This window comes from Dama dama, chromosome 14 (assembly GCF_033118175.1).
Source record: "Dama dama isolate Ldn47 chromosome 14, ASM3311817v1, whole genome shotgun sequence".
In the NCBI taxonomy this organism is placed as follows: domain Eukaryota; kingdom Metazoa; phylum Chordata; class Mammalia; order Artiodactyla; family Cervidae; genus Dama; species Dama dama.
In genome coordinates this window covers 39,569,152-39,856,244 of record NC_083694.1, presented here as the reverse complement: position 1 = coordinate 39,856,244, position 287,093 = coordinate 39,569,152, and the positions used below count along the sequence as shown (strand labels likewise).

The 287,093-nt window shown below is 46.1% G+C and overlaps 7 protein-coding genes and 1 non-coding gene across 15 annotated transcripts; 4 read left to right on the top strand and 4 right to left on the bottom strand.

Annotated features, from left to right (window-relative positions):
* The first annotated feature begins 49,557 nt into the window (after positions 1 to 49,557).
* TARDBP (TAR DNA binding protein) lies at positions 49,558 to 61,235 on the top strand. 8 transcript variants are annotated; one of them, XR_009695807.1, is made up of 9 exons: positions 49,558 to 49,701; positions 50,658 to 50,905; positions 52,433 to 52,596; positions 52,825 to 52,965; positions 53,595 to 53,765; positions 54,142 to 55,362; positions 56,343 to 56,376; positions 57,143 to 57,241; positions 60,886 to 61,235. XR_009695807.1 is itself a non-coding variant. In XM_061160415.1 (6 exons), the coding sequence occupies exons 2-6, from the start codon at positions 50,668 to 50,670 to the stop codon at positions 54,670 to 54,672; spliced, it is 1,245 nt and encodes a 414-aa protein (XP_061016398.1). In that variant the 5' UTR covers positions 49,558 to 49,701; positions 50,658 to 50,667; the 3' UTR covers positions 54,673 to 56,076. The 8 variants fall into 8 exon arrangements, 1 of the variants encoding a protein (XP_061016398.1); XR_009695803.1 differs by having other exon boundaries at positions 59,526 to 61,235; XR_009695805.1 differs by having other exon boundaries at positions 57,143 to 59,697.
* On the bottom strand, positions 58,780 to 73,299 carry MASP2 (MBL associated serine protease 2). Its single transcript, XM_061159778.1, has 11 exons — positions 73,295 to 73,299; positions 72,983 to 73,211; positions 72,685 to 72,862; positions 71,818 to 71,949; positions 69,552 to 69,748; positions 69,331 to 69,478; positions 66,074 to 66,192; positions 63,943 to 64,021; positions 61,459 to 61,590; positions 60,883 to 60,957; positions 58,780 to 59,546 (listed from the first exon to the last, which is right to left on the bottom strand). Exons 1-11 carry the CDS (start codon positions 73,297 to 73,299, stop codon positions 58,780 to 58,782), a joined length of 2,061 nt encoding a protein of 686 aa, XP_061015761.1.
* Positions 73,300 to 82,757: 9,458 nt separating this feature from the next.
* Positions 82,758 to 86,474, bottom strand: SRM (spermidine synthase). Its single transcript, XM_061160414.1, has 8 exons — positions 86,302 to 86,474; positions 85,645 to 85,765; positions 85,167 to 85,259; positions 84,505 to 84,658; positions 83,663 to 83,746; positions 83,383 to 83,528; positions 83,166 to 83,288; positions 82,758 to 83,047 (listed from the first exon to the last, which is right to left on the bottom strand). Exons 1-8 carry the CDS (start codon positions 86,466 to 86,468, stop codon positions 83,027 to 83,029), a joined length of 909 nt encoding a protein of 302 aa, XP_061016397.1. The 5' UTR covers positions 86,469 to 86,474; the 3' UTR covers positions 82,758 to 83,026.
* A 16,277-nt stretch (positions 86,475 to 102,751) lies between these two features.
* On the bottom strand, positions 102,752 to 125,541 carry EXOSC10 (exosome component 10). The gene is made up of 25 exons (XM_061160413.1): positions 125,384 to 125,541; positions 123,733 to 123,869; positions 122,686 to 122,809; positions 121,317 to 121,421; positions 120,861 to 121,026; positions 120,598 to 120,712; positions 118,651 to 118,726; positions 118,248 to 118,358; positions 117,899 to 118,042; positions 116,998 to 117,188; positions 115,431 to 115,587; positions 114,905 to 115,053; positions 114,687 to 114,737; positions 113,688 to 113,799; positions 111,862 to 111,912; positions 111,632 to 111,710; positions 111,434 to 111,543; positions 108,911 to 109,006; positions 108,493 to 108,567; positions 107,038 to 107,125; positions 105,887 to 105,960; positions 105,184 to 105,355; positions 104,295 to 104,356; positions 103,652 to 103,728; positions 102,752 to 102,894 (listed from the first exon to the last, which is right to left on the bottom strand). The coding sequence occupies exons 1-25, from the start codon at positions 125,492 to 125,494 to the stop codon at positions 102,864 to 102,866; spliced, it is 2,664 nt and encodes an 887-aa protein (XP_061016396.1). The 5' UTR covers positions 125,495 to 125,541; the 3' UTR covers positions 102,752 to 102,863.
* TRNAE-UUC (transfer RNA glutamic acid (anticodon UUC)) lies at positions 109,295 to 109,366 on the top strand. Its single transcript has one exon. It is a non-coding gene; the product is annotated as a tRNA-Glu (tRNA).
* Positions 125,542 to 132,309: 6,768 nt separating the features above from the next.
* On the bottom strand, positions 132,310 to 253,765 carry MTOR (mechanistic target of rapamycin kinase). Its single transcript, XM_061160412.1, has 58 exons — positions 253,665 to 253,765; positions 251,413 to 251,588; positions 250,672 to 250,780; positions 249,764 to 249,996; positions 248,301 to 248,501; positions 247,463 to 247,597; positions 243,764 to 244,039; positions 243,572 to 243,680; positions 240,369 to 240,555; positions 239,287 to 239,415; positions 238,349 to 238,593; positions 237,064 to 237,279; positions 236,514 to 236,719; positions 234,574 to 234,696; positions 233,700 to 233,789; positions 233,483 to 233,575; positions 232,659 to 232,793; positions 232,304 to 232,433; positions 230,691 to 230,941; positions 220,790 to 220,876; positions 217,956 to 218,123; positions 217,328 to 217,440; positions 216,825 to 216,987; positions 215,632 to 215,724; positions 214,592 to 214,738; positions 210,196 to 210,338; positions 207,130 to 207,292; positions 206,870 to 207,015; positions 173,504 to 173,579; positions 170,437 to 170,576; positions 166,146 to 166,246; positions 164,334 to 164,449; positions 163,076 to 163,153; positions 162,781 to 162,888; positions 159,304 to 159,429; positions 159,079 to 159,210; positions 155,239 to 155,354; positions 154,165 to 154,282; positions 150,453 to 150,698; positions 149,678 to 149,778; positions 148,903 to 148,999; positions 147,757 to 147,855; positions 147,334 to 147,456; positions 146,975 to 147,157; positions 146,431 to 146,565; positions 146,056 to 146,230; positions 144,651 to 144,786; positions 143,893 to 144,040; positions 143,153 to 143,275; positions 141,753 to 141,835; positions 140,632 to 140,704; positions 140,100 to 140,174; positions 139,584 to 139,719; positions 138,872 to 138,937; positions 136,708 to 136,788; positions 136,352 to 136,432; positions 133,967 to 134,072; positions 132,310 to 133,262 (listed from the first exon to the last, which is right to left on the bottom strand). The coding sequence occupies exons 2-58, from the start codon at positions 251,572 to 251,574 to the stop codon at positions 133,247 to 133,249; spliced, it is 7,647 nt and encodes a 2,548-aa protein (XP_061016395.1). The 5' UTR covers positions 251,575 to 251,588; positions 253,665 to 253,765; the 3' UTR covers positions 132,310 to 133,246.
* ANGPTL7 (angiopoietin like 7) lies at positions 195,053 to 201,615 on the top strand. Its single transcript, XM_061161226.1, has 5 exons — positions 195,053 to 195,650; positions 197,929 to 198,029; positions 198,604 to 198,798; positions 199,480 to 199,678; positions 199,884 to 201,615. The coding sequence occupies exons 1-5, from the start codon at positions 195,281 to 195,283 to the stop codon at positions 200,051 to 200,053; spliced, it is 1,035 nt and encodes a 344-aa protein (XP_061017209.1). The 5' UTR covers positions 195,053 to 195,280; the 3' UTR covers positions 200,054 to 201,615.
* Positions 253,766 to 261,610: 7,845 nt separating the features above from the next.
* UBIAD1 (UbiA prenyltransferase domain containing 1) lies at positions 261,611 to 275,417 on the top strand. Its single transcript, XM_061159777.1, has 3 exons — positions 261,611 to 261,628; positions 261,778 to 262,678; positions 272,828 to 275,417. The coding sequence occupies exons 1-3, from the start codon at positions 261,611 to 261,613 to the stop codon at positions 273,313 to 273,315; spliced, it is 1,407 nt and encodes a 468-aa protein (XP_061015760.1). The 3' UTR covers positions 273,316 to 275,417.
* Positions 275,418 to 287,093: the final 11,676 nt, after the last annotated feature.

Sequence of the window (287,093 nt, the reverse complement as noted above, 5' to 3'; positions counted from 1 at the left end):
ACTCCACACACACACTCACACCCACCAGCAAGAGCCAAGGTCTGTCTGTGCCAAGCAATTCAGGAATGCACGGCTGAGGTGGGGTGGGACCACCAGCGCAAGGTGCCCAGAGGATGGAGGAACACAGAAGGGACCAGAGGACAATGCAGCCGGGAAGGCAGGACCTTGGGGGCACCCCTGGGTCTCACCCGGTGGGCCAGCGGCTCCCAAAGACTAGGTGTAGGGACTTCCCTGGCAGTTCAGAGGTTCCAACCCAGGGGGTGAAGTTTTGATCCCTGGTGGGGGAACTCAGATCCTGCCTGCAGTGTGTCTCAGCCAAAAAATAAAGCCTAGGCATAGTGGCCGCAGCGGGAGGCCTGGGGGACGTGCAGCACCTACTGAGGCTGGAGTGACTCCCGTGACCTCAGAAACTGCTCCTCCGGAAGCAGACTCCCTCCAACCTTCCGACCAGCCTCCGGACTGAACCCCCAAGTGTCACAGAGCTCAGGTCAGGGACTGTGACTCCAGTACCACCAGGAAATATTATTTAGCTGAGATATTTTTAGCAGCAAGCCAGCTCAGAGCAAATGTCATGTGAGCCATCTTCTCTTACACGGCAACTTTGGGCTATTTAAAGAGATGGTAATTACGCTCCTGCCACCATGATCAGGACGACGAGCTGAATGCGTGATTGCAGGAGCCCCCCGTCTGCCTCCCAGAGCACTTGATGCTAATGGAGCCCAATTTTCGAAGCTGCCTGCCTAAATCTGTCCGGTCTCCAGGTGGACATTCGAATTGGTGTTTGAGCCCCAGCGAATTGTTCCCCGGGGCCTCTCCAGGGGCCACGCCTCAGGGCTCCCCACCTGGCATGGTTGCTGTCCACCCCTGACTTCCCACCTCTGGACAGGGTCTTGCCTTGGGCTCTGGTCAGGGGCGGAAGGTGGTGGTGATGGCCACACTGATCATCGTTGTGCTATGACCAACGATGGGATGATAATCCCATCAGGCTGCCACTGCCCAGAGAGGCTGCCAGCTCCCTTCTATGAGATAGCAGACACCGGGTCTGGATAAACAGGATACACTCATAAACAGTCTGGCCAAGGAGACTGGGTCACCAGAGAGTTAAGGAGAAGGTGAACTTGAGGGGACACACTCAGGAAGGTCACAGGGTCAAGGGGAGGATGGGCAGGACCGGGAGGCCAGGCAGAAGGCCACTCAGTTCAGTTCAGTTCAGTTCAGTTCAGTAGCTCAGTCGTGTCCGACTCTTTGCAACCCCATGGACTACAGCATGCCAGGCTTCTCTGTCCATCATCAACTCCCGCAGCTTGCTCAAACTCATGTTCATCAAGAACCCCATGAATAGTATGAAAAGGCCACTCAGAGAGGAAAGCAAACTGGACACTTGACTCCTTAAACTCCAGGGGGCCCCTGGCGGGACCACTGGGTGTAGGGCTGATAGACAACCTGGCTGAAACAGCCAACGTACTGTGACCCCGACTAGCAAAGCCAGCAAGTGACCTACACTCCACCCAGTCTATTTGCTGCCTCAGTTCCCTTTGCAAGGTTCTAGCGGGACCTTGGCAATTGGGTACCTGGATGGTGGGAGGGGAACAGGGAGGGGCCCCCGGGGAGGGGCCCCCAGTCCCTATCCTAGGAGGACTAGCAGGAGGCATTCAGGAGAAGATTTGAGGAAGGGAAAGCTCACTGACTTCACATATTCAAAGGAATGTGAAATGAAGAAGGGACTGCCTCCTTCCAGGCAGCCACGGAAACCAGAGGACCAGCCAACGGAAAGTTTGGGGAAAGAGCTGGGCAGTGTGGGAACAGGTGGCTTTGCAAAGACATGAGCTTCCCATCACTGGAGACAGTGCAGAGAGAATCATAGCACTGGAAAGACCTTGGAGGCCTCCCAATCAAAGCCAGGACCCCTCCTCAGATTCTCTTGGATGGTCTCAGGCCTCTGCTTGCAGGTACCCATGGATGCTTCCAGCTCCACTGCAACCCAAGCCCAGCACACTCAGCCGCATCCACTAACACTCTCCAAAGGAGAACAGAAGTCACCGCCTCCCGCCTTGGGGCGTCCCCGGGCACCAGACCTGGCAGAACCTTCGGGAGAGCTGCTCCTGCCCCAGCTATCTGTCCACCGGTGCTTCTCAAGGGTTGAGGGGGAGACCTGCAGAACAGAAAGAAAGCAACCTCTCCTGGCAAGCAGTAAGCAAAGGTGAGAATAAACATCTCTGCCTGAGCACAGAAGTGCTGGCAATTACCCCAGTGGGAGGCTGGTGAGGGAGCTGTGTGGCCGGGTTGTTTGCTCATTAAAACAAGAAAATCATTTATGTTCTGAGACGCCAGTGTCAACAGACCCAGGGAAATGTCGTTGCCTCAGCTGCTGCCCTGGGCCCGGCCAAGGGGGTGGCAGGGGTCCCAGGCAGGGAGGAGGTCCCAGGCACGGCTGGCAAGGCCGAGAGCTCATGCATGTGGCAGAGATGGGTCTCTCTGGGTCCCACTGAGTTCACACATTTCTCCTGCACCCTTTCTCCTTCCTTTTCAAATCCAATAAGCAAGGGTGGAGGGCATGCATCCAAAGGCTGGCACAGTCACCACTGGCCTTGAACTCGGGGTGGCCACACATCCCAGTTTCCTGGGAACTAGCAGGTGCCCCCAGTGTGGGACTTAGTGCCAAAGCAGGAACAGTCCCAGGCAAACTGGGATGGTGGGTCACTGTCCTCCCCGTGAGCCTCAAGACCACGCCCTCACGCAACCATTCTTCTCTCATCACAGATGAAGGGAAGGGATGGTGTGGGCCAGGCACCTTCCCAGGAGTTTCTGCTGCAGCCCAAGCCCTCCACCCTGCCGTCCTCTCAATTCTTTCTACTTTCTCCAAACTCCACCTCGCATTTGCTTCAAACTTTGGCAGGGTTGTCTCCGCACAAGAAGGGAGTCACAGACAAGGGTCCGTCAGATATCATCTGACCACCCCACAGGCAAGGTGGGGAGGCGTGAGGCCAGAGGGGGCTGACTTGCCTTGATGACGTCCCCATCCAAGACCACCCCTAACTCCTCCGTACGGAGGGACAGAGAGGGGTCCCAGGAGCAGAAAGAAACAAAGGGGACCTGAGGAGACCCCAGCCAGCTCGGCCTTCTCAGCTCCCCAGCTCTGCTGTCCCTGGGCTCCGAGGGCCCTTCCTTGCAGCAGGCTCACAGCAGCCCCCAGGGAGGCCCTCCAGTGAGCCCCAGTGTCTCCTTTGGAGGTGACGCCTTCGCTCGGGGACTGGAGAGGCAGGAATGGGGCAGAGGAACCTCCCTAGTGGTCCAGTGGTTTAGAACACGTGCTTCCAATGCAGGGGGCCCAGGTTTGATCCCTGGTCGGGGAACTAAGACACCACATGATGGGTGCCACAGCCAAAAAAAAAAAAAAGAGGAGTGGGGCGGATTCCTGAGGCTTGGTGAGAGAATGGAGAGGATTTGGCGCTTCCTCTGCCACCACTCGTGCTGTCCCACTGTTCTGGATCTTGTCCTCCGCTGCATCCTGGAGGAAGGCAGGGGAGCCGCTGCAGGCTGGGCTTTGAGGAGGGAAAGAGTTCTGCTTAAAGAAGAAAGGGAAGACAGATCAAGAGCAAAGCAAAAATGCACGGTGCCCTTTAAGGCCCCACGCGGAGGCTATATTTAGGGCCGAGGACATTCCGCAGGACCTCGGGCAGTCTTCTCTGGGAGCAATCGCTAATCACTGCGTTGAGTTTACGGGTGCCCTTGGGCACACTTAACCCAGGGCAATGAATAGTTATTGCTCGGCCTCCCGCTCGGGGCCTGTGGGCACACTTAAGTGAGCGCGCGGATCGCTGCGAGCGGGCATGGCTCGGGTACACCCTTGGGCACCCTGCGCCTTCAGTGGGGAGAGGCAGAGTATTAAATATCTATGTGCCCCATGCCCACAGCTGCATTTAGCCAAGGGCAAGGCCGGTGAAACGGCTTTAATTAAAACTTAAAGCAAGTTCAAGGTGCAGACGCGGAAGCGGGCTGCAGAAGTCACCAGGAATGAATCAGTCAATTCGATGAGGTCCTCAGGTAGGGGAAGGGGGTGGTAGGGAGGGAGGCCAGGGCAGCGGAGACCTGTCCTCTGTTGAGTACTTGCTGCCCTTCTCTCTGCATCTGTGTTCAGGGATGAGGGGGGCCACCGCACACGCCCACGCCTCGCTTGGAAAAGGATGCTGAGATTCGGGTATCCAGGCTTCAAAGCCAGGTGGCTGGAGACAAAGCAGTCGCCTGGGCTGGGAGCGAGTCCTGCTTTTCTCAGTCACTCGGGCCAATGTCTCGTGACACCGGCAACACCGTCCCCCTGGCGGCAGCTCCCAGAATTACAGGCCCATTGCAGGGGAGAGGTGACAGGCGCAGGACTGTCAATAGAACGCCCTGGGGCGATGCTTAGGGATTCTGGAGGTCTGGCCCTGCCATTCTGAGGAGGACTAGCACAAGGCTTGGCCTGGCCATTTGTGCCACTAAGAAGGCAAGTAGGCGGGGTTTCCCTGGTGGTCAGTGGCTAAGTCTCCACGCTCCCAAAGCAGGGGGCTGGGGTTTGATTCCTGGGAATCAAGGAATCAAGGAATCTACTCAGGGAAGTAGATTTCACATGCTGCAACTTAGAGCCCATGCAACCAAATAAATATCTGGAGAAAAGGGGAAAAAAAAAAAAAAAAAGACAAGTAAGCAGAGAAAGCCCTGCCGCTCTATCCCTGCTCCTTGAGATTGGGAAGCAAAAGAATCTCAGAGAGGCCGGCCCATCTGCCCAAGACAGCAGTGAGCCAGGCTCAGAGCTGGAGGAGCTCAGATCCTCAGAGCTGTGGTCTGGGGACTCTCCTTGCCAGGCACACTTGTTTCAAATTTCAGACTTGAGGAAAACACAACTACAAGCACTTCTCTGGTAGTCCAGTGGCCTGGACTTTGCACTTACACTATAGGGGGCACAGATTGAATCCCCGGTCAGGGAACTGAGACCCTGCAAGCTGTGTAAGGTAGCCAATAAAAGAAAACACAAATATAAACCCTTCCTGGGCAAGGTTCCATGTCTCATTCAAATCTATTCCCTTAGCAACAGCACAGCACCTGGCTTATAGTAGATGTTTAATAAATACTTGCTGAGTGACTGGTGACTGTCATAAGCAGGATTTTTGCACCAGACTATTTTCATTTCTCTGTTTCCTATTCTTTAAAATGGAGACATTATACCTGATTGTATTGGAGGTACTTTTATGACTAAAAGTCTGTAATTCTTCAACCCTACCTAGGTCAAGAAGGAACATGCAAACTAGCAACTTTTTTCAATGGAGGAAAAAGAGGACAAGGACACAATGAGTGTGAGTGTGTTAGTTGCTCAGTCATGTCCAACTCTGCGACCCCATGGACTGTAGCCCTCCAGGCTCCTCCATCCATGGGATTTTCTAGGCAAGAATACTGGAGTGGGTCGCCATTCTCTTCTCCAGGGGATCTTCCCAACCCAGGGATCAAACCCGGGTCTCCTGCATAGCAAGCAAACTCTTTACCATCTGAGCCACTAGGGAAGCTATAGCTTAACTCTGTCTTCCAACTATCTCCAGTGCCAGGGACGATGGGAAGTGGAGGACATTAGCTCAGAATCTTTAATACCCCCACCCCTACTCCATCCCATTTCCTCCCAGCTTGCTCAGACAACAGCCCAGCGAACCCAGGCATCCAGCCAGTCCCCATGAATGTCTAGACGAGAACTGTAACACATGTCACCACTAGCTGCCACCTGTGGGCCCAGCCACATCTTGAGGCTCAGGAGCCATGGGAGGGAAACTTGGCCTGGGAACCCCACCCCCACCCTCAGGCCTCTGAGCCCTTCAGCTGAATGAATGTGGGCTGGCAGTAGACACATTCTTGCCGCCGTCTGGACATGATCACTGGACACTTCATTATGTAGCAGTCACTCTGCTTCAACCTTTTCACCCCTCCTTTGGAATATTCTGATTTCCAACCCATAATTTGCTTTCTGGAAGTAGAGCAAAATTCATGTGTGCAAATGAAAGAGGAAAACATAATTAATAAGCTGCAATTATAGGTCAGTGACTGTTCATAGCAAATATGATTAACACCAACCCATTGGAAGCTGGGCAGTTCTCAAGAAAGAGTCTAAGAAATGAGCTGAGGCTGCTAGGGATGAAAATCTGGGTCCAGCTTCCTGAATCCCATAGTTCAACCCCCACCAGAGAAGCCCTTAAGGCCAAGGGACATTTGTGGATTTCAGGAAAATCCAGCCTTGCCATACTGAACATCCCTTGACTGGTGTCAAGCATCTCCTCATATCTTGTCTCCCTTGACCCTCACCAATGTCCCATAGGGTTGGCTTTCTTATTCCCATTTTACAGATGAATCAGTTGAGGCTCAGAGGAGGTAAATAACCAAGCCAAAGGCATGTGACCACTCTGAGACGGCCTGGCTCATTCCAGCACTCACCAAGAGCAAGAAGGATCTTCGAAGACATCAAAGCAGTGGTTCCTATGAGGGATGTTGGAGCTGACCTCAGTCAGTCACACAGCACATACCCAGGTCAGTGCTATGTGGTGGGGCCTGAGAGGAGTGTGTATTGGTGGGGTGGGGGACATTAAAGAGGACAGTGATTACAGAAAGGAAGAGAAAGAGAAGGGAAAGGAGAGTTACTGAAATTTCTCACCCACTATGGACCACAATCCCCTTGGGAGAAATTCTGGGCTGGGTCGAGGGAGGGAGGACAAAAAATGAAGGAAAGAGGAAATGGAAGTGAGGAGAAAAACAGAAGAGGAAAACAAGAGGGTCCAAGAAGCAGTTCACACCCTCCTGGGGGCCAAGCAATGGAATGAAGCAACAGGCGTGCTCAGGGAGCTGCAACCCTCTGGCTCCCGGGCCATCAGAAGAAAGTGAAAGTGTTAGCCACTCAGTCGTGTCTGATTTTTTGCATCCCCATGGACTACAGTAGCCCACCAGGCTCTTCTATCCATGGAATTCTCCAGGCAGGAATACTGGAGTGGGTAGCCATTCCCTTCTCCAGGGGATCTTCCCCATCCAGGGATTGAACCTGAGTCTGCTTCATTGCAGGCAGATTCTTTACCATCTGAGCCACCAGGGAAGCCCCCCAGGCCATCAGTTCCTGCCTAAATCAGGGCAGCTTCTTGTCTTCCTGACTCTCAAAGAAGCATCTGCCGTCCCTCTAGCTGGCATGAGCCCACCCCTCCAACCGCAGCTCTGAAACCTGCTTCTCTGAGCCTTCCCTGGGCATGGTCCAGGTTGTACGGGGTCTGCAGCTTGTGCAATTTGGAAGAAGGTGCTTTTTAAGAAAAAAATACAAATGTATCTCACTTTTGCAAATTGTACTGAGTCATGTGGTCTTGTGAGTAATAGACCACGCATGTCAGGGACCCTGAGCTTATGCTCCATCAGCTTCACCATCAGTCAGCATTTTACTCACCCCCCCCCCATTAAGCACTAATTGAGCACCTACTATGCGCCAGGCCCTAAGGCAAGCATGGTGGGGGTGACTCCCTTCCCCAAACACATTCCAGACCTACCAGGAAAAGCTGTGTGAGCAGAAGTTATTCATCAGGGTGGCAGGTGTTGTGGTAGAAGCAGGAACAGTGCACAGAAGAGGAGTAATACATTATTAGGAAGACTGCCTGGTGAAAGCAGCATCTGGGCTTAGCAGTCTTCCTAGATTTGTGCCCATAAACTCTGAGAAGGCAAGGCCTGATCTTCCCTCTGTCCGTCTTTCTCAGCTGGGTTTCTATGGAGGAAGGGCAGCAGTGTCCCCTTTCTGGACATCTGAGCTCAGGCTTAGCACCTTTGGTCTCCTAGAATGGAAGCTACCCAAGAGACATCACCAAGTCTGGTACTGCCCAAACCCCCCTTCTTCTGCATGAAGAAGGCTAAGTATCAAGCTTGTAAAATGAAGTTACCAGGGCTTCCCTGATGATCCAGTGGCTGAGATTCAGAGCTCCCAGTGCAGGGGGCCTGGGTTCCATCCCTGGTCAGAGAACTAGATCCCACATGCTGCAAATAAGAGTTCACATGCCACAACTAAAGGTCCCACATGCTGAAACTAGGACCCGGTTCAGTCAAATAAATAAGTAAAAATAAATGTATTTAAAAAAAAAAAAAAAAGAATGAAGTTACCATCAGGGTTGTGATGCAGGAAGTGGTCACATTTGGCAGGAAAAGAATCCAAGCGTTTGGGGGCCTCCAGGTCCCTGAAATGAGAAAAGGACAGAATCATGGGCTGAACCTGCTCAGGCTACTTCTCTGAGAGGCTGGAAATCTCAGACACCCAGATAGAAACTAAAGGGCTGCTCTGCCTAGAAGCCCCTTACATGAAATAGATTTTTTTAAATAGCAGTAATAGAAGTCTGGAAAGGTACACACCAACAGGATATTCTATGGGTTTGTTGTTGTTGTTGTTGTTTAGTTGCCAAGTCATGTCCAACTCTTTTGGGACCCCATGGACTGTAGCCCACCAGGCCCCTCTGTCCATGGGGTCTCCCAGGCAAGAATACTGGAGTGGGTTGCCATTTCCTCCTCCAAGGGATCTCCTGGACCCAAGGATGAAATTTACATCTCCTCCATTGACAGGTAGATTCTTTACCACCGAGCCACCAGGGAAGCCCTCGCATTGGTTCTACCTTCAAAATATACCTAGAATCCAGCCCCTTCTCCCCACTTTTGCCCTGGGTTTCTGCAGCTTCCCCTTCCTTGTCTCTTGGCTTCTTCCCTCACACCTATTTGTCTTCATTCCATGCAACAGCTGTGGGAACCAGTTCAAAACTAGATCAGATCATGTCTCTGCTCTGCTCAAACCTCCCCATTTTTCACTCCAAAGAAAAGCCAAAGTCCTTGAAGGCCCTTCACCTCTCTGACCTCCTCTCCCACCTACTCACCTCCCTCCCCTTGCTCCAGCCTCATTGGCTTCCTGCTACTTCTCAAGCATGCCAGGAACACTCCTTCTTCAGGGCCTTTGCACTGGCTGTGCCTTCTGCACGAACTCCTCTTCGCTATCTGCACAGCGCATGCCCCCACCTCCTTCAAGTCTTTGCAAAAATGTCGCCTTTTCAGTGAGGCCCACCCTGACCTGCTTTATCCTACACCTCTGCTTCCTTATTCTGTAGCACTTGATACCTTCTAATCTGTTTTGTTATATTTAAAGTTCGCCTCCCTCCTCCCCACAAATGTCAGCTCCATGGGGCCAAGGTGTCTTTTTGCTCATTGCTGCATCTCTAGCAGGGCTTCCCCAACAGCTCAGTGGTAAAGAATCTGCCTGTAATGCTGAAGATGCAGGAGACATGGGTTCAGTCCCTGGATTGGGAAGATCCCCTGGAGGAGGAAATGGCACCCCATTCCAATATTCTTGCCTGAGAAATCCCATGGACAGAGGAGCCTGGTGGGCTAGAGTCCATGGGGTCACAAAGAGTCAGACATGATTGAGCACACATGCATCCCTGGTGCTGTGAGCAGTCAGGCATCTAAGGGGCTGTCAATAAATATGTGTTGAATGAGTGAAACACACAAAGGACTATCTCTGGATAGAGAGATTATAGGTAGTTTTTAAATTTTCTCTAGTCTCCATAATTATCTCATACTGCTTCTGTCATGATTTTTTGTCATTTTTAAAGGCTCACGGTTACTTTTTCAAATCCTTGACTCAATTGTGTATTTGATGGAAGATGAATGTGCTATTTCAAAAAACAGCTCTTGAAGCCTTTCTGGGGGACCTGGAGGGGATTCTCTGGTGACATGCTTTCCTTTTAAATGCACACAGCTTCCACCTCTATCTTTAGCAAGCGATCAAGGCTGTGCCTCTGGCAGAGGGAAGTTCTGAAAGGTTGATCACTGGGGAAATAAAGCATCTTAGCCTGGATGTGCAAATTGACCTGCATCGTTTTAGTTTTGCATTCACGTTTGCACTTTGTAAATATTTGCCTGGCATCCCGCTGCTCACACCTGCTTGCTGTCCCCTCAAGTTTATGGAAGGCAGCAGGCACTGTCATTTCTCCAGCCCCACCTGGCGCTTCTGCAAGAAAAGGAAACGGGCCCGTGAAAGCCACAGGTGTCTCTGACAGCGCCTAAAACTAATGGCCTGTGGCTGGCCGCTGTGACTAATTCTCTGATTATTGACTTTATGATTTTACGCTTAAAACTTCTTTATAATAACACACAGAAATGTTTAATGGGCTCTATCCAGAGCCATAAAAATTACTTATTGAACAAGCGTTTTAAAACTATTAATCTATTGTTTTCCATTAATAATGGCTCTCCAAAGAATGGGCGACAGCTTAATGTATCCACAGCATTTCTTCTCGAAAAGTGGCCTTTTAATACATAAATGCCACTCCGCAGGCATCACAGGTTGGCCGGTCATTGTGCAGCTGACCCTCCCAGGACAGATTCAGGCTTGGCCAGTCCCAGAGGGTACTTTAAGGATTTCCAGAATGAACACGGGTCCTGAGAGATGTTGCTAGTCTCTGAAAGAGACCAGAAAGCCACTCTCCTCAATTTTTCTCTTTTCATGCAAAAGAGAAGAGGAATTTCAAGGATCTGTTCTGCAGTACCCAAGATGGAGAGAACAGAGGAAAGCAGGCAGTTTACACTCTACGCTTGTTCCTGGATTTCCCTGGTGGCTCAGTGGTAAAGAATCTGCCTGCCAAGCAGGAGACACGGGTGGGATCCCTGGGTCAGGATGATCCCCTGGAGCAGGAAATCGCCACCCACTCCAGTCTTCTTGCCTTGTCCCACAAACAGAGGAGCCTGGCAGGCTACAGTCCATGGGGTCATAAAGAGTCAGACACAAATTAGCAACTGAAAAACAACAACAACCCTTGTTCCTTCTGGAAGGTTCCAGGCAACCACCTGGTGGTATCCACCCTCCTCCTCCCATTCTTCTGTTGGCAATCCCATAGCTGAAAGTTTTCTGTGATACCATTCCCCCTTTTTTTGCCATTTTTCCTGACACAGTTCTCCCACAAAGCATGAGATGGCTTCCTGCTTCAACTGTGTAAAAATCACCCCTTGAAAATAAATCATACATTTATTTTTCTTGGTAATTTTGATGGCGGAGCTTATCAGCCCCAGATGGGCATTTCTTTGAAAGACTTTGGGCTCTTCGCTCTTTCAACAAATATTTATTGAGTGTCTACTAAGTACCAGGCTGTGTTCTTGGTTCTGGAGACACGGGAATAAACCAGAAACACGTGTGCTTTGCCTTCGCAGAACCCTTCTGTTGGAGGGGAGTGAAGATGACAGCAGGTGAACATTATAGAAGATCATTTTAAGTTCGTTTAAGTAATATGTGCTGGAGGTAGGCGGGGACTGCTTTGGATGGAGAGTCAGGAAGTCTTCTTGGGGGAGGCGGCCTTTGAGCAGAGATTTGAGTGACAGGAAAGTCCCAGCCATGAGACACATTCCTGGTGGGGGAAGGGCAGTGCAAAGGCCGTGGGGTGTGGTATACCTACATGCATCTCTCCCTAGGTGAGGTCTCTGTCCAGACAACAACTGTCCCTTACCTGGCAAATGTAGGATCTCTCAGCCATGCCTCAAACCCCTAGAGTGGCTCCTGGGATCCAGAAGGCACGTACTGAGTTGGCCAAAAAGATGGTTTGGGTTTTTCCAAATCAGCATGTGGAAACCAGAACAATCTTTTTGGTCAACCCAATAGTTTGAGACGTACTCTACTTCATCTGTTGAACAATAAGATGCTTCTCCTCCTAGCCCTACTTCAGTGGAATGATTGGGAAGAGGTGCAGAGGAGTCATACTGTCTATCATAACTGAGAAAGACCCTTTACTCCGTGCAGAGATCATACCATAGAAAGTCAGAGGGGATATGTCTTAGGACACAGCTCCTCTATCTTCAGGTGCCTACAAATCACCTGGGGGTCTTTTTCAAATACAGATTCTGATTCAGCAGGTCCAAGGTGGGTCCTGAGATTCAGCAATTCTAACAAGCTCCCAGGTGATGCCAGTGCTGCTGGTCCAGGGACCACACATTGAGCAGCAAGATCCTTGAGGTCGTTAAATCTCACCACCATGTTTTATAGGGGAAGATGGAGAACAATGTGACTTAATGGTAACAGTAGACAGAACACCTGGATTTGAATCCCACTTCTGTTCTCTGTGTGTGTGGGTGTGTGCGTGTGTACCAGTTCCTTAGTTTCAGTTTCCTTCTGTGAACTGATTGTATGATGACAATGTCAATGATGATGGTGGTAGAGATAGTGGTGATAATGGTGATGATGGTGGTGATAGTGATGATGGTGGTAGTGATAATGATGGTAGTAATAATGATGACCTAGACCTAGACAGCATATTAAAAAGCTGTCATTTTTAATTCAACCATGGGGTCACAAAGAGCCAGACATGACTGAGCGACTGAACTTTACTGAACACAGTCAAAGACTTTAGCATAGTCAGTGAAACAAATAGATGTTTTCCTGAAATTCCCTCGCTTTTTCTATGATACAATGAATTATATAAGTCATTCTCTGTCTGACTTACTTCACTCAGTATGACACTCTCTAGGTCCATCCATGTTGCTGTGAATGGCATTATTTCTTTTTAATGGCTTAGTAATATTCCATTGCTTATATGTACCACATCTTCTTTATCCATTCCTCTGTCAATGGACATTTAGGTTGCTTCCATGTCTTGGCTGTTGTAAACAGTGCTTCAGTGAACCCCTGGGTGCACCTGCAGTTCAGTTCAGTCGCTCAGTCATGTGCAGCTCTTGGCAACCCCATGGACTACAGCACGCCAGGCCTCCCTGTCCATCACCAACTCCCGAAGCTTGCTCAAACTCATGTCTATTGAGTTGGTGATGCCATCCAACCATCTCATCCTCCGACATGCCCTTCTCCTCCTGCCTTCAACCTTTCCCAACATCAGGGTTTTTTCCAGTGAGTCAGCTCTTCCCATCAGGTGGCCAAAGCATTGGAGCTTCAGCTTCAGCATCAGTCCTTCCAATGAATATTCAGGCTTTATTTCCTTTAGGATTGACTGGTTTGATCTCCTTGCAGTCCAAGAGACTCTCAAGAGTCTTTTCCAACACCAGTTCAAAAGCATCAATTCTTTGGTGCTCAACTTTCTTTATTGTCCAACTCTCACATCCATACATGACTACTGGAAAAACCATAGCTTTGACTATATGGACCTTTGTTGGCAAAATAATGCCTCTGCTTTTGCACCTACAAGTCGTTTTTGAGTAGCTACAGTTCCAGCAGCAAGATTCTTTTGAAATATGAGGGTGATCCTGTCCCTTCCTTGCTCAGAATTCTCCAGGGCAAGAATCTCCATTCTTAAGATAAAATACCAGTCTGCACTTTTTTTTGTTCTGGCCCCTTGCCTGCTCATCTCACCTTGTGCCCACCGCCTGCCCCTAGTTACTGGCTCCAGCCCCACTGACCTTCTTTCAGTTCCTTAAACATACCTGACTCATTCTCTATTTTAGGGTCTTTGCACATACTGTTCCCTCTGCTGGGGATACCCCCTCCCCAGAGTTTTTCTTGGGACTACTTGACACATCATCTTGGCTCAAATACTACTTCTTAGCAACATTTTACCCTGATATTATTGTTCAGTCACTGTCATGTCTGACTCTTTGTGACCCCATGGACTGCAGCACACCAGGTTTCTCTGTTCTTTACTATCTCCCAGAATTTGCTCAAACTCAAGTCCAATGAGTTGGTGATGCCATCCAACCAGCTCATCCTCTGTCATCCTGATACGGGAAACTCAGAATAAGCAAAAAAGATTACTGCCTGTCTCCAGTGTTAACAGGACACCCTTCTTGCTATCTGACTCCAGTCTTTCATCGTTTCTGAGATATTTTACAGCATTTGGAAGTTGTGGAGCACCCATAGCAATGAGAGTGATCCTTGTCTTTGGACGGGCAAATAAATTGCATCCAGGGCAGTTCAATTGACTTCCATCACCCTCCATGGAAGAAGCCAATTTCGATCTATTTCTAAATTCATTCCAACATTTTTCATCCATAAATGTGTCTATTCTTTGATTTCTCCTTTGAACCGGTTGTAACCTCTGTCTGATTCCCTCATTAATAATTAGTTAAATAAAATCATTAACATTAAAGAAAATCAGTACAAGAGTCATGAAGTTACCTTTTTTTAAAAATTATCTTTCAACACTGACCTTCCTCCACCCAAACTCCTCGTATTGCGTTGCTTTGTTTTACTTTCTTCAGAGCTGGATCATCTTCTGAGATTATTTTGTTCATTTATTTCTTCACTTGTTTTTTGATGAGTCTTTCCCTGTCTTGGTCATGGCACAGGGTGGGCACTCCAAATAAATATAATGAACTGAATGAAGGAAGTTAGATCATTAGCATCCGTCTCTCACCCACAGCTCTTCCCTGTTCCTTTGTCTTATCTGTGTTCACCTGTGGTGTTCCTAGGGCTCCTTCCCTTCAGGTCAAACAAGGACAGGCCCATCCCTGTGTCTGAAGTTTTCACAGGTAAATGAATGATGTTTTTATGGCTTGCATCAGGCTTTGGCAATTTCCCCACTGAGTAGACTAATAAGCAACCTGGTGAAACTGGGTCACTTGGGAAGTAAGAGGCCTTCTATAGGAGCCTGGATTTTTCTTTCCTTTTTTTTAAGTTTTTTTCTTTCCTTTGTCTTTTTTTAAGTTTTTTTCATTTGGATGTGGACCATTTTTAAAGACTGCATTGAATTTATTACCATATTACTTCTGCTTTATGTTTTGGTTTTTTGGCCCTGAGACATGTAAACTCTTAGCTCCCTCCTTGACAAGGGATCAAACCCACATCCCCTGCATTGGAAGGCAAAATCTCAACCACTCGACCACTAGCGAAGTCTCAGAAGCCTGGATTTCAGTTTCTCATTCTCCCAGGGACTGGGAGGCCAAGTGCTGGTGGTCATGTGACTGGCTAGTGCCAGAACTGGGGTTGGACCTGGATCAGAGTTCAGCACTTGTTTTAGTAATGGAAACCAGCACACAGAGCGTGTGCCAGGCCTGCCTGCAGGGATTTGTGTCCATTAACCCATCCTTATGACAGCATGACTTTTAAATGAGGAAACCAAAGTCTAGGGGAAGGAATGGCTTATCTGAGTTCCCACAGCAGTGAGCCAGAGGATTTTACCCCAGCAAATGAGGCTCTGCCACCACACCAAATAGAGGACACTAGAAAAATAGCATGTCATGGGACTTTCCTGGTGGTCCAGTGGTTAAGACTCTATGCTGCCATTGCAGTGGGCCTGGGTTTGATCCCTGGTCAGGGAAGTAAGATCCTGCTTGCTACATGGCTTGGCCAAAAAGAAAAGTAGCACATCTTTGTTGAACACTTATTCTGAATGTTGTACATACATCGTCTCATTTTCTCTTCTTGGTACCCAAGGAGGGAGGTGCTGGCTCAGGAGTCCCCAAGACTAACCTTGCTTTTGACACTAACTTCAAGTTGAGGGTTCGGTCATTCATTAGAAGGACTCACAGAACTCAGAAAAGCTGTTACATTTGTGGTTCTGATTCATCACAGGGAAAAAGATACAGATGGAGATCAGGCAAAGGAAGAGGCGCACAGAGCAGAACCCAGAAGAGATCCTGGTACAAGCGTCTAGTCATCCTCTCCTGGTGGAGTCATGCGGACAGAATGACCTCCTTCTAGCAACGATGTGTGACAATATATCAGGGTGCTGCCAACCAGGAGAGCTCACCCCAACCTCGGGGTCCAGAGTTTTTACTGGGGATCAGTCACATAGGCATGGCTGACCACCCTTGTGATTGACCTTAGTTTTCAGCCCCTCTAGAGGCTGAACTGGTATCATGAAGTTCAAGGTCCCCTACCATATATCACATAGTTAGCACAGAGTATCTTGTGTGGTCCAAGGCCCCCAGGTAGACACAGAAAGACACTTACAAGGTGAGATATTCCAAGGACTTAGAATTTATCTCCCAGAAACTGGGGGCAAAGGGCCAAACTTTTCTATGGGCAAATTAGTCCTTTACTGAACATGTGCCCATTTAAAAGATGTATTGATTTATTTTTGGCTGTGCTAGTGGTTGTGATAAGAGGGCTTCTTATTGCAGTGGCTTCTCTTGTTGCAGAACACGGACTCTAGGCATGTGGTCTTCAGTCGTTGCAGCATATGGGCTCAGTAGTCGTGGTATGTGGGCTTAGTTGCCGCAAGGCACGTGGAATCTTCCCAGACCAGGGGTTGAAGCCGTGTCCCCTGTGTTGGCAGGTGGATTCTTAACCATTGAACTACCAGGGAAGTCTGAACATGTGCCCATTTTGCACAAGAGGAAATGGAGTCTCAGAGATGTTAAATAACTTGCCCAGGTCACACAGCTATATCCAGGTTCTGAAACCCGGGGGCCCCATGTATCTTTATTCATTCCAGCAGCTTTAATGTCTCTGTTGAGGGAGAAATTAACCCAGGAGATAAGATTTTTCCATCTCCCGATTTCTCCAGTTGTCAGATAAGTCATGTTTAGAGTCTATTTAATTTAAGGTCTCTATCAACTCTATGTATTAGGGAGGCCTGGGAAGGGCTCTGTTCGAGGAACCACATTATGTCCAACAAGATTCTGCCATCTCATTTGGTATTGTTTCCCGTATGGTTCCAGAAAACTGTACTGTATTTGGAATGAAAATATGTATTTAACATTTATTTACCAGGGACTGGGCAAGGGATTGGAGTGCTATGGTAAATAAGTTAGGCACAATTTATGCCTTTTCATGGAGCTTATATTTTATGGGTCAGGGGAAAAAGGGAAATAGACAAATCACCAGACCATTACTTCGTCCATCATTCCGTGTCTCCTGGGCAGACTAGGCTGCAGCCAGAACCATTTACTGGAGAAATATTTACTAAGCAGCTACTGTGTGCCAGACACTGGCCTTGGGAATAGAGTGTGAACAAGACAGTCAGTCACTGTCCTTCTGAGCTTATTTTCACTTGAATGAGAGACAAGCTTGTCTGCGCCTGTTGTTGTTCAGTCGCTAGTCCGTGTCCAACTCTTTGAGACCCTATTGACTGCAGCACACCAGGCTTCCCTGTCCTTCACTAACTCCTGGAATTTGCTCAAACTCATGTCCATTGGGTTGGTGAAGCCACCCAACCATCTCATCCTTTGTTGCCCCCTTCCCCTACTGCCCTCAATCTTTCCCAGCATCAGGGTCTTTTCCAATGAGTCAGCTCTTCCCATCAGGTGGCCATAGGACTGGAGCTTCAGCTTCAGAATCAGTCTTTCCAATGAATATTCAGGGTTGAGTTCCTCTAGGATTGATTGGTTTGATCTCCTTGCTGTCCAAGGGACTCCCAAGAGTCTTCTCCAGCACCACAATTCGAAAGCATCAATTCTTCAGTGCTCAGCCTTCCTTATGGTCCAACTCTCACATTGTACATGACTACTGGAAAAAACATAGCTTTGACTATACAGAACTTTGTCAGCAAAGTGATGTCTTTGGTTTTTAATATGCTGTCTACGTTTGTCATAGTTTTTCTTCCAAGGAGCAAGCATCTTTTAATTTTGTGGCTGCAATCACCATCTGCAGTGATTTTGGAGCCCAAGTAAATAAAATCTGTCACTGTTACCATTGTTTCCCCATCTATTTGCCGTGAAGTGATGGGACTGGATGCCATGATCTTAGTTTTTTAAAAGTTGAGTTTTTAAGTCAACTTTTTCACTCTCCTCTTTCACCTTTATCAAGAGGCTCTTTAGTTCTTCTTTGATTTCTGTCATTAGGGTGGTGTCATCCGCATATCTGAGTTTGTTAATATTTCTCTCAGCAATCTTGATTCCAGCTTGTGATTCATCCGGCTTGGCATTTCATATAATGTACTCTGCATAGAAGCTAAATAAGCAAAGTGACAGTGTACAGACTTGACATACTCCTTTCCCAATTTTGAACCAGTCTGTCATTCCATGCCTGGTTCTAACTATTGCTTCTTGACCTGCCTACAGGCTTCTCAGGAGGCTGGTAAGGTGGTCTGCTATCCCCATATCTTTAAGAATTTTCCACAGTTTGTTGTGATCCACAGAATCAAATGGAAGAAAAGCCATGACCAACCTAGACAGCATATTAAAAGCAGAGACATTACTTTGCTGACAAATGTCCATCTAGTCAAAGCTATGGTTTTTCCAGTAGTCATGTATGGATGTGAGAGTTGGACCATAACTGACTTATATTCCTTATATATGGAATCTAAAAAAAAAAAAAAAAAAGATACAAATGAACTTACAAAACAGAAAGAGATGCACAGAATTACTGTTGCTGGGGAGAAGGATAAGGGGAAAGGATAGTTAGGGAGTTTGGGATAATCACATACACTTGCTATATTTAAAATGGATAACCAACAGGGACCTATTATATAGGACAAGGAACTCTGTTCAATGTTATGTGGCATCCTGGATGGGAGGGGAGTTTGGGGGAGAATGGATACATATATACATATGGCTGAGTCCCTTTGATGTTCACCTGAAACTATCACAGCTTTGTTAATTGGCTATACTCCAATACAAAATTTAAAAGTTCAAAAAAAAATTATTTGTAGGGAATTCCCTGGTGGTCCAGTGGTTAGGACTCATGGGCTTCCATTGCAAGGGACACAGGTTGGATAGCTGATCAGGGAACTAAGATCCCACAAGCTTGCGTGGTGCAGCCAAAAAAATAAAAATGACTTTTGTAGGCAAAAACCTAAGCTTCCTAGGAGGAAGTTTTCCTTAGGGAAATTCAGAAAGTAATCCTGGAGCTAGAAGCCAGAAAGAAGGACTGATTACAACAGGAAGAGACAGTAGGATACAGTGCAGTGAGAAAGGTCCTGCCTTCTGGTGGGAATGAGATTGGCTCGACCAATTTAGGAGCCTGATGTGTGCGTGTGGAGTCAGTCAGTCATGTCCAACTCTTTGCGACCCCATGCACTATCGCCCACCAGCCTCCTCTGTCCCTGGAATTCTCCAGGCAAGAATACTAGAGCGAGTTGCCAATTCCTACTCCAAGTGATTTTCCTGACCCAGGGATCGAACCCGAGTCTCTTGTGTCTCCTGCATTGGCAAGCAGATTCTTTACTACTGTGCCACCTGGGAAGCCCCTGGGAGCCTGGTAGGATCTGCTAACTCGAACGTACCTCCACCCTCTGACCTCTAGTAATTCCACTCCAACAGAAGTGCAGACACATAGGCACCAAAAGACACAGAGAAGAATTCACTGCAGCACTATTACTTCTTAAAACTAGAAACTGCTCAGATGCCCATCAATACTAGAACAGATACACTGGTTGTTGCTGTTCAGTTGCTCAGTCGTGTCCTACTCTGCAACCCCATGGACTGCAGCAGGCCAGGCTTCCCTGTCTTTCCCCATCTCCCGGAGCTTGCTCAAACTCATGTCCATTGACTTGGTGATGCCATCCAACCATCTCATCCTCTGTCATCCCCTTCTCCTCCCACCTTCTTTCTTTCCCAGCATCAGGGTCTTTTCCAATGAGTCGCTCTTCGCAACCTGTGGCCAAAGTATTGGAGCTTCAGCTTCAGCATCAGCCCTTCCAGTGAATTTTCAGGCTTTATTTCCTTCAGGATTGACTGATTTGATCTCCTTGCAGTCCAAGGGACTCTCAAGAGTCTTCTCCAACACCACCAGTTCAGAAACATCCATTCTTTGGCACTCAGCTTTCTTTATGGCCCAACTCTCACATCCATACATGACTACTGGAAAAACCATAGCTTTGACTAGATGGACCTTTGTCAGCAAAGTAATGTCTCTGCTTTCTAATATGCTCTCTAGGTTGGTCATAGCTTTTCTTCCAAGGAGCAAGCATCTTTTAATTTCATGGCTGCAGTCACCGTCCACAGTGATTTTGGAGCCCAAGAAAATGAAGTCTTTCACTTTTGATTGTTTCCCCATCTATATGCCATGAAGTAATGAGACCAGATGCCATGATCTTCATTTTTTGAATGTTGACTTTTAAGCCAGATTTTTAACTCTCCTCCTTCACCTTTATCAAGAGGCTCTTTAGTTCCTCTTCCCTTCCTGCCATAAGAGTGGTGTCACCTGCATATCTGAGGTTATTGATATTTATACAATGGTAAGTTCATCCAATGAACAGGTATTGAGTAATGAAAAGGAATGAATTACTGATATGTACAACAGCATGGATGAATCTCAGAAACATTTTGCTGAGGGTAAGAAGCCACACATAGAAGAGTATATGCTCTTCAATCACAGTGATAGAAGTTCAAACATAGACAAAAGTAACTGTTGAGTTTGGAAACCTTGAGAGTAGTTACCTACAGGGAGGAAGACAAGAGGAATGAATGAATGAGAAGAAACCCAAGAAGGGCCACCAAAGAGATGATGATGATGGTGGTATGTTTCTTGTCCTGGATGGTATTTACAGGAGCACTCACTATGGAACAACAAATGGAGGAGTCATACACTAGAGCTGAAGGGAAAACTGAAATCCTTTGAAATAGATCTCCAAGATTATTAGGTGTCTTTAATGGAAAACTGGGAGTTGTCTAGTGCACACTTCCAGATTATTTGATTCTGTGTACCTTTCATCAAATGATTCTTGTCTGGGACTTTCAGTGGTCCAGTGGCTAAGACTCCATGCTCCCAATGCAGAGGGCCTGGGTTCAATCCTTGGTCCAGAAACTAGATCACACATGTAGCAACTAGAAATCCCACACACTGCAACTAAGACCTGGTGCAGCCTAATAAATATTTTTTTCAAATGATTCTTGTCTACAAAAATGGGTATGTTGTGTCCAGTGGAATTTTGGAGTTACAATATTGAGCAATTTTGTATCTACTAAGCAAATTCATTCCAGCATTCCTGACTACCTATATGTTTGTCTGTTCTTTGGATTCTCCTTTGAGCAGATTATAATGTGTTACTGGTTCTCTCCTTAAATGAGTTAAATAAGATCTCTAATACATGCTTTTTTTTTGGCTGCAACCTGCAATATGCAGAATCTTAGTTCCCTGACCAGGAATCAAACCTGTGCTTCCTGCAATGAAAGCCTTGTTCTCTTACCACTGGACAGCCAGGGAAGTCCTTACGTCTTCATTTAATATTTGTATGAAAGTCACGATTACACCATTTAAAAAATTTCTCCTTGAACAAGATCTAAAGGTTATTTGGCCTATGTATTAGACTTCAATTTTAAAAGTTAAATATATGGGGTAGGAGGTGAGAGGAAGGTTCAAGAGGGAGGGGTTATACATATACCTATGTCTGATTCACATTGATGTATAGCAGAAACCAACACAATACTCTAAAGCAATTATCCTCCAATTTAAAATAATAAATAAATTGTGTGTGTGTTAGTCAGTCGTGTCTGACTCTTTGCAACCCCATGGACTGTAGCCAGCCAGACTCCTCTGTCCATGGAATTCTCCAGGCAAGAATACTGGAGTGAGTAGCCATTCCCTTCTCCAGGGGATCTTCCTGACCCAGGGATCAAACTCGGTCTCCCACATTGCAGGCAGATTCTTTACTGTCTGAACCTCCAGGCAAGCCCAAAGTTAAATATAAAAGGGCAGAGCAGGGAGTTGTGATTCCAACTAAGACTGTTGTCATCAAGCCTTGGGACGGGGCCAGGCCAATTGCCAGAACCCACAGCCTCCCCAGAGTGAGTTGGCAAGAATGACAGGGCGATTCCCTGGCCGGGAATCTGAGCTGAGGCTGCAGCCTGAGAGCCAGAGTAGCAGGAGGCTGCCAGCTGCCTAACTTTATTCACCAAATTCACCAATGACTGGGATCCCCCTCGGAAGAGACAGGCCCCTCCCCACTCTGAATCTTCTGTGGCCTCCGGCTCTCAGTAGGGGCGGGGAGCACTATTATTATTTGATTAATTCAGAAAATAAAGACCTGGCTGGGGCAACTGGGCTTGAAGTAAGTTTCTCTGTGGGGGAGTAAATCTGAAACTAGAACAGAGAAATAAACCAGGGAAGGAAAAGATTCATCTCTGACATTTAGCACCATCCTCACAGGGGAATTCCTGCCTCGGCCTTTGCATGAAGGAAAACTACCCAAAGTTGACCTTGCAAGACCGGACATGGGTGGACGGCCACCCCTCCTTCTGTACCCGCTCCAATTCTCCTCCTTGAGTTTCTGCCCCACTGAAGATTGACAAACAATTAGGAGAAAGATGCCGATTTGCATTTTGTCCCCTCATTTCTGCAACCCAGCTGCGGTGGCCCCTGAATCTGCCTGTCCTAGCTTCAGGGTAGAATGACCCCCCCATCCCGAAGCTGAGCCCCCTCGTTGGGCATCCGAGAGAAGTGGGTGGGTCCTGGGGACCTCAAGGAGGACAGAGCCCAGGCCTCCTCCTGGCTCACTTTCCTCCACCCACAAAACTGGAAACAGAAGCCCTGTAGTCATCTGCCAACTCCCACCCCAGGGGAAGTGACAACAGCCAGTTACTGTTGACATTCAAGTTGGCCCTTGGAGGCCTTCCTTCCCACTCACAGGAGCTTTTCAAAGTGCTTCTGAAAAGTGGTCTCAGCTGGGGAAAGGAGGCAGCAGTCCTGCTGTTGAGACAAATGACATTTTCTCCACATCCTCACCATTCACTAACTTGAGGGACTTCCCTGGTGGTTCAGTAGCTAAGACTCCGCATTCCCAATGCAGGGGGCCCAGGTTTGATCCCTGGTCAGGGAACTAGATCCCACATGCCACATCTAAGAGTTTGCTTGCCACAACGAAGATCAAAGATCCCGTGTGCTGCAACTTAGACCCAGTCCAGCCAAAGAAAAAATGAGTAAATAAAAATAAATGTTTTTAAAAAGAAGAACTTCTTGAGATTAAGCATCTCTTGGTCAACATGAACCCTAATTTGTTTTTAAGGATCCCCTCAAAGAAAAACGAGGCATGTTCCAGTTTCTCCTTCCTAAGACAGAATGTCCTAGACCTGGTCACACCTGACACGATGGGGCCCCCCTTCCCACTTAGCTGCAAAGTTTCAGAATTCTGATTAAATATTTGGCTTCTGCTCCAAGCAGTGCTCAGCACTCCAGTGGCCTCCCCGAGTCCCATAGCAGCCAGATGAGACCTTTGGGGATGCCCTGGATAAGTGACACTCATCAGACAACCACTGGGGACCCCTCTCATGTCCTCAGGCTCAGCAATTCTCTCTCGCACTTGACAATTTCACCCAGAAGCAGTTCCAAGCACATGAATGAAAGGTCAGCCTCTCCCTGCCCTCTCCAGTGTAGGTCTCAAGGGTCACTCAGAAAGCACAGGTAGGAGTCAGCATCTCCCAACTCCTATTTTAGCTCTGGGGGCCCCAAGTAAGAGTGGGGATCAGAAAGATGACAATAGATCATCATCCTTTTATCATCTATGCCTTCTAATAGAAAGGCAAGGGCTCAACCTCTGCGTGCAGGAGCAGCCTGTGGAGGGAGGAAAAAAAAATTTCCTAGACCTTCTTAGGGTCCCTGGGGTCGCAAAATTGAACTGATGAGACAGAGTAACAGGATAAAAGCATACATATTTATGTCATAGAAGTTTTACAGGACACGGGAACCTTCATAAGACAGTGAAGACCCTAAGAAATGGTTCAAGCTCCAGGAGCTGGTGATGGACTGCAGGGCCTGGCGTGCTGCAGTCCATGGGGTCGCAAAGAGTTGGACACGACTGAGCTGAACTGAACTGAACTGAAGAAATGGTTCAACCCAAGTCTTTCTATTCGAGGTTTGAGGAAGAATGGAAAGCCGTGGAAAGATAGGACTAAGGGTATGAGTGAGGGTAGTCAGCTGGACACGACTCAGCGACTAAACCACCAAACCCCCAGCATAGTTGATTTACAATGTTGTGTTAGTTTCAGGTGTACAATAAAGTGATTCAGTCATAGATATACATATGTGCTTATGCTGAGTCCTCGGTCATGTCTGACTCTGTGTGACCACATGGACTGTAGCCCGCCAGGCTCCTTTGTCCATGGAATTCTTCAGCCAAGAATACTGGAGTGGACTGCCATTTCCTCTTCCAGGGGATCATCCCAACCCAAGGATCAAACCAGAGTCTCCTGCATCTCCTGCATTGCAGGCGGACTTTCACTGCGGAACTGTCAGTGAAGGCTCTCATGTACATATATCCATTTTTTTTCAGATTCTTTTCTCCTATAGGTTATCACAGAGGATTGAGTACAGTTCCCTGTGCTATACAGTAGGTCTTTGTTGGTTATTTATCTTATGTATAGTACTATTTATATATTCACCCTAAGCTCCTGATTTATCCCTATTCCCAATGCTTTGCTAATATTTCCCCTTTGGTAATCATAAGTTTGTTCTCAGGATCTGTAGGAATCCAGTTACTTCTGTTCATCATTTATGGATTTTTTAAATGGAGCTGGGAGAAAATTTCCCCAGTTATATAAAAATTTAAAATTTGAGGGTTCAGGGAAAAAAAGACCTTTTTTTCCAGTTGGGTCTCTCCCTTCACCCAGCATTTCATGATGATAATGTTCAAATACACAAAAGTCAGAAGTGTACAGTGAACACCTATGTACCTACCCCCGAGATTCTACTTAGATTGTTGAGCTATAGCTCCATCTGTTTTGGACTATTTCTTTTTGACTCATCTCTCTGTTGATCAGCTTATCCTTAATCCCACGTTGCCCTGGATTTATCATGAGCCACGTGAGAAAATATGGGGTTGGACGTCGGCCCCCAGCGGCTGCTCGTCACCCGGGTCTGTCCATGCACAGACGGGAGGCACTCACAACACTCAACAGAAGCAAACAAGAACAGAACACACAGCTGGCTAAACCTTTACAGGGACTCTCGAGGGTACCAAGGGGCCTGGAGGCCCTGGCCCTCTTCAGGTCTCACTCAGGAAGGCCAAGGCCAGTGCATGCTCTTCTCACTCAAGAGAACCTGTGAGAACCACCCCTGATCTCTTGTTTAAGTCTTTTTTTAAAAATTGAAGTATAGTTTCTTGTTTGTTTGTTTTTGCTGCATGGCATGTAGGATTTTAGTTCCCTAACCAGGGACTGAACCCTGCCCCTGCAGTGAGAGCTCAGAGTCCTAACCACTGAACCACCAGTGAAGTCCCTTTTGAAGTATAATTGATTCACAATGCTTCAGGCATACTGCAAAGTGATTCACTTTCATATATGTCTATAGATATAGATATATGCTTTCAGATTCTTTTCCATGATGGGTTATCACAAGAAATTGAATATAGTTCCTTCTGCTATACAGTAGGTTCTCATTGTTTATCTATTTTATATATAGTATACGGTAGGTCTGTTGTGTGTCTATTAATCCTAAATTCCCAGTTTATCCCTCCCCCTTTTCCCCTTCGGTAACCACAAGTTTGTTTTCTTTTTTTTTTCTTTTTCACAAGTTTGTTTTCTATGTTTTTGTTTAAACCTGAAAAGGAGAAGAGGAAACAGGAATTGAAAAGCAGGTTTCTTCCCTATTTGACAACCTAAAGTCCATTTCTCCTACATACACATACCCCTACACACATAGCTACACACTCCTACACACATCCCTATACAAGCCCTTACACGTACACCCTTCACACACACACACACACACACACACACACACACACACACATATATACACATGAGGGCTCCTGTGTTGGATACTCTTAGAGAAAGTGGTTTCATTGGGATCTTTTCATTTGCGCTCAAATTTCATTTCTCCATTTGGGAAAAATCACATTTTCAAAATTGCTTTTACTCAATAGATTGCATGCCCCGGGAATTGACTGAATCACAGTCCCAGCGTGGTTTCACCACAATTTATTTATTAACACCCTCCCTCCCTTGCAAATAAGAAATTGCGAAATCCTTTTTAAATGAAGGGCTCTTCTACCTACTAAGCCGGTTTTTCAAAAGCAGAAACCACTGACCCACTCACTGGTTTCCTTTGATACTCTGAGGTCAAAGGTTAATAAAATATACTAACACCAATTGCCAAGCTTCCAAAGTATTTTAAATTCGCCCATCTCGTGAGATCTGGCACCATCATTACCACTTTATAGATGAGGAAACCAACATTTAACCAACCAATTACAAGGCTTGTTAAAAAGGTACTGATTAGTCAGTTGCAAAACACACACAGCACCCTGGGAACCAGGAAATGAATGGTCAATGAGCTGTGATAAGAAAACCCAACTTTCTTATTTGCTCTATTAGAAGCAGTGATTTAATCCATTCTTGAGAGGAGTTCCCTCTCCTGGCGTGCATACTCAGTCACTTCAGTAATGCCTGGCTCTTTACAACACTATGGACTGTAGCCCACCAGGCTCTGCTGTCCATGGGATTCTGCAGGCAAGAATACTGGAGTGGGTTGCCATGCCCTCCTCCAGGGGATATTCCCGACCCAGGGATCAAACCTGCGTCTCTTATGTCTCCTGCATTGGCATGCAGGTTCTTTACCACTAGCGCCATGTGGGAACAGAATGAAAATCTTTGATCATCCTTCCCTCCAAGAGGGCAACCAGTTTTTCTGCTGCTAAGAACCATCATTTATCAAGTGATTCCAGAATCAGACTTAGTTCTAAGACATGGAGCATCCAATGTGGGAATTCTTACCCAGGGTCCACCCCAAGGGTACATGTATAGAACTGGGTGTTTCTTCAGCTTGGATGGGAAAGAAAATCACATCTTTATTCCCACTAACTTCTAACTGGAATTTAGCATTTCTATTACAATGAAGCCAACAAGCCTCATCATTATTGTGACTCTGTCCCCAGTGGAAAACCCAGATATTTTTGTACAGCATGACAGTTGATACAGAGATATCCAGAGATCTTTTACAGATATCACTACGTTTTAAAAATGATAGTGAATTAATATGCTGCCATTTAAATTCCAGGTGGTACAGTGGTAAAGAATCTGCCTGCCAACACAGGAGATACAAGAGACAAGAGTTTGATCCCTGGGTTGGGAAGATCCCCTGGAGTAGGAAATGGCAACTCACTTCAATATTCTTGCCTGGAAAATACCATGGACAGAAGAGACTGGTGGGCTATAGTCCATGGGATTGAAAACAGTCAGACACAACTGAGTAACTGAGCGTGCACACATACACATTTGAATCCTAATTGAGCTGTGCTTATTATATCACACATCATACATTATTAGTTTGTGTGTGCTTCAGTCATGTCCAACTTTTTGCAACCCTATGGACTGTAGCCTATCAGGCTCTTCTGTCCATGGGATTCTCCAGGCAAGAATACTTGAGTGGGTTGCCATGCCCTCTTCCAGGGGATTTTCCCAACCCAGGGATTGAACTCCGGTCTCCTGCATTGGAGGCAGATTCTTTACTGCTGAGCCACTGGGAAAGCCCCTATACATTAGCTTAGTATCTTGATAACCCAAATACAAGTTTTGATATCAAGTTTTGTAAACCACCTCTTTTATCATTTTTATTTGTAGTAAAACCCAGGTAGTAATATAAAATTGACCATCTTAACCATTTTTCGGTATACAATTCAATAGCATTAATTGTTGTTCATTTGCTCAGTTGTGTCTGACTCTTTGCAACTCCATGGACTGCAGCACACCAGGCTTCTCTTTCACTATTCTGGAGTTTGCTCAAACTCATGTCCATTGATTTCATTCACAATATTGTGCCAGCATCACCACTATCCATCTCCAGAACCCTGTCTTACAAAACTCAAACTCTATACCCATTAAACAATAACTCCCAATCTCCTCTCCCTCCGCTGCTAGCAATCACCATTCTACTTTCTATCTCTATGAATTTGACTAGCTGGACCTCAAATAGGTGGAATTATACAATATTTGTCCTTTTGTGATTGGCTTATGTCACTTAGCTTAACATCCTCAAGATTCATCCATGTTGTAGCATGTGTCACAATTCCCTTCTTTTTTAAGGCTGAATATTCCATTGCATATATGTACCACATTTTATTACTCATTTATCCATCTATGGAAACTTGGATTGGATATAATTATTTCTTTGTTATATCATGTATTTATTATATGCATTTTAATCTTTTTTAAAGACCTTATTGAGTTTATTACAATATGGCTTCTGTTTTATGTTTTTTGGTTGTTTGGCCGCAAGGCATGTGGGATCTTAGCTCCCAGATCAGGGATTGAATTCGCACCCCCTGCTTTGGGAGGTAAAGTCCTAACCATCGCACTGCCAGGGAAGTTCTTTATTACATGCATTGTAAAAATCATTGTAAAAATCATCAACCATCCAAGGGATTCATGTGTAATACATAAAGGGGGAAGAAACCCAGTGAGACAGACATGAGGAAGTGGGCTAGAGAAGTTGACATTTGCCCAAGGTCACCCAGGAGGGAGTCAAGTCCAGCTCGGTCAGACTTGACTGAGGTCAGGTGTGACTTCCCTTGTACAGCAAATGGCTCTGGTTTCAGTGGACTCTTGGTGTTTTTCCAGAGAGGCCCTCCAGGACCACTGTGAAAGGAATGAAGATGCCTTCATCTTAGCACTGAAATTCAAGGCGTAAGTCACCATCTGTGGGAGGAAAGTCCAGCCCTCTCTTCACTCCCATTTCTCAGGGGGCACTCCCGTGTCGAGATTTTCACTTGCCTCTGTCCGACTCCTGAGTGAAGACCGCAGGACAGCTGAGACACAAGGGGGCCTCTGATGTCTCCTAAGGCACCTAAACCCCCAAGTCTGGGACGGGGGGAGTGTGCACCCCATTAAACCCTTAAGTCTGTTAGCAGACGACTAGGATACCCTCATCCTCACCCAACAGCTGGAAGAGGGCAGTGATTCCCAAGCCCCTCCCCAAGTCATATTGACAAACAGTCACACGACTTTAACTCCCAATATAAACTTTCAGGCCCTGTAATTGCTCTAGTTTAGCAAAACTCCCCCCCTGAGAAAACTAAATACTGAGATTATTCACACTGGTGTCATGGGAGACCCTCTCGAAAATGCTAAACTCTCTGACATCACCATATAATGATTATTTTTCTTGTGAGCACTGATGGGGATAATAATAACAGGGTGGAAAGGGGAGAAGGGATAAATTGGGAGATTAGAGTTCACATATACACACTAACATACCACCATATATAAATAGTTAAGTAATAAGGACCTACTGTATAGCAGAGGGATCTCTACTCTATACCCTGTAATGACCTATATGGAAAAAGAATCTAAAAAAGAGTGGATTACAAGTATATGTACAACTGATCCACTGCTATACGGCAGAAACTAACACAACATTGTAGATCAACTATACTCCAATAAAAACTAATTTTAAAAATAAATAATAGTAGCTATTATTGATTGGCACCTTCTGTGTGCCAAGCATGTTAATTCTCCAACAATCATAGGTAGCAGGGGCAACCACTGCCCCTCATTTTACAGAAGAGGAAAGAGAAGCCCAGAGTGGTCAGTAATTTTTAAAAGTCACACAGCTAGTGAGTGACTTGAACTTTGACTCCAGGTGGTCTGCATGAAGCGCATCATGCCAAGATCTGGGAATTCTAAGACACAAGCCTGCAGTTGCAACAAGGGAGGAAGGCATATAAATGTCTGTGAATTTCTTGGTTACACTTTTGTTCACCTTGTGTAAGAGATAAAGTACAGTAAGTCCCCTACATGCAAACCTTCAAGTTGCAAACTTTAAAAGATGCAAATGTGCCTATCTGCCAGGCTCTGTATGCCAGCTATTGTACGAGTGGTGTTGTTCAGTCGCTCAGTCATGTCCGACTCTTTACAACCCCATGGACTGCAGCCTGCCAGGCTTCCTTGTCCTTCACTATCTCCCAGACCTTGCTCAAACTCATGTCCATTGAGTTGGTGATGTCATCCAACCATTTCATCCTCGGTCGTCCCCTTCATCTCCTGCCTTCAATCTTTCCCAGCATCAGGGTCTTTCCTAATAAGTTGGCACTTCGAATCAGGTGACCAAAGTATTGGAGTTTCATCTTCAGCATCAGTCCTTCCAACGATTATTCAGGCTTTATTTCCTTTAGGATTGACTGGTTTGATCTCCTTACAGTCCAAGAGACTCTCAAGAGTCTTCTCCAACACCTCAGTTCAAAAGCATCAATTCTTTGGTCCTCAACTTTCTTTATGGTCCAACTCTCACATCCATGTATGCTACTGGAAAAACCATAGCTTTGACTAGAGGGACCTTGGTCAGCAAAGTAACGTCTCTGTTTTTTAATATGCTGTCTAGGTTGGTCATAGCTTTTCTTCAAAGGAGCAAGTGTCTTTTAATTTCATGGCTGCAGTCACCATCTGCAGTGATTTTGGAGCCCAAGAAAACAAAGTCTGCCATTGTTTCCATTGTTTCCCCACTTATTTGCCGTGAAGCGATGGGACCAGATGCTATAATCTTAGTTTCCTGAATGTTGAGTTTTAAGCCAACTTTTTCACTTTCCTCTTTCACCTTCATCAAGAGGCTCTTTAATTTCTCTTCACTTTCTGCCATAAAGGTGGTGTCATCTGCATATCTGAGGTTATTGCTATTTCTCATAGCAATCTTGATTCCAGTTTGTGCTTCATCCAGCCCAGCATTTCACATGATGTACTCTGCATACTGTACTGTAAGATTAAAAATGTTTTAATTTTTTTGTGTTTGTTTTTTATGCATGTATTATTTGTCTGAAAAGTATTATAAACCTATTACAGTATGGTACTATATTACCAATTATGTTAATAAGGCACCTAGGCTAACATTGTTGGACTTATGAACAAATTGGACTTAGAAATGTGCTCTCAGAACAGAACTTCTTCATAAGCAGGGGACTTACTGTAGTTTTATTTCAAGAAGCAAATTAACAGCTAAGAGCCCAGATTCTAGAAATATTCAAATTCGCTAGATACCAGAGAAGTGCAAATTAAAACAACATTACGACAGAGGATTTACACTCATCAGAATAGCAAAAATTACGGAGGTGGAAATGAGAGAGGAGGAATGTTGGCAAAACTGTGCAGAGAGGCAGGAAGGCAAAGAGTTCAGAGCTCAGGTGCCACAACCAGTCTGGGGAAGGCACATCCACCCGGACACTCCTGAGCTGGTTTCCTTATCTGCAAATGGAGGTGATTTTATCTACTTCATAGAATTGCTGCGAGGATTTCAACAGCTAATGACACCCAGTGCTGGGAAGGGCACCTATGCCAAGTAAGGGCTCTGAAAACAGCACAGGCAAGCCTGAGCTCCCAGAAGACAAGGCCTTATCTCTTGTTACTGGCTGTATCCTAGTGCCTAGAAGATCCCCTGGAAATGGGAATAGCAACCCACTCCAGTATTCTTGCCTGGAGAATTCCATGGACAGAGGAGCCTGATGGGCAATAATCCAAGGGGTTGAAAAGAGTCAGACACAACTGAGAGACTAACACTAACTCAGTTAATATTTGTTGAATAAATGAATGCATTTGCAAATTGTATGGGGAGAAGGCGACATCTCAGCACCACTTGATGGAACATCAAATAGTGAAAAATCAAAAATCTTGGAAACTTGGATAACACAGAAGGAAAATTAAGTGTCTTGTTACTCCGTGAGCCAGCTGTCTCACTTAGATGTATCTCAAGAGTTCTTCCTCTGGTTCACAAAGGAGGACAAACCAGGGGACAATCCAGGGAACAAGTGAGTCAATGTGGGAAAGCCACACGATAGAAGATGCTGCAGCAGTTAGAAGCGATCATCCAGGGACTTCCATGATGGCCCATTGGGTAAGACTTTGCCTTCCAATGCACGGGCTGTGGGTTCGATCCCTGGTGGGGGAGCTAAGATCCCACAGGCTTTGCAACCAAAAAGCCAAAACAAAACAGAAGCACTATTGTAACAGATTCAATAAAGACAAAATAAAAAGTGATCATCCAGAGCAGGTCTTGGCAAACCTTCCTGTAAAAGGTCAGATAATAAATATTGTAGGCTTTTTCTTTTTAAGATCCATTATTTTAACCATTGTTGATAAAAGGCTGAAAATTCCTTACTGATAAGAAATCAATTAGTTTTAAGTTTACATATTGAGGCCTAGGAATTTGTGTAATGTATCAGTAATACTGGAAAAGCTTTATCAAATTGTCTAAATCAGGGATTAGACAAGGATGGGGCCGGGGTGGGGGAGTGGGAACAAGTCTCCCTATCACTAGTTTTTTTGATTAAGTCCTGTCTGACTCTTTGTGATCCCATGGACTGGAGCCTGCCAGGCTCCTCTGTCCATGGGATTTTCCAGGCAAGAATACTGGAGTGGGTTGCCATTTCCTTCTCCATGATAATAAATATTGTAGGCTTTTCAGGCCACAGGATCTCTGTCACAGCCTTCGATGATATGCAAGGCTGTTCCAACAGAACTATTCATGAACTCTCAAACTTGAATTTCATATAATATTTATGTGTCCCAAAATATTAATCTTCTTTTGAGTTACCCCACCACCACCAAGTTGTTTAAAAATTTTAGCTTGCTTGTTGCTAGAAAACTGTTGGGAAATGTGAGACTGGACACAGCAAAACTCCTAGAGGAAAACATACGCAAAACACTCTCTGACATAAATTGTAGCAATATCTTTTGATCCGTCTCCCAGAATAACAGAAATAAAAACTAAAATAAAAAAATGGGATCTACTTAAATTCAAAAGCTTTTGCACAACAAAGGAAACAATAAACAAAACAAAAAGACAACCCACAGGTTGGGAAAAAATATTTGCAAACAATGTCACCAACAAGGGATTAGACTCCAAAATTTACAAACAGTTCATGATGCTTAATAGCATCAAAACAAACAACCCAATCAACAAAAGGGCAGAGAACCTAAATAGACATTCTCCAAAGAAGACATAAATATGGCCATGAGGCACATGAAAAGATGTTCAACATCACTAATCATTAGAGAAACACAAATCGAAAACTACAATGAGATATCACCTCACTACAGCTAGAATGGCTATCATCAAAAAATCCACAAACAATAAATGCTGGAGAAGGTGTGGGCCCTACACTGTGGATCCAACACTTACACTGTTGGTGGGAATGTAAATTGGTACAGCCCACTATGGAGAACAGTATGAAGGTACCTTAAAAAACTAAAAATAGAGCTACCACATGACCCTGCAATTCCACTCCTGGGCATATATCCAGAGAAAAAACGTGATCCAAAAGGATACATGTAGCCAAATGTTCACTGCAGCACTGTTTACAATGGCCAAGATATGAAAGCAACCTAAATGTCCATCGACAGAGGAATGGATGAAGATGTGGTACATACTCACAATGGAATACTCCTCAGCCATTAAGAAGAATGAAATAATGCCATTTACAGAAACATAGATGGACCTAGATATTGTCTTGCTGAGTCAAGTAAGACAGACAAAGGAGGAGAAATATTGTATGAAAACCCTCATATGTCAATCTAAAAAGAAATGATACAAATGGATTTACTTAGAAGAGGAAGAGATCCACAAACTTAGAGAAGGAACTTACAGTTGCCAGTGGGAAGCATGGGGTGAAGGGACAGTTAGGGAGCTGGGGATGCACATGTACACATTGCTGTGTTTAAAATGGATAACCAACAAGGACCTACTGTTTAACACAGGAAACTGCTCAATGTTGTGTGGTAGCCTGGATGGTAGGGGAGTTTGGGTGGAATGGATACATGTATATGTGTGGCTGAGTCCCTTCGCTGTCCACCTGAAACTATCACATTGTTAATCATCTATACCCTGATACAAAATAAAAAGTTTTAAAAATGTAAAAAAAAAAAAACTGCTGGGGCCCAGATTTTGCCCATGAGCTATCATTTGCTGAGCCCTGTTCTAGATGTGTGTCAACAACATGGATGAATTCCAAAAACACAACCAACAAAGCTGGTAATCTTGGACAGGGTAGGGGTTAAAGAGGAGTAATAATTCATCCGAGATTTCCCGAGAAAGACTAGTTTACCCCAGGTTGTCCCAGTAAATAATAGCCCATATCTCACTCTCAAAAGTCCCAGATCAAATGATGAATTATATGTGCCCACCCCAGTTAAACCATCATTCTTGTTACATAAATTACAAAGAGACATTCAGAACAACCATCAACAGGAGGACACTGGAACCTACCAAAAAAAGATACCCCACGTCCAGAGACAAAAGAGAAACCACAATGAGATGGTTTGATAAGCACCTAGTCTCTTCCTATCTAAAAAAATAAAAATAAAAAATTAAGCAAGAACAACAATTCTTCAAAAGAACAGACAATCATTCATGTATCCCCCAACATCTAGAAAAGAGGTTGGCAACTTTTTTACCCATAAAGGACCAGATAATAGATATTTTAGGCCTTGTGCCATGTGACCTATTGATGAAGCCTGAAAACAGTCAGAGACAACACAGAAATGAAGGTGTGAGGCCAGGCACCACTAAAACTTCCTGACGGACGTTGAAATTTGAGGGTCATATAATTTTCATGTATCACAAAATTTTATCCTTCTTTGGATTTTTTCAATCATTTGAATATGTGAAAACACTTTCAGTTCGTGGGTCGTATACAATCTGGCAATGGGCTGGATCTAGCCCAAAGGCTGTAGTTTGTTGGCTATCAGTCTGGAGGAACACCTGGCCCCATGGTAGGTGCTGCAGAAATGTCTGTTTTTAGCTGAGTGCACTTACCATCAACAACTATGCCTGTCTTACAAGGGCACATGCAGATTTAAGGTCAGATAATCACCTGAGAGGGCTTCTCTGGTAGCCCAGATGGTAAAGAATCTGACTGTCATGCAGGAGACCTGGGTTTGATCCCTAGGTCAGAAACATTCCCAGGAGAAGGAAATGGCAACCCACTCCAGTATTCTTGCCTGGAGAATCCCATAGACAGAGGAGCCTGGCAGCCTACAGGCTGTTGCAAAGAGTCGAACATGACTGAGTGACTCACAGAAATGCCGAGTGAGGGTGGAGGAGATGCCTAGGAGGAAATATGGATTGGGAATAAATGAGAAAAATAATGAAATAAGAAAAACTTCACCCAGACTGAGAAAGATGACATTTAATCATGAACTGAGTTGGGTGACAGATGCAACTCCACTTCTGAGACAAGAAAAAAGGAAAAAAAAGAAAATCAGGGCTCTGGAGCCAGAGAGCCTAGATTTGAAATTCTGAGGCTGCCCCCACTATCTGGTGACTTTGAGCAAGTTTAACTTCTCAAAGATTCTTTGGAAAATGGAACTAAATATGGGACCTTCTTCCTAGGGCTGCTGTGAGGACTGAATGAATCCATACAGGAAAGGGCTTGGCACAGTGTCTGGTCAATGAATGTTATATTGTTGTGGCTGTTTTCCGTAAAGAACAGAGAGAAACATATGCCCCAGAGGTACAGATAAGGTGATTGAGCACAGGTGATCAGGGCTTCCCTGGTGGCCCAGATGGTAAAGAATCTGCCTGCAGTGCAGGAGACGAGGGTTCAATCCCTGGGTGGGGAAGATCCCCTGGAGAAGGAAATGGCAACCCACTTCAGTATTCTTGCCTGGGAAATTCCATGGACAGAGGAGCCTGGAGGGCTACAGTCCATGGGGTCTCAAAGAGTTGAGACCACTTAGTGACCGAATAACAGCAACAAAGAGGTGATTGAGAGAACAGGCTCTAGAGCCCAGAACCTCAGTTTTGCCACATACTGGCTGTGTGACCTTGACCAAATCCTGTGTGATTTCTGTGCCTCAGTTTCCTCAGCTGGGCAACACTGATAACGGTAGTGCTTGCCTTATCAGGTTGAGGTAAAAATTAAATTACTCAAAACATAGCCTAGCACACAAGTGCTTAGGTACGTTAATATGTTACCACTCTGGACCCACAATTTCTACCCCAGGGGAAATTAAGAAAGGAGTCAAAACAACAATCCCATGTGGTACACTCCAAAAGGTCCAAGGAGCTGGGCTGTGGGCTTTGAGCAAGGATTCAGTGGAGGAAACATCTAACATGAGAGACAGGACCAAAACAAACAAACAGAAAGTAATTATTCTGATGAAACAGACATAATGTTGTGTGCAAGAAAACATCAGAGAAACTATCATTAATAGCTTCAGAGAGTTAAATAAAAAAAATATTACCTCCATGAAACAAGAATTCTGGCTATAATCAAGGAGAAAATAAGGGAATAGGAATGATCTTTTGAAAAATAAAAATACAGTTGCTAAAAAAAATTCAATAGAAGGACAGAAGGTAAAGTTGGTGGAAAAATTTTACAGAAAGTAGAACAAAAAGAAAAATTTGAAAAACACAAGAAAAAAAGATTTTTTAGATGATGTATTATTGCAGGAGGTTCAGTAGCTAACTAAAGAATTTTAGAAAGAGAGAACCAAGAAAACCATGGGGAAGAAATTATCAGAGTAATAGTGTAATAAACTTTTCCAGAACTGAAGAAGATTATCTAGAAAGAAGCGATCACCTTATGCCCAGAACAATGAATGAAAAACAAGATCTCCAGGAAGACAAAGTAAGTCACCATCTTCAATTTCAGAATACAAGTGGTAAGAAGATTACGAAAGATGTTAGAGAAAATGCAGATTACTTGAATGACCAAGAATACAACGGCCTTCTCAAAACAACAAGAGAAGCTAGAGCGCAGCGGAAAAAATATCTTCAAAGGGCTGAGAAAAAAGAATTTTCAACCTGTTATTCTGTATACAACCAGACTATCAGTAAAGTTTGAAAGTGGAATAAAGCCATTGTAAGTAAGTCCCAGGATGACAGATGATATAACTCCCAGAAAGCAACTGAGAAAGGTTTGAAGACTCCAAAAAATCTAAAAATGAAAGTGATAATTATGTGACAGATTTGACTATAAGGAAAACCTTAAGAACTTTCTACACCTTTTGGAAGGTATAGGGAGATGTAGATGTTCAAAGAGAACAAAACAAATTAAAAAACAAGGCAATTAATAACAAAAAAAAAAAGTTGCACAAGAAAAGCTACTTCTTGGATCAGTATTGAATAAAATGTATGTAGTCACAAGAAAATATTATATGTGTATTTAACCAAAATTTGTGATATAACTATTTTTTAAAAATGGAGGAAATGATAATGGAGCATGTGAGTTAAAAATCCTCACCAATCAGGACTTCCCTGGTGGTCCAGCAGTTCAGAATCCCCATGCCAATGCAGGGGGACACTCAATCTCTGGTTGGAGAACTAGGATCCCAGGGGCCATGGGGCAATTAGGTCTTGAGCATTACAACTGGAGTGGTGATGCACCTCAACTAAGACCAAATAAGACCAAACTAATACGCAGGCAAATAAATAAATAAAAAGGAAAAAGAGAGAGAGAAATATATTTTTAAAAATCCTCGCTGATCATAACAGGAAATCAACAGATGATCTCTAAGACAGGTGAATCAAAATATCATATAACAGCTTTATTATTTAAAAAGAAGGAAATCTGTAAGAACCAACTAAAAGAATGGTTACTTTGAAAGGGTAGGTGGGGCTTGAAGAGAACATGGGGCTGCAGCCTTCGTTACTGATGTTTTGGCACTAACTGGCTTTTAACAAAAAGCATTTTAGGGCTTCCTTGGTGGCTCAGTGGTTAAGAATTCACCTGCCAGTGCAGGAGACATTGGCACCCCTGCATTGGCATGAGTTCCATCTCTGATCTGGAATATCCCACATGCCATGGAGCAACTAAGCCCATGCACCCTGGAGCCTGCACTCCACCCAACAGGAGAAGCCACCACGACCAGAAGCCTGAACACCACAAGTAGAGAAAAAGCCTGCACCACAGTGAAGACCCAGCACAGCCAAAAACAAATAAATAAATAACTTTAAAAAAATAATAATAATAATTTTAAAAAATCTAAGACCTAGGCCAAATAGGGGAGGCAGATCTTAATTCTGGCAGGTTCTAAGAGATTTAAATGAAAAGAAAAGTAAGTCATGATGAAAGAAAAACAGCTTGCCTTGGTATTATATTATTTTATCTTTCAAAAATGCTTCTGGCAACCAAAGCAGTAATGAGTACACCTAATGCCTGGCTTCTAGTTTCTAAATGTCTCTTCTGACTGAAAGGAGCCAGGGCTCTTTAGAGGAATGGCTGATTCCAGGCTTGGCACAGAGAAAGTATAAGGTGAGCCTGGAACGCTTTGTTATGCCAGAAACCAAGAATGTACTCAAAGAGTAATGGGAACACATCAAAAGGACCAAAAGCCAGTTTAAAGGGCTTCCCCAGGCCATAATTAGGACAATTTGATCATTAAAAACACTAATGACTATAATTATTGCAAAACATTGAATAAATAAAATCCAAGAGTTCATGGTAACTACAAAAAAAAAAAAAAAAATTAGTTACCATTGCAGATGACTATTGGTGGTTTAGGCGCTAAGTTGTGTCTGACTTTTGCGACCCCACGAACTGTAACCCGCCAGGCTCCTCTGTCCATGGGGTTCTCCAGGCAAGAATACTGGCATGGGTTGCCATTTCCTTCTCCAAGGGATCTTCCCAACCCAGGAATCGAACCCAGGTCTCCTGCATTGCGGGTAATGACAATCTACAGGATAGGGCTATTAGGCCAACCTATTCTGAAAATTGATAACAAGTTAAGCATTTAGGGGGAATTGCAGTTCATCTCCAGTTAATGAAGAAAAGTTCTTCTTTACAAAAGAATGTAAAATAAATTATATATTTAAAATTTTGCCATTCTGCAACCCCTGGTGAAGTAACTGAATCAGGCTAAGATCGTCAGTGGATGTTAAAAACATTAAGTAAAAGGTTGTAGGGAAATGGGATATTTGCCTTATGCCTAAGTATCATCCAGAGATCACTTGCAAATTGCAGAGGGAAAGTATACCTTTTCTGTGGAGGGATCCAGTGGTCACACTCTTAACTAAAGAGTTCAAATTTAGTATCGTTGAAAGTAAGACAATCAGACATTGTGTTCCTGACGGGTGTAATAGGACATACTTGGCTGTACCCACAAAGCGATCTGGCCATTATCTAACCTGAATTTGATCATGACTTTACACCACAGTGCAGGAAAAAGAGGAGAGAGGAATGCGCTAAGGAATATCATGAGGAACAAATCAGGTGACTCAAGAATGTATCATGAATCCAGTTGATCCTTGAACAATGCAGGGGTTAGGGATATTGACCCTCCAAAAATTTGAAAATTGGAGTATAATTTATAATCTGTTCCTCTGTACTTGTGGTTCCCCATTCGCCTATTCAACCAATCAGACAGGATATTTGGAATCATCTCAGCGTATTTACCTAATAATTAGATTACTTATTAGGTTTATTTATTAGGGGCTTCCCTGGTGGCTCAGATGGTAAAAAATTTGCCTGCAATGTGGGAGATCAGGTTCGGTTCCAGGGTTAAGAAGATCCCCTGGAGAAGGGAATGGCTCCCCACTCCAGTATTCTTGCCTGGAGAAGAATTCCATGGACAGAGGAGCCTAGTGGGCTACAGTCTGTGGGGGTTCATGGGGTCATAAAGAGTCGGACATGACTGAGCAACTAACACTTTCACTTTTATTAGTTCCCAAAGGGGGGAAATGGTATTTTTATGCTGATGGTATTTAACAGTGGAGAATAGCAGGACAAAAAGTACACCACACTGCCTCTATGGTATTCATGCCAAAAATTATTATATTAATGAGAAAATTCCTGAATTTGATAATAGCACAGTACTGAGTTATACTTATTATTTTATATATCTAGAGAGAGAGAGGGAGTGATAAAGCAAATGTAACAAAATTTTATCAGTTGCTGAATCGGGATAAAGGGTGCACAGGAGTTCTTTCTACTATTCTTGCAACTCTATCCTAAATGTTAAATTATTTCAGAGAAAAAAATTTTTAGAAAAATCTAAGTTAGACCTGGACCAGTTGGGGAGGCAATTCCTAAAATTATAGGGATTAAGAAGACATTTAAGTCTTGATCAAATAAGTTACCTTTATTTAAACACCTTTTATTATGTTGGCATTTCTTTTAGTTTTCAGGAATACTTGTTGACTTCATGGAACTGGCAGAGCTGGGACTCCAAGGAGGCATGCATGGCCAAGTGACTGAGCTGCAAACTGAAGTCTGTTCCCAGACATTCTGGTTCTCGGCCAGTATCCTTTCTTCCCAGCTGAATTGCCTCATCCTTATGCTGGAAGCCAGACCCCCCAAAAAGTTATTGTGGAACCCTTCAAGCTCTCAGCATCTGCCCAGCACTGGCACCCACATGCTTTATACTCTGGGAATGTTTTCTAATTATTCTGTTGCCACCCCTGCCTGGATTAGACCACTTCATCCAGGCTATGACTGGGTTGTGTGTTTTTACACTATAGTTTTAGCACAGTGCTAAAGGCAGAAGAGCATAAGGCCTAAGAGCTCAGAAAATCTTTTCTGATCCATTATTTTCAGAAAGCATTTAATAAATAAATACTCAGAAGATAGGATATGGGTAAGAACAGATACTTTTGGGCTATCTAACCATCTTTGGGCTTAATGTATAAGGGATATGAACATACAAGCAAACAAACCAAGATAATTTATAAAGCACATTTCAAATAAGTAGAACTTTTTTTTCCCTTTTTTTAAAAAAAAATTTTTTTTTTTTTTTTTTTTTAGTATAGTTGCTTTAGGGCTTCTCTGGTGGCTCCATGGTAAAGAATTGACCTGCCAATGCAGGAGATGCAGGAGACTGGAGTTTGATTCTTGGGTCGGGAAGATCCCCTGGAGTAGGGAACGGCAACCCACTCCAGTATTCTTGCCTGGGAAATCCCATGGACAGAGAAGCCTGGTGGGCTGCAGTCCATGTGGACGCAAAAAAGTAAGACATGACTTAGCAGCTAAACAATGTAGTTGCTTTAACAATGTTGTGTTCGTTTCTACTGTTAAGCATGATGAATCAGCCGTACGTATACAATCTGTGGAGTCACAACAAGTTGGACACTGAGAAACTAACACTTCCACTTTTTTTCATACCTGTACATCTCTCCCTCCCTTCTGGACGACCTTCCCATTCAGGTCACCACAGTACACTAAGAATTCGCTGTGCTATACACAGTAGATTCTCATTAGTTATCTATTTTAAACCTAAGTATCAATAGTGTAAATGTGTCAATCCCAATGCCCCAATCCCTCCCACCCACCAGCAGAAATTTTCTTTTAAATTGAAGTATAGTTGACTCACAATGTTGTGTTAGTTTCAGGTGTGAACAAGCAGAACTTTTGACCTGTCTCAAAAGTACTGTTTCAAGTTGAAACTCAGAGATGAACTTGGCTAGGAGTGGCAGGCCTGCCTCCCTCTGGCCTTATCAATTCTCTTCCTCAAGGAGTTATTTACCTTCCTCAAGATTGTGTTTGCTGGTCTTCCCAACCGGCCTGAAAACTTCTGGGGGGAGGGACAGATGTTGTGGTTTTGTCCCTCTGTGAACTTTCTCCCGTTTCTGCACACTCAGCTCTGCCCACTTGCAGCAAGCATCCGAGGCCCGAAGGAGCTGCCTACACCCAGTGCCTCAGCCTCAATCTTGCCAGAGAGCGTGGGCCAGGGAGGTGGACGGAGCACTGCTTCAGGATCTGACAAACCCTGGACAGTGACTCATGGGCGGGGTGACGTTCTCACACAATTCATGCAGCTTCTGAGCTTCAGTTCCTTCTGCTGCAAAATGACGGAAGTGGGAATTCCCCAGCAGTCCAGGGGTTAGCAGTCTGAGCTCTCACTGCAGGGGGAATGGGTTCAATTCCTGGTTGAGGAGCTAAGATCCCATCAAAAAAGCACAAAATGGAGGTAGTAAAACTGACTTTTGGGGCTTCCCTAATAGTGTAGTGATTAAGAATCTGCCTGCCAATGTGGGGGACATGGGTTCAATCCCTGGTCCAGGAAACGTCCACATGCCACGGGGCAACAAAGCCCCCGAGATCTAGAGCCTGTGCTCCGCAACAAGAGAAGCCACCACAGTGAGAAGCCCACACACAACACAACTAGAGAGTAGCCCCTGCTGGCCACAACTAGGGAGAAGCCTGTGTACAGCAATGGAGACCTAGCATGGTCAGAATAAATTGTTTTAGAAAACTGACTTCTCCCCCAAAATGACTGGGTGGATCATGATGACGAGGCCTCTGTGCTTCATCCAGTGTTTGGAAACCTTAGTGACCATCAGGGGCGTTCTGTCCAATTTTGCCTCCTGTTTGCCGAGCTATCCCTGGGGCGGGGGGCGGGGGGCAGAGGGAGGAGTGGTAAATCACTCATTCTTACTGTCTCCACTCCTTCCTTCCTGTCTCTCCAAGTTTTGCTGTTGTTCAGTCGCTAAGCAGGTCTGAATCTTTGCCATCCCATGAACTGCAGCACACCAGGCTCCTCTGTCCTCCACTATCCCTTCAGAGTTTGCTCCGATTCATGTCCATTGAGTCAGTGATGCCATCCAGCCATCTCATCCTCTGTCACCCTCTTCTCCTTCTGCCCTCAATCTTTCCCAGCATCAGAGTCTTTTCCAATGAGTCGGCTCTTCGTATCACATGGCCCAAGTATTGGAGCTTCAGCTTCAGCATCAGTCCTTCCAATGAATATTCAGGAAATATTCATTGGTCTTCCAATGGTCTTTCAGGCCGGTTGGAAGACCAATGAATAAAGGAAATATTGATTTCCTTTAGGATTGACTGGTTTGATCTCCTTGCAGTCCAAGGGACTCTCAAGAGTCTTCTCCAGCACTACAATTCAAAAGCATCAATTCTTCAGCGCTCAGCACCTCTCCAAGTTGGTTCAGGTATAATCTGGTCAATATCAACAACAGGTATCAGAGATGAATGTGCAGGATAATATTTCTTCCCTAGGAGGCCTTAAAAAGCAGGAGGCACCCACTCCAGAGCCAGGCAGCCTGGGTTCAAATCCCAACTCCACCATGTACCCGCCCTGTGAACCTCTATGCTCCAGCTTCCTCACCAATAGTGTGAAGTTGCTCAGTCATTTCTGACTCTTTATGACCCCACTGACTAGCCTCCCAGGATTCTCCATCCATGGGATTTTCCAGGCAAGAGTACTGGAGTGGGTTGCCATTTCTTTCTCCATAAAATAGGAACAATAACAATAGCAGCTCCTCTGTAGGGTTATTCTGAGGATTAAATTCATCGATACATAATTACAGAGTGCTCTGTTAGTATTGCATTTCACTGAATTAATACGATGGTGCACTAGGAAATTAAGTGTATTGCCAATTAAACTAAGACATATCATCAGTGGAACTGGAACTACATATTGATATTAGAAATGTGAAACAAAATACATCTTAAATATGACATCCTTATATGTGGACTCTAAAAAGAAATGATATAAATAAACTTACTAACAAAAAAGAAAAGCTATGACAAACCTGGACAGCATATTAAAAAGCAGAGGCATCACTTTGCTGACAAAGGTTTGTATAGTCAAAGCTATGATTTTTCCAGTAGTCAAGTATGGATGTAAGAGTTGGACCATACAGAAGGATGAATGCCAAAGAACTGATGCTTTCCAACTGTGGTGCTGAAGAAGACTCTTGAGAGGCCCTTGGATGGCAAGGAGATCAAACCAGTTAATCCCAAAGGAAATCAGTACTGAATATTCATTTGAAGGACTGATGCTGAAGCTGAAGCTCCAATACTTTGGCCACCTGATTCATTGGAAAAGACCCTGATGCTGTGAAAGATTGAAGGCAGGAGAAGGAGATGACAGAGGATAAGATAGTTGGATGGCTCCACCAACTCAATGGACATGAGTTTAAGCACACTCTGGGAGATGGTGAAGGACAGGGAAGCCTGACTTGCTGCAGTCCAAGGGGTCCCAAAGAGTTGGACATGATTTAGCAACTGAACAACAACAACTTAAAAACAGAATGAGACTCACAGACTTAGAAAATGAACTTATGGTTGCCAGGAGGAAGGGACAGTTAGGGACTCTGGGAAGGTCATGTACACACTGCTATATTTAAAATGGATAACCAAGAAAGACCTATCATATAGCTCATGGAACTCTGCTCAATGCTATGTGCCAGCCTGGGTGGGAGGGGCATTTGAGGAGAATGGATACATGTATATGCAAAAAATAAATAAAAGCTATGCTAAAAAATGTTGATAGATGAAATACACCATTGTTATTAGTATACATAGCTGGAACACGTTCAATTCAGTTCAGTTCAGTCACTCAGTCATGTCCAACTCTTTGCAATCCCATGGACTGCAGCAGGCCAGGTTTTTCTGTCCATCACCAATTCCTGGAGCTTGCTCAAACTCATATCCATTGAGTCGGTGATGCCATCCAACCTTCTTATCCTCTGTCATCCCTTCTCCACCTGTCCTTAATCTTTCCTAGCATCAGGGTCTTTTCCAATGAGTCAGTTCTTTGCATCGGGTGGCCAAAGTATTGGAGCTCAGCTTCAGCATCAGTCCTTCCAATGAATATTCAGGACTGATTTCCTTTAGGATGGACTGGTTTGATCTTGCAGTCCAAGGGACTCTCAAGAGTCTTCTCCAACACCACAGTTCAAAAGCACCAATTCTTCAGCAATCAGCATTCTTTGTGGTCCAACTCACATCTACACATGACTACTGGAAAAACCATAGCTTTGATTAGATTGTTGGCCAAGTGATGTCTCTGCTTTTTGAATATGCTGTCTAGGTTGGTAATAGCTTTTCTTCCAAGGAATAAGCATCTTTTAATTTCATGGCTGCAGTCACCATCCACAGTGATTTTGGAGCCCAAGAAAATAAAGTCTGTCACTGTTTCCATTGCTTCCCCATCTATTTGCCACGAAGTGATGGGACTGGATGCCATGATCTTACTTTTTTGAATGTTGAGTTTTAAGCCATCTTTTTTTTGCTCTCCTCTTCCACCTTCATCAAGAGGCTCTTTATTTCCTCTCTGCTTTCTGCCATAAGGGTGGTGTCATCTCCATATCTGAGGTTATTGATATTTCTCCCGGCAATCTTGAATCCAGCTTGTGCTGCATCCAGCCTGGCATTTACAGGATGACTGTGCATACCAGTTAAATAAGCAGAGTGACAATGCATAGCCTTGATGTACTTCTTTCCCAAGTTGGAACCAGTCTGTCGTCCCTTCAAGATGGTGGAGCAGAAGGACATGCAGTCCTCTTTCCCTGCAAGAACTCCAAAATTGCAACTAACTGCTGAACAACCATTGACAGGAGAAAGTTAGATCCCACCAAAAAAAGATACCCCACATCCAAGGACAAAGGAGAAGCCCCAACAAGACAGTAGAAAGGGCAAAACTGTGTTTAGAATCAAACCCCATACCCACCAGAGACACTTGGCTCAAACAAAACCTTGTGCACACCAGGTCCCAGGGACCCCATAAGAGACTTAGCCAGACCTGCCTTTGAGTGTTTGAGTGTCTCCTGCGGAGGTATGGGTCAGCAGTGGCCTGCTGCAGGGGCAGGGGCTCTGGCTGCAGCAGACCTGGGAGGCACAGTGTGTGTGGCATAAGTCCTCTTGGAGGAGGTTGCCATTAGCCCCACCATACAACCACCAAGCAGACAACTCACAAACTGGAGAAAAATTATACCAAAGACGTTCTTGCACTGTTGTGAAAATTCTAGGGCCCACAGCAGATTTCCCAACCTGGGGATCTGGCAAAAGGACTGAGAACCCCCCAGGGAATTTGACTTTGAGGGCCAGTGGAATATGATTATAGAACTTCCACAGGACTGGGGAACAGACTTTTGGAGGGCACAGACAAAACATTGTGCAAACCACGATCCAGGAGAAAGGAGCAATGACCCCAAAAGAGACTGAACCAGAGTTTTCTGTGAGTGTCCATGACTCTCTGGAGGAGGTGTGGGTTGACAGTGGCCTGCCCTGGGGTCAGAGGCACTGAATATAACAGCATGCCGCAGCATGCTGGCGTAAGTCCTTTTGAAGGAGGTTGCCATTGTTACCATTACCCTTGCCATAGTTTGGCCTTAGGCCAAACTACAGGGATGGAACCCAGCCCTACCCATCAACAGAAAATTGGATTAAAGATTTACTGAGCATGGCCCATCAGAGCAAGACCCCACAGCCAGTGCCTTCCATCAGGAAGCTTCCACAAGCCTCTTATCCTTATCCATCAGAGGGCAGACAGAATGAAAACCACAATCACAGAAAAATAACCAAACTGATCAGAAGGATCACAGACTTGTCTAATTCAATGAAACTATGAGCCATGCCATGTAGGTCCACTCAAGATGTACAGGTCATGGTGGAGAATTCTGACAAAACGTGGTGCACTGAGGCAGGAAATGGCAAGCCACTTCAGTATTCTTGCCTTGAGAATTCCATGAACAGTATGAAAAGGCAAAAAGATATGACACTGAAAGATGAATACACCAGTTGGGTAGGTGCCCAATATGCTACTGGAGAAGAGTGGAGAAATAACTCCAGAAAGAATGAAAAAGCTGAGCCAAAGCAAAAACAATGCCCAGTTTTGGATGTGACTGGTGATGAAAGTAAAGTCAGATGCTGTAAAGAACAACATTGCATAGGAACCTGGAATGTTAGGTCCATGAATCAAGGTAAATTGGCAGTGATCAAACAGGAGATGGCAAGAGTGAACATTGACATTTTAGGAATCAGTGAACTAAAATGGACCAGAATAGATGAATTTAATTCAAATGACCATTATATCTACTACTATGGGCAAGAATCCCTTAGAAGAAATGGAGTAGCCCTCACAGTCAACAAAAGAGTCCAAAATGCAGTACTTGGATGCAATCTGAAAAATGACAGAATGATCTCTGTTCATTTCCAAGGCAAACCATTCACTATCACAGTAATCCAAGTCTATGCCCCAACCACTAATGCCAAAGAAGCTGAAATTGAATGGTTCTATGATGATCTACAGCTAACACCCAAAAAAGATGTCTTTTTCATTATATGTGATTGGAATGCAAAAGTAGGAAGCCAAGAGCTACCTAGAGTAACAAGCAAGTTTGGCCTTGGAATACAAAATGAAGCAGGGCAAAGGCTAACAGAGTTTTGTCAAGAGAATGCACTGGTCATAGCAAACATCCTCTTCCAAAAACACAAGAGACGACTCTACACATGGACATCACCAGATGGTCAATACTGAAATCAAATTGGTTATATTCCTTGCAGCCAAAGATGGAGAAGTGCTATACAGTCAGCAAAAACAAGATGGGGAGTTGACTGTGGCTCAGCTCATAAACTCCTTATTGCAAAATTCAGACTTAAATTGAAGAAAGTAGGGAAACCACTAGACCATTCAGGTATGACCTAAATCAAATCCCTTATGATTATACAGTGGAAGGGACAAACATATTCAAGGGATTAGATCTGATAGAGTGCTGGAAGAACTATGGATGGAGGTTTGTAACATTGTACAGGAGGCAGTGATCTAAACCATCCCCAAGAAAAAGAAATGCAAAAAGGCAAAATGGTTGTCTGTGGAGGCCTTACAAATAGCTGAGGAAAGAAGAGAAGTGAAAGGCAAAGGAGAAAAGGAAAGTCATACCCATCTAAATGCAGAGTCCCAAAGAAAAGCAAGGAGAGATAAGAAAGTCTTCCTCAGCGATCAATGCAAAGGAATGGAGGGAAACAACAGAATGGGAAAGACTAGAGATCTCATCAAGAAAATTACAGATACCAATGGAATATTTCATGCAAAGATGGGCAAAATAAAGGACAGAAATGATATGGACCTAACAGAAGCAGAAGCAGAAGATATTAAGAAGAGGTGGCAAGAATACACAGAAGAACTATACAAAAATCTTCAAGACCCAGATAACCACGATGGTGTGATCACTCACCTAGAGCCAGACATCCTGGAATTCAAGGTCAAGTGGGCCTTAGAAAGCATCACTAGGATCAAAGCTAGTGGAGGTGATGGAATTCCAGTTGAGCTACTTCAAATCCTAAAAGATGATGCTGTGAAAGTGCTGCACTCACTATGTCAGCAAATTTGGAAAACTCGGCAGTGGCCACAGGACTGGAAAAGGTCAGTTTTCATTCCAATCCCAAAGAAAGGCAATGCCAAAGCACATTCAAACTACTGCACAATTGCATTCATCTTACATGTTAGCAAAGTAATGCTCAAAATTCTCCAAGGGAGGCTTCAACAGTACATGGACTATATTAGCATTAGAGTTATTGGTCAGACATCAGGTTCACCATTTACTACCTGGTAGTGTTACTTTGGAGAGGGCAATGGCAACCCACTCCAGTACTCTTGTCTGGAAAATCCCATGGACGGATGAGCCTGGTAGGCTGTAGTCCATGGGGTCACAGAGATTCCGACACAACTGAGTGACTTCACTTTCACTTTTCACTTTCATGCATTGGAGAAGGAAATGACAACCCACTCCAGTGTTCTTGCCTTGAGAATCCCAGGGAGGGGGAGCCTGGTGGGCTGCCATCTATGGGGTCGCACAGAGTTGGACACGACTGAAGTGACTTGGCAGCAGCAGCAACCTTACTTTAGGGGTTTCCCAATAGTTCAGGGGTAAAGAATCTGCCTGCAATGCAGGAGACGTGGGTTCAATCCCTGGGTCAGGAAGAGTCCCCGGGAGGAAGAAATGGCAACCCACTCCAGTATTCTCACCTGAAAAATGTCAATGACAGAGGAGCCTGGTGGGCTATAGTCCATAGGGTGGCAAAGAGTTGGACACGGCTGAGCATCTGACCTTACTTATGCAAGATACTGAGCTTCTCTGTGTCTCAGTTTGGTCCTCACCTGTATATGTGGATAACACCAATAGCACCTACTATTCAAGACTGTTGGGGGTAATTAAATACGTGATGACTTAGGTAGCACCTAGTACACAGTACGGAGTAGGCAATGGCACCCCACTCCAGTACTCTTGCCGGGAAAATTCCATGGATGGAGGAGCCTGGTAGGCTGCAGTCCATGGGGTCGGTGAGAATCGGACACGACTGAGCAACTTCCCTTTCACTTTTCACTTTCATGCATTGGAGAAGGAAATGGCAACCCACCCCAGTGTTCTTGCCTGGAGAATCCCAGGGACGGGGGAGCCTGGTGGGCTGCAGTCTATGCGGTCGCACAGAGTCGGACACGACTGAAGCAACTTAGCAGCAGCAGCAGCAGCAGTACACAGTAGGCGCTATGATTGCTATTATTTAGAACAAAGTTATTCTCTCCAGGTGTGGAGGTTGACTGCCGGAGAAGAGAGGACGCACCTGGCTGGGCTTTTTAGGTTAAAACTGGTTTGGGCTCAACAGCCTTCTCCCAGTCTCTCGAGGGTCAGGATGGCCTAAGGACCTTCGCCCCGCCCAGTCCAGCCCCACCCAGCGCCGCCCAGCGCCGCCCAGCGCCGCCCAGCCCAGCCCAGCCCAGCCCAGCCCAGCCCAGCCCAGCAGGGTCCGGCCCCGCCCCGCCCCGCCCCGCCCCGCCCCGCCCCTCCCGGGCCGGCCCAGCCCCTGCGCTAGTCTCGCGCATTTTAAAAGTGCGCGAGCTCCGGCGGAGACCCAGGGCCGGCCGTTGGTCGGGCGAAGCCATCTGTTACGCTACGTGGGGGGAGGTAAAAGTCTACCCATCTACACTTTTTTCATTTTTAGCCTTTCTGGCCTAGGTGCCGGCCTCCTTGTAGCCTTCAAGTTCACTGCCTGTGCTCACTCTGCGGGGAGGGGGGGTTCTGCCTCTCTGGGGAGAGGGTCGTTATCTCTGTGCGGCGGTCCCCCCCACCTGTGGACGGGAAGCCGGTGGGAGAGGACGATGGCCGAAGGGGGAGGAGGCGGCCCTAGCGCCATTTTGTGGGAGCGAAGTGGTAGCTGGGCTGCTCTTGGATTCCTCCCTGCTTCAGTCTCACTGTCGGGCTTCCTAGCAGCGGCCTAGCGGGTGAGTTGCAGATGCTTCTCACTAAGGACGCCCTGTGTGCCTCGGCTCCCGCGACGGGGCGGCCCCCACCCCGGAAAGGGAGTCGTGAGACCAGGCCTGCTTGGTCCTGCCGGAGCGGACTCGCGTGGGAGCGACGTTAGGGCCTGGCGCGGGGTGGCAGCTGGCGCCTGAGCTGGGGTGCTGGGCCCACGCAGCCGTGCAGCCCGAGGCAGCGGTTTGGCCTGGCTTCCCGGCGCGGGCATTGCTTTGTGCCTTCGTACTTTTGCACCGGGACGGAGTTTAGGGCCTGATGCCTCAGCGGTCCCACCCCGGCCGCGCTTAGAAACTCCTCCCTTGGTTGTCACGCACTGGCTTCTGGGAGGCGGCGGCCCGCGTCGCAAAGGACCCGTCGCCGCTGTCCCTGCGGCTCAAGTTTGGAGAGCCTCTGGACACCCCACAACCTGGAACAGGGAGGAACTTTTCCGTTCTCTTCGGCTGGCTCACTGCTCCTATTCAGTCCTCAAGACTCAGCTTCTGCATCGCTTGCTTAGGGAAGTCACTTTGACACCCCTGTACACACACACACATCTCAACCAGCTTAGGTTCTCCCCATACACCCTCTGACTATATTCCAGTAGTATTTATCACGATTGTAATAAAATAAGTACTTGCTTGCGATCTTTCTCCTGCTTTCCCCACTCCCCGCCCCGTGCTACTGAGACTAGTTTCACAGTGGCAGCACTTGATGTATAGTAGGCATTCATCAAATACTTAATGAACTAGCGAGGCATTACATTTTAATAACTATCTTGCCTTTACGTCCTCGTTTTTCGGGGATAACCAACACCTGTAAGAATCCAAACACCGGAGAATTTTTCTAGAAGTCACAGTGACGTAGTGGTATAAATCAGCTGGGATAAGGAAACAGTTACTTTGACCACAGGTGTTAAGTCATTTGTATCTCTTTTCCCTTTAAGAGAAACAAAGATGTCTGAATATATTCGGGTAACAGAAGATGAGAATGACGAGCCCATTGAAATACCATCGGAAGACGATGGGACAGTGCTGCTGTCCACGGTTACAGCCCAGTTTCCAGGGGCATGTGGGCTGCGCTACCGGAATCCAGTGTCTCAGTGTATGAGAGGTGTTCGTCTGGTAGAAGGAATTCTGCACGCCCCCGATGCTGGCTGGGGGAATCTGGTGTATGTTGTCAACTATCCCAAAGGTTTGTTGCCATTTGGTTTTGCAATGATGCTAAAGTATAGATTTGTATCTCGTTCCCAAACATAGATCATGGTCTCTTCGTGGTGAACCGTCTCCTACAGCCCAAGTATTTCTTTAAAAGTTACTATCAGACAAGTTTGGGAAGACCACTAAATGAGTGAAAATTGGAATACAGAACTTGTTTTTAAAACTATGTGTTTAAATAATTATCTGCACTAATTTTGCTGAACTATTGCCAAATTTAAGAAATTAAGAATGCTTTGCAGTTCTGTCAGTCTGTTGAAAAGTCTTCTGAAGTGCCTCAATATTTTGGTTTTGTCTTAATCCTTGCAAGCTACGTCGTTCATTCAGCCAGTCTTACTTCTTTCTTTTTTCTTCCCCCCCCCTTAAATGAACATCAGTTGCAATAGCCCAAATCTTTAATTAGTTCAGTCCTAATTATAGTTTTAGATCTGGGCTTATTCTCACTGTGTCTTATCAGTGACGGTTTTAATCTAGAAGGAAGCATGAAGATTTAGAAGTGTGCCAAGGGACTGAGTACATTTCTGTCAGTAGGTCCTTTGTGCTGGTTCATAGATCTCTGTGTTACTTTTATTATAACTTAATATTGCAGCAAAGGTGTACTATTTGGTCAGTACTTAAGATGTTGCCTCAAGAAATTTTTTCATGTATCAAGAAAAATTTTACTAGAATCAACTTTTTTTTTTAGTGTGCAGTTTCTTGATCCATTGGTTGTAGATAAATATTTACCCAAATTTGAAATGTCATTTAGATAGTAATGTATTGATGTAGGTTAATAATTGTAACAAATGTACCACCCTGGTAGGGGATTTTGATAATGGGAAGGGGCTCAGCACGTGTAGAGGGAAGGGTATGTGGGAAATCTGCTTTCCTCGATTTTGCTGTGAATGTAACGACTCCAAAAAATGGTCTGTCTTTTGTCCAAAAATCATTGAGTTTCTCTACCCTTCCAAATACTGTTTTTTTTTTTTTTTTAAATAATCTTAAGTTTCTGTTTGTTTATTATAAAGTTAATATGAGTTTGATGTTGAAAGTTTGGACATGAAACAGAAAAACTGAAATCATCCTTAAAAATCTATAATTGGAGATTACAGTTGCTAATTTTTTGGTAGTCAGATTATAGACATTAAAATAATCGAGAAAATATATTTAATAGGCACAAAGATAGTACCATGGTTTTTCAACCTGTTTTTTTCCCTTCCTTAATGTATTTTAAAGTGAAAATAAAGGACTTTTGTTTTGATATCTTTTGAGACGGGAGAACATACAGTTGTAATCTTGAGCTGTTACAGAACCAGAGGTTAGGATCCCCAGATTGGCTCCAGAAAAGCAACCGAGCCGCTTATTCAAGCCTTATTCTGTCCAAAGAGCTAAAGATGTTAGCTCTTTACCAGAAGTTTCCAGTGTCTTACTGTTCTTAGAATGTTTTTCTTTCTCATTCTGCATGAAGGGGGTGAAGTGTTTAAAGTGTTAAATGTTCTAAAAGATTTCTGCTCATTTTGTTTAGATAACAAAAGAAAAATGGATGAAACAGATGCTTCATCAGCAGTGAAAGTGAAAAGAGCGGTCCAGAAAACGTCTGATTTGATAGTGTTGGGTCTCCCGTGGAAAACAACCGAACAGGATCTGAAAGATTACTTCAGTACCTTTGGAGAAGTTCTTATGGTTCAGGTAAGCTTTGATTTCACGTAACAGTTTTTCAGTGAATGAGCGTCCAGAATTCCTTTTGTTTTAGTGATGCTACCCTTCATGATCAGTAGGTGATATTAATATTTATTACATGTATGCATAATGGGTGCCGAAAAGAAATTTGGTTTATGTTATTTCCCTTCCTGTGTGTACTCTGGGTTGGTTATATGTGTGTGTAGATTTAGTGAATTTAAGTGATTTTTTTTCTAGGTCAAGAAGGATATTAAAACTGGTCATTCAAAAGGGTTTGGCTTTGTTCGCTTCACGGAATATGAAACCCAGGTGAAAGTAATGTCACAACGACATATGATAGATGGACGATGGTGTGACTGTAAACTTCCAAATTCTAAGGTACTTTGCTCTTGTTTTCTCTGCTTTGGCCATTTGTGGTGACAAACTTACTTAGAAGACACTGTAAAATAAAACATTGCAGTTGGAAAATGTGGCAGGGTGTGTTCTTGAAATCTTTTGTTAAAAGTCTCAGGACCTTAATGCATGCTGAATATTTTATATGTTTGTTTGAAATACTTAGTTTATTGCTCCTCCAAAATCAAATGTTATTCATTTTATTCTTTTGTTATTTTTAATGAATTAGCAATTTCTTACATGTTAACAAAGAGAATATATTGATCTTATTAGTATTAACAAAGACAATTAGAATATGTTGATCTTGTTACAAAAGCCTTACTTATTCCAAGCAAGCAAGACTTGCTGATTTGGAACATTATCCTCTTTGCCAGGACATTTCTAATTCATCACCTTTCCTTAATCCAAATATACTTTCATCAGCTTTAAAATTTAAAGCATTGAAGTCTTTCAAGAAGGAGATGTGCTATACTACAAAAAAGAAAGAATGTACCTACTTTTTAAGCACTCACCTAAAGAAAAGGCAGATAGATTGTGTTACATCCTCTACCAGAATGCTGTTTTCATTGCTTGTAAAATATTTCTGATGGTTTTCTTCCTTTCGATTTGATCAGCAAAGCCCAGATGAGCCTTTGAGAAGCAGAAAGGTGTTTGTTGGGCGTTGTACAGAGGACATGACTGCTGATGAACTGCGGCAGTTCTTTTGCCAGTATGGAGAAGTGGTAGATGTCTTCATCCCCAAACCGTTCAGGGCTTTTGCCTTTGTTACGTTTGCAGATGATCAGGTATTTTTCTCTTAATAACTTTGCCCCAGCTAGTTAGGTAATTTCTGTTGAATGTTGCCCTTCCAGCTAATTACCATCCTTATTAGCTAAGCTCTCTGACCCTGTATTTGGGCCTGAATATTTGTGATAAACCCCTTAGGTATTTTTTTAATATGTGACATTTAAGTGGGAGTGTTACACATCCTTTGAAAATGAACGGAAAAATCCCTGCTGCCATTACTAAAGCTAAAGGCTCTTTTATGGGTTTAAATGAAATAAGTGCTCCTTGCTGATTTTTTTCTGCAGCTTAGATGATGGCTTGAAATCTAAGTTTTATTGCTACTTTGTATGAATCAACGGTTTAATCTCCTCTATTTACATCCCTTATTTTTTATAGGTTGCCCAGTCTCTTTGTGGAGAGGACTTGATCATTAAAGGAATCAGCGTACATATATCCAATGCTGAACCTAAGCACAATAGCAATAGACAGTTAGAAAGAAGTGGAAGATTTGGTGGTAATCCAGGTGGCTTTGGGAATCAGGGTGGATTTGGAAACAGTCGAGGGGGTGGAGCGGGTTTGGGAAACAATCAGGGTAGTAATATGGGTGGAGGGATGAACTTTGGTGCTTTTAGCATTAACCCAGCAATGATGGCTGCAGCCCAGGCTGCTCTGCAGAGCAGCTGGGGTATGATGGGCATGTTAGCCAGTCAGCAGAACCAGTCTGGCCCATCAGGTAATAACCAAAGCCAAGGCAACATGCAGAGGGAGCCAAATCAGGCTTTTGGTTCTGGAAATAACTCTTACAGTGGTTCTAATTCAGGTGCAGCAATTGGTTGGGGATCAGCATCAAATGCAGGGTCAGGCAGTGGTTTTAATGGAGGCTTCGGCTCTAGCATGGATTCTAAATCTTCTGGCTGGGGAATGTAGACATTGGGTTACGGTTAGTTGGTATACTGGTGGGAATTCAAATTTTTCTAAACTCATGGTAAGTATATTGTAAAATAACATATGTAAGAATTTTCAAAATTGGTTTGTTCAGTGTGGAGTATATTCAGCAGTATTTTTGACATTTTTCTTTAGAAAAAGAGGAAGAGCTAAAGGAATTTTATAAGTTTTGTTACATAAAGGGTTGAAATATTGAGTGTTTGAACGTGAACTGCTGTTTGCCTGATTGGTAAACCAACACACTACAATTGATATCAAAGGGTTTCTCCTGTAATATTTTATCCCTGGACTTGTCAAGTGAATTCTTTGCATGTTCAAAATGGAAACCATTGATTAGAACTACATTCTTTTCTCCTTGTTTTAATTTGAACCCCGCCATATGGATTTTTTTTCCTTAGGAAAATCTCCTCTTTGGAGATGAAGGTGTCACAGTGCTTGGTTCTTTTTTTTGTTTTGTTTTTGTTTTTGTTTTAACACTTGTCTCCCTTCATATACAAAAGTACAATATGAAGCCTTCATTTAATCTCTGCAGTTCATCTCATTTCAAATGTTTATGGAAGAAGCACTTCATTGAAAGTAGTGCTGTAAATATTCTGCCATAGGAATACTTCTGTCTACATGCTTTCTCATTCAAGAACTCGCCATCATGCTGCGCAGGCTGCGTCTTTGACGGTGGGTGTCCCATTTTTATCCGCTACTCTTTATTTCATGGAGTCGTATCAACGCTATGAACGCAAGGCTGTGATATGGAACCAGAAGGCTGTTTGAACTTTTGAAACCTTGTGTGGGATTGATGGTGGTGCCGAGGCATGAGAGGCTAGTATGAGCGAGAAAAGGAGAGAGCGCGTGCAGAGACTTGGTGGTGCATAATGGATATTTTTTAACTTGGCGAGATGTGTCTCTCAATCCTGTGGCTTTGGTGAGAGAGTGTGCAGAGAGCAAGGATAGCAAATAACGTACGAATGTTTTTGCATTCAAAGGACATCCACATCTGTTGGAAGACTTTTAAGTGAGTTTTGTTCTTAGATGACCCACGTTAGCTGAATGTGTTAAGTGAAACGATACTTGTATTTCCCCTACCCTTTTGTCAACTGCTGTGAATGCTGTATGGTGTGTGTTCTCTTCTGTTACTGATCTGTAAGTGTGGTAATGTGAACTGAAGCTGATGGGTTGAGAACATGGACTGAGCTTGTGGTGTGCTTTGCAGGAGTACTTGGAAGCAGAGTTCACCAGTGAGCTCCGGGTGTCTCAAAGCAGGGTGGAAGTTCTCATGTCTGTTAGCTACCCATAAGAATGCTGTTTGCTGCAGTTCTGTGTCCTGTGCTTGGATGCTTTTTATAAGAGTTGTCACTGTTGGAAATTCTTAAATAAAACTGATTTAAATAATATGTGTCTTTGTTTTGCAGCCCTGAATGCAAAGAATTCATAGCAGTTAATTCCCCTTTTTTTGACCCTTTTGAGATGGAACTTTCATAAAGTTTCTTGGCAATAGTTTATTTTGCTTCAAATAAACTTATTTGAAAAGTTGTCTCAAGTCAAATGGATTCATCACCTGTCATGCATTGACACCTGATACCCAGACTTAATTGCTATTTGTTCTTGCATTGTCCAAAGTGAAAAGTTTTTTTTGTTTTTTGTTTTTTCCAATCTAGTTTTTAATAAGTCTGGGTGACCGCACCTAAAATGGTAAGCAGTACCCTCCAGCTTTTTCTTAGTGCCTCTGTGCATTTGGGTGATGTTCTATTTACATGGCCTGTATAAATCTCCATTGGGAAATCATCCTTCTAAAAATATTCTTATTTGAAGGAGTGGGCAAAGCAATGTTAATTTAAAATGCTTTGTAGCAAAGCCTATCAATTGAAATGAAGGGAATATCAGCACCTTTCTAGTTGGGGATTTGAAAAGTGGAATTAATTGCAATAGGGATAAAGTAGAAGAAACCATAAATTATCTTGTGCCTGAAATCCATTAAGAAGCCTGATAGCTTTAAGAACTAGCAGGGTGGGTTGTCTGTCTGTGGAAGTGTTAAGTGAAAGGGGCTTTGTGTTCCAAAGGTGGGGAAATAGATTAATGTTGAATAAATCTACAAGACTCAAGACTCTCACAGTGCATTGTTAAGTATGTAAAAGCAATAATATATTGATTCTCTATTGTACGTAAAATGTAACTAACTTCTGTGAGAGCTCCTTTTCTAGCGGAAGAATGTAACAGTTTTTGTGTTGATAATTTACCTAATGCCCTTATCTAATTAGATTATGATAAATAGGTTTGTCATTTTGCAAGTTATGTGTTTTAAACTTATAAATGAAGTCGTCTTTTAGGCTTATGGTCGCCACATTGTTTTATTCAGTTTCCTCTGTAAAGGATCTTGCGTTGTTTTAATTTTTTTTTTTTTTCTGCATCTAAATTGCATGATTTCCAAACCCTGTACCATCTGAATTTTGCATTTTAGCACTTGCACTATTACTCAGCAGCAGTAACATGGTAACACTTAAAATGGTATTCGGGGACCTCCAAAGACTAAACTGACAAGCCTTCAAGAAGCCCAGGGGTAAGTTAACTTTGTCAATGGCATGGTTTTAATCCCTTATTTACACTTGTATAAATCTAGTTACCAGTCTTAGAAGGCTTTCAATGTTGAGTAGCCTTCTGTTAACATGTTTATGGTACTACATAGCTATGGGTATTTAATTCTACCCTAAAAAAAAAAAAAAATTGAAGTTTAGAAGTAAACTATTTGGCAAAGATGTTTTTAAAGTCTATTTGGTCATCTAAATGCATTCATTCTAAAAACTTTTTTGAACCAGTTGAATAAAAATTTTTGTTGCCACCACAGTTTAGTGTCTGGAGTCTTACTGGAAAAATACAGTTTCTTTATTTATGTGACAGAGATGCTGGAAAGTTACCTTTAAAAAGTGAGTCTCTAGAAGTTGCACTTTATATGTACAAGAGAAGTTAGTTGAAATCACAGTGAATTTCTACATAATGATGGTGACTCTGGCTAGAATGAGAAATTTTGTTGAGTGTTAGGTGTTAAAACTTTTTAGGGAGGCCAATTAAATGAAATATTTCAAGGTTAGGTCAGGGCTCAAATTTTGTCCTTTGGAAAAAGATGTTGAGTACATAGTAATTCAGATGTATGTGATAATTAGAATAATTTTTTGTTGTTGATTACTAGGAGAGTAACTCTTAACTGTGTATTTAAGTTCTGTACTCAGCTGTTATATGATCTGTAATCTATTTTTTAAAGTGTACCCAAGTATTTCATGTTTGTGGTAAGAAGAAAAAAACACTACATTTACCAATAATACCACCATTTATTTTTAATGTATTTCATCTTATGGAAATGCCACTTTTGATTCAACTAACTGTCTTCTGAATTTGAACATTATTTAGGTTATTTCCAAGTGCTAGGAATATTCTCACAGCTAAATTAAAATCTTAGCATTGTAATTACCAGGTCAAAGACTATGCATGCTTTTAAGACTTGTGAAATATATTGCCAGATTGTCCTTTAGAAAGTCTGTTGTCTTTGACGATGTGAAATAGTGCTGTTCGTGTTCTTTGTTTGGCAGTTTTTTCTAATTAAAAAATTATAGTGTTGGTTTTAACATGGAAATCAGTCTATACCTAGGCCAAAGTGTTGCTATTTCCAATTTATCTACCCAAGAAAAACATTCAAAGTAACTCATGAACCAATACTGCTGTAATATGTAACACTCTCAGATCAATAAGAACAAATACAAAAACAGTTAAAGAACATGAACAGGAAATTTCCAGAAATGCAAATAGATAGTAGAAAAAGACACTGGACTTCGTTAAGTAAGTGCAGATTTAATCCATGAGTTTGTAATGGATTGGCCAAGATGAGTATCACTACAGTGGCTTATGTCCCCTTGAATCACAGAGTTAAGTGGTGGAAAAGTGGCTAGTGGACACGTGCCTGATAGGCAGGCTCACCTGCAGTCTGGGTCGGGTGGGGTGGATCAGCAGCGCTCGTGTTCATGTTTCTCAGGTCAATTTGCCGCTAAGATCTTTTACGGGTATTTTTTTAAAACAAAGAAGCACGTACTGACTGAAGACACAAAGTTAAAAATTACTATTAATAATTCTCTTGATCCAGGGAATGTAGTTTATGACTTTGGTGTAGACCCCATACTGATCTGCTTCCCCACAATTAATGGAACCCCAGGACACTATTCCTCCCACAAACCACTTCTGGGTCTCATTATCTAGAAACACTAATGCCCCCCCACTGTCACCTCTACAGCTGTCCTTGCCCCCACTTTGCAAGCCAGCGCAAAGCATGTTATCAGTTACCCTTCCCTCTGGATAGGACTTCTTTTCGTAGGCAGCAGTACATTTTTGATGGTCAACAACTGGTATGTCAACAAACTTTAGATTTCTGGCAAGAAACCCCCTTTGGGTTAATCCCCATCCAGATGCAGTTCCGATGTCATTTGTTCTCATGAAAGATTCCGCTTCTTTTCTTGGCAAACAAATAGGCATGATGTTGCTGTTGATTACAACTTTGTTCTTCAGTTTAATCAGTGCTATGTCATTATCATAACCAGCATCATGAATGTAACTTTCATGTATAAAAATGGCCTCGGCCCAGGCTTGTGTATAATTAGGTGATATTCTCTTCAGGGCCCCCATTCTGATCTGCAGGGAGGCAGCATCTTCTCTTTGGTCATAAACAGCATGAGCAGCCGTTAGGATCCAGTTGTCGTGCAGCAGTGCACCTGCTGCCATGGTTTTACCTAGTAACAGCGCTTGCCAAGGAAAATAACCAAGTTTTGCATTTTGTCCTCCATATATACGACCTTCTGTAGTACGAGTGGATATTCCACACACTGGGGAAAGAAGCAGATGTATAGAGCCTTTACAGAAACCTGATGGTGTTTTTCTCCAATTATTACCACTTTGAAGTTATCAGTTACTCATGTTTGATGTCAGCCAAAGATTGCATCACACAAATTGGTGTTTGTCCACCTATACAGGCAAGTGAGTGTAGTTTATGTTGTTTTACTGCTTAAAACATTGTTCAAAGATCTGATAAAACCATTTGGTGTTTCTTAGCTCCTCAGAAAATGAAGTGAGTGAAAATTAATTTGTAGAAGCTAATTCATTTTGCCAAAGTAACTTGGTCTTAGGACTGGGAAGTGTTCAGTAGGGCTAATAGGAATTGTCTGAGCTGGTATGCGCAGGAAGTGAATTGCAAATGGATAGTAGAAAAAGACACTGGACTTTGTTAAGTCCATTGCTTCTATTTTCCTGCTTGTAAAATGGAGTATCTACCATGAGTTCTGGGAAAGCAGAAACTAGGGTCAATATCATATGATTTGCTTCTATTTTCCTGCTTGTAAAATGGGGTATCTACCATGTAGTTCTGGGAAAGCAGAAACTCGGGTCAATATCATAGGATTTGCAGACTACTTTCACCTTTGAACATTTAAATGTTTTAAAAATAAGAATGTTACAGTTGTAGCCAGGAACCTTCAGTTTCAGGAATTATTTCTGGTCTAGTTGTTCCTTCCAGACACTAGACTTTATATTGCTAACTGAATATACTTATTAATGTAACAAATATGTTTCCTCTTGTGGCAGAATACTCTTATGAAAGCTTACAAACAGTGTGTCAACTGAGAAGACTAAATAAACCCAGTAGCAGGGGTAATGGATATATTGTTACTTTTCTAACTTTTTTTCTTTTTTGTCAACTATATCTTCAGAGCCAATTCTGGTAAAAACTTTTTCTAAGTACTATTAAAAGGCAAATTGCATTAATGTTTAAAAACTAGATGTCATTGGAAACAATTGCTTAGGGAAATAATGAGGTTATTAGCTTTGAGGTTATGGCTTTGGTAATAGCATTTCTATAGAGAAGAAACGTAACAGAAGAACTCATGTTTATAAATGTATAAATGGTTCAAGATAATTTTAAGTATTTAATTTTTTATGCTTGCCTAGTTGTAAGGTCAAAAATAATCAAATGACTGATGCAGTCAGCACCTAACAAACCTCTCCATATGGAAAGGGGTAATGAGAACATACTATTTGGAAATAATAAGTTGGTCTAAGAGCCAAGTGCTGAAGTTACATTTCTGCCTACACAGCTAAAGCGCTGCTTACTGTCTTCAGTTCTACTTTCCATCAATTACAAATCTCTTGTATAAATGTATCCATTACCAGGCTCACAGACTGGGAGTGATTTTTCTCCTTTGGAGCTCGTCCAGAATCCATCAGCCTCACACACATATTTACCTGCAAATCATTGGAAAAACAAAAATGTTTAACTGCATGTAAACGGTGTTTGTCATTTGCTTGAATACCCCCTTGGAAAATGTTGATTCTTGAGCATCAGTGGGAAATAGAGGTGTCTGAATAACCGTTTTACATGATTTCATAAATAGGAGGTCTCTGCATTACCATGTTTGCTTGCAAAGTGGAAACCTTTTAGATGTGTAACTTGAATATGTATCAAGATCTCAAGTGCTTAATGATAAGGTTTTGACTTGTTAAATTAAACCATTTGGAATATATTGTGTGTTTGTGGTAGTCATTTACTAGATAAGATCTGTTTTCAGATTCTTGCAAATTGACATTAAAGTCACTTCACCTGCAATATTTCACTTAGCAGGTGGGAGACGTGCCTTTTAATCTTTTGCCTAGCCTTAGCCAAAAATGTTGGGTAAGTTTATTTTCAGATCATGAGGGCTTAGGTTCCAAATATCACCCACCCCCAACTTGGAACAGTTTGCTTACTATCGTTGGTTGTCATTGTGTAGAACTCATCACAGCGGTATTTAACCACAGCCCTGTATGTGGTCACTGCAGGACCCGTGATGTACTCCACCTGGCCACTGGGTAGATTGTCAGGAGGGCCACAGTCCACAACTAATAAATAATGGGAGAGAGAAGTCAGTTTGTACTGAATTCTAACATTAAAATAATGTGTGGAGATTGTGATGATGGTTGGCTGTGTGATGCTGTAACCTGAAGGCATGTTCAAGGTGGACATCATTTCATCTCTGAAAATGAGCATCACCTTAAGTGTGGTTTTAAAGTATCACTCCTTCCTATCCCTCAATAAATGGCTAGGTTGAAGTGAAGGCCCTGGGCAAGGAGGGTAGGATGCTTTCCCTAAAGGAAGGGGATTTGAAACTATTTGGATGGACTTAGCATTCTCACATGTAAAAAAAGTGGTTGGCATTTGTTGAATATCTCCTCGTGCAACAAAATAGCAACAGAAGAAAACAGCATGGCCTGCAGGTGGCATATACAGTCTGGCTCCATGTAAGCTGGTGCAATTTGGTTAGCCTTAAAGGTAGAACAACACAAAGACTGAAGGACTCAGCTTGTTATGATCCTTAGCTTTTTAGAAGACCTAGAAGTCACGCTACCTTGAGTTTGGGTTGGAGTTCATACCTGTTTGGACATTAATGTGAAATAACCGGTTTGTGAGAAAGTGGTATCAGTCTAAAAGTCATAGTTTTGTATACAATAAAACAAAAATTGTATTTCTGTGGATACTAAAAAATACTTGGTTTTCAGCAACTTAATAGTGTATCTGGCTCTGTGCCAAGTGCTTAGTCCACATTGTCTAATATCTCCACAGGTAATATGCCCATAACCACAGAAGTGGCAGAATCAGGGCTCACACCCAATACCTCTTACTCTAACACTCCCTTAGTGCCAGCTCTTCCTTACTGTTTTTTAAACTAAAAATTGGTAGTCTGACAGGAATATAAATTTTGGAGATGAAAATATTTAAATTCCCCTAGGAATTTTGTAGTAACCCTTGAACAAGACATGAGAACATATAGGTACAGAGGTATTAAATACAGCAACATCTGTAATGGTAAAATACTGGAAATAAAGATCACATGGACTGAAAATCATAGGTAGGTCTCATGGGTTACTAGACAGTCATTAATAAGAATGAGGAGCTCTATTAATGCTTGAATCAATGTGGAAAGATAGCCCAGCAATTATGGAGGGGAAGGGTAAACTGCAGTCAGATTGAGAATCCAACTTTGGTTCAAAAGTATGTAATAGTGAAATACATTAGTATGAATAGCATAGGAGATAAAGAATGATGTGAAGGAATGGACCCCAGTGTCCTAAAGGTATCAATAGTTTGAGGATTTGGGCAAGAGAGGTTTTCACTTTTGTTTTGTAAATTTGTTACTTCCACTAACATTGATGCTTTTGAACTGGGGTTGTTGGAGACGACTTAAGAGTCCCTTGGACTACAAGGAGATCAGTCCTGAATGTTCATTGGAAGGACTAATGCTGAAGCTGAAACTCCAATACTTTGGCCACCTGATGTGAAAAACTAACTCATTGGAAAAGATCCTGATGCTGGGAAAGATTGAAGATGGGAGGAAAAGGGGATGACAGAAGATGAGATGGTTGGATGACATCACCAACTCGATGGACGTTGAGTTTGAGCAAGCTCTGGGAGTTGGTGATGGACAGGAAAGCCTGGCGTGCTGCAGTCTATGGGGTTGCAAAGAGTCAGACACGGCTGAGTGACTGAACTGAACATGTAACATGATAATTCATTAGATACATGACTCAGTTCACAAAATGGTAATGGACAGTGTCATCCCAGTTTGATGTGGATATATGTCTGTGTGTATGTACGTGTATATATACATACACACACCACAATTATCTGCATCAAATGGTGGCCTGAACATGTTTACATGTGTGATATGTCTAACTGAAGAGATATATAACAAAATACCAACAGTGGTTATACTGATAACAGCAAGATTATGAATATTACAATGTTTGTAATTTTTCTCTATTCCCCATCTTTGATGAGTACTTTATACTTAGAAAAGGGCTTCCCTGGTAGCTCAGACAGTAAAGCATCTGCCTACAATGCGGGAGACCTGTGTTCGATCCCTGGGTCGGGAAGATCCCCTGGAGAAGGAAATGGCAACCCACTCCAGTATTCTTGCCTGGAAAATCCCATGGACTGAGGATCCTGGTAGGCTGCAGTCCATGGGGTCTCAAAGAGTCTGACACGACTGAGCGACTTCACTTACACTTAGAAAAGTACTTTTGAATATACTAAAGCAAATAATTTTCCTAGTAGCATGGTCCCATTTTAACCACGTAAGAGTGCACCTAGACACTGGGTAGGAGAAGCAAACTTGGAGTTCAAGCCCTGATAGATAAAATCATTTTCTAAAAAGACCAGAAGCAGCTGCGGGCGTTGTGGTCACACACACATACTTCTGCACTCTGGCATCGGTCGGTCCCAAGATCCGTCTTTCTGACAGGCCGCAGCAAATGATTTCAGGGGTAAATTACCCTAAAGAATTGAGAAAACATTACTTTCCTTGTTTTCATCATGAAAGCACTCCTCAAAGCTCTGTCCCACAGTAGTTCCTCTTCTGGTGTTTCGAGAGATGCTCCCAAGGAGAGTGATGAACCCACATGACACACAGCCCAGCTACCTTGATACATGTCTGTGCTTGGGATGTCATCTATGCGTGTGTCTCTTTCTTAAAGATGTTGACCTCTTGCCGCAGTTTTTGTTTTTGCTTTCCATTTTAATCCAAGAACATGTCAGATCTCAAGTTCCTGCTGATGCTGCACCATTTAAGTGCCAAAGGGTGATGGTCAGAAGTCTGGGAAAGGTCAACCTGATCAGGCATGGAATGAATGTGTCTGGATTTTTCTAGCCAGCAGCTATTAGCTGGAGGAAAGTCATTTAAAATACTCCCTTAAGCTTCACATGGGTGTTCTCAATCGGTTCCATTGCTAGTATCATTTAGAGGGACATTTTTGACATTGAGGTATTTTTCTTTTTAAAAAAACTTTATTTTTGGCTGTGCTGGGTCCTTATTGCTGTGCACAGGCTTTCTTTAGTTAAAGTGAGCAGGCTTCTCATTGCAATGGCTTCTCTTGTTGCAAAGCACAGGCTCTAGAGCATGGGCTAAGGAGCTGTGGCACACAGGCTTAGTTGCTCCACAGCATGTGGGATCTTCCCGGACCAGGGATTGAACCCGTGTCTCTTGCATGGACAGGCAGATTCTTAACCACTGGACCACTAGGGAAGTCCTGAGGTATTTTTCTAAAGCAGACTTGAAGTGAAAGAAGGTGGCTTTGACAGAAGCTTTATGCTTCAAAGGAGAGCAGGATGATTTTTTTTTTTTTTCATCAGAGACTGAACAGGAAATACTAAAAAAAAAAAAAGGACAGACTTCCCTGGCAGTGCAGTGGTTATGGTTAGGACTTCAAGCTTTCACTGCCAGGGACTGGGTTCAATCCCTGGTGGGGGAACCACAAACTACAAAGCATGGCAAATATATATATATATATCTCTTTAAAGATGATGGTTGATAAAACTAGATGTTACATAGATGTTTATTTAAAAAGAAAAACTAAACAGGTTTGCAGTTGAAGGAGCTATGGGAAGAGCCTGCCCAGAAGTTTGCAAATTGAGAAAAGCGTCTCATTTTTTCCCCCTCCACAGGACTGGATTGCATAGCCAGCTATCATTTCAATGTTATTACTTTTTACCATTGGGATTCAATGACAATTTTGAAGAACATAAAGAGGACATGTTAATCTCCTACCTGTGCCCCTAAAGCAACACACTAAGCATTTTTTGAAATTATCCTCCCTCTCCCTTAACAGTGGTCACTGTTTATAACTCTGCAGAATATACTATTTCCAAGGGCTGCTTAATTTTTTGTGCGCCCAGGAGTTGTTTCATGTAAAGGTCATTTGACCAGGAGGAGGAGTTTGATTTAATGCAAGGTGATAACATAGAGCACAATGGCAAACATTTCAACTGCTTTACCAAGAGCTGCAGTAATGTGTATGAACTGAGAAAAGGTGTTCATTTATGTCACCAGCTTTCCCCAAGACAAAGCTTTTTTAAATGGCAGAGTTCTGGGACTTCCCTGGTGGTTCAATGGTTAAGAATCCTCCTGCTAATGCAGAAGATGTAGTTTCAATCCCTGTTCCAGGAAGATTCCACATGCTGCAGAGCAATTAAGCCCTTCATCCTTGTGCTCAAGAGCCTGTGCTCCACAGCAAGAGAAGCCCACACACAGTAACTAGAGAGTAGCCCCTGCTTGCTGCACCTAGAGAAAGCCTGAGCAGCAAGGAAGAACCAGCACCGCTATAAACAAATTAATCAATTAAATGTTTTTTTAAAAATAGCAGAATTCCTAAGAATAGAAATTTTTCTATAGCCATTTCTCTTAGCAAATGTATCGTTTCTTTGAATTTTGTTTAATCACAGGGAAAAGAAACCACCATGCCGACAACAGCTGTTTTCCCATCTTCCTTTCACATACTTGCTGATATAAATATGACTGTGGTTGCAGTTAGCAGTTTTACATTAACTTACTTGCAGAAGTTCATAACCAGTCTCGCAGAAGACCGAGAAGTGATCCTTCAGGATGTATTTGGCTTGCACAGGGGAGATGTGGCCATTAGGTGGCGCCAATGGATCAGGGCAAGGCTGAGCTGAGCAAGGAAATGAGACATGGGTTTGGCTGTGGTCTACAGCAGGCAAGTCTGAATTGAACAATTAGAAGTTCTTGATTTATAAGTGAAACACTTAACGTGTAGAGAGAGCTTGCCACAAGTGGGATAGAGTTCTTAAGATTTAAATCCAAAGGCAAGATTAAACTCTCCATTGCTTATTGTACAAATTAGGATTTGTTGTCTGGCCTGGGCTTCAGCCAAAGTGATAGAAAGAAAGTCAGGCATGTAGTAAGGGAGCATGGTCATGGCAAAGGGCGTGTCTGCTCCCTGCCAGGCGCCTCACACACACTGCTGAGAACTGGGGGAGCGTAACAGAGGCGGGGCGGGGGTTGGGGGGAAGAGCTGGACCACATGCATTTAAATCATAGGAAAGTCTCAGTTTCCTCATCCATAAGCCTCATGAGACTGTTTGCTCACCTGCTGGGGCTTTTGAGGACTGAGTGTGAAGCACAGACGAACGTGCTTTGCTAATAAAGTGTTAGTTGCTCAGTTGTGTCCGACTCTTTGCAACCCCATGGACTGTAGCCCGCTAGGCTCCTCCATCTGTAGGATTTCCCAGGCAAGAATACTGGAGTGGGTTGCCATTTCCTTCTCCAGGGTATCTTCCTGACCTAAGAAGTGAATTCAGGTCTCCTGCATTGTAGGCAGATTCTTTACCGGTTGAGTTACCAGGAAATAAGCACTAGGCAGGAGGTGGCTGCAGCCAGGGAACCCTCCCAGCAGACCTCGTGGCTCAGAGCCAGACTGGCACCTGGGAAGTCTCTCCTGTCCCTCATGAGCACTTGCCCACAGGGCTCAGGACTGGCTTCCACTTTGACCCCCAAACCCTGGCCTGTTATCACCCCAAGCCTTCATCCCATCCCCCATGGCTGACAATCCCCCAAGGCCACCCCTCAGCCCACACAGGCCATTTGCCTGTCCCCCACTTCCTCCAGCAGCCGATCTCTATGTCCCCGGGTAACTCTCAGTCCCAGGTAGGCGCCAGAGTCTCCAGGGACATCCCAGGGCTTCCTAAGGCCATCTTAATCCCAGGCCAGGGCCTTGCTCACAGCCTCCTTCACACACACTGCCAGGCCGTGTGCCGGCCCCTTCTCACTCACCAGCCTGGCAAACCTGACTTTTCCCTCCTACTCACTCCGAAACCAGTACTCCAGGTTTAGAAATTTTATTACTTTGACCCACAGGAAAACAAAAGGCCTTTAAAAAATGAAATGTTTGGGACTTTCCTGGCCATCCAGTGGTTAAGAGTTTACCTTCCAGCGCAGAGGGATGTGGGTTCGATCCCTGGCCAGGGAGCTAAGATACCATATGCCTCAGGGCCAAAAAAACAAAAACAGAAGCAATATTGTGGCGAATTCAATAAAGACTTTTTAAATGGCCCACATCCAAAAAAAAGCTTCCAAAGTGCCAGTCTCTGCCCTCCTGACCAGGCTCTCATTCTTTCCCACATGTCCAACAGAGGTGGCCCAAAGGTTAATCTTTGTTAATCCAAACTCATTTTAAAAATTAATGCCTCCTTCACACAGACTCCATGCCTTCTGCATTAACCCACCAACCCCCACCTTTCCACGGAGATGTTATCCTTCACTGGATAATTGAGACAGCACGTCTTAGGAAAGTTATGTTAAGAGGCTCAGTGTCACATGGCCAGGAAGCAGGTGGCACTACAGCTGGGACATCAAGCTGGGCAGCCTGACCCTCAGCCTGCACTCTCAGCACGGCTTGGGCTGCAAGTACTTTGCTTTGGAGCTTCTCCAGTTCAGTTACTCGGTCCTTCCAAAAACATCCTGAGAGACCAGTTGGCTGACAGTGTCAACTCTCAGGGGGACAGTCACATCCAGTGGTCAGTGCCCAGGAGATGGGGGACTTGGACTTGTGTCTAAGGAGGTAGTACCAAGAACTGTCCAGTGTGTGAGGGTCTATCATGAGGAAGAGGTGGGGAAAGAGGGGAAAGAGGCCTGGAGGGTGGAGACGGATCAGGGAGGCAGAGTGAAGCCCCAGCTGCAGATGCCCCATCCAAACCCTCTGTGACTGGAGCCTCCATTTCTGCCTACCCCATCACACCCAATGCAGCTTCACACCAAGAAAGATGGAGCCTCTGGGCTTTTGCACGTAACAGTTCCCTTGCCCTTGGGACAACACCCTTCTATATTCCTCCCTCTGCCTCTCCCTTCTCCCCTGAAGCAGGTTATAAGACCCTTGTGTGACAGGTGTCTTCCCTACACTCAGAGGGAAACCTTATCACCAAAAACAAAGGGATGCCAAGAAGAATCCTGACAAACAGGGCTGGCTACATCTGAGTCATTGTAAGGACTGAGGCTGAAGCTGAAGCTCCAATACTCTGGCCACCTGATCTGAAGAACTGACATTGGAAAAGACCCTGATGCTGGGCTTTCCCAGGGTAGGAGAAGAAGGGGATGGCAGAGGATGAGATGGTTGGATGGCATCACCGACTCGATGGACATGAATTTGAGCAAGCTCCAGGAGTTAGTGATGGACAAGGAAGCCTGGCATGCTGCAGTCCATGGCGTTGCAAAGAGTCGGACATGACTGAGTGGCTGAACAAGTTTCCCCCAGTTCACCACCCTTACTTCATATTCCTCAGCCTGTCACACTCCTCAGCAGACCCAGCACAGAAGTACATAGCTGTCTCTCTGGGTCTTCATTTCCTTAGGAAGGTACCTGTACCATGTAAAATGTGGAGTGTGTGTGGAGCGTTAGTCACTCAGTCGTGTCCAACTCTTTGTGACCCCATGGACTGTAGCCCACCAAGCTCCTCTGTCCATGGGATTCTCCAGGCAAGAATGCCGGAGTGGGTTGCCATTCCCTTCTCCAGGGGCTCTTCCTGACCTAGGAAGTGAACCCAGGCCTCCTGCATTGCAGGCAGATTCATATCACCCAAGCCACGAGGGAAGCCCTGGTGCCACATGAAACTTACATGAAATGAACAAGTATGCTTTTTCCCATTAACCTGTCAGTTTGCTTTTCAGACTCAGCCAGGGACACTGATCAGGTTAAGGAAAACTTTTTCCTTCCCAGTTTCCGGGGCCCAACCAGGAAGAGTTCCATCCCATGTGGTTCCTTGATGCTTCTGGAAGAGCCCCTACCTGCCCTCACCTGTGCTGCTGTATCGGACCTTCCAGCCCATGTGGTCCCCCGACTGATCGGTGGTAAAGGTGATGGTCACGGTATTGCTGTTGGTTTCAATCCTGCCGGGCAATGTCTTCCCACAGAACGGGCCGTATTCTGCCTTGTCTGTTCGAATCTGAAAGCGGAGAGATACCCGTCACCCCAGGACCTCCCGGGCCAGGGTGAGGTGGGGGCCAGAGGAACCAGACCTTGAGGGAGTCGTAGGGGCACAGAGTCTCAGGGTGCGTCTCCACGTCAAAGGACTCCACAAAGTCCAAGATGACATGGAATCCCTCCTCCAAGTGGATGCTGTAGGTGCAGCTGGAGAGTTTGGGGTATGGCTGCGGGTATTCAGGGCTGCTGAACTCCCCAGACCGGGCAGTGAAGACCTGGCCAGAACACAGGGCTGGGGAGAGGGGGGAGGACAGGCAGGGTGAGCCAGGCACAGCAGCTTGGCTCAGGCTACTGGTCTAGCTCAGACACCAGCTCCAGAGGCTCCTCCAGAGATGGGACACCCCACCCAGGGGCTGAAGGGACAGTTTAGGGAGGGGGTTCCTCTGGCTTCCAGGCTTCAGCTGACACGGGCAACAGTTCAGTGTACATTCTCCAGGGGCTGCACTCACACCCCCAGGGAAGATGGGGGCCCTAGGCCAAGGCTTCCGTTGCAGGGATCACTGCGCCAGAGTCCCAGTTCCAGGAGTGAGGGGTGTGGGATCTGCCCAGGGGGAAGAAGGCACCAAGAGAAGAAAAGGGGACTTTCCTTATTCCCCAGGAATTGGGTGGGGAGTGGATGGGAGGAGAGGTATCTCCTTGGACTGAGGGTCACCCACCCACCCCTGACTCTAGCAACCCCCAAGTTCATCTGCCACGGGACTCCCACCCACCTGTACCCCCAGGCCTGGGCAGTCCAGCCCAGCCTCCCTGGGGCCCTCCCCCCCACCCACCTTCCCTGGATCAAGGCTCTGCCCTGGGGGGCAGTTGAGGGAAGTTCAAGTCCACATTGATCACAGATGAGTCTCGTGCCCACGTTCCCCATTGAAACAACTGAATCTGCCTTTGAAGAGGGAAGTCGGCTTCACTCATGGGAGAGTCCTGCCCCCTCCCTCAGGTGGTGGGGGGAGGGGACATTTCAGGAAGTAGGAGCCCAGTACCGCCTTTCTTCTTCTACGTGGCGGCTTCCCAGGGTGCAGAGGCAGTCAGCCCCAGATGTGGCGGACCAGATTACCCATCAGTGAGTTGATGGGCAATCAGTTCCCATCCATCACTACCTCCCTGGCCTCTCTGCTCTGGGTCAGACTCCCTCAGCCCAGCACACACAGGACCTGAGTTGCCCTTTGAACAAGAAGTGGACCCAAGGATGCTCTGAGCTCAGTCCTGGGGTTCCTGGTAGGGGAGCAGCAAGAGCTTGGCTGCCCTGTGTGAACTCAAGCAAGCCTATGTCCCTCTCTGGGCCTCACAGCCCCACCATCAAAACAAGCAAGCAGAGCAAGCCCTTCTGGCCAAGGAGCCTGTGGCCCCGTGGAGGGGGCCGCCCCACCAATTGAGGCCCCTCAGGCTGAGATGAGGATGGAAGAGGAGAGGGACCAGGGAGCACATCACAGCCCTCCCCCGCTGTCCCCCCAGAGACAGGCAGCAGGTGGAGGTGGAGCCACGTTTATTGTTAGGTCCGAGGGGGTGGTCAGTAGGGGCTGCAGGCAGCAGCAGACTTGCCCGACCCAGACTGGAGCCAGAGGGGAGGCTAGAGGCTCTGCTCTGGAAGAGAACAGAGACAGGGAGAGACACGGGGGAGGGATGCTGAGCTGGGGGAGCAGGGTCAGCTTCGAGGGATGCGGCTGCCCACTCCCTGGTTTTCCATCCAGGCCCCTGGCAAAGGTGCAGAGGGGCATCCAGGCAGTGGAGGACAAAGGGGTTGGCTGGCTGGGCACTGAACAGCAGCTTTGAGCAGGCCCTGCCCCCACCCTGAGGTTGCATGCAGGGAAGCTTGTGTGAAGCAGGCCTGGGCCCCCCCCCCCCCCCACTCCTCCATCCTGGAGCCCTCCCACCCCAGGGAGGGTGAGCCCTGACTGGCCAGGTACAGAGTGAGGGCCTAAAACATGCTCACCAAGTGAATGAGCTGAAGAGGATGAGAGTGAGCTAAGGAAGGGCAGAGGTGGGTGAGGAATTGGAGAATATGGATGAAAGGATGGATGGATGTGTGGATAGATGGATGGAGAGTTGGATGGGTGGATAGATGGATAGATGGATGGGTGAGTGGACAGATGGGTAGAGGATGAATGGGTGGATGGTGAGAGGGGACAAAAGACCAAGAAGGGGCCACCACCTAGGAGAAGTATCTACAAGGCCAAGGCCAGTGGTCCCTTCAATCACCTGGGCAGAGCACCTATGGCCTTGAGAAGCCAGTGGTATCTTGGGGCAGAGTGGGGGCTGGGCCAGACATAGTGTCCCCCCCTTCCCCCCTTTCCAGCGGTGGCTCACCTGAGCAGGTGCGCTTGTCCCTGTGGAGAACATAGCCCACACGGCAGGAGCAGTAGAAGCCACCCAGGTGATTGTGGCAGTGGTGGTCGCAGGTGGGGGTCTCTCCTGGGGGCACCTGGCACTCGTCAATGTCTGGGGGAGGGCCAGGCAGACAGGCAGCAGGAAAGGGGAGGGGATATCACTGAGGCCTGGGCTCGGGCTCAGAGGTCCCCAGCCTCCCAGCTGCCCTGAGAGAAGCCTCCTCTGGAATGAAGGTGGCTCGTGCCTGGCCAAGTGCTAGAGGCCAAACAAAGGTCACTGTGGCCTTCCTGCAACAGTTGGAGGGAGACCTCAATTTCACCCTTTTTAAACCAATGAATGTCCTGCTCCACGTAGCCAGGCCAGCGCAGGGAGCAGCCTGCAAGGGAACCCAATGGGTAGGCCTATATACAGGTTTCACTGAACTCTTAGAGCAGCCTCAGGACAAACACATAGAGGTTGAACCACTTGCCCAAGGCCACACAGCAAGTCCCTGCAAGAGCCAGAATCTGAAATCAAGCATCAAAGTCCACATGTAGATGCAGCACTCAGGCTGGCGGGGCTTCACCTGCCTATCTGCAAATGGGCTCACCTGGCCCTTGCATCACAGGGGCCCCTGAAGATGTCCCTGGCACAGAAAGGGCTTCAGTCTTAGCACCTGGCACAGAAGGGGGTCTTAGTCTAGAGCAGAGGTCATGGCCTGTTAGGGATATTTGCATTGTGATGATGTCAGACCAGGTGTGGACTCTTCTGCTGGTCTGGCATGAAGCCAGCCTCAGGGGCCGGAGTGGGGGTGGGGAGGAGACCAAGTCCCGCCCCCACCCCCCCCCCACCCCCCCCCCCGCTCACCCTCTGCAGAGTAGAAGGCCTCGAAGCCCGTGAACGGCTTCTCGTTGGAGTAGTCGGAACGGAAGGTCACTTCCAGGCTGGAGCCCGGCGAGCGGAAGGTGTCGTTGCCGGGCGCGCGCTCCGTGTCCGTGCTCTCCGAGCCGCAGAGCGTGGCCAGCTCCTTGGTCCCGGCGCTCAGCTGGGGGGGGCGAGGGGTCACAGGGAGCCAAGGCGCGACGCCAGGCCTGACTGCCCTCCCGCCCTCCGAGCTCAGACCCTGCTCCCAGGTGTCCCAGCCCCCCGCCTGCCCTGCTGGCACCTTGACGAAGTCATACTCGCACAGGTAGGAGGGCTCCAGCTGGAAGTGCGTGAAGTAGAGGCGCAGGCGGTAGCCGGGGGGCGCCGTCAGGGCCCAGCGCCGCTCCTGGTTGTTGGCGTACTTGTCGGGGAAGCCGGGCGATGCCAGGCGCCCAAACACAGGCTTGGGCCACTGCGGCCCCGAGGACGCAGCCGTTGAGCCCCACAGCAGGCCCAGGAAGACCAGCAGCCTGAGGGCAGTGCAGGGCAGGGGCGGTGAGGCCTGCTCTCAGCCCTCACCCCTGCCAAGGAGGTCCTGGGGGCTTCCACCCACCTCATGGTGCACTCCGTGTCCTCCGGCTGACTAGGCGCCTCACCTTTGATCTGTTTGTCCAGCGCCTGGCCCTGCCCCCAACCACCCTGGCCTTCTGGGAACAGACCCCATGACTCCTGCCTGTCCAGATTTCTGGGCAGGGAGGGCAGGGTGCTGCAGGAGCCAGGGGCTGGGTGACGGCCAGGCCTGGGAACAAATGCTAGCTCTGTCTTCTTCACCCGTGACCTCTGGGGTTCCCCAGGAGTGTGTGACTTCCGAGGTCACTCGGAGTCCTGGGGACAGTACTTCTAGGTGGACATGGGGGAGGCACTCAGGCATCTACCTTTCCCTCCTGGCAGAGAGAAGAGGGGAGCTTTAAAAACACGAGTCCACAACGATGGGGAACATGGGAGAGGATGTGGAATTGGCATTTAGGAAGCTGGAGAAACAGATGGACAGGTGGAAATGATGCTCCAGGAAGCAACCCTGAGCTGGCAGTGAAATCAGGAATTTGTGGCCCCAAGTCCTTCTGGACACAATTAAGCATCTTGCCAATCCTTGCTTCCTGTCTCCCAACCCCAGCAGAAACAAGCAACTTATTCTTGGAGGATACAGGTCAAAGCAGGAGACGTAAGAGACACAGGTTTAATCCCGGGGTTGGGAAGATGCCTGGGTTGGGAGGAGACCATGGCTACCCATTCCAGTGTTCTTGTCTGGAGAATCCCATGGACAAAGGAGCTTAGCAGGCTGCAGTCCACAGGGTCACACACAGTCGGACATGACTGAAGCCCTTAGCACACATGCGTGCATCCTTGGAGGAAGGGTTTGGAGAGTCCCAGGTCCTGCAGAGGATGGCAGGGCCTGACAGAAAACAAGGGCTCTATGCAGACAGGCCAGCCTTCCTCAGACTCAGCTCCTGGAATCTGGCAGCCACCAGCCTTCTCTCTTTTCCCCGGGAAGAGTGAAGAGGTCAGGAGGAAAGATCTAGAGATGCTGACTTGAGGGTTCTACAAGCAAATGGCTCAGCATGTCATCCACAGTGAAGGTCACTGACAAGTCCCTGTCACATGCTCAGAGTTTCCAATTAGCATTTTAGTCCCCAGTCTTACATATGAGCAGAACATTCAATGACTACTGAGGAAAACCTCATACATGAGAAAGACCAAAGAAATATCAACCAACCAACCAACCACAGCAAAACAGAAAGCATCAGTGAGCGGGCAATGTCCAAAACTAAAAGGAAGCAATCATTATTTTCAAAGGAAGAGGGCCAGAACAAGAGGCAAGCACAGGATGCTGTTTAACAAGAGCATTCAGAGAACAAAACATGGTTTGGGGAAATAAAAATATGATAGAAACAAAAAACTCAGTAAAATGTTTGGAAGATAAGCTGAAGAACTATTCCAGAAAATAGAGTTTAAAAAGAAATGAAAAAAAAACCAAAAAACAAAAAAACCCAGCAAAGAGTCTCATATGAGGATTTACCTGGTGGTCCAGTGGTTAAGACTTCGAGCTTCCAATGTAGGGGATGAGGTTTTTTGACCCTAGTTTGGGGAACTAAGATTCCACAGGCCCCACAGTGTGGCAAAAATATAAAAAACTAAACAAACAAACAAACAATATTCATTCATAAGAAGTCCTATACAGTATGTCAAAGACTGAAAAACAGAAATTCAAGGAAAAGACAACAAAGAAAACAGAAGAAAGGAAATTATAAACAAAGTAACATAAGGAAATTTCCCAGAAGATAATGCAAGTTTATTGATTGAAAATGTCACCCAAGTGCCCAGAACAGGAGATGAAAACAGAATTTTACACATGTTATTTCAACACAGTAGAGAGAAAAACTATGTTCTACATATTGTGAGATAGAAAGGGAAGCAGAGGGGAAACAGCAGATCACACACAAGAGATCAGGATATAAATGATCCCGAAGCTCTCAAAGCAACACTGGAAACTAGAAGCCGGACTCCAGTGAGTTCCATATTGGGATGTTCACATCCTCACGTGTAGAACTCTTCCACACTGATCAAACCAGTCAATCCTAAAGCATATCAACCCTGAATAGTCATTGGAAGGACCCAGGCTGAAGCTCCAACTTTGGCCACCTGATGTGAAGAGCTGACTTAATGGAAAACACCAGATGCTGGAAAAGACTGAAGGCAAAAGGAGAAAGAGGTGACAGAGGATGAAGAGGATGGCTAGATAGCTTCACTGACTCATGTATAGACATGAATTGCAGCAAACTTCAGGAGATAGTGGAGGATAGAGGAGCCTGGCATGCTGCAGTCCATGGGGTCACTAAGAGTTGGACACAACTTAGTGACTGAACCGTAACATAGGACACGGCTAAAATGATGGTATGTTATGTGTGGTGAGGCGTTCGAGGCATAGCAGAGTCCACCTAGCTCTCTTCTGGATCACTTGTTCAGGGGGAAGTCAGCCACCATGAGTGAGAACAGTCTCTATGGAGAGGTCCACTTGGGGAGGAAATGGGTCCTCCGGTTAACCGCCTCTGTAATTTGCTAGTCCTGTGACTGAATCATCTTGGAAGCTGACCCTCAGCACTAGGGACAGCTTTACTGCAGTCTCATGAGTGACCCTAAACTGAACCAACCAGCTAAGTCACTCCTAAATTCCTGGCCCACGAAAGACATGCTTGTTGTTACTCTTTCAACCTACTTATTGTTTCCACCTGCTACATTTTGGGCTAATTCTAAATGCTGCCATGATAATAATAATGGAAAACAGCAAATCTCAAAATGTTGAAGGAAGATCATTGCCAACATATTTCTATACTCATCTAAATTCTGTACCCATCACTTAAGCATGAAGATGGATAAAGAGTTTCATGGGTGTCAGATTTTTTAAAACTTTCATCTCTTGTCCCCTTTCTCAGAAAGCATCTCAAGGATGTGCTCCACCAAACTGAGGGGGTAAACCAAGAAACAGGAAGATAACGGGCTCTGAGAGTCAAGAGCGGAATTCCGTCTGGGTAGTCAGAACAGACTTTTCAGAAAGATGAAACTGATAAAATACCTGCAGAGCCTAAAGATTCTTTAAAAAGCTTTCTTTCAATAGTTATTTTTCCTAAATGAATGTGAAAATTAAGCAAATGGAAAAAGCCTCCAGGGAAAGCAAGAAGCTATGCCAGAGATAAGAAGGTATCAGGTTTTTTTTTCTGAGTCTCACCTGCAAATGTTATTTGCATGGTTGTAATGGTGCAAACACTGAATGTGGAGCCAACTGAGATTGTCATTTAATTGTTGAGAGTGTGGTGGGGGCAGGGAAGCAGAGAGCTACATCTTCACCTTCCCAAATGGGAAATTGACAGATTGTGACTAAAACTGACAAGCATACTGTTTACAGTCATGATGGTAAATACCAAAATAATCAGTGGAAGAGGTGAATGCAGCTGCCTCTGAGGAGAAGAGTGGGTATTCAGAGGGGCTATTTTTCTCCTAATAACTCATGTGGGAACTATTGGAATCTGTAAAGTGGGGGCAGGGCTGCTTTTAATACCTGAACTTCAGGATTCTAGATAGGATTTTTATTCTATTCTCCATGTCAGAGACTAGACTTGTTCACGGCCCTCTTCTGGATTTCTGGAACTTGAGAAGACTCAACTTACATCTCCACTGAACACCTGCTTCTGCAAATGAGTCTGTGTTCACATCACATCCACCCAGCTGTGGGGTCAGTGCTTTTTCTCAAGGCCAATCTCTTTGAGGTGGGTGCCGATTTCACTCACATTTGAGGAAGTGGAGGGATTTACACTGCAGACACCTTCTGCTTCCAGGTCAGGTTTTTTTTTTTTTTTTTTTAAATTATGTTTTGGATCTTCCCAGAGCAGTGATCCAACCCATGTGCCCTGCCTTGGCAGGTGGATTCTAACCATTGGATGACCAGGGCAGTCCCAGGTCAGGCATTCTTGCTGCTATTTCTGCAATCTGGGCCCTTTCCTCTTCTTCCCCTGCCCTGAGAAGGAACTGTGATTTCCACCAGCTCAGTGAGAACCATATGACATGTGGTCCTTGAGAAACCTTGTAACCACTGAGGACCATTGCTCCCATTTTACAGACAGGATAACTGAGTCAGGAGTTGTGAGTATCTAAGTCACAGGCTTCCCTTGTGACTCAGACAGTAAAGAACCTGCCTGCAATGCAGGAGACTGGGGTTTGATCCCTAGGTTAGGACGATCTCCTAGAGGAGAGCATGGCAACCCACTCCAGCGTTCTTGTCTGGAGAATCCCATGGACAAAGGAGCTTAGCAGGCTGCAGTCATATGGTCACAGAGTTGGACGTGACTGCAGAGACTTAGCACACATGCACATATTCTTGGAGGAAGGATTTGGAGAGTCCCAGGTCCTGCAGCGGATGGCAGGATCCGACAGCAAACAAGGGCTCTATGCAGACAGACCAGCCTTCCTCAGACTCAGCTCCTGGAATCTGGCAGCCACCAGGCTTCTGTTTCCCGGGAAGAATGAAGAGGTCAGGAGGAAAGATCTAGAGATGCTGACTTGAGGGTTCTACAAGCAAATGGCTCAGCATGTCATCCACAGTGAAGGTCACTGACACATCCCTGTCATGTGCTCAGAGCTTCCAATTAGTGTTTTAGTCCCCAGTCTTACATATGAACAGAACATTCAATGACTACTGAGGAAAACCTCATACATGAGAAAGACCAAAGAAATATCAACCAACCAACCAACCACAGCAAAACAGAAAGCATCAGTGAGCAGGCAATGTCCAAAACTAAAAGGAAGCAATCATTATTTTCAAAGGAAGAGGGCCAGAACAAGAGGCAAGCACAGGATGCTGTTTAACAAGAGCATTCAGAGAACAAAACATGGTTTGGGGAAATAAAAATATGATAGAAAAAAAGAAAAACTCAATAAAATGTTTGGAAGATAAGCTGAAGAACTATTCCAGAGAATAGAGTTTAAAAAGAAATGAAAAAAACCAAAAAAACCAGCAAAGAGTCTCATATGAGGATTTACCTGGTGGTCCAGTGGTTAAGACTTCGAGCTTCCAATGTAGGGGATGCAGTTTTTCTTTTTTTGGGGGGGATGTGGTTTCTCCATTCCTAGTTGGGGAACCAAGATTCCACATGCCCCATTCTGTGGCCAAAAAATAGAAAACCAAACAAACAAACAAAAAATCATTGTTAAGAAGTCCTATACAGTATGTCAAAGACTAAAAAACAGAAATTCAAGGAAAAGACAACAAAGAGAGCATAAGAAAGGAAATTACAAAGTAACATAAGGAAATTTCCCAGAAGATAATGCAAGTTTATTGATTGAAAATATCACCTAAGTGCCCAGAACAGGAGATGAAAATACAACTTTACACATGTTATTTCAACACAGTAGAGAGAAAAGTCATGTTCTACAAATTGTGAGATTCAGAGACAGATGCAAAGGGAAAGATCACGTACAAAGGTCAGGATATAAATGATCCTGGAGCTCTCAAAGCAACACTGGAAACTAGAAGCCAAACTCCAGTGAGTCCCATATTGGGATGTTCACATCCTCACGTGTAGAACTCTTCCACACTGATCAAACCAGTCAGTCCTAAAGGATATCAACCCTGAATAGTCATTGGAAGGACCCAGGCTGAAGCTCCAACTTTGGCCACCTGATGTGAAGAGCTGACTCAATGGAAAACACCAGATGCTGGAAAAGACTGAAGGCAAAAGGAGAAAGAGGTGACAGAGAAGAGGATGGCTAGATAGCATCACTGACTCATGTATAGACATGAATTGCAGCAAACTTCAGGAGATAGTGGAGGATAGAGGAGCCTGGCATGCTGCAGTCCATGGGGTCACTAAGAGTTGGACACAACTTAGTGACTGAACCGTAACATAGGACACGGCTAAAATGATGGTATGTTATGTGTGGTGAGGCGTTCGAGGCATAGCAGAGTCCACCTAGCTCTCTTCTGGATCACTTGTTCAGGGGGAAGTCAGCCACCATGAGTGAGAACAGTCTCTATGGAGAGGTCCACTTGGGGAGGAAATGGGTCCTCCAGTTAACCGCCTCCGTAATTTGCTAGTCCCGTGACTGAATCATCTTGGAAGCTGACCCTCAGCACTAGGGACAGCTTTACTGCAGTCTCATGAGTGACCCTAAACTGAACCAACCAGCTAAGTCACTCCTAAATTCCTGGCCCACGAAAGACATGCTTGTTGTTACTCTTTCAACCTACTTATTGTTTCCACCTGCTACATTTTGGGCTAATTCTAAATGCTGCCATGATAATAATAATGGAAAACAGCAAATCTCAAAATGTTGAAGGAAGATCATTGCCAACATATTTCTATACTCATCTAAATTCTGTACCCATCACTTAAGCATGAAGATGGATAAAGAGTTTCATGGGTGTCAGATTTTTTAAAACTTTCATCTCTTGTCCCCTTTCTCAGAAAGCATTTCAAGGATGTGCTCCTCCAAACTGAGGGGGTAAACCAAGAAACAAAGATACGGGCTCTGAGAGTCAAGAGCGGAATTCCATCTGGGTAGTCAGGAGACACAGAACAGACTTTTCAGAAAGATGGAAAGATAAAACACTCATAGAGCCCAAAGATCCTTTAAAAAGCTTTCTTTCAATAGTTATTTTTCCTAAATGAATGTGAAAATTAAGCAAATGGAAAAAGCCTCCAGGGAAAGCAAGAAGCTATGCCAGAGATAAGAAGGTATCGGTTTTTTTTCCCCCTGAGTCTCAGCTGCAAATACTATTTGCATGTTTGTAATGGTGCAAACACTGAATGTGGAGCCAACTGAGATTGTCATTTAATTGTTGAGAGTGTGGTGGGGGCAGGGAAGCAGAGAGCTACATCTTCACCTTCCCAAATGGGAAATTGACAGATTGTGACTAAAACTGACAAGCATACTGTTTACAGTCATGATGGTAAATACCAAAATAATCAGTGGAAGAGGTGAATGCAGCTGCCTCTGAGGAGAAGAGTGGGTATTCAGAGGGGCTATTTTTCTCCTAATAACTCATGTGGGAACTATTGGAATCTGTAAAGTGGGGGCAGGGCTGCTTTTAATACCTGAACTTCAGGATTCTAGATAGGATTTTTATTCTATTCTCCATGTCAGAGACTAGACTTGTTCACGGCCCTCTTCTGGATTTCTGGAACTTGAGAAGACTCAACTTACATCTCCACCGAACACCTGCTTCTGCAAATGAGTCTGTGTCCACATTACATCCACCCAGCTGTGGGGTCAGTGCTTTTCCTCAAGGCCCATCTCTTTGAGGTATATACAGACTTCACTCACATTTGGAGAAGTGGAGGGATTTACACAGCAGATACCTTCTGCTTCCAGGTCAGGCTTTTATTTATTTATTTTTTTTTAATGTCTTGGATCTTCCCAGAGCAGGGATCAAATCCGAGTCCCCTGTCTGGTAGGCGGATTCTTAAGCACTGGATGACCAGGGCAGTCCCACGTCAGGCGTTCTTGCTGCTATTTCTGCAACTTGGGCCCTTTCTTCTTCTTCCTCTGCTCTGAGAAAGAATTCTGATTTCCACCAGCTCAATGAGAACCATCTGACAGGTGCTCCTTGATGAAACCTTGTAACCGTTGAGAACCATTGCTCCCATTTTACAGACAGGATAACTGAGTCAGGAGTTATATCTGTCACAGGCTTCCCTTGTGACTCAGACAGTAAAGAATCTGCCTGCAATGTGGGAGACCGGGGTTTGATCCCTGTGTTGGGAAGATCTCCTGGAGGAGAGCATGGTATTGGGGAAATACTCCCATGAGTATTTTCTCCTAGAGAATTACATGCACAGATGAGCCTGGCAGGCTACAGTCCATGGGGTTGCAAACAGTTGGACATGACTGAGCAACTAACACTTTCAAGTCACAGAGTTAGTGTGACCCAGGTCCAGTATCCCGAGATGGAACCCATTTTCACTGCCTTCCTTCATTCCTCTGGTCTTACTCAAGATGGGCCCTCCTGGAGCTTGATCACTGACGGGCCTAAGACAGGGAGGTGGGGCGCAAAGAGTGGAGGTCCAGGCAGACACCCTGCTGGGAGCACCTAGGTGCTTGGGCTGAGCTGCCTCTGCAGATGGAGTGGAGCAGCTCCTAGGAGGCCTACAGTCTGGTGTGGCCTTGGGAGGTCACCTGATGTAATGTGGAATTAATAGTATCTACCTTCCTCCCTTAACTGTCAAGGTTAAAGGGATTAAAACAGGTGACAGGACAGTGCTCCTCAGCTGGCCGTCACTAGTCTTCCTTTGCCTGGTACTCGCCTTGTAGCCCAGACAAGCCCTGACTTCACCAGGCCTCCAGGGAGGAAGACCCGGGGTGGAATGGGGAACTCAGCTTGGGGTCAGACTTGCTGCCCAGGGATGAACATCAAAAAGTGCTCACAGCCCAAGAGCGTCATGACCGTGGAGAAGCCCAGAGAGGGTGGGGACAGGCCTGGGGCCACCAAAGGAATAGACGGCAGAGCTTTCCTGTTCCCACTCCCATTATGACTGCAGTCTTAGCCCCTGCTGAGTGGGGACCCCAAAGTGGGTGCCCAGGGTAGGGGTGCAGCTGGGGGGATCCTCAAACTACCACCAGGTTGGAGCGACTTTCTTGTCCTGCTCTCTGCCCCCTCAGTCTCCCAGGTTAAAATGTTCCCTGGCCATACCACTGCTGAGGGCAGATGTGGGGCTGGGATTGGTGAGGCCAGCTCTTGCAAGGAGTGAGGACCTTCCTTGCCAATCCTGAGTCAGGAGTGGGCTAGAGGCCCCCTTCGCCAATCTGTTCCCCATTGTGGTGACTTTGGTCCCACCACCAGAGCCCCAGTCCTGGCAGCCAGGAGGGATGAGGTACCTACAGGTTCAGCACCTTGGAGAGGGGACAGTCCGCCCACAGAGTCCTCGTGGGCAGCTGCCCACACCTGCTTTCTCAGCCTCTCAACACTTGGGGGAAATTTCTAGGAATTAACCAGAGGGCATACTCATGAGGAGGGGAGGCAGGATTTGAACCCAGGTCTAAAATCTGAGCCAAGTCAAGGTACCTAATATGCACGCCCAAGGAATTGGATCCCAACCAAGCTCCAGACAGCTGCCTCTGGGTCACAGCCGCCACCTTCCCCAGGATGGGTCCTGGCCCAGATTCTTCTGAGAGCCCTGCTGTGCAGCCCCAAGGGAAGGCAAATCCCTTGATTTTTGACAACTCCCCAGCCCAGACGACATGAGTCTACCACCACCAACCGTGTGTGGGGCTTGGGGATAGAATGATTAAGGGCCGCTTCTCAGGACAGACTTGGGCCAGTGTGATGACTGTTGCATCTCTGGGTCCTACAGAACTCAAGGGGCTGGCCCAAGGTCACACAGGGAGAAGCCTGCCTGCTCCCGCAGCAGACACTTGGAGGCCAGACAGGGGCGCCAACTCAGGGTCTGGCACACAGGAGAACCCACTGATGGCTGAGGTAGCCCCTGCCTGGGCCCATCTGAAGTCCAGGGACACACAATCAAGACTTTTGTTATAAATACATGTGTTTGGTGAGTGAGGGGCAACAGAGGTGGGGGAGATGCTGTACACAGCTGGTATAGGTTTGGTGGCTGAACGCCACCCAGAGGAAGACAGACAGTCCACCCGGCAGGGCCAGCCGGACAGCGTTCTGGGGCCATGTAACAGTCAGTTGGTGGGCAAGCCAGCAGGGGTCTTGTCCGGGGCTGGCGGGACCCAGGTGCCCCAGAGGCTCCCTGTCCGAGGTTGTGGGCGGCGTCAGCAGCAGTACCCCGGCTCAGCTCACATCATTCAGGGCCTGAAAGGACACAAGGCCTCGTCAGGAGGGGGCTGGGCTGGGGGGGTGGGCAAGATGGCCCTTCAGGGAGCCCTGGGTACCCCTGCCCCTCGGGGTGTGTGTGTGTGGGGGGCCTCACCTTCCGGGCAAACTCAGGGAGGACGAAGGCTGCCCGGTGCACATCGGAGTTGTAGTATTTCAGCTGCATCTCTTCTACCTGCTTCTGCATCAGTAGCTGCAAGGGCTCCCGGAAGTTGGTGCTCTGGGGACATGGGTGTTGTCTCAGAGACGTGCTCTCCTGGCCCCCCGCCAGGCTCCCACCTCCCCCCCCGGGGGGCCAGTCCACTGTGGCTCACTGGGTTCTTGCTGCACAGCATGAAGCCGATCTGGCCGCTGGGGTAGGTGGGGATGGTGCAGTAGGCGTAGTCCACCACTGGGAAGAGAGACTTGCAAAAGTGCCGCATCTCCTTGATGAGGTCCAGGTGCAGCCATTGGCACTCGCCTGTGGTGGTGGGGCGGGGTGGTCAGATGATGTCAGCACCGGCTAGGGGCAGCGCCTGGTCCAGCTCCAGCCGGATCCCTCCCGGTGGGAGCCTGGCTCACCCAGCAGCACCCAGTCCACCCTAGCCCCCTCACCCTGGCAGCAGAGAATGCCGTCTTTCTTGAGGGCAGTCTTCATGAGCTGGTAGTAGGACTCCTTGAAGAGGCTCTCAGCAGGACCTGCAGAGGCAGGGGGACAAGCACCACGGGACACGGCCTGAGCCTGCCTCTGGGGGCATGAGGGCCACTCTCACCCCAAGATACACATCCACACAGCCACCAGAGGGCAGAGCTGGGAGTTGAAGCCAGGCCTGTGGAACTCAGAAACCAACCACTAAGAGGGTGCTTTGGAGGGGTGCAGGGATCCGGTGCCTCAGTGTGAAGGGACTCCATGTTTTAACCCCATTTCTGGGGGATCTTGTCAGCACTGCATCAGGGCAGTCTCCACCCTGGGCCTTGGTTTAAGACTATATCCTGTGGAACTTCCCTGGTAGTCCAGTGACTAAGACTCTGCATTCCTAATGCAGGGGGCTCAGGTTTGATTCCCCAGTTGGGGAACTAGATCCCACGTGCTACAACTAAGACCCAGCATAGCCAAATAAAAATAATTGTTAGAAAAGAAAAAAGATGAGGTCCCTGCACACACCCTGACACTGGCCTGTCAGGGGCAGAGAGGAGGCTGAGGAGGAAACTGGGGCCTCAGTGGACCAAGGCCCCACTCTCCTCCAGTCTCTCAACCAACTCTGGGCAGTAGCCTAGTGCCCCTACTCTGCTGAGCCATGTTTGAGGTGATAGGTGGCACCTTAGAAGGGAAAAGAGCCGCACTAGTTCTGGAGGGCCCCTCCATCCTCTATTCTGCAACTCGGGCTTGGGACACAGAGGGTAACGCTGGCCTCCCCTCTGGTGGCTGCCAGAAGCTCCAGGTCAACCCCGCTTACCCATGGGATCTGAGGAGTCAGTGATGATGACATCGAAGGCGTCCTGGTTCTGTTTCATGAACTCAAAACCATCACCCACGTGTAGGGTCAGCTTTGAGCTGGAGTAGCCAATGGCCATGCTGGGCAGGAACTTCTTGGAGACTTGAATGACATCCTGGGGAGGGGGACAGGAGGGAACATGTTAGGCCACAGGGGTTGTGGAACCCGGAGCCAGAGTTGAGTGGGACCCCTTCTCAGAGCCTGATTCACCTTAGACAAGCCATTCCTTTGTGGAACCCCAGTTTGCACATCTGTACAGCAGGGAGCAGCTTGGTACCTCCCCTTCTCAGAGGGCTGACTCCCACCAGCAGCTCGGCCCACACCCCCACCAACCCTGCTCCCCCTCCCCAAACCCAACCGCCCCAGGAGAGTGGCTTCCTTGCTATTTCAGAGGGCTGGAATTCCACCTGGCCTGTATGCCTTACTACACACACCTTTATCAGATAACCCTTTGACTCCTAAGTTGAATGTCAACTCCAAGGAGGCAGGGACTAGACCTGCCGATGCACCAGTGAACCCGGCACCTAAATGCTCACGAAAGGTTAAGCAACTTGCCCAGTGGTAAACAGTCAATTCAGGGCAAACTGGGACTTGAACCCAGACCCACCCAGCTGTGCACTCACCTCGTCAATCTCGCACTGGACCACAGACTCCACAGAGGAATGCTTGACCACCTCCCGCAGGACGCCTCCATCCCCGCCCCCAATGATTAGCACCTGCCAAGTGGACAAAGAGTCAGCCAGGAGCAGGGCATGAGCCCCACCAAACAGGCTCCAGCGGAGTTAGTGGCCAGCCTCTCTGCCCCCTAAACCGCACTGAGCAGACAGAGCTCCCTGGAACATTTCTCAGCTCCCCTGTGTCACAAACCTAATAATTTTATATTCCACTTTGTCCCCTTTTCCTGGGAACTCCTGGAAGCTCCATCTCAAGCTTCAGGCCTAAGCCCGGGTGTTAGCCCCCACTCTAGGCCCCTCGTCCTCCGCTATCACTTCTCTGACAACCCTTTGGGGAGGGCTGAGCACTGGGCCCTCTTGGGGCCCCCAGCACTGTTCTCGGGGGCTATCCCTGGGCCCAAGGCTGGATCTAGCTGGGATGGGGTACCTTGCGTGGGTTGGGGTGGCTGCAGAGCGGCAGATTGGCGATCATCTCCTGGTAGGAGAACTCGTCTCTCTCGGTGCACTGGATAACGCCGTCCAACACCAGCACATTTCCGTAGCTCTTACTGAGGGCGGGAGTGACAGTCAGCGACCTGGGCTCCTCGGGAAGGGGGCAACGTGCCCCCCACTCGCCCAGGGTGAGAAGAATCTCTCCCAACCTGCCGAGGGGGCTCCAGGGGTGAGTCCGGGGGGTGACACGTGGCGAGGATCGGCGGGCGGGCCCGCTGGGTGGAGGCTGGACGCGGGGTCCCGGCTCTGACGTGTCCGGGACTGACACGTGGAGCTCGGCGCAGCGGGTCGGCGCAGATTCCGGCTCCCTCCCCGCCGAGGAGGACCGCCCGAAAAGCCGGTCCCCAGCCCAGCGAGAAGGATGCGGGTTGGGGAGGGGACGGAGGTTAGAGACGGGCCTAGTTCACGAGAACTTCTGACAGTTTTGCAGGGGAAGGAGCAGGCAGAGACGGCCGGGGGCGTCCGGAGGTAAAGCGCGCAAGACAGGGATCAGGCAGGAAGAGGGTCGGGCCGGGCCGAGCCAAGGGCTGGAGTGCCGGCGGGCTGCGCGGGGCCGGGCGGCCGGGGCGCGGGGCCGGGCGGGCGCTGGTACCTGCGGAAGACGAGGATATCCTGGTACCGCGAGCGTTGATGGTGTAGCAGCTGCTCCACCTGCAGAGACAGGGCCTGGCCGGGCCACAGGCTGCACGTCTCGCGGAACCAGCCCTCGCGGATGGCAGCGGGGCCGGGGGCGGCGGGGCCGTCGGGGCCAAGCTCCATGGCGGGCGGGCGGGCGGGCGGTGCGGGGCGCGGGCCCGGGACTGCAGGCCGCGCGGAGCCGCAGCACAACGGGACCAACTCCGCCTGCCGGCCGCGCGGCAACCTAACCCCGGCCGGCGGGGCGGGGCCTGTTGTCAGGGGCGGGCCCCAAGCCCTCCAGTGGCGGCGCCCTTGCGCGGCGGCCCGGCGGCCCCGCCCCCTCCGGCGTCCGCGCGCACTCATTGGTCTCCGACCTGCAGCGCTGCGTCCAGTGGCTGAGGAGGGCCGTCCGTCTGCGGCAGCAGGCTAGTGCGGCAGCTTCCCTGGGCCACGTGGGGCCGGGCTCGGGGAGGCACAGACTGGCCCGAGAGGGAGCGAGGGGTACCCGACTCCGCAGGGGAAACCTGAGCTGACATCTCGGGCCCAGAGCGGCGTGTCCGATCGCAGAGAAGTCAGGGCTGCCGGCTTGAACCCTTGGGCTGGAAACACTGGACCGGGTGGCTACACTGTCGAAAGAAGAGTTACGTTGTTTCGCTGGAGCTAGAGTAGAATGTATCATCTTTACCGCGTACGCAAATTTGGGTCCGTGTTGGACTTCAGCAAAGCAGTGTGCTTGGTCAGGGGCACGACGAGGGTTTTATTTACTTCAGAAGAGCCATCACAGCCCCAGGACTTAAGCTCGATTTAGGCATTTCTCCTTAGATTCTCTAATCCTTGGGCGTATGGCTGCTGAATGAGAAAGAGTTCTTTTCTAAACGAGTTTCTAAATTTACCAGCAGTGTCCCGGAAGAGGCCAACACATGCATATTCAGCACCAAAAAAGACTGGCACACAGGGCTTTTGTTTTGTGGGATTTTTTTTTTTTTTTGACAAACTGGGCCTGGCTTCTTGAAAGGTGGGCGGGAATGTGCTTTCTGATTTTGTGAAAATGTCAAGGAACTTTTCTGAATCACATTAAGCATGCTAATTACCAAATATTAAATGCTAATTGCTGTACATGCATATTCTCCGCATGCCAGGGCAGGGAGGTGAAACTGGTATAAGCCACGGGTGACATCATGACAGGGGTGTTTTTTTGAGGGACTTTTTGTAATGCTGAAAGCTCAGCTTCTCTGTATACTGGTGCAGAATCAAATCTCAGAGACATTTTTGGGTGGTACTTCACCCAAATACTATACCTTTTCTACTGGAAAGGGTAGCTTTCTTGCTTCGCCAGGTAAAGGGGGCTACAGAGGATTCATGCCCTCAAAACCATGTGTCCCCAACTTGGGGAAGACAGTGACAAGTTTTCTAGGCACTGTTTAAAGAGGGCATGATCAGCTCATGGACATTCTTCTAATGGGTTGGTGGTGAAGTAAGTAGGAGTCCACATCGTCAACCTTCAAGTCAAACTGGTATGGGGTCCATGCGCCTGTGGGCAGCATCAGTTCAGTTCAGTTGCTCAGTAATGTCCAACTCTTTGTAACCCCATGGACTGCCGCATGCCAGGCTTCCCTGTCCATCACCAACTCCCAGAGCTTTGCTCAAACTCATGTCCATCAAGTCAGTGATGCCATCCAACCATCTCATCCTCTGTCATCCCCTTCTCTTCCTGCCTTCAATCTTTCCCAGCATCAGGGTCTTGTCTAAGGAGTCAGCTCTATGCATCAGGTGGCCAAAATATTGGAGCTTCAGCTTCAGCATCAGTCCTTCCAATGAATATTCAGGACTATTTCCTTTGGGATTGACTGGTTGGATCTCCTTGGAGTCCAAGGGACTCTCAAGAGTCTTCTCCAACACCACAGTTCAAAAGCATCAATTCTTCAGCAATCAGCTTTCTCTATGGTCCAACTCTCACATTTATGCCTACTGGAAAGACCATAGCCTTGACTAGATGGACCTTTGTTGGCAAAGTAATGTCCCTGCTTTTTAACATGCTGTCAAGCTTGATCATAGCTTTTCTTTCAAGGAGCAAGTATTTTTCATTTCATGGCTGCAGTCACCATCCACAGTGATTTTGGAGCCCAGGAAAATAAAGTCTGTCACTGTTTCCATTGTTTCTCCATCTATTTGCCATGAAGTGATGGGATCGGATGCCATGATCTTAGTTTTCTGAATGTTGAGTTTTTTCTCCAGCTTTTTCACTCTCCTCTTTCCCTTTGATCAAGAGGCTTTTCTTTGCTTTCTGCCATAAGGGTGGTGTCATCTGCATATCTGAGGCTATTGATATTTCTCCTGGCAATCTTGATTCCAGCTTGTGCTTCATCCAGCCTGGCATTTCGCATGAGGTATTCTGCATAGAAGTTAGATAAGCAGGGTGAAAATATATATACAGCCTTGATGTACTCCTTTCCCAATTTGGAACCAGTCTGATGCTCCATGTCCAGTTCTCACTGTTGCTTCTTGACCTGCATACAGATTTCTCAGGAAGCAGGGAAGGTGGTCTGGTATTCCCATCTCTTGAAGAATATTCCACAGTTTGTGGTGATCCACATAGTCAAAGGCTTTTGCATAGTCAATAAAGCAGAAGCAGATGTTTTTCTGGAAGCAGATGTTTTCTCTTGCTTTTTCTATGACCCAGCGGATGTTGGCAACTTGATCTCTAGTTCCTCTGTCTTTTCTAAATCCAGCTTGAACAAGTGGAAGTTCTCAGTTCACGTACTGTTGAAGCCTTCCTTGGAGAATTTTCAGCATTATTTTGCTAGTGTATGAGGTGAGTGCAATTGTGCAGTAGTTTGAACATTCTTTGGCATTGCCTTTCTTTGGGATTGGAATAAAAACTGACTTTTCCCAATCCTGTGGCCACTGCTGAGTTTTCCAAATTTGCTGGCATATTGAATGCAGCACTTTACCAGCATCATCTTTTATGACTTGAAATAGCTTAACTGGAATTTCATCACCTCCACTAGCTTTGTTCATAGTGATGCTTCCTAAGGCCCACTTGACCTCACATTCCAGGATGTCTGGCTCTAGGTGAGTGATCACACCATCATGGTTATCTGGGTCACTTTTTTGTATAGTTCTTCTGTGTATTGTTGCCACCTCTTCTTAAAATCTTCTGCTTCTGTTAGGTCCATATCATTTCTGTCCTTAATTGTGGCCATCTTTGCATGAAATGTTCCCCTGGTATCTCTAATCATCTTGAAGAGATCTCTAGTCTTTCCTATTCTATTATTTTCCTCTATTTCTTTGCACTGATCACTGAGGAAGGCTTTCTTATTTCTCCTTGCTATTCTTTCAAACTCTGCATTTAGATGGGTATATCTTTCCTTTTCTCCTTTGCCTTTCACTTCTCTTTTCTTAGCTATTTGTAAGGCCTCCTCAGACAACCATTTTGGCTTTTTGCCTTTCTTTTTCTTGGGGATGGCTTTTATCACTGCCTTCTGTACAGTGCCACAAACCTCTGTCCATATTTCTTCAGGCACCCTGTCTATCAGATCTAATCCCTTGAATCTATTTGTCACTTCCACTGTATAATCATAACGGATTTGATTTAGGGCATACCTGAATGGTCTAGTGGTTTTCCCACTTTCTTCAATTTAAATCTGAATTTGGCAGTAAGGAGTTCATGATCTGAGCCACAGTGAGCTCCTGGCCCTGTTTTTGCTGACTGTATAAAGCTTCTTCATCTTTGACTGCAAAGATGACTTGCAATCAATCTGATTTCAGTGTTGGCCATCTGGTGACGTCCATGTGTAGAGTCTTCTCTTGTGTTGTTGGAAGACGGTGTTTGCTATGACCAGTGTGTTCTATTAGCAAAACTCTACTAGCCTCTGCCCTGCTACATTCTGTACTCCAAGGCCAAACTTGCCTTTACTCCAGGTATCTCTTGACTTCATACTTTTACATTCCAGTCCCTTATTGTGAAAAAGACATCTTTTTTTGGTGTTAGTTCTAGAAGGTCTTTTAGGTCTTCATAGACCTGTTAAATCCTGTTTCCCTATCCCTGTGGGCAGCATACCATTGTTAATCACTAACTTCTCCCTCCTGGAGGGGGTTTCCATATCTGCAAAATAGATCAAAGATAATGTTGTCTACTGGAGATATGCTACTGGAGATCAGTGGAGAAATAACTCCAGCAAGAATGAAGGGATGGAGCCAAAGCAAAAACAGCACCCAATTGTGGATGTGACTGGTGATAGAAGCAAGGTCCAGTGCTGTAAAGAGCAATGTTCCATAGGAACCTGGAATGTTACGTCCATGAATCAAGGCAAATTGGAAGTGGTCAAACAGGAGATGGCAAGAGTGAACGTCGACATTCTAGGAATCAGCAAACTAAAATGGACTGGAATGGGTGAATTTAACTCAGATGACCATTATATCTACTACTGTGGGCAGGAATCCCTTAGAAGAAATGGAGTAGCCATCATAGTCAACAAAAGAGTCTGAAATTGCAGTACTTGGATGCAATCTCAAAAATGGCAGAATGATCTCTGTTTGTTTCCAAGGCAAACCATTCAATATCATGGTAATCCAACTCTATGCCCCGACCAGTAACGCTGAAGCTGAAGTTGAACGGTTCTATGAAGACCTACAAGACCTTTTAGAACTAACACCCAAAAGAGATGTCCTTTTCATTATAGGGGACTGGAATGCAAAAGTAGGAAGTCAAAAACCACCTGGAGTAACAGGCAAATTTGGCCTTGGAGTACAGAATGAAGCAGGGCAAAGACTAATAGAGTTACAAGGACTCTATTAGGACTTGTAACACAGGACTGGAAAAGGTCAGTTTTCATTCCAATCCCAAAGAAAGGCAATGCCAAAGAATGAATGCTCAAACTACCGCACAATTGCACTCATCTCACACGCTAGTAAAGTAATGCTCAAAATTCTCCAAGCCAGGCTTCAGCAATACGGGAACTGTGAACTTCCAGATGTTCAAGCTGGTTTTATTAAAGGGAGAGGAACCAGAGATCAAATTGCCAACATCCATTGGATCATAGAAAAAGCAAGAGAGTTCCAGAAAAACCTCTATTTCTGCTTTATTGACTATGCCAAAGCCTTTGACTGTGTGGATCACAATAATCTGCAGAAAATTCTGAAAGAGATGGGACTACCAGACCACCTGACCTGCCTCTTGAAAAATCTGTATGCAGGTCAGGAAGCAACAGTTAGAACTGGACACAGAACAACAGACTGGTTCCAAATTGGGAAAGGAGTATGTCAAGGCTGTATATTGTCACCCTGCTTATTTAACTTACATGCAGAGCACATCATGAGAAATGTTGGGCTGGATGAAGCACAAGCTGGAATCAAGATTGCCAGGGGAAATATCAATAACCTCAGATATGCAGATGACACCACCCTTATGGCAGAAAGTGAAGAAGAACTAAACAGCCTCTTGATGGAAGTGAAAAAGGAGAGTAAAGCAGTTGGCTTAAAACTCAACATTCAGAAAACTAAGGTCATGGAATGTGGTTCCATCACTTCATGGCAAATAGATGGGGAAACAGTGGAAGACTATTTTCTTGGGGTCCAAAATCACTGCAAATGGTGACTGCAGCCATGAAATTAAAACATTTGCTCCTTGGAAGAAAAGTTATGACCAACCTAGACAGCATATTAAAAAGCAGAGACATTACTTTGCCAACAAAGGTCCGTCTAGTCAAAGCTATGGTTTTTCCAGTAGTCATGTATGGATGTGAGAGTTGGACTATAAAGAGAGCTGAGCACCGAAAAATTGATGCTTTTTGAACTGTGGTGTTGGAGAAGACTCTTAAGAGTCCCTTGGACTGCAAGGAGATCCAACCAGTCCATCCTAAATTAGATCAATCCTGAGTGTTCATTGGAAGGACTGCTGTTGAAGCTTAACCTCCAGTACTTGGCCACCGGATGTGAAGAGCTGACTCCTTAGAAAAGACCATGATGCTGGGAAAGATTGAGGGCAGGAGAAGGGGGACAACAGAGGATGAGATGGTTGGATGGTATCACTGACTCGATGGACATGAGTTTGGGTAAACTCCAGGAGTTGGTGATGGACAGGGAGGCCCGGTGTGCTGTGGTCCATGAGGTCACAGAGTCAAGACACAACTGAGTGACTGAACTGACCTGAACTGAATGTTGTATATATCTGTTGACAGAGAAACAGTATTGATTGTTTCTTTATGATCTCGAATCCCCTCCCTTCCCTAATTAACAACTGCTTGAATCTGCCCACTGAAACTCAGAGAAGTTCCTGGAGGCTGAATAAAGGCTGTTTCCTATAATGAAAGGAATGGGAGACATGAAGGCCTTGTGCCCGGGAGCCCCACAGGGCCCTGCATGGGATCAATACCCTACTTTTCTTTGATACTCCTCAACCTTGAGACCAGATATTGGATGAGAAATGGGAATAATTGTTTTTGGGTAGAACTCAGCAGAGGGTGGGATTCCCTGGTGGCTCAGAAGGAAAAAAATCTGCCTTCAATGCAGGAGACCCGGGTTCGATCCCTGGGTCAGGAAGATCCCCTGGAGAAGGGAATGGCAACCCACTCCAGTATTCTTGCCTGGAGAATCCCATGGACAGAGGAGCCTGGTGGGCTATACTTCATGGGGTCACAGAGAATCAGACATGACTAAGCAATGAACATACACACACACACACACACACACATCAGAGAAACTTGGGTTTGGGGCAACTCAAGCTTTAATTCCCACTCTGGTTTTATCTTTCCCCAAATCTTTCAGGGAATGGAGTGATGACCACTGTAACTACTTCAAGCTGAGATGAGGCATAGTCCTGCCTAACTTTGGGAGAATAGATATCGATTTGGAAATAGTTGAGTTCCCTGTCCTGGATCCAGGTCTCATATGATTAAGATCTCAATCCCTTGTTCTGCCATTTTGGTGCAGCAGACCCAGATAGAGGTAAAGGGAATGACAGCTAGAACTTTAGTAGACAGAATAGATCTCATTTCCTTAGGAATTCGGGAGAATAAGTCTCAAGACCAGTTTGGAACTGGCACTTCAGAGAGACTTATTGTAGCCAGCTGTTTCCAGGCCATTCCCTACATGGGGAAAACCCATGAAAATCCAGGGGAGACCTGGAAATAGGAAGCTGGCCACATAACTAGCAGTTAAAATGACTGAAAGAATCAGCATATGAATCTATAGGTAGAAGGCATAAGAAAGGGTAAGAACACAGAACTTTCATTCTGCTTGTTGGAACAAATACAATGTCTGCTTCTCAGGAGACTGCTTGCTGACTTGGCTGGTCACCTGGTAATCTTTTTACTCTGGCGTGATGTACCCACAGTTTTACTCCATCCAATTTTAGAGAGGTGTGAATAGGAAGTAGTAAGAAGAATGTTATAGGATCCCTTCCTTTATTTTCAAGCTGCTGCTCAGGTTATTGCCTTTTTCACATTTTCAGTAGCATTTGGTTTCTTGCTTTGAAGGGATGGAAGGAAGCTTCTGGGTGGGGGTGGGGGGGATCTGTGGAATACAAACTCATGCATAGCAGTTAATAGTTGTCCAGTCTGTTGAATATAGAAATTGGCAAGAACTTGTCCCATTTTAGATGAGTTTTTTGCATTGCTTGGCAAGAGTTTTCTTTATAACCTTATAGTTAAGAGTTTTTCCTTATAGTTTCCTTAAGAAGGGTTTTTGTCACTTCCAATGCTTTTTCTTTTCTGACTGGAAAAGCCTCTATTCAACCTCTCAGTCTTTAGCCAAAATCTTGTTGAAGAGGGTGGGGGAATTTTAAAATACTTGCGGACTGTGATATAGCTCAGAAAATTCAAGTTTGCAACAATTCTGGAATGATCACATCCGAATCACAACCACTATGATCACCTAGCACTCCATTTTGACCCTCAAATGCATTTCCCTCCCCAATGTTAAAGCAGATGTCACTGTTAATGATTTCATTGCTTTTCTAGATATGGGAAAATGCAAGTATTCAGGCTCATAAAATCTTCTGACAATATCTAACTACCTGAAAGCCTGTTCAGCCAGTTTTTCTCAGGGCACAGAGTGCCTCATTTCTGATCTCCATTCTGAATTCCTTTATTCAAGGGGTGTTGAAGTTCAGTGACTATAGTGGCCATTGACTTAATCCTTGCAGAGGCAGATGGCAAGTGCCAATTTTCATTTGGCAGGGTCCCTTCAGGGTCATGTATGTGATCATGGTTTGGGGGGCATTTAATGACCATTTCATCCCATGGTGTTAGGAATGCTTATTCCCAGGTCTGGTGAAGATAGGCCACTCAGTGTGCTGCTATTATTGGACTAGGCCTCCTTTTAACAGTGCCAAAAGACTGGACCCTTTGTGTCACTAGCCTCTTAAGGAAAATATTGCCTCTTGTTCTTCCCATATCTAGAGTTATACTGTTACAGTCATTGATCTCATATCAAATTATATATCATCATTTTATCAGAGGCTCAGTCACATATCTGATAATGCTGTAAACAATACTTTTGTAAAACAGGTAAAATAAAAAGTAACAGAGCTAGCAGTATTAGTCCTTAGTATGATTTAATTGTCCCCAGCGTAAGGGAGCCTGTAAATTTAAATGACCATAGCCTGGTGTTAATCTCCTGGTTGTAGATTATGGAGCATCTGATTTTTATCCAAAGATTAATCACATAGTTAGGCTTTAGAAACAAACTTAGTGTTCTTCTGACAATTAGATTTTGTAACAATATGATGCACCAACATGGAAAGTGGGTAAACATAGACCTTATTTAACAAAACTAGAATTTAACATTCAGTGAAACCTCTTTTTTCTAGAATTACCTCCATTTTCATCAAGTACAGGTGAGACTAATTTGTTTTTAAAGTAAGTTTGGTCCATTGACCACATCGGTTCATCCACACTGACGCTGGTGTAATTCCTCAGAAGGAGTCTCAGATGAAAGTTTCCAAAAGACCTCTCAAGGCCAAGAAAGCCATGTCAAAGGTCTGCCATCAGATTTTGCCTAGGTGACTTTCTCTCTTCTATAGAGGTCCTCAAAATATCAAGATCCCCACACATGCCAGAAGAGTCTTTCCCATTTGCCTGATAAGGCTGCTCAGAACCCAAGAGTTTACAATGTTTAAAGGGAACAGGCAGAGGAAAAAGAAAAATATCTCAATTTTACTCACAGAGGTATAATTTACCAAACTGTTATAAATCATAACCAACTTGAGGAGAAGGGCTTCCCTATATCTGGAAAACACGAGTCAAAACCAGTGACATTTCAGACAAAACCCATAAAATTATTACCATATTCAACCATCCATTTAGTAACCAATCCTCTTTGTAACTTTTTATGAAGCGATCAGGTTTTCCCTTAGGACTTTTTTTTCCTTCCCCAGTTCCCCAGTATAACGTGAGATTTAGCAGACTACAACAACGTTGTTGTTGTTCAGTCCCTGAGTCACGTCCAACTGGTTTCAACCCCATGGCCTTCAACATGCCAGGCTCCTCTGTCCTCCGCTATCTCCTGGAGTTTGCTTAAATTCATGTCCATACATGAATATACATGAATACAACAATAGCCATCTATAAATCACAGAAAGACTTTAAAAGGTCATAAACATTTGGTCACAATGGGATTGACAAAAGAAACTGAGTTATTGTGACATGCAACATTTTAAAACAACTAGAAATAATGACTGACAACATTTTACTAGGGCATACCAGATTTTTAGAAATTCCATGAAATTTAACATACTAATTATTAAGTATTTCTCTCTGAAGCCTTGGCCTTCTGCTGCTGCTTAGTTGCTTCAGTTGTGTCCAACTCTGTGTGATCCTATGGACTACAAGTCTGCCAGGTGCCTCTGCCCATGGGATTCTCTAGGCAAGAGTATTGGAGTGGGTTCCCATGCCCTCCTCCAGGGGATCTTCCCAACCCAAGGATCGAAGCCAGGTCTCCTGCATTGCAGGCAGATTCTTTGCTGCTGAGCCACCAGGGAAGCCCTTTTAGAATCTGTCAAACAATTCTTACTTAACCAAAGTAAAAGATTTCAATGGGAAATACAGATTACTTAAAAGCAAAGGAACTCACAAGCTGTCATCTAAAGCAGAATTCCAAGAAAACTTTGAAGGATGAAACCAAATCTCTAGCCCACTCCCAATTAAATCCATGTACCCAATTAGATTTAATCTAATCTAACAAAATCCTATGGAAATCAACCCTGAATATTCATTAGAAAGACTGATGTTGAAGTTGAAGTTCCAATACTTTGGCTACCTGATGCGAAGAGCTGACTCACTGGAAAATATCCTGATGCTAGGAAAGACTGAGGGCAGGAAAAGGGACTTCAGAGGATAAGATGGTTGGACGGCATCACTGACTCAATGGACATGAATTTGAGCAAACTCAGGAGATGGTGAAGGACAGGGGAACCTGGCATGCTTTAGTCCATGGGGGTCTCTAAATTGGGTACTATTAGCAACTGAATAGTAAGAGTTTTGTAAACATACCCTACAAGGGGGCTACAAGATGCAACAGAGTTCTGGTTGCCCATAACAAGGCTAGTCCAAAAGGGAAAATCCCAACCAACATTCCATCACAGGCAAAGCCTGATGCAATAGGGAAGGATTCCCTGGTGTTGCCACATGGGAGCCCTGTTGTTTACTCGCTAAATCATCTTTGTGATCCAGTGGACTGTAGTCCTCCAATCTCCTCTGCCCATGGAATATTACAGGTAAGAATACTGGAGCAGGTTGCCATTTTCTCTTCCAGGGTATCTTCCTGACCCAGGGATTGAATGAACGTTTGTCTCCTGCACTGGCAGGCAGATTCTTTACTGCCGAGCCACAAGGGAAGCCCATAATAACTTACATGCTTATGTCTGACTCTGTGACCCCATGGGCTGTAGACTTTGTAGCCAATGTAGACATTCTTCCAATGCATTGGTGGTGAGGTAAGTAGGAGTCCACATCATCAACCTTCAGGTCCAACTGATGTGGGGTCTACAAGCTTATGGGCAACATAACATCATTAATCACTAACTTCTCCCACCTAGAGGGGGTTTCAGTCTCTGCAGAGCAGCTCAGAGATATTGTTGTGTGTATCCTTTGATGGGGAAACAGGACTTGCCCCAAAGCTGCTCTTGACTGTTTCTCCCTGGGCTCACGTCCCCTTCCTTCCCTAATTAACAGCGACTTGAATCTGCCCATTGGAACTCAGGAAAGGTCATGGGGGCTGAATGAAAGCTGTTTCCTATAATCAAAGAAATGGGAGACACAGAAAGGTCTTGTGCCCAGGAGCCCCACAGGTCCCTGCATGGGATCAACTGCAACCTCCACTAGGAGGTGGGAAGCCTGCATCCTCTTGACCCAGATGAAAAACACACTGGTGTTTGTTAGTACAAGCCTCACGCCTTATAGCAATGAGCCTTGATTGAGTTAAACTCCTTTTAAAGGGGAAGTGAGACAAGGCACTAAAAGAATTGCTAGGCAATTATGTGGAAGCTTGGATGGGAGAAGAGTTTGGGGGAGAATGTGTGCTGTGCGCTTAGTCACTCAGCCATGTCCAACTCTTTGCGACCCCATGGACTGTAGCCTGCCAGGCTCCTCTGTCCATGGGGATTTTCCAGGCAAGAATAATGGAATGGGTTGCCATGCCCTCTTCCAGGGGATCTTCCCAACCCAGGGATTGAACCCAGGTCTCCCACATTGCAGGCAGATTCTTTATCATCTGAGTCACCAGGGAAGCCCAAGAATACTGGAGTGGGTAGCCTGACCCTTCTCCAGGGGATCTTCCTGACCCAGGGGTCAAACCAGGGTCTCCTGCATTGCAAGTGAATTCTTTACCAGCTGAGCTACGAGGGAAGCTCTTGGGGGAGAATGGATACAAGTATATGTATGACTGAATCCCTTCACTGTTCACTGGAAACTCTCACAACATTGTTAATTGGCAATGTTGTGACCGCTTCCCTGGTGGCTCAGATGGTAAAGAGTCTGACTGCAAAGCAGGAGACCCAGGTTCAAACTTTGGGTTGGGAAGATCTCCTGGAGAAGGGAATGGCTTACCCACTCCAGTATTCATGCCTAGAGAATCCCCATGGACAGAACAGCCTGGTGGGCTACAGTCCGTGGGATCACAGAGTCAGACATGACTGAGCAACTAACACTTTCACTTATGTTGTTGTTCAGTCACGAAGTCATGTCCAACTCTTTTTGATCCCATGGACTGTAGCACACCAGGCTTTCCCGTCTTTTACTCTCTCCTGGAGTTTGCTCAGATTTATGTCCATTGAGTTGGTGATGCTATCCAGCCATCTCATTCTCTGTCTGCCCCCTTCTCCTTTTACTTTTGCTATATCCTAATACAAAATAAAAAGTTGTTTTTAAAAAAAGAATTGCTAGGAGACGGCTCCCTTGGAACTGTTAATCTACTCAGGGTCAGGATTACACAGCCGATGAGACAGTCAACCCATGCCAGTTACTGCAGGCTTGACTGGGTTCAGCCCTGTACTTGGGTCACGGTGCTCACATCACAGCCTGCACATCAAGACACTTATATATACTCTGAGTTGCGACAGCCTGCTTACTTCTGTGTGCCCCGAGCCAGACTGTAAGCAGACCAGGGATGGTGTTTATAGCTGGCAGCACTGGGTAACAGGTTGAGTGAACGTGGGCGGCCAGGACGCAGGCCCAAGTACCCGGTGGAATCAGCTGTCTTGGCTTCCGCCCAGGCACTGCACAGCTGAGCCCAGGTTGGGCCCCTGGCATTCCTGGGGCACTGCGTGGGGGTGGGGGTGGGGCAGTGGGAGGTCAAGTCTGTCCCGTCCCTCCTGCAAGCTAAACAAAGCTGTTCCAGCATGTGCATCCGCAAATGAGGACAATAAATGACACCCTTGACCCTCCTGTAGAGGAGATAGAGCTGTGGTCTTGGCCTCAAATACCAACAGCAAACAGGACCTCAGGGATAATTCGTACAGCAGTGGCACAGACCTTCCAAATTGAAAGAAAATGAAGGTCCTGAATACATTTTAGGTTAAAAAGTCCCCAGATGTACAGGGACCATGAGCCCAGAAAGGTCACCCAGTTTCAGATCACAAGGAGGAAAAACTAGTTTTGCCAGAAGTAGCCACTGTCATATAGCCCACTTAAATCTATAACTGAGAGGCAAACTCAGGATGGGAAAACCTGAAATGTTCCCTTGCATTCAGACCAATGTGCGTTTACAACTCAGTGGTAAAGCGGTACAGTTCAATAGGTCAGCTGTCTCAACCTCCTAAGGGTAGCTAATTTATAAGAGGACAGGAGCGGGTGAATGGCCGCCCTGCAAGACGATGGGGTTGCCACAGGGCAGGAATGTGTTTCTGTCACTGATTAGCACTTGGGGTCATTTTTTAAGCATTGTGTGTAGCCAGGTAGATGGCTGTGGTTCTGAATGTGAATGAGTTTGGCCAGTACATGGTGTTACTTGGTTGAAAATGCGTATGGCAAGCTTCCTGAGGGCCACAAACAGCAGTGTACCTTCCTTGAGCAAAAAGCCCTTCTGCTCAGCTTCTGCTCTTAAATTCTCTACCTCCAACCCCACTCGGTCCTGCCAGGTTGTCTTCCCAGAGCGCAGGGCCCTTCACAGCTTCCACAGTTCAGAATCACCAAGCAGTTCCCGACTGACACGTACCCCCCCCAACCCCCACCTGACGCTCCTCCCTGGTCCTTGAGGATCCAATCAATCTCCCCACGACTTCAAGCTTCAGTGAAGTTGCACTACAGATGTTCTCCAAACCCCCAAGGCTCTTGGCTCCATCCCTTGGCTCAGTGATCCTGGACTTTGGGGCTTCAGGAACCCATAAAATTTCAAAAACACACTGGGGCACTGATATCAGGTTGCCAACTTTTTTTTTTTTTGCAAAATAAGACACTTAGAAAAGACCTCTACTTGTACACTTTACAGTTTCCATCTTATTAAAAAACAAAATCAGGACTTCCCTGGTGGTTCAGTGGTTGAGACTCTGCACCTCCACCACATGGGGCACAATTTGATCTCTGGTTGGGGAAGTTCCATGTACAGTGCAGTGTGGAAAAAACAAAAGTAAAACAACAACAAAAAACACGACAAAATGAGCAAGGATAACTTCCAAATACAGGACAAGGAATCATTTTACCTCCATGAAAAATTTACTACATTGTCACCGCTATTCATTTCACCTCTGAAAGGTGGTGAGCCCACTAAACATGAGGCTCCCTGCTATGCTTTCAGCACTTGGTCTTCAGACTTAAGCACGCACAAAAGAACCACTAGGAGAGTTCGGACTGGGCCCATAGGGCTGGTCTGGGGAGAACCTGCAGTAAAGCTGGCAACAAGGTTCTCTGCACTTCTTACCTATGAAGCCTCCCCAGGCCATCCTCCGTAGAATATAACCTCTTTCTTTGGTTAAAATTTTTTTTTTCGGCTGGGCTACGTGGCATGTGGAATTAGTTGCCCTGGGATGAAACCTGTAGCTCCTTATGTTGGATACACCGAGTCTCTACCACTGGACCGCCATGCAAGTCCCATGAATATAATTTCTTAAAAAAATTTCCATCTCTCTTTTTATTTTTCACCAGGGATTGAACTCAGTTCACAGCAGTGAAAACCTGGAATTCTATACCACTAGACCACCAGAGAACTCCCTCATCTAGCTTTTATAGTGGAGACTCCTCCATTTTCTGGCAGACGGCTGCCTCAATGTCCATTCTTACCAAATTCTGATCAATTATAGAATTGAACAGAACCCTGAATTTTTAGCTGGGCATTGAACTAGTGAGTTTCTCAGTATCCTTTGATGTGGTCATGTGGCTAAGTTCTGGCCAGTGGGGAGTGGAGGCTGGGTGCTGATCTTCCTTCCTTCCAGCTGAACAGAGTGAGGATGTGGCAGGTGGCACAGTCGGCAGCCCCAGGAGGTGGGAGCCCTGTGCTTGAGTTGAGGACAGCAGAGCAACTACATGGCGGTCAGAGTCTGAGGACCACCAGTTGCTGCACCAGCTCTGGGCTGACTGCATTCACAGAGAAGAAGTGAAGTGAAGTCACTCAGTTGTGTCCAACTCTTTGTGACCCCATGGACTGTAGCCTGCCAGTCTCCTCCATCCATTGGATTTTCCAGGCAAGAATACTGGAGTGGGTTGCCATTTCCAGATAGAGAAAAAACATCTTTTGCTAAGCCATGGATAGCCTGGCTTTTCTGTTCGCTTCGACCACTCGAGTCCTGCCTTGTTCACACTCTGGCTGTCCTGGACTGCTCTCCGCAACACAGCCATGTCTGGTCTGGCCTGGCTACCCTGCAGGGTCTCACACACAGTCAGCCCTCTCAATAACTCATGGGAAAGACTTCCAAGAAAATAGGTTCCTTGTTTAAATATTTGTTAAAAAAATAATGGTATCATTCTGTGTTTTCTTGATAGCCCACCTCAGGACTAAAATCAAATGGAATTCTGAAGAATAATCAAGAGACTGGGTCACAAATTTATAAAAAAGTTCAGTGTTACATTAAGCATAGTACAAAAATGGTGGTCCCATGATTAAGAATCTGTCTGCCAACACGGTACATGAGTTCAATCCCTGGTTCAGGAAGATCCCACATACCATGGGGCAAATAAGTCCACGTGCCACAACTACTGAAGCCCATGTGGCCCTAGAGCCCGAGCTATGCAACAAGAGAAGCCAGCGTAATGAGAAGCCTGCATATCGCAACTAGAGAGTGGCCCCTGCTCGCTGCAACTAGAGAAAAGCTTGCGCCCAGCAATAAAAAAAGTACAAAGTGGAAACCTAAATGTTGAATAATGTGAATTAGCTAAAATGAATTTCAGGATGAGAAAGGCCTCATAATATAAATTTTAAAGGTGAAACACCATAGAAATATAAGGTCGTTTGGAAGGTATTCACACATAAGGTAAAAAGCCTTTCCATCAATATAGTAAACATTCTCTTTGTGCCGCAAGATTAAAGATGATTTAATTTTTCTCTTTGCATTCTTCTATGTTTTTCTCATTTTCTTTGTAATAAACATGTAATTAACTTTTATAACGGGGAAAAAACAAAATGTAAAAAAAAGAGAGAGACAGAGAAGAGACAAGGCCGTCGAGAAGCCCCAGTGGCTCTAAGTACCCACAGTCCCTCTTCCCGAAGGTACTTTTCACCATCTGGCTTCATTTGCATGATGTGCAGGCATGGACAAGTGCGTCCTCTCAGGATGGAGAGTCAGGTGGGCATCGTGCCCTGGCCTCTGGAGGCCGCCCTTTCCTGAGTCCTGGGGTGTCTCCTGCATTCCTCCTCGGGGGAGGTTCTGGATTTCTCCAGAAACCACACTCCAAGGGCACACTTACCCCAGACCGCTGAAGAGGGTGACCTGGACAGGATGAGGTGTGTTCTTGCCTGCCAGAGATGGAGTGGCCGCAAAACAAAAGTCAGGAACCTGCTTTCTTCCAGCAAGAATTATTTTTTAATGGTTTAAAAATGAGTCTGTACAAAACCAGCACCACTATTTGGTGCTTCCAGTCCACCAGGGGATCCCGAGGCTGTCTTCCAACACTATCTCTTTGGCCAATTGTGCCTGAAACCTCTGTAGAGACAGTGTGAAAACAAAAGAGTTAGTTCTTGCAGTCTGGCTGAATGGTGGCAGTCAGCCAGTTTATAAAACGTTGTGAGGCTTAACATTGCAGAACTGAGGGACAATGGTCTGTTCGGGGTCGAGGAGAACGGAGCTGGGCAGCAGAGTGCCCCCTGACACTCCAAGGACACTCTAGGGGACAGGAGTGGAGGCGGGAGCAGCGTCCTGTGGCCTAGCAAGGGAGGGCTGGTGGAGCTGAGGATGGTCCCTCCTCCGCCACATCCTGGGCGCGCGTCCTCTGACTTCAGGGTCTGCTGCAAGGATTAGGGTTTTAGGCTTTTAACTAAAATACTCTTTTTAGGGTGATGCCATGCAGCTTGAGGGATCGGAATTGAACCCAGATTATCAGCAGAAAATGCAATGGACAGCCAGGGAATTCCCTAAAATATTCTTGGACAACAATGACTATCCATATTTGCTTACTGATTTTTTTCCCTCTTTCCTCAGAAAGGGGCTGATGTAGGCAGATTTCAAACCTATTTGCTCTGGGATGACCCTGGGGGACCACATGGTGATGGGAGAGGGCTGAGGGTGACTGGAGTCCTAGAAGGCGTGGCTATGACTGTGGTGTCCAGTGATCACCTCTCCTCCTCCCAGCTCAGTTTTCTGAATGACAAAGATCAGAATCAGGCCTGGAGATGTGCTCTGAGACTCTCTCTAGGTGAGGCCTCCCTGGGTTTCCCTGGCCACGACGGCATCTTGCACGTACCTGTCTGACTTTCCAGTTGGAAAGGACATGCTTTTGTTTCCCATCGACTGTTTAATTTTTTTTGCTGCAATGCATTTCTGAAAAGACAAGAAACCATCTAGGCTGAGTGACAACCATAACCACACGACGCACAGGAAAACATGCCTGGGCTCAGACGGCCCATCAGAGCTGCCAGTGCCAAGGGTGTGGCTCTTGGTTTCCTTGCAACTGGACATTTCTGGGTGTTAGTGACGGCAAGGCTGTACGGATGAGCTATTGAGGGAATGGCCAGGCTCTACGTAGGCCTTGCTCACCCTCCCCATGCCAGACGTCCAGTCACACTGCGCTCTGGCTGGCAGCAATGCCCACGGGGGCAATGGCAGGCCTGTACTGGTACCACAGGGAGTGTTTCAGCCTGCTGCTATAATTCCCAAGGCAGCAAACAGTAACACCCTTCAAAACCACACACCCACCTTTAGAGATACTTTACAACATTTTTTTTCTTGCTGAAATAGATGATGGGTATTGTTTGTGCCTGGGAAGAAATGAGGCGAGGGAAAAGCTATGCAGATGGAGAGGGTTCCTAGATGGGCCAGTCTTGCCAGCAGTGGAGGGTCAACAACACACACCTTGAGCCCACTGGGATTCTCAGTCTGATTCTTACCTTGCCTGACTGGGGCTGCTTGCTTGGGTCAAACTGGGAAGAAGGTTTGGATTTGCTGTTTCCTGAAAGGTAAGAGAAAAGAGGGGCTGGTGATCATGTGAGTGAGTTAGTACACACCACAGACTCACTACCGGGCCAGGTGCACGAGATCCAGGCAGTGTGGGCCGTCAGTTCACTTGCCCTTCACAGACAGAAACTTCTGGCTTGCTGTCACCTCACAAATCATGTTCTCAGTAGCTAAGGGCAGCCTGGAGGCCAGGCTCATTTCTCACAGGTCTATTCTCAGGTCAGGGGCCGGTGGCTAAAGCACTGGCCAGTTCACATCAAGGAAATCCCTCTGGTTTCCGTGAAGGATGAAGCCACTGTCCGTAAACTGGGACCAGAGGGGATGTTCTTGCAGAAAAGACGGCTGTGTCGCCAAGGAGGCTGCTCTGTCATCAGGAATGTCACTGCAGCGCTTTCAACACAGACAGGCTCTCACAGGCTAAGGAGGCACAGAGCTTCATCTTCTAGGCACCAGGCTATCTCAACAAACCACATCTTGCTCAACAATCCACATCTTTACCCTGTATGTGTGTGTCTGAGAAAAAGTGTTTTCGGACAGAACTTGTGAAGAGGGATGGAGCCACAATTATTAACAGAACGGACACTATCTTGATGAACCACCAGAGTGGTTCCTGCAGCTCAGCCCTTGGGGCTGAGGGCTGTGGGTTTCTGCTCTGTCCCCATCACGTCCGTGTGCTGCCCTCACAATGCCAGGTTGCCTGCCTGGCCTTGGGTGGAGCTTAATCTCCACTGAAGTTCTACTCTTTCCTCCCCCCGCCGCCACCTGCTTCCCCCCACAGGACGTGGCCAGGTGGTCCCTGCAGGACACCCCCTCCGGCCTCACCAGCAAAAGCCTTGAAGTCTGACTTGCTGTAGTCATAGGGCGTAAAGCCTTTTTCTGGTTGATCTGGGTCTTTTGGCTTCTTGGAAATTTTGAGGCGTTTCTTCTCTTGCCTCTGTTCTGTCGTCCTCGGGTCACTCGTCGTCCGCTCTCTTTTCTTGGCAGCATTCTCTAGCTGTGGATTGAACAGACCTGTAAGAGGGAAGCACGGCCACGACCAGGGCAGAAGGCCACTCTGTGTGACCCCTGTGAGCACCCTGCGAAGCACACAATGCCTCCAGGGCTGTAAACACGGGCTTGGGGACAGAGAGAGGAGCACTGGCGGTGGGGGGGGGTGCGGTGAGCTCCCAGCTGGAGGATGACGTCAGGCCACTTGGAAAGGCCAGAGCTGAGCACTCCAGGGTGCTGGGGAGCCGGGGTGGCACGGGGTGAAACAGCTCCCAGGTGGAGTGGGACACAGAGTGGGCTCGATGCCTCACCTCCTTCTACAGGCCAAGGACATGTTTATCCCAAATCCAGCAGGAGAACCACCCCAGATGGACAGCGACGTCGACCTTCTGGGGTGGGGGGCAGGTGGCGGGCATGAGGCAGCACTACTGGACCAGCAACTGGAAGACGCCTATAACCCAACGCTGAGGGTAAGCCCTCCCGACATTCCAGACCAACCCTGACCACGATCAGAGAGAGCAGAAATGCAGGCACGTACGGCAGCCTGCTGGCGGACGGACACGGCCTGCTCCGCGGCTGCCCTGTACTCCTCCTGGGCCTGGTCCCGGGCGGCTGCAAGAGAGAGAGAACGGTCTCTGTGGCTGTGGCGGCAGCTGGGCCTCTGAGCCGCACTGCCCGCGGCGTCACCCCTGCTGAGCGCGGCCCCCAGCCCCAACCCCCACATCCCTGGAGGACCCTGCCTTGCGGCTCAGCCCAGATGTTCCTCTCCTCATCAACCAACCTCTGGGTCCATACCCATGCCTACTCCTCACCCAGCGGTCTCCGTGACTCCCCTGAGGACATGGCGTCGGGATCTCAACCCTAATAGGTCGAGGACCAGAACCAAAACCTCCTCCGCCTCTAACTGGCCCCCCTGCAGCCTCACTGTCCACATAGCCCCGCCTCCCAAGGCGCTCAGGACAAAACCTCCTGTCCACGAACCACCTCACCCAATGCTGTCAGCTTCTCTACGCGACACGCCAGGCTCTGACTTTCCACCACCTGCCCTGCCCCCATGACGTACACACCAGTGTCCCCCTTCATCTGTACACCGTGCTGCCTCCTGACTGGACTGCCCACCCTGCCCTCTGCCCAGCAGCTGGTGAGGCCTCCACACCTAAGTCAGGGTACGGCCCTCCCCTGCTCAGAGCCCTCCATGGCTTCCAACTCACTTGGAGTAAAAGTCCCAACAACAGACCCCTGCCTGTTCTCTGTCCTACCCTCCACCCACCCCCCGCCCCCACCCCTTTGGCCTCCTGGGTCACTCTGAGCAGCACTACAAGCTGTGGCCTTGGCCTCGCTGGGCTGCCAGCCTGAACACTTTCCCCTGATGGCTACGGGTCTTGGCTCAACGTCACATTCACTAGACCGCCTCCCTGGACCACTGTACAGAAGCAGCCCGCGCCCCGTCAGGCCCAGCCGCAGCACATCCTTCCCTCTCTCTGCGTAAGGACCCGCTGCCCTGACAGCTCACACATCTCCGGCTCACTATCTGCCGCCCCTCGGCAGAAGGGAGGCCATAGAGGGGAGGACTGGGGCTGCTCGGCTGTGCCTGGAGCTTTGCTTGAGTAACTGGACAGAAGAGTGAGCCAGGGCTGCTCTCAACCAAAGGTGCAGGCTGAGCTGATAAGGGGGTGGGCGCTACACTACCTGTATGCTCAGCTGCCTTCTTCTTGGCAGTTTCTTTAGGCTCTCTTTGTACCTGTACCTGGCTTGCCAGCTTCCAACGGTTGCTGATCTATAAATAAAAACAAACAAAACAAAAAGTCTCCAAAACTCAGCCGCCTAGGATGATTCTTTGAATGAGGTGACCCAGAGCATGCTGACTGGTAGCTATACACATTCTAGGTCCTAAGTCCCATTATCTAATGATCCTGTATCTAATGACATGAAAAATAAGAGCTCATGCTGGTTTTATTTATAAAGTACTTAATGTTATTCCAGCCACTGGGCTGGATGCCTGCATATCCACCCATTCAGTCCCTTCTATGACCCTGAGGCAGAGGTACCATCATCACCACCACTTTACAGACAGAAAACAGGTTGGGAGAAGCTAAGTAACGTGTCCAAGGGGACATGGTTAATAAATGGTAGAGACGGTGTTCAAGGCAGGACTCCTGCAAGTCTAAAGTGCTTCTTACGACACCACATTTACCTGGGGCATGAGAACACACCTCGGTGACAGGAAACAGTAAGTCTGGTAAGTCCAGTGGGCGGGGCGGGGGTGGGGGGGCACGTATGGCTGCCCCCAGTAAGCCACAATGCGGGGGGGAGCGGAAGAGAAGAGACAGCAGAAACCTCATCTGACTCCCCATTTCTAAAAACAGCAGGCTTACCAACAGTGACAGGGCGGAGGCCCATCAGGGTTTCAACCTGATTCTCCTTTCCGTTTTGTTTTTTTTTTTTGGCCGTGCCACACGGCACGTAGGATCTTAGTTCTCTGATTTGGGATGGAACTCTCTCGTCCCTGCACTGGGGAGTGTGAAGTCTTAACCACTGGACTACCAGGAAGTTCCTTGGCCTGACTCTCTGGCCTAAAGGGCAGTGCAGGGGCGGGGTGGGGGGTGTGTGCAGAGGGAGCCAGCCAGGCCACCCATCTGATCAGAGCACCACCTCCTGCAGGGAGGAAGAGGGCTTTTAACAAACAATTAACATGCCGGCTCCCAGGAATGTCTCATGGGGATCCAGGGAAGATAGATTCTTATTCTTACTTAAAATGCTGCTAAAAACAAACCACACAACATACAACAGAATGTTTCAAAATTTAAACTGTCATCTTTAAGAGCGTTAAAGTAATATTCATAAATAGAAATGCATCAAGCTGTACATTTCATATCTGTGTACTGTATACCTTGTAAATTAAACTTTAATTAAAAACAAAAAACAAAGACCTGTTTCTTTAAAAAGTTCCCCAATGCTTTCAAGAATCTGGTTAAGTCTGGTTCCTCTCTCTGGAAACAAGGCTTATATATGAAATGTTTCTTGCACTCATTTTCAGGGAGGTTCAAAGATGGGCTTGTTTAGAACAGAAACCTGGTTTAAGAAATTAAGAAGTCCTCTTTTCTTAGAAAGTTCACTCTTAGAAAGGATGACAAATCCACTTACTTCATAGATTTTCGATGATGGATCAAACTTTGCTGACTGAGAAATGTGAGCCCGGTGTTCTACTGAAGGCAGAAACTGGAGAAATGGAAACAGTCACGTTAAATGCCGAGAAATAGAATCTGGACCCAGAATTCGGTGGCCCTCAGATGGGGGTGTTCTGCTGGTTACATCTTAGGAGGCCTCAATGCAAAGTGTCAGCCTGGCTGCAGCTGCCTGGCCCTCAAGTGGGGTCCTCTTGTCGACTTGGTCTCAGAAGACCTGACTCGGGGTCTCGACCCACTGCCAGGAATGACGTCACGGTGGTGAGGCTTCTCCGGTCTCTGAAGTCTCTCGGTTCCTTTTTCAGGCAAAAGGCACCTCCGGCTGCAAAAAGCTCTGCCTCTTCTGTCAGCCCTTAACATATGCAACCAGTACTTACCATCCGAAATGGATTTTCAAAGGACTCCATTATGTTCTGGGCTTTTTTCTGTGCAACTGTTAATGGACTCTTTTCATTTCCTTCAGCACTAGGTTCCTGCAGGGACAGAGAACAATGGCTTACAACTGTGACCATTTTATGATATTAGATGCAGGCAAGAGGAGTAACAGTAACAGTAATAATGCCAACAGCTGACTTTTTAAAGTTCTTTATTTATTGGCCATGCCACATGGCACATGGAATCTCAGTTCCCCAACCAGAGATTGAACCTGTGCCCCCTGCAGTGGAAGCGTGGAGTCAACCACTGGACCACCAGGGAAATCCCTAAAATTTCTTTTATTTTTTAAAAAAATTTATTATTTTATTTAAAACTTTTTCAGGAATTCCCTGGTAGTCCAGTGGTTCGGACTTGGTGCTTTCACTGCCAGGGCCCAGGTTCAGTCCCTGGTCAGGGAAATAAAAATCCCACAAGCAAAGTGTCACAGCAAAAAAAAAAACAAACCTTTTTTAATTTAAAAAAAATTTTAAAAAATCAAAGTATCATTTACTTATAATATTAATGACTAAGTTTTTAAAAAAGCCTCTCCTGTGTATAAGGCACTACAATAGCCTGTAATAACACACAGTGAGGTGTTCAATATTTACATATTTATTGGCCACACTGTGGCATGCAGAACTTCCCTCATCAGGGCTTGAACCCATGCCCCCCCTGCAGTGGAAGCATGGAGTCTTAACCTCTGGAGTGCCAGGGAAGTCCCAATACACACTCATTGAATCAATGAGTTCTCACCACATCCTTACAACCTACAAGGTATGTGGCATTACTCTCACCATGGTACAGATGAGGAAACTGAGGCTGAGTGAGGTTAAGAAAGTCTTCCAGAGCCTTACAGCTAATAGGGGCAGAATAAGGATGTAAGTCCAGATCTGGCTGACTGGAGAACCTGGGGTTGTAACCTGAAATTAGCTGAAATTTAAAATCATACACCTTTATGGGTGACCAACAAAACTATGCAACAGAATGTTGCTCTCACTGGGGGCATCGGCCTGCGCTAGCCCCTGGCCTTCTCTGTGGTCAGGCTTCCTGCACACCAGGAACAGGGGTGCAGCCTCTGCTAGACAACGCACAGCGCTTACACATCCACACGGCTGCAAGTTAACACCCACATCTTTAGCTGCCTCATCGCCTCGGTGATTCAATGAACTCTGTGGTCAACTAAAGGTCCTAGACTTCTGTTTGCACTGGCTACTGAAACAAGACTAACTGTATGTAATTAAGAGAAAAGGAAAGTTCACTCCCAGACAGTTAACACATCTTGCAGGTGGTACTTCACCTCCCTGGCACTGGTGCAGCATCTGAGTGTGATGGGAGAGTTGCGAATAGGACTGGACCACCCAGCTTCTTACAATCTGAACATATGCTAAGCATGAAACTTGTCTTTATCCAGATAGTATGCTTGCTTCTCTTTCTCAGTTCTTTCTAGAAATTATAGTTTTTCCTTCTTAGCACATCTGTTGTATTTCCTGGTGGCTCAGACGGTAAAGAATCTGTCTGCAATGCAGGAGACCCAGGTTTGATCCCTGGGTCAGGAAAATCCCCTGGAGAAGGGAATGGCCACCCACTCCAGTATTCTTGCCTGAAGAATTCCATGGATAGAGGAGCCTGGTGGGCTATAGTCCATGGGGTCGTAAAGAGTCAGACACAACTAAATGACTAACACTTTCACTTTCTTTCACATCTATTGTGTGCTGTATTCAGATTTTTTATCTGTGTGATTTCCTTTTATCCCTGGTCATCTCACTATCATCCTGACCAGCACATGCACCCTGGTCTTCCTTTTGCACAGAACCCAGAGCTCAATGTCTGTGGTGGAAAGGAGAAGCGTGCTGGGTGGGATTGATCAGGACAAGCTCTATCGTGTCCCAGGCCGGATTCCAGGAACAAGGTCCCCAGGTGGGCCACACTGGATGGAGTCTCTACCTACCAGGGCTCAGCCTCCCTGGGAGGGGGAACAAGTTCCTACCCACTTCCTGGTACTTGCCTCTCCTGCTGCTCACTTAATCTAACAGGCCAGACTGGGGAGAATGCTTTTCTTTTCTTTTGCTTTTTTTCCTTCTTTTCATCCAAAGCACATATAGATGAAGCTGGTGATCGTCAGGAAAGTATACGCAGCACACACTATGAGTTCACTGGAAACACTGTTCCACCCCTTCTGGGAATCAGGATAAACTGGCCCTCGGCTGACCTCGGATGAATGGGGAAGAAAGGCCCCTGTTTATGCGTCCCTGGAGCTCCTGTCCGGCTCCCTTGGGGCACTTCCCCTGAGGATTTCCTCAGGCAGCACACAGAACTCTCCACCACCCCTCACAGACCTCCTCATCAGGGCAGCAAACACCATCCAGCCAATGGGCTTCCCGCCCACCCCCACTGCCACTGGCTTCCACTTCCGGCAGACGGCCTCCTATCTGATAAAGCCAGCACATCCCCCGAGTCTGGGTCACGTCCCGGATGGTGTCACTCACGTTAAATAATGTGATGACAGCGGTAGCGACGAGACATCTGATGTCTGGCAGGGTCTCCTCGTCTTCTTGGGCGGAGAGGAGGCCCTCCTGTTTCTGCACCGGCGCAGGCCCTACAGGGAGGGGAGTCAGTGCGGGCCAAGCTGACGGGGCAAGCTGGGCAGCCCCACCCCCGGGACGTGCCAGGGGCCTCTTTGTTACCGTCGGTTGGGAGGAGAGGGTAGCCATCTGACGGGGTATGGGAGCAGTCATGGGGGCCAAAGAGAACATTCTCCAATCTCTGCGTCAAAAAGAAAGCAACAGGCCGGTGTGAAGGACTCTGTGACCCGGTGACAGGCCCTGGTGTCTGTCAGGGAGGCTGGGTCTGTCCAAGCTGTGACTGGCTCCCCCTCCCTCCCTCTGAAAAAGCCACAACGAACACATCACGTTACCTCAGGGTTGGGCAGCGGCCCACTCTTCCTCACTCCTGCTGCAACTTCAGACTAAAGAGTCAGAACAGAGAGAGTGTGAGGAAAGTTCCCTAAATTTGATGACACACTCATTCTCTTTTTTTCCTTCAGCGCAGACGTGTCTCTTCACTAGACGGTGTTTCTCAAGAGCCCGAGACTTTCCTCGTCCCTTCACCCCTTCCAGTGCCTGGCACCGTAATTACTTGTGCTCAGTAATTATTTGCTGGATGAAAGAATAAAGCCCTTATCACAGTGAGCCACAACACAGAAGGATTCCAAACAGCTTGAGAAAGATTTTTGTCTAGTCACTGGCATTTTGCTCTTTACTTGGACAAAGTATAGAGTCAAGAAAGAAATATTAGCATGAAGACACTAAATGTGCTTATCCTCAGAGTCTCTCCTTTTTTACCTCAAAGGGGCTGATTTCAAGTCACCTGGGATCAATAATCTTTCAAAAATTACAAACATGTTTTACACATGCTAATATTACTACTGAGACAAAACATTAAAAACTGTGCCAATGAAAACACAAATCGAAACATGCATATCTTTCTGGACACCCTCTCTTCCACCCCCTGGCAAGGGCAGAATAAAGGTTTGTATGGATTAAAAACAAAACAAAACACACACACATGTAAACCTACACATAATCTTGTGTAGACATACTGTAATATCTACACAAGAACACAGGTGTGTTGGTATGTGTGTACCCATGAAAGGCACACACATAGATGTATGGGTTTGTACTGTGGGCTGGGCATCCTGCTTTCATCTAAATTTGCCTAAACTTTAGCATCTTCACAGTTAGCTCTTTCTGAATTCCCTTCTCTCTGGGGTGCTCCTGTTTCTTGTCACCTCGGCTTTCTGTGTGGAGTGAGTGGTCCTTGACTCCACTTCCATTATCTTCAACTCTACTTGCCATTCAGAGAACACCTCTAAAGTACTTAACATGGTGCTCAGAAAAGAATCGCAGCCATTGTCACCACCTGTTATAAAGTCCCATCAATCTTTGCTTTTGAAGATGCTTCCTGAACCTGTCTTTTCCCTTCTATTCCTGTGACCGACACGCTCATCAGGGCTCTTATCATTTCACTTTGGACTACTGCCAGGCTTCCAAAATGCAGTCTCTGTGCTGAGATCCCCACTCCAGTCCCAAGGCTGACTGCCTCGGGACAACAGCTAACCAGCCCATCATTGGACATCATGAGACATCACTGGCCCTTGGATTAACAAAGATAAGGTTGCAAAGAAAGAAGGATGAGGGATTCCCTGGTGGCTCGGTGGTATAGAATCTGCCTGCCAATGTAGGACACGTGGGTTTAATCCCTGGCCCGAGAAGATCCCACATGCTGTGGAACACTAAGTTCATGTGTCACAACTACGGAGCCTGTGCTCTAGAGCCTGGGAGCTGCAACTATTGAGCCCAAGCACTGCAACTATTGAGCCCACAGCCGCAACTACTGAAGCCTGTGTGCCCTAGAGCCTGTGCTCGGCAACAAGAGAAGCCACTGCAATGAGAAGCCTGCATGGTGCAACGAAGATTAGCTCCTGTTTGTCAAAAATACAGACAAGCCCATGCAGCAGTGATGCCCCAGCACAGCCAAATACAAATAAACAAAATTTTTTTTAAAAAAGGATGAACTTTAGCTTCTGACTATCATAAAGACACACCCACTGGACTTCCTAAATCCTATTATTTCCTCAGGCTTTTTTTTCAGAATGGAGACCAATTCACGTGTGAAGGAGACTATAAGGAGCAAGACGGAGCAGACAGAGCTGAGAAGCTGTGGAGTTGGGGAGCTTCTTACCTTGAGCAGAGGCATCTCTCGCGCCTGCTGAATCAGAAGGTGCATTTCGTTGATCTGCTGCCGTACGAGAGGAGGCACAGGGTTACAGCAAGCGATGATGCCCTGAGGTTCCCTGAAGGAAGTGAGAACACGTTCAACATTGCCCAGGAGCGTGGCCCACAAAGGCTCCACAAAAGAACAACGACCCAGTGAAGCCAGAGCATAGGCACTCAGGTGAGAACTGAGGGAACACGGTCCATCAGAGTGACCCCACTGGCTGTTCCAAGATGTGCTCTCTGCTGCACTGAGCCCTGAGCAGACGCCTCCCACTGCTGCCTCCTGCTCGCAGGGAGGGTTGGAACACAGCCCCATAGCTCTGCTCACCTGCAACCCTGCAAGGAGGTGCCAGGTGAGGATGAGCTTTGATTCTCTGCTTATACTCCAATTAACATCATAAGACATCTAAAATCATGAGACACCTTAATCCAGAAGGAGGTACAGATGAAAGAGTCTGAGAAATTTTCCATCTAAAGTGGATGCTCCAGGCTCAGAGACTTACATGCTGAGGCTGCTGTTAAGTTGCTCAGTCATGTCCAACTCTTTTGTGACCCCCATGGACTGTAGCTCACCAGGCTCCTCTGTCCATGGGATTTTCCAGGCAAGAATACTGGAGTGGGTTGCCATTTCCTCCTCCAGGGGATCTTTCCCACCCAGGGATCAAACCCGTGTCTCCTGCATTGGCAGGCAGATTCTTTACCACTGAGACACCTGGGACGCCCAGACTCACATGGGAGTCCCTATAAGGGATAAACATGGAAACAGCTCCAGTTCTGAAGCTCTGCTCCCTAAATGGCAGGGCACGGGCGAAGATTCTGCATTCCTTGGACTTGCTAACTTCCTCAGGGCACTAATCTGCTCTAAGTAAACAGCCCTGAGGTAACAACAATCAGGGAAGCGGGATCTAAGGGACAGCACTTCTCCACTGAGGAAGTCAGAGCACAGTAGTCAGTCCTCACTCACTTGGGCAGCTCCTCAGCTATCTTTAGCATCATGTGGTTTGGCAGGACGTATCTGGAATAAAACACAACGGGATCCCGTTAAATTCTGCCAACAAGCTCCATGATGTGCTGTAACCCTGGGAAAACATAATCAACTTTCACGGTGAAAGGAGTTGAAAAGACCCATTATTTCCTTGTCACCAGACCTAGCAAGAATGAAAGGGATCCATAGTCCCTTACCCGTAACTCTCATCTTCCCGACGAGCTGTTTTATCCCTCCAGGCAAACAGCAGCTGAAAGGCCGTCAACTGCTGTGTGTTCAGATGCTTCTTCTGCTTCCTATAGAGTTCCAGGTAAGATTCGTCTGTGAAGATGGGTTTGATGAATTTCTGCAAAATATTAGAGAATATTCAAGATAAGTGTGAATCAATACTGTGCCCTGGGCTCTTCACGACACTGGGCTCTTTCATGAATGTAAACAGCAAAGCAGACGTGCGCCGCCACAACCACTGAGCCCTTGCGCCACAGCTACTGAAGCCCATGCGCCTGGAGTCCACGCTCTGCAACGAGAAGCCCCTGCAGTGAGAAGCCCGCACACCCCAACCGGAGAGTATGCCCACTTGCTGCAACTAGAGAAAGCCCGTGTGTAGCAACAAAGACCTAGTGCAGCCAAAGTAAATTAACTCATTTTAAAAATTTTAAAAAAATAAATGAAAGAGCAGAGCAGAGCACGGGGAGCTGAGCGGAGCCTGGGCCCGGGCTGTACCTTGAGGCAGATGTCGCGACTGCGCTGCCACACCACCTGCAGCTGCGTGGGCTGCGCGTTGCCACGCTCCCACAGCGCCAGCCGCACCTTGTCATAGATGTACAGCAGGTAGTGCGTGTCGTCTCGCGCGTAGCTCAGCATTTCCTCGGGCAGAGGTCTAGAATTGCAACAGAGAACGCTGTTTCATTGGTTTCCCCCGCGGTGGCAATTTGCCTCATCTACCCTGTGGGTTCCTGCTGAAGTCCAAGAGTCTCCCCTGGCCAATACTACAGCCCCACCAGCTTCTCCGGCACCCTCATGGGACAAGCTGTTCTTTCCACAGCTGGGCAGAAGGGGCAGCAGGGCCACGACGTGGTTAAAAATCAGGGCCCTGTCTTGAGTGTGAATCTTATCCCACTGTGTGACATGTGTTAATGGTTACGTAAAAGGAAGTGGTTTTTAGATTTTAATAATTTTCATCTTATAGTTTGACTTTACTAAATTCTCTTGAGAAATTCTGGCATGAGATATGCAGAAGAGCTTGGTGCTTCTCCATACAACAGTTGCAGCCTCAGAGAGGAAGCCAGCTATCTGAAAATGACCAAGGAAAGCAAGAATCCCACAAAGTGTGGCAAGACTCCCTAACAGCCTTAGATAATAGTAAATACTATAAATTATTATATAGTATATATTTACTATATGCTATATTTACTACACTGTAAATTACTATATAGTAATTACTCCACTATAAATTACTTAGATTACAGTAAATACTGATTACAACGCTAAGTCAGCTGTGTTCTTAGAACTCTCTCACACTTACGGGAGACCATTTCACACACATGTACCAGGGAGATGTGGGTTACAAACAAGAGACTGACATGGACAAATGCTGACATGGCATGGCAATTTCAACTATTTCCATGAAGCATGATGCACAATTTATTTGTTTATCTAAGACAGTAATTCCTACCTTTTTCAAATATGAAGCATTCTTTTCACTTTAATTTTTCTTATAATTTATGCTCAAGTACAATCTAATTTCCACCTCAATAAATATGAAGCCTTTTTTAAAACCAATCCATTTCAAAAGTTTTAAATACTTAACATTCCCCTCTATGTAACATAATCAGTCCAACATAAACTCTACATTATTCTAAAACTTCCAGCTGTCCTTATGCCACTAAAAACAAATGGAGAAAAGCCCAATGACATTCAACTCAAGACCATATGGGGTACCTCCCTGGCGGTCTAGTGAGTAAGAATCCGCCTGCCAATGCAGGGGACAGGTGTTCGACGCCTGGTCTGGGAACTAAGCCCGTGCAGTACAACTACTGAGCCCACCCAGCCTCGAGGCTGGGATCCGCAACAAGAGAAACCACTGCAACGAGAAGCCTAAGCTCCACAATAGAGAGTGGCCCCTGCTTGCAACAATGAAGACCCAGTGCAGCCAAAAATAAACCAAAAAAAAAATAAGAGAGAGAGATCCAAACGGTGTTACAGCCTGCACGCAGGTCTCCACAGTGGGATTAACAACCACCCGGGCCTCTCTCCGCCAGCCCTGTTTCCTCATCAAGAACAAACTGACCGTATCCGCCAGTCGGCCAGCTGGTACTGCTTGTTCGACTCCACGTTGCAGTAGAGCTTCAGAAGGTGGTCCAGGGAGTGCCTGCCCAGGTTAAGAAGGCGAGCTGCCTGGTGAGTATCAAACATGTTCACCACGTACAACCCAAAGTCCTTCTGGAGCCATTCTATGTCTGAATCGGCACCATGGAAGACCTGAAAATAAAACCATAGCCGTGCAGTACAGAGGCACAGGGCTGTTTATGCTCTGAAATGAACTCTGTCCCTAGGTTATTAGAACACTGGAATAGAAGCCAGGATAAAGATAAAGATGGTTCAGTTTTACACGCTTCTTTTAGTTTGGGCCACAGTCTTCTACAATCCTAACTGCATGCTTGTAACTGCTAACAGCTGATGACTCTAAGAAGGCCACGTTGCTAGCTTCAAGGGCAGTCATTAAGTCCAACAATCTTGAGATCAAGGGCTTGCTGCAGTACTCAGTAAAGTGCTTTAACATTTTTCTGGGTGGTGATGAGCTAAGTCTTAGCTGTTCTAACAGAGGGTTAGAAACAAAAGCATGTGGTACCCTAGTGGTCTTAGTTGTTCAGTCGTGTCCAACTCTTTTTGACCCCATGGACTATAGCCCACCAAGCTCCTCTGTCCATGGGATTCTCCAGCAAAAATGCTAGAGTGGGTTGCCATTTCCTTCTCCAGGGGATCTTCCAGACCCAAGGATCAAACTCGGGTCTCCTGCATTGCAGGCAGATTCTTTATCGTCTGAGCCACCAGGGAAGCCCATCCTAGTGGAGGAAGTTACAATTTTTTCTCTTAGCTTTACTGGGGCTATGCTGAAATGATGACAACAGTAAATTGAGAAGCATTTAAATCGTGTGCTCACATGTAAGAGTGGGAAAAGGCTGGCTGACCTTAACAATAGCTGGGTCTGTGAGGCTCTCGTTGAGAATGTACATGTCACTGCGAAGCTCCAGAGTGTCAACAATGAAGTCTTCTGTCCTGGTGGAAATCTGCATCAGGCAGGTGAGCCCCAGGAAGCTCCTGTAAGAGTGGTGCTAAAATACACAGAAAGAAGGGGGAACAGGGAAAAAACGATTTTTATCGGGCTTAGAGTGAAATTGATTTTGAAAAATCAGTAATAAATAAAGTAATGTGATTCTTACCAAAAATCAGGTCTAAATTAGTATTAATTTTATACTTCTTGAATAGGTGAACTCACAGAAAATGTAAACACTTCATTTTAGGTCATTAATAAGTTACCTCCAAGTCTACAGCAAATTCTTGACACTTGAGGAGCTTTTCGTTGAGTTCCACTAGTTCATCCAGTGTGGACACGAAGTGGCAGGGTGTCTCTCCTACAGGTCTGTATAACTGCATCACAAAAGCATAGGGAGAAAGAGAAGACTCTGAACCATCATCTTTCACTAAAGGACAAAGTGAATTATGAGTCCAAGAAATGATCCCAAGTCACACCCTTCTATTTGGGCAGCCAGAAAATTTGTTTGGCTTTCCATAACATCTTACGGGAAAACTTGAACAAATTTTTGGCCACCCCAATACTATAAAAGCAACTAAGGAAAGCTAAAACTGCATCCAGTCATTGATGTACCTGATTCTTCCTGGGCTACTTGGGAATCACCCATCAGCTAAGATCGGCACATACCTGAGGCTCTGGCTTTTGAAGGACTGAGTCTGGTGGCGTGAAGTGATCTAGTTCATACTGATAAGGATGTGCAAACCTGAATCGGTAAAATGAAAAGGTACAAACAATAAATGCTGGAGAGGTGTGGAGAAAAGGCAGCCCTCTTGCACTGCTGGTGAGAATATAAATTGATACAGCCACTGAGGCGAACAACATGAAGGTTCCTTAAAAAACTAAAAATAGAACTACTATATGATCCAGTAATTCCATTACTAGGGGTATACCCTAAGAAAACCATAATTCAAAAAGACACATGCACCCCAATGTGCACTGTAGCACTATTTACAACAACTAGGACACAGAAGCAACCTAAATGTCTATTGAAAGATGAATGGATAAAGAAGACGTGGCATATATATACAACGGAATATTAGACAGAAAGGAACGAAACTGGGTCATTTATAGAGAAGTGAATGGACCCTAGAATCTGTCATACAGAGTGAAGTCAAGTCAGAAAAACAAATATTTTATATTAACACACACATATGGAATCTACAAAAACTGTACTGATCAACCTATCTGCAGGGCAGGAAGAAAGATGCAGAAGTGGAGAATGGACCTGTGGCCATGGTGGGGAAGAAGAAGGTGGGACAAATCAACAGCATAGCACTGACATACACACACTACTATGTGTACGGTGGACAGCGAGTGGGAAACTGCTGTATAGCCCAGGGAGCTCAGCTTGGTGCTCTGTGACGACCTAGGGGGTGCTATCTTGGAGGACTGGGTGGGAGGGAGGCTCAAGAAGGTGGGAGGATATATTTGTACATACAGGTGATTCATTTTGTTGCACGACAGAAACGCAACACTGTAAAGCAATTACACTACAGTAAAAAACAAACCAAAAAAACAAGAAGAAAAATCTTTGTGATTAACTCCATGATTCAAGGAAGAACAACTGTTTTAATCCAGTCTGTTAAAGCAAACAAGAAAAGAACAATGTGAAAATATTTGCTTCAATGATAATTCAAGTGCATAAAAAAAAAAAAAATTAGGTGAAATCTGTTCACCCTTAAAAGTATAACAAAGTATAATAAAAAATCTATTCATCTATAAAGATTTGAGCACTAATTGGAAAAACACTGTATAGCTTCTGCTGTGGATGATACAGAAAGGTGGAATATATAATTCTTTGTGATCTGGAATAATGGATCTGTGAGGTGAGAGAGGATGGGGCAAATATCTCAGTTGTCATATACTAAATGATGCATTTTTTTCAGTTCTGCTATCAGATTCTGGCATAAGAATCCTGTCTTTTTTGAGTTCCTTGAGGGCAGAGCCGTCTTTCAGTACCTTTATTTCTCTAGCACTTGACTGGAGGCCTCACAATGCAGAGCTGGGGCTGAGGCATGAATGCCCAGACGCTCTGGCTATGTGTGAGAAAAGGACCAACACTGACGAAGTCCTCCTCATCTTTTTTCTTTACACTGAAGGCAAAGTCCTATTGTCTGTTTTAAGCAAAGTTTTTCCAAGATGCTTATACAGTCAGGGAGAAGGTCTTTTCTGTGCTAAGTTTACAGGTGAGCCTTACCTCCCTGTGTGAGACCCCACCTGACAAGAGAGGCAGAGTGGTACAAAGGAAAGAAAATTTTAAGAAAACCTGGGTTTGAAGTTCTAGTTCTGTGGGAAGTTAGCATCTCAAGTTTGGTTCTTTCATCTGTACAATGGGGACGAGAGCAACTGGCAGCTCTTAGGACTGTGTGAGGGCTATGTGAACGACGCCTGTGTGAGGCCCTCTGTGAAAACAAGCAGGAGGTCAGTGGCTAAGATTCATGTCAGGATGAGGGGAAGTGTCACCCACCCCTCAGGTTCCACTTTCATTCACACATTTTACAAAAGTGATGCAGAGTGAAAACACACATGGCGGTCAAGACTCACAACAGGACATTCAGACAGGTGAACACTTACATGTCCTGCTCCACCTGCTGGGTTCTCTGCTGATGGATTAAATCCGCCAGGGCAGGGGGCACATCCAAGTCCTCAGGGCGGTCTTGTGGGCGTTCCCGCCTTTCTTTGGAGAGTGCTGGAGACCCAAGCAGCGACAAAGACAGGTTTGCGCTTTGTCTAGTTACCAAGGGCTAACTGGCTCCCTCTGAATTTGAAGAAAGGAAGGCGGGAGGGAGACCCTTCTCCTTTCATTTGTGTTGTTGGGCAGAGTTGGCACCACTTACCCTGAGGGAGGGGTTTCTGAGCATTGGGCTTGATGAAGATTTTGGGAAGAAATGGTGTGTTAGAGTTGTCGATCTTCTCTCGGAACTTAAGCTGAGGTCGGATGATGTTCTTTGCATGAAGCAGCCGGAAAGTTTCAGATTTTGTTTTTTTGCTATATTCTCCTGCCTATGATCAGCAAATACAAATACTTTATAGCACAGCAACTTGAAGACTTAGAAAACTAAATTCCATTTTATGCCAACGGCCACCCATTAAAGAATGTATGTGTGACACTGGGGGGGTGGGGGGTGCAAAGTAGACTAGAGGGTGGAATTAGGTTGTGTCTGTTTATGAGAACAAGTTAGGCAGTGGCCAGTTCTGTGTTCAATAAATTAGAACAGAAACGCAAATGAGAAAGGGCAAAGGCCCTAAAGTTGGTATCAGATACTCCAGTGCATCTGAAAAGCAACCCTCACCTTCCGGTTCCAGCTGGACACTATGGTTTTGGGGACCTGTAACCCTGCAGGGAGGACAGGTTGTTGATTCTTATTCACACCTGATGCTTCGTCCAGTAAAATGCCCTAAGAGTGCAAGAGGTATTAGTTTAGTATCTTCCTTTAAGGGTTAACAGAGTTAATTACCTAAAATTTTATGAAACAGAGGCAGAGAATTACGTGCAAAAGTACACATTTCTAAGAGCGAATAACTGTAGCAGACATGATTTGAGAGTCAACCCAAGTAATTAAAGCATTACTTGCTCAAAGGTAGGGCAGTGATCAGGCACTCCCAACCCTTGACTGACTCTCTTCACAGTTCTGAATTGGGCTGAAAATTTAAAAGTGACTTAACAGGATGATATGGCCTACATCCTAGACTGTATTAAACACAGAGGAATGGTAATCAGAGTGAGAATGAAAGCTGTCCTCATCTATCCATATTTTGTACAGTAGCACCAGATGTGGGATCTCAGTTTGGGCAATACTAACAGTGGTGCACCTAGCTGACAAATGGTAGGACTTGAAATCATAAAATTTGAGGAAACCACTGGAAGACCTATGGGCATTTAGACCATGGAAGAAATGACTGCATGGGACAGGACAGCATGATTTCATATCTGCAGGACTGTCACATGGCTGAGCATTAGCTGTGTTTTGGACAATCTGTGTATTTCTGTAAGGAATATTCTGCTGCAGAATTAGGCAGAAGAAGACGGTTGGCTAGCTATCTCAATGAGCCACATCTCCCTCTAATCATGCAAGTCAGGGTATTTAGAAGACTGTGTGTGTGTGTGCTCAGTGGTGTCCAACTCTTTACAACTCCATGGACTGTAGCCCACCAGGCTCCTCTGTCCATAGGAGTTCCCGGGTAAGAATACTGGAGTGGGTTGCTATTTCCTCCTCCAGGGGATCTTCCCGACTGACCGAGGGAGTGAACACAAGTCTCTTGTTTGTGTCTCCCGCATTAGCATGCAGATTCTTTACCACTAGCACCACCTGGGAAACCTACTTAAAATGGATTAAATGTTGGTTGCGCCCTGTATCCAGAGGCCTCCTCTCCTGCAACAAAATGGAACTGGCAAATCTGGAGGGTAGATTTCTGATAAAGGCACTTTAAAAACAGGCATCCCCAGGGGAAGTAATATTCTGAAGTGATGTATCTGAAGACAACTGTGTTATTTTTGGGGAAAAGAAGCCAACTATCACAGGAAGGGAATATTGTTACGGGCAAGAAATGCTAAACTTCCTTTCTTTTCATTTCCTGAAGTGCCTGGGTTTTCTTTCATTATTTAATAATACAAAGGCTCTTCATTTGTTAGTTGCCTTCAGAGTGAGGTGAAATACTCACCACTCTTTCCAGAATAACATCGTTGGTGTCGACCAGTAAATCAAACTTGTCCTCCAGCTCGGTCACTTTACTCCGGTCCTTAATGTTGCTTCGGCACCCGTGGTACTGCATCACCCTACTCATGCTGGGAAGGACAGGAAAACCCAAATCAGTCTGTATACTTCTGTCTGTCTGTCTACTAATCTGGCAGAAAGATCCCAAGGCTTAGCTCAGATTATTCCCAACACTTTCTAAAACAAAATATTTATTTATTTGGCTGTGCTAAGTCTTAGTTTCAGCATGCGTACTCTTAGTTATGGCACGTGGGATCTGGTTCCCTGACCAGGAATTGAACCTGGGCCCCCCTGCAGTGGGAGTGCAGAGTCTTAGCCACTGGACCTCCAGGGAAGTCCTCCCTAATACTTTTCGATCAAACTAACAAAACCTGCACCGTTATAGCCAAAAACATTGCTAGTTGCATGGCATTGGGCAATTCACTGAATCTCACAAAGGCTTATTTTCCTCATCCATTATTTGAAGGGGTGGAAGAAATTACCTCAAGGCTTTGTTTAAATTCTAAAAAAATATATAACACTATGTATACTATTGTACTCTGCATTCACTGTTTTAACATGAAATCTAAAACAGATTCTCTAATTCTGTCATGCAACAGTTCAACAAAACCAGTGTCTGGGTAATGTCTGTCCTAATACACTTATTAGGAAGCCATTACTAAAAAAGAAAATAGATTAAAAAAAAAAAAATAGAAAGCTAAAACTTGTGACTCCACAGGTTGTGTGAGAGAATCTTGGATCTAGGTTTTCTAGTCCCATATTAATTAAAAAAGATTCACTGTCTATAGCTGCAATAGTCAACACATATATTTTTAAAGTTAAACTCAAAATTTACCAAGTAACATTCCCTAATCAAAATCCATTGTCATTTTTACATTTTATAGCTCCAAAGCACAGAAAATTATGATAAGAAAAAAATACAAATCTCAGGAAAAATCATCTACTTCTTCATAGTCATTTCTTTCAACATGAGAAAAGAATATATAGTACTTACCACTGAAGCAACCTGTCTCCCTGTGTTTCACAAAATGCCTGGAAGCCAGGAAAACTTCGGTAAAAATCATACTCATCACCAAACTGCGGTAGGCCTCCAGACGCCTTGGTGACTGCCACCACTGCCCCAAGAGCGAACTGTCAAAACCAGAAAAACAAGCATGTTTAGACATGGGTCACCATTCATTCAGCAGCTCATTTTTTTTCAAGATCTACTATATATAAGGAACTGTCCTAGATGATGAAGATACCCAATATCCACGCATCATTTAGTGCCAATTTTACCCCAACTGTTATGATACAAGAATGAACGTGAAAATGAGTTTTGGAGCTTACATTCTTGGGAGAATGGGGACAGAAATAACAAATACATATATAATAAGGCTAATATTCAAAACAGCCTGGTACTGTGACCTTGGGCAAGTTATTTTATTTATTTGAGCCTTAGTTTCTGAATTTGATAAACAAGTGTAAGGGAGTTCCCTGGTGGTTCAATGGTTGATATTCTGTGCTTCCCCTGATAGGGGCAGGGGTTCAATCCCTGGTTGGGGAACTAAGATCCCACAAGCTGCATGGCTCAGCTAAATAATAATAATAATAGATACAGACAATGTAAGAATATTCTAGATCTTTCATATGACCGATTTAGAACGGCTACTATCCACAACTGGACTTGTATTTATGGCTCAGTTACTGCCAAGGAGGTCTCTATTTCAATTTCTGTATGGTAATGAGAAAAAACCTGAAGTGGCTCCCATGGGTAAATGATGGTTGGTCACACGAAGGCCAAATGACATCACTGTAAGCTGTGTTATAAATGTTTTCCAAGAAAAAAAGAGAGAAAATGGGAACTTGAATCATGGTGGCGTTCTTGGTAGCACAGAGCCACCAATCAGGACCATGGCTAGTGGCCCAGGAATTATTCAGAACCAAATAAATGAATTTGTGGTAATGATAAATTAGACAAAATGCAAGTGGAATTTTAGGGAATTTGCAGTGCTAACTTACAAGCTATTTTAGTTTCATGGTCTTGTAAGAACTATGCATGAGATGTTTAATTCCAGATTTGTTTGTTCATATTTAAGCACCATTAGACAAATAATCCAAATGAACTCTTTGGAAGGAGGCAATGATCAATGCACCTGCAGGAGGGGCACTCGGTGGCAGCTCTAACAGGTGACATTAAACCCAGGGTTTAGGATTTTGTATGGCTGGACCTCAGGAGAGGGAAGAAGGGCCATCCCGGCCGCGGGAGGGGAGGACGGCAAGTGTGGGCAGCGTGATGCCCCGAGCCTCTCCTGAGAGGTATCTGAGTGGCTCAGGCCTGGGCGGGGTCGGGGTCGCGAGGGCTGGGGGCTTCAGGGTGACCAGGAAGCCCTTCCTATGACGTGGCGACAGCTCCCCATGCTCGGGACTGCAAGGGTTCAAACGCGAGATCCAGGACCCTGGGGAGAAGGGAGTTCGCCATTGTCAGCGAGCGAAGCCCCATCCCCGGAGGGTGAAGAGGCAGACTGTGCCGGGAGAGGGCACAAGCCCCTTTACCCTCTCCCGGGGCTCGGCTGCATCATGCACGCGGCCGCCCAGAGGGTCCGGGCCTGCTTCCGGTCAGCCGTGGGCAGCTCCCGATGCCCCCCGAGGCCTCACGAACTCACCTTCACGAAGCTGTCTGCGTCCGGGAAGCCCGGCAGCACCATCTCCCCGTCAGATTTGGCCGCGCTCGTGGCCGACTGGGCCTTAGACTCTCGGGGACTGGGGGGCGCCATTTTTCCGGCTGGTGCGGCTCTTCTCGCGAGAGTGCCTCGGCCAGCGCGACATGCGCGCACTGCGCATGTGCGGAGGCAGTTCTTTCTCGGGGCGGGCTGGGGAGTTTGAGTTGAGGCGGAATTAGCCTGAGAACCCGTCCCCCGCCGCCCCCCCCAAGGAGGCTGACATTTTTCACTTAATCCTCGTCTTATTTCATGCCAACAAACCAGTGCTTTACGGTGAGACGCAGAGGATTCTCAACCCAGTAATTCTCAAATTTAAAGCCAGCTCTTCCTAGGCTCTGGTTTCGTGTCCCCCTGACTCACTTGATTTGACTCCTGCAATTCTCCCTCTCTGGTGTCTTCCCTCGTTGCTGATTCTTCCATAACAGACTACAAGTACACTGGCATCTCTCCCAAACGGAAGGCAAGGCAGAAAACGCCACTCCACCCCACACCTTCCAGCCGCCAACATTTCTCTTGCACTTCATAGGTAAGCTACTGGAAAAGGTGTCTGTTACCTCGAGCACTCTGGAACCCCTCCAGTTAGAGGTTTTTCCTGATCCACACCGCTGGAACCACTCCTAAGGCACTTCAGTGTGAACTCAAACGTTTGTGAAATGAGTATCTGCAAGAGATCTTGTTAGGAGGGAGACAGTATTAGGCAGCTCAAGAGTGGATTTGGGATGCCTCTAGGGTGTATCCTCTCTCCTGAGATCAGGGATGACACACTCTTAATACAGTTTGTTTGCTTAGTAGGTGTTCAATAAATGTCAGCTGTTTTTTTTTTTTTTTTTTTTGGCCAGGCCTTGCAGGATCTTATTTCCCTGGCCAGGGATCGAACCTGGACCCTGGCAGTGAAAGTACTGAGTCCTAACCACTGGACTGCTAGAGAATTCCCACCTTAGCTGTTATCTTAGTCAGAATATCCTACTAACAGGATGCATTTTTCAGTCTCCCCACCCCCTCCCCAGCCATTTGTGTACCTCAGGTACATAGGTACCATGGCAGAACAAAAGCTAGCCTATTTCTTTTTAAAAATCTAGTATATTTTAGTTTACTTTTTTTTTGGCCTCCTGGGTCTTCACTGCTGCACACAAACTTCCTCTAGTTGCTGCGAGTGGGGGCTACTCTCTAGTTGCATTTCATGGGCTTCTTCTCATTGTGGTGGCTTCTCGTTGCTGAGCGTGGGCTCTAGAGTGCATGAACTTAGTTGCCCTGTGGCATGTGGGATCTTAGTTCTCTGACCAGGGATTGAACCAGTGTCCTCTTCATTGGAAAGCGTATGGTTCAACCTAGGCTGTGCTGAGGTGCTTTACATGGATTCGCACCTCCTCAAAACAATCTGATGGGGTAGACACATTTTCAGTGGAGGAAGCAAACACAGAAAATAAGTAGCTTTTCTGAAGTCACACTGGTAGGATGAGACAGAGTTGAGATTTGAAACTAGTTAATTTGTTACCTAGTGGGCACAATAAAGGACAGAAACGGTAGAGACCTAGTAGATGCTGAAGAGATCAAGAAGAGATGGAAAGAATACACTGAAAAACTGTACAAAAAAGATCTTAATGAACTGGATTACTATGATCATGTGGTCAGTCACCCTGAGCCAACATTCTGGAGAGTGAAGTCAAGTGGGCCTTAGGAAGCCTTGTTGTTAATAAAGCTAGTAGATGCGATGGAATTCCAGTAGAGCTATTCAGATCCCTAAAGAATGATGCTGTCAAAGTTTTGCATTCATTATGTCAGCAAATCTGGAAGACTCAGCAGTTGCCATAGGACTGGAAAAGGTCAAACCTCATCTCAATTCCCAATAAGGGTAGTACTAAAGAATGTGCTAATCATCAGACAATTGCACTCATCTCCCATGCTAGTAAGGTCGTGCTTAAAATCTTGCATGTTAGGCTTTAGCATTATGTGAACCAAGAACTTCCGGATGTCCAAGCTGGGTTTAGAAAAGGAAGAGGAACCAGAGAACAAATTGCCACCATTCGCTGGATCATAGAGAAAGGTAGGGAATTCCAGAAAAACATCTACCTCTGTTTCATCGGGAGCACTTTCCTTCTGATGTCTATGTTAGAAGATTTCTCTGTCCCTTTTTATACTTTAGTAAAACTCTGCTACACAAAAGTTCTTGAGTGATTAAGGCTGGTCCCTGGTCCCGAAACTAAATCTTCTTCAGAGATCACAAATCTGATACTGTTCACCGTAAGCTATCATCTTGGGGGCTTGCCCAGGATCTTCAGAGCTCTAGCCTCTCTGCTTTCTCAGTACACATGTTTTCTGATTTACTGACTCTATGGTGTGCTTGTGTGAATGAATGACACGCCCTGTGCAAAGCAAGTGATGAGCTCTGCTCTGCGGTTTCGTGGTGCCTCGTAATGACTGAAGGCAGCTCCAAAAAGGGGAGCCTTGTCGGGGGTTTATACTGACCTGCCAATGCCAAGAGACACCCAACACCCTTGCAAGGGAGGCGGCCAGAAATGGGCGAAGCATGTGAACCAAACTTTCCTTTCTGGGTCAGCTTTTCCTGTTCTCTTTGGCTGTTTCATAACTGAGTGGGGAATTAGAACTATTAACCTAATCTGTTGGATCACAGACTTTCAAGGGACTTGTGATCCATGCTGTTACTATGCGCTTTTACTTACACCCCCTGTGTGGAAGCACCTAGCCTTGCTAGGAGCTGAAAGTTGCAAGAGCATGTTTGGGAGCGAGGTGCAACTGTAGCTCCAGGAACGTCTCTCAGGCTAGAGGTAACTCTCTTGGCTGCCTGCGTCAGGGGCCAGAGTCCTAAAAGTGAGTCTTTGTCATGGCTGTGCCTCCAATTTATGTGGATAAAAGCACTGCTGGTGACAATGAGTCTTTCAAGGACACAGATTGGGAACTGCAGGATCTGGTCAGATTGGAAGTGTGATGGGCTTCTTCTTTGGGTAGTACAGGGCTTCCCTTGTGGCTTAGCGGGTAAAGAATCTGCCTGCAGTGCGGGAGACCTGGATTCGATCCCTGGGTTGGGAAGAGCCCCCGGAGAAGGGAAAGGCTACCCACTCCAGTATTCTGGCCTGGAGAATTCCATGGACTGTATAGTCCAGGGAGTCACAAAGAGTCAGACACGACTGAGCGATTTTGACTTCTGTTTCATCAGCTATGCTAAAGCCTTTGACTATGTGGATCATAAAAAACTGTGGATAGCTCTTAAAGAGATGGAAATACCAGACCATCTTACCTGTCTCCTGGGAAAGCTGTATGGAGGTCAAGAAGCAAATTTAGAACCCTGTATGGAACAACTGATTGGTTCAAGATTGAGAAAGGAGTATAACAGGGCTGTCTGCTCTCACCCTCTTTAACCTATATGCTGAGCACATCGTGAGAAATGTTGGGCTGAGTAACAAGCTGGAATCAAGATAGGTGGGAGAACATCAACAACCTCAGATATGCAGATGATGCCATTATAATGGCAGAAAGTGAAGAGGAACTAAAGAGCCTCTTGATGAGGGTAAAAGAGCTGACTTAAAACTAAACATTAAAAAACTAAGATCATGTCATCTGGTCCCGTTGCTGCTGCTGCTGCTAAGTCACTTCAGTCGTGTCCGACTCTGTGCAACCCTAGATGGCAGCCCGTCAGGCTCCCCCGTCCCTGGGATTCTCCAGGCAAGAGTACTGGAGTGGGGTGCCATTGCCTTCTCCGTCTGCCCCGTTACTTCATGGCAAATAGAGGGAGAGAAAGTGGAAGTACTGACAGATTTCCTCTTCTTGGGCTCTAAAGTCACTGCAGATGGTGACTACAGCCATGAAATCAGAAGATGATTGCTCTGGCAGGAAAGCTATGACAAACCTAGACAGTGTGTTGAAAAGCAGAGACATTACTCTGACGACAAAGGTTCCTATAGTCAAGGCTATGGTCTTCCCAGTGGTCACATACAGTTGTGAAAGCTGGACTGTAAAGAAGGCAGAATACCAAAGAATTGATGCCTTCGAACTGTGGTGCTGGAGAAGACTCCTGAAAGTCTCTTGGACAGCAAGGAGATCAAACCAGTAAATCTTAAGGGAAATGAACCCTGAATACTTGTTGGAAGGAATGATGCTGAAGCTGAAGCTCCAGTATTTTGGTCATCTGATACAAAGAGCTGACTCATTGGAAAAGACCCTGATGCTGGGAAGGATTGAGGGCAGAAGGAGAAAAGGGCATCAGAGGATGAGATGGCTGGATGGCATCACCGATGCAATGGACATGAACCTGAGTAAACTTTGGGAGATGGTGAGGAACAGGGAGGCCTGGTGTGCTGCAGTCCATGGGGTCATAAAGATTTGGACACGACTTGGCGACTGAACAGCAACAATTTGATACCACAGCCTTGACTCTTCCTGCTTTAGTTGTCTCCAAGATATTTAAGGCCCTTCCCTCACACTGGTTACTTGAAACCATCCTGGATTAATAGGGGGATTAGGCTGTCTTTAAAAGCTTCTGCAGAATTCCCTGCAGTCTAGTGGTTAGGACTCTGAACTTTAACTGTCAAGGGCTCGGGTTCAGTCCCTGCTCAGGGAACTCTGATCCCACAAGCTACGTGGTGAGGCATAATATTAACAGTAATAATAATATAAAAGCCTCTATTAGCACCTCAACTTCCTCTGCTAAGTCATTTCAGCAGTAAGAAGGTTTTGCTTAGATATAACTTAAAACCCATTGAATTCACCAAACATCTTAATGCCAAGAACTTTCCATGTCCTAAGAAATATGTCTTTATCATAGGTGGCCACCATTTCCCTGAGTCCATCCATTCTCATGCCATTTGTCTTACAGTGATGGTGACATCACTGTAGTCATTGATAGTTATTTCACATAGAACTTGGTCATATTTTGGGGAGCAAAATACTTATTCTTGGCTGTGTCAGGTCTTAGTTGCAGTGCATGGGCTCCTCGTTGCTGCACACGGGCTTCTCTGTAGTTACGGTGTGCGGGCTTTGGCATGTGGCATCTTAGTTCCCTGACCAGGGATCGAACCCTTGTCCCCTGCATTGGAAGGCTGATTCCTAACCACTGGACCATCAGGGAAGTCGCACTACTGAGGTTTAAGTCCATCTTTGTTTTTAATAGAGGAGTCCTCCAATAAGTGTTTATGGAGCACCACGTGCACCTGCTCTTCTGATGGATTTGGGAGATACAAAGTCCCATAAAATATGGCTCCTGGCCTTCTAATTCTCATCCAAGTGCAAGTGTTAGTCACTCAGGCATTTCTGACTGTTTGCAACCCTATGGACTGTAGCCTGCCAGGATCTTCTGTCCATGGGATTCTCCAGGCAAGTATACTGGAATGGGTTGCCATTCCCTTTCTCCAGGGGATCTTTCCAACCAAGGGATTGAACCTGGGTCTCCTGCATTGCAGGCAGATTCTTTACCATCTGAGCCACCAGGGAATAAGTTCTTTTAAAAAAAATTTTATTGATGTGTAGTTGATTTACAATATTAATTTCTGCTATACAGCAAAGTGATTCAGTTATTCTTTTTCAGATTCTTTTCCATTATGGTTTATTACAGGACATTGAATATAGTTCCCTGTGTCACAGTAGGGCCTTGTTGTTTATCCATTCTATATGTAATAGTTTGCATCTGCCGGTCCCAAACTCCCATTCTTCCCTCCACCTCTTCCCCCTATGCCCTGGCAAACACAAGTCTGTTCTCTATAGCTGTGATTCAGTTCTGTAGATATGTTCATTTGTGTTGTATTTTCTTTTTTATTTTTTGGTTGCATGGTGCGGTATGCAAGATCTTAGTTCAGCCAGGAATTGAACCCATGCCCCTGTCAGAAGCACAGAGTCTCAATCACTGGCCCCCAGGAAAGCCCCTATTTGTGTCGTATCTTAAGATTCCACATATGGGTGATACCATATGGTATTTGTCTTTCTTTTTTGACTTACTTCATTTAGTATGATAACCTCTAGATCCATTTTACAAGTTCTTTGAATCACTTTTATAATGAGTCAGTAGTTCTTACTGGGTAGCTGTGGTCCACAGGAATTTAGAAAAAGAAATCTAGCTCAACAACTGAGAACAGTATTTTTTTGGAAGAACCCATTAGGCATGCTCTTTAGAGGAATCTGTATCTAGTACTTGCCGGCTCCGTTTAAGTTCTCTCTTCATTATTCCAACAGCTTTTTTACTAGGTTTTGCAGCTTTTAATTTTCTTTCCACCTGTTTCATAACAGTTTCTTTAAAAAACACTACTGAGATTCTACTTGTTTTAAAACTTCACGTGGTTCCTTCCCTGCCATCCACAGCATCAGGTTGCCGCTGGATTGTGAGGCAGCCGGTCTGGCCTGGATCTACTTTCTAGCCTCCTTTTAGTCCCTTTATTTCCCAGTGACCACTGAGCCGGGCATGCTGAACTGTGAGGTCCCAGTGTGTGAAACTGCTGTTTTTATGTATAAAAAGCGGCCTAATACCTGAAATCTCACATGGTTCAGGTTCACACGTGCCCTTCCTGTACTGTACTGTGCTTTCACACCTCTTTTCTGATGAGGACGTCCTCACTTGCTTCATTTGACGGACTCCCACTCCCACTTAAGACCCCGGCAAGTGTCCCCTTTCTGTGAGGCTCCCAGTGGAAACAGTGCCCCCTATCCAAGGCTCTCGTGGCTCTCTCTTCTCACCAGGTGGCCGGGTGGCTCCTGAAAGATGTGGCTCTGTCTTGTCTGGCCTGGGAACACCCCGAGGACAGGGATCACAGCACATAGAACCCTGTCCTGCATAGTCCCAGTACTCAGTGTTAGTGAATGTTGAAGAATAACGGTTTCTTTCATGAACTGACTAATATACAGGAATAAAAAGCGACTCATATTCATGTTTTTAAAATTCTGATGTCGTTTATTGGCACAAAAATTATTCAGATACAACATGGTGTCTAGACATGGCTACACTTTATACTTTGTGCATTTCATGTAAGATTTCTTTTGCTCCTACTTCCCGACATGTACTAGACCTTCCCTCTCTGCGTCAGCACCTCCACGACAGCATTTCCGTATTCCAAGGCCTTGCTCCAAATGGAGGGCATTCAGACCTCACTGAAGACATCCCAGAACCAGGCCGGGAAGGCCAGTGTGGGCCTCCTCCTGCACGGTGATGCCCTCTGTGCACCTGCCCAGTTGAGGCTGCCCAGCGATCTGAACAGACTCTCCTCTGAGTGGCTCGGGTTTTGGCTTGAAGTGTGTATGTCGCAGCGTGGTGGGTGAGGCAGAAGACTGACCTTTCCCACCCATTTTGGCCCATCTTGCGAGGGTTGTTGCTGCGTCCACGGACCAGTGAGGTAATGAGATGGGCGAAGGCGATGAAGTCAGCTTCTCTGCGTCTTTACAATCCAGAGTCCTAATCCGTGTCCTCCATGACCTGAGGCTTCGTGACTGCGCTGAGTTTGCTGTGTCCATGTTGAGAGGAACGACTAGGCCATTCTCCTGTCAGCAAACACTTCTGAGTTCTTTTGTGAGTTAAGTCAAAACCCGTATTTCTAAAGTTATAGATCTTCTGTTCCCCAAAATCAAGGGCTTGATTTCTGTAGTATTACTGTGTTTACTGTCCTGGGAACCAAATCAAGCCTTGTGTTTCCGACAATATATTCTTTAACAGCAGCTAGAAAGTTGGTCAAACCAACTTATAATATACAGTAGTTCTTTTCATTTACATTTCAGAGCTGAACTTTCTGACCATGGTTTCAGTTTAGTGGAAGCAGATACCAAAGTACAAAAGCCTCAAGAGAAGTGCTGTGGGCATGTCTGTGCCTCCAGTTACCAGAAAGGACACCTAACGAGTCAGGGAGAAAAGGAATATTTTAATAATCTGGGCTTCTTCAAAGCTTTACGCAGATACACTGAGAATGGAAACAGCAAGGTCTGCCCACCCCCGGGACCCTCCTTGAGATCTCCCATAGCTAATTGTGCAGGACAGGTGTTATCGTTTCCAGTCCAGGCCAGACGCCTGCTGTGGTCCCGCAAGGATGCCTCCCTGTCACCCTCTCTCTCTACTTTCTACCTTCAAGCATGCCTCAGGCAATTAATCAAAGCAGACCCCAGAATGGTCCTTGAGGTTACAATCGCTGATGATAAATCTGTCTTTTCATCTCCTCTGTCACCCCTCTGGCTGCTTCTCCTTTGCCCTTCCTGTATCTCTGAATTGACAGCAAAAACCCCAAAAGAACACCCCCACTCCTCAAATAAGGGGGCCTCACCTATTCGTCTAAGTCAATTTAACATGTCATTTTAATTCACTTTGGTGTTTGCCTTCCAAATACACATCCATATGTCTCCATTTTCTCCTTTTTGGAACAATGAGCACATCCAGTAAGTATAAACTTTTCAAGAGACTTGAGACACAGTTTCCCTATATGGATACCCAATTTCCCTGTATGGATCCCTGTCCCCCCCACCCCCACCAACATCTTTTTTTGCAACTCTGGCTTTGGGGCACAGGGTAGGGGCCTGATTGCTTATTTGAACAGAGGTGCTCACCAGCCAATGTAGCACTGGCAGAGGTTTTCATGGGATGTCGCCTGTTTGATGAGCAGCTCGACTTGTGTTGGGACATCCAGGGTTTCATCATGAGAGAAGTCCCGACCTAGGACATGAGGAACAAAAGCGTCCAGTGTGCACCAGGTACCAACCACCCAGCTCCACCGTCCCCCAGCCAGGATCAACTGTCCACACAGCCTGAATCAGCTCCCCCTCATAAGTGAATATAAATGCTATATAATACTTGGATTTTTAAATTCACCTCCACGTGACCCATAAACACCTAATATATACTAACAAACACACTAATATATACTCGGCTCTTGGTTTACAGTAGGTAAAGCCCTATAGTGGGCAGAGTACAGGAGTGGCAAAGATCTGACCAGTGGGCTTCTATTCCATTATCACCCTTGAGTCGGGCAAGTGGCCAAGGAGCCTCTTTCACTCCTACCAGCCTCTCCTTCCAGCCCCTTGTCCTGCAGAGCTGCCTGCTTTCATCACACACTCATAGTCTCCTGCCTTACATGGGCGCTTAGTACTGCCTGGCCAGCTCCTCTGGCTATACACCCTTCCATCTCCACCATGAAGTTCTCTCCTCTTCTTGAGCATCCAAACCTCTCCTCTGGCTCCTCACCCTCGGCAGGGGACCTCATTTTCTCCTCTAGAGCCAACTGATTCACTAAGGGCAGAGTTCAGGGCCCTGATATGTTGGGCTGTGTTCAAGGTGCCAGCTTTGTTCAACATGAGCTCCCCCTTCTTTTCCATCACCCCAGAGAGTGGGCCCTCCTCCCATTTAAGGCCAAGTTCACCCGCACTGTGATCCACCACCTCCTCTTTGTCAGGAACCTTACAATACCAACCATCCTGCCTCACTCACGTCTGCAAACCCTCCCTCTCATGTGCTCACTTTTCTGTAAACACGTTCCTCCTCCTGTTGAAGGAAACAGAACCGCTCATCCAACTTCTCCTTCGGCTATGTCCTCTCTCCTCCCCGCACAGCCAGACTTCCTGAGAGCTTTGAAACTTGTCTCCATTCCTTCTCTCTCTCACTTTGCATTCTCTTCCACTGCTTTATTCTGGCTGCCAGACTCATCAGAGCTCTCAGAGGGCCACCAGAGACCCGGAACCCCCCTTGATCTCTCCCCACCCCTCACAGCCCATCATCAATCCTTTGCATTTTCCTCCTAAACAGCTCTTGACTCCATCTCCACTGCCACCCTTGTCTAATCAGCTGTCCAGCTGGCACTGACTGTGGCAGCTGCTTCCTTCCCTCCAGCCCCTGCTCCCCCCACAGTCAGAGCAGGCAGGATCTCACAATGCAAACCTGCCCAGCTCTCCTCCACCCCCTTAAAACCCTCCAGTGGTTTCTCACTGCCCACAAGATACAGGGTAAAATCAGAAGGCTCTGCATGGTCTGGCCCTGGCCCTCTCAGAGTCCAAACACTTTGCATTATGCTCCTCTCACCCTTCTTGGGGGCAGTTTGGCCTGCCAGGCTCTCTGACCTTTTTTCCTTCCTATCCTCCCTCCTACCACAGGGTCTTTGCACATGCTGTTTCCTTTACCTGGAAGAATCTGCCCTAATTAACTCCTCTAGCAAATTTTAGCTCCTAGGTAGTCTGCTGAGGGAAGCTTTTCTGGGACTTTTGGACTTAAATTCCCCTGTTACTGTCATCACAGCCCTAGTCTCTCTTCCACTTAAAACGGTATTCCTCTTTAGAGTCTAAGTCCCATGAAAGCAGGGAATATGCCTATTTTTAACTTACACTGTTTCTTCAATATCTAGAACTTGCAGGTCCTTAATGAACCAATATGCCTTGACAACAGAGCTTATGTGCTGGGCCTCCCACGTCCCAGTTCATCCTCACCGCCTTCTGAGTGAGGTGTTCTTGTCACTTTCTGGCCAGAGGAAGAGACACAGGCCTGTAGGGCCCCAGCTGTGGTGCTGGGCCTTTGGCCTCCCTGCCTCCCACCCCCACATCACACCATTTGGTCTGTGTGACACGTCTCCTGTTCAAAAGTACATGGTGCTCCCATCCAGGCCCTCCACTCCGTACAGCTACCTGAGCACAGGTGGGCACTGAACCAAGGGGTCAGATTTGCTCTAATTTCGGCCATGATGATTAATTTTCTTGAATTTGGCTGACTTTGGACTCAAGAGAACTTTACTGTTAAACTTCACTGTTAAAACGAGATTAACAACATTACTTAAAGGAAGTTCATTGGTCATTAGAGAATCAGAGAGGATCCTTCACTGATGGCCTCAGAGATAGTCCAGTTAGCAGCACAGGGTCACAGTTTAGGCACGAACACCACTGGAAACCGGGCTGAACACCCACTCAAGGAGATTTTATGTTCCTTTTAAGTAAACACATATACACACTCACCAGTGAGCTTATCTCGAACCCTGTTAATAATTTGAATAGCTTTCTTATTTAGGGCCTCTGGTTTCACCAAACCATCTCCAACTGGAATAAACAAAAGCAGAAATAATAGTAAGACTGGATCATCATAACAGGTTCAATGCACACCCCTGTTTTTCTCAAATATTCACTTTTGTTAAGTGTGGAGCAATTCTTCCTCTTTGTTTATCTTTGTCCTCAGAATATAATGATAAATTCATGGGACCTTTGCTGCTCAAAGGCAGTTCTGTTGCTTCCTCTTACTGACCCTCCTCCTGGTGTTCACAGCTGCTCTTTTCTTAATGAGCTAGCTGATGCAATTCCTCAGAGGCTGGACTTACTGAAAGAATGAATAGATTCTGGCACTGTGGTCCCCGTTTTCTTATGGGCTGGTTCCCCAAGTTCCACACCATCCAAAATTTCTAGGAGGAAAAAAAATCAGCAGAAAATTCAAACACCAAGAAGCCACTGTTCCAAGGTATTAGCTCTAATTCTTCATGTACAATCTCCCTTTTAACACCTGTCCCACCTGTCTCAGAGGAAAAAGGAAATAGGACATGTTATGCTCTTTACGAATTTAACATTTTTTAGGGAGTTCCTGGGTTGTCCAGAGGTTAGGACTCAGTGCTTTCACTGCTGTGGCTTGGGTTCAATCCCTGGTCAGGGAACTGAGATCCCGCAAACTGCATGGCACAACTCCCTCACCCCCTCAAAGAAAGGTTTGAAATCTGCATGAAAACATACAGCATTAATAAAATGTTCTGACATACAGAAGAGGCTCACAGGTCAAAGACCTGGCCACAAAATTTGGGTGGCTGGACCCAAATTGGTCATAACATAAAGAAAACTAGCTTTCAAAGGATCACACACGTGACTGAAATGTTATTCCTTGGAGGAATTTATACATCAACTCTGGGGAGAAGTCCACAGGCTTTAGGCTCACCCTCTGCTGACTGTGGCCTTCAGGAGAGGCATCTAGAATCAGAACTCTGAAGCTATTTATACACTGCCCTGGGACATGACAGGTCTTCAGAATGAAGCTAGTGATGACAATACTTTAATTAATGAGTCCTTGGAACTTGACTTTTGAGGCACATACAAGCAACCAGGCCTACCACCACTGGTGCCACCAGCACAAGCTGTCCTAACTCCCCTTGGTATATCACAGGCGGCACATGGGAGTCACCCAATAATGTATTAACAAGGCAGACCCTGAGAGTTATACCAGTAAGTGTCACATAATCTGGGTGAGACCAGTCATCCGCATGAGGCCCCCAGACACTGTGGGTGATTCAGGGAATCCCAAGTCCTATCACAGTGTCCAGGGTAGAGTCCAAGCTATTCATGGATGACATGGATCCAGGATGCTCATTTCCTGCCGAGAACACTCTCTTCCTTTCTACCCATCCAGATTCCACTCATCCAGTAAGGCTCAGCTTCAATTCTACCAGCCCACAGGCTCCCTTAACCCTCGCGGTTCAGAGTGATACCTCCTTTCTGAGGCCTACCACCCCTGGTTCCCAACCAAACCACATGGCAGCTGCCTACACTGTAGTGTGCCGCTCTATTATTCCATATACACTCTGGGCTTCTGTGCTTCCTCAGAGCAGTCTCAGTATGTCACACTGTTTTCATACCTCTGAATACCATTTGGCCTAGTTGATAACCAGTTGCAAATGTTGCCTAAGTATTTGGAGAGAATGTTTAACTGTTTTACATCCCAGTGGTATTTCCAAAATATGACTGTGTAGGGTGTTGTTGAATGTGGGGGTCAAAGGGTTGGGTTAGGGTTAAGGGGCAAAGGGAAAAGGTAAATGTGTCAAACAGCTTGACTGTAAGACGTCTGAGAGCAGGGAATACACAGAGCCTGTTCTGGCTTTCAGAGGGGGGTCATCTTCTTGTAACCCTGCTTTGTGGACCACATTCCTGGGAACAATGTTTCCTGTGGTTTCCTAGCTGCTCAGGCAGCAGTGTGTGTACATTTCCGCTGCTCCCATCTTCCCACTCCTGAGCTATTCCCAAAGCTTTAGAGTTAAGGTAACATAGTTAGTAATCATCCCAGACACCATTAAAGGGCATGCTAAAGACTGGCTAATATTCAGACATAATTTAAAAAGAAATTTTTTTTTTTTAAATTTATTTGACGCTGCTGGGTCTTAGTTGCAGCACATGGAATCTTTGATCTTAATTGTGACATGTGGAATCTAGTTCCTGGGATTGAACCCAGGCCCCCTACATTGGGAGTGTGGAGTCTTACCCACTGGACCACCAGGGAAGTCCAATTCAGATATACTTTTAACTGATTGTGTTTTTACATATAGGTTAAGATTGGATAGTGTGATCAAAATTTCTGAGCTCTAGGTACCCACTTCTTCCTGAGACGCATTAAATAAAAAATACATTAGATGCTTATTACTTAAGTCATGCCTTCTAAAGGCAGTGACAAGGCTTGTCTCATTCTAGAAATACCCTGGACAAAAGGAGGACAGAGTCTGCAGCACTCACCTACTGACTGGCCAGCAGAGTAGGAATCTGTCCTTGTCCGTGATCGCTTGTTACCTTTGGTATTTGCTAGGGAAAGAAAGAAAAGGAGGGTTAAAAAAGCACTTCAAACTTTGATTTGAAAAAAACTTGGCTGATATACTTTCCCTTAATCATAAAAATATAATTTTCCCAAAAGCCATAACTAAGAGAAAACAAAAAACATAACACTCAGAAGTAAATGGGTGGATGTTCACAAGGCATCTGATCCTGAGGGGCATTTTATATGGCTGAGTGGGATTCAGATGATGTAAACTGGATAACAAGTGAGTGTGTGACAACTGCAGTGGAGAAGATGCCTCTGATTAGTAAATGCCTTCTGAGGAGGTTGGAATAAAGAGCAGACTAAGACACTGTTGAGATAGCACAACTGTTTGCAAATCCTGTAAAAATTCCGTCTGCTATTCAACATGAAACCTAAAAAAAGTCACCAGAGTATTTATTTATTTATTCTGAAAAATGCTTTAATCAAGATCTAAACTGATGACCAGAGTTCTCTTAGTGAATAAAAATACTTGAAATTGATTTCCAGCCACCACAGCTGCCCTGTGGAAGAGTGGTGTGGCAGCTGAGTACTGGGTCTTGGGCTCTGTGTGTGAAGGGGGCAGGACTGAACTGGCTACGCCCACTGTGGGAGGGGGTGAGCCCCAGCACCCCGGCTCTTGCTGAGACTCACTGTCCATCAGCCTCCAGTTCAGCAAGGGGTCATAGACGAAGGCTTCCAGCACGGCCATGACACTGTCCTTGTGCTCCCGAAGCACCTCCATCACGGTGTGGCACGTGATCCTGTAGTTGCCATCAAGGCCTGTGACCTGTGGATGGGCCAGAGCTGCTCACCACGGAAGTCACCATGCTGGTCCCCGAAGGCCTTACCACCCAGCATCACCTCAGAGGGTGTCATCCCACTCAGAGAGATGATGTGGCCATCACTGAGGGGCCAGGCTGGGCATGCCTCAGAGCAAAGGGTCAGGACTGTCATTCATGTGAAACAAGGTCTGGCGTAAAGGTTGGGTAAGACTTTTAAAGACTGATCGTTTCTAACAGGATGGAAAATACCAGGAGGATACAACTACAGCATAAGCGGGGCATTTGGGGAGCTGGAGATCTAACAAGGAAGGAAGTCTATCCTTGGAGAGGGGATAGAACTGTACTGGTCCCACTTCAAAGCAGTTTGTTACCAACATCCACTCACCTCCATAGCATTGGTCAGCATTCTCGTTAGTCTAAATGGAATCTTCTCTGGGAATTTCTCTCTGGTCATAGCAACCTAAGGGTAACAAAGGGAAAACCCAGGTCCACTGGTTAGACTGTCTTCCTCAGCTGGAGCCAGGTGCAGGTAGGTGGCTTTCCTTTGCATGACCAGCACTGATTTCAATTAGAGCATAGAAAGGAAGCAGCCTGAGTCTAGTTTAGTGATGGGACTTATTGCTGGAATTTAAGACAACTAAAAATTTAAAAATAAAAAAAGAGAAGGTGGGGGAGTGGGGAGGGAGAGAGAGAAAAAAGGTAAGTGTGTATCATGCCCAGGCCTTCAACCAACATCTCCTTTTCTGAGTCCTGTAATGGCAAGAATCAAAAAGCACGTACTTCATCTATTAGACTGATGTTCTATCACCTTGAGAGAAGAGTCAGGGGTAAGAATACGGCATTTGGGCTTTTAAGTTTGCCTAAGTGGTCGGAGTCGGGTAGAAGGTGGTCCTCTGGGTTCTCGAACATGTGCTTACCTCAAAGCAGTCCCCAAAGTCAATGTGCAGGATCTTTCCACTCAGCCGGTCCAGCATCAGGTTGGATGGGTGTCTGAGAAAAAAGAACAGCTCGGATGAACAGATCCCCGTCTGTGAGACTCTAGGCCAGGGGTTGGTAAATGACAGCACTCAGGCCAAAGCTAGCACTCCACTCCCAACTTTTGCAAATTATTTTTATTGGAACACAGTCATGCTCATTTGTTCATGCACTGTTTTGGGCTGCTTTTGTGCTACAGCAGCAGAGATGAGTACTTGTGATGGAGACTGTAAGGCCAGAGAAGACTAAGATATTTACTATCTGGCCCTTTACAGAAAAAAAAATTCTGGGGCTCAAATGAGAATTGATCTGTGTGAATCACAAGTTGCCCCATGATACCAAGACAGTTTGTTTTCCCAAGGTCTTTGGTCACAGGATAAATGGTCATAGGTTTCTGGCAGTGCTGGCACCTCAGAGTGACAAGGCTCTTCGAGATGGGCTCTCATCTGCCTGCGTCCCTGAGCCCCTCCAGGCAGGAGCATCTGGGTATTCTGGACAGGTGCTCTACTAAGTTTTTTAAAAACAGGAATTTATTATTTTTGTGGGATTAAATTTTTTTTACTCTCAAATAAGTGCATGAGAATGATCCCAGAAGAAAAATTGTAGACATCAGAATATTATTATTTTTTAAAATTTCTTAACATTTCTAAATGACTTTTGCAGTCAGTACATTTGGATGAAATTTAATATGTAGAACTATCAGAGGGATCTACTTTGGTTGGTTTCAATTATAGAAATAGGATTACTTATCTTAGCATAGTGATGATTGATAAATGTTTATTGAATCAATAAAATCAACTGGATTTCATGTGGTTTTTAATACATTAAACCAACCTATGAAGAAAGTACCCTTGAACTATGGTTTTTCTTCTCTTTAGTTTGACATGCTGTTCTGATGGCATGGACAATAACAGGGGACTAAGGTTGATGCTGCAAAAAACGCCTAAAGTACGAAATATAAACATGTACCAAACAGTCATAAGGCTCACTGGAAAACAAAATGAAATCATCCAAGAAAACTATATAATGGAGAAAGAAGATTCAAAGAAACAAATTCACTCACCTATCACCCAGGCCCAAAATATACCCAACCATAGACATGACTGCTAAAGAGCGGGTATAATTGGTTCTTCGATCAAACCACACCTAGAACACAGAAGCACATGTGAGCCGAGGCTCTGAAAACTAACTGGTTTTCAACACAATTATACCGTAATCAGTTGTTTGCTTACAGTCCAACAATAACCAGTGAGAATGTATAAGGGAACAAAAATCATTCATAATTACAAATTTAATAAACTCTGCTCAGAGTAAACTTAATTGGAAATGTGTAGAACTTAGATCACTAAGTAAATTAAACTTTGCTTAGAAATACAGAGACTAGAGTAAATGAAAATATCCATTTAAGGATATCCACTTAAGATTGAAAAGATGTAATATCCTTCCAGATTATTTAATACATTTAATGTAATTTCAATAAAAGTTCATTGGCACTTTCTTGGGAATCTTGACAAAATGATCCTAAAATTTACCTAGAAAAAAATTAAATGTAAATAACTAGTGAGAAAAGACTTGTATTAACAGTGGGATACTTGAGGATAAATAGAAAGATCAATGATATAGAAATTCTAGAAAGAAATTCAAGGGCATATAAGAATTTAGTATATAGTAAAAATTGACTCTGTTACAGTAGTGAGAGGATGGATTATTTGGTAATACTGTGTGTGTGTTAAGTCACTCCAGTAGTGTCCGACTCTGCGAAGCCATGGACTGTAGCTCTCCAGGCTCCTCTGTCTATGGGATTCTTCAGGCAAGAATACTAGAGAGGGTTGCCATGCCCTCCTTTAGGGGATCTTTCCGACACAGGGATCGAATACGTGTCTCTTACATCTCCTGTACTGGCAGGCAGGTTCTTCACCACTAGCACCACCTGGGAAGCCCCTGGTAATACTGTCACGTTGGTTAATCACATTAAAAAAATAAAATCTATACCCTAACTTTAAATTCCAACTTGGGTTAAGGATTTAAGTGTAAAAACAAATCTTATAATTAGTACAAGAAAATCTTGAGGTGGAGAGAGCCTTTCTAACTATAAAGTCAGAGAAACTTTAAAGAAAGGATTAAAAAATCTATTAACTTCTAACATTTAAAAATGTACATCAAAACCAAAACAAAAACTTCAAACCTAGAAACATACTATTAAAAGAAATGGAAAAACCAGATAAACAGGAAATTAATAATATATATGAAAAAGATTTAACAGCTTTAATAAAATACTATTGTAAGCAATGGTTGAAACATGAAACTAACTACAGGTAGACTGCGTGGCTCAGCCATTCGGTTTCTGCTCTAAAAGACTACACATCACCCACAGCTAATTGTCACAGGCCACGTCCACCAGGGGCACAGGGGCAAACAAGCCATTCCTGGCGAGAGGGGAGGCTGGGGGCAGGGGCGTCATACCTCAGAGCTGGGGCTCTTTAGCCACAGCAGTTTGGCCAGGTCGTCCCCAGCTGTGTTGTTGACGGCGTGCTCAAACACCTCGACCTTCTGCATCAGAGTTAGGTGGTCATAGTCTGGAGCCATCTGCACCAAGACACAAGTGCTGTGAAAGAGGAACCCAAGACGAGCAACTCACAGCCTGGAAGAAACAAGGCTCTGAGGCCAGGCAGAGAGGGGCTCTGATTTCACCACTGCCACTGAAAGGAGAAGGGGAATAAGGAGAAGCAGTGGCCACTCTAACCTGAGGACCACAGGAGGGGCCAGGGCAAAAGGGGCAGGCATCAGGCCTCGCCTCGGTACCAGCTTAGAGTGAATGAGAGCACTGGGAGGTTCAAACACTTTTTTACTTTTCTCTCTCACACACCTACTGAACACTGCTTCCTTGCTTCCCCATTCAGCCAGTCAGCGCTCTGTGTACAGTGTTAGGATCAGCAGATGTATGTTGCCTGATGAGTAATACCGTCCAGTCTCACGGAGGGTGATGAAAACCCAATTGCTGGGCTTTAGGATCCTTGTTTAATCTTAGAAAAGGTTATCTGCTTGAAGACTTATACCATTAATCCTTCGTCAATAGCTAATTCCCTTGAATAGACTTTTCAGTGATGGAACAAGGAAAACAAATTTGTACCAATTCCCGAACTGATTTGCGAGCTTCGCCCCCAAGACACTGAAGGGTTGGGTCTGGCAGCCTCATCACATACCCGCAGCATGATGCGATGCTCGATGTTGAGAAGGATCTTCTTTTTCTCCCTGTAGTCCCGGATGAGGGCGTGCAGTGTGTCACAGTGGGGGACCCAGCCGATGAGGCCCGAGTTGGTTGATAATGGAATGACGGCATACCTCTGGATGCTAAAGCCCACAGGAAAGCAGGGTCAATGAACAGAAAACAGAGCAGACTTTTGAGCCACTTGTGGCACATGCAAACTGGTTTTAATGCGCCTGTCCACACAAGGCTACTGTGGGGCGTGTGATGAGGACGTGGTGCGAAGCATAAAGCCTAAAACACAATCGGGGTTGATGGTATGAAGGTACCACCAGTATTCCCAATCTGCCTAACAAACGCACTGCTTTGGGGGAACAATCCCATGATGATTTCTAAACCTAAAATGACCTCCCCACTTAACATCCATGTTCTTAACAGAAAGAGGAGTGAGAGAAGCCTGAGGACAGGAAGGGCTTGTTAGGGCTGTCATTTCATTTGGCATAGAACACATCAAATTTGTGGAATCTCCCATCTAAAGACCATGAAATGTTCCTTTCTGAGTCCTCTGAAGGACTTCCCCTGAGAACATTCTGAAACCAATGGAGAGTCTTTCTCTTTGACATCTTGGCTACTGATGACCTCCTATCAGGTACAGAATCATTTACTTGGCAAAGGTAAGTGACGACCCGGAAGAGAAGTAAGAAATAACTAGATTTCTCTAGTTTTCTAGGGCCATCTCTATGGCATCCTGAATACCTGAGGTTTTTCCGAAGAGATGTTGGGTCATTGGCCAGAAGGGTGTTGACCAGGCCGAACAGCTGCATTACCCGTTCGTCCTGCCGCAGGTCCTCGTGGCCCTTCAGAAGGAAGACAAACTCATGCCCGTTGCTGCCTGTGGGGAGTGAAGCGGGGAGCAGTCAGCGAGGATCAGACGGTTTCCATCCTGTCGGCTGGGAGACCACTGCTGCACTCGCAGGTTGGCAGACACATACCATACCCAGTTACACTGTCCTGACAAATGGAAGAAATGCACCCTAGAATGGGTGAAAAGAATGGCCTTCCTTTTGATGGTCCCCCAGTAAGATGTTCGAATCAACAGTAAGTAAAGTTTTTTAAAAAGCTCTGTCTTCAAGGGCCAGGAATGAGTCTGTACAGAGATGGTCACTCTACATGTCACCTCCCCACCCCACTCTCTGTTCTGCTCTGACCTTAGAAGCCTGACTCCTAGAGACCACATCCCCTGGGCTCCCTGGTGTTTGGCCGATGGGGGCACTGGCAGGAGGTTAGAGGGTGGAAGAAGGAGAGGTCGGGGTACCTGCCCTTGACAACCAGCCAGGTTCCGGTTCTAGAAGTAGCTCCCTCCCTTGGTCTGGACCATGGCGTCAGGGGATGCCCTCTCTTTCCAGGTTATAACCCTTGCTGGGCTCCGTGCCCTCTAGGTCTGAAGGGCGGGGGTGAATAATTATACACTTCATACTTCTGGCCCTCTTAACTCAGCTGTGCCTCTGAAAACATTCCTTCGTTACAGTCTCTTTAGTTAGAAGCTGCTGAAAGCTGACCAACACGCATATTAGTATTAGAAGAGACCAGCCTACAGAGAGACAACCATCCGGGGACCAGCATTCGCCACTGCTGGTGAATAATCATGTTTAAGAAACACAAGCATTACCAAAGGTGCAAGAGCTCCAAGTACCAGCAGAACACTCAGGCCTTCAACACCACCCTCCTGGCAGCACACCGCACTACTGCTTCACTAAGTTCACTTTACAAAGCATCCCCACAAAGAGAGGATGTGAAGTATAAAGAAGGACACTCCAGCCCAGGTGGCCCTCCTTGACGTGGCCTGTCACCTGCTGTGCTGCATCTGCAGCCTCTTTCTTCCTCATCTGCTCCCTGACCAGCCCCCTGCCAGAGCCCCCTTCCACGCTGTAGGCCTGCACGGTTCCCTTCCACCTGCTCTGGGGTGGGGCTGATAGGCCTCACCTAAGGAAGCACAACAGGAGGAATCAACTAGAAGTCCCAGTGAGGATGTCCTCCACTCCACTTTCAGTTCATGGGAGAAAGGTCAGCAGTGTGGACAGCAAGCAGTTGCGTCAGGAGGGGAGGGGTCCCCTGGGCTGGGAGGGCGACTCGAGTACCAAAAGTGCACGAGGGGCCTTACCCATGAGCGTCAGCTTCCGGGGCCTCTGCTTGGATGTGATGACTTGCAGAGACGGCGCGATGGACTGAATGCGAATGATGGGCTGGTTGGGGTCGTAAGTTCCTGGCACAGCCAGTTCCAGATCCCGGCACATCAGAAGTTTGGGGGAGACGTACTGCAGCTCTAAGGATGTGAGCTGTGAATAGTTACCAGAGTTTAGCTTTCTGCCTTTCGGGAGGAACTGAAATGCTATTTACGTATTTTTCAATGGATTGCTAGTAGCCATGACTTGTCCCAAAGTCTGCAGGTAGAAGTGGAGCCAGGTGCTGGGGGCTTAGTGTCAGAATGTTCAGGCAGCGAATGACTGGTAACCCTGCTAGAACCATGAGATCCTACCTGAGGCAGCTGCTTGGAGATTCGTCTGAACACGTGGTAATAGAGGTCCCAGGCTTGGGTGAGGTCCTTGACGTTCCCTGATTTCATGTACTTCCTGCACCATTCCTGGGCCTCCATTAAATCTCGACCATACGCCTGAGAGGGGAAGCAGGAGAATGCGCAAGGTGTCACTTGTGTTGACTAAGCCCAACTCTGAGTCCCCAGCAGGCAGCAGAACTGCTCGGGAGGGTACGCTGGCCAGACAGCACTGGCTGGGTTGCTAGGCAGCTTTCTAGTCCAAGAGCCCCACCCTCAGGATGGCTTCTCAGGTGAAGTGAGGTTGGAAGAGAGACAAGATGGCCCTGTGAGGAACCTCATGGTTTTCCAGTTAAAGTTTCAGAAGGGTTCTTGTAACTTCATGACAAATGTTATTTCTGGTGTTTTATATCCTGTGACCTCCCTCCATCAGAATACATTTTATTCAAGTCAGCAGAAAGGTTAGAGGGAAAGGAGTCTGCTAAGGACTTTGGGGTCCTGTCAGTTCACGTCATTTTTTATACCATACCTGGTTAAAGGATGTTTCCTTCAGTGTCTGGGGTCCCCGCTCCATCATGGCGTGCAGGGGCTCCAGCACCTCGAACATGCCTTTCACGTTTCTCTCCCCAAAGTATAAGCGAGACGCCTCTTCCAGGCCTTCGTGCCACATCTCGTGCCAGAGGATGGCCACTCGGATCAGCTCCTCACTCACCTGGATCAGAAAGGGGAAGGAGGGACGTGCCCAGGGTGAGCTAAGCTCAGAAAGGCCAGTCTTGGAGAAACAGGAGGGACTCTTTCCAGCAGAGGAAGTACGCGGCCCTGCCCTGAGGAAGGAAGGCCGGCTCATTCGAGACCTCTGCTTGGTGGCTCGAGTCCGCCCGGACTCACCATCATGGCCTGCTGCACCAGGGTGTTGCTGTGCTCGCACATGTTCTTCAGGATTTTGTTGGCTGCGTTGTGCCGGGCTGTGGTGGTGGACTTGGAGGCCACTGTCAGTGGGTAGATGAGGGCCTGAAGCAAGCACAGAAGGAGCGTTTGCAAACATGTGTAAAGGGAGGATGACAAGAGTATGGTGCTGACACTCATCCCAGTCTACCAGGCAGGGGCTGTGTGGCCTTGGGCGGAATTCTTTCTTTTCCAGAAGACCCTGGGCAGACCAGAAGACCTGTCCAGCTGGGCAGACCCTCCTGGGGCAGGACGGACTCTTGGCTCCCAGAGGCATTTCTGTCCCTAGAGCAGCTTTAGGAAAGGTTGATGGCCAAATCAAAGGTCAGCAGTTAAGACAGAAAACTGCCCAGGATCTCCACGCACCTGCGGGTGGTACCGACCGATGTCTGTGAGAAGCTGGTGGATAAGACGTCCCACCAGGGGCCTCGGCGTATCAATTCTTGCAATGAGCTGAGGTATAACCTGATATTCAGAAAGATACAGTATGCAGCCTATGAGATGTGGAAACAACTCTAGTTATTCTTCTGAGCCATGAACAGCTCTTGCACCTGGTTTGATAGATACTGTTGGGCATGGAAATGATTCCCTCTCTTCAGTTCTCTAAAGGAACTGAAGAAAATATGGAGTCTTGACCTTGGGGTTGATCCACCGTATAGTGCCTGCTTCCTTGTTCCTTTCAACACTGCATGATTCCAAGAGAGACGAGGAGCAAGACCTGACCTATCCTCACCTGTAACCCAGTGCCCTCACCTGTGATCCAGTGTCCTCACCTGTAAACCAACTGCCCTCAACTGTAACCCAGTGTCCCCACCTGTAATGCAGTGCCCTCACCTGTAACCCAGTGCCCTCACCTGTAACCCAGTGTCCCCACCTGTAACCCAGTGTCCCCACCTGTAACCCAGTGCCCTCACCTGCAACCCAGTGCCCTCACCTGTAACCCAGTGTCCCCACCTGTAACCCAGTGTCCCCACCTGCAACCCAGTGTCTCCACCTGTAACCCAGTGCCCTCACCTGCAACCCAGTGCCCCCACCTGCAACCCAGTGCCCTCACCTGTAACGCAGTGTCCCCACCTGTAACGCAGTGCCCTCACCTGTAATCCAGTGTCCCCATCTGTAACCCAGTGCCCTCACCTGTAACGCAGTGCCCTCACCTGTAATCCAGTGTCCCCACCTGTAACGCAGTGCCCTCACCTGTAACCCAGTGCCCTCACCTGTAACGCAGTGCCCTCACCTGTAACCCAGTGCCCTCACCTGTAACGCAGTGCCCTCACCTGTAACCCAGTGCCCTTACCTGTAACCCAGTGTCCCCACCTGTAACCCAGTGTCCCCAACTGTAACGCAGTGCCCTCACCTGTAATGCAGTGCCCTCACCTTAACCCAGTGTCCCCACCTGTAACCACTGTCCCCACCTGTAACCCAGTGTCCCCAACTGTAACGCAGTGCCCTCACCTGTAACGCCGTGCCCTCACCTGTAACCCAGTGCCCTTACCTGTAACCCAGTGTCCTCACCTGTAACCAAGTGTCAATCTGGATTGCTTTCACCCCTTCCACTAAGGCTTCATTTACATCTGGCCAGTGACCATAATCAAACCATAAGGTGAGGACTCTGGGAAAGAAAAAGGAAAGTCATAGAAAATTTAATGTGCCCGGTTTTGCCTGTTCTCTCATCTTTAAGACTCTTTAGAAGAGCAGTACCGGCAGGGTCCCAGACCAGTGACTGCAGTGTGCTTGGTCTCAGGAGCCCTGGGGAGTAGGTGCTGGTGATGGCTGCCAGCGCCTTACTGGACACAGATCACCCCCAGGGAATGACCATTTCACTCCAGACAACAGAGAGGGATCCCCATCGCACCAATTCACACATCTAAGAGATGAGTCCACGGATAAGCTGTGCATGTGTAGGAAGAGTTGCCTCTAACACAGCAGCAACTAGGAAACCTGGCACTTGGCCAGGAAACCCCCAGATGCAGTGAGGCCACACTGACAGCCTCTGGACTGACTGGCCCGTGCCATTTGTTTGGGCCTCTCAGAGTCACCTCTGAAAGCTGAAGGGATTCTAGCAACACTCTGAGAAAGAGCTGGGCTGCTTCTTCCTACATAACAGGTTACACACCAGAGTCTTCAGGCACTGCTCCTTCATCTTTGCAGATTTCACCCACATGAGTGAGGCCCAGTCAGCTGCGACTCTGGGATGTATTCATGGGGGGTGGGGAGGGAAAGAGGACTTTACAGGTGACTCCTGTGACCTGCCCCCGACATGGCCCACCAGGACTTCCCTTCCTGATACCTGAGTGTGTCCTGGAGGTTGTTGCCTCGTGACAAAGAGATGGAACGGAAGAAGCCCTGGACAGCAGGGACAGTGTACATCAAGAGGGTTTTGGACAAATCCTGTTGGAATACACATATGTTAGTGACACTCCCACTTCAGCTTTCTCATCTGTAAAATGGGCAGAACAGCCCACTAAACAGCACATCTCCAAGAGTGGTTATGAGGATTAAATCAGTTAATGCACAAAAAGCCTTTAGATCAGTACCTGACATGTAGCAAGCACCCAGTAACTACAATGGTGCCTTAACTATTAATATCTTGGGCTAACAGAGGCTTCCTGGACAGGGCAGCAGAGGAGGTGGGGCTAAAGGCCCTGAACATGCTGACCTCTGGGCTTATCAGCTGCCCCAGAGCTTGAACTTGAACTGACTGCCCCAGGGGAGAGAAAAAAACAGACAGTGGATTCTGCTGGGCTCTGTGCTCAGAGTGGGCCTGCAGATGTGCAGGCCACCCCCACACAGGTGCCAGGCATTAGGAGAATGAGCTCAGCCATGTGGGAAGCACGACAAGGACCTCATTCTTTAGCACGGAGGCTATGTCAGGTCCCCAAACGCAAATATACACACAGAAGTACCATCTAAACAGTGCCAGATGGCAAGCCATGCTTTCCGGCTTCCTCTGGGGCTTCAGAGCAGAGCCTCAGGCTCCTGAAAGGCTAGCCAGGGCTCCATCCTCAAGGTGCCTGGTGCCCGGGTCAGTCCGTGACAGTGGGGGTGGAGGTGGGGGCGGGTACCTCGGTGACCTTCTTCTGCAGAGGAGACGGGGTAGGGCTGTTCTCGGCGCTCTCAGCCTCGCTCTCGCTGTTGCTGCCCTCGGTGCTGGTGGCGGTGGCGGTGGCCGCTGTGGTGGCAGCAGTGGCCGCGTTAGTGATGTTGGCCCCGCTGGCGTGTCGCAGTTTCTTCTTCTCGTCGCGGGCTTGGTTCTGATGTTTGTAGTGGAGCACAGCCTCGAAGTTCATCACTGCCCACGCGTGCCAGGCCTGGGGGCAGGGTGGGAGGACAGACACGGGGGCTGTGACAAGAGCTGGGGCAGGAGGCTCGGGTATCAAGGGCCTCGAGGGGTATGAGGCCACAGCTGAGGCTAAGCAAGGGCTGCCCTTTTTTCTCAGTGGTCAGTAAAGCGACCACTCACTTCACTTCAGCAGAACACTTGGGAATGGGGCGTTTCACTAAGTCCAATGTGATTCATTCATTCTGTGGTTCATCTGTTGTATCAGGGACTGCGGTGGGTGATGTAGGATGGGGGGGCATGTGAAGAGGAGCACGCCATGGGCCTTGACTCACGACCTCTTCATCTAGAGAAGAGGTCGCTCAAAGACCTGCAAATAGGCAGAATGGGATGGGGCAACGAGGGAGAGACAACAGGAACGCCAGGTGCAGGGCTGGGAAGGCTTCATGGAGGAGGGATTTGGGGCAGGTCTTGAGCCACGTTAGATGGATGAGGAGGGAATAGGAAGGCACAGCAAGGGTGTCCTGTAAGAACAGAGATGAAGATGCAGGTGGGCAAGCAGCGTGGTTCACAGGAAAGACATGTGCTTGAAGCTTAGGACACACACAGGAGGGTAGGGAATTCCCAACAGAGCTTTTAAAGATGGATTAAGGGTCTTCCCTGAAGGTCTGGTGGTTAAGAAGCTGCCTGCCAATGCAGGGGACATAGGTTCAATCCCTGGTCTGAGAAGATCCCACATGCTGCAACTAAACCCGTGCACCACCACTACTGGGCCAGTGCTCTAGAGGCAGGGATCTGCAACTACTGAAGTCAGTGCCCCACAGAGCCCGTGCTCCGCAACAAGAGAAGCTGCTGCAATGAGGAGCCTGTGCACCACAATAGAGAGCAGCCCCCACCTGCTGCAATTAGAGAAAAACAAACAAGAACCAGCACAGCCAAAAACAAATAAATAAGTACAGTTTAAAAAAAAAAAAAAGATAGGTTAAGGGAATTCCCTGGTGGTCCAGTGATTAGGACTCGGTGCTTTCACTGCTAGGGCCTGAGTTCAGTCCCTGGTCAGGGAACTAAGATCCTACAAAGTGTGGCTCTGCCAAAGAAAAAAAAAAGAGAGAGAGATGGGTTTGAAAGATTCCTTTGGCAGCAGATACAAAACAGATTATGGAGGTGAGCAGTTCAGAGAGTGAAGGTGGAGGTCTTAGCCAGGCAGAGGACAGTGGGAAAAGGGGGCACACCAAGAGCACAGGCCAGCCATGGAGGGCGACTCACTGTTTGTCCCTCACACCTGGCTGAGGGCCTGTCAGAGATCAGTGGTCAGTGACTGCCACCCAGAGAAGCCTTTGGTGCTAACTACTCACACCTCTGAGGGTTTGAGCTATAGTAATGCTTTGAGATAGCATTGCCTGGTGCACAAGGCATGAGGAAGAATTTGATTTGGGACGTTGTAAATTTGCAGTGATAGCAAGACATTAAATAATCCACTCATAGTTGGAACTTTCTGGATAACTGGTAAATTTCTTTGAACCCCTTGCTAAAAACCTTGCTTTAACACAGAAGTGTCCATTTCCCCAGCTAAGCAGAGTAGATGAATCACAATCAACTTTTACTTGATGAATAACAATCCTACAATGACCCAGGCTCAGCTTTCCCATACCTTCGTTTAATCCACAAATACCTATATATGTACAGTGAGCTGGGGGTCACAGCAAACAAGACAGAAGGAGTCCTGCAGGCACGTGGGACTAACATGCACCACTGATGGGAGATGACAGCACAGACTCAATAGGCCCAGACTAAAGCCAGTTTTTTTTTTTCCCTTTGATTTGTTTCTTTCAGAAAAGTTGAATGAAGGAAAGTAATCTGGTTAGGACACAGTTCTAATCTGTAAGGCTCTAACTGGTCAAGTGTTCACTGGACATATTCTTCCAGTCTTGGACTGAAGCTGTCCTAGAGAGAATAATTACTGCTGCTTTCACAAAATGGGCGTTTTTCAGATCAAACTGATACATGCTTAAAGCAGGCCAAGAATTTTACTGTAGATGTTTCTGGGGCCTTCAGATGTAGGTTTTGACCCCAGAAGGATTCATTCCCAGAGTATCAGCAGGTTAAAGAGACACCGGAAAGGAGTGGATGACATCTGCCTCACAGATAGTCTAACCAGGCGGCCCCTCAGAAAAGATATAAAAAAAATATGAGAAAGCATGCTCTCACCAGAGGTGTGTACTTCCAAGACTTATTCCTCTACCAGTCAAGCTTTTATACATTTTCTAGTTTTCTTTATCTTCTTGAAAAATTTCCTAAGATATAACAGGATGTTACTCAGAGCTTTCCAACAGAAACAGAAAGTTCAGTTCTTAGATGAGGAGCAGGCAGGGATGGAAATCATAAAGAAGCTGGGAAGGAACAGATGACCCAAGGGAAGATAAAGTTCCAGAGACTACAAGGGAAGATAAAGTTCCAGAGACTAACTGTGTGTCCAGATGCTCTAGGAAAATGAGCTGCTACGACTCTGTAAGACTGGAGAGGGTATGAAGAAAAGGGAACCTTCTCGTGCTGCTGGTGAGAATGTAAATTGATAGAACCACTAGGGAGAATAGTATGGTGGTTCCTTAAAAACTTAATAGAACTACCATAAGAACTACCACAGGACCCAGTAATCCCACGATTGGGCATATACCCTGAGAAAATCATAATTCACAAAGAGATATGTACCTCAATGTTCACTGCAGCAATATTTACAATAGCCAAGACATGGAAACAATCTAAATGCCCATCGACAGATGAATGGATAAAGAGGATGTGGCACATATATACAACGGAATATTACTCAGCTATAAAAAGGAACAACATCGGGTCATACGTAAACATGTGAATGGACCCAGAGTCCATCACACAGAGTGAAGTAAGTCAGAAAAACACACTGCATGTTAACACATATATGTAGAATCTAGAAAAATGGTACAGATGAACCTATTTGCAGGGCAGGAAGAAAGACGTAGATGCAGAGAGTGGTCAGGAGGGCACAGGTGATTAGGGGAGGGTGGGACTAATTGGGAGACATACATACACTACGTGTGTAAAACTGATAGCTAGTTAGTGGGCAGGGAGCTCAGCTCAGTGCTCTGTGATGACCTATAAGGGGAGGGGGTGAGAGGAGGTCCAACAGGAAGGGGATGTATGTACACACGTAGCTGATTCACTTCAGTGTACACAGAAACTAATACAACACTGTGAAGCAACTATATTCCCATTAAAAGAAGAATAAAAAGACGACAGCATCTCCACAGCCATGTACACACTCATGGTGTAATAAAGCTTTTTCAAGTGAAAGAATCTCTCAATCTTTCTGTATCAGTTAGACCTCTGACTAGATCGTGGCACTCAAAGAATCAAACTCACGGTACCAGACCAGGCCACCGAGGCTCTGCAGTGATGCATGAGCACTGGCCGGCATCTGGAGGCAGCGGCGGGAAGCCCGGCTCACTCCCGTCTCCGGTTACCTTGTACCAGCTGCGGTCATGCTCCGTGGCAGCGCTGTAGTACTGCAGGACTTTGGGGATCGTGCTCTCGTTGATACCCTGTAGGTTCAGCTGCCACTCCCCAAGTTTCAGGAAACATCTGAAAACATAGAAACAAACCCTGTGTTGCTCCCTCCTCAGAAGAGCCCTGCCGAGGACGACGACGTCCCGGGAGCACAATGGCCTTCCTACGGTTGACTCCCAGTCTAGGGAGGCAACACGATTGAACCACCTGGATTTTCAGCCACCTGGAGGGAAACAGACAAGTTTTGGGCACCAATTTTTTTTTTTTTTTTTGCACCAGTTTTTTAAGGGATGGTTTCTTCTTGCTCTCTTTCAGTGCTAACATAAACCAGGTAACTGGCATACTGAGGATGAATGGACCTGGCTTCCCCAAATTCATTTCGGTGAGTGGCAGCTGCTGAGAGCAAATTTTCTTATTGATTGCTTTATGGCTTTTCCCTTATTTTCTGGCCGTGCTATGCTACATGCAGGGATCTTAGTTCCTTGACCAGGAAAGGAACCCAAGGTCCCTGCAGTAGAAGCATGGAGTCTTGGCCACCGGATTGCCAGCAATGTTCTCCTTCCTTCTTTATATGATGAAATTAACAGCTAACATTCACTGATTGCTACTCTGTTACAGGTACTGCTCCAAGTGCTTGACATTTTCTTTCCACTAATCCTCATACCATCCTGTTCCACCCTAGGGAAAAGGAACTCTTACTATCCCCTTTTTAGATAATGAGGAAACTGAGGCACAGAGAGATTATCTAAAGTCACACATCAAACCAGCAGCATTTGAAAGCGAGGAGTCTTAACTCTGACGCTGGACACCAGGAGAACAGCACACGGGTGCTCTTGGGCTATTGGATCCTGGGGAAATAAGTGGCAGAGACTGTGGAGCAGCATGATTCAACAGCTGCCTGGGCCCCTCCTGGAAAAGGTGAGAGAGATGCAAGCAACTGGCTGCTCTGGGAGCCCTGAACATGCGCATGGGGCAGAGGCTGCTGATGGGGCAGGGCTTGGGTGTGACAGGCTTGACCGTAGGGAGCTCACCGGGCCATGAGCTTGTGCAGCTCCTGCTTGTGCTGCTGGTCCTCGGTGGCGATGGCGTGCTGGGCTTGCTGCTGCATGGTCTGAACAAAGTGCTGCATGTGCTGGAAGGCATCAATCTGTAGTAGGACATAGGCGCAGGGTTAGGGTTAGGGTTAGGGTTAGGGTTAGGGTTAGTCACTTGTCTGGCCCAACACCAGGGGAAAGGAACTGCCATTCACCCTCTCCTAAAGAACACCCCAGAGCATGGGGGTAGGACAGGGCGCCAGGGCATGATGCCGAGAGATGGCTGCATTTGTCAAGAGGATTCATATTTTTTCAACTCAAGGAGTAACTCTCCTTGGCCAACTGCAATTACTAGTTTAACAAGCCTTAGAAAAGCTACTTGCCCAACTTCCCCAAATAACAATCCATATGAAGTAATCGGAAACCACTGCTTAATTCACTATCAATATATTGCCCTAGGGGAAATCAGACTTCTTGGGAGTTGTTTCAGGCTAGTGAACCCTTAGTATTTGTTTAAGACACTGTGTACCTTGGACACTAGCACAGGAAAAATTATAGTGTAAAAAATCTAATAGATCCGGGGACAAACCACAGTGGAAAAGAATATAAAAAACAGTGTGCCTGGTGTATATACACACACACGTCTAAATCACCGCCATATAGCAGAAATTATACAACCTTGTAAATCAACTATATTTCAATAAAATACATTAAAAAGACCTGATAGGACCTTCAGTACCCAAATAAGAACACAGAGATGGGATGAGGCCCCTCATACATCGAAGTGGAGTGGGGAAGACACTAGCAAAGCCTTTATTTGAACAGGTTGGCTAAGAAGCAAAGACTTCAGAGGGTCCTCAAGCAGTTCCATCTCTTTACATGATTTTATACAAAGTGGCAGGAGGCATCTGGGTTAGTAACAGATAGTGGAACTAGGGAAGCCAGACTCAGAGGTCTGGGAGTCAGTTACAAGCCGCTTGTATAAACCTGCCATGTCCACACGCACCAGCATCGTGATAAATAGAGTCCAAACTCTTCAAAGGGTTTCAAGGATGAAGACAGACAGAGCACACAGACATGAGAAGCACAAATGGGAAAAACAGTGGAATCCAATCCACTGACACAGAGAGGGGAAATGGCATGGGACAGAAAATGAAAGAGAATGTGTGTTTTCTGCTACAGAAAAGGAGAGAAAAACCCAACACTTCAAATAAATAAGGTCAAAACGATCTCCTTATAAATTATATAAGTTTTTCTTTCTTTTTTAAAAGTGGAAACATGTTAGTAATGATAGCTCCGAAGGAAAATGAAATTCCCTTGCTTGGGGGCCAGAACAAACCTCAGATAATTTTAATATATAAGAAATTAATTAATTAATTGGCATCAAAAGACAGAGGGCTTCACCCAGAAGAAAAATGACATGTCAACAATTTACCAGGGAACTAATCCACGCATGAGGACAGGGCAGACACACACATGTTCTAACACTTAACAAGACACCTGTCTCCCTCACATCTGCCTTTAGTTTCATTCCTCACCACTGGCTTTGAAAAATGAATTATATTAGCCTCCCACACCTGGGGAGTGGTAAGTATTCTTTCAGTTTTTCTTCTATGGGAACTATACTGACTAGACTTAAATCTGATTAGGAAGAGAAAAGAGAATTGACCTCTCATGACAAAGGTGGAGGATAACTCTGGGTCTTCCCTGGTGGCTCAGCTGATAAAGAATCTGCCTACAATGCAAAAGATGTGGGTTTGATCCCTGGTCTGGGAAGATCCCACATGCTGCGAGCAACTAGGCCCACACACAAGAACTACTCGGCCTGTGCTCCAGAGCCTGGGAGCTGCAACTACTGAGTCCACACACCACAGCTACTGAAGCCGGTGAGTCCTAGAACCTGTGCTCTGCAATATGAGAAACACTGCAAAGAGAACCCTGCACAATGAAGAGTGGCCCCTACATGCTGAAACTAGAAAAAAGCCCATGCAGGAACAAAGACCCAGAACAGCCATAAATAAGTAAATAATTATTAAAAAACAAGTTAAAAAACCTTTTCTCCATCTCTAGGAAATGAGGAGGGGGAAAAATGATTCTTTCTCTCTTACAGATAGGTCACTCACTTGGAGGACAGGGCTTCTCTTAGGCTGAGTGTGAGCTGGGCAGACTCTTCTGGCTCTTGACTGCCTGGGAGCTTGTGGGCAAGAACTAGGTTCTTGGTTTAGTGATGTTTCACAGAAGGAACCAGACTGTCTCTAGATTCTGTGAACTGTCTCTTCTAAAAGAACAGTGGCCATACACCTACTGCCTGATGTTTTCCTGCAGAAGGGGACGTGCTTTTCCCCATGTCCACCTGACTGAGGCAGTCCTTATTTACAGAGGAAGAACATAACACTCAGAGAAGTAAAGTGGCTTGTTCAACGGCACAGTTAGTATTAATAGTCAGTCTTCTTAGAGTAGCTCCTGAACTCTTATGAAGATGTGGCATCTCTAGCTCCAGGCTTGAAGTTCAAGCACCTACCTAATTTTAAATTGATTTCTAAATCTTTAATCCATGTGGTTTTGTGGTCTGCCTCCAGAATGTGGGCTCTTAAGAAAAGGCCATAATCTGTGAAGTTGGGCTGTAGTCCTATGTTGAAAGAAGCCACTCCGCGGTTGAGATGTTAGCCAAGATACTCCTTATGCCTGCCTTCGGCAAGACATTCAAAGACTTGGAGGCTACACATAGGAAGGAAACCAGACTACATTCAGATCCAACACCTTCTGTTTTTCTCATTTGCCTGGAGGAAGAGCAGGCTTTGAATCAGAAGTGCTCTGGCTTGGGAGATGCACTAAACAGAGACTAAACAAACATGCCCTCCCAAACAACAAAAGAGAAAAACCTTAAACTGCACATTTGGAGAAGGACACTTGGGCCATTACTTTTGAAGTATGCCCCAAAGACCCAGGACCTGGGTGCACAGCTGTGGCTCCCACCCTGGGTGGCATTCAGAGTCACAGAACCCAGCACCCACAGAAGAGGTCAACTCCCAGCCACAGTCCAAGGATCTCCCAAATGAGCCTTTAGCCCAGACTTGACTGCTCTTCTCTCATATCTCCCACAGCCATGGCTTCAGTGGCTGCTGTGTGTTCCTTCCTCACCTCAGGGACACTGTGGGCACAAGAGGGAGAAGACAGCTGGGACTCCCTCCTGTTTCCTTAGGAGGATGACGAGGAGCCAAAGCAGGTGCTGACGGTGCCTCCAGGACCTACTTTGGGTTAATCACCACCATCAGCCAAGGAGATTGTTTTTAAAAATAAAATAGAAAAAAATCCCACCAGAAGTCACATCTATTTCCCAAGGACCTGTCTGTAAATAAAGTCAGAGGAATACCACACTGGCTTCAAGATGACTTTCCCCACTGTTTCTAGCATTATACCCTGGGTGTTGCTGCTTGTGAATCCAAACTGATGAGAGGAGAGGAGACAAGAAGTCTGAAAAACCAAGTTGGTCTTACTTCAGTCTGTGTTTTCATAAACACACTGCTTTTTTGGGTACTTCTCTTAGGAAAAAAACAAAACACAACCCAGAAGCTGTGCTTTTTCTGTTGCAGCACATTCTAGCTGCTCATAAAAAGAACTGTGATTACATGCATTGGTTTGATCCATGAGTATACGTGCATCTTCTCAAATGTGATTCACTTTTTGAAATCTGGCCAAATAGCCTCCCCACAGAAGCGAACTCCCTGACATGGCAGTTTGGACACTGTCTCCTTTCTGGCCTGGAGAAGGCAGTGAGAAGCAGACTAGGTGAGTATTCTAGAGAAACGTTGTCTACTGCTGCAGTCAGGTACAGACCTTGCGGGCACTCTTCCACATATTTTTCATGTAGGCGTAGGTCACCTGGGGGTGAACTGTTGGCAGAGGATGGTCAAGTTGCCGCGATGGATCAACTCCCAGGAGCAGCACTAAGGTTTTGTGAGCAAGCGCCTTCAAGACAAGAGGTCAGGTTAGACACAGAACTGGACCAGGAGCAGCGTTCCCTCCTCAGCCCCCACCCCACCGAGGGGGCAGGACACTCACCAGCCTGCCACTCTTGCCACACAGGCTTGCGTACTTGAGCCAGGTCCTCATGTCCTCATGAGGGCTGACGACTAGTGACCGCACCATGAGGATTTTCTGCCAGTCCTCCACGATACGCTGGCAGCCCTGGAATGTTCAGAAGTGAGGATTAGATATATGCTCAGCTGTATCTTATACCTGTTCATGGGTAACAGTGAAACCCACCCCGAAACAAAAAAAAGATTCATTTTTATAATCTCATGTTTCTCAAGAGAAGGGTACTGTGAGTGAATGCCTCTTAGGAACTTTTCAAAATTCGAGAAGCTACAGAGCAAGGCCTCTGGAGCCTGAATCATGGCCCATTCACTTACTACCTATTGTGACTCTAGATAAGTTACTTAACCTCTCTGTGACTGATCTGTAAAATGGCATCAAAATGGTACCAACTTCATGGGGCTATGGTGAAGTTTAAATGAACTAAATTATTTAAATTTCTTTTCTGGATTGTAAATAATGTATTTTTAACTTTTTTTGCTTCAGTCTTTCTGGTTGAAGATGACTATCGCTGACAAAAATTAAAGATGGAGCATTCAAAATTTTAAAAACTACTTAAGTATAAAAAAAAGTTTAAATAATTAAAGTTTCAACTGATGTTATTTGTAAGTTGGTGGCATTTATATTCCTGAAGTTATCAGAGCCTAAACTTGCACTCAGATCTTGGCCTTGTCTTTCATCATTTTTTAAAAAAAATATCTCAGATCAAAAACCGTACACAGAAGGGAAAAGACCTCATTCATTCACACGTATAAATTCTTTTAAATTAAAAACAGTTAACTAATCACTATCAAAAGGGCCAAGTTAATTTTATATCAAAAGACTGTTGAGAACACAGTGAGCCTCTCCTCCTCCATCCTCCTGATAAGAAATCAGATGCAGAGACGAACACCAGGGGGACGGGTTTCTGAGATCAAGCAATTCATCAGAGAACTCCATGAAACCAAACAAGCTGTCTCCATGGAGGTAGGTCTAAAAGTCTAGCAACAATGGTTGAAGACTTTAAAATAACTTTTTAAAAATAATTTTTATTTATTTATTTCTGGCTGTGCTGGGTTTTCGTTGCTGTGCAGGCTTTTCTCTAGTTGCAGTGAGCAGGGGCTACTCTTCATTGCAGTGGCTTCTCTTGTTGTGGAGCATGGGCTCAAGGGCAAGCAGGCCTTAGTAGTTGTGACATGGGGATTCCACAGTTGTGGTTCCCAGCTGAATAGTTGCAGCAAATGCGCTTAATTGCTCCGCAGCATGTGGGATCTTCCCAGACCAGGGATTGAACCTGTCTCCTGCATTGGCAGGCAGATTCTTTACCACTGAGCCACCAGGGAAGTCTGGTTACAGGCTTTTAAACATGACAGGACACAGGCTGAGTCTGAAAAAAGAACCCAAGGCAAGAAAAGAACCCAATGCAAGTAAGGCTGACCTCTCATACTGTCCCATGGGAGCTACTGGCTGGGGAGTTCAGCTGAATGGATCACAAAATGGCAGTCTTCCAGCCTAAGCAGTTGGTTGAGTGTTCGGACAGCAACCCATCCACAAGAGCCAAATTCCTACCACAAAGTTAACACTGTATTTTTAGCCTTTGGACCATCATCTTTCATCCCATTAACGACAATGATTTGGAAAGTTAGAAAAACAGAACAAAGTACACTGAGTGACTGTTCTGGTGACTTCTCATCTGCAAGCTTCTTCCACAAGCTGAAATCCCTTGGCTCTGGAAAGCAAAAAGTGTCTTGTGTCTCAAGGTAGGAAGGTCACGAAGGCCTAAGATGATGATGGTATCATGGACACAGTAAAGTCAAACATGGGTCTCCCCTCTCTGAGACTCGTCTAGTCCACCCCCTTCCAAGTCTCTGTCTGGCCAAAGTCCCACTTGTTAGAAGGGCAGAAGATTCATCAGATCTCTGATTTGGAAACTCTTCACCCCATTACAGGCACTAAAAAAACCCAAAAACGAGGGTGTGGACAAGCGGGAAATTCTGGCTTTGTGGAATTCTCTTCTGGGGTTCAATAGCCAATTTTCCACCAAAACATTCACTGGACATTTCATAATTGCTAATAAAACATGGGAAGGAACTGCATGTGCTCATTTCAGAGCATAAACGACCATGCTCATGGGCGAGCCTCTGCCCCACTCCTTTCCTTTCCAGAGGAATGTGCCTGGAACTCCACAGACAGGAATGCAACTTGGAGTCAGAAGGCTCTGTCACAGCCTGCTGAAAAGCTGGAAGCACAAACCTTGACTGGTCTGGGGACACAATTTGGAATTAACTGTGGACTGGATCAAGAGGAAACTGCTGACAATCGAGGGGCGCTGATTATGATGAGCAGGGGGACAAGTGCCTTCTGGAGCAGTGAAGGCTTTGCCAATGAACTTCCCCTTCTGTCTCCTCAGGGGACGGGAGAACTGTCCTTTCTAAGAACACTTGACACTCCTGACTCCCAGGTTGGGAACTGACAGCTCCTCATGCTAAAATGATCAGAATGTACAATGTGAATACTAATGGAGAATTTGGACTAGTCTCTTGATGAGGGGAAACTTCAGTGGAAAAAAGTTTGCAGAGATTATGGCATGACTAAGACCTGAGGAACTGTAAACCGAAGAAGTCAGTAAATGAAAACATCAGGCCCCCCCACTGAAAGGGCTAGATGCTGGTGGCCAGCAAGTGGATTTAAAGCAGTGGGTCTCAGCATCAGCCACATCCTGGAATTATCTGGGAAGGCTGGAAAGATACTGATCCTGGGTCTATCCCCAGGACTTTTGTTGATTTGGTCTGATGTGGTATTTCAATTTTTAAAAGCTCTCCAGGTCATTCTGGGTCTTCCAGGTGGTGCAAGTGGTGAAGAACCCGACTACCAATTCAGGAGACATAAGAGACCTGGGTGCAATCCCTGGGTGGGGAAGATCCCCTGGCAACCTATTCCAGTATTCTTGCTTGGAGAATCCCATGGACAGAGGAGCCTGGAGGGCTATGGTCCATAGGGTTGCAAAGAGTTGGACATGACTGAAATAACTTAGCACGTAATACCAGGTCATTCTATCACGTACCTCAAGTTGAGAACCACTGATTTTGAGGTCAAGATTCTCAGCTGGCTGGCCATAATGTCACTTATTTAGAATATTTTCCTTTTAAGAATTTCCTGGTGGTCCAGTTAGATTAGGACTCCATACTTCCACTGCAGGGGGCATGGGTTCAATCTCTGGTTGGGGAACTAACAAGCTGCAAGGTGCAGGGCACGGACAAAAAAAGATTATTTTCTTTTATTCCCTGAGAAGGGTAAAATAAGGCTGGAAAAGTGGTCATTCTCTCAAAGCTAAAGGCTCAGGTGAAAAGCCTGTGGGTGTTATGCTCTGAATGCACACCGGGCCTCAGTGAGGAGGCAGGGAGCGGATGCCAGCACGGGAAGGAGGAGAGGGGAGGGTGGCACAGGGCTTTCCACCAGGCTCACCTGCAGTCTCTCCCACCAGATCTGGCGGATGATCTCCCGTCGCTCGGGGACAAGTTTGTACTGAATAACCTCCTCCAGCTCGGACAGCATGTGGCAAGAAACCATGGCCTGATGGAAGCAAATCACATTCCAACTTAATACAGCATGAACAATCCAAAAGCCAGGCTTCATTTCAGTCATTCCTTCTGGTCCCATAGGCACACTCCCAGCAGCCTGTGTGTCCTCATGAGCCCACTCTGCAAAAAGGACTGAACTGAGCCAGAAACCTGGCACTGCGCAGGCGGTCCACACTCACCCCATAGGCCCGGCTGTAGCTCTCTCCTGCCATTGCTGTTAACTCCGCATCCAGTAGGTCCCGGGCTTTGTCGATGCACTGGAAGAGAACGAGAGAAGGACAGGAATGGAGCTACAGGCTTGGGAGCTGAGGGGAACACTTGTGACTTTTGGGCTTCCCGGCCAGACGCACAAATTCCCTGTCTCACTGAAATCCCAGTGATGAAGAGAAAAGCTCACTGAAGAAGGGAGGAAACCTTTTACCTGATTTGAAAGCCCAGATAAAAGCATTCTCTGTTTTCTCAGAAAAGACAGAAATGTATGGCAGCCAAAAGTTCACCGTCTTAGAGCTTGGGTGACAAAGGAAGGGAGATGTGTGCTTAGAAACAGAATCACTGTGCTCTCGCATCTCAAGAGGACAGCCTGTGGACCGATCTGCTTTCAACTTCTCCTTGCTGGGCATGTTGGTAAGAACAGACCGTGAAAGCACTCAAATGGCCCACCTGCTTTTAAGTACCTTGTCCTCCTAAGAGAGGGTCTCTGAAACTGGCAGAAAAATGCCCAATCGTCTCCATGTAAATGGGAGCTTTTGTGTCTGGAACGTGAATGGCCCAGGGCTCAGCTTTCACATCGTGTAACCCAGAGCTCACAGGACTGCAGTCTGAAGCTTCTCTGTTTCATCAGTTAAAACCCCAGCATGGCGAGCTCTTCCTTTCTTGAACGTTTCAGGTTAATGACTATGTGCCCGTCCTGAAGCGCTCAGGTCATTCACCCAAGCACCTCACCTAAGACAGTCTGGTGCCCGACAGGGTGGGTGTGATCACCTCATTATTTTAGTCTGCCAGACAGCAGAGGATTTCCAAATAAAGTGCTGGCTTCCCTAGAAGGTGACCAGTGTGTGACATGCCTTCACAGCCAGAGAGGTGGGATATCTGCCTCAAGGGGTGCGCTGCTCTCTGAATCCTCCTTTAGTGGACAGTTTCTCTCCACCATAGGGAACACTAAAGCAACATGGTAAAAAGGAGGCCACGATGACCCAAGAAGCCAACTCCAAAAGCAATCTACATGGTAACTTCCAGAACAGGTGTCCTTCTCAGAGCAGAAAGTGGCTGACATGCTAGGAGTTGTCTTCTGAGTCTTAGGCTCCTAAGCCATTGTAGCGAGCCCACAGAGTCAAACGCCAGAGCCTGTTTACACAGGTGCCCTCTGCCTAGGAGCTGATTGGGCACCCGTGATTATCATTTCATGCTGGAAGGTTCTGGTTACACGTAGATTTTTACCTGTTGTGCCAAGGAGAAGAGGTCCTGATGCAGCGCCAGCACAGCTCTATAAAATGCCCCATCGTGGGTGTCCCGAGGGATCATACAGGTGTACTCTTCCATGCTGTCCCACTGACCTACATGTGCAAACACACACACACACACACATACACACAGAGAAAACATCAGAGTGCTCAGCTTGCTGGGCTAAAGGCAATATATCAAATAGGCCTTGTCACTGTTACTTGCATTTAGCTTGGGGTTCAAATAAGACAATCTTGAGGCTGATGTATCAAATCCCACAGATAGCCTCTATACTCTGTGAGGGTGAACAAGCCAATTTAACAATGCCATAGCTGTCATCCAAACACAGGCCTCCATGGCTGCCCCTGGGAGTTAGTTTCATGAGAGATGGAAGGAGCCACGTGAGTATGCGCCCACAGGTCAGGAGGGGGAGTGTAGCACCTCATTAACCTAGAGAACTCGCCTGGGACTCTCCCAGTGAGACCAAGAGCCTTTCCCCTACCAGTGCAGCATCTCACAGTTCAGTGATACCTTGGAAGTTACATTTTCCCGCAAACAACTGATATGGGTCATTATATGGACAGGAGACAGGATGAGACAGTTTACTCGTCTCTTGCTGGCAGCACCTCTGCCTCAAAAGGAGGCAATAAATATTTTAAGAGGCTCTGTTACAACAGAGAGATGGGCTAGGTCATAGCACAGTTGTCTTGTATCATGGCAGGCTGGGGAAATGGTGGCATGTGGGAACAGATACTCGCTTCCCCTGGTGGGGTGAGCATGTCTCAAATGCCAGGATTTCTAAGACCATCTGCAGAAAAGACAGTGGCTTCATTAGTTGCATGCTGCAGGGCCCCTGATTTTATGAGGCCTTTCCCTGCCTTTCACTCCAGACCATCGGTGCGTCCATTCTCTGTGCCTCTGGGCAAAAGTGAATAACAAACAGTGACTCCTCAGGAAGCAATTCATTTCTGAAAAATGTTCTGGATCCAGCTCAGAGCTCATGAAAGAAGAGGATGTGAGCTCTGTGACTCAGAGGGTGGGGATGGAGGCGGACGTTATGTAACCTTCCTCTGGACTCCACAGGTGCAGCTTCCACCTGGGACACCCATGGACCCTCCCTCTCTTGCCAAGAGCACTTCTGGGACAGACATGGGCAATCCTCTCTGCTGGGGGCCGAGATCAGAATATGACACTTTTCTGTGGGGATTAAAAGGAAATCGCTGCTTGAAAACACTCAGAGAGTGAGGAAGGTGGGTGAGTACTGGGCAGCAAGGAGGAGAAGAGAGAAAACAAGACTATCAGAATGTCTGTAACTGCTGGAGGAGGTGAACAGCATATAGGGACTCACTGTACTATTTACTTTTATCATCGTTGGGAAAATTCTACAATAAAATTAAGCAATCAAGGAGATAGACAGCTGACTTCTTTCATTACTCCTGTGGGGTAAAAACATGCTGGTAGAACTCTAGCAATCATACTGGATCATGACACAGAGGCCCCAGGCAAAGCAGAAATGCAGAAAAAGGCTAACGACAATGGAGCCAGAATACAAACTTCACTAAGTAAAGTGTTGATGCTGGCACAGTTTCCCCTGGCTTCCCTGTGAAGAGAGATTTTTATGCATGTCTAACAAGTTAGGCAAAGCCATGAGACAGAAGGACAGATGGACGAGGCAGAAGTGGACATGAATGGCTTCATGCTTCTGTAGACCTGACACTCTGCCTGCAGCCACAGTGCCTTGCTACTCAGAGGCGAGCCCCCAGCCTCACTGTCCTCCCCATGACTGGGTGCCTGGCAGGGCAGCCTTACCTAAACCCCACGCAGCTGCAGCAGCCATGCGGGCCATCTTGGCTTGGGTCTCATCATTAACCAGAGTCCATTTTTCGCAGCACTGCTGGTGAAGCTGCCCCCTGAAGGAAAAGAATTATACAGCCAGGTTAACCGAAATCACCTCCATGACCTGCCCCATCTTTCTCTCGAGCCCCTTGAGTTAGCTGGGAGGTTGCAGAGGAACTGGATGATAGGGGCCTGCCTTCAACTGGGAGCCTTTAAAGAAAAAGTGCTTTCATGATATAATTGAGAAGTGTCTGGTGATTTGTCATTTCTATGGCCTGGTGGCTCAGAATTTTCCTGAGAATGAGTTTATCTAAGAGAAGGACTGTGTCTAACTCGATGTGATGTGAAATGTCCTAAACATCTGGCCCTCTTCATAAATATTAAATAACTTCTCTCCTATGCCAATGAACTCTGGGCTCTTTCCCTTTGGCAGGCCTACAGAGAAAGCAATCAGAAGAGACACATCTGGACATTCACTTTGGGCTCAAAGCTATAGGGACAATTGGCTCATATAAGTATTATACAAATGGCTGCAGTCTGAAATGAAATTCAAATGAAATCAATCTGTGCAGAGGAAGAAGGATCTATAACAGTCACATCCATCAGAAATCCAGATGCTGCTTACTCTCGGAATTTTGTACAATGACCCTGAGTGTAGGTGTCACTAGGAGACACTGAGATGCATTCGATACACAGAGCAGAATCCCTCAAGAAGAGACATTCTGTTGGCAGTTAAAACTGCTGCCCTCCTATGTGGCACTTCTAAGTAAAAGGAAACAAAACTGCTTCTGTGGAAATACAAGCTCCTGCATTCATGTGAGCTTCAAGACTCAGCTAGGAGACTCCTCAATCTCTCCTGCTTTCTGAAAGAGAGAGTGCAGGATATTTTAGCTTGGTATTGGGATTGGAGTCAAGAGATAAGGTACAAGCTCCAAGTGGCCCAGCTCAGAAGCCTTGTGGGACATAAGTGCACTGTAAGGTGACTTGGGGGACCGTGAGTAGGGAGGAGATAAAGATGCTGAAGGGACCCAGGCTGAGCTCCCCGAGAAGCTGACTGGTGACCACATCCAGGAGAACTGCTCGGGGCCGCTATCCAGCATCACGGCCTGGCAGTCATCACCTTCCACTGTCTCTCTGGCACATAATGAAGACAGTGAGGGACATGAGCATTCTACCTTAATACACGGCCAAGATCAAAAAGAGGAGGAGGCGGGCAGCTGTCCTGCCCCGTGGACTTACTGAAGCTCAGTGATAGCAGCTGGATGACCTCAGTGCTGGTTTCCTGCCACCTAAACCTAGAAACCTTCACTCTGGGTCCTGCTGGAGGTTCTCCTAGAGTAGCAGCTCTTCCTGCAGAAGACTTAGGTTTGATGCCTGGATTGGGAAGATCTCCTGGAGATCCTGGAGAAGGAAATGCCAACCCACTCCAGTATTCTCCCCTAGGAAACCCCATGGATACAGGAGACCGGGAGGCTACAGTCCATGGGGTCACAAAGAGTCAGACACGACTCAGTGACTAAACAAGAAGTTTCTAGATGATACAGATGTGACCCAAGGGCCACCGTTTGAGAACCACTGGCTCAGAGCATGACACAGCTCCTCTGGGCAGCGCATTCTGGCGGGAATCCTGCCTGGAGCTAAAGAAAAATGATGTTCTCTCTCTGAGTGGTCCTTCCGACCCTAAAATTCAAATCTGTACAGCTCACAGCCACAGGCACTTTAGCCTCCCTCTGCTGTTTCGTCAGGACACCCCATTTCTGTGTTCCAAGTCTGAGATTTTGCTCTGCTCTTCACCTTGAGCCTGGGAGTGAGTTCACTGTGAAACACTACATACTGTTACCTCCAGAGACAAAGCAAGGAGCACTGCAGAGCAGCATCTTAGAGAGGAGGCCTGCCAGAGGACACGGGCACCGCCTTCAAGCTGTGACTGTGTCAACAGCTGTCAGACCCTGGTCAGTGTGCACAGAGGTGGGGTTCCTCTCCTACAAAGACTTCTTACAAATAAGAATGCAGAATATAGTGACTCCTAACTCTCAAAGGCAGGGAGGGGAAAAGAACAAAATAGAGAAGAAGTATGAGACTGTCTATGGGGCAACCATGAGGAGGTTCTCTGACACCTCTTTGTGACTCCAAGGAGGTCTGGGTAAAAGGTCCTCCAAGACTTTTGACTTTCTTGCCTAGAGCATCAGCCAAAAGCCTGGGGGAGCATTCTTCGATCTGGAACACCTAAGTACTTGGCTGTCTGGGATCTTATTCCCAAGGAATCTGTTCTCAGGATGTAGAGGCCACGCAAGGGAACAATGTGGGGAGGGGGCTTACTTAGCTTCACCGTGACTGCAGGTGTGGCTGGGGCTGGAGCTGGGGGAGGGGGAGTTATTTCTTGTAAGCATGGGGAAAGGGCGTCTTCCACTCACTGGTAACCCCAGATCGTGCCTGACAGCCACCTCCGGTGAACACCCGCCTCAGGCACATTCAGGATAGATGCTCAAAGCAAAAGCAATTTAAAAACTGCACTCTAAATAGAATTGACTGAATAAACCATATAAAAAAAACCTGCATATGATCAGGAAAAGAATTCTGCTTCTTTCATCTCTTTTAAAAATCTCTTCTACTCTCCTGCATTTTTAAACCCCTTGGTCAGCATCACTGGCCATTTATACTTTATAGGTAATTATAAAGCTGGAAGGAATCCAAGACCTCAAGGGTGGACAGCACTGCGAAGTGCAGCGTCAGGAGGCCCAGAAGACTCTGCTCTCGAGAGGCCTCAGGGCAGAGATGACAACTCCTACGAGCCTCAGTTTCCCAACTGTCACATGAGGAGATGAGACAAAATCACACCTAAAGTCACTTCTCACAACCAAGCCAGCCCTGTGTTGGACAGTGGTTGTTTCTAACTGTGAAAGGGGGAAGGCAGGACAGGTTTCCAAGAGGAAGAAACAGTTCAGGTGGAGCTTGAAAGATGCGGAGAATTTCAAAGGAGAAAAAGAAGAGGTGAGCAAACCAGGGCACTGAAAGAAAGAATGCAAAGAAAAAATTCTGTGGGGTTTGGAGAATGGCCTAGCAACAGCCCTTTGGTTAAATAAAGTTCAAGTTCTAACTTGGTCTATAGGCCCGACTTGGCCTGGGCCTTGCCGAGCGCTTCTGCCCTACCTCTTATCTCTTTTCTGCATCACACCTGACCCCACAGCCGCAATGAACTTTCAGAACCCATAATGTAATATTGTGCTCAATCCTCCTCACTGTCTAGGCCCAAGTTAGAGCACTTCTTCCTGGAAGCCTTCCAAGTCAGGATTAGGGCCCTTCTTATATCCCACCACCCCTGGGCTTCTCCTTTATAACGGCATTCACTCAGTGCTACAGCAGCCTGGTCATATGCCCTGTCGGCTCTGGGAAGGCAGGGGCTGTGCCCTTCTTCACACTGTGTCCTCAGGGCCCCAGCACAGATGCTGGCAGTGGGCAAGCGCTCAATGACGACTGGTTGAATGAATGAATGGGGGGCCCTCAGTCTTACAAGCAAGAGAAAGCGGAGATATCTGCTCCTGGGGAGGTAGTAAGGCATTTGTTGTTAAAAATTGTAAACTAGTTCATGACTGTAGTATGGCATTTTATTTTAGCTATTTTTAAAAAACTGCACTTCATGCTGGAAAACATCTCCTAACAACTCCCCAGACCAAGACCATGGCAAATCTTTTCAGCTGAGCATCCCTGCTGCTTCCACCTGGAATACCCTTTCCCCTCTCTCCACTCTCTTCACCTGTATCCCAGCCTTGGTCCTTCCTGCAGGAAAACTGCCAAGTGGCCCCACCCCCATGTGGGTCTTTCACAGTTGTCTACTCAGACCATTGTCCCTGTACTCTCAGTAACTGTACAGTAACTGCCTGCAAGCAGTCATCTGTTCTTCTTTCCTAAAATCACTAGCAATAGGTAATAAAGAGAAAAATAAAAATCAAGGTTGCAGAGTAAGAATATGAAGTCTTCATCAGCCAGTCAAGGTCAAGAGGCAGATAGAAAGAACAGGTGTAGATCCTAGGAACACACCCACTCCTGTCCTGTCCTAGAGCATTATGAAGACTAAGTGAAAGAAAGAGAGAGAAAGAAAGAAAGAAAAGAATCTTTCTATTTATCACTGAGACAGAACAGAGAAACACTCCCAAGTAAGAGATGCTTCCTGGGAAACAAATGAAAGCAAAAGTGGGAGTCTTGGGAGAGAGCTCTGGGAGAAGTCTTTCCAAGGCAGCTGGACCTCCATCCCGCTGCAGCTCACCATTCCCCCAAGGCCTCGAGGCAGCGCATGCGGCCCAGCATCAGCTCTGGGTCATCCTTGTTGGTGTCCATTTTCTTATCGTAGGCCACGAGAGCATCTTCCCACTCGTGCAGCTTCTCATACCAGGTAGCCTGGATCTCCTGGCAGGGAGGAGAGAGAGGACTGCTGTGAGGCACAGAGAACACAGGGCCGTGTTTTCTTTACCCACAGACTCTCTTTCCCTGAGCATGTCATGTTGAATGCGTGACACTCCACCCAGCACAGTAGGCCTTCAGAGTATCCGGAGGTACGTGCGGGGCTGGTGGGGATGCTGGCTCCTCGGCACAGTGATGGAACGACCCGGCGATAACGTGAGAGCAGCTGTCAGGCCATGTCTTTCCCCATCACTTCCTGCCCAGACACAGGAGTCCCAGAACACCAGCATGTGGGCATGCGAGGACAGGGCAAATCATCTGGATGGCAGGAAGCCCCGACAAGTGCTCCCGTAAGGAGGCCAAGGCCTGGATCTGCTGGAATGCTGACAGTGGGCCACCTGGCAGGGCCAGCAGCTGCTTTCTTGATGAAGCCAGAGAGACCAGGCCACATCTGCATATTTGCTGGAGGAAAACAACTCGCTTTTCAAAGGCTCTTTATTTTCTGCATTACTTAATACATTTTTAAACGTTCAGGAAATAATAATTTAAAACACAATATAACACTGCCACTTAAAATTCTTTGGAAAAATCTTCCTCCCTTCTTCTACAGTCTCCCATCCAATGTTCCCTCCTCTGAGCACCTGGCAGCTTCATCACTGGCAGGGGCCAAAGGACGGATTCCATTACCCAGCAGATGGCGTGCCACGCTGCCATTCGGTGTTGGCCATATGAATGAGTAGCCGCTGCAGTCTAGAAGCTGCAGACTATGGTTCTCTGAATGGCCCAGGGACTGTTTTATGTCTCTGTCTGCCCTCCATCTGCCGCCACCCCAGTCTGTCTTCTGGGCTTCTTCCTCACCAGCTTGGTGACGACTAGTTCTCTACCAGGCCAGGGAGAGGCTCTCCAGGGATTTCTTTAACAACAATTTGATCCTGCAGCAGCATTCGTGTGACATAATGCAGGGCCTGCATTCATTCTCCCCATTACACTCCTTCTCCTTGCCAAATGAAACTCTAATTTGAGTAGCATGTATGCTCACAGCTATCTGCTATTAAACTCTCTGAAAGAATCTTTTCTTCTTGAACCGCTGTGAGGAGGTCACGTCTATTTTAGGTCATTAACTTGTGCCTACTTCCCCTCATTTGTCTTCAGCAGAGCCAGTCCCCTCCGCTTCCTCTGTCCTCATTCTGCGGCCATAACAGCCTTTGCCCCAGTGTCCGTGAACAGTGGAGTTTGCCAAAATGGGCTCTGAACTTCATTTCCTGAGCTCGTTTAGAAACATGCTGCTCCACTATGCCTAAATATGAAAGACACAACTTAGAAAAGAGTGGCTGCAGAGACTGTAACATTAAAAACTCTTAAAAGGAACACTGGTAAATTTCCCATTTTGAATTTCTATACTGGGTGGAAAAGTGGGTACTAACATATGGTACCCACTCAGTATGAACAAGTAGAAAATAGGGGGAGCAGCGTATGGAGCAGGTCAGGTAGGGGGCAGGATATTTTGAGTTGCAATAGACTGCAGGAACTATAAGGTTTAAGCAATGAATCATACACAATTCTAATGAGATTGCTGTTACATAAATTGCGCTGAGAAAGCACAGGCTCTGCCAAGAAAAAGCAAACCATTGTCAAGTTTAATATGATTCAGCTACCTAAATATAACAGAAAATCCACCAGGGTTTAGCAATAATCCTGGAGCTAACGGCCACCTTCAGAACCTGGAGATGGGGATCTTTTCATTTAAGACTGGCACTCTGAGACAACAGCATATAAAATCACCCAAATACCAGATGTTTGTGGAATCCTTGTTTCAACTACTGCAGTCTGAGCTCTAAGGATATCAAAGGAGAGGACATCTCTGTCTGAGAGGACTACATTAAGCGCCCTCTCTTCTGACTTTCTTCCCTCTGCAAACAAGGTTGTGGCAAAGACGGATAAGACACAGTCCCTTCTGTTTTGTCATCTGGAGATGCTTTTTGAGTCGAGTTACAGGCATGTGCTCAAGATGGCAAAATACTCTCTCAAAATTTTCAGTCCAATTGACCAGCAATTACATAAGGGAGTGAAGTAGTCAATTTTCTTTACTCTAACACACTGGGCTCTTGATTAAGGCAAACCAGAGTAAGTGACTGACACAACTAATAAAAGGTTCCTCATCAAATATATGGACCCAGAACTTCTTGAACTTCCAGGAAGCCAATGTTAAGTTGATTAAATCAATGCTTTATATATGGTTAGGAAGTTACCAAAGCACCCTCCCAAGACCACAGAGAGTAACGGAAACATTTTAATATTGGTTGGGCAAAGATGGCAGGAAGGAAGAAACTATATAAGCAATAATGAAATGGAACAATCCCTCAATATCATGTATAAATTATGGCATATTTTTTTCTGGAGAATTAGTCATGGTTTCTTCTGAAGTATAGACTGAGCCTCAAGTATGGGCTATGGTAATGCTGGCTGTTAGACAACATAAAGATAACTTGGGTCATAGTTAAACATCTGGGCTCTGACACCAGGTTCTGCCACTTATTCACTCTGTCAGCTTAGGTAAGGCTGTTATCCTGTTGGGACTATAGTCCCTCGCATCCCTGTAAAATGGGATAACAACAGTACCTGTTCACAGGTTGCTGTGAGCACTGAATTGGATGAAGTACACAAAGCACATAGCAAAGAGCTAGGCACGTGCTATTTGATAAATACAAGTCACTACTGTTCATTAGATTCTGTCCTCACAATCTCTGTTCAGCCTGAATATACTCCATACGGTCACTGCATCCCTCAACCTCAAGATACAGGTAAGTCAGCATCAGGCTGTTAATTACTGGGGAAAAAACTGAAAAGGAAAGTAACTTTCTCAAGGCTGTGGCCTAGTGCTTCCCTAGCCAGGTGGCTGCCTCTTGCTCTTCTAAAAGGAATGAGACACTTACCAGCTCTCCAAAGTGCTTCATGGCATACTCCAACACCCCGGCAGCTGCCTCTGGCTGCTGCAGCTTATTATTAATGCTGAGAAAACAAAAGGAAGCGGAGGTTACACTCAACATGTCAGAGGGTGGGAAGGGCAGGGTCACTTGTGGGCAGATGGCTCACCAGCATGTTGGGGACAACGTCTTACAGAAGCAGAAAGAACATCAGTTACCTATTATATTACCACTCGAGAAGCTTGACCTGAATAATTTCATCTTGACCTCACGCTCCTTATCTTGAAGGGGCCACATCTGGTGGACAGGAGGCCTCACCTGCCTGGGGCCCTTCCTCCAAGCAGCAGACTGACTGGTTTCCTCTCTGACATCAGACGTCAGGCAGCATGCGTCTGTTTTTGAACTAAGAAACCCTGGCTCCAGAACCATCCCAACCAACACAACAGATGAGGTACCTCTGAACTTTTAGCTTTTATGTCTCAGTGATAAGAATAACCAAAACAAATAGAAACCATCAGGCTCTGTGGGAGACACAGAAGTGGCCCTGAGGCTGGGTCATCCACATCAATGACAGAGAACCCTGGGGCCTATGGCTGTGCAGCTGTCTTGACTGCTCCCTGATGGGGTCCATGTCTTTCAAATCCAGATGTCCCCTTAGTCCCTCTCCCAGGACTGTGCTCTGCCTCTGAAGCAGGCTGTGAAGGGACCACATCCCAAGGCACTTGCCTGGTCTCTGGTGGGGAAATGCTTTTCATAACCACACACAACGCTGCTGATGTCATCCTAAGGACAGTTGGGGCTGGAGGACTGTAACTGTATTGGGGCAACTAGGCAGAAAAGTTGGAAGGCTTGCCGCCTGGAGTTGGTTCATCAGAGAGGCTGTGAAGACGTCCTGAATGGAGAGGAGCTGCAAGGCTCAGACCCTTGTTCCAACAGGGAGGTAAACAGCAGCTAACCCAACACTAAACACGAGCTTGAGCTATGGGAAGGAAGGAAGAGAGGGAGGGAGCAGGCCTGAGAAAATCATAGGATAATAATGACCCTATCTATTCACAGGTAGGGAGCAAAATGTGACAGACCAGCTTGGGAGTTCAGACTGGTTTAATGAGCTAGGATCTAGTTTACTGCCCTAAGGACAAACTGTCTACTAGACTCAAATTAATTTTTAAGTGGTTTTGGGAAATTCCAGGACGTGGGTTCAACGTGGTAATATGGCAAGAGACTGGTGTTATAAAATACTATTTTTAAAAATTCAAATTCCACCACATTTCTTCCAATAAAACTGAGAGGGAACTGCCCAGAAATCTGATGAACTAGAAAAGTTAACATTTGTGAAAGTAATAATCGAATGCCTCATGTGTGCAAATCACATCTCAAACAATCTTTCCAACCTATCGCTCCTCTGACCTCATGCATCCCTAAGAGAGTGGGTAGGGAAGGGTATCACTAGGCTTGTTTTACTCCCAGGGAGACCGAGGCCTGGGAGGGCAGTGACTTTCCCCAAGGCCCACATGAATAGGTACAGTCTCCATACAACCTGAAGCAACCTTACTGCCTCCTTCATGGCATTCTTTAGGGAATCAAATGAAATAATGGATATGAAATTGCTAAGCAGGTTCTTATATGTGCTTCTTCCTTCATCTGTTTTTGTCCAAGGATAGAAGCTTCTGGAATCTTACTTATATGTTTGGGTACAGAAAAAACATGTCTAATGTTGAGACTTGAGCCAGCACTGGGCAATCATCCATGCAAGTTCCATCTTGAATAGGACTATTCGAGTGGGCTCCAAGCTCAAGGTCCAGGCTCTGCAACCAGAGGTGAAAGTAGTTGTACAGACGCCCTTCTCCTTTACTTACAGGAGTAGACGGGTCACCTTGTGTGGAATCTACTGCACAGACTCTTTGGCGCTTCTGAGTGGGTCCCAAGCAGAGCATTGAACCTGAATGTTTTCCATAAGTTTTCTGCTGCAGGATTCAGAAATATTTTTAATTTCAAAGTGATGCTGTAATGTCATGGTTTTCTTTAGGCAGCCACGTGAGAGTTCAAAGCTGAGAATGAAAATCCGAGTCCGAAGGGACTCCCTCCACTGCATGCTCACTGTCAGGCAGTCTCCTATTCCTCTTGGCCTCAAAAGTCAAGTTCTTAACTTTGTTCTCACTTACGTGGGGCTGGGCAAACTGTATTAATAATTAACACCGCTACTGCTACTGCTAAGTCACTTCAGTCGTGTCCGACTCTGTGCGACCCCATCCCTGGGATTCTCCAGGCAAGAACACTGGAGTGGGTTGCCATTTCCTTCTCCAATGCATAAAAGTGAAAATGAAGTCGCTCAGTCGTGTCCGACTCTTCGCGACCCCATGGACTGCAGCCTACCAGGCTCCTCCGTCCATGGGATTTTCCAGGCAAGAGTACTGGAGCGGGGTGCCATTGCCTTCTCCGATAATTAACACTACTGGGTATATATTTGTGATCATCTAATTCCTTGAGCCCAAGTAAAGATTTTGGCAGTATAAGAAGACAGGAAATAAGAAATCCAGTATATATGCTATATATTATTTATGATGTATTATACTGGGTTTCTCTGGTGGCTCAGACGGTAAACAATCTGCCTGCAATGTGGGAGACTCATGTTCGATACCTGGGTTGAGAAGATCCCCTGGAGAAAGGAATGGTTACCCACTCCAGTGTTCTTGCCTGGAGAATCCCATGGACAGAGAAGCCTGGCGGGCTACAGTCCATGGGGTCACAAAGAGTCAGACACGACTGAGCGACTAACACTTCCATACTGAAATATGTAATATATCATACGTAACTATCTATAATGATATAGTCTATATACTACTTTGAGTCCTAATGTGGACTACTGGGATGGCCCTGGTAGGAATATAAAGTATTTTGATGAGAAAGATAAGGAAAGTGTTCTTTGCCTGAACCAAAAGAAGTTAACTGTAAGAATCTAGACATAAAAAATCCAGGAGTTCTAAGAACTGTCTTCCAATCTCATGTTCTGGAACATATTCTGTTTTCAAGATCAATTTATAAACATTACGAAAACTCGCCTTCCTCTGGGGATAAAGCAACAAAACCAAAAGCAAGTGAAAGCCATTTCCCCCTTCACTCTCCTACTCCTTATACATAAAAAGGAGAATTTTACAAGAAACTGATCAAAATCAGGAAGTTGTAACTAGAGACCTCAGAGGAGAAATACAGATTTTACCTTACTATTGCAATGACTCTGACCTACCTCCTCTAAGGACAGACTAACATAGCTTTGCAAATGTGACAAGAAAACTCATCACATGGCCCCAACTCTATTAACAGCAAGTCCAAACAAATCACCTCTATAGTAGTTCTCACTTGAATATGTGTGGAGGCAGGTGAGGATGCAGACAGAGTCCCGCGGGAAGGAGAGGGGTTGGGCTTATTGAGGACCCGCTGACCAGGCCTCCATCAATGGTCAGGAAAACTGGGCGTACAGCTTGAGATGCAAGCTAAGCTCTTGCCCAACAGTAAGGACAGTCACTGAAAAATGACAACTTTGACTAAATGGACTAAAATATACCCATGAAAAAGGAGCGTGAGCAGAGAAAAAGGGTCCCTTTGATAAATTAAGTTCTGGTTTGAGGACCTGAAAGAAAGGAGACCGTACACACCTACAGTCAACTGTTTAGAGAGGAGAGATTTCAAGTTAACTGGCTGTTTTCTCCCTGTTGAGTCTCTCCTCCTCCCTGTCTGCAATTTTCTTTCCCAGAGAGCTTTCTCCCTAATGCACCTGTCTCTTCTTCCCCCCCAGGGAGTCTCCCATGTGTGCCTGCAAGGCTGTGGGAGGATGCAAGTGCAGGGCAGAGAGTCTGCCACGTGGTTTCATCTTAACTTCTTCTCTCTCCTCCATGGCTTCTGGCACTCCATCACGCAAGGCCAAGGATTAGAGCAACAACAAGATACCTAAGTTTACTGAGAGCTCCTGTGGGTGCCAGGCACTGTGCTGACTACTGCTGGTATGTGTTATCTTAACCCTACGAAGTAGACACTACTACTAACACTCCTACTTTGCATAGGAAGAAACTGTAGCTCTGAGGGCTATCCTTTCGCTTCAAAACTGTACCATTAAAGAGATCTCAAGTATTAACTAAGGGTACAGCTCTGCAGGAGGAGAAAAGTGTGGCAGCTGTCTACTCCCCCAGCAGCAGGCACCAAGCAAGTACGTGTGAAATAAGCGACTGAAAGCAGGGAACAGACAGAAGAAGGGCAAGGACGTCTCCATGAGCTAACTCCACATGCAGTTCACCACACAGGAGAGGAGCCCCACTGCACTGCACGTTAGCCTCCTCACTCATATTGTGGTTGACACCCTGCCCTGACCCCTAAGCTCCCATTCCCAAGGTTTTTTTTTTTCGCTATATCACCCAGCCTCTGGGATCTTAGTTCCCCAAGGAGGGATTGAACCCGAGCCCTCTGGAGCTGAAGTGCAGAGTCGTAACCACTGGACCTCCAGGGAAGTCCTTCCCATTCCCTATTTTTTATTTCCCTTCAGAAGCTACTGCCTCCATGCCTCCCAGCATGACAGTCCCCATGCAACCACAGCGGGTTTTTCTGGGGCACTTGTTCGAGGCCGCCAGGCATATAGACAGAGTCCAGGCTGCAAAGTGGGGGATGAATAAGCCTCCACGGAAAAGCAGCAGTTCCCAGCTACTAAGTCCTCTGCTGCCTGCCTACTTGGGTGAAACAAGACCATCCTTTGAGATACTCCCCTTTGAAACTCAGATGTGCTTTTATGAGACTAAAGGGAAAGACAGTATGTGTGATTCATGTGCAGAGATCACCTTTGCTCAGAAGCCCCCTTGATGAGGAGCCCTCATTTACGGGGCAGCTGGGACTCTTACACAGCCTGTTCTATAAACGCTCCCGTGTGTGCCCTGGAGTCTTTCCCTATTAATGCTGGAGGTTTATAAAGGGCAAACTGTTCAAAGCTCAGCCCAACAGCAGAGGAGTGCTTTATGACACAAACCAGACCTCACTGACACTGGCTGGGCTGACAAACAAATTTAGAGAGAGGGAGGTTTCAATAGTAACGTGCCCCCAACAGTAAAGAGATGACAGTCGACCACAGGGCCTATCTCTTCTCCATGCCCACTGAAGCCAGAAGGCTAAGATGGCTTAGCTGCTGCCTTAAGCATCAATGTTGTGGTATATTTATATTCTACTTCATATCCCAGTGAGAACAACCAGTTGAGGTTTCATATAGTTGCGAATCTGTACAGCAAATAGAAGCTGCCTACCCACAAAATAAAATGCAGAGCCCACAAATTAACATGTTAGAAATACAATGAAGACAGGAAAAAACAATGAATTAGGATGTCAAGAAGGGAAAAGGCAATTATCAGACATATTCACTCATTCATTCCCACCTCCCCTCTCCTAATCCAAGATTTAACTTTTTATTAAAGGAAGCTGAGTTGAAGAGTTTGAAACTGGGAAAATTGACAAGTGAGGGAAGCACTTTCTAGAATTGAGGCAAATTAACAAATAAGAATAAGAAATGGCCTCATTGTCTTCTATACTATACAGATTACCCCAGGCATCTTTTCTTCACTATCCAAAAATGTCTTTCCAAATGTAGGGAAAGCACGTAAGTGAGCAAGGAACTCAGGCATGAAGGAGCTTCTCACTGCCTTAGCGGGTTTCCTGTCAAGAGTGATGGACTGTCAAGAGTGATGGACAAGAAGCCAGCGCTCGGTGCAGGGCCTGTCTACTTTCCCATGACTCTCCCTTCTGAGCTCTTCCTCAGGGCTCTCCACAGGCAAGTGGTGACCAGTGTCACTGAGGATGCACCTGAACAAAGGGTAGATCATGAACTGCTCCAGGTTCTAACCCCAACTTGTTAGCAAACCAATAGCGGGGGTCGCCGGCTCAGCATCCAAATGCTATTCCTACTGCTGGAAGGGAAACCTGAGGAACTCTATCATCTCCTAAGTCACTGTTCCACACGCTTCTGGACTGACGTCAGATCCAAAATCCTCTGGCCTGGGAATTCCTCCCGGTAGAGTTCATTTGGTCATCGACCCCATCTCTCACCCTTGGTGACCTTCGGCTACTAAGAACAAAGTGATGCAGGTGCACATAACACTAGCTGGAACCCACAGCAAAGCCAGTCACACGAGGAGTGTCTGCAGTGGCATCTGGGGGACTACTCAGGCTTCCTGGTGCTCCTATCAGGAATTTATGAGAACGTCATGCACTGGCTTCCCAAATGGCTCTGGGCCTTCTCTCTCCTGTCTGTTTCTAGTGCAGACTGCTGTCTGCATTTTATTTGGTTTCCTGTCAAGGAAGAATTCTCTGAATTCCCTCAGTGTTGGGCTGGTGACACGCAACACAGCTGACAGGGGACCTCGACAGGTCTCGATGAGGAGTTCCTGACCAGCCAAGTTGTGAGGCCAATGGGACCCTACTTTGGGTGCTTATGCTGAATCAAGCTGTATCTTTATTTCTCTCTTAGAACAGTAGCTGCTTCAGACCATCCTTGTCACTTCTTCTGGCATCAAGACTTAGCTCTGTGTCCAGTGGGTGATTAGAAACAAAACCGCTTGATTCCTGTACAGAGTCAAGAAGATCCAAGGTTGGTAGGGCCCTGATATCTTCATGAGGCAGCTCCCTGGGGCTCTGGGGAGCTCAAGGGAATGACAGTGTCTTTTTGAGCAGGACAGCAGTGAAGACAGAAGGCAAGGTGAGAACATCTGAAATGTGCGCCAGAGAAAGGTGGTGAGGGGCAGCTCAAATGCAGGTGGCAGGGAAAGTGAAGGGAACTGGCAGGTGTTATAGTTCCCCCACTTAAAGCCAGAGTCAGGTTGTGAAAATAGCACCCAGGGTCTGGCAGGTCAAACTTTCCTTCCTTGCTCCAGGAACTTATGAAAAGTAACTTTACTCCTTTTCTAAACATTAAGAAAGTGGAAGCTGGCCTTGTTAGAAGGTTTCAAAGCTCTGACATTTGGTGCCCCTGGAACCCTTGGGGCACCAAGACAAAAAGAACGTGATGCAAGAGAGGTGGACTGCCTTGATATCAAATGGGTTCCTGACGCTTTACCCCAGAGCGGGTTAAGGGTGAAGAGCTCTGACTTGTCTTCTCTTTTTCCTCTGTCTGGTCACGGTATAAATGATGTGTCTGTTGTAGTACCTAGAAGACTTGCCAGATCTGTATGTGAGAAAGTGGGACCTTAAGAATAAAAAAGATAGGACTTCTCTTTTGGCCCAGTGGTTAAGAATCCATCTACCTGGAGAACAGTATGGAGATTTCTTAAAAAAAAAAAAAAAAAACTAGGAATAAAACTACCATATGACCCAGCAATCCCACAACTGGGCATACACCCTGAGAAAACCATAACTGAAAAAGACACATGCACCCCATTGTTCACTGCAGCACTATTTACAGTAGCCAAAACACGGAAGCAACCTAGATGTCTGTGACAGATGAATGGATAAAGAGGTTGTGGTACATATATACAACGGAATATTACTCAGCCATAGAAAGGAATGAATTTGAGTCAGTTCTAGTGAGGTGGATGAACTTAGAGCCTGTTATACAGAGTGAAGTAAGTCAGAAAAACAACTATCGTGTATTAACACATATATATGGAATCTAGAAAACTGGTACTGGTGAACACATCCGCAGGACAGGAACAGAGACTCAGACACAGAGAACAGCCTTACGGACACAGCAGGGGCAGGAGAGGATGGGATGAATTGAGACAGTAGCATTAAAATATATACATTACTATTACGTAAAATAGACAGCTAATGGGAAGTTGCTGTATAACACAGGGAGCTCGACCCAGTGCTCTGTGACAACAGAGAGCGGTGGGATGGAGTGGGAGGGAGTTTCAAGAAGAAGGGTTCATGTCTACCTATGGCTGATTCATGCTGATGTATGGCAGAAACCACATAACACTGTAAATCAATTATCCTCCAATTAAAAAAATAAATAAGTTTGAAGGAAAAAAAAAAGAATCCACCTACCAATGCATGGGGCACAGGTTTGGTCCCTGGTCCGGGGAGATCCCACACACCTCGGGGCAACTAAGCCCAGGTGCCACAACTACTGAGTCCGTGCACCACAACAAGAGAAGCCACCACAATGAGAAGCCTGTCCACAGCAACTAGAGAGCAGTCCCTGTTCTCCACAACTAGGGAAAGCCCGCGCACAGCCAAAAATAAAAAGCAAAAAGAATTTGAAAGACAGAGTGCTAACAACTGTAGATTAGGGAAAGGAGAGACAAAAATTCCTCTCTTTTCAACTCTGGTGCATATGTGCTAAGTTGCTTCAGTTGTGTCTGGCTCTTCCATGGGCTATACGTAGCCCACCAGGCTCCTCTGTCCATGGGATTCTCCAGGCAAGAATACTGGAGTGGGTTGCCGTGCCCTCCTCCAGGGGATCTTTCCAACCCAGAGACTGAACCCACATCTCTTATATCTCCTGCATTGGTAGATGGGTTCTATGTCACTAGCACCACCTGGGAAGCCCCTTTCAATACTGGTAGTGGGAAGTGTGTGTGTGTGTGTATATATATATATATAATTATTATAATAATAAAATTATTTTTTTAATTATATATAATTTTAAAAATTGGGAAGAGGGTTTACAATATCAAAATGATACTTTTGCCTATGCATATTCTGTATAAATGCATATTTTAGACACAGTGTTAGTCAGAGTGATGATACAGTACTGTATTCGGCTTTTTTACATGACACAGGCATTTCCCATTTTATCCGGGGCCTTCACAAAAACTTTTTTAACAGTTGTGTAAGAACATCTGTGCTGGATGCCATGTCTGAATCAGTCTCTTGGGCGCACCCTCGTGGCTGGGTGAGAGCAGCACTAGTTAAGCCACCAAGGTGTGGCAGGAGCTCACAGGGGATTCGTCCTGCAGATGTCTGCAGGCTTGCCCCTGGGAATCAGAGCAGCTGCCCAGAGGATGGACACAGGGTCCAGCAATAAGCTGGACAAGCTGTCCCATTTCACCCATCACTTCCAGCACCCCCTGGCTGGATAAACGGGGCCTAAACACCCTAGCACAACCAGCGTGAGGCACTAAGAGGCCGCAGAGCCCTGAAGTGTCAAAGCACACGATTTGTGCTGGCCAGGTTTGCAACCCAGGGGCCTGTCAGAGGCGTGTTGTAAAAATGATGAATGGCTGTCACATTTCCAAGGCTCTGGCTGATTTAGGGAGCCACTGGCAGGCGCATCACTCCCAGCGTGTCAGCCAGTTAATTACTTCCAACTTTATCTTTCTTGTCAACACTTCTTGACAAATTGGCCATTATCTTTTTATTCTACAACAATGAGCACTGCTTCTTTTCTGGTGAGGTCTGGAGGATTTTCTCCTCCTTTTTGCTTCTTCATATCCAGAGTGAAATGAAGAGATCTGAGAGAGAATATTAGGGAGAAGAAGCTGTCAGGGAAACAGAACAAAGTGGGGAGGGCGGACAGACGGAACCCAAAACTTATTTTCAACTACCTTGACTCAAAATAGAGTAGATATTTTGGGTAAAAATCCATCCTGATTTCTTGGCTGCTGCATGTCCAAGAGCTCTGACTCAGGTTATTATGTGGATGAAGTTGGGAAACAAAAATTAAATGAGCTGGCATCCAGGGACTTGGCAGCTCTGAACTCTCCACACTTATAACTGTGTGAGCAGACATGCCCTGGCCCTGTGCTCTGGTACAGAGTGAGGCCACACTGTAGAAATACTGATGCCCGTCCTGGAATCGGGAAAAGGAAAATATGCCTACCTTCCTGGTAAGGAAAAGCTGACAGATGAGGACTACAACACACTCTAACTGAATCACCAAGATTCACAGCCAGTGAGATGTCCAAAAGAAGCTGGAGAGACCAATGGTGTCACCACTGACACTTTTCACTGTCACTGGGACAGACTGTCAGAGACAGCCATGGGGCACCCACTGTATTTCATCAGTTCCAGGATGCACACTTAATATCTCTGAAATCATAATACAGCTTATGATTCAACATTTCAGAGTACCATGACCCAGCTTAATTGCCAGTAGTCTGCCCCCCATCACACAGGTACATAAAAATCAGAAGCACCTTTGCTAACTCACCATAAGAGTGGTCCCTTTAAATCTCTAGCCATTCCTGGGGATGAGCTAGATGCAGTGGAAGGGCAGAGGTTAACTACTGACCAACAGCAAGCTTTTCATTGTGTTCATGGGGTTGCTGAAGCTGAAGCTCCAATACTTTGGCCACATGATGGGAAGAGCTGACTCATCTGAAAAGACCCTGATGCTGGGAAAGGTTGAGGGCAGAAGGGGGTGACAGAGGATGAGATAGTTAGATGGCATCACTGACTCAATGGACATGAGTTTGAGCAAACCCTGGGAGAGAGTGAAGGATGGGGAAACCTGGCCTGCTTAAGTCCACGGGGTCACAAAGGGTCGTAGACAACTTAGTGACTGAATAACAACAGCAGCAGCAAGCTGCGCCCTTTAGAATGTCATGGGTGCAATGGAAGACCCTCTGTCTTTCTGGTAAGCTCTGGGAGAAACCCCAGGTCTCTGCCCTTTGTATAGCTCCTCATTGACAGCCAGCTTTCTGCACTGAAAGCAGTTTTCCTTGGAGTTGGTAAGATGCTCTACAGAGGCAAGCTATTGTAAAGTGAACCTGTAAGAAGTCTTCAGAGTGGCCAGAAATAAACTTAAGCTCTACTGGTGACTGGTGAGGGACCTGGCCTCTTGGGTAATGGCTGGATGTAAGGGCATTAAAGAAAAAGGTGGGGTGAGAAAGAAAGATACAATCTGTGCTCGTGCTCTGGCTACACCGGGGTTTCCTCTGTCTGCCCCCTCTTTGCTGCCTGGAGCTTTTCTACAGGGTACAGATTCCTAGAGGAACACTGGCACTTCTGAAGGCAGCATGAGTCGAGACATTTGGAATGTGTTTTTACCAAGAAGAGAGGAGCTTTGAGCAAATCCTCCCCCCTGGACAAAGTGTATTCTCTTCCAGCAGAGGAGCGGGAAAGAGAACAAGACTGTACCTTTTCAGGAAGCCAGGAAATAACTGTAAAGGCTGGGCTCATGCTTCCAAGCAACACAACAGACACCTTGGGAACATATGTTTAGAGTTAAGACAGAGTGGGCTTGTTTGTCATCCAGCCCCTTGTCTGTAGGCTGTAAAGCCCAGTCACCCTCACTGTTAATTGGTTGCTCAGGCACAAACTGGCTAAATTTCTTTAACATTCTCAGAGAGTTACAGGCCATTTCCCGTTAGTGCTGCCTAAGTCAGGGAAGCTAAGGCCCAGGCCAAGGGGATGTCTCTCAGTCCCTGGGCAACTGCACACGGACTTGCCATCTTGTCCTGCACCCTGGCTGGGATCTGTCTCTGGTGAAGATTGATTCTGTACAATTACAAGGTAATGTCTGTGTGATTCCCCTTTGCAAACAGGCAAGATCTGTTAGGTTCCTGGATTAATTATGGGGAACACAGCTGCTCAGACACACGACATGTTACTTTCTCTGTCTTTCACATGAACCTGTGTGTGTGGCCCCTCAGGCTGTGATGAGGGTTAACTGACAGGCCAGGCCCATGCAGGGTCATGCTATCACATATGCCATTCATAAAGGCCTTCAGAATAAACAGGGGCAGGGAAAACCCTACCCCAAATGCCCTGAGGCCCTCTCACTCATCTTCATATGTAACAAAAGAGGTTGCTACTGTTTGCTTTAGTCTCTAACTCTTTTGCGATCCTATGGACAGTAGCTCACCACTCTCCTCTGTCCATGGAATTTTCCAGGCAAGAATACTGGAGTGGGTTGCCATTTCCTTCTCTGGGGGATCTTTCCCATCCAGGGATCGAACCTGTGTCTCCTGCACTGGCAGGCGGATTCTTGACCACTGAGCCACTGGGGGTGAGATGCGAACTGATGATTTCGAGGGACACAAAGTGATTACACAGTAAAGACGCTACTTCAGGTTATTGGTTAAAAAAGAAGCCCGAACCAAATGATCTCAACTCTTCCAGTTCTCACTTTCTTTGACTTTATAACTAAAACCTATGGAAGAAAATGTTAAAGCAGGAGAGAAAACAATGCCCTGCAATGAAGAACTCACCATGATGAAGACTGGCAATGACCATGGAGAGAGATTCTAAGCCTCCACAACACATGCTTATTTAGGGGCAGATAATCTTCTGCTGGGAAGTCAATCTTTCAATTGGCAAGTATCTCTTTTGTCCCAGGCTTTGGCCTAAGTGCTGGATGCTAGAGCTACTGTGGTAGATGAGCCAGGGCAGGTCTCTGCTTTCACAGAGCTTACAGGTCAGGGAAGTAGATAAGCAAAACACAAATAGAAATAAGTGCTGTGCAGGTAAACACCCTGAAGAAGACAGCGCACAAAGATGGAAAATAGCACAGAGTGTTATTTTAGATTTAGGTGGGCAGGGAGGTTTTTCTGATGAAATGATAATCCATCACCTAAATTAATACTACTTCAGATTTGCTAGATATGGACTATGTGTCAGACACAATTCAAAGTGTTTTATAGCTCATATAACTCAATAACAAAAAAACAAACAACCCAATTGAAAAATGGGCAGGAGACTTAAATAGAAATTTCTCCAAAGAAGACATACAGTGGCCAACAGGCACATGAAAAGATGCTCATTATTGCTGGTTATTAGAGAAATGCCAAGTCAAAACTACAACAAGGTACCACCTCACACCAGTCAGAATAGCCATCATTAAAAAATCTACAAATAATAAATGCTAGGGAGGGTGTGGAGAAAAGGGAATCTCTCACACTGTTAGTGGGAAAGTAAATTGGTAAAGCCACTATTGAAAACAGTATGGAGGCTCCTCAAAAAACTAAAAATAGAGTTGCTATTTGATCCAGCAACCCCACTTCTGGGCATATATCCAGATGAAACTATACTTTGAAAAGATACAAGCACCTCTATGTTTATAGCACCACTATGCACAACAGCGAAGACATGGAAATAAATGTCTATCAACAAACAAATGAATAAAGAAGACATGTAATACTGCATGCAATGAAATATTACTCAACCATAAAAGGGATGGAATAATGCCACCTGCAGCAACATGGATGGACCTAGAGATTATCACACTAAGGGAAGTAAGAAGTCGCTCCATCATGTCCAACTCTTTGTAACCCCACAGACTGTAGCCTGCCAGGCTCCTCTGTCAATGGAATTTTCCAGACAAGAATACTGGAGTGGGATGCTATTTCCTTCTCTTAGGGGATCTTCCTGACCCAGGGATCGAACCTGGGTCTCCCACACTGCAGACAGTCTCTTTACCATCTGAGCCACTGTGGAAACCCCAAGGAAAGTAAGAAAGAGAAATACAAATAAGTGTATCAACAAAATGGAAACAGACTCACAGACATAGAGAACAGACTTGTGGCTGCCAAGGCGAGGTTCCGGGGAAAGGAAAGATTGGGAGATTGGGAGTAGCAGATGCAACCTATTACATACGGGATGGATAAACAAGGTTCTACTGTATAGCACAGGGACTGAGTGAAAGTCGCTCAGTCGTGTCTGACTCCTTGTGGACCCCATGGACTACACAGTCCATGGAATTCTCCAGGCTAGAATACCAGAGTGGGTAGCCTCTCCCTTCTCCAGGGGATCTTCCCAACCCAGGCACTGAACCCAGTCTCCCGCATCAGGCACATTCTTTACCAGCTGAGCCACAGGGAAGCCCAAGAATATTGGAGTGGGTAGCCTATTCCTTCTCCAGCGGATCTTCCCAACCCAGGAATAGAACCGGAGTCTTCCGCATTACAGGCGGATTCTTTACCAACTGAGCTATGAGGGAAGTCCATGTAGAACTATAGTCTATATTCTGTGATAAACCATAATGGAAAAGAATATGAAAATGAATACATATATGTATAACTGAGTCATTCTGCTGTAAAGCAGAAATTAACATAGCACTTTAAATCAACTATACGTCAATCTAATTTAGAAAAGTGTTTTAGGGGCATTATTTATTTTTAAAGAAACTTTCTGACTGAAGTACAACATACAATACAAGAAAGTATATACTTAATTGTATAGCTTGATAAATTATCACAAAGTGAAGTTACCATTATAACTACAAACCAAACCAAGAAACAGAATACAACATACTGCCAGCACTGCAGAAACACTCAAGCTTTTTCCCATCACAGCTTCCCTCCTCATCCTCAGAGGTAGCAATTGTCTCACTTCTGACACAACTGGTTAGTTTCACCAGGTTTTGAACTCTATATAAATACTTGTCATTACGTTTACAAGATACATCCATGTTGCTGCATGCCATGGTAGCTTGTCTTTTTATTGCTGAATAGTCACTGTATGAACCCACCACAAGTGAACTATCTTACTGTCGATGAAGGTTTTAGGTTGTCTTCAGTTTGGGGCTATAGGTGACATTACCACAAACGTTCCTGTTTGTGTCTTTGCTCATCTTTCCATTGGGAACAAACCTCGTAGTAGAACTGCTGAGTTTCAGGGCATGTTCAGCTTCAGAAGATACTGCCAAACGGCCACTGTACATTGCCAGTGGGAGGACATAGGAATCTCAGACACTCCACATGTTTCTCAACACTTGGGATTCAGTGTTTCCCATTTCAGCCATTTGGGCTGGTATGTAAGTTGCATCTTATAGTTTTAAATTTGAGCTTCCCTAACGACGAATTAGCTTGAGCAGTTTTTCATGTGTTGACTGGCTTTTTGGATATAATCTTTTGTGAAATAAGTACTGTTCACATCTTGCGCCCATTTTTTAACTGGCTACCTTTTGTCTGTTTGTTTGACAAGAGTTCTATATATACCCTGGATATAGTACACACAGAGGAATGTACAGGAAATACCTCATTACCTTTACACTCTCTTCATGATGGTTTTTGGTGAAAAGAGATGACTCCTTGTATTACATGTGATAAAGTTTTCCTTTATGGTTAATGTTTTTCAAATCTTCTTTAAGAAATCTTTGCTTATCCCCCAAATGCTGAAGATAATATCCTATGTTATCTTCTGGAAGCGCTCCTGTTTTCACATTTAGAATGTAAATCTCCAGAACTTGAGGTTTTGGGTGTGGAATGGGGTGAGGGCCAAGAGCCTTTATCCCCCACGAGGCTATGGAATCGACCCAGCAAAGCTCACTCTTCTGTCATAAACCAAGAGTTGACAAATGTGTGGCTCTGTTGCGGGACATTCACGTCTGCTCCATTCATCTGGTCGTTTACCCTGTGCCAATACCACACTGACCTAGTCACTGGCTGCAGCTTTAAGATAAATCTTGAACCCTAGTTCTGTAATGCCTCCAAATTTATTTTTCTTTTTCAAAACTGCCTCAGCTATTTTTAATCTTTCGCTATATTTAACTTAGTCTTCACAAAAACCCTGCAAAACAAAGTAGTTATAATTTTTTTAAACTAACATTTTTTGGGGGGCCACACTGCATGGCATGAAGGATCCTAGTTTCCCAACCAGAGACTGAACCTGGTCCCCTTGCAGTGGAAGCATGGAGTCCTAACCACTGGACCATCAGGGAAGTCAGGAGTAGTTATAATTTTTATCCCATTTCATGGAGTGGTCAACTCAGAGGTTAATTTGCCCCAGGGTCATATAACTATCAAGTGATGAGAGGGATTAGAACCCAGATTTATCTGATTCTAGACCTAAGACTTAGAAGCCCTTCAGATACTGCTTCCTTAATCCTCAAGCCAGATGAGCCCTTCTGGGCATTTAATATGAATGAATTATAATGTTAAGAAATTCCAATGTTCTAAGCCACCAACTTCCAGTTAAAAATCTTGTTTGGCAACTACAAAGAGCCACTGTCCTGGTGAGACTCGAGAAAACAAAGCAAGAAGTAAAAGCTTCCCGGCTTTCTCCCACAGCCCCCGTCTCCGGAATACAAGGGCCCAGGGGCCCAGTGCCCCTCCACTCCTCCAGCTTTCATTCTGGCCACCACTCCTCTTCCTTCTCGCCCCCCAGGCCACTCTTGACTACTTAGGTTGTGTAAGCCCAGGCTTTTCATATAGCTGCACTTTGCCTCAGGATGTTCTCTCCAAACTCTGGCTACCTCTTCCTTAAAAAACAAAACAAAAATAAAAACAAAAACACCACAAACTCTGGGTATCAGGCCTTCCAGAACCTCATCTGGGTTGGGCATTCCCCCTCTGCTGTGTCCCCGACTCCAGCCTGTCAAACAGCCCTGTAGTTCAGCCATCTGTCTCTCCAACTAGCCTGTGAGACACGTGAAGCTTCAAATTCCTAAAAGGGGTCAGAGACAGACTTTTTTTGCTAAGTGCTATAATTACATGGTAGACTCTTAAGAGGAAGTCTGAAAGAAATGGTTTCTGATAAGTCCAGGGTCCACTCTTGGGGTGCATGTGTGTAAGCCCAGTCATGTCCGACTCTTTGAGACTCCATGGACTATAGCCTGCCAGGCTCCTCTGTCCACGGGATTTTCCAGGCAAGAATATTTGAATGGGTAGCCATTCCCTTCTCTAGGAGATCTTTCCAACCCAGGGATCAAACCCACGTCTCCTGTGTCTCCTGCATCGGCAGGCAGATGCTTTATCACTGTGCCACCTGGGAAGCCCACACTCTAGGTATGAGAGGCAAACTAGGAGGCTTAGGGAAGAGGTGGCCATACCTTCTGTGATGCACCTGGGCTTTGGTCTGAGAAAGAAATAGGACTAAGTGGTAGATAGGTCAGGATTAAATGGCCACATGTAGAAAGGCAGCTGTGGCTCATAGAAGACTTCAGAAGTAAAACATGACCATGAGCACACAATTCAACTAAGAACAAGGCAGGTTCTTCTGAGATGAATTCATTCAACAAACTGAGAGTCTGGCACTGAGGGCAGCTGCCCCTCCCTCACCAGTTAGGAAGCACGGTGTAAGAGCAGGCTGGGGCAGGAGTACACTGAAAAACAAGGAGTCTCTCCAATAGGAACATTTTCAAGAAAATGAGATAGGAAGTCCACACTGGGGTAGAAGGAAAGACCACCTCTAGGCCCTTCTGAGCTCTGGACTCCCCAGGCTGCTCAGATACCTCCAGTCCTTGGTGCCATCCCAAGGTAGCACAGCCAAGAATGTAAGATTGATTGACTGGTTGGTTGGTTGGTTGGTTGGTTTTTTGGCTGTAACCTGTGGCATGCAGGATCTTAGTTCTCTGACCAGGGATTAAACCCAAGCCCCTGACATTTGGAGCACAGAGTCTTAACCACTGGACTGCCAGGGAAATATCCACAAGCTTTATTTTCATAAACATCTTTCCCAGGAGCACCAAGCTGACCCTCTTTCACCACCAGAAAAATGGAGAAGAGGAAAACTGTACAGTGTCCAACCCAGGTTTCCATATTTTCTTAATTAATTTCCATTTCTTATGGCCACTCTGTTCACCAAAGGGCAAAGAAAGGATTAAAAGCCTCTCAGAGAAGGAAAAACCACTCTAGTCTTCCACATTTGTTCTGGTTTTCTCTACTGGCTTAGCTGTACTCAAAACAAGGACTTATTTTTCCTTCTTTTAGAAATTCAGAATCTAGGACATTTAGGGTTGTGGATGTTTTGGAGAATAGATCTTCTGGCATGGGATATATGCCTAATTAGCTATTTTTCTCAAAGGAGGGGGGGAGGGGGGATTGAGATTTGGGCAGTTTAGATAATTTAAGAAAATCTTCAAATAAAAAAAGCTTCTGTCTCCAACTTATGCCTTATGTTAGAAATAAGTTTCCAGAAAAGAGATGTCAGAGAGGAGTACTCATGCTAAAAGTTCCTACCTTTCCTGGAAAGGACTGCTTCATGGGTTGCTAATATGAATGACTTCAGAGTGCCTGAAGAACTATGGACAGAGGTTTGTGGCAATGTACAGGAGGCAGGGATCAAGACCATCCCCAAGAAAAAGAAATGCAAAAAGGCAAAATGGTTGTCTGAAGAGGGCTTACAAACAGCTGTCAATAGAAGGGAAGCGAAAGGCAAAGGAGAAAAGGAAAAATATACCCATCTGAATGCAGAGTTCCAAAGAACAGCAAGGAGAGATAAGAAAAGCCTCCCTCAGCGACCAGTGCAAAGAAATAGAGGAAAACAATAGAATGGGAAAGTCTAGAGATCTCTTCAAGAAAATTAGAGATACCAAGGGAACATTTCCTGCAAAGATGGGCACAATAAAGGACAGAAATGGTATGGACCTAACAGAAGCAGACGATATTAAGAAGAGGTGCTTAAGAAGAATACACAGAAGAACTATACAAAAAGATCTTTACAACCCAGATAATCATAATGGTGTGATCACCAACCTAGAGCCAGACATTCTGGAATGCAAAGTCAAGTGGGCCTTAGGAAGCATCACTATCAACAAAGCTAGTGGAGGTGATAGAATTCCAGTTGAACTATTTCAAATCCTAAAATATGATGCTGTCAAAGTGCTGCACTCAATATGCCAGCAAATTTGGAAAACTCAGCAGTGGCCACAGGACTGGCAAAAGTCCATTTTCATTTCAATCCCCAAAAAAGGCAATGCCAAAGAATGCTTAAACTACTGCACAATTGCACTCATCTCACACACTAGTAAAATAATGATCAAAATTCTCCAAGCCAGGCTGCTTTATTGACTATGCCAAAGCCTTTGATTGTGTGGACCACAATAAACTGTGGAAAATTCTTAAAGAGATGGGGATACCAGACCACCTGACCTGCCTCTTGAGAAAGCTGTATGCAGGTCAGAAAGCAAGAGTTAGAACTGGACATGGAACAACAGACTGGTTCCAAATTGGGAAAGGAGTACATTGTCACCCTGCTTATTTAACTTATAAGCAGAGTACATCATGAGAAATGCTGGGCTGGATGAAGCACAAGCGGGAATCAAGGCTGCCGGGAGAAATATCAATAACCTTTGATATGCAGATGACACCACCCTTATGGCAGAAAGTGAAGAAGAACTAAAGAGCCTCTTGATGAAAGTGAAAAAGGAGAGTAAAACAGTTGGCTTAAAACTCAACATTCAGAAAACTAAGATCATGGAATCTGGTCCCATCACTTCATGGCAAATAGATGGGGAAACAGTGGAAAACTTTATTTTCTTGGGCTCCAAAATCACTGCAGATGGTGACTGCAGCCATGAAATTAAGACACTTGCTCCTTGGAAGAAAAGTTATGACCAACCTAGACAGCATATTAAAAAGCAGAGACATTACTTTGCCAACAAAGGTCCACTTAGTCAAAGCTATGGTTTTTCCAGTAGTCATGTATGGATGTGAGAGTTGGACTATAAAGAAAGCTGAGCACCGAAGAATTGATGCTTTTTCAACTGTGGTGTTGGAGGAGACTCTTGAGAGTCCCTTGGACTGCAAGGAGATCCAACCAGTCCATCCTAAAGGAAATCAGTCCTGAATATTCATTGGAAGGACTGATGCTGAAGCTGAAACTCCAATACCTTGGACACCTGATACAAAGAACTGACTCTTTGGAAAAGACCGTGATGCTGGGAAAGATTGAAGGCAAGAGGAGAAGGGAACGACAGAGGATGAGATAGTTGGATGGCATCACCAACTCGATGGATAGAAGTTTGAGTAAACTCCGGGAGCTAGAGATGGACAGGGAGGCCTGCGTGCTGTGGTCCATGGGGTCACAAGGAGACGGACACGCCTGAGCGAATGAACTGAACTGATTCATTTTTTGGCCAGATATGAATATCTATTCATAACATTTTTCTGTTTGGGCAGGAGAAGTGGCTACTGGAAAGAATAAACAGAAAGCTGGCCAGAAAGCCGCAAAGCACCTTTTTTCCAGGATGTTCTCTACCAAGACAGCAGGGTCACATGTGATGCCGCACAGGAGTGTGTGACACATGGTTTGAGCTCAGAGTCGTTTGCTGGGTAGGAGATCATCTTGAAGATGCTAGTGGAGTTTAGCAGACCCTGGTGAACCTGGTGGTTGTGGCCAGGTTCACCACGGTGAAGTGAACACCATGAGCTAAGGCTGCCACAGCCAGACATATACCAAGAGAGGGCAGGGGTGGGCTGACGGTGCCGGTGCTGAAAAAGCCCTTTTGAGCAGTGACAACTGCCACAGGGCCCCAGCAGCACCCTCACTCCTAGGCAGGCACAGAAGACAGGAGGTAAGCAAACCAACCCTGATCCACCTGATCCACTCCTGCTTTTTGATTTACAGGGAGGAAAAAAAAGTGTCTGGTAACTCCAGCTGCCTGAAAAGAAATGACTTTCTGAGAAGCAGAAGCCCTGACTAGAAAAGGGCTCTGGGCATCACGGCAGGAAGGAGGGCCTGAGGCCAGACCTCACGCTCGTGTGTGAAGGGGCCACATGGAATAGCCACAGAACACACAAGAACTTGGAAATGTACCTGGAAATGATAAGCGTATGTTCCAAAGACAGTTACCATGTACACAGAGAGGGACCTTTGTTTACATTCTTAGTGAAAAGCTCATTTTAAAGATTTAAAATGTGCTGAAAACCCAGTCTTTTCCCCCATTTGTTTTCAAAGGAGGAATTTCCTTTAAATACAGGACATGAAAAATTATAATATCCCCATTTTCAGGGATATAGATCATATATAATGAATCTGCAAACCATATTCCATAGGAAAAGGGAAATGAGACTCTAGACGTGCATTATTAGGCCATGGGGATTCTTTTCTCTACATTTTAACATACTTTCCAGGTTTAGAACCTGGGCTGTGGCTGGGCCTGTTTCTTGCTCTGCCTGAAGACCATGGACATGCGGATGCCCATGTAGGTACCAAGTCCTGTAGGGATCATGCCCTGCGTTTTTGCCCCACTGTCATCACTGACACATACGTGACAAGAGGCTAACACTGGCCCACTCTTTATTGAAAGAGAAAGTATGTAAGAAGACAGACAACTGGGTAAACCCTGTGAGTACAAACTACAAAGTCCTTTTTCACTTCCTGAGAACTTTACTTTATCCTCCTATTTCTAAAGCTTTTTCTATGTTAGAAATATTCAAATGTGAGATGGCATTAGATCCTAGCCAAAAGAGGGTTTTGTAAAATACTGAATGCTGATCAGAGAAAGGAATAACCAGCCTTGTTAAAAGCACACTCAGAAGGATGCCAAATTAGACTAGAGCCGTGTATAAACAGCATGGATTGCATTAATAGGTCTCCCGGGGTGACTGGAGAGTCTTATCCCCACTCTCTTTGCCTACCTTGTGCTCACCCCGTGGTTATGTAACCTTTAGAATGGAATCTGGAAATTCTTTTGACCCTGCCCTGCTCACTGATAGAGCTGAGCCAGTGGCTGGCAGGGGCACAATCTAACAGGCAAAACTGGAAACACACGAACTCAGTCCTCTGGTCTCGGCCCAGAGACTGTGCAGGCAGGGAAAGAAAGACGCGCCCCTGTCTCTCCCCTCCCCTCCGCTGGCCTAAGTTTGCACTGACTTCACCCAACAGGCACCTGACCCTCCCAGATGAGCTGGGAGGGGCTAAAGCACCATGCTCAGCCACGGTAGGGGTGGAGGTGCAGCAGCAAACGATATTTAAGATGCTCAGTTTGTTGAGCATTCAGACTTGGGAAGAAAAGCTACGGGCTACCCAACTGAGCTGCACTTTCGGAAACGCGAGTTTTGAGAAAGGCAAAGAAAGAGCAAGGAGAGAACAGCAAAGTGGTAAGTCCATCACGAGCCAAAGTCTTAGGTTCTAATTTGCCGCAGCTTTGTACACCTCAGCTAGGCACAACTAGGTTCCCCCGAGGAGAGCCTTCCTCACCCAGGCCCACGAAAGATGCTGAAAAAGACTCTCTCGGCCGTGGCGTGGCTCTGCATTTTCCTCGTGGCCTTTGTCAGCCACCCAGTTTGGCCACAGAAGCCCCCTAAGCGCAAGACCCCGGCAGAGCTCACTGCGGCCACCTGCTGTGAGGAGGCAAAGGCACTCCAGGCCCAGATCGCCAACCTGAGCAGCCTGCTGAGCGACCTGGGCAAGAAGCAGGAGAGGGACTGGGTCAGCGTGGTCATGCAGGTGATGGAGCTGGAAAGCAGCGCCAAGAGCATGGAGACACGGCTCACTGAGGCTGAGAGCAAGTACTCCGAGATGAACAACCAGATCGGCATCATGCAGCTGCAGGCAGCACAGACGGTCACCCAGACCTCAGCAGGTAAGGAGGACGCAGCCTCACGCTGCTCGCCACCTCCCCCTCACACAGCTGAGTGCCTCCCATCTGCAGCCTTGCTTCTAGGTGATGTGGTCAGAACGCTCCCTGGGGTTTCTCGTGGAATTTAGTTTCTTGGGTACGTGCCACCGGCTCTGATTTCTCTTTTGCAAGGGCTTACAAAGTATTTGTTTTGATTTCTAAGATGCTGTAAATTTACCCAGGTCTCTCTTTACTCCTGCAATGTTTCGGCATATTGAAAGTATGAATCGCACATCCTGGAGCACAGAGAGATCAGGTGGTCTGCCCAGAGTCACACAGCCAAGTCTTAGAAACAGAGCTCATGTATCGACAATCAGTCCATTTCCTTGCCCAGAGCTGACCAGCTGTCCCCTCGGTCCCAAGGAAGTAGGAAGGAACACCAAAATCATAACATCTCTAGAAGCAAAGTTTTACCAAAAACAGTTTTCTCGGGTTCCTGGGCTTTAGTGGGCTGGGCAATAATGGAACTTGGCTGTCCTATTGGCCAATCTCACTCTTCTCATTGGCTCAGAATTAAAGTGCACAGACATTGCCCAGGGCATCTAAGGAGTCCTTTGTGTTCAAAAAGGACTGGTTCCTCAAGGTTCCTCAACTCTGCATTTCTATTTTTTTCTTCCCCACAATCTTAAAATTGTCCCCAGTCATACAGGAAAACGCAATGCTGAAATTCGCATTTTTCAGTAGGTCCAAAATAAGATACGTTTACTACTCTTTTCTTCTGCAAAACAATTCTTGGTTTCTAGTTAGCTTGGCTCAGACAGGCCAGGTGAATTTACTGTTTAGACAGAAATTTGGTTTTCTGAAAATATCAGCAAATTATTAGTTACAAGGAGCAGAGTCTATAGATATGTCATTTCTTACTGACACAAGAACAGAGTAAGTCACTGGTAATCCTTAGTTCAAATGAAGAAAAAGTTTTAACTGGAAATTAAGCCTAAAAATTTTGTGTAAATCACTTTCTCAGTATGTACTTCCTGACCCTCAGCTTGGGATAAGAAAGGTATTTTCAGGCCATTTTTCAGACAAGTGAGTCCTGATTTGGGTCTGGGAGATGAAACAGATACGTAGGTGGCCAGGGAAGGCAGAGGAACCTGACCTGTACCACCTCCAAACAGGTCAAGGAGCTTCTTGGGTGTCAAGTGCAGCTCCATTGCCAGGCCTCATCCTCCTACTGCCCAGGCCCTCATTCCTTACTTCCCTTCTCTACTAGCAGGTGTGGGGGCACCTTTACACTCTGTAAGGAGTTAGTCTCAGAGAGAGCAGTAACAGGAAGTGAAGAACTCTGATGGTGAAGACAAGGGTTTCCCATTTCCCCTCTGCAAAGCACTCTGCCTCAAACAATTCCCACAGTGGAAGAGTCACCATCTGCCAACCGTGTCCTCTTCTCGAAGGCTGAGTGCAGTGATCACCAAGAAAAGAACGCCCAGAGAGAGAGGCAGGGAGCATCTCCTGGCCAGGCAAGGGTTTCTGCTTTCTGATCCTATCTGGAGAGGCTGTCCCTTCCACAGTGCTCTATGATATTCAGAACAGGAGACACAATCCATCGTAAGGCACTAGCCCCCAGGGCAATTGAGGAAACATTAAAATCAACCCCAGAGAGAAAGCCAGCCTGCCCAAAGCTCTCATTTCCTTGTTTTAATAACAGTGCCAGGGGAAGGCCTGCAGGGGTTCCTTAGACTGTCTGCATTTTCATTTATCGAGCAGTGTTGGATTAAGGTGGAGAAGATAAAATTATAAATCTCTGCTAATAAGGGACCTGGTAAGCAGTAGTCATTACCTCTGAAAAACAACAAAACAAAAGAGAAACAATAAAACCAAACCCTCCGAGATCCTCACGACTTATCTGGGAATAGAGGTTTGCTGTCCCAGAAGTTGAATCCATTAAACAGTAGCATCTGTTAGTGGCCCTCACGCATTGTAACGACCCCAGAATTCATGTCCTAGAATCACAGCAGGATAATTTACTTCAGCACAAACCTTAAGCCTGTTTGTACTGTTGTGCAACTCAGGTGAAGGGCTTCCCTACCTCTCAGCCCTATCACCAGTGAAGCCAACGCACGCCTATTCCAGACCTTCTGATATCCATGTCTCCCAAGTCTGGATGCTGCGCAGGAATGAACACTCCTATGAATTTTGTGGTAGAAGGAAGTCTCCCTTTTAAACTTTCAGTGTAGATGTAGCAGGGGTGCGGCCAGCCCTGGAACCTGGGCCTGGACGCTCACCCTGTGGCTCACTCCTGCAGATGCCATCTACGACTGCTCATCCCTCTACCAGAAGAACTACCGCATCTCTGGAGTATATAAGCTTCCTCCCGACGACTTCCTGGGCAGCCCTGAGCTGGAGGTGAGGTCATCGCAGCCCACTGCCTGGGTTCTGTCATCTCTTTTCCACCCACTCAAAGGCTGGGGACAGCAGGGCTAGTCAGTCTAAAGAGCGGGAAGCTCAAGACAGGGATGCAAGCACACCAAATACTAGACAGCGATCTAAACACTCCATTTACAGGGGGAAAAAGTCCAGGCATCTGTTTGGCTCCTTCACATCACTACCAACACTAATCCTTCTGATGTGCTCAGATCACGTTCTCACCACAACCTACGTGCTGCGAAGTCTTGCCACGGCCCAGGGCAGTTGCTCTTTAGAGGAGAAAACAGAGAACATGTAGGGAGCATGTCAGAGGATCTGGATGCTTTCCCTTCAAACTCTACATGCACTTGCTCTCATCCTCAATTTTGATCTTTCTCAGCAAACCGCCAGCCTGCCCAGCTTGCCAATACTGGCGAGAATTACTACCTAGTGAGCCACTGGCTGTGGAATGGCATATGGCCATCAACTGGGGGCAAGAGAAGGTGAGAAGCCATGCTCAGGCTCATGCTGCCTGTCTTGGCGGGTCCTGACCAGGGCGTCCCCTCCGTTCCAGGTGTTCTGTGACATGGAGACTTCAGGTGGCGGCTGGACCATCATTCAGAGACGGAAGAGTGGCCTCGTCTCCTTCTACCGGGACTGGAAGCAGTACAAGCAGGGCTTTGGCAGCATTCGTGGGGACTTCTGGCTGGGGAATGACCACATCCACCGGCTCTCCAGGCGGCCCACTCGGCTGCGCGTGGAGATGCAGGTGAGCACGAGGCGCGGTCCCCAGGACTGGATCAGGGCTGCCACGCCCAACTCCGCACAGCTCCGGGGGTGTCATTCCTACTCCTTTTCACCGTCAGCTGGGATACTTACTATGGTGGTTTTCCTGCAGGTTGCAGTACAGTTGAGGAAGAATAGGTTTTTTTTTAACCCCTGTATTTTTCACAGAAGTGAGGCTGCAGGTACAGGAGAGGCCAGACTCAGGCCAGAGCAGAGGAATCCAACAGTCAGCTGGGCTCAAACACTGGTCCCTGCCCTGGCCTGGGGTATCAGGACCTCTGCAAGCAAACCTTATTGGTGTCAGTTGGTGATCTTCCTTAAAGGCCCTGAAGCGTCACTATATTCTCAAGTTACTCTTATAACACCTCAGAGTAGGATACAGCAAAACTCAGGTCTACACTTCACAGACAGAGGAAGAGAGAATGAAGGGGAAGAGAAAGAGAGACTAATCAAGCCGTATGGGGACTTAGGAGGGAAGTCTGATCTAGGACTCTTGCTGTCTGATTCCCAGGTTAGTGTGTTAAACCAGAGACAGACAAGTAAAGTCTTGCTACGTTCCCTGCAGTGAGAAGACGGATGGCTGTAGCTGGAGAGAGAGAAGAGGGGCAGGGTGGTATGACAGGAGGCCCTGCCAGTTTTTCTAAGGCTCTGCCTCCCCTGACAGGACTGGGAGGGCAATACGCGCTACGCCGAGTACAGCCACTTTGTTCTGGGCAACGAACTCAACAGCTACCGCCTCTTCCTGGGGAACTACAGTGGCGACGTGGGGAATGACGCCCTCATCTATCACAACAACACAGCCTTCAGCACCAAGGACAAGGACAATGACAACTGCTTGGATAAGTGCGCCCAGCTCCGCAAAGGTGAGAGTCCGGGTCTGGCGGTGGGAGTTCAGAGGCAGGGCCACAGTCCTGCTGGAGGAGAAAGAGTGGATTTTCAGCTGCACAGTCAGTTTTCTGGCTTTGTACTCCTTTGTGACACTGACCCTAATGGCTTCAGGACATCCCTGCTGCCCAGGGTGTCAGTGGTCTCTGAGGACACTGGAGCACTGACTGTTTCCCGTCGCAGGTGGATACTGGTACAACTGCTGCACAGACTCCAACCTCAATGGCGTCTACTACCGCCTTGGGGAGCACAACAAGCACCTGGATGGCATCACCTGGTACGGCTGGCACGGCTCCAGCTACTCCCTCAAACGAGTGGAGATGAAAATCCGCCCGGAAGACTTCCAGCCATAAAAACGGGACTGTTCTGGAGGAGGACTGGAGGAACCGGAGGCTGGGAAAAGGGCAGAGGAGGAGAGGGAGGGAGTCTAGAAAGGGGAGGGATGGGAAGTGGCCTATCATCTTCAAGGAGAGGGAGAGTTTCTTAGGAGGACAAGACTCTGTGCTGAGGATGTTAAAGATAGTGGGAGGAAGTATTTAAACGCAACAGGTCCAGACACACACTTCTCAGGGGGCTGGCCTGAGGGGGTTCCCTGCCTGTCCTGACATAGCAGCAGCTTCTTTTTTCCACACAATTTTTCTGTGGAGGAAAAATAATTGTGAGTTCATTTTAGCCATTTTCCCTGAGGCCGAGGCGATGTGAGGGCAGAAAATGAACTGTATTACTTTGACTTTCTTGGGTGTTAGAGAAAGGAGTGAAGTGGGTGGTGGGAGCGAGGGGCTTCCATTTTTAAACCCAATGAAATTACCTTCGGTCTACACACTTTTTTTTTTTTTAAAGACAAAAACTGTTTGGCTGGAGGTGAATGGACCTAAGCTGGAATTGAACGGAGGAGGCTCCAGGGTTCTGGGCCCTGCACTGGTCTCTGAGCACCTCCCCTGCTCAGCCTCGATCAGGCGCAGCACTGAGAGGCACGGAGTAAGCCCAGTGGTGGCAGGAGCTCAACTGGAGGGGAAGATAAGTCCCTGTGGACACTCGCACAAAACTGACTTAAAATTTTCTCAGTCAATACAGATACATCTGTTTTTATTTACTTTGTGAGAAAAGGGATCAAAAAGCTTCCTCTTTTATCTCATCTATAAAAAAATGGCTGAAACAGGAAGGTAAATGGCACCATGGTTAATAAATAATTCATGCTGCATATAAATAAGCATTTTGCTCTGTAAAAATAAAATACTGTAGTTTGTTTTCAATGTTCAGTTTTTTTCTTCCTTCTACAATAAACTCTTTTAAATTGTGTTCCTTTTAAAATGATTACTATTACCACTGAGGGCATGGTGAAGTTTTAAGTGAAAAGTGAGAGTGAGCCATGAGAAAGAGACTCTGGGTATGCTGCAGTCTTCAGGGAAACCCAGGGAGGAGCAGGAAGCCGAAGACAGAAAATCAAGGGAGAAAAAGGGCAGCAGGAGCTTGACGAGGTCAGACTCTGGTCTACCCCCCTGACCCCCACAGGGGCCAGGGCCACTGCCTGGCTTCAAAATATTCTGCAAAGCAACACTCCTACTTTCTACTTGAGCAAACTTATATACATAGAGGGAAAAAAATATCTTTAGTCTTAGGAGACGCCAAATAATTTTGACCTTCAGGAAGTAATTTTTCTTTCCCAAAAAGAACCATTCTCTTGAACCAGTCAGGGTAAAGTAAGCATAATTCTCTAACTCACTATTTTCTAATGTACTAGGGTCCTTTGATTGTTGGGAACCCACTTGACCTTAAAACCAAGATCATCAGGATTTTCAAAGAAGTAAAGTGAGTAGAGAATAAGTATACTAAAGCAGGGCTTCCCATGGGACAGGCAGTCAGACAGAAACTTCCTGAAGCAGGCAAGGGATCTGAGATGCTCAGAAGCGGGCACAGTACTGCTTGGAGAGAGGAGAAAACGATTAGGAGATGAAGAGAAGGAAGAGTACAAGATGCTTAGGGCAGAAGTAGCTAGTAATTCTCTCTCATGAACTATATACCCCACAACTAAAGAAAACGGAAGCTCTAGGCAACAAGAACTAAAATAAGTAAGTGGGACTACCTCAAACTAAAACGCTTCTGCACAGCAAGAGAAGCAATAAAAAAACTGAAAAGACAATCTACAGAACAGGAGGAAAATATCTGTAAACCATAATACTTGGGTTAATGTTTAAAATATATAGAGAACTTACATGACTGAATAGCAAAAAAGCAAATAATCCAGTTTAAAAATGGGCAAAGGACCTAAATAGTTCCTTTTTCTAAAGAAGACGTCCAAATGGCTAGTGGGTACATGACCAGGTGCTCAGCGTCACTAATCACCAGGGAAAGGCAAAGCATAACCACAGTGAGATACCAACTCACATCTGGGAGGATGATGATTATTAGAAAGACAAAAGATAGTAAGTGCTGGCAAGGAACTGGAGAAAAGGGAACTGTTTGTGGGAATGTAAATTGGAATAACCACTATACCAGTCTGGCAGTTTCTCAAGAAATTGAAAACAGAACTACCATGTGATCCAGCAATTTTTCACTTCTGGGTTCATATTCAAAGGAAACAACATCACTATCTTGAAAAGATATCTGCACTCCCATGTTCACTGCAGTATTATCCACAATAGCTAAGAGACGGAAACAACCCCAAATGTACTTTGGGCTTTCCTGGTGGCTCAGTGGTAAAGAATCCACCTGTCAATGCAGGAGACATGGGTTCAATTCCTGATCCAAGAAGATTGCACATGCCGCAGAGCAACTAAGTCCATGTATCAGAACTATTGAGCCAGTGCTCTAGAGCCTGGGAGCCCCAACTACTGAAGCCCGTGCGCCCTAGAGCCTGAGCTCTGCAACAAGAGCAGCCACTGCAATGAGAAGTCTGCACACCGCCACGTAGATCAGTCCCAGCTTGCCACAACTAGAGAAAAGCCGGCACAGCAACAAAGACCCAGCACAGCCAAAAACAAATAAATACATAGCACGTGTGTGTGTAAATATATACACACATATATAATATGTACTATTATTCAGCCACAAAGAAAGAAATTCTTCCATTTGTGATAACATGGATGAATCTGGAGGGTATTAAGCTAAGTAAAATAAGATAGAGAAAGACAAATAACATATAGTATCACACATGCAAAATCATGTTTTTAAAAGTGATTTCATAAAAATAGAGACTAGAATGGTTGTTGTCGGGGGACAGGAGAATGGGGAAATGTGGAGATATAGGTCAAAGGGCACAAACTTTCAAGATGAGTAACTTTTTAGGATCTAATGCACAGCATTAAATCTAATGCACTATAGCTAACAAAATAGTTTTGTATATCTGAAATCTGCTGAGAGTAGATCTTAAGCATTCTCACCACACATAAAAAAATCAGTCATGTAAGGTGGTTATGTTGATCTTAGTAATCATTCTATAATGCATATCAAATCATTATGGTATACATTTAAATATACACAATTATATTTGTCAATCATTCCTCAAGAAAGTTGGGGGGGACAAAGTACCTATATTAATCAAAACCTATAGTTCTTGAAATTGACTCATATTTATATAGATATGAAACTGAATAACTGAAATAAAAACCTTTTTGTGGCAAAGTTAATGTCAAAAAAAAGTCACCGTAAAAAAAACAAAAACCAAAACACCAAAGCCCTAATTCAGCATCTGTGGTTTACCTCACCCTTCTGAGAAAATGTCTGAGAGACGAGAGAAAGCAGGTGGAAGGAAAACACAGAATGTAACCCACAGAGGTGCAGGTTCTGACAGCAACAATCACTTTTAAAGCATCTTGTCTGGGGCAGGGTGACATGGATTCCAAGGACTTGAAGGTGAGCACAACACAGCCTCTACCTTCAAGAGGACAGAACTACAAAAAGGAGAGCTCAGCTCTCCTAAAGGTGAAGAGCACTGTGTTCTGACACACCCTGCAGGGTGTGTGAGAGAAGGTACAAAGGGTGCGAAAGAGAATAGGACTGATGGGCAGTTGGCAGAGCTGATGCCAATTGAAAGCGCTGGAATTTTCTCAATCAGAAAATTTTCTTAAAATGGGATAACATGTCAGGGGCTGGTCAGTGAGAAAACCAGTTTTGATCAGACCCTCTCTTCTATTTCGGGTTGAGAAAGAGAAGCAGGTGCTGTGGACAGAATCTCCCTGATGCACCCCCCAACCCTCCATTCATATTTTGAAGGCTAATTCCCAATGTGATGGCATTTGGAGATGGGAGCCTTTGGGAAGGGATCAGGCCATGAGTGTGGAGACCTCATGAAAGGGATTATTGCCTTTATAAAAAGACCCCAGGAGACACACAGGGCAATCAACGACCCAGAAGAGGGTCTTGCCAGAACCCAACCATGCTGGCACCCTGATTTTGGACTTCCAAGCTTCTAGATTTTTCTCCTAACTGTGAAAAATAAATGATGTTCAAGCTACCTGGCCTATGGTAATTCGTTACACAGTCCTGAATGAACTAAGAATGAGCAGGACACCAGATCTTATCCTAATGCTAATATGCCAAGTAAAAACTGTGCACATGTGTAAGTTCAGGAGCACATGTGTTTCAAAGTACCTAAATACTCATTTAACTCTCTGCTCCCCAAATAAGCAGTTATACTCACTGATAAATCCAGCTTTGAGAGGCTGTCAGCCCCAGTTCGGGGATTACATGTGGATTTAATGTGTCCTGGAGCAGGTAAATAAAAAGTTCAACAGGTAGGACGACAGATTGATCCAGTAGCAAGAGAACAGTACTGTCAGCACAGCACAACTTTTTATAATAAAAATAAAAACTAAGAATCAATTGTGCAAAGATGTTTCTGTGTACGATTAATCTGATTGCTTCAAAAAGAATTTAAGGCAGTTGACTCAAACATGTATGAAGTGAAGTGAAGTGAAGTGATGTCGCTCAGTCATGTCCGACTCTTTGTGACCCCCTGGACTGTAGCCCACCAGGCTCCTCGGTCCATGGGATTTTCCAGGCATGAATATTGGAGTGGGTTGCATTTCCTTCTCCAGGGGATCTTCCCGACCCAGGGATCGAACCCAGGTCTCCCTCATTGTAGGCAAACGTTTTACGGTCTGAGCTACTAAACTTTAAAATAAATGACAAATGCTGAAGAGAAAGTAACAGAAGGAAAAATAAAATTAGAGAAGGGAGGAGGGCAGTAGAAAAAACAGCTAAGATGTCTGCAATGTGATACAGGTGGGCCAGGAATTGAGCTTTGAGATCTCTAGTAGCCACGGTGAGGAAGGGAAGCCAACCTCTTACCGAACAGCAATGCCTCCAAGACAAAACCAAAGTCTTGGAGGAGGGTCTGGGCCCTGGGAGGAGTGTCTGTGAGGACTGGGGTAGTGCTGAGAGCAACTTCTGAATAAGCAGCTTAAGGCTGTTTCTTAAAACTTTCTTCACTGAATATGACAGCATAATGTGGCAATGGTGCTGAGAAAAAGCAGTTTTAGAAATTCAGCAGGAAAAGCTACAAGTAGAAACAAAAAAGATGGGTACCGGGAAGATACAGGAAACCAACTGAAGGGCTGAGCTTAGCTCAACCTGAACCAGCTGAGCTGAACCAGACTTGGAACCAACCAGAGTGTAGAGGCCCAGGCTTCACTGGGACCAGAGGTTTTTGTTTGTTTTCTTAAAGCCAGTATCAATCTGCAAGGAATTCCAAAGATGTATTTTCAATTACTGGAGAAAGGAAATGGCAAGCCATTCCAGTATTCTTGCCTGGGAAATCCCATAGACAGAGGAGCCTGGCAGGCTACAGTTCAGAGGATTGCAAAAATCAGAACAACTCAGCGACTCAACATTTTCAATCACACTGGCTTTAAGAAGTTAAATGACCTTCTGGAACACTTTTCCAGGCCTCTAACTACATCTTCTACTACATATCTGCATAAACACTAATGCTTCAGTGATTGTCTCAAATATGGAAAAAACTGGGGGTTGGATGAGGGAAATTTCAGAGAGGTATCGAACAGAAAAAGGCAAGCAAGGAAATCAGTGTGCAAAAACTAGTTAATTAATGTTGAGTCACAATATTCAGCTATGGGGTCTTCTTCCAGCTATGACGCAAGATTGCATTGTATAAGCCAGAGATGGAAGGAAGGAAGGAAGGAAGGTGTCTTCTTCTGCCTAATTTGAAACTGAGGCCTACCCACAGGATGGCACATTTATAACCGTTCCTGTGTGGTATTTTAGAAATCAGCATTCTCTCCAAGTCCAATTTATTTGGGCAAAAACACGCTTCTATCTCTATCTTTTTGGTCACTTTGTAAAACACTCAAAGGAGCAGAGTTTAGCATTTACTCAAAAGCAGAGTTAGCAGAGAACTTGGTTATTTGATTATCCTTTCAAATGAAGGGAGTGCCACTCACAGCAGGCTGTTTCAGCTACAGTGGAGGTCCTGATTAGCTGCATGAGTTTTCCTAAACTATTTGTAGTGAAATAATCTACCATGTTAGCATTTACATGAAGATAATTAGATCTCGGAGTTAATATTCTCCGATAATCATTAGGGGAAGTAAACAATTCTCTAGGAGCTGTGGAGCTAACATTTAAGGCTGCTTGTAATTTCATAACAGTGAAAAATTTATTAAACAACCTATTTTTTCCATACCCAGAAGACTCAAAACCTTATGACAGAACATAAGCAAATGAGAAGAAAAAAACCACCGGATTTCAGACATGGCTCTGCCTTTTACATTTACAGCACTCCACGGAGGAAGGCTCAGGTACCAACATATTTAGTCAATAAAACCCTAGCCTGCCTGTGGGTTGTCTCTGAGGCACAGAAATCAGCTCCTACTCCCAGGCCAGAGAGCGCGGTCTAACCCAGACATAAAATCTATCTTACCTAGGCTGCTCTGGCCACAGAACTGCTTTAGGCTGATTTCATCAGGACAAGTAAGCAGAGGTTGGAAAAGAACAGGAGCCCAGGTGTTAAGGGTCAACAGAAGTGACAATTCTGGCTAGAGTACCAGGCAAGGTCACCTGCAACCACAACTCATTTACACATGTGGCCAGACCTGACAGCAGATTTGACAGAGCAGAGGTCTCCAAGGGCCTCCAGGGAACTGGCACCAGGCAGTGAGAGAAGAGAGGTCATGCGAGATGCAGGCATCAAACAGAAAGGATTTGTGGCCTACCTGATGAGAGACTCGAGAATGGCAGGGGTGGGACCTTTCTGGAACTCCAGTTCTTTGTAGTGCAGTGCCTTGGCGTATGCTCGGCACTTGGCAGCCCTCTCGCCCAGCAGGACAATGCCATTGTCATCTCTCAATGGCAGGGGGCCCTGGAGGAGAGCAGAACCCCACACCATAGGAAACAAATGGCAGACAGGCACAGGCAAGAGTGGGCTGTGCAGTGCTTCCCCTCCTCCCACCAGCTGGTTCCCTGACAGGCTCACCTTGTCACTGTGTTCCATGAATTCAGCCAAATTTAAGAGGGTTTGTGTGACTTCTGCGATGTCCTGGGAGGTGAGGGCCAACTCGATGCTTCTGATGAGCTCATCCTGCTGGTCCTCATTCAGCTCAGACCAGCAGGACACAAACGCAGCATTGAAGAGATCCCTGAAGGCAAACAGGGGTAGACACAAGTGTTGGAAATGCTCCTCCTCCCTCTGACTGGTGCCACAAAGTTACAACTTATCAAGCTACTCCTGGCACTGATAATGGTTGTATAGGCCAAGGCAGTCCAACAGAACTTGCTGGAAATGGTCTCTATCTTCCCCACCCAATATGGCAGCCACTGGTCAATGAGCACTTGAACAGTGATAAGTGTGACTAAGGAACTGAATTCTAAGTTTTAGTTACTTTTAATTAACCTAAACTGAAATAAGCACATGTGGCTAGTGACTGTTCAGTTTTTCAATACAGGTCCAGGGAAAACTGTGGGGGCGGGATGGAGTGGGGAGAAAGAAGAGCAGAACAAAATGACTTGTCTCCACAGTGTCTGCATCACTCTTCTTCATTGGAGAGGATGAACAGAAAGGGACTTTTAACATAGAAGTTGACATAACAGATTCAGTTAACATTCATCTTCAAACAATTCTTGGGATGTTTCTTCTCAGGCAATGGCCAAACTAAGATCATAAGTCGTAAAGGCAGCATCTGCTATTGCTTTTCAAAACATAAGCAGAACCCTTAGTTGGGTGGTCATAAACAAAGTGACAACAGAGCTTAAGAAACTAGAAGCATTAGAAAACAGAACCCAAATCTGTTAAGTCTTAAAACATTCCCTAAGCCAAACCTCTAACAGCTGGGGCCTCGGGAAGACGCAGGAACAGAGGTACCATTCCCAGAATCATGAAGACGATTTAAGATCACTACAGCACCACTCGGGTGGACACATTTGCTACCCGACATCTGGACTTCAATCTTTACCCTCTCTCTTTTGGCGAATGTGTGGAGAGGGAGTTGGAAACTACAGGATATGCCTGTATAATGTATGGGCTTAAGCACCTGATGTCTATACATCTATTTTTATTTACATACTTAAAAGGTTAGGTCAGTTTGATATATACATAATTTTGGAATCTGATGAAAGAAAACAAAATCTGAAATTCATAGGGTAACATGAAGACCAAAAGAAGTCCTGTGTACACATTAAGAAGTAAGCTTTCTGATCTAGGTCCAAGGCTACGATGGCTCCCCAATGAACATGCTTGGCATTAAGGGGACAGACACATATGTGTGTATTTATCACAAACCTCTTTTGGATTGAGGATGTGCTTAAAAAAGACTTGGAGCAGACGAGAGGAAACACTATTTCTGCATGTTATGGAAATAGAGAATGTGAAATCTGCACACAGAGACACTTTTCAAACAGAGACTCCTTAAGAACAATTTTTTTTAAGCATTAAAAAATATTTGAAAGAAATCAGATGAACCAAATCATGGCATCCAAGTAGCTGTCTCAGGGACCATCTCTATACCTGCGAAATACACTCCAAAGAGTAAACCAGTCGTGATGATGAAAGTGAAATGGAATACTTCACTTTTTTGGTCCCTGCTAATGAAAAGATTGCTAATGAAATCATGCTTCATTATAAATAAGCACTGTCCATTGTAGAAAAACTTAGAAAATAAGGAAAAAAAAAAGAAAATAATTGCTCCTTAAAACCTCCTAGAGATAATCATTGTATTACTTTATAATCTTTTTCCTATGTACACATATTTTTAATAGTTGAAATCCCACATTTGCACCACTTTGTTTTCCATTTTATTCACTTACATTATACCATAAATCTTCTATATGTGTTATAACTTTCTATAAACCAAATTTTCAATGACTAAGAATCATTGTGTAAGGTTTATAGTATTTTTAAGGTAAATTCTATTTTCCAAAGATGGCTGCAGCACTAGATCCTGTTCCACACATTCTTCTAGGATCTTTCCTGCTGCTGCTGCTGCTAAGTCACTTCAGTCGTGTCCGACTCTGTGTGACCCCATGGACAGCAGCCCACCAGCCCCCTCTGTCCCTGGGATTCTCCAGGCAAGAATACGGGAGTGGGTTGCCATTTCCTTCTTCAATGCATGCAGGCATGCTAAGTTACTTTAGTCGTGACCCACTCTGTGCGACCCCACGGACAGCAGCCCACCAGGCTCCTCTGTCCACAGGATTCTCCAGGCAAGGATACTGGAGTGGGTTGCCATTTCCCTCTTCCACTCCCCTATAAAAAAGTGGCATCCACATCTCCTCTCCTTGAGCCTGAGTGGGTCTTTGTGACTTCTTTTGACAACAGAATGGGGCAGAAGTGACACTTCATGACCTCCAAGGCAGGTTGTACAAGCACCATGCACTTCTCTGTCAGTCCCTTGAGGACACTCACTCCTGAATTAAGACAGTATTCTGTGAGGAAGCCCGAGCAACCCATGGAGCAGTCCACATGGAGAGGAACCAAGGCCCTGGCCAGGGCAGAACCTTTGACCAACTGTCAGCCCCAACTTGGCAGATGTATGAATGCATCATCTTGGAAGTCGACCTTCTAGCCCTGGAACTAATACCCCTGCTGACACTGGGTGGGCCAGAGACAAACTGTTCCCACAAGTCCTGCCCAAACTGCAGATTTGTGAGTAGAATAAATAATTTTAGATGACTATTGTTTTAGATCACTAAGACTTGGGGACTTATGATGCAGTCATGTGTAACTGGAACATCACTATTATTGGAAACAGGTTATAGTAAACTATTACACAGCTGTTTTCAGAGTTATAAATGACTTTGTAATTAAAATTTTGGACCTAAATCTACTAATGAAAGGTCTATTAGCAAGGTTAAGATGGATCCTCTTCCTATAATAAGAGCTTGTTCAATTTGCCTTTTTATTTTTTACCCCAGAAGTTAACAAAATTAAAAATACCTTTTTACTCTTACTGCTAATAAAAACTAATTCTTATATATTGTTTTCTACAGGCTGGTCCTCTTGATCACAATGTGAAGCTGGGAAGAAGGGAGCCCTGACACACCGCACCTGGCCATCGGGTTGTAGGCCTGTGCCAGGGCCCAGCAGGAGCGCAGGGAGGGTGACGAGGAGTCCTTCAGCAGCTCCAGGCTCAGCCGCCGCAGCCATTCCAACCAATCATCTTTGGAGACCCTTCTGGCAGCTCCCCAGGCCTATACACCACAGGCGACAAAGGAAAACTGTCAGCTGTGAGGGCCTATTCTAAGGAGCCCTTGCTTATCTAAAGATTATCCCACTTCTTTGGTTTATACAATTATACCTCTCATGACAAAACTCCCTGAGTACAAATACAAAAGAGTAATATTTAATTAAAGTCATAAAACAAAAGCAGCAACCTCTGGAATATAACACAATATAGAGAACGCCTGTTTTACAACTCATTTGTGCTCGACTGTCCGCCAGGCAGAGAGCTCCACAGCCCCTGTGGATGGGGACCGTCACACGCAGAATGGCCTCCAGCAGTGTGGGAAGGGCCCAGGGCACCCTGCAGTGGGACACTGGCTCATCTGACAGCGCAGTCACACAGGGAGAGGGGAAAAGCTCAGATCTGCACCATTATCAATAGTGTAACAAAGCCCAGAGGACACAGCACTGTGTTGGAATGAGACAAAAGGAGCTGAACAGGTAGAACTTTTACTTTGCAGTTAATCCCCTTCAATTTTCCTCAAAACTCTGAGCTCTCCTGGCACCAAGAGTTACTAGCAGGGGCAGCTTAGGGAGGTGGATGGAAAGACTCAGGCCCTGGGGCTGGGTAATGAAGGGTACTGGTCAGCAGCTACACTCTGTGGAGCTCGGCAACTTGAGTTCAAATCCCAGTTATGTAATGTATTGGGTGCCTGGTCTTGGGCAAGTTACTTAATTTTTCTGTGCCTCAGTTTCCTTCTCTGTAAAGTGTGGCTAACAGTCCCCACCTCAGAGGGTGTTTTAAGGATTAACTAAGTTAATACGTGTAATGGACTTTGCACAGCGTTCAGCACAAGTTAGTGCTCTATGTGTGAGTGCCTGCTACTCTGAAGTCAGAAACACCTGGCTGGAATCCTGGTCCTGCCATTCAGCTGCTGAAGAAACTCTGGGCAAACTACCTGTATGTGGCATCTGAGTCTTAAGTCTTCCTCATCCAGGAAAAATGCATCTAAAGGGTCTAGCTGGAATAACGAGCAAAACACTGTTGCTCTTATTATCAAAATGACTTCTCTCTGAATTGGCCTAGCCCTAATTACTAAATCTCTAACTTCTAAAATATATTCTTAAAAGATTTTTCTGGCAGAACAGACAGGTTGATCCTCCCTAAACGAAGGGAGGATCAGATAAGTTAGAGCAGAAGTTCTCAAGGGAAGTCATCCAGGGAGTGAAAGAGACCTGTGTGTGCTACATCACCTGACCACCACTGACCCAACCCATCACCTCCCTGGGATGAAACAGAAGTCTGCTGTAGCTTTTGATGAGTTACCAATAAGTGACAGTACATAAACTATTACTGTAAGTCAAAAACTGAAGTAGAGATACTGTAAAAGACAGCTTACAAATTTATGTGGATTCTCACTGACACAATGAGAATTCCTGAACTAGAAAGAAGTGGGACACTAGATGCCAAAGACTTTTAGACCTTATTCTGTGGAATGAAATGGGAACATCAAGTCCTTTTCAATTCACAGATTGCTGGTTTCCAGCCTACACAGTGAGTCTCTGCATAGCAGCACTATATTACAAGGTACTTAAAAGTCAGTTGTATACAAGGAAGTAGTACTAACATCTTTTGCCCTCTAAAGATGTGAGGCTGAGTTTGGGTAAGGCGAAGACAACGCAGCACAGTGGTTAAGAGACTGGTCTCTGGAGTCATACCTGGCTCATATCCTTGGCTCCACCATCTACTGGCTGACATCGGGTAAATTTCTTAACCTTTCAGTGTCTCAATGTCCACATCATAAAAGAGGGATGGTAATGATAGCACTGAACTCACATGGTTACTGTGAAGATTAAATGAATCAATACATATAAAGTGCTCACAACAGTGCCTGACACATGGGAAGTGCTCAGCAAATGCAGACGGTGGTTATTGTGATCATTAACATCGGTACCATTTGATAAATGGTAGCAAATAGCTCTCCAAAACATTTTGGCTTAGTGAACAACTGCACAATCTGTCAAACAGGATGCGTGCCTCACAGGGCCTTTCCCCACTGCTTGGTAATTTAAAACATCATCAACTCTCGGTTCTCTGGGTTTTACAGCAACTGTCGAAACTCCAGTCAGTTTCCTCTCACCATCCACCCTCTGCGGACTGCCTCACCTGGTAACACTGGTGCACGCTGATGGAACGCCAGCTTATTCATTTAGAAGGTAAGCCCGAATTAATTACCATAAGACAGGGAAGCAGCTGAAAATCTTGGAGGCAGGCTAGAGGTATATACAAATGGTTTTTATGTTTTCTGTACTATGTAAATCCTCTATTAGCATAGCCAATAGAAGGGTGACTGAGGTGGCAAATTATTATTTTGAAAGCTGGTTAAAACTGACAAATATACTAATCCCTAGTTATCATCACATGAATACGTACAAGCACAATTTACTTTTAGATGAAATGAATCTGAGCGTTAGCTGTGGAGAACTTTGTTTAGGGTTTTTGAACTTGACGTATTCTTTCAGGTGAGACAAACTAAGATGCCTTCTTTTTCCTTTGGCAAAGGTTATGCTTACTTTTTCCAAATCCTTGGTAAAAAGCAAAACTTCCTGGAAGCAAACTAGACCACTGGGGAATTTCCTAAAGTAAAGAAAACAAAGCCCTAAAGCAGGGTGGACAGCTGCCTGGCTGGAAGGACATTCTGCACCAAGGGAGGCTGAAAATATCTGGGTGGAAACATGCATCTGGTCTCCTTGTCCAGCCCCTCCCTCAAGGGTGAGGTGTTAGCATGGTGGCCTCAGCAACCACTTGGGAATGCCAGGTGTTGATGACCTTTCTCCTCCTGAGGTCTGGGACTAGCAGTTACAAAACACACACAGGAGAGCAACATCACTCCTGATCCAGGGGTATTTTACCACTTTCATCTTAAATCATACTTTTCTCAGCAGTGGTTACTTTGCAGTTGCCTATGTGAGTAAAGGCTGATGTCAGGAGTAAAGGCCAGTGTTCAAAAGCTGTGTGTGAGCACATGCACACAGGTCTGTGTGCAAATCCTTATGGGCTTGGCCAAGAGACCAAGTCAGCTGGGACCAGCTCTGCCCAGTTCTTTACCTCTATCTGCTGCTACACAGAAGTGCAGCTGCCTTGGGTCAACTGGTAATAAAGGAAAGAAAACTATGCTGAAATCCAAACTGGGAGCTGCTTTCAGTCACCAGAAGTACTAAAGACTGATGCAAACTGTGGAAAATAAGCAAGCTGATAAATTTATTTAAAAGTCAGTGAAGTATATGATTACTTTGTTTAGATCCATCAGAGATACTTTGAAACTGCCTATTTGTAAGTGGATCGCTGGTAGCATATGTGATGAGAAGCTGGTTTTAGCCCAGGCTTTGGTCAGCACAGAGAATCCAGTACTAACCTGCATAGATCTAAACCCTTGCTACTCAAAGTGTGGTCCCATGGACCACTGACATCAGCCATTACCCGGGAGCTTGTTAGAAATGGAGACTATCAAGGCCTGAGCTTGAGCCTGAATCAGAACAAGCATTTTAACAACAAGTCCCCCAGCATGTGGTTAAGCCCAGTGAGTCTGAGAAGTTTGTGAAAGACTGCTTTAAAGAGCCTGCACCAGTCTCAGTGCTAACTACAAGGCTGACTGGTTGTGTTCTATTCATGTAAAAAATGAGAATGCAAACTGCAACAAGTTCCACTGGGCTTCCCTGGTGGCTCAGTGGTAAAGAATCCACCTGCCAATGCAGGAAACACAGGTTTGATCCCCAATCCGAAAAGATTCCACATGCTGTGGAGCAACTAAGCCCATGCACCACAACTACGGAGCCTATGCTTTAGAACTCAAGAGCCACCAGTACTGAGCTCACATGCCCTACAGCCCATGTTCCACAACAGGAGAAGCCACTGCAATGAGAAGACTATGACCCACAACTAGAGAGGAGCACCTAGAGACAAGCCCACACAGCAACAAAGACTAGCACAGCCAAAAATAAAATAATTAAATACAATTATTAAAAAAAAATAAGTTCCACTGCCAAAGCTCCAAGGGAACATAAAAGGACACCTTGTTCTTTACTCTCCTTATATTAAAAGACTGTGTAATTCAGATACCTGGTGAAAGACAAAATAACCTAAGTTCATGGTATCTAGATTTTCAGAAAAATGCCTGGATTTGGTTATTTTAGACAGAAGATGGCAAGAGCTGAAAGTTTTGAACAAGTGACAAGAGCAGGGCTCTCCTTTCCAAGTCCCCCCAGGACACAATGGACTTGCCTTTTGGAGGTTAATGGTGCTGACGTGCAGTTTCTTCATGGGCCCCGTTTCCACTGGTCCACTGGCTAAGGCATCACCTTGGCCGCTCCTCAGCATTCGATGCTGGTAAATCAGAGGGTCTTCCTCCTCATCAGCCAGGGTATACCCCTGCAACCAGAGTTTACAGAACACCTGTGACTCCAAGAGCTGCTCCAGGTTAGAAAACACCCTTAAACCTCAGGCAGGTCCCACCTTTTGGAAGAGCCAGGATTTAGGTATGATTCCAGGAACAGACATAATGAATCATGAACGGGCTGTATTCTGCACTGAGACCAGCCTGCGTTGATCAGTCCTGGCTGCTGACAAGCATTGACTTAGGAGTGTGAGCATGCAACTGGCATGTGAGCAATAAACGCGATGAAGAGCTGGGGCAGCAAGGAGCTGCCTGTTTTTGTCAGGCCTAAGGGCTAAGGCTGGTTTCTACATTTTTTTAATGACTGAAAAAATAACTGAAAGAAGACTGATATTCTGCAACACATGAAAATTATTACAGAATCATAGTTTGGTGTTCATAAATAGTTTTACTGGAATGCAACCTGGCTCATGTGCTTATGTATGCCTATGGCTGCTTCCAGGTGGCCGTGGCAGAGCTGAGTAGTTTCATCAGAGACCATCAAGCCTGCAAAGTTGAAAAAAATGCACTATCTTGACAAAAGCTTGCCAATCCCTAGTTCAGAGCTAAAGGGCTTCCCCAGTGGCTCAGCGATAAAGAATCTGCCCGCAAAACAGGAGCCTCAGGAGACTTGGGTTCAATCCTTGGGTAGGGAAGATCCCCTGGAGGAGGGCGTGGTAACCCACTCCAGTGTTCTTGCCTGGAGAATCCCAGGGACAGAGGTGCCTGGTGGGTTACAGTCCATAGGGTTGCAAACAGCTGGACACAATTGAACCGACTTAACTCAGCACAGCACAGTTCAGAGCTAAAAAGCTACATATACTCCCATTGCTAAGAATACAAGTTAAGAAAGACGACGAGGGGGCTTGAGAGTAGAAACGAAGCTCACCTTGACAATCCTGCAGATGAGGACATCATAGCGCTGATGGTTAATTCGGTGTCTCACCAGAACTTTGTTCACCATTGGAATGAAAATTTGGTACTGCAAGAGGAGAGCAAACAGATCAGAAATCATTACTTTGGAGAGTGGGAAAGAGAGAAAAGATTATTAGCACTGCCTCATTACAGCTATTACTTTGGGGTTTGGGACTAGCTCTGTGGTTGCAGGAGAATCACTTTCTGGCTCCTGGGCTATGATTGTCATGCCCACCGTCTTCCATCTGGGTCACTGCAACCGGTTTTTACTGTAATGGTCTCTCTGCTTCCACTCTTTGGCCCAGTCTGTTCTTCCACACAGCACTAAGAGCCATCATTTAAAAATGTTAGGTCAGATCATAGTATTCCTGTGCTCAATCTCTCCAAAGACTTTCAATGTTGCTTAGAGTAAAAGCTAAAGTACTTATAATGGTCTGTAACAGTGATGTGCAAATTCTAGTGGGCATCAGACTCACCTGGAAGGCATATGAAACCAGAGACTGCTGTGCTCACAGTCAGAGCTCTGGCTTGGCAGGTCCTTGGGGACCTGCAGTTCTAATGGCACCCAGCTATGTAGATACTGATGCTGCCCGTCAGGGAATCACATTCTGAGAACCACTGGTCACAATACGTAGCTTCCAGTGGGCCCATCGCCAGCCCAGTCCTCACAAGGGTCTCTATGACCTTTCCAAGCCCTTTCCCCTGTTCCCCCACTGAAGTCACTACTCTCCTGCTGTCCCCTCCCTTCAGGTTCTGCCTTCTGGAACCTGTGTCTTTGCTCTTCCTTGTGCCTGCAGCCAGCTCCCTGGGCCTGGGCCTTTCCATTACTTAGGTCTCTACTGAAATGTCACCTTATCAGAGTGGTCTTCCTCACCTCCCCTCACCTCCTCCCAGCGTCTCTCCCCACCTGTCACCCTCACGAGATAAGTGATGTCTCAGAGCTTTGCTTCACTGGAACGTGAGCTCTGTGGGACATCATTCTGTTCACTGCATCGTCTCCAGAACAGCACTCAGCCCACAGAGGTGGCTCAATAAACACTTGCTGAATGAAGGGGAAAAGGGCATAAATGATTCCCCTCTCTCTGCCAGTGGTTGAGGCCTACAGATTGACAAGCGGAGGAGTTCGCTAAAGCAGAAGGGCACGTGTGTCGAGAACTCCCGCCTCACCTTCTTTCCCAGCTGAAAGACGAGTGAAGACAATGTGTCCATGGCTGTGGAACGGAGTTCTGGGCTCTGGTCCAGTGTGCGCACAATCGGATGAATGATCCGAGAGGCATAGTCCGTGAAATCCAGAGACTCTGTCAGACGGTCCACAGTCTCTAGCGCAGCCCTACAACAACCGCTGAGATACAGTATCTGCTGACACACAGCCCAGAGTAAGAGAAACAACTGAGGGCTACCCTAACAATCGGCACCTAATGGGAAGGAACGTCTTCTGACGTTATTTTGGGTGCACAGAGCCAACACTCTGCAGTGGGATGGGGACAGTTGAGATTTCCATAAGCCTGGTACACTTCTGGACTAACTAATGGCAGTACATTTCTGGACTAACTTAAAATGACAACAAAAAAGAAAGATGGCCCGAGGACTTAGGAAAAGGACATTTTCAACAAGACATTTTAACGGTTAATTAGCTTGATGACTGTTAGTCCCAGAGGGCAGGTGCTCACTTTCGAGAAGGCAACGGGGCTTCGGGGGCATCAAATAACTTCACGATCGGGGGCAGCAACAAATGCAGATAGTCGTCCAGGTTGGCACCAAACAGCTGGATTGCAGCCAGCAACTACAAAAAGGAGCAGAGGCATGACGATGAACAAGTACAGTCAGGGAACAAGTCCCTAAGTCCACGAAGGGTGGCAGTGGTAGGGTAATTCCAAATTTTGGAGGGACTCCGAACAGACTTTAATTATACCAATTAAATATAATACCAAGGAATTACATTCTCTTGGTAGCACAGTCTCCCCTCATATTGTTTTGCTATATGTTACTTTGCTTTCTCTGAGCTTACTTCAATTGTAAGGGATCAGTGGCTGGATAATAGAGAAAACTGCTCTGCCATAAACATTTACCAAGATTATCCCATTAAAGGAGACAAAACATAAAGATAATCAAGAGAGGATCAGAAACATTGTATAAGCTGCACACTGCACACTTCAGGTACTGGAGTATTCCCTAGACTCAGTCTTTTAGGCTGAGCGCCACCATGTCACTCAGAACAGGGTCTCGTCTCTTAGATGACCAACTGGGGACTCTGATGGACTCTGGAAAACTCTCTAGAGGATGCCCCGGGATACGTACCTTGATGGAGACGATGCGGCCTGAGCTATTGTCATGCATGAAGACGCGAAGCATGTGTGGAATCAGCTGGGGCAGGTAGAGCTTAAATTCACCCCCGAGGGCTACTACAATCTGCTCAATGAGGAGAATGATTGTGCTCTGGATGGAGGTATTCATGACCCAGAATTCCTAAGAAGGGGGAAGACAGAGGAGCAAAGTCAGGGGCCCTTCTGTTTAAATAGGAACCAAGGAACTGAGACAGCTAAAAAGAAGCAGAAAGGCAGTGAGCATGGTCTGCCTCACGGAACCCCTTCCCTGTCCTCCGCTCCCCAGGTCCTCCTGTACCCCACATCACAGTAAACAACTAATCTGCATCTCCCTGAAAGCATCAGGCTACTTTCATCTTCTGTGCTTCGCTCATGCTGCTCTCTGCTTAGATCCCACCTCTTGTTCAGCTAAGCCCCATCTGTCTTTCCAGACCTGGCTCAAGCCTCATTTCTACTCAGAAGCTTTTCCTGTCTCCTTTCATCATCCATTGTGGGTCCCTCTGCTCTCCTCTTTCTATCACCTGCAATATTTAATTATTTTTTTGCCATCCTCCCTCTATTCAACTGTAGGCTAGTTAAGGGCCTGAAACCTGCTGATCCATCTCTGTCTCCCTGAATCCAGCAGAATGCCTGGCATATTCCAGCTACCCAAACCCATTTACAGAATGAAAGGACCACCAGCTCTGCAGTGCTCTAGGAGCTCACTAGTTGTCTAGGGTGGTTCTGCTCTGGGTACCCACTGGGCTCTGCCAGAGGGCGACTCTACCGTTTGTAAGATTTCCTGCTCTTTCTGGATATAGACTTCGCTCAACAGCATCTAACATCAGTCCCAAACCATTTTCAGGCCAAGAGAGTGCCACAAAGAGTATTTTTCTACATTCATCCAATTATATCCCACATAAGTTACTAAAATGAAACCTGGCCAACTGGCTCCAGATCCTGTCTTAGTACTACAAAGCAAATTGGTCTAATCTCTCACTCCAGGGAAAACTATCACTTCAAATCAATTCAGAAAGATAGTTGCCTAGTGCCTTATTTAAAAACCTCTAGAGCAGGAGACTTAATGATGGCAACATATGCATATTAGTACTCTTGGTTTTGCTAAGTCATGTCCGACTCTTTGTGACACTATGGACTGTAGCCCGTCAGGTTCCTCTGTCCATGGGATTTCCCAGGCAATAATACTGGAGTGGGCTGCCATTTCCTTCTCCAGGGGATCTTCTTGACCCAGGGATTGAACCTTAGTCTCCTGCTTGGCAGGTGGATTCTTTACCACTGAGCTACCAGGGAAGCCTGTTGGGCTTCCATTTAAATCAGAGTAGAAGTCAACAACAACAACAAAAAGACAACTCCTTGGGTGAAAGGCTTTAAAAGAAGTCTAAGTGGCTCAGTGGGCCTGCCAATGCAAGAGGTGCGGGTTCAATCACTGGGTTGGGAAGATCCCATGGAGAAGGAAATGGTAACCCACTCCAGTATTTTTGCCTGGGAAATCCCACAGACAGAGGAGCCTGGCAGGCTGCAGTCCTTGGGCTCACAAAGTGCCCAGCATGACTGAGCACGCACACACTCCTCCTCCTCCTCTCCACTGGAGGACTGCTGGGGCTCCTCACAAGGGGTCTCCCTACCCCAAAGAAGCCAGGCAGCCTCCCCGGGGATGTCGGCTGGGTCACTGTTCACAAAGCCCTAGCTCTCCCCGGGCTGCAGGGAGCTTACTAAAGCACCCTGGATCGACAGCCAAGGCAAGAGCCTTGTTGCACGTTTTCTATCCTGAAGGGAGTGAAAGCTGCATTTGGCAGATGTGAGGCTCCCTGCCCCAAACCCCTATGCTTTGGCCGTAAGTCTTTTTTGGGACGCAAGTCACAGATTACTTTAGCTTTGACCCAAGAGCACACTGATTCCTCCTGTGCCACTCCCCACTTCCCTAACTCCATCCGACAGGCTCTTCAACTTCCTGTTGCTCTCACTTATTTGTACATATAGGAGTTATTTAGTTCCGAGGACTCATTCTTGGGGAAGCTCCATTTTTGAAGCCAGTCATTTTGATTTTAGTCCTGCTGCCTCCTTCAAGCTGACTACAAAAGGCTGGTGTAGAAGAAGAAAAATTACTAGAAAAAGTGTCTTCCAATTTTTTTAGGACACAGCCATCTCTGCAAAGCAACCTCCCCAACAGAGACACTTAAATTATAAAGAACAGTAGGAAGCAGCCTCCCCCACTTCAAAACAGAAAAACGATACTACTGTCAATGAGGTGTCCTGTGCGCCTGCTTAAGGCACATCACAGCATCTGGGATGCGAGCCCCCTCTCAGAGGTGACTGCAGTCAGAAGGCGGCAGTCAGGCTGGAGAGGGCAGCAGGGGAAAGCATCACCTTCCTCCTCAGAGTCTGACAAGAGTCCATCGTATTTAATGGCCCAAGGTAGGCTCAATCTCCAGTCCTCTCTTAAGGCCATGGTTTTATAGGCAGTAAGGAAGAGGGCTTTTGTGGGAATAGTGAAGCACTGCTGTGATATTAAAGTGAAATTGCTCTGCTGTGTGTGAGGCAAGGAACTCAAGTCTATTTCTGGCAGAACAATTACTTCAGGATTTCTCCTCAGACTTCACACCTTGAACTCTTGTACCTGGGAGCCTGTAGCCATGGCCCCTCCACCCCTTCATGATCCGCTGGGATGCCATGCTCCACTTTCCATCCTCAGGTTGTAACAGCTCTATGACGACCCATAAAAGACATATCCACATCATCCAAACCTGCTTCCAGACGCTCCCGGACCCAAACCCCAAGGAACAGGGCAAAGCATTAATTTCTACTCACTCTCATGAGTGTGACTATCTCATCCATGTAAGGTCTGATGTGGCTCTTCACAAAGGACACCAACATTCCCAGCTGCTGGAACAGAAACTGAAAGAGAGATGAGGTCGGCAAGTTGACACCACAAAGGATGTGCAACTCCCAGGCCTACCCAGGGTCCACGTGAACCAATAAAGACAACTGCGAACTGGTTTCTGTACCACCCTATCTGCTGAGAATAAGTTTCAAAGAATGAAATTTAAAACCATCAGTGAGAATGGTGGTGGGAGCTGAAACAACTGTCAGAGGCTTTACTTGCCAGGTGAGCCAGTTTCTGCTCAGCAGGGACTTTGGGGCCAGACTAGCTGTTCTGAGCCATTTCTGTTACTTACTAGCTTTGTGACCTTCATTTAACTTCTCTGCACTCAGCCTCTTCAGTGGGAAAATGGGAGATAACACTTCTTATCTCATAGGCCTGGTCTAAGAGTTAAATGTGCTGATACCTGGAGAGCACTAGAACAGGGACACAAATACTGTTAAAAGCCCAGCGAACATCATTTACTGGTGAAGGATTACTAAAAACGTAAAAAAGGACATGAAATTTTTAATTAACCATTTATGTATTTTTTATTAATTTAATAAAATTAATTAACTGTAAATGTATTATTTTGCTTATTTTGTCTGTCTTAATTCACTACCACTTACTTTCTAAAACAAATACATCTAACCATTATGGGCATCATGATTCATTTGTGTTAATTAACTCAATTAATTAGGTCTTAATTAATTAGCTAATTGTGTCTCTAAGACATTGTAAACCAAAACAGCAAGCAAATTGAGGGTGGGATGGGATAAGGAGATTCTATTTAAGCTGGTATCTTGCCACTGTCAAGAGACGCCATTCATGAAATAAAGTTAGGAGTAAGGACAGCTTTGGTAAGAGAAATCCCAACTCTTTTCAGGTTTAAGATGTCTTCAAGGCATAGTTTTTATTTTGTTAGGATCCTTAGATAGTGCTCCATGTCAATATCAAGCAGAAAATTATACTCTAAACCCATGCCCCCATTGCTCTCTGCCTTTGCTGTCCTCCACTAACAAGGATAATTTCATACATATATATTTCCACCCTTATACATGTTTTAAACCTTGGGTAAGTTTCAAAAATAAAATAAAAAGTGCTTCAAATAGTAAGTAATGGGCCTACAGAACTCATTACCTAAAGAAGTGAGATTGACAGGCCTCTTCAATATAGGACTGGGCTCAGAGAGAGTATGGACTAATTCTCCAAGTTCAACAACACCAGTGGATTCTAAGGGGGTTAGAACCCAGTTCCATGTGGGACACAGGCTTGACTCAGGGGAACCATCCCTTCCTAACTCCTGGGCACCTCCTCATAGAACCGCTGCTGACAGTTTCTGTGAAATGGTCCCTGTGGTACATTACAGAGATAAGGGACAGGAGACTCTAAAACACAATGGTTCTTGAGTTAACTTTGTGTGATGCGCAACATGAGAGGAGGTAGAAAGTCTAAGCTGGAGGAAAAGCAGGACCCTGCAGATGGCAGGGAGATCAGGGGAAACTTCAAGACAAAAGCATCCTGATCGTGCTGCCATTTTCCATGAGGTGTCCAGCGGTAGCCTCTCCAGTGGCTGATTCACAGGAAAATAGGTGGGCCCATCAGCCCTAGGCAGGGAGCCCAAGCAGCCACCTCATTTCTTCTCCCTTAGATTCTTTCACAAGCTCTTTTCTCTTTTTCCTCCTGAATATTAGTATTTTAAAAGAACACATAGTTTTGTTCCTGAAAATACTTTCCTGGTGGCTCAGATGGTAAAGAGTTCACCTGCAATGCAGGAGACCCCAGTTCGATCCCTGGGTCGGGAAGATCCCCTGGAGAAGGGAATGGCAATCCATTCCAGTATTCTTGCCTGGAGAGTTTACGGACAGAGAAGCCTGGTGAGCTGCAGTCCATGGGGTCACAAAGAGTTGGACACGACTGAATGACTACCACTTTCACTTCGAGATGCCCTCCCAGGTCCCCTTGCTATGAAAAGCCTAAAAATAATGTATAAAAGATGAGAAACACTGTTGGTAGATTATCTGAACTGAAACCTTTCACATAAAGCCAAACCTTCAAAAAGTTACATATTAAGAAAAATGGTGAAGCCCTCCACCCCCCAAACTGTCCACTGGCAAAAGGAGACAAATAATCTGTGAGTCTCGATGTGAGGCTGAGATAGAAGAAAAAGTCTTCCTAAAAGTGTGTAATTTCAGGCCACACTCACATGATGAGTTTAGAGGGTAACTTTTAACTACCTGTGTGGCCTGAGAAATTCTAAGCCAAGAATCTAACTTCAGTTCTCCTGGACCATGTGGTAGAAGCAAATGCAAACCCTTGCTGAAGAGATGCAAGTTCAGAGCATATATTCCAGTATTACTGCTCCAGGGGGAGCCCAGCTGAATATGATGCATGATCCAAAATTGTAAAACATACAAGGACAGACTTACAGGCTTGCTGCCAGCATGACTTGGCAAAAACAATAAACAACAGAATTAGACCCATTGAAAATCCTATATATACTGGAATTTAGTTCAATTCAGTCACTCGGTCATGTCCGACTCTTTGCGACCCCATGGACTGCAACACTCCAGGCTTCTCTGGAATTAGTGGACAGAGAATATAAAACAAACCTGCTTAAAATGCTTAAAGGAATAAGAATGAGCATTTTTAAAAATGAGTCAGGAACAAAGTACTATAAAAATATTAGGCATGTTTGAAAGAACCCAGAATGACTTTAGAAATTATAAAATGTAGTAGAAACTAAAAACTCAATGACAGCTCAAAGACATGGTTAAAGAATCAGTGAAGAGAAAATGGATGTGAAGACACATTCAGAATGCATCTCTGAGAGACAAAAATGGACTACACAATAAGAAACTAAGAGACATGAAGGAGAAAGTGAGAAGCCCCAAATGTTGAATCAAATTCCGAAAGGAAAAATAGAAGGATGGAATCTTCATATTCAGAGTCTACAATCACCAACAAGGTGAAAAAGAGAAATGCAAATGCAGATTTGCAGTCCTGAAACCCCAGGACAACAAAAACAATGAGAAGATCTGAAACAGTCATAGAGGAAAGGGAGATGAAATACAAAGGAATGATAATTTCTCAAGAGCAACAAAAGAAGTCAGAAAACAGTGGGATAATGTCTACAGCTGAAGGAGAACCCAGAATCGTATTCTTAGCTAAAAAAAGGTTTTAAAAGATGATGAAAAAAGATTTTTTTTTTTCAGATAAACAAAAACAGCATTTACTTCAATGGATGCTCAGAAAAGGTATCTGCCTTAGGGAGAACAAAAATGACCCTAGGAGGAAGCTCTGAGATGGGAGAAGAAATGAAGTGGCTAATATGGATAAATATAAACAAATATTGTTTGCATAAAATAATATAGTAATGCTTAATTTGGTGTTAAAAAAAGTGATACTACATAATATAAGAGGGAAGGGAGGTACTTTGAGCAGTCATCCCAAGTTCTGTATATTGTTCAGTGAAAAGGATAGACATAATGATTTTAGACTTTGTTAAATAAGATATGCAAGTCAAATTTTATGGGTGAAAAAGATAAATTTGGACCCATTTCTCAATCTGTACACTAGGACATATACCAAAGAGCTCAAAGATCTAAATGTAAAAAGTGAAGCCATTTAAACAAGAGGAAACAGAGGTGAAAATGATGTATACACAAAGCTTTTCATTGCGGGATTATTTTAAATACCAAAGACTGGAAAAAATACAAACAGTCATTGGCAGGGACTGGTCAAATAGCTATGGGACACAATGAAGTCCCATGTGTCTCTAAAGGAATGAAGGCATTTCTCAATACACTGCTATGGTGTGTACAGAACTCCAGGATATGCTGTTGTGAAAGCGGGAAAAAAAGCAAGGTTCCAAAGGTTTATATTATGTTACCTTCTGAGGAAAGGAGGTAGCAGACAAATATTTTCTCATATGTTCAATAATAAACAGTGAAAACATAAAATTTAAAAACTGGAAAAGCTGGTTACCTTAGGAGGAAGCGTAGGCAGAATTATAGCACCCCAAAGAGGTCCAAGTCCTAATTCCTAGACCTGTGAATAAACTACTTTACATGACAAGGGGGGCTTTGGAGGATGTGATTAGGGGGTCAGGACCCTGAGATACAGAGATTGTCAGGGTAGGCCCAATCTAATTACAGGAGTCCTTAAAAGCAGAGAACCTTTACCTGTTATGCTCAGTAAGACTTGAGGGCAAAAGAAGAGTCAAAGAGATACAGTGTTGCTGACTTTGAAGAAGCAAGGAGGAAGCCAAAGAAGGCAGGCAGTCTCTAGAAGCCAGAAAAGGCAAGGAAAGGGGTTCCCCCTAGAGCCTCCAGGAAGGAACACAGCCACAAGGGCTCCCTGACTGCAGTTCAGTATGATCCACGTCAGACTTATGACCCAAAGACCTGGAAGACAATCAGTCTGTGTTGTTTCAAGCTGCTACGCTGGTGGTGATTTGCTACAGCAATGGTGAATGACAGAGGAAAGAAGAAACAGGTATGAGAATGGAGAGAGATGCTAGTCTTTGCTGAATATATCAATCTCTCCTCTTACAGTTTTCACTTTGCAACTATGCTAATGTCTTACAAAACTAGAGTGAAAGTTAAATTAGAAAAACTCACAAGAAATTTCTAAAAATTAAAAGTAAATAGGAATAAATGAATTTAACTAGGACCAAGTTGGTTTCATATCACCCAAAGGATTATTTCAAGTGACTCTGAACACAGTATTTTGGTGTATATTCCCAATAGGACACATCTTCAAAACAAAAACAAATTGCAAAAAACCTTGGCCTGCACTCAGTAATCATAGTTAATGCTTGGTCATTTACAGTTTATATGTATACAAAATACATACATTCTTCAAGATAAAACAAGTACTTACAGAGATCTCAGAACAAAGGAATCAAGATTTTCAGTGTAACAGAAAAGAGATACAAGTATAAAGTCAAAGAAGTAAAAAACAACTCTTTAATCTTAAATTTGAAATATCAGTATTAAGGTATGGATTATTTTTCCTTTTTAAAAACTACATATTTCTAGTTCTGTTCACTGAGAAGGCCTAGAAACAATGACACAGCAGCAGCAAAGAGCATCCTAGCATACAAACTGCTATCTCTGTGTTCCATCTCTTACTCCAAGAAACCACAGCTCCTTGGAAGTGGCTATGCCCAGTCTGGAGTGTAAGTCTTAAGTATCTTTTTTTTTTTTTTTTTGCCAGTAAGAAAGAAAGTGATCAAAGACTAAGATCACTGGGCAGTTTAAAAAGAACACAAAGCCGGGTAGATTGAAATAATTAGATCATTAAAAGAAGACTGTCTTCAATACATAAATCCATGCATGGCAATGATATTCCAAAAAAGTCGAGGGGTTGAGGGGGGTTGCCTGGGTCACCTTTGAGAGGTTGTCAGGGACCTGCTTCATTATTCCGAAAAAGCGATAAAAGGAAAGAATCCTGCGTCTGTTCTGCCCTTCCTGAATGAACTATCCTTTAAATTGACTAAACTGTTGATGACATAAAGTTTTTTATAGATGATTTCTAACTAATAAATCCAGCAGGAATAACAGAATTAGAAAATCACCACTTTGCAACTGTTATTCAAATAACAGTTCTAGGAAACAATAATCCATAAACACTAAAATGATTGAGATAAAGGCTGATGAAGAATGCAGAATCACACCACCTGAATCCTCTGGTTAACCTGCACATCACTAGAAGTGGATCATTTAGAAAATATCTGTTTACTAAATGCCCAAATAGGAAGTATATGGTACCACCTATGAAGTATTTCTTGCCGAAAGAATAAAACCTGAAAATAATCAATCCTCTAAATCTAACCAGTCTACAAGAAAAATTAAAAGACATCTTGACAACACAAACAGGCAAATCCAGAATGGAAAATTCTATAGGACAAATGACCTGGTTTCTTCCACAAATACACAGAATGAAAAGAAAAAAAGTGAGGGGAAAAGGAGAAGATACAGAAAGAGAATTAGATGTATCACCCAAGTGCCATGTTATTGGGATTCTGATTTGAACAAGCCAAATGTGAAAAGAAAATTTTAAGACAAATAAGGATATCTGAAGAAGGATTGGCATTAGATTACATTAAAGAATTTCATCAATTCATTAATTTTGTAGGTGTTGTAACTGTGGTTATATAGAGAGGGGAGAATTGAATGGTGAAATATTATTTTATCTGGAATTTGCTTTAAAATGCCCCAGAAAAAAGGTGTGTGTGAATGTGTGTGTGTGTGTGTGTGTGTGTGTGTGTGTGTGTGTCTAGGGTGGGAGGGGGGCAGGTGATAAGATGAAACCAAATTGATAAGATACTTACCACTGTTGATGAGTATGAGAATTTAATATAAGTTGTCTACTTTTTGTTTATGGTTAAAACATTCCACTACAAAATAGAGGGCAAGAGATAAGAAAATGAAAGCTCAATCAAGCCCCAAAAAGAAATGGAAGAAAATACACAAGGTAGGACAAAAATAACGCGCTACGTAAGATGGTGGGTATCAACCTAAATTTATCAGCAATCACAATAAATGTAACTAGACTGAATGTACCACTTGAAAGACAAACATTTTCCAATATATTAAAAAGTTAATCTAGCTATATTATTATATACATTATTATGAAATACCAACCAACCTGAAGCAAAAAGTCACAAGACAGTCAAAAGTAAAAAGATAAGACACGCATCTCCAAAAAAAGCTGGTATTAACTAAATTAACATAAGGCAAAACAAATCTCAAGGTATTATCAAAGACAAAAAAGGTCTGTAAAATGATAAAAGATTCAGCTTACCAGGAAGATATGATGATTTAAAATGTGTATGCACCTAATAATATAATCCCCAAATTAACTATACTATGAGAAATTTATAAATCTATCCTTATAAAAGAGAATTTTTATCTCACTTCTCTTAGTACTTGATAGATTAAGCAAACAAATATTAATAATGATATAAAAGATTCAAATACAAGTTCAAATCTAATAACATATGTAAAATCTTGCACCTATCATTAGCAAATACACCCTATTCCCAAGAGCAAAGGAAATGTTTGCTGAAAACAATCAAGCATTAGATGATTAAGGCAGTTTCAGCACACATCAAAGAATCATAAACCCAAAGCAATTGAGTTAGAAACCGATATCCAAGAAAGAAATTTAAAACCCTACATTTGCAAATTAAAATACCCACTTCTAACTAACTTGATGATGAAAGAAGTCATAACAAAGATTAGAAAATACTTACTTCTGAACAGTAATGAAAATACATTATTATTCAGCAATAAAAAAAGGAATGAACAATCTGAACAACACAGATGAATCTCAAAAAACTGTGTATCCTTCTAATTCTACGAAATGTCCAGAAAAGGCAAATCTACAGAGACAGAAAGTAGGTAAATGGTTGCCTAGGGTTGGGATAGGAATGGAAAATGACTGCAAATGGGCAGGAGGTTTCTCTCTGGGGTTATGGGAATTTTCTAAAATTAGATTGTAGTGATGTTGCAACTCTGTAAATATACTAAAAATCACTGGATTTTACATGTAAGAAGGATAAATTTTTATGGCATGTAAATTTCACCTCAATAAAGTTTTGAATGCAGCAGCTACATTTAATATGCAAATTAAAATATCCACTTCTAATTTAACTTAAGAGTTAAATTGACGGCCTTAACAGATTACATTTAGACAAGGAGAAAGATCAACCATCAAGAAGCTAGTATCTAATAATTCTTTTTTAAAGCAGAAATAAGAAATTAGGAGGAAAGTAATAGTAAAGAGTAGATTAATGAAACAGAAACAAAGATATAAGAGAGAAGAGAAACATGGGACTTCCCTGATAGTCTAATGGCTAAGACTCCCAATGCAGGGGGCCCACGTTTGATCCTTGGTCAGGGAACTAGATCCCACATGACACAATTAAGAGTTCCTATGTTGCAACTAGATCCCTCATGCTGAAACTAAGATCCAGGGCAGCCAAAAAATAATACACATAAATTTTAAATTTTTTATAAAAGAAGAGAAACAAAGGCAAAAAACTGGTTCTTTAAAAAAGAAAAATACTATGACAAACCTCTACCAAGAAATTAAAATATAAAATAGTGAACAACTTCATACCAATAGATTTTATTATTCAGATAAAACAAATACTTTCTTAGAAAAATGTGACTCAAATTGTCTTAAGAAGAAACAGAAAAGTTAAACAGATCTTTGAAACTGTGGTTGAAAAAAATTATAGGTCAATTCCTCCCAGGAACACAGATGTAAAAATTCTAAATTACATATTAGATAGAAAATCAATGTATTAAAAAAAATCATAACCAATATGATTTTGACACAAGATATCAAGGGTATTTCAGCATTAAAACACATATCAGTGTAATTCCACATGTTAATATATTAAAAGAAAAAAAACCAAATGATTATCACGAGATTTTAAAAAAAGGCATTTGATAAAGCTAATTACCTATTCACGATAGAAACTCTTTAGCAAATAATACCGTAAGGGAACATTCACGGGTACCGTAAGGGTACCCGTAAGGGTACCTTTAAAAAGGTACCTATCAAAAACCTACAGCAAACATTATGTTTATTGATGAAATCTTAACTGCAGTCCCATTACATCAGGAACAAGATTAAAGGTTTCCTCTATTACAGTCTAATCAACACTACAGTGAAGGTCCTAGGAATGCAGTAAAGAAAAGTAACAACAGCTTTACAGACTAAAACAAAAAAGCCAAAACTGCTTTTTATTTTCTGCAGACTATATGATTATCTAGAGTGAAAACCTGGGAAAATGTACAGGTAACTTATTAGAATTAGTAAGAAATCAATGAGGTTGATTATGTAAAAATAAACTGCACTTGTACACTCCAGAAGCAAAGTTAGAAAATACATTTTCTAAAAAACATACTGTCTCCTCTGAATGTACATCAAGTTGACCATATGATCAGAGAAGGAAAAATAATTACGTCTAATATCTTTTAAAGGCAGTATGCTTACTGTATACCCTTGTGGAATATATTCTAAGAACAGTAGGAACTGCAAAGCCATCTTGAACTGTATTCAGTAGGTTTGCCATAGGTAGTGGTACAGGTATGGTAATCACAGAACCACGGTGCGTGCTCTATGGTAGAGAAAGAAAAAGACCAAGAGAAAGAGGAAGGGAAAGGGGAAAACGATTCTTTACAGAAAAATGCCAGCTATTAGAAGCAGAAGGAATGAAAGAACTAAAGTCATTACTTTACAAACAGCATGATAACTGATTTCAGCAAGGATCCTCAATGGAGGCTAAAATCACCGGGTGAAAGGTAGCTGGGGAACAGGAGAGTCACACAGTCTCAAAGTTATCACCCCACATGCTACTGATGACTGAGGGAAACAGGTAACTGTACATGGAGAGATCTGATAGACACCAACCTTACCACATGCTCAAACTTAGGACCAACAATAATAACAGGACAAACTGACATTACCACATCCAATAAGAAGTACTGCAACTGCACCTCTGGAGTATTCCCACAAGTGTCTGACTTAAATCTAGTCATGAAGAAGAAATCAGAAATCCACTGTGGACGTTCCATCAGATTACTGGGCTGAACACTAGATTACTGAGAATAACAATGCTGTCCCGTCCCACCAGCCACTCATCTTTTAGCCATTCTGAGTGATATGACAGGAAACCGGGCTGAGCTGATGAATCCTGCACGCATAGGTGTCAGAAGCTCGAGGAAGGAATGGCAAGCAGAGTGCACTATAAGGACGCCAAGGCGCAGACGGACCTTCCACACAGGCACTGGGCAGGGAGGAGCAAGGGTCAGGGGTTTAGGCACTTACTTCCCGGATGGCCCCGTCACAAACCCGAATGACATTCAGGAATGTGGGCATGACCTGGGGCAGGAACTGCACGCACTTGAGCCCCAGGGACTTGAAGATGAAGGTGATGGCCTGGACGACCATGGTGTGGTGGTGAGAGAGGGACTGGTCTCGGAAGATGCGCATCAGGGCCACCATGGACACGGCCGGGTAGAACTCGTCTAGAGGCAGGTTCCCCATGTTGACCAGCATCTCACTGGTGCTGTAGTCAGCTAGGACCAAACAGCGATGAGGGTCATGAGCTACACGCGACTCTGACTGTGGACAAAGCACGGTTAACAACAAACAAAAATCCTCCAGACACTCATTAGCATTCATCTCTCTCTCCCTGCCACATTCTAATAGCACTGGGAATACAGGGTATATTAGGAACCAATGAATAAGCTCTCACCATGAAGGACACACAGTTTTTGGTTTGTCTGTTATCTAAACTATGAAAGCCTAAAATAGTACATGATGGTTTTGCTTTAAATTGCTGTGTTTAATTTAGCTTCTTATCATTCCAGTTCACAACTTCGTAGCTGAAACCATCAATAAAAATAATTACTCCCCCAAATGAAAGTAAGGGGGATTAAATTAGCAAACATCTGTTCAGCAGTTGCTTGGTCCCCCTGGGGAATTCAGACAAGTTAGCAACAAATGCTACCTGACCTGAACAACAAGGATCTCAAGGACTGGGGGTGGAGGAGGGTATGGAAGGTGCGGGAATGGGTGTTTAGAAGCACAATAATGACACTGAGAAGCAGAACATCCGAGAGACAGGGTGACACGGTGCTGAGGGTGGAGGAACGCCTAGAGGACACGGCTCAGGCTCTGCTTGACAGCCGCGGGTCTGACAGGATACCATCACAGGCACACTTCTCTAATATACAGAAGAACAACTGAAAGCAGAAGGAGCCCATCCACAGAGTTCAAAACCAAATTATTTTATTTACTTATTTATTTATTTTATTTTGCTGAACTGGTTGGGGAAGCCACTGTAACTTTCCTACTTTCAGATAAGTCTGCCTGATGGACAGTGGGTTAAGTCTAGAAAACCTGCCAGCATCCACAGGCCCTACCCAATCTCTCAGGCTACTTATCTAAAGTCAAAGAACTCCACGGCCAGACCATTTGATGGAAAAAGAGCCCTGGATTCAGACTGCTACTAGCTTTTCAATGCCCTCTAAGCCTTGCATCAGATTTCCCTATCAATTAAAACTGGTAGAGTCAGCTCTGCCCTCTTCCTCCTTGGGTGCCAGGGGAAGAGAAAACATCAAACAGGCACTAACAAAGAACGACAGATGAACAAAGGTGATGGGGTGAAAATTCACCTCTTTCTCATCAGCACAAAAAGTGAGCAGACATAGTTTGTTAACCCTTAACAAAGAACCTAGGCAAACAGGGAGACTCTAGACACAGCGCCCTTCCTATGATTCAAGAGGAAACTACTGACATTCCACTCAAAAGTCACCAAGTGAACCAGTGAGGGATTATTTCATAGTTTTCCAGCACCAGGCTCTTTCTAAACACGGCCAGTGAGGGCTTTGTGAGGCGAGCACTTGGCAAGCCACTCACAGATCCCCTCAACTTACAAGAATCCTGACTTGACTTGGACTCTGACAGGCTGACGGCAGAAGCGTCCCGGGACTGGTCGATCATGCCAATGTTCACTTTGTGCTTGTAGGGATCCAATGCCCCTAGGAGCCCCAACACTCGGATAGCCTGCATGGGAAGGGGAGAGGGAAAAGGAAAACATTCATCACAGCACCTGACTACAACAAAATAGTGCTCACGGACACTCCTGTCCCGTTCCCAGCTACAGGGACAAAATGGAAAGGGAGAGGAAGTCTCATCAACACCGCTGGAGTGTATTAATACCGCAAACATCTCCCATTCTCTCCACTCTTCCAGCAAGTCTGTAAAGACGATGTCTGACAAGCTTCCTACCTCCCGCCGTGTACCCTGGTTCTGTTCAGTCTTCAGGAAGTTCAGCAGCACCTCCAGCAACGTGGGGTACTTCCTGTAGGGCTCAACCACGTAGCCAGTGCTGGCCACCAACTGCCCCAGGGTCCACAGAGCCACCTGGACAGGAAAAAGATCACATGACTCATAGAGCCAGTAAGAGAGAAAAGAAAACATACCTCATACTCTTTGTTAAATGGTTATAACAAAGAGTTAAAGGCTATTACAAGAAAAGAATTAACAGTGAAGACACTAACCATAAACACAAATCCTGAGAGCTGGGACATAAACACAAGGCTACAAACCAATACAACCATCACTGGATCAAAGGTAAAGAGCAGTCCTGCCTTTCTCAAAGGAAGTACACAGTCCTTCTCACCATGGATGACTGATAGGAGCCTGACCCAAAAGGAAATTAAGGTTGGTTTTACTTTTAGTCTAGGCACCTAATGATCTCAATGACCAAAGTGAAACCAGGGCTGGGGAGGGTGGGCTGGAGCTCTGTTGGCCTCTATAGTTAGAGGCCAAGGCACTCTTTTTCCTTTTAGGGGGCTGGAGCTCTGACGGATGATCTGTAATTTTTTTTTTTTGTCTAGAGGAAATGGCACTGGTCAGCTCTAACACTGACAGCAACTCTGGGGTCAGGATGACAGCTAATTCGGGTTCCAAGTCTTTCTTCTTTTTATTAAGTCAACAAATGTTTCCGAGAACCCACTATGTGTTAGCCACTGTTTATAGAGACACTAAGGTGACAGAGCTCCCTGGCCTCATGGGCCTGTCCTGTTCAAAGAGGAAGCAGTGTTACTCACCTGCCTTTTGGCCAACAGAGAGGAGTCTTGGAGCATGTCCATGATGATAATAAAAAGTTCATCAACCCATTTCCTCATTTCGAGGCCACTAACCTACAAAATGAAAAAGGAGGTGGCAGACAGCATTAGAAATTATGGCATTAAGAAGTATTTTGACCTCATCAGAGGTATAATCACATTCTTCCCCTCCTATGGAAAAAAACAGTTGTCACCTTACCTGAGCCAATTCTCCTATTGTAGCCAAGACATTATTGATCACACCTGGGTTTGGATCAGGGTCTGGATCTTTCAGTTTCAAAATTAAAGCCTATGGAAAGAAGGCACAAGAAAATGAATGCTGGTGAGAGTTGACTAGGAAACTTCTTTTCACATAAGTAAAGTTCACCCCAGAGACCATCTCAGACACAGATAAATTACTTCTCCACTTTCCAACCGTGGCTTTATGAATCCACGGTTCCTCTGGAATGTGAATTCTCCTTTCTCCATACTGTACACAAGTCTGACGTAGGAGGGAACTGGGAAGTGCCATGATTTACAAATGTTTCTCGTGCCTTTTCTAAACTGGATCTGTGTGACCATGTACCCAGATTCACATAGGTTGTGACACACTTCACATGACTCTTAACATATTCAGATTTGAAGGTTGTCTCAGATAAATATATATTTTTGCCTGTGTCCTGTGGCATATGGGATCTTAGTTCCCTGACCAGGGATCGAACCTGTACCTCCTGGACTGGGCGTGCAAAGTCTTAGACACTGGACCACCAGGGAAGTCCCACTGCCTCAGATTTTAAAGCTCAATTATTTCTTCACTTTGGGGGAGCTACTTTATGCTGCTATTTTCTCCTCACCAAGCACATTTGATAATTGATGACGTGCTTGAAACACTACATCAGGAGGAGAGCTCTTTCCTGCAATTGGTGAAATTCTTGGTATTCTTGAGCTGCGGGGGCTTGATGCGGCTCTTGTCCCTGAGTGTGGGACCAAAGAAATGATCTACTTTGTTCAGTGTACCAGTGAACAACGAAACACTCCCTTTGTCCCAAGATGGCCTGGAGAGATAGTACCCATCTCTGTCTGCTGCAGATTACCTTCAGAATAGGCTCCATGTAGGGGCGGATGAGCCGCGGGGCGTTGGAGACCAGGTGGCCCAGCATGCGGGCACTCTGCTCCTTGATTCTTCCAATGCCACTGTGCTCCAGCTCTGTCAGAATCTGTAGGTAAGAAAGGCTCTCTATGGCAGAGGAAACTCAACAGGTGTTGTGTGTCTGAAGGGAGAATGAGGCGGGGGCTAGAGGAAGGAACCAGAACTGGGGATACTCCACAAGCAAGGTCATCTCTGCAGCTCACAGAACAGTCCTGGAGACAGCAGTGACAAGAGGAAAAACTGCCTGAAACCAGCCCTTTCTCCATCACGGCCCCTTGGTCCTCTGTGAAACATAGCATTTAACAGTGTAGACAGTCATAGCAGACTGAGAAAACACAGGGCTCACTGTGAACAGGGTTCTGCAAAAATAAAGACTGATGGAAGGGCTCTCTGAAAAAAAACCTTTGCAGATTCCAGTCAGCAAATCACTCAGAGTGGCTATAAATAATAACAATGGAATCAAAGACTGATGATGTTGAAGAAAGAAATACTGAAACTCAGCAGTGGTTCCGGGCACCTCTAGATAAACCTAAACAGGGATCATACCAACAGGATCCCCTTGAATCTTAATGAACAGAGATAACATGTGTGATCTAACCAACCTGCTGAAAACACCAGCAAATCAGCATGTTATGCTCCTGGGGACACAGACATAAACAACTTAATATAGACAAACTTCTGGAGAGCTGAAGTTGCCAGAAGGAAACCTCTGCACGGTAGGAAAAGTGAGAAACAAAGCTCATGTTAACTCAGCTACCCAGAAGAGGAGTCCCCAAGTTAATGTTTCCTCTTAGATTATTGCTTTAATAATCCCAATTTCCTGGACTTACTTAGTACAGTTTGAGCTGGCAGGCTCAACAACGATTTCTTTTCCTTCCCCAAACTTTACTTATTTCAAAAAGACTTAAAATGATAGGCACCCCTAACACAGGTCAGCAGTTAAGAAATAAACCAGTAAGCTAAAAGCATAAGTGCCAATATAAGTATAATATTTATTTGTTCACTGATAACTTTATTTACTATCACTTTAATTATGATAAATTGTGAATAAATGATATTTCTTCAGGATAAAAGTTACATATATTTATAATTTTCTATGTTTTAAGTGCTTTATTTGTTAGAAGCACTTATTTACTTCAAAAGAAACCATGGGGAGGGTCACGAAGCTGAGGGTGAGGGAGGGACAGGATGGAGTGAAGGGACGGAAAATGACCAAGTAAGCCACGCTGAGACCCAGAGAGGTGGGTGGAAGCAACGCAAGGCAGGCAGGACTGGACCCCAAGCATTGCTCACAAGGTGGCTGGAGAACTTACTCAGGTAGATGAAGACAAAAACCAGGGGACGGGTGTCAGGAGCTCGAGCAGCAAGGTCAACCTGAGGCTCTAGTCCAATCAGCTGAGCCTGGTATCTGGCATTATTGAGGAAAGACAGCCAGGGAGCCAGAGACCACAGGGGCAGTGATAATGAGAAACAGCGCTGGGACCTCTCGGGTGCTCAGCCTCTGTGACCAGCCTGGCATCAGAGGGAGAAGTAGGAGCGGAAGGATAGGAAGGCACTGGGCCGACTGACACCCTCTGCAGCAGATGCAGAAAAGAGCAGCAGGAAATGGATTTGCTGGTGACTTGTATGGAAAAAGGAAGAGCTGCACGAGAGGTCAGCCTGGGCCTAGGAGGCCTCCTGGAGTCACACCGACAAGAGGCCTATGAGGTGATAAGCACTTGAACCACAATTACTAAGCCGGGAAAACATGTGGACTCTTGGCACCAAATGTGGCTTCTACCAGGCGTCTCAACCCTTCTTCCCTTTCCTCCTCTTTTTCTCCAAATAGTGCTCATAGGAGTGTGCCCTCCCCACCGCCCCGAGGGGTGGCCGTCACACCCTCACCTGGATGAGCATCTTACGCAGGAAGGGCATGACGAAGGCTGGGTTCATGCTGCTGAGCCGGCCCACAGTGCAGATGGCTAGCTCCCGGATCTCAAACACCTGGTCATTCAGAGCCACGAACAGGGCCTGCAGGTTCTCCGCCTGGGCCAGGTGTGCGTCAAAGCGCTCGTCCAGGGATGCCAAGACACAGTAGCGGATGTCGGGGTCTGCAAGAGCAAGTGAGCCTTTCAGTGCCTCCACTCCTTCATCTGTCCAGTCCTTTCCCGGGTCTGCCTCCACTGCCATCATCCTAGAGAGAGGACTCCAGACACCCTTGTCTCACCGAACTTGTCATTTTCTTTCTCTACTGAAAGGACAAAGATGACAGTTTAAGGCTGATTATCTTAAACAACAGGCTGGCGTGGCCAAACCTAACGCCTTGCCAGAAAAGGAGCTGGACATCAGTTTGTTGCGGCTGAAAGATCCCAGAAGGGCCATGCAAGAAAACCGGCTGCTTCTAACTGCACTTGGCACCTACACTTCCCTCAACTGCCTGCATCTCAAACTTTACCAGGATCGGTTATCCCAACCACGAGCAGTTTGCTGAGCACATCTGCCACCACTTGCACTGCAGTCTGGCTGACCACATGAGCGTGGCCACTGATGAGGTGGACAGAGGGCGTGAGCAGGCGGGAGCAGGTGCGGGCAGCCTCCATGCGGATCTCCTTGTGCTCGCTGTTCAGGAAGTGATCCGCACAGTGGCGGACAAACTGGGTCAGAGAGTGACCTGGATACAAGGGCAGAGAGAAGACAGAATGAACACCGCTGCTTTGGACAGCAGCTCTGCAACTCGCTGGCTGCATTTTCCACTTAGTGGCTACTAATTTAATTTTCAACAAGATACTGATCAGCAAGATACTGACCCAGAACTCTTCTCTTAAAAAGGTAACAAACGGGATTCCAATGGGTAGAAAGGCCGACGGAGAAGGAACTGGGAGACGTACAAAAGACAGTTCCTCCCTGCTTCCATCCTAATCTTTTATTTCCTTAAAAAAATGAATTATTTTGTTTTATTCTGACCCTGTTTTTCATATTCCCAGAGAGAAAAGCCATTTTTGATCAAATTTACCTTGTCTATTTTAGTTTCCAGATTCAAATACCAAAAAGAGAGTTTGATGTAGGCTGAGTTTAAACATAACTCCTTTCTATTCATCAGAAATAAATCATCCTGAGTGTTAATCAGTGTAACTGGGGGAACTGAAACAGGAAATCACGGACGCTGTAAGTACTCAGATAGCACATCTAGACTTCCTGTACTTGCTTGTTTCTCTGTAGTCTTGACCAGTACCACCTACGTGATCTTAAATTTCACTTATGTGTGCGTTTTTCTCTCCTGAAATATATCTCCCTAGGGCGTTAACATGGGTTTTTCTGCAGCTTGGAATTCCAAACTGAACTGCACAGTACAGTACTCTTGGAAATCATACAGCCATAGTAATGAAAACACCCCAAGCCCTGCTTATACATTTTAAAGCATTAAACACCATCTCAGCTACAGGGAGGTAAGAAGGTGCAGAGTCCACCTCTGTGTAGCATTGGCTCTTTGGACTAATGCATACTATTCTTCAAAATATTTGTACCCCCTACCCATTTTTCCTGTCTTTGTATGAGACAAAGAAACAAATGATAGGAATTAACAATATACGGAAAGAATATAGGAAGGATGAGCTACTGCAGAATCAGCCACCCTGTCTCCAGGATCTAAGCAAGAGCCAGAGATTCTAGGCACCCTCAGTCTGTTCTCCAGGTTCCCGGTGTCACTGACTCTCTTGCCAAGAGTCACCACCATTTCTTACCTTCAAATTCAAAACTGCCGAGAGTTCGGAGAGCAAGAGTGATGCTGCCCACATCACTGGCCTCAGGGAGGGTCGTGAGGCCAGGGGAAGCCAGCTGATGGGCCAGGCCCTTGGGCATGCCTGGGTGCCGGAGGGGTTTGTGCATAAGGACCAGGGACAGCATCTTCAGGAGCCCGTCTTGGATGTCCTTTTTCAGCTGTGGAATCTGACGGCTCAGGTCGTAGAGCACAGCTGTGAGGGCAGGGCTGAGGGGTGAGAAACCAGTCACGTCAAGGGCATGTGACATCTGGTCTGTTCTGGAGAAGAAACAGCCCTTTCTCTCCAGAACAGGGACTGGGTCCCATCTCTGCTTGGTCTTTACAGCAGAAAGAATACTATAAAATTGAATATATATCCTAAACTCTCTTGGTCTGATTCTGGATTTCAAAACAATCTATGATTTTGTCATGAGCAAACCTGTTTACTATAATTTAGCCACTAAAACCAAGTCTCAATAAGTCACCTGGGAAGCAGACTGACAGCACTGTCCTTATTTTATAGATAAAGAGAACGAGACTGTAGAGAGCTTAAGTAATTTGCCCTTAATAATATAAATGACAGCTGCGAACATTACCAGAGCACTTCTTGAACACACAGCACTTCGTGAACTCTTCTACTTAATCCCCAGGACAAATTCAGACAATAGGAATTGTTATTGTACCCACTTTTCAGACTAGAAAGCTGAAGCTCAGAGAAGTTAAATAATTTAGTTACAATCACCAAGCAAGCTAGTGATGAAACATGGATTTGAAATCAGTCTGTGTATTTAGTGTGAGCTATCCTACCTAGTCAATTTTATATGCCAACAGCCATGCCTCTTTCTTTCCACATAGATCCAGGACTGCAGCTCGAGCCTCATACTACCTGAGACAGGGACAGTTCAGGCTCCCGACACCTACCTCAGGCCCACTGCCAGCATGGGCTCCAGCAGCTCCTTGATATCCTGTTGGATGCCTGGCCCCATGGCTCGGGCCAGCATGCTGATGCAGGTGAACACTGTGGCATCCACCTGCATAGCCTTCTGTCTCCTGCAGAGAACCCAAGGGTGGCCAGTTTAGACATAATGGCATTTTGTGATGTCCTACCTCAAAATCACCGTGGGGCAAGGAGGGCTGGTTACCCAAGCAGGGTCACCCCATGTGGATGCGCAGGTGACCTAGTGGGGCCCATCACACTGACGTCACTGCGGACTAGTATATTTACAACAAATGTCCAGCAGATGGCAGTAAAGTCTCCTGAGTAAGGGGCCCCACCAGAATTCACACAAAAGGCACCACATGGGTTAGTGTGGTGCTGGCCAAGGTCCCGATTTAGGAAGCAAACTGAATAACATGCAGGTCAAGGACCAGGAGTGAAGGGCACAGCCGTCATATGGGAAGAAATTCTTCTCCCTGTGAGGAGAATGCTGGGCCCGAGATGGGCGAGGCTCATTAATTCACTAGCACAATCATTGCTACTAACACAGGGAACTATAAAGACACAATTCTAATAAACTCTGACCCCCTGAGACTTAGAGAAGATACCCCAGCCTCGCCAATTTGCAGGGCGCTGAAGGTCTTTCTCATATTTTATTCATTGGGAGGTTTCAAGAGGAAGAATAATGTATCCAACTTTAGTGATGAGGGTAAGGGTGACCATTAGGTCCCCTCATTTCCAGTCTGGGAATCCTCACTCTAGTTGTTATCAGGATAAGACCTTTGAAAGCCAGAGAAAAGAACAGAAGATTTCCAGTAAGTAATATACATATTGAGAACAGCACTGGTATCTAATATGTTCACAGGTATTCAAGCTTCCCAAATATTTACATCGATGTCACTTCATTTGGAAAAGGCCAGAGCTCAACTGAGGAAAGGCTGTTCATTATATAATTTGCTGGTTAATGACGCAGAGAACAGGCTTAAGCTCCACAGAAACTGGGATGGAGCATCCTTTCTCTCCAACCAAATGGGGTGGAAGGTGAAATAGTAATAAAGATGCTTACTTATGGGCGAAGTCCTTAGGGGGCAGGGCTGCTCGGATGATGTCCAGCACACGAGGTAAATAGACCTTGAACTCAGACCTCACAGCCACAGAAAGTAGCCCCAGGGCTTGAAAGGCTGCTGTCCGTTCCTTCTCTTTCTTGACGCAGCTCAGGACGTGGTTCATGGTATCCTGGAGGTACTGGGTATCTGAGCATAGAAACGACAAAGTGTATATGGCTCATGGTGAGGGCTGGTCTCTATGTCAAAGGTCAGAGTTCCTATACAACATGCAATTTAAGAACAAATCAAGAAAGCCTGTTGGAAAGACATTAAAGAGAATTGAGAGAATGTACAAACCAAAGTCTTATGCTTGCTAATCATTCCTCTGATAAAGCTTTTAGAAATATTATAAATATAAGCTGTTTTTCTCCTTTTAAAAAAAAAAAAAACAAAAACTTAAAAGTCTCCTCAAAACAGTACCACATTAATTGTCCCCATCCGTGTTACATTTTGAGGGAAAAGATTATATGCTCTTGTTTAAGAAATATATGTTAAATCTTGGCTTAAAACGAGGAGAGGATCAACTAAACTATTCTATATTGAAATTTACAGTAATATTGAAAATTGTTTCCAATAAACAGGCCATTCCACTCAGTCTAGGCCTAGAAATCATTTTGCTATCACCTAGAGAATTCTGCACAGTTATATTTAATAGAATAAGATTTAGTCTGTAATTTGGAAAGCCACATGTGTATTTTCATTAAGTTTACATAAGCCAATGTGCACGGGTAGGCGATTCTTGGGCAATTTAAGCTAAAGTGTTATGACTCCTCAGAAGGCTGGAACTGCCGGCTTCGTGCCTTGCTTCTGTTTCTCCTCTTCCATCTTGCTGGCCTCAAGGCCGTGCACCAGCAGCACAGACATCAGAGCAGAGAAGGCAAGACCATATGTCCTCTGTCCTCGAAAGTGAGGGCTGTAGAGGGCCACCAGGCCCACACTCAGCAACACATCACTGCATTTACGCCATCAAGGAATGTCTTCTCTCACAGCTCATGGTCAAATGAGGTGAGACCACACGTCCCCGATCCCCAAGAAAGTGAGAGCTGAAGAGGGAGGGCCACCAGGACCACACTCTGCAACACACATCACTGCGTTTACACCACTGAGGAATGTCTTCTCTCACAGCTTGTGGTCAAATGAGTTGACCTCCCGCCAGTTGAGGCACGCTGGGGCTTGAAAACAGTCAGAGACCAAGGGTATACCACCCTCAAATCAGAGTGCATCTATGAGGAAAACTAGATCTTCGCAGAAGGGCAGTGTTTCAGCAGGAAATGAGCTTAAATCATGGTGGCAATTTCCTTTTCCAGATTTAGCACCCCCAAGAGACTAGGAATCTGGCATTGCTAGAGATTCCAGCCCAAACCCAAGGGGAGTATATTTGACATTCCCAAAGCTTGCATCATCAGGAAGTGCAAGCAATGACTTCCAAACTGTAAGCTTTAAAAAGTGGCACTTTCCCAATGAGACCGTACTCACGTGGGCTGCCCAGGCTGAATTCCAAGGACATATTTTAGTATACTATTTAATAAAACAACAAAAACCCACATCAAAAGAACAAACCTGGGGGCCTTCTGAGCCCTTGTATCCTGCTGCTAGGCCGTCTTTTGAACTTACTAGGGTAACTGCTTCCACAATATGCCAGACTTTGATCAAGTATGGCCTACTTATTACTCTCTTTGAACCACAGACTTTCAAACCAAGATCATTTAAAGCTCTACTGAATAGGGGCATGTCTGGTTATTAAAAATAGAGAAAAGCTGCTGAGCACCAGGAGAGAAGACTGGAAAACTGAAAAAATACAGGTGATTTTCATTACATCCTTTCTTTATGGTTCAGCAATTTTATGTGGCTAATTGTCTCATTCTCACTCAACAGGGCCTGTGCTCACACCCCACACATTAACACTTCACCAGCTGTATTTTGCTGCTGTCTCATCTGAGCTGAGCAGTGTGAAATGAGTCTATGCCAGGGAAAGGCACCTGCTGAGGGGCAGGCTGGCCTTCCGCTTCCCATCTCGGCTCTCACTGTCCTGTACGCTTATAAAGTGCAGGCAGCATGCACCACTGTGAAGACCAAAAAGATGAAGGGCTAAGGTCTCTACACCCAGAAAGGAGGGAAGTGAGACAAGGATGTTAAGTATGAACAGGCAACTGGAATAACAGTATAATTTTTACCTTTACCTTATTTTCAAAAAGGCTTTGAAGTAGCCAGAGGAGCCAGCAACAGTAATGATTTCTATTTCTTGGAGCTCACCAGGCACTTAGAAAGGTGCTTAGACATTAAGGCAGCCCATCTCATGGGGCAGGGACTGTCACTCTAACTGGACCCATCCAGAAGTGAAGGTCCAGGAAGGTCACACAATCTGCCCCAAACATCACAGTTAAGAACAGAGGCTGGGACTTCCCCTGGTGATCTACTGTTTAAGACTCTGTGCTCCCAATGCAGGAGGCGCAGGTTCGATCCCTAGTTGGGGAACTAAGATCTGGCATGCCTCATGGCACAGCCAAGAAAAAAGAAAAGACCTGGGGGAAGATTCACCCCAGGTCTGATGCCGTGGCCCTTCCCCAGCTGGGGGTTATAATGAGAGAGGAAAAGCATGCTTCCAGCTGAAGTGAACCAGGCAGGCCTCAGGGAGAAGCCACTGTCTGAGCTAGGCCAGTGAACTAGGGATTCACAGCAACCAGTGGGAACAGGGCAGGAATGGGGGAACCCACAGACTATCACCTGTGAAACCAGCCCCTAAAGCATCCAGTCCTTCCTCCTTGTGAGCGAGGAGGCAGCCTGGTGCCCACCTCAGGAGTAGATGCAGGACTGCCATTGGATCCTCTGTGCCCCACAGACTAGCTGCTGCACCCCACAGAAACCCAAATTGCCCTTCCTTCAGTCTGTCTGGAGCCCATTCATGAACAAACATGTTGGCTTCCACACAAGAACTCGCTTGGCTCTAGAAGCACCTCTGCCTGCACATTCAGACTGTCCTGGTGTCTGCTACATTTACAGAAACCTGAACTACGTACCGCTGAAACTGGCTAAGAAACCAGAGACTGGCCTCTCAGCAATCACTGCTTCAAATGAGAAGCAGTTGTAACTTTCTGCAATCACGTCTTCTCTGTTTAATTACCCCTGATGGGTAACAAGACAACGCGTCCATGGACATCCTCACCTGTGAAGGCAGAAGGTCGGAAGGCAGCCAAGCGGGGCAACAAATTAAGGATTGTCATTTGGATCAGCGAGTTCTTGCTATTCCTGCACTTCAGCACCCACTGGCACACCTGAGACAGGAAGGACACAGCGTTGGCAAAGGAAGGGAGGCGTGGAGCTTGGGAAAAGAGAGGGCGGGCTGCCTGCCACTGACCTGGTCAAACTTCTCCTCCATCAAGTCCCTGCAGCAGCGGCTCTCCACCAGCGTGGACTTCGTAGGGCTGGGGGAGGCCCCGAAGCCCATGAGGCCTTGGTGAGAGCTGTACCCCAGCAGCCCCACCAAGGCATTTGACTGCTGGGGTTGCACGGCCTGGAAACTGGTGAAGGGGGTGATGTGACGGGGTTTCGTTCCAAAGCCCATGAGATCCTTGCAGTACTTGTCATGGACCAACTGCTGCTGTGTGATTTCTTCCATTTCTTCTCTCAGGCGCTGTACACGCAGGGGAAAAGTCACCTTTACTCACAAGAGGCATTTACCTGGGCACCATGGAGTCTACAAGCAACACATACCCAACCCTGAAATTTAACTCTTTCTACAGAGGACGGCGGCCACTCTTCTCGAGGATTTGGGTTTCCCTAGGACCTTGCAGGGGGCCTGATTCTAATTTAGGCAGAAGAGCACCACCTACTGAACAATGAAGCAGCAGCAGGGGGCTGGCTCCCAAGGACCCCTACGCTACCCTTGGTGTGGGAAAGCTGACTGTTGATGGCTGTGACAGGAGACGCCTGAGAGGGTGAGGGGCAGCCCCACTCCAGCACCCTGCTAAGGAAGCTCTGCTGTCCCTCTTCTCAGCCAAAACCCAGGTAGAAACAGCGGAGGCAAGTGATATTCTCAGAGGCCGAGGAATTCTGTAACAGGCATGGAATAAGTTGATTGGCTGAGAACTCACACTTCTTACCTATTCAAAGGACTGCTCAATAACTCATCCTCCAGCAGTCCAAATTGAGAAAGATAAGAGAACAATTAATTTCCAGACTTCCAAACTCTTCTCACAGATATTTTCATTTTTCAGAAAATCTTGTCCACTATTTTTGTCAAGGTCACCAATACTCTTTTGTTGCTAAATCAAATGGTCAGTCTCAGTCCTCATCTTATTTGACTTGTCTGCAGCATCTGATCCAACATAGTGCTTCCTCCTCCTTGAAGCCCTTCATTCACTTGGCTCCTTGGACCCTGAGCTTTGCTGGCATCCACACCCCTCGCCACTGCTACTCCTTGGTCTCCCTGAGTTTCTCCTCATCTCCTGCCCTCAGGATCTCAGCCCCCATCTCTCCTCCAACCATCCTAGTTACCGGGGAGTTCTCATCTAGGTTCATGACTAGAAATAACATCCACATGCCAACAACTCCCAAATCTGTCTCTCACTCAGATCTCTCCCCCAAACTACTCAACATCTCCATTCAGATGCACAATATGCATCTTAAACTTAACAAGTTCAAAAGCAAACCCCTGACCTTCCACCCCAGACCCATTACTCCCATCTTAGTAAATGGCAATTCTATCCTTCCAGTTGCTGAGGTCCCAAACCTGGACTCTTCTCTCTCTCCCACTGACCTCCAAATCCCAAATTTAGAACCCAGCCCCTCCTGGCACCACCACAGCTCCCAGTATGGTCCAAGCTGCTCAAGTCCTCTGCTGAGATGCTACAGTTCTGTCCTGACCAGACTCCTGGCCTCAGCCCTGGCCCCTCCAGTAATCTATTTCCAACGATACGTGCAGGGGCTTCTGAGATCCTACGTGATGAGTCCCCTCCTGCTCCAGGTATTCCCTGGACCCGGCCTCCCAACTCCTCTCTCCTCTCACTCAGCTCACAACAGCAAGCTCGCTCCCTTCATAAAGCAGCATGCTTTGTGCTTACAGAACCAGCTGTCTGGAAGGGGCATCCCCAGATGTTTGTATGGCTTTGTTCTTAGCTTCTTCACGGCTATGCTCAAATGTCATCATATTGTAAAACGTAATCCTTGATCCATGCTAGCTTCCCCATTCCTTTCTCTGCCCTACTTTTCTCCACAGCACGTATCACCATATGCTGTACTATATATATCTTCATTATGTATTGTCTGCCTCCTTTTGCTAGTATGTACTGTTTTATTCACTGCTGCATTATTCTAGCTCTTAGGACATGGTATAGCTGGCCTATAGTAGATGCTCATTCTATTCTGTTGAACGAATGAAGAAATTATGAAATTATAATACTTTGTATGGTGGTGATGGTTTAGTTGCTAAGTCATGTCCGACTCTTGCAACCCCATGGACTGTAGCCTCCCAGGCTTCTCTGTCCATGGGATTTTCCTAGGCAAGAACATTGGAGTGTGTAGCCATTCCCTTCACCAGGAGATCTTCCCGACCCAGGGATGAAACCCAGGTCTCCTGCACTGCAGGAGAAATCTTTACCGACTGAGCCAACAGGAAAGCCTTTACATTTGTGTAGTTCTTTATGATTTACAAAGCACTGTCACAAAGTACTATTTCATTTAAACCTATGAGCTAGGTGATATTGTCCCGTTTTTCTGGAGAGAACAAAGATCCCAGAGCTGTGTGGGGTACAGTGGAAAGCACCATGTTATACTTGGGTGGGGAAATCTCTGAGGATGACCATTTACGCAATGCCCACTAGGAATCAAGAGTTGTGCAAAGCACCTCACATATATTTAGAAATCTTACAGGAGCCCAGTGAGGTGGATAAGACCCTGTTAAAACTGAGAAAACTGAGGGGATGAAGTAATTTACCCAAGTCACACAGTAGAGAGAGAAGTGGGGATCCAGAGCTAGACTCTGTCCTTCACACGCTGCAGCACACACTGTGCCCACATCCAGGATACAGCCACTGACAAACGTCACTGGGCCTCCAAAAGCAGGAAGCCCTGGGGTGAAATTCCACAGCAACCAGCTCCCCATGGGAAGACTACCTCCCAGATGCACCCTGAATCCAGCATGAGTGGACTGACACTGAATCCACTTCTGCGTCTACACTGCCAGAGTCAGTGGAAGCTGTGTCTGTGCCACAGCCACACCTCCCAGGGTCTGCTTCCAGCTGAGAGAATGCTATGAGAATGCTATGGCAGTGAGAATGAGTGAGAATGCTATGGCGGGCCTCCTCTGACAGCAGCTCTGGCCTGAGGACCCCAGGATGGCTCTGCACAGTAGACTAGGACGCTTCCATCCCACTCTTCTTTCCGTTCTTGTTCACTCAGAGTCAGACACGCACTGAGGCTTGATGGTTCTCCCAGCCTCTTCCAGCTCCCTCATTTTCTCCCACAGGATATTTCCCTAATACAATCCTTATACTTTTAAACCCATCTCTGTAGCTGCTTTTTGAGCCAACACACCTCCTAACTCACCTCTCTGTTTTCCTCCCTGCCTCTCTACAAGCTCTTCCCCACAAGCAGTCAATGACCATTAGAGACACACACCGTCACAGCATCTCTGGGATGAGAATAAGAGCCTGGGTAGACCACAAACTATGAGCCTCCCAGTGGGGCCCCGCCCTCCCTCTCCTCACTCATGGTGCACCAGCCTCACTTCCCTTCCTGCTCGAACTTGTCAAACTCTCTTTCACCTCCAAGTCTCTGCATGGAGAACCTCCCTGCCGGCCGCTAGGCTGGCTGCTCCATGTCATGTGGTCTCAGCTCAAATGACATCACTGCAGGGAGGTTCCCCTGTTCCCCTCCACCCCATTTCTTCATAGATATGGCTGCTGTCTGAAATGCTCTTATTTCTTTGTCTATTACCTGTTTCCCTACAAAATGTAAGCTCTGTGAGGATGAGAATCTCACCTCGTCTCACTCTCAGAATGGCACGTGGGAAGCCTGGAACCCCTCACCCCACTGTTCCTCAGAAGTGGCTTCTCACCTCTCCTTCCATGCTGCTGATCCGGACCAGCTCATTGAGGATCAGCAGGGCTCCATGGATCCGGTCATCCCGATTCATGCCCTTCTCCTTGGCCAAGGTCTCATCAAACCCTTTCTCTGCTTCTTCAAACGTGTGCTACAGAGAGATGCAGAATACCTTCATTACACAACGCCCAGAGTTAGAAAGCAGCCCGCCCGACTACGTGGGGGTTCTGAGGTTACCATGCCTGCTGAGGGCCTCGTGCCAGCATCACCGACAATACTAGCTCACTGAGCTCTTTCATCTAATTTAGCTTCAACTCTCACAACGCCACCATGAGGCAGATTAAAAACAGAAACTAAGTGACTTGCCCAAGGTCACAGAGCAGCCAAGACTAGAACCCAGGTATCCAATACCATGTTCAAGGCTCTTGGTGTAGGACAAGCCTCAGTAGGTTCTCCTGGCAGCCAGCAGTCAGGACAAGACTCATGATACTAGAGGAGAATTGGTATTTTCTCAGTATTTACTGCATTTCGTTCCTCCACAGACACCCATTTTCCCTACTTTAACATCTCTGAAAAGAGATGCCTCATAATTGTTGTTAAAAATGCAGTGAGTGTAACTGGCACTGCAGTCTCACTCTTAGTGGTGCGTAAACTGGCGTAGCTATGGACAGATTTTTGCTTTCATGAAAAACAACAAAATAACTACTAATTTACAGTGAGCTTAAAAAATCATGTAAGACCAAAGTAGACAAGATGCTAGCTCTGTGGCCACGGGTCTACTGCTGCCCTTTAAGCCCAGTGACACTCTAGGCCGATGTGCTTTGCTGGAAGCTGGAATGGAACTGTCTCCTCACCCTGTACCACTGCGGCTTCTGCATCTCCTTCGGCTCCCGCTGGGTGGTGAGGATCAGACAGGCACGAAGGGCGGCGACGGCTCCCTCCCGGATGGCCTGTTTGGGGTCCCACACGGCCACAAAGATATTGTCAAAGAAGGGCTGCACTTGCTGGAAGAAGAAGGTGGGGACGCTGATGGCCAGCTCACGGAGCACCAGGACCTGGGAGGAAAGGCACACAGAGACCTTGCATCTGGATCAGAGAGCTCTGTTCTCTCAGGAACACAGCCTCTTTTCATGCCAGAGCCAACACTCACTAGGAAAATAGCACACTTGCCCACTCTTGTAGCTCAGAATTCCTGGGGACCTAGGAAGGAGAGTAACACTGATCACACATCTCAGTGTCCATTATCACAGGGTGTTTAGAAATAGAATGCTTGTACAGGAAAGTTAGGACACAAGTTCTGAAAGGACACCTGTGTTTGATGTTTTGTATACTGCTCCGCTAGAATAGATAGTAGATAGATAGATAGATAGCCTAGAATGTAGGCATTCAATAAACCTTTATTGAATGAATGTTCCTGTTTAATATTTAATCTTGCTATTTTTTTCATTTGACCATGGAAAAACAGAAGGTTGGGGGGGTGGCCCCAAGTTAGAGATAAAGAGTGCCACCAGAGGCAAGCCCCTCACCCAAGCAGGCTCCTTCCTCACGGTGCTGCCACTAAAGATGGAACCGACTGGAAAGGATCCACCTAAAGCTTCTATTCCCACCACACTGGTTCAGAGATTCTGTCTCTTAAGGACAGACTCTCCCCCACCTCCCAGCCTGGATTCTTAGCCCATCATACCAGCCTTTTTCAGGGATGAGCCCTGGAGAACGAGGAGGATGTGTGTCTAGAAGAAGAGGGTAGAAGCCACCACTCCCTCAAATGCAGAACAGCCAAGGGGAAAGAGGAAGTCTGGACTGTGTACTGACTGATCAATAAATGACTAAAACATAAACAGGAAAGGCCTTGGGAGAAGGCAGACCCACTCTCCCAGCAGGGGGAGCGAGTACCTCCCTTGCTCCTCTCTGCAGCCCAGAACTTCCTTATTCCACAGGATATTGAGGGACCTTGACAGAGGGACGCTGCAGATAGTGCAGCTGTCTGAGGCTTTGTAAGCCTCTTGGCTTGTGACTTCTCCTCTTTCCTGTGGCTGAACGGTGCCTTCTGGGGAGGCGTTTTCAATTCTGGAAAATCAGAGGTCAGGGTAAGAACGGCACACAGGGCTGCCTCTCAAGCAATGAAAGAAAACGTTAATTTTCCTCCTCAGGAACAGAGCTCAGGGTGAGGAGAGAAAGGGATTTGGGGCAGAACTCAGGGCCCCCAAGAAGCACAGTGCCTCTGCCTGGAGTGACCCCTCTCACTTTTTGCCTTCCAGGGCCCTGAGCACATCATCTGAAGGACCCAAATATGGTGCACTGCTCCCCAGGCACTCACAGCCGCGTGTCTCCGGCCCTCGTTGCGGTCAGCACCCAGCCATTCCAGGGCTCGCTTCACCTCAAATTCCACATACTCAGCAGTGAAAGTGTCCCCTGCCATGGCGAGGCGACCGATGGCCTTGGATGCCATTTCCATGACAACTGGGTCATTGGAGGGGAGGAGGTTCCGAAGGTAGTTAGCAAATCTTCCAATTCGAGTGGCATTCCCGCCTTCCACTCCTATGAGGCTGGCTGGAAAAGACAGGAAGGCAAAAGGTGAGGAGGGGCACAGGCTGCCCAGGAAAGTAGGAGGCCTTCAGAGGGACACAGCCAGTGACCTCTTCCTTTTAAGTACAGACTGCAATCTCCAGACAGTAAGGATGCAAACAATTTTCATTTCAACCAACAGATTTGGCATTTGTGCCAGAACTACTTACATAAAGCAAAATGACCTCATTTTAGTAAATACAATTTGTTTTCCCAAGAAGAAAAGGAAAACAAACTGGGACTGAATAATAGTTCACAGGATGGATGACTAGTTCCCGGGAGCTAAAAATTACCTGCCTTTCATTCAATGCATCCCAGCTCTACTTTTCTATTTGTGAGTCCTGCTATGCCACACTGCTCTATGGAGAAAACAGAGCCTGGAATGAAAGCAGGCTTCTAGTCTCAGCCCTGGTGCACTGGCCCTAGAAAAGATGTTTAATGGTTCTGAGATTCCATATCTGAATATACCTGCTTTGCCTGTGTCCTAGGACTACTGCTCGAATAGCTGAGTAAGTACACTAAAAGCCATGAGACTCCTTAAAATTCCTTAAACAAATGTGAACTAAGTATCCAGTAGGAAGCAGACACAGGGTGCAGTAGACACAAAGGTTAGCAGTCCTTTATTCCCAGTTCTCACCTCACCAGAGACTCTGTCCTTACCTATGGCCAAAATGCCACCCTTCCTCTCGTTGGCATCTGAGCTGGACACCAGTTCAAAGATGTGATGGTTCAGCTGATCATAGAAGCGAGTAGACTCCTCTTGACTCATCTACAAAAGAAGATGTACTCAGCACAACTGCTAATGTATCCCTGATGGTGGGGAGGCTCCCAAAGGTTAGGATCTGAGAGACAGCCGGCAGGTACAGTTCAAGCCAAAGGGGACATGGCTGCTGCCCATTTCTAGTTTTAAACTGTACAGCAATTCATTGGTCTATTTAACAAATACTTATTGCATATCTTGCTTGATAGCAGGCCACTCACCATCCTAGATTCTACCTAGTACCAGAAGTATAAGAATAAACAAGACATTGTCCCTGACCTCAAGTCTGGTCTCTGTTTAGAAAGCCCCAAGCAACCAACTCCTCAAAGCTATGCCAACCACTGTTATCAGGCAGAAAGAGTGGAAGGTCTGTAATGTGACATGAAACGGAAAAAAATGAAAAGAAACAGCCATCTCTATGCTGACTATTAAAATACCACACCACATGAAATGCCACAGAAATGTGTAACTGCTGCAAAGGAATCTGCACATTCTATGGACATGAAAAACTGGGAGCCTTTCTGAAATGGAATCTGCATTTTCTGAATCCTCACTTAGCTGTCAAGGGGCATCTAACCCAGGGATGGGACGGGTAGCCCCAATACTCCATGATGAATGGCCCCGGTGACAACAGCCCGAACCTCTCGGAGCTCCATGGTGACATAGTGCTGGAGCTCCTTGGCAGCTTTGGCCCTGGTCTCTTCATTCCGGCTCTTCAGGCCGCTGGCAAACTGCTGCAGGACGCTCACGTTGCTGGATGTGGTGGCAGCCGTGGTGGCGGCGGCAGGGCCGGTTCCGAGCATCTTGCCCTGAGGTTCTTTGGAGAGACGCTTCCTTTAATATTCCGAATAACAAACTATGGCAATGAACTTATATATGGTCCCAGCTCCTCAACACAGACCTTCATATACCCAAGTCAAGCTGGGGAGCCAAACAAGGTTGGGAGACCTCACTGAAAAACATGCAAAGAGCCTTGAGCCTTTCAACGACGACTGATGTTTAAAAGAGGCAGCACAGTAGCACAGGTCAAATTATGGGCTGTGCTGCTAGACTTACCTGGGTGTGAATTCAGTCCAAAATTATATACCTTGAGGAAGATACTTAAGTTTCCTTAACTGTAATAAGAGGATAATAGTACCTAACTCATGAGGTTGATGTGAGGATTAAGTGAGTTAACCCATGTTAAAAAATGATTAAAACAGTGCCAGGCACACAGTGAGTTAATAGTTATTAGCTGTGATTATCATTATGACTACTACATACATGGCACAGTCAGGTACTAGAGTGGGGAGGCAGAGGGAGAGAATAGGCATGCCTAAAACTGCCCCTTTCCTTGAGGAAAATTTAAAGAGGGGCACTGTTCATTATTCTCTAGCAGCACTGCCCAACAGCAATATAAACCACAAATGTAACTTTGAATTTCCTAGTAGCCATATGGAAAAGGTAAAAAGAAACAGGAAAAATTAACACATTTAATCCCAACACATACCAAATATCATTTCAACATGTTATCAATACAAAAAATTATTGACATACTTTTTCATTCTTTTTTTCTGTACTGAGTCACCAAAATCGAATGTGCATTTTGCTGTTAGGTCAATCTCAACTTGAACTAGTCACATTTCAAGCACTCTAAGCCTCATGTGGCTGACTGTCACTGTATTGGGCAGTGCAGTTCTGTATTTAAAATTTTTTTTAATTATTTTTAATTTTTATTTTGTGGTCCTGCCCTGCAGTATGTGGGATCTCATTTCCCTGACCAAGGACTGAACCTGTGCCCACTGCACTGGAAGCATAGAGTCTTTACCACTGGACCGTCAGGGAAGTCTCTGCTCTATAGAATATTAGTATCTGGAACGTGAGCTAAAAGAGACTGATTTGTTCCTGAGATCACTCATTTATTCCTCAATTATGTAATGTCCCTTCCCTCAATAAGCTTACAGTCTAGGGGGAAACAGAAATAATCAAGTGACCATAATAAAGTGGCTATGATAAAGCTCTGCCTAGACTGCTATGGCAGTAACATATACACCTATCCTAGGTATGTCCACGTTATAATAGAAAATCAAATTTTCAAACTTTCTTATTTTTGAAAGAATTTGTGAAATTCAGAGAAAAAAAATAGTATAATTGGTTCTGAAAAGCTTTCTAATACTCCAGCGTCAAGAAGAAGACCGCAGAAAGAAGTGTTCAGACTTTAGGGCTGAGGAAACCCAAGGATTCCAGAGGAGAAAACTGCTACAGAGAGTGTGCACTTGGCTGTGATGAGGGGGAGGGAGGCTAGCAAGGAATTCCCAGTCTCAGGAAGGAATCAACCTATCTGCACAAGCCCACAGGCTATCTGCTCCAGGCAGAATTCAATGAAAATACTAGAAGTTAAATATACGAAGGGTCTTACTGAAGTTAAAGCCAGGTGCCAAAACTAAGGATGGGGCGGGGGAAGCAGAGAGGATGAAACTCAGGGTGGACCCGAGCTCAGCTCCGGGGAAGGGGTCCTTGAGAGGCATCCACAGTGCAGCGCAAGGGGCTGCCACTGACGTTGGTCCTCTCTGAGGACAATGTGTAGGTGGCTCAGAAGAAGGGTGGACTGATGGGCAGAGACCCAAAGGCGCCCGAGCAATACAGGAGCTGATGGGCCGGCCTTCGTGGCGCCAGAAATGCACGGTAGGCTAAAAGGTCTGGGGGTTTTCTCCTGGAGGTCCGGGAGGAGGTGGGCGTAGCCTCGCGGGGTGAGGGTCAAGAGCTCAGGCGGCGCCCAACTCCATGGGACCAGTACTAAGGGGACCCCAAGTCCCAGAAGGAGGGCTTCCCGGGGTGCATCCAAGGACCAGGTTGGCCGTGGGTCTGAACATTCCGCAGCCTTGGAGGGGTCGGCGCCAGGCCCCAGACTCACCGCGCGGCTTCGGCCAAGGCCTCAGCTGCCGCCGCCAGCGCCGGTACCGCCGCTTCAGGGCCCGGTCCCCACCACCCGCCTTCCCCGCTGTCCTCTAAGCCGGGCGGGAGGGTGGGCGTACCCCTAGCCCTAAGGACCAATCGACGGGCATAAGAAGAAGATAGACAGGAATATAGGCCAATAATCATTTAGGAGAAGTGAGGCTTCGGGACCCGGCTTCTCCAGGGGGCGGGGACTGTTCAAATAGACAAACCCCGTGGCCAGTGGAAGGAGAAAGGAGGCTTAGGTCTTCTCGGGAGAACCAATCATTCGTGAGTTGACTTCAGTCACTTCCACGCACACATCCGGTGCATCGTTACTAAACTTCCCTACTGCACCTGGGCCGTGGCGGTGACTATTTCGCTGTCTGGGTACCGCGGGATGGGACCACGAAGCATTAGGCGGAGGTTCGCGACCCAAGATTTAATTTTCTAGAGCAGTGTGAGCGAAACTGGCGCACTAGCACTAGTGTATCCATGATTTCTCTTCTGTGAAATGTAATACGCATTTGAAAGCATTTTTAGTTATATATTTCCTCACTTTCCCAAGATTATCTAGCTCCCAAGATCATTCGCGAGAAACCATAGGCAACTTTTAACTAAACGAGCTACTCATGACTAAATAATTTCGAAGCAGTATCATTTTTTAAAAATCCTTTCGAAAATCAATAGCAGAAATGGAATTTGACTATGTCTCATTTTTTAAAATCACCGTTCATTATAATAAACATTGAAAAAATTTAAATATCTCACAATGGGAGTCCTATTAAATTTGTATTAAGGAAAATACGTGCAGTCATAAGTAATCATAATTAGGTGAATATTTGCTAAGAAGGAAAAGGTTAACAGGTATACAATATAATATAACCTATTAAAATTTTGGGCTTCCCTGGTGGCTCAGCTGGTAAAGAATCTGCATGCAATATAATTCTTATATGTCTATGCTCACATGGGGAAATATAAAAGTAAGATGCAATGGAATTTGGGGAAGGCATACTTTTTTCTTTACACATTACCCTTAATTAGTTGTGTAATAAGAGAAGTGTTTGTTGAAGAGGTGTAAGTTTCTAGAAGTACTAAATTGACAAAAGAGGTTTGGTGGTATTCTGTGGCTAAAAAATGCTTTGGCAGATTTAAAAGAAAAAAAAGTTATGACTACTTTAGGTTTAGAATCTTTTCATTACATTGATTCTTTTGTGAAATAATTATTCCTCTGAATTTCACATTTTTCACCTGTTTTCAACATCTCTATATTTAGTCATTATTTTTGAATGAGTAATGCATCTGCTATTCAAATCTCTAAATAAATAAAAATTATATTTATCATTAAAAGTCTTGCTCCACCCCTGCCCCTTCACTACTTATTTTCTTAGTTATTATGTATCCCTAGTTTCTTTTTATGTAAATACAAAACATATAAATATATGCTCTTATTTCCCTCTTTTGTTACACTATATACACTTATGCACATTTTAAAATTCTAGAGTATCTTGGGGATCTTTCTATTGTAGTGTATAAAAAGCTTCTTTGTTCTTTTGTTATTACTGTAGCTGCATAGTATTACATCACGTGACTATATCTCAATTTATATTTTCAATTCTCTGTTGATGGACACGTGTTATTTTCAAATCCTTTTTTATTTCTTTTTTCTTTTTGGCTGTGCTGGGTCTTCATTGCTGCGAGCAGGCTTTCTCCAGTTGCAGCAGTGGGGGCTCCTCTCTACTTGTAGCACACAGGCTTCTCCTTGCGGTGGCTTTTCTTGTTGCAGAGCATGGGCTCTAGGGTACTTGGATTGCAGTAGTTGTGGCACATGGGCTTAGTTGACTTGCAGCATGTGGAATCTTCCTGGACCAGGGATAGAACCCATGTCCCCTGTGTGGGCAGGAGGAGTCTCAACTGCTGCACCATTAGGGAAGTCCTATTTTCAAATTCTTGTGGTTACTAATGATGCTGCGATGAATGCCTTTGTAAGTACAATTTTATTCCCTGACAGTTATACAAAATAATACCCAGAAATGTGATTATAGAGTCATAGGGTAAATGCCCATGTAATTCAATAGATGTTGTCAAATTCATCTCTTATCAGGGAAGTACCAATTTTCATTTCCACCAGCAATATATATGAGACTTTTGTCTTCCTAAGACATGGTAGGGCCCTGTTTTCTAATGAACCGTTAAAGATGGTTTTACAGCAATAGTCATCAGTACATTTATAGGTCTCTTTTCAGTTTACAGAGTTTTCTTGTCCATTACTTTAAAATAATAGTTAATATTTATTGAGCACTTACAAAGCATTAGACATTTTGGTGGATACTGTAGAGTAGTGGTTAAAAGCATCTTGGAGTCTAACTGAATCTGAAACCTAGCTCCAGCATTTACTGTATGAGCTATGTGACTATATGAGCAAGAACTTAAGTACCTACTTTCTTATCTTTAAAACTAGAAGGGTTATCATTACCATCTTTTTAAATTCCATATATATGCATTAGTATACTGTATTGGTCTTTATCTTTCCGGCTTACTTCACTCTGTATAATGGGCTCCAGTTTCATCCATCTCATTAGAACTGATTCAAATGAATTCTTTTTAATGGCTGAGGCGATGGTGGGATGTTCTGAGAGAATAGCATTGAAACAAGTATACTATCAAGGGTGAAACAGACCACCAGCCCAGGTTGGATGCATGAGACATGTGCTCAGGGCTGGTGCACTGGGAAGACCCAGAGGGATGGGATGGGAAGGGAGATGGGAGGGGGGATCGGGATGGGGAACACATGTAAATCCATGGCTGATTCATGTCAATGTATGGCAAAAACCACTACAATATTGTAAAGTAATTAGCCTCCAACTAATAAAAATATATGGAAAAAAAAAAAAAAAAACGAGAAGGGTTATAATGTACCTACCTCTGTAGGTGGTATTGTGTGGGTTAAATGCTAATACATGTAAAGTACCCAAAATACCTGGAGAAAGGGATGGCAGCCCACTCCAATATTCTTGCCTGGAGAATTCCATGGACAGAAGAACCTGGTAGGCTGTGGTGCATGGGGTCACAGAATCAGACACAACTGAGCGACTAACACACACACACACACACACACACACACACACACAATACCATGTGACACATATGAACAGTTACTAAATGCTGTTACTGCTATTCCTGATCATTTCTATGAATGAGGCAGGTTGTGTTGTCCCCACTTTGTACAGGAGTAATCTGTTGTCCAGAGGGATTGGGTCACAGAGTAGGTAAGTGATGGAGCCAGGATTTTAATAAATCTGCTTCTTCCTCTTATCTGATTTGGCAGCATTGAATATTCAGATTTTGCCAGCTTTGCAAGTACGTGCTGGGTGGTGGAATTGTAAATGGTTAACAACCAGCTGGGAGAGGAGAGGGGCATGTATGTATATTCAGGGCTTTCTTCATGCTGTGTGACCTCTGAGGTCAGAATGCTCTGTCTTGAAAGTCTTAATGATTTTTGAATAAGAGGTCCCGAATTTTTATCTTTCACTGGGCACCAAAATTACATAGTCAGTCCTGTGTACATATGTTATATGTGTATTACAACTTTCACTAATATGAAGGATGTATAGCACAAAACTTACAAATAATAATGAAATAGACAAAACTCTTTATGTAAATTCCATATAGCCAATTGATTCTAACAGTATACTTTCTTTGATATTGTGTAACCTCCCTGTGGTTGCATTGGCCAATGTGTGTAGTTCCAACATGAATGTTGGTTGGTTTTTTCTCTCTTTTTAAAAAGTATTTATTTACTTGGCACAGCCAAATAAATGAAGTAAGTCAAATTCTGTTGTTGTTTTTCAGTCGCTCAGTGGTATCTGACTCTTTGTGACCCCATGGGCTGCAGCACGCCAGGCTTCCCTGTCTTTCACTTTCTCCCACAGTTTGCTTAGACTCATGTCCATTGAGTCAGTGATGTCATCCAACCACCTCATCCTCTGCCAGAAATCCAGGATACTGGGTTTGTGTTCGGTTGCTATGTCGTGTCGGACTCTTTGGCTTCCCAATCTTTCACTATCTCCTGGAGTTTGCTCAAACTCATGAGCGTTGAGTTGGTGATACCATCCAACCATATTTCACCCTCTGTTACCCCCTACTCCACCTGCCCTCAATCTTTCCCAGAATCAGGGTCTTTTCCAATGAATCAGCTCTTTGTATCAAGTGGCCAAAGTATTGGAGCTTCAACATCAATCCTTGCAATGAATATTCAGGGTTGATTTCCTTTAGGATTGACTGGTTTGATCTCCTTACTGTCCAAGGGACTCTCATATATGATATCACATAATATTTGTCTTTGACTTACTTCACTTAGTATGATAATGTCTAGGTCCATCCTTATTGCTGCAAGTGACAATATTTCATTCTTTTTTATGGCTCATTAACATTCCATTTTGGGGCTTCCAAAGTGGCCCTGTGGTAAAGAATCTGCCTGCCAGTTCAGAAGATGCAAGAGATCCCTGGGTTGAGAAGATCCCCTGGAGGAGGAAATGGCGACCCCTCCAGTATTCTTACCTGGGAAATCCTACAGAGAGGGAGCCTGGTGGGCTACAGTCCAGGGGGTCACAGAGACTCAGACATGACTGAGCAACTGTACATATGTGGGCACAATATCCATTTTAGATATATCTTTATCCATTCAATGAATGCCAACACACAATATTCCATTTTAGGTATATCTTTATCCATTCAAATTGCCACCATCCGTTGCATCATCAAAATAGCACGAGAGTTCCAGAAAAACATCTACTTCTGCTTTATTGACTACGCCAAAGCCTTTGACTGTGTGGATCACAACAAACTGTGGAAAATTCTTAAGGAGATGGGAATACTAGACCACCTGACCTGCCTCCTGAGAAATCTATATGTAGGTCAAGAAGCAACAGTTAGAACTGGACATGGAACAACAGACTGGTTCCAAATAGGAAAAGGAGTACGTCAAGGCTGCATATTGTCACTCTGCTTATTTAACTTATATGCAGAGTACATCATGCAAAATGCCAGGCTGAATGAAGTACAAGCTGGAATCAAGATGGCTGGGAGAAGTATCAAAAACCTCAGATAGGCAGATGACAGCACTCTTATGGCAGAAAGTGGAGAAGAACTAAAGAGCCTCTTGATGCAAGTGAAAGAGGAGAGTGAAAAAGTTGGCTTAAAACTCAGCATTCAGAAAACTAAGATCATGGCATCTGGTCCCATCACCTCATGGCAAATAGATGGGGAAATAATGGAAACAGTGAGAAACTTTATTTCTTTGGGCTCCAAAATCACTGCAGATGGTGATGGCAGCCATGAAGTTAAAAGATGCTTGCTCCTTGGAAGAAAAGCTATGACAATCTAGAGAGCATATTAAAAAGCAGAGACATTACTTTGCTAACAAAAGTCCATCTAGTCAAAGCTATGGTTTTTCCAGTAGTCATGTTTGAATGTGAGAGTTGGATTATAAAGAAAGCTGAGCACTGAAGAATTGATGCTTTCGAACTATGGTGTTGGAGAAGACTCTTGTGAGTCCCTTGGACTGCAAGGAGATCCAACCAGTCCATCCTAAAGGAAATCAGTCCTGAATATTCATTGGAAGGACTGATGCTGAAGCTGAAACTCCAATCCTTTGGCCACCTGATGCGAAGAACTGACTCATTTGAAAAGACCCTGATGCTGGGAAAGACTGAAGGCAGGAGAAAAAGGGGACGACAAAGGATGAGATGGTTGGATGGCATCACTGACTCAATGGACATGAATTTGAGTAAGCTCTGGGAGTTGGTGATGGACAGGGAAGCCTGGCATGCTGCAGTCCATGGGGTCGCAAAGGGCCAGACATGAGTGAGCAACTGAACTGAACTGAATTATCCATTCATCTATGGATAGGCTTCCAGTTTGCCTTCCTGTCTTGGCAAAGCTAATAATTTCTTAGACAGCATTTCCCATTTCAGAGCTTCAGTTTTCCCACTTGAAAAGGAAGGGATACGATTATACCTTCCTTATCACCCTCAACGTGCTCCCCGGTTTTGTCCATTTTGTTCACTGCTGCATGTGGTAGATGTTCAATAAATCTTGCTGCACAGAGTGGGGGCTCAATTAACATTTGAGAAATAGAGGAAAACAATAGAGTGGGAAAGACTAGAGATCTCTTCAAGAAAATTAGAGATACCAAGGGAACATTTACGCAAAGATGGGCTCAATAAAGGACAGAAATGGTAGGGACCTAACAGAAGCAGATGATATTAAGAAGAGATGGCAAGAAAACACAGAAGAACTGTACAAAAAAGATCTTCACGACCCAGATAATCACGATGGTGTGATCACTCACCTAGAGCCAGACATCCTGGAATGTGAAGTCAAGTGGACCTTAGGAAGTATCATTAGGAACAAAGCTAGTGGAGGTGATGGAATTCCAGTTGAGCTATTTCAAATCCTGAAAGATGATGCTGTGAAAGTGCTGCACTCAATATGCCAGCAAATTTGGAAAACTCAGCAGTGGCCACAGGACTGGAAAAGGTCAGTTTTCATTCCAATCCCAAAGAAAGGCAATGCCAAAAATGCTCAAACTACCGCACAATTGCACTCATCTCACACGCTTCTAAAGTAATGCTCAGAATTCTCCAAGCCAGGCTTCAGCAATACGTGAACTGTGAACTTCAAGATGTTCAAGCTGGTTTTATAAAAGGCAGAGGAACCAGAGATCAAATTGCCAATATCCGCTGGGTCATCGAAAAAGCAAGAGGCTTCCAGAAAAACATCTATTTCTGCTTTATTGACTATGCCAAAGCCTTTGACTGTGTGGATCACAATAAACTGTGGAAAATTCTGAAAGAGATGGGAACACCAGACCACCTGACCTGCCTCTTGAGAAACCTGTATGCAGGTCAGGAAGCAACAGTTAGAACTGGACATGGAACAACAGACTGGTTCCAAATAGGAAAAGGAGTACGTCAAGGCTGTATATTGTCAACCTGCTTATTTAACTTATATACAGAGTACATCATGAGAAACGCTGGGCTGGAGGAAGCACAAGCTGGAATCAAGATTGCTGGGAGAAATATCAACAACCTCAGATATGCAGATGACACCACCCTTATGGCAGAAAGTGAAGAACTAAAGAGCCTCTTGATGAAAGAGGAGAGTGAAAAAGTTGGCTTAAAGCTTAACATTCAGAAAACTAAGATCATGGCATCTGGTCTCATCACTTCATGGCAAATAGATGGGGAAACAGTGGAAACAGTGGCTGACTTTATTTTTCTGGTCTCCAAAATCACTGCAGATGGTGATTGCAGCCATGAAATTGAAAGACGCTTACTCCTTGGAAGGAAAGTTATGACCAACCTAGATAGAATATTAAAAAGCAGAGACATTACTTTGTCAACAAAGGTCCCTCTAGTCAAGGCTATGGTTTTTCCAGTGGTCACGTGTGGATGTGAGAGTTGGACTATAAAGAAACTGAGTGCAGAATTGATGCTTTTGAACTGTGGTGTTGGAGAAGACTCTTGAGAGTCCCTTGGACTGCAATGAGATCCAACCAGTCCATTCTAAAGGAGATCAGTCCTGGGTGTTCATTGGAAGGACTGATGTTGAAGCTGAAACTCCAATCCTTTGGCCACCTGATGCCAAGAGCTGACTCATTGGAAACGACCCTGATGCTGGGAAAGATTGAGGGCAGGAGGAGAAGGGGACGACAGAGGATGAGGTGGTTGAATGGCATCACCGACTGAATGGACATGGGTTTGGGTGGACTCCTGGGGTTGGTGATGGGCAGGGAGGCCTGGCGTGCTGTGTTCAGGGGGTCACAAAAAGTCGGACACGACTGAGTGACTGAACTGAACTGAACGAAAAACAGAATGAGTTCTATTTCCTTGAGTGAAAGCTCTTGGTAAGTCGTAAAGCGACATGCATTTGCGGTCGTTCGTTAGGCTGTTTTCAACATGAGTGAAAGCAACTGTGCGTCCTGACCTTGGGCAAGAAAAGGGCGGGGCTGTTGGGTCGCAACCCTGCCTCGGCCCCGCCCCTAGGCCTCTGGCCCCGCCTCCATCTCTCCGCCCCGTCCCCGCCCCTAGCCCCGCCTCGGCCCTGGCCCAAGCCCAGGGCCGCGCTGCCGGCCGGTGTTTCCCGGAGGGCTTAAGGTGGCGGACGCACAAGATGGCGGCCGCGGCGGCCCTGGTAGCCCCGGGGAGGCGGTCGCGGCTCGTGCTCGGGCTCTAGGGCGGGCGGGGCTGGGGTCTGGCAGCAGGCTTACACAGGTAACAGGAGGTCGGGGCGGTGCTGCCGGGCCTCCTGGGGTGCCAGGCCCGCTCGCTGCAGCCCCCGGGTCCCGCCGCCTCCTCATCCCTGTTGGTGGTGGAACCGAAGAAGGTCAGGTCCGTCGCCCCGCCCCGTCCGTCCTCGCCTTAGCGCGGACGCTGCGCAGTGGGTGGCTCACTACCACTGACAACACACGTGCAGCCTCCATGGCGGAGAAGATTAACATCCACGCAGGAGAGACGGCCAAGGTCGAGGACAGGGACCTGCTGGGGAACGGCTGTCCTCAGCAAGACAGACTTCCGCAGCGCTCGTGGAGGCAGAAGTGCGCCTCCTATGTCCTGGCCCTGCGGCCCTGGAGCTTCAGCGCCTCACTCACCCCGGTGGCCCTGGGCAGTGCGCTGGCATACAGATCCCAAGGCGTCCTGGATCCCAGGCTGTTGGTGGGTTGTGCCATAGCTGTCCTTGCTGTGCACGGGGCTGGCAATTTGGTCAACACTTATTACGACTTTTCCAAGGGCATTGATCACAAAAAGAGTGATGACAGGACCCTGGTGGACCGAATCTTGGAGCCCCAGGATGTCGTTCGGTTTGGAGTCTTCCTCTACACCTTGGGCTGTGTCTGTGCCGCTTGCCTCTACTGTCTGTCCCCTCTGAAACTGGAGCACTTAGCTCTCATTTACTTCGGAGGCCTGTCTGGTTCCTTTCTCTACACAGGAGGTAAGTTGGCCTATTTGCTGCAAGTCTTAGTTGCATGGAAACTACAGTTTGTTTAGGAATTATAGGGCTCTCGAAGAAGTGTCAAAGGTTATTTTCTGAATTAGGCCATCTTATGTGATATCTATAATGTTTGGGCCATGTGGATTTGGGGGATAACGTTTTTGGCTTGGCTTATGGATGTTAGGAATAACTCATATATACGGTATATACGGAAATTTTTGATATCTAATTTCCTGTCATTCTTCATACCTTATCATGCCATGTGTGTGGGTGCTAAGTCGCTTCAGTCGTCTCCAACTATTTTCAACCCTATGGACTGTAGCCCACCAGGCTCCTTTGTCCATGGAATTTTCCAGGCAAGAATGCTGGAGTGGGTTGGTCTCCCCTCCTCTAGGGGATCTTCCCGACCCAGGGATCGAATCGCTTCTCTTACCTGTGTATTGGCAAGCTGGTTCTTTACCACTAGTGCCACCTGGGAAACCTTTATAATGCCACAGTGTCAAATTTTAGTGGAATTAAATTTGAAGAGCTCAGATTATACACCTAATTACTTTTAGCTAGTTTGCTAGGTGACCCCTTGCAGCAGGCTGATTAAAGTGCTGATGGGCAGGTGTTTAAGCCCTTTTTATTGAGCACCTATTATGTGCCAGGTTCTGTTCTACCGGAACACAACAGTCAAGTCCCTGCCCTTCTGGAAGTGATTTTACATATCATGAGGAGAGATAGAAAATAAAAATAGTAAATTATGGTTAGGATGGCTAACATCCTGGTTTGCTCAGCACTGAGAGTGTTTCCAAGATGTGGGGCTTTAGGAAACCAGGGAGTTCCTGGTAAGCCACGATGAACTTCTGCCTTGGTTACAGTACATGAGAAGATGAACAGTACTATAGGGGGAAAAAAATTAAGTAGAACAAGGAAGGAGGACACAAACTAATTTTAATTAGTTTGATCAGGGTAGGCCTCATAAAAAAGGTAACACGAGGGACTTCCCTGGTGGTCCAGAGGTTCACTCCATGCTTTCAGTGTAGGAATCGCAGGTTCCACCCCAGGCTGGAGAACTAAGATCCCACAGGCCCCTTGGCACAGCCAAAAAGAAAAAAACAGAAAGGTAACATGTGATCAGAGATTGTGAGAGGGAGGTGAGGGAGTTGGCTGTTTAGGTATCTGGAAGAAGGTAGCAATTGAGCAAAGACTGTAGGAGGTGACAGGTGAGGAAACTGGCTGAGCAGTTATCTGGAGGAAGAGTATGTTAGAACAGCAACTGCCAAAGGCCTTAAGGCCGGAGTGTCCCTGAAAATGTTGGAGGAACATCATGGAGTCCAGGGTGTGCATGAGGGAGACAGTAAAAGGAGGTGAAGTAAAAGAAGTATGTTTGGGCAAGGCAGTGTGGCACAAAGATGACATAGGCCTTAGTGTTTTGAAAGAATCATTCTGGCTAAGTTACTGAGAATAGATAAAGGAGGGCAAGGGTAGAAGCGGGAACCCTCAGAAGGAGTCTGTCAAGTAAAAGAGGCAAGAGATGTCTGGTGGCTTGAATCAGGCTGGGATTAGTGGAGACGAAAGAAGTAGTTAGATTCCGAATATATCTTGAAGGTAGGCACCGTTTGCTGATAGATGGGACGTGAGGCAGGAGAGGAATAGGAATTAAATATAACTCTTAAAAAAAATACTATCCAAACAAACATAACTCTAAGGTTTTGGCCTGAGCAACTGAAATAGTGAAGTTGATGTGGAGTGAGTGAGAGAAGGTTTTGAATAGGTTTGTGGAGAGAAAATGGAGACATTGACTTTGGCCATCTTAATGTATCAGATCTCCATGTGGAGCTGTCAAATTGATGGTTGGATTTGAGTCCAAGTTCAGAGGAGAGGTCTGACCTGGAGGTAGAAACTTTTAAGAGTCTTTGCACATAGATTAAGTTGTACGACAGGGTGAGAGCCAGAGGACGGATTGTTGACAGACACCCCGGGGAGCCCCAATATTAAGAAGTGAGGAGAGGAGAAGACTGGCTAAAGGAACTGTGATGGAGCTTCGGAAGGAGAAAGAAGAAAAGCAGGACTAACTGTGGTTAGTTAGACTAACTGTGGCAGCCAGTTGTAAAAAGTTCTGTGCGGGACATCAGTAGGGTGCTGACATAGAATGAATGTGTAAGGTGCTGGTGGAGGAAAGAGGCCCTCTGTGAAGGTGACACTTAAACTAAGATTTGAAGGACAAGGAGCCAGCTGTGGGGCGGAATTGGGGTCTGAGTCAGGTCCTTCAGGACTGAAGGAAAGCAGATGCAAATATCCTGGAGTAGGGAAGGGCTTGGCATCTCAGAATTTGCTGAAAGACCAGCGTAATCAAGAGGGAGACTGAGATGCAGCTGTCAAGGGAGGCAGGGACTAGGTCATACTGGTCTCCTAGGGCCTGAGTCTCAGCTGGTTCCTCCTCACTCCCAGGCCTAGTCCTTAGACCTCTTTTCTCTAGCTCCATTTACTCCCTTGGTGATTTCAGCCAGTCTCATGGCTTCTATTGCCGTCTATTAAGCTGGTGAGTCTCAGATTTCTACCTCTGGACCAGGTATCTCCACTAAACTCCAAACTCAGATTCCACTTCTTTTTTAAGTATTTATTTTTGGCTGTGCTGGGTCTTTGTTGCTGTGCACAGGCTTTCTCTAGTTGCGGCAAGCTGGGGCGACTCTTCATTGTGGTGCTCGGGCTTCTCCTTGTGGTGGCCTCTGTTTTCGCGGACTATAGGCTCCAGGCACACCAGCTTCAGTAGTTGCGGCTGCAGGCTCTAGAGCGTAGGCCCATTAGTTGTGGCACTTAGGCTTAGTTGTTCCTCGGCATGTGGGATCTTTTCGGACCAGGGATCAAACCCATGTCCCCTCCACTGGCAGACAGATTCTTAACCACTGGAGCACCTGGGAAGCCCCAAGGTTCAACTTCAGTAATTTCTCTTCAAGGTTATAGGCATCTCAACCTTGACATGTCTGAGACCAAATTCTTGATCTTCTCCCCCCCAAAAATCTGCTCTGCCCTCAGCTTTCCCCTTCTCACTCGATGGCAACTCCATCCTTCTGGTTCTTCAGGCTGCAAATCATGGGCATCATCCCTGACTCTCCTTTCTCACATCTCGCATCCAGACCGTCAGTAAGTCCCGTTGACTCTCCTTCTAAAATGCATTTGGGGCCGGACCACTTCTCATCCCCTCCCACCACTGCCACGGTCATTTCCCTCGATTATTGCGGCTGATGCTTTGCCAATCTCTGTGTATCCACCCTTGTCCATTTCACGGTGCTCCTCGATCAGCAGCCAGAGGAGTACTGCAGCCGTGTCAGTCGTCTGCTCAAAACTCTCCATGGGTTCCATCTCATTAAAGTCTTTACAATGACTCCCAAGGCCTGACATTATCTTCTCACCCCCGACCTCCCCCAGCTCTCTGACCTGCACTCCTCCTCACCACCCTCCAGCCACACCGCCCTCCCAGCTGTGTCTGGAATGCACCAGGCATTCTCCTGCCTCGGGTCCTTTGCAGATGCTGTCTCCTCTGTTTAGAACGCTGTTTCCCCATCTATGCGTATGATTTGTTTTCTAACCACCACCCATTTGCTCAAATATCAGCTGCTTGGTAATGCCTTTTTTCTACCCTATTTAAAACTACAAAACAATAAGGCTTTCTGCAGCAGCTGAAAAAAATAAAACCACACACCCTCTCTGTGTTTTCCCTATAGTATCTTCCTTATTGCTTTTCTTTGCTTTTTCTGCACAGCACACATCACATTCTAACCACAGAAAGTATTTACTGTGTTAATTACCTTCCCACTTAGACTGTAAACTCCCTGGGGGTAGGGATTTTAGTCTCTGTTCTCTGCTGAACCCCATGGTGCCCAGAACAGTGCCCCCTGGCATGTCAGTTGAGTTCACTTCAGTCGCTCAGTCGTGTCCGACTCTTTGTGACCCCATGAATCGCAGCACGCCAGGCCTCCCTGTCCATCACAAACTCCCGGAGCTTACTCAAACTCATGCCCATCGAGTCGGTGATGCCATCCAGCCATCTCATCCTCTGTTGTCCCCTTCTCCTCCTGCCCCAAATCCCTCCCAGCATCCGGGTCTTTTCCAATGAGTCAGCTCTTGGCATCAGGTGGCCAGAGTATTGGAGTTTCAGCTTCAGCATTAGTCCTTCCAATGAACACCCAGTACTGATCTCCTTTAGGATGGACTGGTTGGTCTCCTTGCAGTCCAAGGGACTCTCAAGAGTCTTCTCCAACACCACAGTTCAAAAGCATCAATTTTTTGGTGCTCAGCTTTCTTCACAGTCCAACTCTCACATCCATACATGACCACTGGAAAAACCATAGCCTTGACCAAACGGACCTTTGTTGGCAAAGTAATGTCTCTGCTTTTTAATATTCTATCTAGGTTGGTCATAACTTTCCTTCCAAGGAGTAAGCGTCTTTTAATTTCATGGCTGCAGTCACCATCTGCAGTGATTTTGGAGCCCCAGAAAATAAAGTCTGACACTGTTTCTACTGTCTCCCCATCTATTTCCCATGAGGTGATGGGACCAGATGCCATGATCTTAGTTTTCTGAATGTTGAGCTTTAAGCCAACTTTTCCACTCTCCTCTTTCACTTTCATCAAGAGGCTTTTTAGTTCCTCTTCACTTTCTGCCATAAGGGTGGTGTCATCTGCATATCTGAGGTTATTGATATTTCTCCCGGGAATCTTGATTCCAGCTTGTGCTTCTTCCAGCCCAGTGCTTCTCGTGATGTACTCTGCATATAAGTCAAATAAGCAGGGTGACAATATACAGCCTTACAATCTGTTGTTCCATGTTCAGTTCTAACTGTTGCTTCCTGACCTGCATACAGGTTTCCCAAGAAGCAGGTCAGGTGGTCTGGTATTCCCATCTCTTTCAGAATTTTCCACAGTTTATTGTGATCCACACAGTCAAAGGCTTTGGCATAGTCAATAAAGCAGAAATAGATGTTTTTCTGGAACCCTCTTGCTTTTTCGATGATCCAGCGGATATTGGCAATTTGATCTCTGGTTCCTCTGCCTTTTATAAAACCAGCTTGAACATCTGGAAGTTCTCGGTTCACGTATTGCTGATGCCTGGCTTGGAGAATTTTGAGCATTACTTTACTAGTGTGTGAAATGAGTGCAATTGTGCGGTAGTTTGAGCATTCTCTGGGATTGCCTTTCTTAGGGATTGGAATGAAAACTGACCTTTTCCAGTCCTGTGGCCACTGCTGAGTTTTCCAAATTTGCTGGCATATTGAGTGCAGCACTTTCACAGCATCATCTTTCAGGATTTGAAATAGCTCAACTGGAATTCTATCACATCCACTAGCTTTGTTCGTAGTGATGCTTTCTAAGGCCCTCTGGCATGTAGTCAGTACTTAATATTTATTGAATGAATAAATGGGGAGACATTGAAACGTATTGAGTGGAGGAATGAATTAATCTGACTTATGATATTTCTTTAACGTTAACTTTATTGATACATAGTTGACAAACAGTGGAATGCATGGATTTTAAGCCTTATGCTGCTGCTATTGCTAAGTCGCATCAGTTGTGTCTGACTCTATGCGATCCCATAGACGGCAGCCCACCAGGCTCCTCCGTCCCTGGGATTCTCCAGGCAAGAATACTGGAGTGGGTTGCCAATTCCTTCTCCAGTGCATGAAAGTGAGAAGTGAAAATGAAGTCGCTCAGTCATGTCTGACTCCTCTCGACCCTGTGGACTGTAGCCCACCAGGCTCCTTTGTCCATGGGATTTCCCAGGCAAGAGTACTGGAGTAGGTTGCCATTGCCTTCTCCTTTTAAGCCTTATAGTTTGATGAATTTTGACAAATATTAATACATACAGCTGTATAACTCATGTTGTTGTTGTTCAGCCGCCCAGTCGTGTCTGACTCTTTGTGACCCCATGGACTGCAGCACACTAGGCCTCTCTGTCCCTCGCCATCTCCTGAAGTTTGTCCAAGTTCATGTCTGTTGCATTGGTGATGCCATCCAGCCATCTCATCCTCTGACGCCCTCAATCTTTTCCAGCATCAGGGACTTTTCCAATGAGTTGTCTGTTTGCATCAGATGACCAAAATACTGGCGCTTCAGCTTCAGCCTCAGTCCTTCCAATGAATATTCAAGGTTGATCTCTCTTAAGATTGACTGGTTTGATTGATAACCCATACCCCTATCATAATACAGAACATTTTCATCACCCCCAAAAGCTTCCTTGTGCTTCTTCCGTTTCAGCCCCACTCTCTCCATCTAGAGGGAACCACTGAAACCACTGTTCTTACTTCTTTCACGTGGATTCATTTTGCCTGGTCCAGAACATCATGTATATGGAATTATTCAGTATGAATTCTTGTGCCTGTTTTTGGGTTTCATTGTGTTGTGATATGATCCTTGTATCTCTGAGAGGTAGCCATTGTATGAACATATCACAGTCTGTTTATCCATTATCCTGTTCAGTGACTTTTGGATTTTTTCTGTATTTTGGCTATCATGATTGAACATTCATTTTCAAGTCTTCTGTGGATATTTGTGTTTGTTTTTTCTTGGGTAAATGCCTAGGAGTCAGATTACTGGGTCATAGGATAGATGATGTTTAACTTTGAGTTGCTGCCAAAGTGTTTCCTAAAGTGCTTCTACTTCATTTACCTTCCCACCCTCAAGACACGGGAGTTCCAGTTACTCCATGTCCTTGCCAACATTTTGATTTGTTTTAACAAATTCCTTCTGGCTGGCTGTGTGGAGAACTGGCCCAGGATTTCACTGTGCTGGCCCCTGTGGAAGATGGTGTTGAGAGGCGGGGGTGCCTAAAAGGAAACTCCCAGGTGGGCCACACCTCTGGATCAGGTGGAGCTCATGAGCCTTGGGTCAGACACTCTGAAAACAGGACTTTCTGCTCGAGGGCTATGTCATTTTCTAGTGTCAGATAACCTCAAGAAGGTTGACAGACCTCTGTCATCCCCAGCTGAGCTTTGTGGTTGGTTTTTGTGCAAGGTCTGTTGAAGGCTGGGGCTTATCTTTGCAGGCACAGGTTTCTGTTCAACCTTTTGTTGTTCAGTCGCTAGGTTGTGTCCGACTCTTTGCGACCCCATGGACTGCAGCACACCAGGCTTCCCTGTCACTATCTCCCAGAGTTTGCTCAAACTCATGTCCATTAAATCGGTAACATACTCCTTTCCTGTTCAGCCTTGCTCACGTCTTTTTTTTGCCAGGTGACTTAACGAGGTGTTCTTGGGTACTCTCGCCAGATGTAAATCAAGGCTATAGAGCTATTCTGTTTCTTTCCATAGAGTCCCGAGGTCTGCCTGGAGAGCTGAGGAAATAAAGGAATGGGCAGCTGGTGGAGAAACTTGCTGGATCGATAGTGGGAGCAGTCCTGCCTCTCATCTTCCTTGGGCAGGGGCAGTTGCCTAAATGTGTGAGATGTCACACAAGACGTCAGTTTCCTCACTTAGAGCTCACATGCTGCTGGAGAGACCTTCCTCCTGGAGGACGTGTCCTCACACAACCAAATTATGTATCAAAACACTGCGTGGGGAGTAGAGAATGAGTTTGCTGGGTGTTGGTGGGACTCAGGGACCATGCCTATTATACCCTGTTCTGGAGATGCTTCATTTCCAAGAACCAAGCATGGTCATTTAGCGCTAAAGAGTCCCAACCACAAGTCTGGAGGTAAACTTACGCTGCGTCTTGTTCTTCAGCTGCCAAGCCTTTAGATTCCCTACAGATAATGTCTCTCATATTTAACTGTTTAAAATGCAATTTATGACCCAGTAGTAGTTTTTTTTTTTAACTTTCTGATCCTGGGGCCATGTCTTAGTAACTTCTTTAGATCAGAGGTTTCCCAGGCTTCTGTAGCAATATATGTATGGGTCGCCTCTTTGAGTGGGTGCCTCTCACTCTTCCCATGCTGCTTGGTCTGTTTCAGTCCCAGTGGGACATTTTTCATGACCTTGGTCCCAAATTCCAGGTGCTTGTTACTGTAGCTCTGTGTTCAGTTCAGCCTGTCAGGCCTTGAGGAGCCAGCTGTACCCTTGTGAAACCTACGGTTTTGTGGGAGAGAGGGAGATTAAGAATTAGAAGTGTGGGAATTCCCCAGAAAGCCAGTGCTTAGGACTTCATGTTTCTACTGCAGGGGACATGGATTCAATCCCTGGTTGAGGAGCTAAGATCCTTCATGCCACTTGGCACCAAAAAAAAAAAAAGAAGAATTGCAAGTGTTCTGGAGTTTATGAAAGTCAGGATGCTATGGTGCGTATTGCAAGGAGACTGAATATGGTCTCAGCCTGAGAAAGGCGGCTGAGGAATGACCTTTAAAGTCTTGAGGGTTGAGCAGGAGTTGACCAGGCAAGGGGCTGGAGGTGGGGGAGTGTCTGAAGGCCTTGAGGAACTGAGAGGAACTGAAGGATGTAGAGGTGGGGATGGGAGGAGAGCTCAGAGGGAGGCAGGGCAGGGCCAGGCCAAAGCTGAGTCAGGTGAATGATTTGGGGCTGTTCTTATCCTGAGGACAACTTGTTGATAAGGGTGTTCTGGTATGTGTTTGCAGAAGGGCATGGCCAGCTTAGTGTTTTGAGAGGACCATTCTGGCTGCAGGGGCTTCCCAGGTGGTTCAGTGGTAAAGAACCCGCCCGCCAATGCAGGAGACGCATTGGGTCAGGAAGAGCCCATGGAGAAGGAAATGGCAACCCACTCCAGTATTCTTGTCTGGGAAGTCCCATTCACAGAGGAGCCTGGTGGGCTACAGTCCATGGGGTCACAAAGAGTTGGACACAACCTAGTGACTAAACAACAAATTCTGGCTGCAGTGTGGAGATTGGATTCCGGGTGAAGGAGGGGCGACAGTTATGAGTACTGAAGCTGAGGGACCAGTTGAGTGTCACGGGGGTGGGGGGTGGGGGTGTAGTGCATAAGATGACCCTGACTTGGACTTGGGGATAGAGTGAGGCAGGATAGAACGTGGCTTTGGGGATGGAGAAACTGGGCTGGTTTGAAAGACAGGATTTGAGGTCGATCAGCAGCCCAGGAGGAAAAATGAGGGATCATTCAGCATTTTAACTTCACGGGAACCAGAGACGGGGGAGGCAGTTTTGTAACTTCACCATCTTAGCTGTCTTACTTATTATGTGGGTGAAAGTTTCTCCGTATGGAGTTTGGGAACCCTGAAATTTTGCTGAGGTTAACTGAGGGCTTTCAAAACCAGAAGATGCTGCCAGAGGTTGGGGCCGAAAAGTAAGAAGCTGGGATGGATATTCCATGAGGAACTAATCTCACGGTGTTCCTGACAGGAGCAGTGTCTTACGGGGGCTGGTGGACAATGAAAGAAAGCCAAGCCCTGGACTGTTAAGGCCTGTGAGAGCTTTCATGGACTCCCCATTGAACTGTGTATGCCTGGGAACCCCCTGCTCTTCCTTTTTTCCCAAAAACTTTTCCAATTTTTAATTCACACAGTTTTTAAAGATTATTTTCCATTTACAGTTACTATAAAATATGGGCTATATTCCCTTTGTTGTACAATACATTCTCGAGCCTGTCTTACACCCAGTAGTTTGTACCCCGCTTCCCCAGCCGGGTTCTGCCCCTCCCCCCCCCCCCAAACAGGTAACCACTAGTTTTGGGAGCCCCTGCTGTTTGTGTCAGGGCTTTGTTGGGGGACGCGGATGCAGAGTCACTTCAGTCGTATCTGACTCTTTTTGACCCCATGGACTACATACAGCCCTCCAAGTTCCTCTGTCTGTGGGATTCTCCAGGCAAGAATACTGGAGTGGTTTGTCATGCCCTTCTCGAGGGGATCTTCCCCAGCCAGGGATCAAACCTGTGTCTCTTATGTCTCCTGCATTGGTAGGGAGTGTTCTTTACCACTAGCCCCACTTTGGAAGCCCTTTTGTTGAGGGACGGCAGGAAGGAAAACTTGGGGATGACTCAGACTGAACTGGGTGTTAAAGGATTGGTCTTTTCTGTCCCTCTGTGTCACCGGAGGAGAATTCGGATTTTGCTCTGGAGGGGAGGGGAATACAGCCACTGCCCCGCCTCCCAGTCTAAGAAGAAAATGCCCTGCCCAGCCACAGGCAGCCTGCCTTTCCACTGGAGAACAGCCCCGCAATTTCCAGCCCTGATCTCACACCAACTCTCTGGGTTTTCTGGCCATAGGAATTGGACTCAAGTACCTGGCTCTGGGGGACCTCGTCATCCTCATCACGTTCGGCCCGCTGGCTGTGATGTTCGCCTACGCCGTCCAGGTGGGGTCCCTGGCGGTCTTCCCACTGCTCTACGCCATCCCCCTCGCCCTTAGCACCGAGGCCATCCTCCATTCCAACAACACCCGGGACATGGAGTCGGACCGGGAGGCTGGCATCGTCACGCTCGCCATCCTCATCGGGCCCACGCTGTCCTATGTGCTCTACAACACCCTGCTCTTCCTGCCCTACCTGGTCTTCAGCATCCTGGCGGTGCACTGCAGCATCAGCCTGGCTCTGCCCCTGCTCACCATCCCCATGGCCTTCTCCCTGGAGAGGCAGTTCCGGAGCCAGACCTTCAACAAACTGCCCCAGAAGACGGCCAAGCTCAACCTCCTGCTGGGCCTCTTCTATGTGTTCGGCATCATCCTGGCACCAGCAGGCAGTCTGCCCAAACTCTAAGGGGATCAGTGCCCCCCTCCCCACATACAACGTGCCCCCCTTTCTTAGGATGTATTGAAGGCAGTGTCTGAGGAGGGAAGGTGATTCGGCACTGAGGGGCCTACAGATGACTTGTGAACTCCCACCTTTTTTTTTTCTTATTATATTCTTAAAGAAAATGTTTTGTTTTTGTTATTTTATTCCGCTTTATGGGGATTCTGGAAACCACTCTGGCCTCAGAAGGTAAATCCGACGCACAGCCCTTGTTTTATTTATAATTTCCACTAGAGGGTGTTGTCAGGTCACTTTTAAGTGGATTAAAATGCCCTGAGACTTGGCGAAGGAGCCTCCAGGATTGGCCTCCTATCCCGAAAGAGCTGTAGTAACTGAGCCAAATGTCCTTGGTACCTTGGTCTGTCAGGATGTGTGATGATGATCCCCCTGTGACCAGGAGCGCCTGTCTCTCACCCTGAGCTCTTGGGTCCAGTAATGCGCTGCTTGAGAGAGGATGTACCTCATTAACAGCCTGACTGGGCTTCTGACTTTTTGCCTAAATGTGACTCAGACCCTATCATCCTCCCTTCACTTATTGCCACAGTTGAGGAAAAGCGTCAGATTGCCACACAGCAAGACATTCGGGCTGGGGACGTGGAAGGGATTAAAAACCACTCTGGAGGTAGCTGAGAAAATCACTGTGCTTTTGGAGAGAAAACTGGCAGGGCAGCCAGTTTCCCTGTGGAACCCACTGGTCTGACAGGAAGGGACCCCCCCCCCCCCGCCCCCGTCCTTTTAGTAACTAGTAGGTGTTCTGAAGTTGTGGAGGCCTGCTATCCTTGCCAGCTACTGGAGGCCCACAGGGCACCCCTCTCTGCCCTTTGCTGTTCCTCGCGCTCCCCTGTGACCACCTTCCATTTCTTCCTGGTCCCCATTTGTGTGTTTCCCATCCGTTGTTTATAAAGTTGTGTCCAACTCTTTGCAACTGCATGGACCGTAGCCCACCAGGCTCACCTGTCCATGGGATTTCCCAGCAAGGAATACTGGAGTGGGTTGCCATTTCCTTCTCCAGTCTGTGGAGCCCTGCTATTTGGGCAGCAGCTTAGCAGAGATGAGTAAGGGATGGTTGCCCCTTTTCACAGAACCACAGGATGAGCTGACCCAGGACAGTAGCACCTCCATGAGTGAATAAGCCAGTGGTCAAACAGTTCTGACCCTGACCAGCCAAAATGTCAGGCCTACCAGTAAAGAAACTACATCTTCCTCCTTGGGGACTTCTGTCCAGTACTGACCCAAATTCTCCCAAAGGCTTCTCTTGCCTCGTGCGAGATAGTTTGCACCCAGAGTAGGGATGGGGGCCGATTCCAAAGTTGATCCAAGCTGCTTCTCGTTTCATTGTCCATGCAACATAACTTGCTGGGCTAGAACTTGCCTTGGGTCCAAGACAGAGCTAGATCGAGGCTGCTGTCATCATTCTTTTCTGTTGTGATTAAAGCCACTCAGGCAGGTATGTCAGGGTCTTGACCTGGAGAAAATAACATCAGAACCAACTCTTCATCTTAAAATCAGGCCAATTATAACTTGGCTTCTTGAGTTCGAATTAGGCATCTTACTTGGAAAAAGCACATTTGCGGAAGTTGGAAGTTGCAGTTATTCTAAAGTTAAAGGTGGTCTGTCTGTAGAGTTCCAGCATCCTCAAAGAGGAGTCAGAGCCCAGTAAGGAGGGTGAGGAGGACTGCACTCTCTCCTGCCTGTCTTCCCAGCACCATTTTTGTTTCATGTCAGGCTTGTGGCATTTTGGTGCTCTTGGGAGTCCTGCCTTCAAAGACCAGCAGGGCGCTGTCACAGTCTTAACCCTGAAGCTGTGGGCCTGAGAGCTCCCTGTGTCCACAGACCAGACCGCCTTGGTAAGGCCTTCTATCGGGGGTGTCAGTTCACCTCTGCACTATTTCTGGTGCAGGTTTTAATGCATATTTTTACATATAAATCTTTCTAAAAGGCCAGATTCGGTGCCAGACTTTATATGCAGGTCCCTATAATTTGTATTAAACCCCTTGATTCAATGAAAGTTTTCTTTAGACTTGTTAATAAAACCATTTTTTTAATTAAAAAGAAAATGTGTATCAGTGGTCTGGCTTCCAGTTTCCCTGTGTTTTCCTCATGCTGATTGTCTCATCGTCTGCTTGTGAACTCTGACTCATAAACCTCAGGAGACAGCACGGCCGCATAGGTGGGGTGGGGGCGGGTTGCATGATCTTTGGTGGTGAGTTTGACCGGATTCAACGAGCCCTTAGAAAAGACAGTAGTGACCTCTCCGAGCCAGTATGGGTTTGCCAAGAGCCAGTCAGGCCAGATTAACCTGTGTTCTTTCCTACTTTCACTTCTCTGCAGCGGGTCACTGTGCTGATAGATAGAGAATGTGCAGACAGAGGACATTTGATTTTCTGCCGGGCATTTGACAGTATGTCCTCTAGAAGGCAGCCAGCGAACATACATGGAATGGATAACAGTCTAGTTAGGTGAATTTCTGCAAGACTGAAAAGGCTGCTTTGATGTGTCAAAGGAAGACTTTACCACAAGTAAATATGAAGCAGTGCGCTTGGGTCCCCCCAAATCACTATACGACATCAGAAGGGGAAGCTCCACAGAGTGACGGCAGCAGACCTGGTGGGTGTTGATGACCCTGAGATACAGCTTCACGTGCTCTTATTTCTGTGAGTCAGACTCTCTCTGCTCCCCAGTGGACCTGGATGGAAATTCAGCCTCAGTCATCTCCTGGGTCAGTTCTCACCTCCTTAGGACCGCCCAGGGAATACTGACTGGGCCCTTGCTCTGTCTGCTCACTGTCTGTAAGGTCGCTTCCCTGCGGTTTCAAGCTGGGGGTTGGCCCTGGAATTTACCCTTGTTTCTTGGACAGTCTGCTTTAGAAGGGTTCAAAATGCCCCCGACAGCAGCCTTCCTTGCTGAGTACCATGGGCCTAGGGGGCTCTTGTCCTGGCCACTCCATCCCCATTTCGGCCCAGTCCTGTGCAAGCTTTCACTTTTTCCATGAACTGCCTCACCCGCCTGACCTACTCAAAGCATTTCCCTCCTGCCCAATCCTGGCAGCTCAGATGGTAAAGAATCTGCCCGCGATGCGGGAGACCCAGGTTTGATTGCCGGCGGGGAAGATCCCCTGGAGAAGGGAATGGCTACCCGCTCCAGTATTCTTGCCTGGAGAATTCCATAGAGAATCCTGGTGGGCTACAGTCCATGGGATCACAAAGAGTCAGACATGACTGAATGATATAACACTTTCACTTTCCACCCCTTTAGGACCTTTGCACAAAATCCCACCCAGGGGCCTTTAGAAGCTCAATGCTGGCCTCTTCTGGAGTTGGATAGTGACATACATCATATTATCATACCAACTCTTGTGTGTGTGTGTGTGTGTGTGTGCGTGCTTAGTTATGTCCAACTCTTTACAGCCCCTGGAGCCCATCAGGCTCCTCTGCCCATGGAGTTTTCCAGGCAAGAATACTGGAGTGAGTGGGTTGCCATTTCCTCCTCTAGGGGATCTTCCCAACCCAGGGATCAAACCTGCATCTCTTGCATCTCCTGCATTGGCAGGTGGGTTCTTTACCACTAGCACCACCTCCTTTATTAAAACCAAAATCAGCCTGTTACCTGGCCTGAAGCTCAGTTGGAGTCAGTGATGAGCTCTGGCTTCCTTGTTGGTTAATGTGACCTAAGGTAGAATGAATAGATTAGTGTCCAGGACAAGGAAGGCACAGGTCCTGCCCATCCCTGTGTTGTTGACCCCATGTGATTGGCTAAGCCCATTCCTGGGCACCCTTCCTTCTTTCTTAGTTCTTTTCTGGATAAAGCAAATGTGATAGATCAGGAGCAGGCCTTGGATGTAATACACTGGGATTTCAGCAAGGCATTTGAGAATATGGGGTGAAATGTGAAATGCGTGAAAATACAGCTCCAGGAACTTCATCTCTACCTGCATACACACACGTGTGTCTTCACAGTGGTAATAACTGCGGCAGCAATTTTATGTCTCTCATTGTGGGACCCACATTCTGAAGATATTATTCATAAGCTGGATCTTGTTCAGAAAGCAGTAGGCAGACTGGTGAAGACACTTAAAACCATGTCAGCATGGAAAGGAGACTGGAGAGAGGTTATGTTTGTGTGTGTGTGTGACATCAAAGGCAAAGTTAGGGACTTCCCAGATGGTACAGTGGAAAAGAATCTGCCTGCCCACGCAGGGGGCATGGGTTTGATCCCTGGTCTGGGAAGACTCCATGTGTCGTGGAGCAGCTAAGCTATGGAGCAGCTAAGCCCATGAGCCACAATTACCAAGCCTGCAAGCCCCAGAGTCCATGCCCCACAACAAGAGAAGCCTGTGCATTGTGATGAAGAGTAGCCCCTTTTCACTGCAACTAGAGAAAGCCCCTGCAAGGCAACGAAGACTCAGTACAGCCAAAAAAAAAAAAAAAGGTGAAGCTAGGAGAACAGGTTTAAACTTGGCCCCAAGTTTAAGCTCTTAGGTCAGGAAGAACTTTCTAGTTGTTAGAGGAGTTGGAGATGTTTGAAACATCCCAGTGAGGGGTGAGTTCCCTGTGACTAGAGGCATTCAAGAGAAAGGTTGCTTCCTTGTCGGGAACACTGAAGCAAAGACTTGGACATTGGGGAGGGGGTATATGAGAAGACCTTAATGGTCTTCCCATGCTGTGATGTGGGTGCTCTGTTATTATGGGATCATCTCTCAGACTTCCTCCCCAGGGGCTGGGAGGACAGAGTACAAGAAACATGTTGACGGTTCTTGATGTCAGGTTGTTGCCTGTCTGCCCATGTTAACAGGCATGGCTGTGACTGATACTACTTTCTTTTTTTTTAAGATCACACACACACATGCACACACAGTTGATTTCCCCTTTGAAAGACCTTGAAGGGAGGTAGATGACAGCTTCTTTCCTCTGAGCCCCGCAGACCACTCTGCAGCTAATGGACTGTCAGCCTGTTTCATTAAGGGCTCCAGACTGTGCAGGCTGGTATAAAAGTAGTGCCTCTGGCAAGAACCTGGCACTTAGGTCTCAGCCAGTTGACATGTGTGATTTGCCCTTTTTCAAATTGAGACAGCCCTCCCAGCGTGAGGGACTAAGCCAGGATGCCAAACAGTGGCACAAACCGAGTCAGGTCCCCTGCTTGACCGGGTGACAAGAGCCAAGCCTAGCTCTTCAGGAGGGCCCTCAGACAACTGCGGTAACTGCGGGGCAAAGCTCCCCACTTAGGTGCCCCTGACCCACTTCAAGATGCAGGGGCTCCGGGAGGGCCCCAGGGTCTTGAGAGGGACAGTGAGGGGCTTGGTCACATGCACCAACCAGATTTCAAGGTTGCTCTGTGGTCCTCCTATGATGCTAATATTGAGTTGGCCAGAAATTCACTGGAGTTTTTTTTGTAAGATGGTACGGGAAACCTGGGGTTTCCCAGGTGACTCTGCTGAAGAATCTGCCAGGCAATGCAAGAGAGGAAAGAAACTCAGATTTGATCCCTGGGTTGGGAAGATCCCCTGGAGAAGGAAATGGCTACCCACTCTTGTGTTCTTGCCTGGAGAATCCCATAGACAGAGAAAACTGGTGGGCTACAGTCCACGGGATTGCAAAGAGTCAGACACAACTGAACGCCTGAGCACACACACAGCACCTGGGAACCCTGAACAAACATTTCAGTCAACCCCATACATCCAGAGAGGCAGTCCTCTGCTGCTGTGACTCCGGAGGCACCCCAAGTCAGCTCTCCCTTACGCCCGCCATAGCCTTGTCCCTCTGTCTCCTAGCCTGCCTTAGAATTATCTCCATTAGGGTCACAGGGGGTGTAACCAGGGTGAGCCTGGGCATGGTGTGGGTGTTACACACCTGTTAGTTTGTCAAATGTCTACTGTCAGCGCCCCCAGGAGCTGGTAGGACTAGGGTACTTTATTCACCTAAGTCATCTCAAGCACAGGGCTTGGGGACTCAGAGCAGGAGCTGAAGAACCGAGCCACCTCTGGGAGCAGCTTGACTTGTAGGGCTGACCGACAGGTGTGAGAGTTCGACTGTTCACATCAGCTGCCCCTGAGCAGCAAGGGGTTGGGTGGGGAAGGGAAGCTGGGCAGTACCTCTTAGGATCTTTTAAGATCCAGCTTGTCTTCCTGATATATGTGCTATGTGCTCATTTAGGTCTGACTCTTTTTTGCAATCCCACAGACCATAGCCCACCAGGCTCCCCTGTCCATGGAATTCTCCAGGCCAGAATAACTGGAGTGGTTGCCATTTCCCTTCTCCATCCTGGTACATGGAAGCCTCTATGTACCTCTATAAATAAACATTTGCTGAAATACTTAGTGAATGACAGTAATAAAGCTATCATGTGCTAGGCATTGTTCTCAAAACTTAACTATTATTATTTTTAAAAATTATTTATTTATTTTTGGCTGTGCTGTGTCTTGGTTGCTGTGCGGGTTTTTCTCTAGTTTTGGGGAGCCGGGGCTACTCTCTAGTTGCAGTGCATGGGCTTCTCATTGCAGTGGCTTCTCTTGTTGGGGAGCACGGGCTCTGGGGTGCTCGGACTTCCCGCAGTTGCAGCTTGCGGGCTCTAGAGCACAGGCTCAATAGTTGTGATGCATGGGCTTAGTTGCTCCGTGGCGTGTGGGATTTTCCTAGACCAGGAATTGAACCCGTGTTTCCTGCAATGGCAGACGGATTCTTTACCACTGAGCCATCAGGAGAGCCCTAAATACATTCTTTTAAGCCTCAGAAAAACCTCAGGAATGGTGTATTGAGATCTTTTTTTTATCATGAGAGAGGAAACTGAGGTTGAGGGAGATGCTTACATTTGCCCAGGGTCACCCAGCTAGTTGGGTTTCCCAGGTGGCACTAGTGGTAAAGAATCCGCCTGCTAATGCAGGAGATGTAAGAGATGCGGGTTCGATCTCTGGGTTGGGAAGGTCCCTTGGAGAAGGGCATGGCAACCATCTCCAATATTCTTGCCTGGAGAGTCCCCACGGACAGAGGAGTCTGGCGGGCTACAGACCATAGGGGCACACAGAGTCAGACGCGACTGTAGCGATAGCATGCTCACACACACGCAGCTAGTAACAGAGAAATGTTTCAATGCAAGTTCTGCACCTCTTCTGTGTCTTTGCATGTCCTGCAGTGCCTTGTACACTGGAGTCTCAGTTAATTGGTCTGCCCTGGGGAGTGGGTGGGCGGTGAGCCAGGGGGAAGCAAGGCTGAGGGTGTGGGTGCCTGAGAAGGGGATTTTAGAAGCATCGAGAGTGACACAGCCTTCACCACTTCTTCAGTCCCGCCAGTGCTCTTAGGCAGGGACTCCTGGGGTGGCTCCCGAGTATGCGAGCGGCCAGGCCGGCAGTGGGCCCCGCGAGGTGGTGGCTCAGGGCTGGGGAGGTGGTTCCAGGCAGGACAGTTTGCTCCTTGCGGTGGCGCTCTAGCGCAGGAAGCAGAGAGCCCGAGACCTGGCAGAAGAGTCAAGCAGTTGTACACAGAGGAGGTGCCAAGGGCTGGGCGCTGCCCTTGGCCTTGGCATTGGGCTGCTGCCCTCTGGTCTTCTAGGTTAGGAAGGCCAGAGGGCAAACCCCCTGCCTGTGCCCTCCAGCACCCCCAGGAGGTCAACTCTGTGGAGATAGTAATTAAGCCCACTTGTCTAACCTGCTCTGCCTGTATGGGCTGAGGTTTCAGGTCAAATCTGCCCCTGCCCGCCCACGATGACACAGGGAAGGTCCATCCTCAGGTAAAATTTCTCCTTCTGTTCCCCCAGGTGCCTACCTCCATTTTCTCTCCTTCTTGCCGTCCTCACCCAGCCAGTGAATCTGAGTGCCCACATCAGGAATGTGGGTGACTCTGCTTCCTGAGCATATGGCTGGGGGAGACTTCAGTCTCTTCAGGGAGGCAGAGCCCCTCCCTGCCTTCAGGATGAGCAGCACCCGGAGCTGAGAGTTACACGTGTCTGGGATACAGTAGACTTACTCTCTGTGTTCGGTGAGGGGAGGCTGACGCATGGCAATGGTCAACTAACCCCTGACAACCACAGCGCATTGAGGGTAGAGATGGGGGTGCTAGATGGAACTAATCAGGAAGTCTTCCTGGAGGAGGTGATGATGAGTCATGATCAAGGCTTCCAGGAAGAGGTGGCCATGAGGGTGATGGTTTTCTCAGAAGCTTGATGTGCTGGTGGACAGCTGTCCCCGATTTGCCTAGCTGGAGAAAGTCCCTGGGATGCTGCCCAAGAGTGCAGGTGAAGTTTTCCCTAATCAACATCGTTGGCAACGCAGCACACAACTGCAGCACTGAGACAGGTGTGCTGAGGGCTGTCACATCACTGCCAAGGTCAAAGCCTGAAGAATGAAAAACCCTGACACCTCCTCACGGAGACACAGACAGGAGGGGAGGTGGGGTATTTAATCAGCCAAGGCTGCCAATACCTAATCAAGATGAATGGCCTTGAGAGACAAGGCCCAGGGAAGGCATGGTGTTAGGAGAATGGAAAGACTGCCTCGCTCCAGGCTGCAGAGACTGGGGGATAGCAGGTGAGGAGGAGCCCAGATGCGGGGTCAAAGGTCACCAGCGAGGGCCTTCTAGCTGATGCTTCTCCTGGCCAGAGAGAATCTACTGGGTGCCAACTTCACTGAGAACCTACTGGGTGCCAACTCTGTCCTAGGATTCAAGATAAATGGGTATGCCCTTGCCTAATTTTAGGGCTCATAGTGAACTAACTGGTGGGGAGCACACATACATGTTTTATTCTGACATCATCCTAAATGTCATAACAGAGGCACAAGAGCTGTGCAGAGATTAAATTCTCCACTCCCCACTGTCGCAGACTCTGATCAATTCACTGGCTAGGATAAAAGCCCCTTTCTCACCTCTGCTCCTCTCTGGCGCCACCTGCAGTCAGCAGTGAGAAGAGACAGTCAGTTACAGTTAAATGAGCAAGTATTATGTTCCAACCCTCCACTAGGCTCTGGGGTGTAATGGTGAGTGAGACCAGTTCCCTATCCTCAGGAATCTTAGAGTCCAAGAGGAAAGACAGACAAACAAGCACTTCAGACATCACTCATGGAACTTCACTGTGAAACACTCATGGAGTCTGACAGCACTGGGTTTAATTCATTCCAGGCTGTATCACTCACCCTATGGATGTGCTTAGCCAAGGCATGGGCTTCCAGTTCCTTCTCTACAAAGGAGGATGATAGTATTTGCTTTGTAGGGTAGTTTTGAGTTTAAATTAAATATGTTCAGAGAATACTTAGCATGGTACCTGGGATGTAGCAGGCACCTCTTGTTGTTGTTATTTAGTTGCTAAGTCATGTTTCACTCTTTTCAACCCATGGACTGTAGCCTACCAGACTCCTCTGTCCATGGGATTTCCCAAGCAAGAATACTGGAGTGGGTTGCCATTTCCTTCTCCAGGGGATTTTTCTGACCCAGGGATGGAACCCACATCTTCTGCACTGGCTGGCAGATCCTTTATCACCAAGCCACCTGGGAAGCCCAGGCATTGCTTAGAGTCCCCTTTCCTCTCTTATTGATGAATATTTTAGAGTGTGGTTGTTTCTGTATAATCTCAGACTTCCTCACTAAAGGGCAGAAGACCACAGCTGACATCATGGTGTTCTTCACAGTGCTGGAGCAATGCCTGGTACGGTTGTCATTCATTCACTCAGCAAACATTCACTGGGCATCTGATGAGTGTGAACTGTAACTGTGTGTGCTCAGTTGTGTCTGACTGTTTGTGACCCCATGGACTGTAGTCTGCCAGGATCCTCTGTCCTTGGGATTTTCCAGGCAAGAATACTAGAGTGGGTTGCCATTTCCTGCTCCAGGGTATCTTCCTGACCCAGGGATCAAACCTGCATCTCTTGCGTCTTCTGCATTGGCAGGCAGATTTTTTACCACTGTGCCACTGATAAATGTCAGGCACTGTGTTAAAAGCTAAAAATACAAGGTGAACAAGACCAAGTCCCTGCCCTCACTGGGCTTATAAAATAGTAAGGGAGACTGAAGAGACATGAAACTATTCATTGTGAAACTCTATGTGTGCGTTGTGGGGGGGGGCATCCATTTAGTAATTTCCTGGGGGGTGGGGCTCTGCTTTGGCACCCACGCAAGGTTCTATGAGGAAAAACCAAGGCAGGACCCATTTAGAACCTTTGTCTCAGGAGGTTGGAATCTCAGTGGGGTGACTATGGTAAAGTTGGCCCTCCCCCCACCAGAGCCTAGTACGCCTGAGCTTCTGGTCTTGGGGCTTCCTCAAGAAGCCTTTCATCTGGTCTAAATAGCTTCTTCTTTGAATGCCCCATGGCCCTGTGAGCCTGACCATTGAGCAGGTGCTAAGAGAGTGTTGGATGGAGAGACAGATAGTCTTATGTACGGTTGTAAGTGGCCTGTCATTCAGAGGAGCTTCAAGAATCTCTTAAGTTAGGGACTTCCCTGGTGGTCCAGTGGTTAAGACTCTGAACCTGCCTGTCAATGCAGGGGACACGGGTTTGATCCATGTCAGGCCTGCATGCTGCAACTAAAGACCCAATGCAGCCAAATAAAGAAAGAAAGACTCCTCACTTCCTTTGCGGGATGCATGGGTTTGATCCCTGGTCAGGGAACTAGGATCCCACATGCTACACAGTGTGACCAAAAATAAAAAATAAAAAATCTCTAAGTTAAAGGAATTTTCAGGGCATCGTATTTCCTAAGTGCTGTGGGGAGGGATGACTTCATCTCCCTGGGCTCCTGTCAGAGTTCGACCAGTGAAGGACATTCAGCAAACATCTGAAGTCTGTTTTACCAGGGTTGTCATTATATTAAAAAAATAAAAAAGTCTTGCCCACATGTATGTGTGTGCACCTGTGTACATGTGTGTATATGTGTGCACGTGTGTATGTGCAGGGACACCCACTCCTCTGCTTCCTCACTGACAGGGCAGTTATTGCTCTGGGTGTTCAGGATGAGCTGAAAATTAATGAAACTCAATGCAATGAGCGACACCTTGTAAAACAATCTCAATTACCAGATAACCAATCTCCGTGCAATTCCAGAGAGGATAAAAGGAAACCATGGGGGCTGTGAGCAAATGATAGCTCCGAGCCGCTCGGGCAGAGCAGGGAGATGGAGCCGTCTGTTATCCTGCCAGCTCAGGACAGAGGTGGGGCATGGGGCGGGCTGCTTTCACGAGAAGAGCCATTCCTTTTCTGAGAAGGGATAGTGGGGAGGTGTCGAGCGGAAGATTAGTCAGGTGGGGAAGACTGCTGTGAAATCCGAGCCCCCAGCCCTCCGTTGCAACTAATCTTGCTTAGCCTGCAAGCTGGGAGAAGATCTGCTTCCTCAGGCGGAACCCCACACCCCGGGAGAGGCCAGGCCCTGCCCCAGACACCCCACTGCTGGCCAAGGAGATCTGCAGTACCCATCCTCCAGTCCCTTGCAGAGGGTCTGATCACCCAGCCTGGCTGGCTGCTCTTGGAAGTGGCCTGGGCTGCTGGGAGGAGGCGGTCTAAGCCATGGAAGTGGTACAGCAGTCCATACCACCCAGGGGTATAGCCTGCATCCTCCAAGTTTACCACACCTTCTCTGGGACGGTTTCCTCCCCACCTCCCCACGACCTTAAGACCGGTGTTTGCTCAAGGTCACAGGGTACAGAATGGCAGATCCTCCACCTGAATCTGCTCTTTTACTCTCTACGCAGCCCTCATTTGGTTAAAAATCTTGTTCATTTTCAATGCTTCTCCTTACAAAGGCAGGGAGGGTGGTGGAAAGTGTGATGGGTTGTTTTTGTTTTTTATAAACCTCATTTTTAATTTAAATCTCCTTTAAAATATGGAAAGAACCACAGCTGCTTCTTTGGTCATTGTCTTCCTCTCCCATTCCCTTTCCTGCCTCTCCTCCTGCTTCCCTCTCTAACCCTTCTTCCGGCTCCCCCTGCACACGGGGGCTTCTTGAACTAGTTGCCCTGTGTTTATTGAAGGAGAAGTAGAAGCAGGGATGATGGGCCCATCAGGGAGAGCGTCTTGGGATTCCCACTGCTGAGAGGAGGATGGATGATTCTATTTGCTTTGTGCAGCCTGAGGTCATCTCAGCCATCCCTCCAGTCTGGAACAGAAGCATGTCTCCTGCATCTTTGGCAGATATCATCTTTGGGCTGAACAGCCTCAGACTGTTTTTTCCTACCAAAACCCACACTGCAGTGTCTCGGGGCCCTTGTCCTCAATGCTTCTGCTGTCTGACCTGAATTAGGTTCACATCACCGGGCTTCCTGGGTGGCTCAGATAGTAAAGAATCTGCCTGCAGTATAGGAGACCTGGGTTCGATCTCTGGGTCTGGAAGATTCCCTGGAGAAGGGAATGGCAACCCACTCCAGTATTCTTGCCTGGAGAATTCTGTGGACAGAGGAGCCTGGCGGGCTACAGTCCATGGACTCGCTAAGAGTCAGACATGACTGAGTGACTAACACTTTCAGTTCACTTTCATGTGTGCATAACCTTTGAGACTCATCTCAGTTCCAGGATGGAGTTATGCTATGTGACGTCCATCTCATAGGTGAGGAAACCGAGGCTCCTGCCACAAGGTTAAGCACCATACTCTCCATATCCCCAGACAGATCCATCCTTGAGAGGTCACAGAGCCAGTGGCCAAGCTGGGATTAGAAGTCAAGTCCTTTGACTCCTTCCCCAGTGCTCTTTCCACCAGGCTTTGTGGTGTGGATCCTGACCTTGGTCCCAGCCTTGAGAAGGCAGCACTGAGATCAGAGGACTTGAGAGTCCCAACTTTCTTCTTAAGCAGAGGCCCAGCCCATGACAGAGATAAAAAGCAAGCCGAGAGGCAGGTCTGATCCTGTGGAGAGCAGTGATAGCTCCCCGGGTGAGGATAAAGCAAAGAAGCAGGAGGCCTACAGGGAGATAATCTCAGAAATGATGGAGTGCCGGTTGCTTCTGCACCTGTGGAGCTGCATCTGGGCGCCCGTGCTGACATGAGCTCCACCCCCACATCCGCATTGTCACTGGCTTGTTGGAAAAACAGATGTTATTGTCCTCTGTTCTCGTCCCTTTATCCCTAATAGGCACTTAAGTGCAGGAGGGGGAACAGAGAAACCGAGAAGAATTGTGTGTCTATTTCAGGCTCTTTCTGGAAGGTTGCACTTCTGTGGGATTTGGAGTTTGGGATGGAATGGGTGCGGGAAGGACCTCCACCCTCGCCCTGAGTGGTCTGGGTCAGCCTTGGGGAGGAGCTGCCCTGGCTGAGGACTGGTTCCTTCCTTCTCTCCAAGGTCCATCACCTGGACTGGACCCTTAATTGACATTAGGGAAAGGGATGATGGGGACCTCTGGTCTTCTGATTTGACTCTAAGAATCTGGGAGGTTGGGTGGGGTCAAGGGGGCTTCCCGGCGGCTCAGTGGTAAAGAACCCTCCCGCCAATGCAGGAGACACAGGAGAGGCAGGTTCACTCCCTGGGTCGGGAAGATCTCCTGGAGAAGGAAATGGCAACCCACTCCAGTATTCTTGCTTGGAGAATCCCATGGATAGAGGAGGCTGACAGGTTACATACAGTCCATGGGGTTGCAAAGGGTCAGATAGGACTTAGTGACTAAATAACAACCACAACATGAGGTCAAGAGTTGAGATCAAAGTCCTGGGTTGCATTTTTGTTTGGGATTTATTCATTCATTCAGTGATCTGCTGCTGAGCACATCCTTAAAGGCAGGACCCTGCACGTGACAGCAGCATGCTGGTTTGCGGGTGAAAAGTTTTCAGGGAAAGAGCAGTATATCC

Bases quoted from the DNA above. Each gene is read 5' to 3' on its own strand.
- ANGPTL7 (XM_061161226.1), top strand. From the start codon at position 195,281: ATGCTGAAAAAGACTCTCTCGGCCGTGGCGTGGCTCTGCATTTTCCTC. The intron at 195,651-197,928 runs GTAAGGAGGACG...TCACTCCTGCAG, and splicing joins GGTCACCCAGACCTCAGCAG to ATGCCATCTACGACTGCTCA. The intron at 198,030-198,603 runs GTGAGGTCATCG...CCTCCGTTCCAG, and splicing joins TGGGCAGCCCTGAGCTGGAG to GTGTTCTGTGACATGGAGAC.
- UBIAD1 (XM_061159777.1), top strand. The intron at 262,679-272,827 runs GTAAGTTGGCCT...TTCTGGCCATAG, and splicing joins TTCCTTTCTCTACACAGGAG to GAATTGGACTCAAGTACCTG.
- TARDBP (XM_061160415.1), top strand. From the start codon at position 50,668: ATGTCTGAATATATTCGGGTAACAGAAGATGAGAATGACGAGCCCATT. The intron at 50,906-52,432 runs GTTTGTTGCCAT...CATTTTGTTTAG, and splicing joins TGTTGTCAACTATCCCAAAG to ATAACAAAAGAAAAATGGAT. The intron at 52,597-52,824 runs GTAAGCTTTGAT...TTTTTTTTCTAG, and splicing joins GAGAAGTTCTTATGGTTCAG to GTCAAGAAGGATATTAAAAC.
- MTOR (XM_061160412.1), bottom strand. From the start codon at position 251,574: ATGCTCGGAACCGGCCCTGCCGCCGCCACCACGGCTGCCACCACATCC. The intron at 233,790-234,573 runs GTAATCTGCAGC...TTCTTTCCATAG, and splicing joins ACATGGAGCCTATTCTGAAG to GCTTTAATTTTGAAACTGAA. The intron at 232,434-232,658 runs GTAGGAAGCTTG...CTTCCCATGCAG, and splicing joins ACCAGGGTACACGGCGGGAG to GCTATCCGAGTGTTGGGGCT.
- SRM (XM_061160414.1), bottom strand. From the start codon at position 86,468: ATGGAGCTTGGCCCCGACGGCCCCGCCGCCCCCGGCCCCGCTGCCATC. The intron at 84,659-85,166 runs GTGAGTGCACAG...CCCCCTCCCCAG, and splicing joins TCCAGTGCGAGATTGACGAG to GATGTCATTCAAGTCTCCAA. The intron at 83,529-83,662 runs GTGAGGGGGCTA...CCACCACCACAG, and splicing joins CGGCATTCTCTGCTGCCAGG to GCGAGTGCCAATGGCTGCAC.
- MASP2 (XM_061159778.1), bottom strand. The intron at 69,749-71,817 runs GTGAGCCACCGC...CCCTCTCCCCAG, and splicing joins GGACAAGCGCACCTGCTCAG to CCCTGTGTTCTGGCCAGGTC. The intron at 59,547-60,882 runs GTAATGGATACA...TTCTTTCCCCAG, and splicing joins ACTCCCAGTCTGTGAGCCTG to TGTGTGGAATATCCACTCGT.
- EXOSC10 (XM_061160413.1), bottom strand. From the start codon at position 125,494: ATGGCGCCCCCCAGTCCCCGAGAGTCTAAGGCCCAGTCGGCCACGAGC. The intron at 111,913-113,687 runs GTAAGAAGCTCC...CTGACTCTTTAG, and splicing joins GAGAGATGCCTCTGCTCAAG to TCTGAAGTTGCAGCAGGAGT. The intron at 104,357-105,183 runs GTGAGGCCGGAG...CTTACCTTTCAG, and splicing joins AGACTTCAAGGCTTTTGCTG to GAAACAGCAAATCCAAACCT.